The sequence below is a fragment of the Ambystoma mexicanum genome, unplaced genomic scaffold (genome assembly GCF_040938575.1).
Source record: "Ambystoma mexicanum isolate Mex_15411 unplaced genomic scaffold, UKY_AmexF1_1 Mex_scaf48, whole genome shotgun sequence".
In the NCBI taxonomy this organism is placed as follows: Eukaryota; Metazoa; Chordata; class Amphibia; order Caudata; family Ambystomatidae; genus Ambystoma; species Ambystoma mexicanum.
The window spans coordinates 1,294,357-1,578,967 of record NW_027182464.1 but is presented as its reverse complement, the minus strand read 5'-3'; the positions used below and the strand labels follow the sequence as shown (position 1 = coordinate 1,578,967).

Genomic DNA, 284,611 nt, shown 5'->3' with positions numbered 1-284,611 from the left:
CAAAAAGCAGGTCTAGGATTTTTTTATAAGAAAGCCGCTTTAAGAAGGGAACTTTGGGCAACCCCACTGAGAGCAAAAGTATTACACAAAAGGTAAGGGGGTCAGTGGGTCAACTGATACAATAAACTAACTCACAGTCAAATGTGCTAAGTCCAAATACTACCTGTTTCTACATTTTCCAGGCTTTTTGTCTCATTTCTTAACAGATCCATTCCTATGTACCTCTGTGCTTTCAACAGAGTTTTCATTGTAAGGGAGGGACATACAGTATACCTTAAACATTCCTGGGCAGGGAAGACTCTATGTAAAAGCAAGAGTAGCAGACAGCTTAAAAGAATCATCAGCAGGACCCTCTAGATCTTCCCCAAAAAACATAACATTATTTCTCTGCATGCATGTGCGTTGAACAGCGCAAGTAGTTTGGTTAATGTCAGTGGATAAATGTCACTTTCCCACAGCGCAGAACAAAATCACTTGTACAGGCCCCTTCTGCAAAAGCATTACCACTGTAGAAAGCAGTGAAGGTGAGGCAGTGTGCAGTCACCTCCGACACTTCCCTCCTCTGATCGGCCACGATCGGCCAAGGACCTCTCTATGAGAGCTGAGGGTGGAATTTTCTGGACCTCTGTAACTTGGGGAGACATGGCAAAAGGGATCCTCAATCAACAGCTCAGCCTTTGCTTTGTGGCCTGTCCGTATATATCTGTTCTCCAAATTACCTGCCGCTGCCCAGGTGTCAGCTGGTGAGATGGAATGACCTCCCAGGTAGGATCCTGGCAGATGATTTGCATAGGCAAACCCCCTCGCTCTCTTTCTTACCCCTGCTTACTCCACAGTAGCAAGTATCTGGGCAAAATATAGTGGTCGAGGTAGGGTAGCAGTAACTAGCAACTCTGAGAAAGTAAATCTGGGGAGCTTGGCGACTTGTGGGGAACAACTGCAGAGCTCATCTCCCAGAACTTTGTGGCACGGGGAGAAGGTCTGTGGGATTTCAGTAACTTGGAGACATGCAACCTGGTCGGGAGTGCTTCAGGTCTCCTTCCTTGCATGTTCCAAGCAACTCAACAAAGCATCAACAGGCTGCCATGCCAGCCACAGAGCCCCTTTCCACATGATTAAAAGCCTAAAATCTTTTCCATGCAAACACATAGCCACCGAAAACCATATTTTCTTTGTTTTCTCTCTCTCTGTCTCTCTCTCCTCCCTCCCTCCCTCCCTCCTTCCCATCCCCCATAACCCCCCCCTCCCTCTTCCTCTCCCTACCATTCATTTTAAGTTTTCCTGCACTGCAGCACATTGTGACAATGGTATTTCACAATCGGACTGTTTGAAAGTTACAGAAATAAAAAAAGAATTAACCAACTAAAAGCAGCCAAATCCGGAGTACACTGCTAAGCCACAATTAAAGATTAAGGCCTAGAAGCAAGTAAAGCTGTAGTTCAGAGCGATGTTTGCAAATAGCTCCTTAAAGCAGTTGACGCTGGAGTGCACAACAAGAGGAAAAGTGATAATACTCAGTTTGGTAGAATGGGATAAAAAACAAAAGCAGCGTGCCACTTCTAAAAGTACAAGTCAAGAAATTGAAGGAGATGGGGCTGTTCATTCAGTCAATAGGACTCACAAGTAAAAGTCTCCCGAGGCATTAGTGTTGAATTTGGCCCAAAATGTATTGTGTTGTCGTGTATTATGTATGAAAATACAATTTCAATCTTCATTAAAAAAAGATGTATTAAAAAATAAATACTTGCAGATTAAGAAAGTTTCTGTCCTGTCGTGTGCCAAAAATAGTGAATGCTTTACGAATGTGCGTGTCATCCTTTGAAGCAGGGGCCAATTCTATTTTCCCATTTTCATTCCAATATTAGTACATGTTTTGCTGAGGTACATAGGAATGGATCTGTTAAGAAATGAAACAAAAAGCCTGGAAAAATGTTGAAACAGGTAGGATTTGGACTTACAATAAACGGACTCACAGTCAGATGTGCTATCCCTTGACCCACTGACCCGCTTACCTTTTGTGTAATCCTTTTGCTCTCAGCAGTGTTGTCCAAAGTTCCCTACTTAAAGAGACTTTCTTATAAAAAAAGATCCTAGACATGTTTTTTATGGCCCACATGCCTCATATCCCGTTGCTCTTGATAAACTCACATCATCTCCCACCAATACAAGCTGTAAAAGATGTCAAGGGCATAGCCAAGGAAATTAGACGTGGGCCGAAGGTTGAGCAATCCTTAAATCAGCAGCAAAAATAACATTGAAATCAGCTTCAGAATCTCTTAAAGGATGGGCCAACACTGGTTGCTTGCAGGGCGCAATCGGGCTGACGCCTTAAGGCAAGCGCAAAGGGAGAGCCAACCAAACCATTGATTAGGACCTCTGGACTTTCTGCTCTTTAACATAAGGACATTTGATATGGCAAACGTTTGACCAAACACCATTTAGATGTCGGATGGTATGGAATTAAGCGGCAAACAGCAATACATCAGCATTCTTTGCTGCTTTATTGATCTGGTCCTAAAGGGTTTGGTTTAATGCCAATTATATTTAAAGATAAAAAGATTCATGCTCAACGGTGCTTGCAAATCGACACCCCTCTCCCCATCACGATGGCTGGGTGATGCAAGAGTGAGAGCATCACAGCAGACCCAGAGACATGAGAAACACTCTGTACCTCTGAGTGCATGTGGGCCCATGGCTGGATCAAGGACAAGGCAAGAATAGGAGATGGCTTAAGGTGTCAGCACCCAGGCTGCCCCATTGCGCACTGCCAGCAACAGATGTTGGACCATCCTTTAAGAGATTCTGAGGCTTATTTCAATGTTAACTTTGCTGCTGATTAAAGGATTGCTCAACCTTCGACCCGCGTCTAGTTTGCTTGGCTAAGCCCTGAAAATCTTTTACAGCTTGTATTGGTGGGAGATGATGTGAGTTTATCAAGAGCAACGGGATATGAGGCATGTGTGCCACAAAATGCAGGTCTATGATCTTTTATTTGAAAGCCACTTTGGAAAACCCTACTGAGAACAAAAGGATTACACAAAAGGAAAGGGGGTCAGGGGGGCAAGGGATAGCACATCTGAATGTGAGTCATTTAATTGTAAGTCCAAATCCTACGCGTTTCGACATTTTTCCAGGCTTTTTGTTTCAGTTCTTAACAGATCCACTCCTATGTACCTCTGTGCTTTCAACAGAGTTTTCATTGTAATGGAGGGACATACAGTATGCCTTAAACATGCCTGGGCAGGGAAGACTATGTAAAAGCAAGAGTAGCAGACAGCTTAATAAATCATCAGCAGGACCCTCTAGACCTTCCCCAAAAAACATAACATGATTTCTATGCATGTATGTGCGTTGAACAGCACAAGTAATTTGGTTAATGTCAGTGGATAAATGTCACTTTCCCACAGCGCAGACAAAATCACTTGTACAGGCCCCTTCTGCAAAAGCATTACCGCTGTAGAAAGCAGTGAAAAGGTGAGGCAGTGTGCAGTCCCCCCACCCCCGACCCTGATCGGCCACGATCGGCCAAGGACCTCTCTATAAGAGCTGAGGGTGGAATTTTTCTGGACCTCAGTAACTTAGGGAGACATGGCTAAAGGGATCCTCAATCAACGGCCCAGCTTTTGCTCTGTGGCCTGTCCGAATATGTCTGTTCTCCAAATTACCTGCCGCTGCCCAGGTGTCAGATGGTGAGATGGAATGACCTCCCAGGAAGCATACTGGCAGATGATTTGCATAGGCACACCCCCTCTCCCTCTCTCTTAGCCCTGCTTACTCCACAGTAGCAAGTATCTGGGGAAAATATAGTGGTCGAGGTGGGGTAGCAGTAACTAGCAACTCTGAGAAAGTAAATCTGGGACACTTGGCGACCTGTGGGGAACAACTGCAGAGCTCAGTGCCCAGAAGTTTGTGGCACAGGGAGGAGGTCTGTTGGATTTCAGTAACTTGGAGACATGCAACCTGGTCGGGAGTGCTTCAGGTCTCCTTCCTTGCATGTTCCAAGCAACTCAACAAAGCATCAACAGGCTGAGATACCAACCACAGAGCCCCTTTCCACTTGATTAAAAGGCTAAAATCTTTTCCATGCAAATACATAGCCCCCAAATACCATATTTTCTTTGTTTTCTCTCTCTCTCCTCCCTGTCTCCTTCCCTCGCTCCCTCCCACCCTCCCGCACTCTCTCTTCCCCCCAGCCCCTCTCCCTCTCCCTACCATTAATTTTAAGTTTTCATGCACTGCAGCACATTGTGGCAATGGTATTTCACAATGGGACTGTTTGAAAGTTACAGAAATCAAAAAAGAAATCAACCAACTAAAAGCAGCCAAACCCGGAGTACACTGCTCAGCCCCATTTAAAGATTAAGGCCCAGAAGCAAGTAAAGCTGTAGTTCAGAGCGATATTTGCAAATAGCACCTTAAAGCAGTTTACGCTGGAGTGCACAACAAGGGGGAAAGTGATAATACTGAGTTTGGTAGAATGGGATAAAAAAAAACAAAAGAAGCGTGCCACTTGTAAAAGTACAAGTCAAGAAATTGAAGGGGACGGGGCTGTTCATTCAGTCAAGAGGACTCACAAGTAAAAGGCTCCTGAGGCATTAGTGTTGAATTTGGCGCAAAATGCATTGTGTTGTCGTGTAATATGAATGAACATACAATTTCAATCTTCAATAAAGAAAGATCTATTAAAAAATCAACACTTGCAAATTAAGAAAGTTTCTGTCCAGTCATGTTCCAAAAATAGTGAATGCTTTACGAATGTGCGTGTCATCCTTTAGAGCAGGGGCCGATTTAAATTTCCCATTATCATTCCAATATTAGTACATGTGTTGCAGAAGCAAGCGCAAAGGGAGAGTCAATCAAACCATTGATTAGGACCTCTGGTCAAAGGTTTGCCATACCAAATGTCCTTATTTCAGAGGGCAGAAAGTCCAAACACCATTTAGATATCGGGTGGTATGAAATGAAGAGGCAAACAACAACGAATAAGCATTCTTTGCTGCTGTATTGATCTGGCCCTAAAGGGTTTTAGTTTAATGCCAATTATATTTAAAGATATAAAGATGAATGGTCCAGGGTGCTTGCAAAATGAAAACCCCCTCCCCATCACAATGGCTGGGTCATACAAGCCTGAGAGCATCACAATAGACCCAATAGACATGAGAAAAACTCGGTACCTCTGAGTGTATGTGGGCCCATGGCTGTATCAAGGACAAGGCAAAAACAGGAGGTGGCTTAAGGAGTCAGCACCAGAGGCTGTCCGATTGAGCCCTGTAAGCAACAGATGTTGGACCATCCTATAAAGGATTCTGAGGCTGATTTCAATTTTAACTTTGCTGCTGATTTAAGGATTGCTCAACCTTCGACCCACGTCTAGTTTGCTTGGATAAGCCCTGGAAATCTTTTACAGCTTGTACTGGTGGGAGATGATGTGACTTTATCAACTGCAACGGGATATGAGGCATGTGTGCCACAAAAAGCAGGTCTAGGATTTTTTTATAAGAAAGCCGCTTTAAGAAGGGAACTTTGGGCAACCCCACTGAGAGCAAAAGTATTACACAAAAGGTAAGGGGGTCAGTGGGTCAACTGATACAATAAACTAACTCACAGTCAAATGTGCTAAGTCCAAATACTACCTGTTTCTACATTTTCCAGGCTTTTTGTCTCATTTCTTAACAGATCCATTCCTATGTACCTCTGTGCTTTCAACAGAGTTTTCATTGTAAGGGAGGGACATACAGTATACCTTAAACATTCCTGGGCAGGGAAGACTCTATGTAAAAGCAAGAGTAGCAGACAGCTTAAAAGAATCATCAGCAGGACCCTCTAGATCTTCCCCAAAAAACATAACATTATTTCTCTGCATGCATGTGCGTTGAACAGCGCAAGTAGTTTGGTTAATGTCAGTGGATAAATGTCACTTTCCCACAGCGCAGAACAAAATCACTTGTACAGGCCCCTTCTGCAAAAGCATTACCACTGTAGAAAGCAGTGAAGGTGAGGCAGTGTGCAGTCACCTCCGACACTTCCCTCCTCTGATCGGCCACGATCGGCCAAGGACCTCTCTATGAGAGCTGAGGGTGGAATTTTCTGGACCTCTGTAACTTGGGGAGACATGGCAAAAGGGATCCTCAATCAACAGCTCAGCCTTTGCTTTGTGGCCTGTCCGTATATATCTGTTCTCCAAATTACCTGCCGCTGCCCAGGTGTCAGCTGGTGAGATGGAATGACCTCCCAGGTAGGATCCTGGCAGATGATTTGCATAGGCAAACCCCCTCGCTCTCTTTCTTACCCCTGCTTACTCCACAGTAGCAAGTATCTGGGCAAAATATAGTGGTCGAGGTAGGGTAGCAGTAACTAGCAACTCTGAGAAAGTAAATCTGGGGAGCTTGGCGACTTGTGGGGAACAACTGCAGAGCTCATCTCCCAGAACTTTGTGGCACGGGGAGAAGGTCTGTGGGATTTCAGTAACTTGGAGACATGCAACCTGGTCGGGAGTGCTTCAGGTCTCCTTCCTTGCATGTTCCAAGCAACTCAACAAAGCATCAACAGGCTGCCATGCCAGCCACAGAGCCCCTTTCCACATGATTAAAAGCCTAAAATCTTTTCCATGCAAACACATAGCCACCGAAAACCATATTTTCTTTGTTTTCTCTCTCTCTGTCTCTCTCTCCTCCCTCCCTCCCTCCCTCCTTCCCATCCCCCATAACCCCCCCCTCCCTCTTCCTCTCCCTACCATTCATTTTAAGTTTTCCTGCACTGCAGCACATTGTGACAATGGTATTTCACAATCGGACTGTTTGAAAGTTACAGAAATAAAAAAAGAATTAACCAACTAAAAGCAGCCAAATCCGGAGTACACTGCTAAGCCACAATTAAAGATTAAGGCCTAGAAGCAAGTAAAGCTGTAGTTCAGAGCGATGTTTGCAAATAGCTCCTTAAAGCAGTTGACGCTGGAGTGCACAACAAGAGGAAAAGTGATAATACTCAGTTTGGTAGAATGGGATAAAAAACAAAAGCAGCGTGCCACTTCTAAAAGTACAAGTCAAGAAATTGAAGGAGATGGGGCTGTTCATTCAGTCAATAGGACTCACAAGTAAAAGTCTCCCGAGGCATTAGTGTTGAATTTGGCCCAAAATGTATTGTGTTGTCGTGTATTATGTATGAAAATACAATTTCAATCTTCATTAAAAAAAGATGTATTAAAAAATAAATACTTGCAGATTAAGAAAGTTTCTGTCCTGTCGTGTGCCAAAAATAGTGAATGCTTTACGAATGTGCGTGTCATCCTTTGAAGCAGGGGCCAATTCTATTTTCCCATTTTCATTCCAATATTAGTACATGTTTTGCTGAGGTACATAGGAATGGATCTGTTAAGAAATGAAACAAAAAGCCTGGAAAAATGTTGAAACAGGTAGGATTTGGACTTACAATAAACGGACTCACAGTCAGATGTGCTATCCCTTGACCCACTGACCCGCTTACCTTTTGTGTAATCCTTTTGCTCTCAGCAGTGTTGTCCAAAGTTCCCTACTTAAAGAGACTTTCTTATAAAAAAAGATCCTAGACATGTTTTTTATGGCCCACATGCCTCATATCCCGTTGCTCTTGATAAACTCACATCATCTCCCACCAATACAAGCTGTAAAAGATGTCAAGGGCATAGCCAAGGAAATTAGACGTGGGCCGAAGGTTGAGCAATCCTTAAATCAGCAGCAAAAATAACATTGAAATCAGCTTCAGAATCTCTTAAAGGATGGGCCAACACTGGTTGCTTGCAGGGCGCAATCGGGCTGACGCCTTAAGGCAAGCGCAAAGGGAGAGCCAACCAAACCATTGATTAGGACCTCTGGACTTTCTGCTCTTTAACATAAGGACATTTGATATGGCAAACGTTTGACCAAACACCATTTAGATGTCGGATGGTATGGAATTAAGCGGCAAACAGCAATACATCAGCATTCTTTGCTGCTTTATTGATCTGGTCCTAAAGGGTTTGGTTTAATGCCAATTATATTTAAAGATAAAAAGATTCATGCTCAACGGTGCTTGCAAATCGACACCCCTCTCCCCATCACGATGGCTGGGTGATGCAAGAGTGAGAGCATCACAGCAGACCCAGAGACATGAGAAACACTCTGTACCTCTGAGTGCATGTGGGCCCATGGCTGGATCAAGGACAAGGCAAGAATAGGAGATGGCTTAAGGTGTCAGCACCCAGGCTGCCCCATTGCGCACTGCCAGCAACAGATGTTGGACCATCCTTTAAGAGATTCTGAGGCTTATTTCAATGTTAACTTTGCTGCTGATTAAAGGATTGCTCAACCTTCGACCCGCGTCTAGTTTGCTTGGCTAAGCCCTGAAAATCTTTTACAGCTTGTATTGGTGGGAGATGATGTGAGTTTATCAAGAGCAACGGGATATGAGGCATGTGTGCCACAAAATGCAGGTCTATGATCTTTTATTTGAAAGCCACTTTGGAAAACCCTACTGAGAACAAAAGGATTACACAAAAGGAAAGGGGGTCAGGGGGGCAAGGGATAGCACATCTGAATGTGAGTCATTTAATTGTAAGTCCAAATCCTACGCGTTTCGACATTTTTCCAGGCTTTTTGTTTCAGTTCTTAACAGATCCACTCCTATGTACCTCTGTGCTTTCAACAGAGTTTTCATTGTAATGGAGGGACATACAGTATGCCTTAAACATGCCTGGGCAGGGAAGACTATGTAAAAGCAAGAGTAGCAGACAGCTTAATAAATCATCAGCAGGACCCTCTAGACCTTCCCCAAAAAACATAACATGATTTCTATGCATGTATGTGCGTTGAACAGCACAAGTAATTTGGTTAATGTCAGTGGATAAATGTCACTTTCCCACAGCGCAGACAAAATCACTTGTACAGGCCCCTTCTGCAAAAGCATTACCGCTGTAGAAAGCAGTGAAAAGGTGAGGCAGTGTGCAGTCCCCCCACCCCCGACCCTGATCGGCCACGATCGGCCAAGGACCTCTCTATAAGAGCTGAGGGTGGAATTTTTCTGGACCTCAGTAACTTAGGGAGACATGGCTAAAGGGATCCTCAATCAACGGCCCAGCTTTTGCTCTGTGGCCTGTCCGAATATGTCTGTTCTCCAAATTACCTGCCGCTGCCCAGGTGTCAGATGGTGAGATGGAATGACCTCCCAGGAAGCATACTGGCAGATGATTTGCATAGGCACACCCCCTCTCCCTCTCTCTTAGCCCTGCTTACTCCACAGTAGCAAGTATCTGGGGAAAATATAGTGGTCGAGGTGGGGTAGCAGTAACTAGCAACTCTGAGAAAGTAAATCTGGGACACTTGGCGACCTGTGGGGAACAACTGCAGAGCTCAGTGCCCAGAAGTTTGTGGCACAGGGAGGAGGTCTGTTGGATTTCAGTAACTTGGAGACATGCAACCTGGTCGGGAGTGCTTCAGGTCTCCTTCCTTGCATGTTCCAAGCAACTCAACAAAGCATCAACAGGCTGAGATACCAACCACAGAGCCCCTTTCCACTTGATTAAAAGGCTAAAATCTTTTCCATGCAAATACATAGCCCCCAAATACCATATTTTCTTTGTTTTCTCTCTCTCTCCTCCCTGTCTCCTTCCCTCGCAAAGCACTCTCTCTTCCCCCCAGCCCCTCTCCCTCTCCCTACCATTAATTTTAAGTTTTCATGCACTGCAGCACATTGTGGCAATGGTATTTCACAATGGGACTGTTTGAAAGTTACAGAAATCAAAAAAGAAATCAACCAACTAAAAGCAGCCAAACCCGGAGTACACTGCTCAGCCCCATTTAAAGATTAAGGCCCAGAAGCAAGTAAAGCTGTAGTTCAGAGCGATATTTGCAAATAGCACCTTAAAGCAGTTTACGCTGGAGTGCACAACAAGGGGGAAAGTGATAATACTGAGTTTGGTAGAATGGGATAAAAAAAAACAAAAGAAGCGTGCCACTTGTAAAAGTACAAGTCAAGAAATTGAAGGGGACGGGGCTGTTCATTCAGTCAAGAGGACTCACAAGTAAAAGGCTCCTGAGGCATTAGTGTTGAATTTGGCGCAAAATGCATTGTGTTGTCGTGTAATATGAATGAACATACAATTTCAATCTTCAATAAAGAAAGATCTATTAAAAAATCAACACTTGCAAATTAAGAAAGTTTCTGTCCAGTCATGTTCCAAAAATAGTGAATGCTTTACGAATGTGCGTGTCATCCTTTAGAGCAGGGGCCGATTTAAATTTCCCATTATCATTCCAATATTAGTACATGTGTTGCAGAAGCAAGCGCAAAGGGAGAGTCAATCAAACCATTGATTAGGACCTCTGGTCAAAGGTTTGCCATACCAAATGTCCTTATTTCAGAGGGCAGAAAGTCCAAACACCATTTAGATATCGGGTGGTATGAAATGAAGAGGCAAACAACAACGAATAAGCATTCTTTGCTGCTGTATTGATCTGGCCCTAAAGGGTTTTAGTTTAATGCCAATTATATTTAAAGATATAAAGATTAATGGTCCAGGGTGCTTGCAAAATGAAAACCCCCTCCCCATCACAATGGCTGGGTCATACAAGCCTGAGAGCATCACAATAGACCCAATAGACATGAGAAAAACTCGGTACCTCTGAGTGTATGTGGGCCCATGGCTGTATCAAGGACAAGGCAAAAACAGGAGGTGGCTTAAGGAGTCAGCACCAGAGGCTGTCCGATTGAGCCCTGTAAGCAACAGATGTTGGACCATCCTATAAAGGATTCTGAGGCTGATTTCAATTTTAACTTTGCTGCTGATTTAAGGATTGCTCAACCTTCGACCCACGTCTAGTTTGCTTGGATAAGCCCTGGAAATCTTTTACAGCTTGTACTGGTGGGAGATGATGTGACTTTATCAACTGCAACGGGATATGAGGCATGTGTGCCACAAAAAGCAGGTCTAGGATTTTTTTATAAGAAAGCCGCTTTAAGAAGGGAACTTTGGGCAACCCCACTGAGAGCAAAAGTATTACACAAAAGGTAAGGGGGTCAGTGGGTCAACTGATACAATAAACTAACTCACAGTCAAATGTGCTAAGTCCAAATACTACCTGTTTCTACATTTTCCAGGCTTTTTGTCTCATTTCTTAACAGATCCATTCCTATGTACCTCTGTGCTTTCAACAGAGTTTTCATTGTAAGGGAGGGACATACAGTATACCTTAAACATTCCTGGGCAGGGAAGACTCTATGTAAAAGCAAGAGTAGCAGACAGCTTAAAAGAATCATCAGCAGGACCCTCTAGATCTTCCCCAAAAAACATAACATTATTTCTCTGCATGCATGTGCGTTGAACAGCGCAAGTAGTTTGGTTAATGTCAGTGGATAAATGTCACTTTCCCACAGCGCAGAACAAAATCACTTGTACAGGCCCCTTCTGCAAAAGCATTACCACTGTAGAAAGCAGTGAAGGTGAGGCAGTGTGCAGTCACCTCCGACACTTCCCTCCTCTGATCGGCCACGATCGGCCAAGGACCTCTCTATGAGAGCTGAGGGTGGAATTTTCTGGACCTCTGTAACTTGGGGAGACATGGCAAAAGGGATCCTCAATCAACAGCTCAGCCTTTGCTTTGTGGCCTGTCCGTATATATCTGTTCTCCAAATTACCTGCCGCTGCCCAGGTGTCAGCTGGTGAGATGGAATGACCTCCCAGGTAGGATCCTGGCAGATGATTTGCATAGGCAAACCCCCTCGCTCTCTTTCTTACCCCTGCTTACTCCACAGTAGCAAGTATCTGGGCAAAATATAGTGGTCGAGGTAGGGTAGCAGTAACTAGCAACTCTGAGAAAGTAAATCTGGGGAGCTTGGCGACTTGTGGGGAACAACTGCAGAGCTCATCTCCCAGAACTTTGTGGCACGGGGAGAAGGTCTGTGGGATTTCAGTAACTTGGAGACATGCAACCTGGTCGGGAGTGCTTCAGGTCTCCTTCCTTGCATGTTCCAAGCAACTCAACAAAGCATCAACAGGCTGCCATGCCAGCCACAGAGCCCCTTTCCACATGATTAAAAGCCTAAAATCTTTTCCATGCAAACACATAGCCACCGAAAACCATATTTTCTTTGTTTTCTCTCTCTCTGTCTCTCTCTCCTCCCTCCCTCCCTCCCTCCTTCCCATCCCCCATAACCCCCCCCTCCCTCTTCCTCTCCCTACCATTCATTTTAAGTTTTCCTGCACTGCAGCACATTGTGACAATGGTATTTCACAATCGGACTGTTTGAAAGTTACAGAAATAAAAAAAGAATTAACCAACTAAAAGCAGCCAAATCCGGAGTACACTGCTAAGCCACAATTAAAGATTAAGGCCTAGAAGCAAGTAAAGCTGTAGTTCAGAGCGATGTTTGCAAATAGCTCCTTAAAGCAGTTGACGCTGGAGTGCACAACAAGAGGAAAAGTGATAATACTCAGTTTGGTAGAATGGGATAAAAAACAAAAGCAGCGTGCCACTTCTAAAAGTACAAGTCAAGAAATTGAAGGAGATGGGGCTGTTCATTCAGTCAATAGGACTCACAAGTAAAAGTCTCCCGAGGCATTAGTGTTGAATTTGGCCCAAAATGTATTGTGTTGTCGTGTATTATGTATGAAAATACAATTTCAATCTTCATTAAAAAAAGATGTATTAAAAAATAAATACTTGCAGATTAAGAAAGTTTCTGTCCTGTCGTGTGCCAAAAATAGTGAATGCTTTACGAATGTGCGTGTCATCCTTTGAAGCAGGGGCCAATTCTATTTTCCCATTTTCATTCCAATATTAGTACATGTTTTGCTGAGGTACATAGGAATGGATCTGTTAAGAAATGAAACAAAAAGCCTGGAAAAATGTTGAAACAGGTAGGATTTGGACTTACAATAAACGGACTCACAGTCAGATGTGCTATCCCTTGACCCACTGACCCGCTTACCTTTTGTGTAATCCTTTTGCTCTCAGCAGTGTTGTCCAAAGTTCCCTACTTAAAGAGACTTTCTTATAAAAAAAGATCCTAGACATGTTTTTTATGGCCCACATGCCTCATATCCCGTTGCTCTTGATAAACTCACATCATCTCCCACCAATACAAGCTGTAAAAGATGTCAAGGGCATAGCCAAGGAAATTAGACGTGGGCCGAAGGTTGAGCAATCCTTAAATCAGCAGCAAAAATAACATTGAAATCAGCTTCAGAATCTCTTAAAGGATGGGCCAACACTGGTTGCTTGCAGGGCGCAATCGGGCTGACGCCTTAAGGCAAGCGCAAAGGGAGAGCCAACCAAACCATTGATTAGGACCTCTGGACTTTCTGCTCTTTAACATAAGGACATTTGATATGGCAAACGTTTGACCAAACACCATTTAGATGTCGGATGGTATGGAATTAAGCGGCAAACAGCAATACATCAGCATTCTTTGCTGCTTTATTGATCTGGTCCTAAAGGGTTTGGTTTAATGCCAATTATATTTAAAGATAAAAAGATTCATGCTCAACGGTGCTTGCAAATCGACACCCCTCTCCCCATCACGATGGCTGGGTGATGCAAGAGTGAGAGCATCACAGCAGACCCAGAGACATGAGAAACACTCTGTACCTCTGAGTGCATGTGGGCCCATGGCTGGATCAAGGACAAGGCAAGAATAGGAGATGGCTTAAGGTGTCAGCACCCAGGCTGCCCCATTGCGCACTGCCAGCAACAGATGTTGGACCATCCTTTAAGAGATTCTGAGGCTTATTTCAATGTTAACTTTGCTGCTGATTAAAGGATTGCTCAACCTTCGACCCGCGTCTAGTTTGCTTGGCTAAGCCCTGAAAATCTTTTACAGCTTGTATTGGTGGGAGATGATGTGAGTTTATCAAGAGCAACGGGATATGAGGCATGTGTGCCACAAAATGCAGGTCTATGATCTTTTATTTGAAAGCCACTTTGGAAAACCCTACTGAGAACAAAAGGATTACACAAAAGGAAAGGGGGTCAGGGGGGCAAGGGATAGCACATCTGAATGTGAGTCATTTAATTGTAAGTCCAAATCCTACGCGTTTCGACATTTTTCCAGGCTTTTTGTTTCAGTTCTTAACAGATCCACTCCTATGTACCTCTGTGCTTTCAACAGAGTTTTCATTGTAATGGAGGGACATACAGTATGCCTTAAACATGCCTGGGCAGGGAAGACTATGTAAAAGCAAGAGTAGCAGACAGCTTAATAAATCATCAGCAGGACCCTCTAGACCTTCCCCAAAAAACATAACATGATTTCTATGCATGTATGTGCGTTGAACAGCACAAGTAATTTGGTTAATGTCAGTGGATAAATGTCACTTTCCCACAGCGCAGACAAAATCACTTGTACAGGCCCCTTCTGCAAAAGCATTACCGCTGTAGAAAGCAGTGAAAAGGTGAGGCAGTGTGCAGTCCCCCCACCCCCGACCCTGATCGGCCACGATCGGCCAAGGACCTCTCTATAAGAGCTGAGGGTGGAATTTTTCTGGACCTCAGTAACTTAGGGAGACATGGCTAAAGGGATCCTCAATCAACGGCCCAGCTTTTGCTCTGTGGCCTGTCCGAATATGTCTGTTCTCCAAATTACCTGCCGCTGCCCAGGTGTCAGATGGTGAGATGGAATGACCTCCCAGGAAGCATACTGGCAGATGATTTGCATAGGCACACCCCCTCTCCCTCTCTCTTAGCCCTGCTTACTCCACAGTAGCAAGTATCTGGGGAAAATATAGTGGTCGAGGTGGGGTAGCAGTAACTAGCAACTCTGAGAAAGTAAATCTGGGACACTTGGCGACCTGTGGGGAACAACTGCAGAGCTCAGTGCCCAGAAGTTTGTGGCACAGGGAGGAGGTCTGTTGGATTTCAGTAACTTGGAGACATGCAACCTGGTCGGGAGTGCTTCAGGTCTCCTTCCTTGCATGTTCCAAGCAACTCAACAAAGCATCAACAGGCTGAGATACCAACCACAGAGCCCCTTTCCACTTGATTAAAAGGCTAAAATCTTTTCCATGCAAATACATAGCCCCCAAATACCATATTTTCTTTGTTTTCTCTCTCTCTCCTCCCTGTCTCCTTCCCTCGCAAAGCACTCTCTCTTCCCCCCAGCCCCTCTCCCTCTCCCTACCATTAATTTTAAGTTTTCATGCACTGCAGCACATTGTGGCAATGGTATTTCACAATGGGACTGTTTGAAAGTTACAGAAATCAAAAAAGAAATCAACCAACTAAAAGCAGCCAAACCCGGAGTACACTGCTCAGCCCCATTTAAAGATTAAGGCCCAGAAGCAAGTAAAGCTGTAGTTCAGAGCGATATTTGCAAATAGCACCTTAAAGCAGTTTACGCTGGAGTGCACAACAAGGGGGAAAGTGATAATACTGAGTTTGGTAGAATGGGATAAAAAAAAACAAAAGAAGCGTGCCACTTGTAAAAGTACAAGTCAAGAAATTGAAGGGGACGGGGCTGTTCATTCAGTCAAGAGGACTCACAAGTAAAAGGCTCCTGAGGCATTAGTGTTGAATTTGGCGCAAAATGCATTGTGTTGTCGTGTAATATGAATGAACATACAATTTCAATCTTCAATAAAGAAAGATCTATTAAAAAATCAACACTTGCAAATTAAGAAAGTTTCTGTCCAGTCATGTTCCAAAAATAGTGAATGCTTTACGAATGTGCGTGTCATCCTTTAGAGCAGGGGCCGATTTAAATTTCCCATTATCATTCCAATATTAGTACATGTGTTGCAGAAGCAAGCGCAAAGGGAGAGTCAATCAAACCATTGATTAGGACCTCTGGTCAAAGGTTTGCCATACCAAATGTCCTTATTTCAGAGGGCAGAAAGTCCAAACACCATTTAGATATCGGGTGGTATGAAATGAAGAGGCAAACAACAACGAATAAGCATTCTTTGCTGCTGTATTGATCTGGCCCTAAAGGGTTTTAGTTTAATGCCAATTATATTTAAAGATATAAAGATTAATGGTCCAGGGTGCTTGCAAAATGAAAACCCCCTCCCCATCACAATGGCTGGGTCATACAAGCCTGAGAGCATCACAATAGACCCAATAGACATGAGAAAAACTCGGTACCTCTGAGTGTATGTGGGCCCATGGCTGTATCAAGGACAAGGCAAAAACAGGAGGTGGCTTAAGGAGTCAGCACCAGAGGCTGTCCGATTGAGCCCTGTAAGCAACAGATGTTGGACCATCCTATAAAGGATTCTGAGGCTGATTTCAATTTTAACTTTGCTGCTGATTTAAGGATTGCTCAACCTTCGACCCACGTCTAGTTTGCTTGGATAAGCCCTGGAAATCTTTTACAGCTTGTACTGGTGGGAGATGATGTGACTTTATCAACTGCAACGGGATATGAGGCATGTGTGCCACAAAAAGCAGGTCTAGGATTTTTTTATAAGAAAGCCGCTTTAAGAAGGGAACTTTGGGCAACCCCACTGAGAGCAAAAGTATTACACAAAAGGTAAGGGGGTCAGTGGGTCAACTGATACAATAAACTAACTCACAGTCAAATGTGCTAAGTCCAAATACTACCTGTTTCTACATTTTCCAGGCTTTTTGTCTCATTTCTTAACAGATCCATTCCTATGTACCTCTGTGCTTTCAACAGAGTTTTCATTGTAAGGGAGGGACATACAGTATACCTTAAACATTCCTGGGCAGGGAAGACTCTATGTAAAAGCAAGAGTAGCAGACAGCTTAAAAGAATCATCAGCAGGACCCTCTAGATCTTCCCCAAAAAACATAACATTATTTCTCTGCATGCATGTACGTTGAACAGCGCAAGTAGTTTGGTTAATGTCAGTGGATAAATGTCACTTTCCCACAGCGCAGAACAAAATCACTTGTACAGGCCCCTTCTGCAAAAGCATTACCACTGTAGAAAGCAGTGAAGGTGAGGCAGTGTGCAGTCACCTCCGACACTTCCCTCCTCTGATCGGCCACGATCGGCCAAGGACCTCTCTATGAGAGCTGAGGGTGGAATTTTCTGGACCTCTGTAACTTGGGGAGACATGGCAAAAGGGATCCTCAATCAACAGCTCAGCCTTTGCTTTGTGGCCTGTCCGTATATATCTGTTCTCCAAATTACCTGCCGCTGCCCAGGTGTCAGCTGGTGAGATGGAATGACCTCCCAGGTAGGATCCTGGCAGATGATTTGCATAGGCAAACCCCCTCGCTCTCTTTCTTACCCCTGCTTACTCCACAGTAGCAAGTATCTGGGCAAAATATAGTGGTCGAGGTAGGGTAGCAGTAACTAGCAACTCTGAGAAAGTAAATCTGGGGAGCTTGGCGACTTGTGGGGAACAACTGCAGAGCTCATCTCCCAGAACTTTGTGGCACGGGGAGAAGGTCTGTGGGATTTCAGTAACTTGGAGACATGCAACCTGGTCGGGAGTGCTTCAGGTCTCCTTCCTTGCATGTTCCAAGCAACTCAACAAAGCATCAACAGGCTGCCATGCCAGCCACAGAGCCCCTTTCCACATGATTAAAAGCCTAAAATCTTTTCCATGCAAACACATAGCCACCGAAAACCATATTTTCTTTGTTTTCTCTCTCTCTGTCTCTCTCTCCTCCCTCCCTCCCTCCCTCCTTCCCATCCCCCATAACCCCCCCCTCCCTCTTCCTCTCCCTACCATTCATTTTAAGTTTTCCTGCACTGCAGCACATTGTGACAATGGTATTTCACAATCGGACTGTTTGAAAGTTACAGAAATAAAAAAAGAATTAACCAACTAAAAGCAGCCAAATCCGGAGTACACTGCTAAGCCACAATTAAAGATTAAGGCCTAGAAGCAAGTAAAGCTGTAGTTCAGAGCGATGTTTGCAAATAGCTCCTTAAAGCAGTTGACGCTGGAGTGCACAACAAGAGGAAAAGTGATAATACTCAGTTTGGTAGAATGGGATAAAAAACAAAAGCAGCGTGCCACTTCTAAAAGTACAAGTCAAGAAATTGAAGGAGATGGGGCTGTTCATTCAGTCAATAGGACTCACAAGTAAAAGTCTCCCGAGGCATTAGTGTTGAATTTGGCCCAAAATGTATTGTGTTGTCGTGTATTATGTATGAAAATACAATTTCAATCTTCATTAAAAAAAGATGTATTAAAAAATAAATACTTGCAGATTAAGAAAGTTTCTGTCCTGTCGTGTGCCAAAAATAGTGAATGCTTTACGAATGTGCGTGTCATCCTTTGAAGCAGGGGCCAATTCTATTTTCCCATTTTCATTCCAATATTAGTACATGTTTTGCTGAGGTACATAGGAATGGATCTGTTAAGAAATGAAACAAAAAGCCTGGAAAAATGTTGAAACAGGTAGGATTTGGACTTACAATAAACGGACTCACAGTCAGATGTGCTATCCCTTGACCCACTGACCCGCTTACCTTTTGTGTAATCCTTTTGCTCTCAGCAGTGTTGTCCAAAGTTCCCTACTTAAAGAGACTTTCTTATAAAAAAAGATCCTAGACATGTTTTTTATGGCCCACATGCCTCATATCCCGTTGCTCTTGATAAACTCACATCATCTCCCACCAATACAAGCTGTAAAAGATGTCAAGGGCATAGCCAAGGAAATTAGACGTGGGCCGAAGGTTGAGCAATCCTTAAATCAGCAGCAAAAATAACATTGAAATCAGCTTCAGAATCTCTTAAAGGATGGGCCAACACTGGTTGCTTGCAGGGCGCAATCGGGCTGACGCCTTAAGGCAAGCGCAAAGGGAGAGCCAACCAAACCATTGATTAGGACCTCTGGACTTTCTGCTCTTTAACATAAGGACATTTGATATGGCAAACGTTTGACCAAACACCATTTAGATGTCGGATGGTATGGAATTAAGCGGCAAACAGCAATACATCAGCATTCTTTGCTGCTTTATTGATCTGGTCCTAAAGGGTTTGGTTTAATGCCAATTATATTTAAAGATAAAAAGATTCATGCTCAACGGTGCTTGCAAATCGACACCCCTCTCCCCATCACGATGGCTGGGTGATGCAAGAGTGAGAGCATCACAGCAGACCCAGAGACATGAGAAACACTCTGTACCTCTGAGTGCATGTGGGCCCATGGCTGGATCAAGGACAAGGCAAGAATAGGAGATGGCTTAAGGTGTCAGCACCCAGGCTGCCCCATTGCGCACTGCCAGCAACAGATGTTGGACCATCCTTTAAGAGATTCTGAGGCTTATTTCAATGTTAACTTTGCTGCTGATTAAAGGATTGCTCAACCTTCGACCCGCGTCTAGTTTGCTTGGCTAAGCCCTGAAAATCTTTTACAGCTTGTATTGGTGGGAGATGATGTGAGTTTATCAAGAGCAACGGGATATGAGGCATGTGTGCCACAAAATGCAGGTCTATGATCTTTTATTTGAAAGCCACTTTGGAAAACCCTACTGAGAACAAAAGGATTACACAAAAGGAAAGGGGGTCAGGGGGGCAAGGGATAGCACATCTGAATGTGAGTCATTTAATTGTAAGTCCAAATCCTACGCGTTTCGACATTTTTCCAGGCTTTTTGTTTCAGTTCTTAACAGATCCACTCCTATGTACCTCTGTGCTTTCAACAGAGTTTTCATTGTAATGGAGGGACATACAGTATGCCTTAAACATGCCTGGGCAGGGAAGACTATGTAAAAGCAAGAGTAGCAGACAGCTTAATAAATCATCAGCAGGACCCTCTAGACCTTCCCCAAAAAACATAACATGATTTCTATGCATGTATGTGCGTTGAACAGCACAAGTAATTTGGTTAATGTCAGTGGATAAATGTCACTTTCCCACAGCGCAGACAAAATCACTTGTACAGGCCCCTTCTGCAAAAGCATTACCGCTGTAGAAAGCAGTGAAAAGGTGAGGCAGTGTGCAGTCCCCCCACCCCCGACCCTGATCGGCCACGATCGGCCAAGGACCTCTCTATAAGAGCTGAGGGTGGAATTTTTCTGGACCTCAGTAACTTAGGGAGACATGGCTAAAGGGATCCTCAATCAACGGCCCAGCTTTTGCTCTGTGGCCTGTCCGAATATGTCTGTTCTCCAAATTACCTGCCGCTGCCCAGGTGTCAGATGGTGAGATGGAATGACCTCCCAGGAAGCATACTGGCAGATGATTTGCATAGGCACACCCCCTCTCCCTCTCTCTTAGCCCTGCTTACTCCACAGTAGCAAGTATCTGGGGAAAATATAGTGGTCGAGGTGGGGTAGCAGTAACTAGCAACTCTGAGAAAGTAAATCTGGGACACTTGGCGACCTGTGGGGAACAACTGCAGAGCTCAGTGCCCAGAAGTTTGTGGCACAGGGAGGAGGTCTGTTGGATTTCAGTAACTTGGAGACATGCAACCTGGTCGGGAGTGCTTCAGGTCTCCTTCCTTGCATGTTCCAAGCAACTCAACAAAGCATCAACAGGCTGAGATACCAACCACAGAGCCCCTTTCCACTTGATTAAAAGGCTAAAATCTTTTCCATGCAAATACATAGCCCCCAAATACCATATTTTCTTTGTTTTCTCTCTCTCTCCTCCCTGTCTCCTTCCCTCGCAAAGCACTCTCTCTTCCCCCCAGCCCCTCTCCCTCTCCCTACCATTAATTTTAAGTTTTCATGCACTGCAGCACATTGTGGCAATGGTATTTCACAATGGGACTGTTTGAAAGTTACAGAAATCAAAAAAGAAATCAACCAACTAAAAGCAGCCAAACCCGGAGTACACTGCTCAGCCCCATTTAAAGATTAAGGCCCAGAAGCAAGTAAAGCTGTAGTTCAGAGCGATATTTGCAAATAGCACCTTAAAGCAGTTTACGCTGGAGTGCACAACAAGGGGGAAAGTGATAATACTGAGTTTGGTAGAATGGGATAAAAAAAAACAAAAGAAGCGTGCCACTTGTAAAAGTACAAGTCAAGAAATTGAAGGGGACGGGGCTGTTCATTCAGTCAAGAGGACTCACAAGTAAAAGGCTCCTGAGGCATTAGTGTTGAATTTGGCGCAAAATGCATTGTGTTGTCGTGTAATATGAATGAACATACAATTTCAATCTTCAATAAAGAAAGATCTATTAAAAAATCAACACTTGCAAATTAAGAAAGTTTCTGTCCAGTCATGTTCCAAAAATAGTGAATGCTTTACGAATGTGCGTGTCATCCTTTAGAGCAGGGGCCGATTTAAATTTCCCATTATCATTCCAATATTAGTACATGTGTTGCAGAAGCAAGCGCAAAGGGAGAGTCAATCAAACCATTGATTAGGACCTCTGGTCAAAGGTTTGCCATACCAAATGTCCTTATTTCAGAGGGCAGAAAGTCCAAACACCATTTAGATATCGGGTGGTATGAAATGAAGAGGCAAACAACAACGAATAAGCATTCTTTGCTGCTGTATTGATCTGGCCCTAAAGGGTTTTAGTTTAATGCCAATTATATTTAAAGATATAAAGATTAATGGTCCAGGGTGCTTGCAAAATGAAAACCCCCTCCCCATCACAATGGCTGGGTCATACAAGCCTGAGAGCATCACAATAGACCCAATAGACATGAGAAAAACTCGGTACCTCTGAGTGTATGTGGGCCCATGGCTGTATCAAGGACAAGGCAAAAACAGGAGGTGGCTTAAGGAGTCAGCACCAGAGGCTGTCCGATTGAGCCCTGTAAGCAACAGATGTTGGACCATCCTATAAAGGATTCTGAGGCTGATTTCAATTTTAACTTTGCTGCTGATTTAAGGATTGCTCAACCTTCGACCCACGTCTAGTTTGCTTGGATAAGCCCTGGAAATCTTTTACAGCTTGTACTGGTGGGAGATGATGTGACTTTATCAACTGCAACGGGATATGAGGCATGTGTGCCACAAAAAGCAGGTCTAGGATTTTTTTATAAGAAAGCCGCTTTAAGAAGGGAACTTTGGGCAACCCCACTGAGAGCAAAAGTATTACACAAAAGGTAAGGGGGTCAGTGGGTCAACTGATACAATAAACTAACTCACAGTCAAATGTGCTAAGTCCAAATACTACCTGTTTCTACATTTTCCAGGCTTTTTGTCTCATTTCTTAACAGATCCATTCCTATGTACCTCTGTGCTTTCAACAGAGTTTTCATTGTAAGGGAGGGACATACAGTATACCTTAAACATTCCTGGGCAGGGAAGACTCTATGTAAAAGCAAGAGTAGCAGACAGCTTAAAAGAATCATCAGCAGGACCCTCTAGATCTTCCCCAAAAAACATAACATTATTTCTCTGCATGCATGTGCGTTGAACAGCGCAAGTAGTTTGGTTAATGTCAGTGGATAAATGTCACTTTCCCACAGCGCAGAACAAAATCACTTGTACAGGCCCCTTCTGCAAAAGCATTACCACTGTAGAAAGCAGTGAAGGTGAGGCAGTGTGCAGTCACCTCCGACACTTCCCTCCTCTGATCGGCCACGATCGGCCAAGGACCTCTCTATGAGAGCTGAGGGTGGAATTTTCTGGACCTCTGTAACTTGGGGAGACATGGCAAAAGGGATCCTCAATCAACAGCTCAGCCTTTGCTTTGTGGCCTGTCCGTATATATCTGTTCTCCAAATTACCTGCCGCTGCCCAGGTGTCAGCTGGTGAGATGGAATGACCTCCCAGGTAGGATCCTGGCAGATGATTTGCATAGGCAAACCCCCTCGCTCTCTTTCTTACCCCTGCTTACTCCACAGTAGCAAGTATCTGGGCAAAATATAGTGGTCGAGGTAGGGTAGCAGTAACTAGCAACTCTGAGAAAGTAAATCTGGGGAGCTTGGCGACTTGTGGGGAACAACTGCAGAGCTCATCTCCCAGAACTTTGTGGCACGGGGAGAAGGTCTGTGGGATTTCAGTAACTTGGAGACATGCAACCTGGTCGGGAGTGCTTCAGGTCTCCTTCCTTGCATGTTCCAAGCAACTCAACAAAGCATCAACAGGCTGCCATGCCAGCCACAGAGCCCCTTTCCACATGATTAAAAGCCTAAAATCTTTTCCATGCAAACACATAGCCACCGAAAACCATATTTTCTTTGTTTTCTCTCTCTCTGTCTCTCTCTCCTCCCTCCCTCCCTCCCTCCTTCCCATCCCCCATAACCCCCCCCTCCCTCTTCCTCTCCCTACCATTCATTTTAAGTTTTCCTGCACTGCAGCACATTGTGACAATGGTATTTCACAATCGGACTGTTTGAAAGTTACAGAAATAAAAAAAGAATTAACCAACTAAAAGCAGCCAAATCCGGAGTACACTGCTAAGCCACAATTAAAGATTAAGGCCTAGAAGCAAGTAAAGCTGTAGTTCAGAGCGATGTTTGCAAATAGCTCCTTAAAGCAGTTGACGCTGGAGTGCACAACAAGAGGAAAAGTGATAATACTCAGTTTGGTAGAATGGGATAAAAAACAAAAGCAGCGTGCCACTTCTAAAAGTACAAGTCAAGAAATTGAAGGAGATGGGGCTGTTCATTCAGTCAATAGGACTCACAAGTAAAAGTCTCCCGAGGCATTAGTGTTGAATTTGGCCCAAAATGTATTGTGTTGTCGTGTATTATGTATGAAAATACAATTTCAATCTTCATTAAAAAAAGATGTATTAAAAAATAAATACTTGCAGATTAAGAAAGTTTCTGTCCTGTCGTGTGCCAAAAATAGTGAATGCTTTACGAATGTGCGTGTCATCCTTTGAAGCAGGGGCCAATTCTATTTTCCCATTTTCATTCCAATATTAGTACATGTTTTGCTGAGGTACATAGGAATGGATCTGTTAAGAAATGAAACAAAAAGCCTGGAAAAATGTTGAAACAGGTAGGATTTGGACTTACAATAAACGGACTCACAGTCAGATGTGCTATCCCTTGACCCACTGACCCGCTTACCTTTTGTGTAATCCTTTTGCTCTCAGCAGTGTTGTCCAAAATTCCCTACTTAAAGAGACTTTCTTATAAAAAAAGATCCTAGACATGTTTTTTATGGCCCACATGCCTCATATCCCGTTGCTCTTGATAAACTCACATCATCTCCCACCAATACAAGCTGTAAAAGATGTCAAGGGCATAGCCAAGGAAATTAGACGTGGGCCGAAGGTTGAGCAATCCTTAAATCAGCAGCAAAAATAACATTGAAATCAGCTTCAGAATCTCTTAAAGGATGGGCCAACACTGGTTGCTTGCAGGGCGCAATCGGGCTGACGCCTTAAGGCAAGCGCAAAGGGAGAGCCAACCAAACCATTGATTAGGACCTCTGGACTTTCTGCTCTTTAACATAAGGACATTTGATATGGCAAACGTTTGACCAAACACCATTTAGATGTCGGATGGTATGGAATTAAGCGGCAAACAGCAATACATCAGCATTCTTTGCTGCTTTATTGATCTGGTCCTAAAGGGTTTGGTTTAATGCCAATTATATTTAAAGATAAAAAGATTCATGCTCAACGGTGCTTGCAAATCGACACCCCTCTCCCCATCACGATGGCTGGGTGATGCAAGAGTGAGAGCATCACAGCAGACCCAGAGACATGAGAAACACTCTGTACCTCTGAGTGCATGTGGGCCCATGGCTGGATCAAGGACAAGGCAAGAATAGGAGATGGCTTAAGGTGTCAGCACCCAGGCTGCCCCATTGCGCACTGCCAGCAACAGATGTTGGACCATCCTTTAAGAGATTCTGAGGCTTATTTCAATGTTAACTTTGCTGCTGATTAAAGGATTGCTCAACCTTCGACCCGCGTCTAGTTTGCTTGGCTAAGCCCTGAAAATCTTTTACAGCTTGTATTGGTGGGAGATGATGTGAGTTTATCAAGAGCAACGGGATATGAGGCATGTGTGCCACAAAATGCAGGTCTATGATCTTTTATTTGAAAGCCACTTTGGAAAACCCTACTGAGAACAAAAGGATTACACAAAAGGAAAGGGGGTCAGGGGGGCAAGGGATAGCACATCTGAATGTGAGTCATTTAATTGTAAGTCCAAATCCTACGCGTTTCGACATTTTTCCAGGCTTTTTGTTTCAGTTCTTAACAGATCCACTCCTATGTACCTCTGTGCTTTCAACAGAGTTTTCATTGTAATGGAGGGACATACAGTATGCCTTAAACATGCCTGGGCAGGGAAGACTATGTAAAAGCAAGAGTAGCAGACAGCTTAATAAATCATCAGCAGGACCCTCTAGACCTTCCCCAAAAAACATAACATGATTTCTATGCATGTATGTGCGTTGAACAGCACAAGTAATTTGGTTAATGTCAGTGGATAAATGTCACTTTCCCACAGCGCAGACAAAATCACTTGTACAGGCCCCTTCTGCAAAAGCATTACCGCTGTAGAAAGCAGTGAAAAGGTGAGGCAGTGTGCAGTCCCCCCACCCCCGACCCTGATCGGCCACGATCGGCCAAGGACCTCTCTATAAGAGCTGAGGGTGGAATTTTTCTGGACCTCAGTAACTTAGGGAGACATGGCTAAAGGGATCCTCAATCAACGGCCCAGCTTTTGCTCTGTGGCCTGTCCGAATATGTCTGTTCTCCAAATTACCTGCCGCTGCCCAGGTGTCAGATGGTGAGATGGAATGACCTCCCAGGAAGCATACTGGCAGATGATTTGCATAGGCACACCCCCTCTCCCTCTCTCTTAGCCCTGCTTACTCCACAGTAGCAAGTATCTGGGGAAAATATAGTGGTCGAGGTGGGGTAGCAGTAACTAGCAACTCTGAGAAAGTAAATCTGGGACACTTGGCGACCTGTGGGGAACAACTGCAGAGCTCAGTGCCCAGAAGTTTGTGGCACAGGGAGGAGGTCTGTTGGATTTCAGTAACTTGGAGACATGCAACCTGGTCGGGAGTGCTTCAGGTCTCCTTCCTTGCATGTTCCAAGCAACTCAACAAAGCATCAACAGGCTGAGATACCAACCACAGAGCCCCTTTCCACTTGATTAAAAGGCTAAAATCTTTTCCATGCAAATACATAGCCCCCAAATACCATATTTTCTTTGTTTTCTCTCTCTCTCCTCCCTGTCTCCTTCCCTCGCAAAGCACTCTCTCTTCCCCCCAGCCCCTCTCCCTCTCCCTACCATTAATTTTAAGTTTTCATGCACTGCAGCACATTGTGGCAATGGTATTTCACAATGGGACTGTTTGAAAGTTACAGAAATCAAAAAAGAAATCAACCAACTAAAAGCAGCCAAACCCGGAGTACACTGCTCAGCCCCATTTAAAGATTAAGGCCCAGAAGCAAGTAAAGCTGTAGTTCAGAGCGATATTTGCAAATAGCACCTTAAAGCAGTTTACGCTGGAGTGCACAACAAGGGGGAAAGTGATAATACTGAGTTTGGTAGAATGGGATAAAAAAAAACAAAAGAAGCGTGCCACTTGTAAAAGTACAAGTCAAGAAATTGAAGGGGACGGGGCTGTTCATTCAGTCAAGAGGACTCACAAGTAAAAGGCTCCTGAGGCATTAGTGTTGAATTTGGCGCAAAATGCATTGTGTTGTCGTGTAATATGAATGAACATACAATTTCAATCTTCAATAAAGAAAGATCTATTAAAAAATCAACACTTGCAAATTAAGAAAGTTTCTGTCCAGTCATGTTCCAAAAATAGTGAATGCTTTACGAATGTGCGTGTCATCCTTTAGAGCAGGGGCCGATTTAAATTTCCCATTATCATTCCAATATTAGTACATGTGTTGCAGAAGCAAGCGCAAAGGGAGAGTCAATCAAACCATTGATTAGGACCTCTGGTCAAAGGTTTGCCATACCAAATGTCCTTATTTCAGAGGGCAGAAAGTCCAAACACCATTTAGATATCGGGTGGTATGAAATGAAGAGGCAAACAACAACGAATAAGCATTCTTTGCTGCTGTATTGATCTGGCCCTAAAGGGTTTTAGTTTAATGCCAATTATATTTAAAGATATAAAGATTAATGGTCCAGGGTGCTTGCAAAATGAAAACCCCCTCCCCATCACAATGGCTGGGTCATACAAGCCTGAGAGCATCACAATAGACCCAATAGACATGAGAAAAACTCGGTACCTCTGAGTGTATGTGGGCCCATGGCTGTATCAAGGACAAGGCAAAAACAGGAGGTGGCTTAAGGAGTCAGCACCAGAGGCTGTCCGATTGAGCCCTGTAAGCAACAGATGTTGGACCATCCTATAAAGGATTCTGAGGCTGATTTCAATTTTAACTTTGCTGCTGATTTAAGGATTGCTCAACCTTCGACCCACGTCTAGTTTGCTTGGATAAGCCCTGGAAATCTTTTACAGCTTGTACTGGTGGGAGATGATGTGACTTTATCAACTGCAACGGGATATGAGGCATGTGTGCCACAAAAAGCAGGTCTAGGATTTTTTTATAAGAAAGCCGCTTTAAGAAGGGAACTTTGGGCAACCCCACTGAGAGCAAAAGTATTACACAAAAGGTAAGGGGGTCAGTGGGTCAACTGATACAATAAACTAACTCACAGTCAAATGTGCTAAGTCCAAATACTACCTGTTTCTACATTTTCCAGGCTTTTTGTCTCATTTCTTAACAGATCCATTCCTATGTACCTCTGTGCTTTCAACAGAGTTTTCATTGTAAGGGAGGGACATACAGTATACCTTAAACATTCCTGGGCAGGGAAGACTCTATGTAAAAGCAAGAGTAGCAGACAGCTTAAAAGAATCATCAGCAGGACCCTCTAGATCTTCCCCAAAAAACATAACATTATTTCTCTGCATGCATGTGCGTTGAACAGCGCAAGTAGTTTGGTTAATGTCAGTGGATAAATGTCACTTTCCCACAGCGCAGAACAAAATCACTTGTACAGGCCCCTTCTGCAAAAGCATTACCACTGTAGAAAGCAGTGAAGGTGAGGCAGTGTGCAGTCACCTCCGACACTTCCCTCCTCTGATCGGCCACGATCGGCCAAGGACCTCTCTATGAGAGCTGAGGGTGGAATTTTCTGGACCTCTGTAACTTGGGGAGACATGGCAAAAGGGATCCTCAATCAACAGCTCAGCCTTTGCTTTGTGGCCTGTCCGTATATATCTGTTCTCCAAATTACCTGCCGCTGCCCAGGTGTCAGCTGGTGAGATGGAATGACCTCCCAGGTAGGATCCTGGCAGATGATTTGCATAGGCAAACCCCCTCGCTCTCTTTCTTACCCCTGCTTACTCCACAGTAGCAAGTATCTGGGCAAAATATAGTGGTCGAGGTAGGGTAGCAGTAACTAGCAACTCTGAGAAAGTAAATCTGGGGAGCTTGGCGACTTGTGGGGAACAACTGCAGAGCTCATCTCCCAGAACTTTGTGGCACGGGGAGAAGGTCTGTGGGATTTCAGTAACTTGGAGACATGCAACCTGGTCGGGAGTGCTTCAGGTCTCCTTCCTTGCATGTTCCAAGCAACTCAACAAAGCATCAACAGGCTGCCATGCCAGCCACAGAGCCCCTTTCCACATGATTAAAAGCCTAAAATCTTTTCCATGCAAACACATAGCCACCGAAAACCATATTTTCTTTGTTTTCTCTCTCTCTGTCTCTCTCTCCTCCCTCCCTCCCCCATAACCCCCCCCTCCCTACCATTCATTTTAAGTTTTCCTGCACTGCAGCACATTGTGACAATGGTATTTCACAATGGGACTGTTTGAAAGTTACAGAAATAAAAAAAGAATTAACCAACTAAAAGCAGCCAAATCCGGAGTACACTGCTAAGCCACAATTAAAGATTAAGGCCTAGAAGCAAGTAAAGCTGTAGTTCAGAGCGATGTTTGCAAATAGCTCCTTAAAGCAGTTGACGCTGGAGTGCACAACAAGAGGAAAAGTGATAATACTCAGTTTGGTAGAATGGGATAAAAAACAAAAGCAGCGTGCCACTTCTAAAAGTACAAGTCAAGAAATTGAAGGAGATGGGGCTGTTCATTCAGTCAATAGGACTCACAAGTAAAAGTCTCCCGAGGCATTAGTGTTGAATTTGGCCCAAAATGTATTGTGTTGTCGTGTATTATGTATGAAAATACAATTTCAATCTTCATTAAAAAAAGATGTATTAAAAAATAAATACTTGCAGATTAAGAAAGTTTCTGTCCTGTAGTGTGCCAAAAATAGTGAATGCTTTACGAATGTGCGTGTCATCCTTTGAAGCAGGGGCCAATTCTATTTTCACATTTTCATTCCAATATTAGTACATGTTTTGCTGAGGTACATAGGAATGGATCTGTTAAGAAATGAAACAAAAAGCCTGGAAAAATGTTGAAACAGGTAGGATTTGGACTTACAATAAACGGACTCACAGTCAGATGTGCTATCCCTTGACCCACTGACCCGCTTACCTTTTGTGTAATCCTTTTGCTCTCAGCAGTGTTGTCCAAAGTTCCCTACTTAAAGAGACTTTCTTATAAAAAAAGATCCTAGACATGTTTTTTATGGCCCACATGCCTCATATCCCGTTGCTCTTGATAAACTCACATCATCTCCCACCAATACAAGCTGTAAAAGATGTCAAGGGCATAGCCAAGGAAATTAGACGTGGGCCGAAGGTTGAGCAATCCTTAAATCAGCAGCAAAAATAACATTGAAATCAGCTTCAGAATCTCTTAAAGGATGGGCCAACACTGGTTGCTTGCAGGGCGCAATCGGGCTGACGCCTTAAGGCAAGCGCAAAGGGAGAGCCAACCAAACCATTGATTAGGACCTCTGGACTTTCTGCTCTTTAACATAAGGACATTTGATATGGCAAACGTTTGACCAAACACCATTTAGATGTCGGATGGTATGGAATTAAGCGGCAAACAGCAATACATCAGCATTCTTTGCTGCTTTATTGATCTGGTCCTAAAGGGTTTGGTTTAATGCCAATTATATTTAAAGATAAAAAGATTCATGCTCAACGGTGCTTGCAAATCGACACCCCTCTCCCCATCACGATGGCTGGGTGATGCAAGAGTGAGAGCATCACAGCAGACCCAGAGACATGAGAAACACTCTGTACCTCTGAGTGCATGTGGGCCCATGGCTGGATCAAGGACAAGGCAAGAATAGGAGATGGCTTAAGGTGTCAGCACCCAGGCTGCCCCATTGCGCACTGCCAGCAACAGATGTTGGACCATCCTTTAAGAGATTCTGAGGCTTATTTCAATGTTAACTTTGCTGCTGATTAAAGGATTGCTCAACCTTCGACCCGCGTCTAGTTTGCTTGGCTAAGCCCTGAAAATCTTTTACAGCTTGTATTGGTGGGAGATGATGTGAGTTTATCAAGAGCAACGGGATATGAGGCATGTGTGCCACAAAATGCAGGTCTATGATCTTTTATTTGAAAGCCACTTTGGAAAACCCTACTGAGAACAAAAGGATTACACAAAAGGAAAGGGGGTCAGGGGGGCAAGGGATAGCACATCTGAATGTGAGTCATTTAATTGTAAGTCCAAATCCTACGCGTTTCGACATTTTTCCAGGCTTTTTGTTTCAGTTCTTAACAGATCCACTCCTATGTACCTCTGTGCTTTCAACAGAGTTTTCATTGTAATGGAGGGACATACAGTATGCCTTAAACATGCCTGGGCAGGGAAGACTATGTAAAAGCAAGAGTAGCAGACAGCTTAATAAATCATCAGCAGGACCCTCTAGACCTTCCCCAAAAAACATAACATGATTTCTATGCATGTATGTGCGTTGAACAGCACAAGTAATTTGGTTAATGTCAGTGGATAAATGTCACTTTCCCACAGCGCAGACAAAATCACTTGTACAGGCCCCTTCTGCAAAAGCATTACCGCTGTAGAAAGCAGTGAAAAGGTGAGGCAGTGTGCAGTCCCCCCACCCCCGACCCTGATCGGCCACGATCGGCCAAGGACCTCTCTATAAGAGCTGAGGGTGGAATTTTTCTGGACCTCAGTAACTTAGGGAGACATGGCTAAAGGGATCCTCAATCAACGGCCCAGCTTTTGCTCTGTGGCCTGTCCGAATATGTCTGTTCTCCAAATTACCTGCCGCTGCCCAGGTGTCAGATGGTGAGATGGAATGACCTCCCAGGAAGCATACTGGCAGATGATTTGCATAGGCACACCCCCTCTCCCTCTCTCTTAGCCCTGCTTACTCCACAGTAGCAAGTATCTGGGGAAAATATAGTGGTCGAGGTGGGGTAGCAGTAACTAGCAACTCTGAGAAAGTAAATCTGGGACACTTGGCGACCTGTGGGGAACAACTGCAGAGCTCAGTGCCCAGAAGTTTGTGGCACAGGGAGGAGGTCTGTTGGATTTCAGTAACTTGGAGACATGCAACCTGGTCGGGAGTGCTTCAGGTCTCCTTCCTTGCATGTTCCAAGCAACTCAACAAAGCATCAACAGGCTGAGATACCAACCACAGAGCCCCTTTCCACTTGATTAAAAGGCTAAAATCTTTTCCATGCAAATACATAGCCCCCAAATACCATATTTTCTTTGTTTTCTCTCTCTCTCCTCCCTGTCTCCTTCCCTCGCAAAGCACTCTCTCTTCCCCCCAGCCCCTCTCCCTCTCCCTACCATTAATTTTAAGTTTTCATGCACTGCAGCACATTGTGGCAATGGTATTTCACAATGGGACTGTTTGAAAGTTACAGAAATCAAAAAAGAAATCAACCAACTAAAAGCAGCCAAACCCGGAGTACACTGCTCAGCCCCATTTAAAGATTAAGGCCCAGAAGCAAGTAAAGCTGTAGTTCAGAGCGATATTTGCAAATAGCACCTTAAAGCAGTTTACGCTGGAGTGCACAACAAGGGGGAAAGTGATAATACTGAGTTTGGTAGAATGGGATAAAAAAAAACAAAAGAAGCGTGCCACTTGTAAAAGTACAAGTCAAGAAATTGAAGGGGACGGGGCTGTTCATTCAGTCAAGAGGACTCACAAGTAAAAGGCTCCTGAGGCATTAGTGTTGAATTTGGCGCAAAATGCATTGTGTTGTCGTGTAATATGAATGAACATACAATTTCAATCTTCAATAAAGAAAGATCTATTAAAAAATCAACACTTGCAAATTAAGAAAGTTTCTGTCCAGTCATGTTCCAAAAATAGTGAATGCTTTACGAATGTGCGTGTCATCCTTTAGAGCAGGGGCCGATTTAAATTTCCCATTATCATTCCAATATTAGTACATGTGTTGCAGAAGCAAGCGCAAAGGGAGAGTCAATCAAACCATTGATTAGGACCTCTGGTCAAAGGTTTGCCATACCAAATGTCCTTATTTCAGAGGGCAGAAAGTCCAAACACCATTTAGATATCGGGTGGTATGAAATGAAGAGGCAAACAACAACGAATAAGCATTCTTTGCTGCTGTATTGATCTGGCCCTAAAGGGTTTTAGTTTAATGCCAATTATATTTAAAGATATAAAGATTAATGGTCCAGGGTGCTTGCAAAATGAAAACCCCCTCCCCATCACAATGGCTGGGTCATACAAGCCTGAGAGCATCACAATAGACCCAATAGACATGAGAAAAACTCGGTACCTCTGAGTGTATGTGGGCCCATGGCTGTATCAAGGACAAGGCAAAAACAGGAGGTGGCTTAAGGAGTCAGCACCAGAGGCTGTCCGATTGAGCCCTGTAAGCAACAGATGTTGGACCATCCTATAAAGGATTCTGAGGCTGATTTCAATTTTAACTTTGCTGCTGATTTAAGGATTGCTCAACCTTCGACCCACGTCTAGTTTGCTTGGATAAGCCCTGGAAATCTTTTACAGCTTGTACTGGTGGGAGATGATGTGACTTTATCAACTGCAACGGGATATGAGGCATGTGTGCCACAAAAAGCAGGTCTAGGATTTTTTTATAAGAAAGCCGCTTTAAGAAGGGAACTTTGGGCAACCCCACTGAGAGCAAAAGTATTACACAAAAGGTAAGGGGGTCAGTGGGTCAACTGATACAATAAACTAACTCACAGTCAAATGTGCTAAGTCCAAATACTACCTGTTTCTACATTTTCCAGGCTTTTTGTCTCATTTCTTAACAGATCCATTCCTATGTACCTCTGTGCTTTCAACAGAGTTTTCATTGTAAGGGAGGGACATACAGTATAACTTAAACATTCCTGGGCAGGGAAGACTCTATGTAAAAGCAAGAGTAGCAGACAGCTTAAAAGAATCATCAGCAGGACCCTCTAGATCTTCCCCAAAAAACATAACATTATTTCTCTGCATGCATGTGCGTTGAACAGCGCAAGTAGTTTGGTTAATGTCAGTGGATAAATGTCACTTTCCCACAGCGCAGAACAAAATCACTTGTACAGGCCCCTTCTGCAAAAGCATTACCACTGTAGAAAGCAGTGAAGGTGAGGCAGTGTGCAGTCACCTCCGACACTTCCCTCCTCTGATCGGCCACGATCGGCCAAGGACCTCTCTATGAGAGCTGAGGGTGGAATTTTCTGGACCTCTGTAACTTGGGGAGACATGGCAAAAGGGATCCTCAATCAACAGCTCAGCCTTTGCTTTGTGGCCTGTCCGTATATATCTGTTCTCCAAATTACCTGCCGCTGCCCAGGTGTCAGCTGGTGAGATGGAATGACCTCCCAGGTAGGATCCTGGCAGATGATTTGCATAGGCAAACCCCCTCGCTCTCTTTCTTACCCCTGCTTACTCCACAGTAGCAAGTATCTGGGCAAAATATAGTGGTCGAGGTAGGGTAGCAGTAACTAGCAACTCTGAGAAAGAAAATCTGGGGAGCTTGGCGACTTGTGGGGAACAACTGCAGAGCTCATCTCCCAGAACTTTGTGGCACGGGGAGAAGGTCTGTGGGATTTCAGTAACTTGGAGACATGCAACCTGGTCGGGAGTGCTTCAGGTCTCCTTCCTTGCATGTTCCAAGCAACTCAACAAAGCATCAACAGGCTGCCATGCCAGCCACAGAGCCCCTTTCCACATGATTAAAAGCCTAAAATCTTTTCCATGCAAACACATAGCCACCGAAAACCATATTTTCTTTGTTTTCTCTCTCTCTGTCTCTCTCTCCTCCCTCCCTCCCTCCCTCCTTCCCATCCCCCATAACCCCCCCTCCCTCTTCCTCTCCCTACCATTCATTTTAAGTTTTCCTGCACTGCAGCACATTGTGACAATGGTATTTCACAATCGGACTGTTTGAAAGTTACAGAAATAAAAAAAGAATTAACCAACTAAAAGCAGCCAAATCCGGAGTACACTGCTAAGCCACAATTAAAGATTAAGGCCTAGAAGCAAGTAAAGCTGTAGTTCAGAGCGATGTTTGCAAATAGCTCCTTAAAGCAGTTGACGCTGGAGTGCACAACAAGAGGAAAAGTGATAATACTCAGTTTGGTAGAATGGGATAAAAAACAAAAGCAGCGTGCCACTTCTAAAAGTACAAGTCAAGAAATTGAAGGAGATGGGGCTGTTCATTCAGTCAATAGGACTCACAAGTAAAAGTCTCCCGAGGCATTAGTGTTGAATTTGGCCCAAAATGTATTGTGTTGTCGTGTATTATGTATGAAAATACAATTTCAATCTTCATTAAAAAAAGATGTATTAAAAAATAAATACTTGCAGATTAAGAAAGTTTCTGTCCTGTCGTGTGCCAAAAATAGTGAATGCTTTACGAATGTGCGTGTCATCCTTTGAAGCAGGGGCCAATTCTATTTTCCCATTTTCATTCCAATATTAGTACATGTTTTGCTGAGGTACATAGGAATGGATCTGTTAAGAAATGAAACAAAAAGCCTGGAAAAATGTTGAAACAGGTAGGATTTGGACTTACAATAAACGGACTCACAGTCAGATGTGCTATCCCTTGACCCACTGACCCGCTTACCTTTTGTGTAATCCTTTTGCTCTCAGCAGTGTTGTCCAAAGTTCCCTACTTAAAGAGACTTTCTTATAAAAAAAGATCCTAGACATGTTTTTTATGGCCCACATGCCTCATATCCCGTTGCTCTTGATAAACTCACATCATCTCCCACCAATACAAGCTGTAAAAGATGTCAAGGGCATAGCCAAGGAAATTAGACGTGGGCCGAAGGTTGAGCAATCCTTAAATCAGCAGCAAAAATAACATTGAAATCAGCTTCAGAATCTCTTAAAGGATGGGCCAACACTGGTTGCTTGCAGGGCGCAATCGGGCTGACGCCTTAAGGCAAGCGCAAAGGGAGAGCCAACCAAACCATTGATTAGGACCTCTGGACTTTCTGCTCTTTAACATAAGGACATTTGATATGGCAAACGTTTGACCAAACACCATTTAGATGTCGGATGGTATGGAATTAAGCGGCAAACAGCAATACATCAGCATTCTTTGCTGCTTTATTGATCTGGTCCTAAAGGGTTTGGTTTAATGCCAATTATATTTAAAGATAAAAAGATTCATGCTCAACGGTGCTTGCAAATCGACACCCCTCTCCCCATCACGATGGCTGGGTGATGCAAGAGTGAGAGCATCACAGCAGACCCAGAGACATGAGAAACACTCTGTACCTCTGAGTGCATGTGGGCCCATGGCTGGATCAAGGACAAGGCAAGAATAGGAGATGGCTTAAGGTGTCAGCACCCAGGCTGCCCCATTGCGCACTGCCAGCAACAGATGTTGGACCATCCTTTAAGAGATTCTGAGGCTTATTTCAATGTTAACTTTGCTGCTGATTAAAGGATTGCTCAACCTTCGACCCGCGTCTAGTTTGCTTGGCTAAGCCCTGAAAATCTTTTACAGCTTGTATTGGTGGGAGATGATGTGAGTTTATCAAGAGCAACGGGATATGAGGCATGTGTGCCACAAAATGCAGGTCTATGATCTTTTATTTGAAAGCCACTTTGGAAAACCCTACTGAGAACAAAAGGATTACACAAAAGGAAAGGGGGTCAGGGGGGCAAGGGATAGCACATCTGAATGTGAGTCATTTAATTGTAAGTCCAAATCCTACGCGTTTCGACATTTTTCCAGGCTTTTTGTTTCAGTTCTTAACAGATCCACTCCTATGTACCTCTGTGCTTTCAACAGAGTTTTCATTGTAATGGAGGGACATACAGTATGCCTTAAACATGCCTGGGCAGGGAAGACTATGTAAAAGCAAGAGTAGCAGACAGCTTAATAAATCATCAGCAGGACCCTCTAGACCTTCCCCAAAAAACATAACATGATTTCTATGCATGTATGTGCGTTGAACAGCACAAGTAATTTGGTTAATGTCAGTGGATAAATGTCACTTTCCCACAGCGCAGACAAAATCACTTGTACAGGCCCCTTCTGCAAAAGCATTACCGCTGTAGAAAGCAGTGAAAAGGTGAGGCAGTGTGCAGTCCCCCCACCCCCGACCCTGATCGGCCACGATCGGCCAAGGACCTCTCTATAAGAGCTGAGGGTGGAATTTTTCTGGACCTCAGTAACTTAGGGAGACATGGCTAAAGGGATCCTCAATCAACGGCCCAGCTTTTGCTCTGTGGCCTGTCCGAATATGTCTGTTCTCCAAATTACCTGCCGCTGCCCAGGTGTCAGATGGTGAGATGGAATGACCTCCCAGGAAGCATACTGGCAGATGATTTGCATAGGCACACCCCCTCTCCCTCTCTCTTAGCCCTGCTTACTCCACAGTAGCAAGTATCTGGGGAAAATATAGTGGTCGAGGTGGGGTAGCAGTAACTAGCAACTCTGAGAAAGTAAATCTGGGACACTTGGCGACCTGTGGGGAACAACTGCAGAGCTCAGTGCCCAGAAGTTTGTGGCACAGGGAGGAGGTCTGTTGGATTTCAGTAACTTGGAGACATGCAACCTGGTCGGGAGTGCTTCAGGTCTCCTTCCTTGCATGTTCCAAGCAACTCAACAAAGCATCAACAGGCTGAGATACCAACCACAGAGCCCCTTTCCACTTGATTAAAAGGCTAAAATCTTTTCCATGCAAATACATAGCCCCCAAATACCATATTTTCTTTGTTTTCTCTCTCTCTCCTCCCTGTCTCCCTCCCACCCTCCCGCACTCTCTCTTCCCCCCAGCCCCTCTCCCTCTCCCTACCATTAATTTTAAGTTTTCATGCACTGCAGCACATTGTGGCAATGGTATTTCACAATGGGACTGTTTGAAAGTTACAGAAATCAAAAAAGAAATCAACCAACTAAAAGCAGCCAAACCCGGAGTACACTGCTCAGCCCCATTTAAAGATTAAGGCCCAGAAGCAAGTAAAGCTGTAGTTCAGAGCGATATTTGCAAATAGCACCTTAAAGCAGTTTACGCTGGAGTGCACAACAAGGGGGAAAGTGATAATACTGAGTTTGGTAGAATGGGATAAAAAAAAACAAAAGAAGCGTGCCACTTGTAAAAGTACAAGTCAAGAAATTGAAGGGGACGGGGCTGTTCATTCAGTCAAGAGGACTCACAAGTAAAAGGCTCCTGAGGCATTAGTGTTGAATTTGGCGCAAAATGCATTGTGTTGTCGTGTAATATGAATGAACATACAATTTCAATCTTCAATAAAGAAAGATCTATTAAAAAATCAACACTTGCAAATTAAGAAAGTTTCTGTCCAGTCATGTTCCAAAAATAGTGAATGCTTTACGAATGTGCGTGTCATCCTTTAGAGCAGGGGCCGATTTAAATTTCCCATTATCATTCCAATATTAGTACATGTGTTGCAGAAGCAAGCGCAAAGGGAGAGTCAATCAAACCATTGATTAGGACCTCTGGTCAAAGGTTTGCCATACCAAATGTCCTTATTTCAGAGGGCAGAAAGTCCAAACACCATTTAGATATCGGGTGGTATGAAATGAAGAGGCAAACAACAACGAATAAGCATTCTTTGCTGCTGTATTGATCTGGCCCTAAAGGGTTTTAGTTTAATGCCAATTATATTTAAAGATATAAAGATTAATGGTCCAGGGTGCTTGCAAAATGAAAACCCCCTCCCCATCACAATGGCTGGGTCATACAAGCCTGAGAGCATCACAATAGACCCAATAGACATGAGAAAAACTCGGTACCTCTGAGTGTATGTGGGCCCATGGCTGTATCAAGGACAAGGCAAAAACAGGAGGTGGCTTAAGGAGTCAGCACCAGAGGCTGTCCGATTGAGCCCTGTAAGCAACAGATGTTGGACCATCCTATAAAGGATTCTGAGGCTGATTTCAATTTTAACTTTGCTGCTGATTTAAGGATTGCTCAACCTTCGACCCACGTCTAGTTTGCTTGGATAAGCCCTGGAAATCTTTTACAGCTTGTACTGGTGGGAGATGATGTGACTTTATCAACTGCAACGGGATATGAGGCATGTGTGCCACAAAAAGCAGGTCTAGGATTTTTTTATAAGAAAGCCGCTTTAAGAAGGGAACTTTGGGCAACCCCACTGAGAGCAAAAGTATTACACAAAAGGTAAGGGGGTCAGTGGGTCAACTGATACAATAAACTAACTCACAGTCAAATGTGCTAAGTCCAAATACTACCTGTTTCTACATTTTCCAGGCTTTTTGTTTCAGTTCTTAACAGATCCACTCCTATGTACCTCTGTGCTTTCAACAGAGTTTTCATTGTAATGGAGGGACATACAGTATGCCTTAAACATGCCTGGGCAGGGAAGACTATGTAAAAGCAAGAGTAGCAGACAGCTTAATAAATCATCAGCAGGACCCTCTAGACCTTCCCCAAAAAACATAACATGATTTCTATGCATGTATGTGCGTTGAACAGCACAAGTAATTTGGTTAATGTCAGTGGATAAATGTCACTTTCCCACAGCGCAGACAAAATCACTTGTACAGGCCCCTTCTGCAAAAGCATTACCGCTGTAGAAAGCAGTGAAAAGGTGAGGCAGTGTGCAGTCCCCCCACCCCCGACCCTGATCGGCCACGATCGGCCAAGGACCTCTCTATAAGAGCTGAGGGTGGAATTTTTCTGGACCTCAGTAACTTAGGGAGACATGGCTAAAGGGATCCTCAATCAACGGCCCAGCTTTTGCTCTGTGGCCTGTCCGAATATGTCTGTTCTCCAAATTACCTGCCGCTGCCCAGGTGTCAGATGGTGAGATGGAATGACCTCCCAGGAAGCATACTGGCAGATGATTTGCATAGGCACACCCCCTCTCCCTCTCTCTTAGCCCTGCTTACTCCACAGTAGCAAGTATCTGGGGAAAATATAGTGGTCGAGGTGGGGTAGCAGTAACTAGCAACTCTGAGAAAGTAAATCTGGGACACTTGGCGACCTGTGGGGAACAACTGCAGAGCTCAGTGCCCAGAAGTTTGTGGCACAGGGAGGAGGTCTGTTGGATTTCAGTAACTTGGAGACATGCAACCTGGTCGGGAGTGCTTCAGGTCTCCTTCCTTGCATGTTCCAAGCAACTCAACAAAGCATCAACAGGCTGAGATACCAACCACAGAGCCCCTTTCCACTTGATTAAAAGGCTAAAATCTTTTCCATGCAAATACATAGCCCCCAAATACCATATTTTCTTTGTTTTCTCTCTCTCTCCTCCCTGTCTCCTTCCCTCGCAAAGCACTCTCTCTTCCCCCCAGCCCCTCTCCCTCTCCCTACCATTAATTTTAAGTTTTCATGCACTGCAGCACATTGTGGCAATGGTATTTCACAATGGGACTGTTTGAAAGTTACAGAAATCAAAAAAGAAATCAACCAACTAAAAGCAGCCAAACCCGGAGTACACTGCTCAGCCCCATTTAAAGATTAAGGCCCAGAAGCAAGTAAAGCTGTAGTTCAGAGCGATATTTGCAAATAGCACCTTAAAGCAGTTTACGCTGGAGTGCACAACAAGGGGGAAAGTGATAATACTGAGTTTGGTAGAATGGGATAAAAAAAAACAAAAGAAGCGTGCCACTTGTAAAAGTACAAGTCAAGAAATTGAAGGGGACGGGGCTGTTCATTCAGTCAAGAGGACTCACAAGTAAAAGGCTCCTGAGGCATTAGTGTTGAATTTGGCGCAAAATGCATTGTGTTGTCGTGTAATATGAATGAACATACAATTTCAATCTTCAATAAAGAAAGATCTATTAAAAAATCAACACTTGCAAATTAAGAAAGTTTCTGTCCAGTCATGTTCCAAAAATAGTGAATGCTTTACGAATGTGCGTGTCATCCTTTAGAGCAGGGGCCGATTTAAATTTCCCATTATCATTCCAATATTAGTACATGTGTTGCAGAAGCAAGCGCAAAGGGAGAGTCAATCAAACCATTGATTAGGACCTCTGGTCAAAGGTTTGCCATACCAAATGTCCTTATTTCAGAGGGCAGAAAGTCCAAACACCATTTAGATATCGGGTGGTATGAAATGAAGAGGCAAACAACAACGAATAAGCATTCTTTGCTGCTGTATTGATCTGGCCCTAAAGGGTTTTAGTTTAATGCCAATTATATTTAAAGATATAAAGATTAATGGTCCAGGGTGCTTGCAAAATGAAAACCCCCTCCCCATCACAATGGCTGGGTCATACAAGCCTGAGAGCATCACAATAGACCCAATAGACATGAGAAAAACTCGGTACCTCTGAGTGTATGTGGGCCCATGGCTGTATCAAGGACAAGGCAAAAACAGGAGGTGGCTTAAGGAGTCAGCACCAGAGGCTGTCCGATTGAGCCCTGTAAGCAACAGATGTTGGACCATCCTATAAAGGATTCTGAGGCTGATTTCAATTTTAACTTTGCTGCTGATTTAAGGATTGCTCAACCTTCGACCCACGTCTAGTTTGCTTGGATAAGCCCTGGAAATCTTTTACAGCTTGTACTGGTGGGAGATGATGTGACTTTATCAACTGCAACGGGATATGAGGCATGTGTGCCACAAAAAGCAGGTCTAGGATTTTTTTATAAGAAAGCCGCTTTAAGAAGGGAACTTTGGGCAACCCCACTGAGAGCAAAAGTATTACACAAAAGGTAAGGGGGTCAGTGGGTCAACTGATACAATAAACTAACTCACAGTCAAATGTGCTAAGTCCAAATACTACCTGTTTCTACATTTTCCAGGCTTTTTGTCTCATTTCTTAACAGATCCATTCCTATGTACCTCTGTGCTTTCAACAGAGTTTTCATTGTAAGGGAGGGACATACAGTATACCTTAAACATTCCTGGGCAGGGAAGACTCTATGTAAAAGCAAGAGTAGCAGACAGCTTAAAAGAATCATCAGCAGGACCCTCTAGATCTTCCCCAAAAAACATAACATTATTTCTCTGCATGCATGTGCGTTGAACAGCGCAAGTAGTTTGGTTAATGTCAGTGGATAAATGTCACTTTCCCACAGCGCAGAACAAAATCACTTGTACAGGCCCCTTCTGCAAAAGCATTACCACTGTAGAAAGCAGTGAAGGTGAGGCAGTGTGCAGTCACCTCCGACACTTCCCTCCTCTGATCGGCCACGATCGGCCAAGGACCTCTCTATGAGAGCTGAGGGTGGAATTTTCTGGACCTCTGTAACTTGGGGAGACATGGCAAAAGGGATCCTCAATCAACAGCTCAGCCTTTGCTTTGTGGCCTGTCCGTATATATCTGTTCTCCAAATTACCTGCCGCTGCCCAGGTGTCAGCTGGTGAGATGGAATGACCTCCCAGGTAGGATCCTGGCAGATGATTTGCATAGGCAAACCCCCTCGCTCTCTTTCTTACCCCTGCTTACTCCACAGTAGCAAGTATCTGGGCAAAATATAGTGGTCGAGGTAGGGTAGCAGTAACTAGCAACTCTGAGAAAGAAAATCTGGGGAGCTTGGCGACTTGTGGGGAACAACTGCAGAGCTCATCTCCCAGAACTTTGTGGCACGGGGAGAAGGTCTGTGGGATTTCAGTAACTTGGAGACATGCAACCTGGTCGGGAGTGCTTCAGGTCTCCTTCCTTGCATGTTCCAAGCAACTCAACAAAGCATCAACAGGCTGCCATGCCAGCCACAGAGCCCCTTTCCACATGATTAAAAGCCTAAAATCTTTTCCATGCAAACACATAGCCACCGAAAACCATATTTTCTTTGTTTTCTCTCTCTCTGTCTCTCTCTCCTCCCTCCCTCCCTCCCTCCTTCCCATCCCCCATAACCCCCCCTCCCTCTTCCTCTCCCTACCATTCATTTTAAGTTTTCCTGCACTGCAGCACATTGTGACAATGGTATTTCACAATCGGACTGTTTGAAAGTTACAGAAATAAAAAAAGAATTAACCAACTAAAAGCAGCCAAATCCGGAGTACACTGCTAAGCCACAATTAAAGATTAAGGCCTAGAAGCAAGTAAAGCTGTAGTTCAGAGCGATGTTTGCAAATAGCTCCTTAAAGCAGTTGACGCTGGAGTGCACAACAAGAGGAAAAGTGATAATACTCAGTTTGGTAGAATGGGATAAAAAACAAAAGCAGCGTGCCACTTCTAAAAGTACAAGTCAAGAAATTGAAGGAGATGGGGCTGTTCATTCAGTCAATAGGACTCACAAGTAAAAGTCTCCCGAGGCATTAGTGTTGAATTTGGCCCAAAATGTATTGTGTTGTCGTGTATTATGTATGAAAATACAATTTCAATCTTCATTAAAAAAAGATGTATTAAAAAATAAATACTTGCAGATTAAGAAAGTTTCTGTCCTGTCGTGTGCCAAAAATAGTGAATGCTTTACGAATGTGCGTGTCATCCTTTGAAGCAGGGGCCAATTCTATTTTCCCATTTTCATTCCAATATTAGTACATGTTTTGCTGAGGTACATAGGAATGGATCTGTTAAGAAATGAAACAAAAAGCCTGGAAAAATGTTGAAACAGGTAGGATTTGGACTTACAATAAACGGACTCACAGTCAGATGTGCTATCCCTTGACCCACTGACCCGCTTACCTTTTGTGTAATCCTTTTGCTCTCAGCAGTGTTGTCCAAAGTTCCCTACTTAAAGAGACTTTCTTATAAAAAAAGATCCTAGACATGTTTTTTATGGCCCACATGCCTCATATCCCGTTGCTCTTGATAAACTCACATCATCTCCCACCAATACAAGCTGTAAAAGATGTCAAGGGCATAGCCAAGGAAATTAGACGTGGGCCGAAGGTTGAGCAATCCTTAAATCAGCAGCAAAAATAACATTGAAATCAGCTTCAGAATCTCTTAAAGGATGGGCCAACACTGGTTGCTTGCAGGGCGCAATCGGGCTGACGCCTTAAGGCAAGCGCAAAGGGAGAGCCAACCAAACCATTGATTAGGACCTCTGGACTTTCTGCTCTTTAACATAAGGACATTTGATATGGCAAACGTTTGACCAAACACCATTTAGATGTCGGATGGTATGGAATTAAGCGGCAAACAGCAATACATCAGCATTCTTTGCTGCTTTATTGATCTGGTCCTAAAGGGTTTGGTTTAATGCCAATTATATTTAAAGATAAAAAGATTCATGCTCAACGGTGCTTGCAAATCGACACCCCTCTCCCCATCACGATGGCTGGGTGATGCAAGAGTGAGAGCATCACAGCAGACCCAGAGACATGAGAAACACTCTGTACCTCTGAGTGCATGTGGGCCCATGGCTGGATCAAGGACAAGGCAAGAATAGGAGATGGCTTAAGGTGTCAGCACCCAGGCTGCCCCATTGCGCACTGCCAGCAACAGATGTTGGACCATCCTTTAAGAGATTCTGAGGCTTATTTCAATGTTAACTTTGCTGCTGATTAAAGGATTGCTCAACCTTCGACCCGCGTCTAGTTTGCTTGGCTAAGCCCTGAAAATCTTTTACAGCTTGTATTGGTGGGAGATGATGTGAGTTTATCAAGAGCAACGGGATATGAGGCATGTGTGCCACAAAATGCAGGTCTATGATCTTTTATTTGAAAGCCACTTTGGAAAACCCTACTGAGAACAAAAGGATTACACAAAAGGAAAGGGGGTCAGGGGGGCAAGGGATAGCACATCTGAATGTGAGTCATTTAATTGTAAGTCCAAATCCTACGCGTTTCGACATTTTTCCAGGCTTTTTGTTTCAGTTCTTAACAGATCCACTCCTATGTACCTCTGTGCTTTCAACAGAGTTTTCATTGTAATGGAGGGACATACAGTATGCCTTAAACATGCCTGGGCAGGGAAGACTATGTAAAAGCAAGAGTAGCAGACAGCTTAATAAATCATCAGCAGGACCCTCTAGACCTTCCCCAAAAAACATAACATGATTTCTATGCATGTATGTGCGTTGAACAGCACAAGTAATTTGGTTAATGTCAGTGGATAAATGTCACTTTCCCACAGCGCAGACAAAATCACTTGTACAGGCCCCTTCTGCAAAAGCATTACCGCTGTAGAAAGCAGTGAAAAGGTGAGGCAGTGTGCAGTCCCCCCACCCCCGACCCTGATCGGCCACGATCGGCCAAGGACCTCTCTATAAGAGCTGAGGGTGGAATTTTTCTGGACCTCAGTAACTTAGGGAGACATGGCTAAAGGGATCCTCAATCAACGGCCCAGCTTTTGCTCTGTGGCCTGTCCGAATATGTCTGTTCTCCAAATTACCTGCCGCTGCCCAGGTGTCAGATGGTGAGATGGAATGACCTCCCAGGAAGCATACTGGCAGATGATTTGCATAGGCACACCCCCTCTCCCTCTCTCTTAGCCCTGCTTACTCCACAGTAGCAAGTATCTGGGGAAAATATAGTGGTCGAGGTGGGGTAGCAGTAACTAGCAACTCTGAGAAAGTAAATCTGGGACACTTGGCGACCTGTGGGGAACAACTGCAGAGCTCAGTGCCCAGAAGTTTGTGGCACAGGGAGGAGGTCTGTTGGATTTCAGTAACTTGGAGACATGCAACCTGGTCGGGAGTGCTTCAGGTCTCCTTCCTTGCATGTTCCAAGCAACTCAACAAAGCATCAACAGGCTGAGATACCAACCACAGAGCCCCTTTCCACTTGATTAAAAGGCTAAAATCTTTTCCATGCAAATACATAGCCCCCAAATACCATATTTTCTTTGTTTTCTCTCTCTCTCCTCCCTGTCTCCCTCCCACCCTCCCGCACTCTCTCTTCCCCCCAGCCCCTCTCCCTCTCCCTACCATTAATTTTAAGTTTTCATGCACTGCAGCACATTGTGGCAATGGTATTTCACAATGGGACTGTTTGAAAGTTACAGAAATCAAAAAAGAAATCAACCAACTAAAAGCAGCCAAACCCGGAGTACACTGCTCAGCCCCATTTAAAGATTAAGGCCCAGAAGCAAGTAAAGCTGTAGTTCAGAGCGATATTTGCAAATAGCACCTTAAAGCAGTTTACGCTGGAGTGCACAACAAGGGGGAAAGTGATAATACTGAGTTTGGTAGAATGGGATAAAAAAAAACAAAAGAAGCGTGCCACTTGTAAAAGTACAAGTCAAGAAATTGAAGGGGACGGGGCTGTTCATTCAGTCAAGAGGACTCACAAGTAAAAGGCTCCTGAGGCATTAGTGTTGAATTTGGCGCAAAATGCATTGTGTTGTCGTGTAATATGAATGAACATACAATTTCAATCTTCAATAAAGAAAGATCTATTAAAAAATCAACACTTGCAAATTAAGAAAGTTTCTGTCCAGTCATGTTCCAAAAATAGTGAATGCTTTACGAATGTGCGTGTCATCCTTTAGAGCAGGGGCCGATTTAAATTTCCCATTATCATTCCAATATTAGTACATGTGTTGCAGAAGCAAGCGCAAAGGGAGAGTCAATCAAACCATTGATTAGGACCTCTGGTCAAAGGTTTGCCATACCAAATGTCCTTATTTCAGAGGGCAGAAAGTCCAAACACCATTTAGATATCGGGTGGTATGAAATGAAGAGGCAAACAACAACGAATAAGCATTCTTTGCTGCTGTATTGATCTGGCCCTAAAGGGTTTTAGTTTAATGCCAATTATATTTAAAGATATAAAGATTAATGGTCCAGGGTGCTTGCAAAATGAAAACCCCCTCCCCATCACAATGGCTGGGTCATACAAGCCTGAGAGCATCACAATAGACCCAATAGACATGAGAAAAACTCGGTACCTCTGAGTGTATGTGGGCCCATGGCTGTATCAAGGACAAGGCAAAAACAGGAGGTGGCTTAAGGAGTCAGCACCAGAGGCTGTCCGATTGAGCCCTGTAAGCAACAGATGTTGGACCATCCTATAAAGGATTCTGAGGCTGATTTCAATTTTAACTTTGCTGCTGATTTAAGGATTGCTCAACCTTCGACCCACGTCTAGTTTGCTTGGATAAGCCCTGGAAATCTTTTACAGCTTGTACTGGTGGGAGATGATGTGACTTTATCAACTGCAACGGGATATGAGGCATGTGTGCCACAAAAAGCAGGTCTAGGATTTTTTTATAAGAAAGCCGCTTTAAGAAGGGAACTTTGGGCAACCCCACTGAGAGCAAAAGTATTACACAAAAGGTAAGGGGGTCAGTGGGTCAACTGATACAATAAACTAACTCACAGTCAAATGTGCTAAGTCCAAATACTACCTGTTTCTACATTTTCCAGGCTTTTTGTCTCATTTCTTAACAGATCCATTCCTATGTACCTCTGTGCTTTCAACAGAGTTTTCATTGTAAGGGAGGGACATACAGTATACCTTAAACATTCCTGGGCAGGGAAGACTCTATGTAAAAGCAAGAGTAGCAGACAGCTTAAAAGAATCATCAGCAGGACCCTCTAGATCTTCCCCAAAAAACATAACATTATTTCTCTGCATGCATGTGCGTTGAACAGCGCAAGTAGTTTGGTTAATGTCAGTGGATAAATGTCACTTTCCCACAGCGCAGAACAAAATCACTTGTACAGGCCCCTTCTGCAAAAGCATTACCACTGTAGAAAGCAGTGAAGGTGAGGCAGTGTGCAGTCACCTCCGACACTTCCCTCCTCTGATCGGCCACGATCGGCCAAGGACCTCTCTATGAGAGCTGAGGGTGGAATTTTCTGGACCTCTGTAACTTGGGGAGACATGGCAAAAGGGATCCTCAATCAACAGCTCAGCCTTTGCTTTGTGGCCTGTCCGTATATATCTGTTCTCCAAATTACCTGCCGCTGCCCAGGTGTCAGCTGGTGAGATGGAATGACCTCCCAGGTAGGATCCTGGCAGATGATTTGCATAGGCAAACCCCCTCGCTCTCTTTCTTACCCCTGCTTACTCCACAGTAGCAAGTATCTGGGCAAAATATAGTGGTCGAGGTAGGGTAGCAGTAACTAGCAACTCTGAGAAAGTAAATCTGGGGAGCTTGGCGACTTGTGGGGAACAACTGCAGAGCTCATCTCCCAGAACTTTGTGGCACGGGGAGAAGGTCTGTGGGATTTCAGTAACTTGGAGACATGCAACCTGGTCGGGAGTGCTTCAGGTCTCCTTCCTTGCATGTTCCAAGCAACTCAACAAAGCATCAACAGGCTGCCATGCCAGCCACAGAGCCCCTTTCCACATGATTAAAAGCCTAAAATCTTTTCCATGCAAACACATAGCCACCGAAAACCATATTTTCTTTGTTTTCTCTCTCTCTGTCTCTCTCTCCTCCCTCCCTCCCTCCCTCCTTCCCATCCCCCATAACCCCCCCCTCCCTCTTCCTCTCCCTACCATTCATTTTAAGTTTTCCTGCACTGCAGCACATTGTGACAATGGTATTTCACAATCGGACTGTTTGAAAGTTACAGAAATAAAAAAAGAATTAACCAACTAAAAGCAGCCAAATCCGGAGTACACTGCTAAGCCACAATTAAAGATTAAGGCCTAGAAGCAAGTAAAGCTGTAGTTCAGAGCGATGTTTGCAAATAGCTCCTTAAAGCAGTTGACGCTGGAGTGCACAACAAGAGGAAAAGTGATAATACTCAGTTTGGTAGAATGGGATAAAAAACAAAAGCAGCGTGCCACTTCTAAAAGTACAAGTCAAGAAATTGAAGGAGATGGGGCTGTTCATTCAGTCAATAGGACTCACAAGTAAAAGTCTCCCGAGGCATTAGTGTTGAATTTGGCCCAAAATGTATTGTGTTGTCGTGTATTATGTATGAAAATACAATTTCAATCTTCATTAAAAAAAGATGTATTAAAAAATAAATACTTGCAGATTAAGAAAGTTTCTGTCATGTCGTGTGCCAAAAATAGTGAATGCTTTACGAATGTGCGTGTCATCCTTTGAAGCAGGGGCCAATTCTATTTTCCCATTTTCATTCCAATATTAGTACATGTTTTGCTGAGGTACATAGGAATGGATCTGTTAAGAAATGAAACAAAAAGCCTGGAAAAATGTTGAAACAGGTAGGATTTGGACTTACAATAAACGGACTCACAGTCAGATGTGCTATCCCTTGACCCACTGACCCGCTTACCTTTTGTGTAATCCTTTTGCTCTCAGCAGTGTTGTCCAAAGTTCCCTACTTAAAGAGACTTTCTTATAAAAAAAGATCCTAGACATGTTTTTTATGGCCCACATGCCTCATATCCCGTTGCTCTTGATAAACTCACATCATCTCCCACCAATACAAGCTGTAAAAGATGTCAAGGGCATAGCCAAGGAAATTAGACGTGGGCCGAAGGTTGAGCAATCCTTAAATCAGCAGCAAAAATAACATTGAAATCAGCTTCAGAATCTCTTAAAGGATGGGCCAACACTGGTTGCTTGCAGGGCGCAATCGGGCTGACGCCTTAAGGCAAGCGCAAAGGGAGAGCCAACCAAACCATTGATTAGGACCTCTGGACTTTCTGCTCTTTAACATAAGGACATTTGATATGGCAAACGTTTGACCAAACACCATTTAGATGTCGGATGGTATGGAATTAAGCGGCAAACAGCAATACATCAGCATTCTTTGCTGCTTTATTGATCTGGTCCTAAAGGGTTTGGTTTAATGCCAATTATATTTAAAGATAAAAAGATTCATGCTCAACGGTGCTTGCAAATCGACACCCCTCTCCCCATCACGATGGCTGGGTGATGCAAGAGTGAGAGCATCACAGCAGACCCAGAGACATGAGAAACACTCTGTACCTCTGAGTGCATGTGGGCCCATGGCTGGATCAAGGACAAGGCAAGAATAGGAGATGGCTTAAGGTGTCAGCACCCAGGCTGCCCCATTGCGCACTGCCAGCAACAGATGTTGGACCATCCTTTAAGAGATTCTGAGGCTTATTTCAATGTTAACTTTGCTGCTGATTAAAGGATTGCTCAACCTTCGACCCGCGTCTAGTTTGCTTGGCTAAGCCCTGAAAATCTTTTACAGCTTGTATTGGTGGGAGATGATGTGAGTTTATCAAGAGCAACGGGATATGAGGCATGTGTGCCACAAAATGCAGGTCTATGATCTTTTATTTGAAAGCCACTTTGGAAAACCCTACTGAGAACAAAAGGATTACACAAAAGGAAAGGGGGTCAGGGGGGCAAGGGATAGCACATCTGAATGTGAGTCATTTAATTGTAAGTCCAAATCCTACGCGTTTCGACATTTTTCCAGGCTTTTTGTTTCAGTTCTTAACAGATCCACTCCTATGTACCTCTGTGCTTTCAACAGAGTTTTCATTGTAATGGAGGGACATACAGTATGCCTTAAACATGCCTGGGCAGGGAAGACTATGTAAAAGCAAGAGTAGCAGACAGCTTAATAAATCATCAGCAGGACCCTCTAGACCTTCCCCAAAAAACATAACATGATTTCTATGCATGTATGTGCGTTGAACAGCACAAGTAATTTGGTTAATGTCAGTGGATAAATGTCACTTTCCCACAGCGCAGACAAAATCACTTGTACAGGCCCCTTCTGCAAAAGCATTACCGCTGTAGAAAGCAGTGAAAAGGTGAGGCAGTGTGCAGTCCCCCCACCCCCGACCCTGATCGGCCACGATCGGCCAAGGACCTCTCTATAAGAGCTGAGGGTGGAATTTTTCTGGACCTCAGTAACTTAGGGAGACATGGCTAAAGGGATCCTCAATCAACGGCCCAGCTTTTGCTCTGTGGCCTGTCCGAATATGTCTGTTCTCCAAATTACCTGCCGCTGCCCAGGTGTCAGATGGTGAGATGGAATGACCTCCCAGGAAGCATACTGGCAGATGATTTGCATAGGCACACCCCCTCTCCCTCTCTCTTAGCCCTGCTTACTCCACAGTAGCAAGTATCTGGGGAAAATATAGTGGTCGAGGTGGGGTAGCAGTAACTAGCAACTCTGAGAAAGTAAATCTGGGACACTTGGCGACCTGTGGGGAACAACTGCAGAGCTCAGTGCCCAGAAGTTTGTGGCACAGGGAGGAGGTCTGTTGGATTTCAGTAACTTGGAGACATGCAACCTGGTCGGGAGTGCTTCAGGTCTCCTTCCTTGCATGTTCCAAGCAACTCAACAAAGCATCAACAGGCTGAGATACCAACCACAGAGCCCCTTTCCACTTGATTAAAAGGCTAAAATCTTTTCCATGCAAATACATAGCCCCCAAATACCATATTTTCTTTGTTTTCTCTCTCTCTCCTCCCTGTCTCCTTCCCTCGCAAAGCACTCTCTCTTCCCCCCAGCCCCTCTCCCTCTCCCTACCATTAATTTTAAGTTTTCATGCACTGCAGCACATTGTGGCAATGGTATTTCACAATGGGACTGTTTGAAAGTTACAGAAATCAAAAAAGAAATCAACCAACTAAAAGCAGCCAAACCCGGAGTACACTGCTCAGCCCCATTTAAAGATTAAGGCCCAGAAGCAAGTAAAGCTGTAGTTCAGAGCGATATTTGCAAATAGCACCTTAAAGCAGTTTACGCTGGAGTGCACAACAAGGGGGAAAGTGATAATACTGAGTTTGGTAGAATGGGATAAAAAAAAACAAAAGAAGCGTGCCACTTGTAAAAGTACAAGTCAAGAAATTGAAGGGGACGGGGCTGTTCATTCAGTCAAGAGGACTCACAAGTAAAAGGCTCCTGAGGCATTAGTGTTGAATTTGGCGCAAAATGCATTGTGTTGTCGTGTAATATGAATGAACATACAATTTCAATCTTCAATAAAGAAAGATCTATTAAAAAATCAACACTTGCAAATTAAGAAAGTTTCTGTCCAGTCATGTTCCAAAAATAGTGAATGCTTTACGAATGTGCGTGTCATCCTTTAGAGCAGGGGCCGATTTAAATTTCCCATTATCATTCCAATATTAGTACATGTGTTGCAGAAGCAAGCGCAAAGGGAGAGTCAATCAAACCATTGATTAGGACCTCTGGTCAAAGGTTTGCCATACCAAATGTCCTTATTTCAGAGGGCAGAAAGTCCAAACACCATTTAGATATCGGGTGGTATGAAATGAAGAGGCAAACAACAACGAATAAGCATTCTTTGCTGCTGTATTGATCTGGCCCTAAAGGGTTTTAGTTTAATGCCAATTATATTTAAAGATATAAAGATTAATGGTCCAGGGTGCTTGCAAAATGAAAACCCCCTCCCCATCACAATGGCTGGGTCATACAAGCCTGAGAGCATCACAATAGACCCAATAGACATGAGAAAAACTCGGTACCTCTGAGTGTATGTGGGCCCATGGCTGTATCAAGGACAAGGCAAAAACAGGAGGTGGCTTAAGGAGTCAGCACCAGAGGCTGTCCGATTGAGCCCTGTAAGCAACAGATGTTGGACCATCCTATAAAGGATTCTGAGGCTGATTTCAATTTTAACTTTGCTGCTGATTTAAGGATTGCTCAACCTTCGACCCACGTCTAGTTTGCTTGGATAAGCCCTGGAAATCTTTTACAGCTTGTACTGGTGGGAGATGATGTGACTTTATCAACTGCAACGGGATATGAGGCATGTGTGCCACAAAAAGCAGGTCTAGGATTTTTTTATAAGAAAGCCGCTTTAAGAAGGGAACTTTGGGCAACCCCACTGAGAGCAAAAGTATTACACAAAAGGTAAGGGGGTCAGTGGGTCAACTGATACAATAAACTAACTCACAGTCAAATGTGCTAAGTCCAAATACTACCTGTTTCTACATTTTCCAGGCTTTTTGTCTCATTTCTTAACAGATCCATTCCTATGTACCTCTGTGCTTTCAACAGAGTTTTCATTGTAAGGGAGGGACATACAGTATACCTTAAACATTCCTGGGCAGGGAAGACTCTATGTAAAAGCAAGAGTAGCAGACAGCTTAAAAGAATCATCAGCAGGACCCTCTAGATCTTCCCCAAAAAACATAACATTATTTCTCTGCATGCATGTGCGTTGAACAGCGCAAGTAGTTTGGTTAATGTCAGTGGATAAATGTCACTTTCCCACAGCGCAGAACAAAATCACTTGTACAGGCCCCTTCTGCAAAAGCATTACCACTGTAGAAAGCAGTGAAGGTGAGGCAGTGTGCAGTCACCTCCGACACTTCCCTCCTCTGATCGGCCACGATCGGCCAAGGACCTCTCTATGAGAGCTGAGGGTGGAATTTTCTGGACCTCTGTAACTTGGGGAGACATGGCAAAAGGGATCCTCAATCAACAGCTCAGCCTTTGCTTTGTGGCCTGTCCGTATATATCTGTTCTCCAAATTACCTGCCGCTGCCCAGGTGTCAGCTGGTGAGATGGAATGACCTCCCAGGTAGGATCCTGGCAGATGATTTGCATAGGCAAACCCCCTCGCTCTCTTTCTTACCCCTGCTTACTCCACAGTAGCAAGTATCTGGGCAAAATATAGTGGTCGAGGTAGGGTAGCAGTAACTAGCAACTCTGAGAAAGAAAATCTGGGGAGCTTGGCGACTTGTGGGGAACAACTGCAGAGCTCATCTCCCAGAACTTTGTGGCACGGGGAGAAGGTCTGTGGGATTTCAGTAACTTGGAGACATGCAACCTGGTCGGGAGTGCTTCAGGTCTCCTTCCTTGCATGTTCCAAGCAACTCAACAAAGCATCAACAGGCTGCCATGCCAGCCACAGAGCCCCTTTCCACATGATTAAAAGCCTAAAATCTTTTCCATGCAAACACATAGCCACCGAAAACCATATTTTCTTTGTTTTCTCTCTCTCTGTCTCTCTCTCCTCCCTCCCTCCCTCCCTCCTTCCCATCCCCCATAACCCCCCCTCCCTCTTCCTCTCCCTACCATTCATTTTAAGTTTTCCTGCACTGCAGCACATTGTGACAATGGTATTTCACAATCGGACTGTTTGAAAGTTACAGAAATAAAAAAAGAATTAACCAACTAAAAGCAGCCAAATCCGGAGTACACTGCTAAGCCACAATTAAAGATTAAGGCCTAGAAGCAAGTAAAGCTGTAGTTCAGAGCGATGTTTGCAAATAGCTCCTTAAAGCAGTTGACGCTGGAGTGCACAACAAGAGGAAAAGTGATAATACTCAGTTTGGTAGAATGGGATAAAAAACAAAAGCAGCGTGCCACTTCTAAAAGTACAAGTCAAGAAATTGAAGGAGATGGGGCTGTTCATTCAGTCAATAGGACTCACAAGTAAAAGTCTCCCGAGGCATTAGTGTTGAATTTGGCCCAAAATGTATTGTGTTGTCGTGTATTATGTATGAAAATACAATTTCAATCTTCATTAAAAAAAGATGTATTAAAAAATAAATACTTGCAGATTAAGAAAGTTTCTGTCCTGTCGTGTGCCAAAAATAGTGAATGCTTTACGAATGTGCGTGTCATCCTTTGAAGCAGGGGCCAATTCTATTTTCCCATTTTCATTCCAATATTAGTACATGTTTTGCTGAGGTACATAGGAATGGATCTGTTAAGAAATGAAACAAAAAGCCTGGAAAAATGTTGAAACAGGTAGGATTTGGACTTACAATAAACGGACTCACAGTCAGATGTGCTATCCCTTGACCCACTGACCCGCTTACCTTTTGTGTAATCCTTTTGCTCTCAGCAGTGTTGTCCAAAGTTCCCTACTTAAAGAGACTTTCTTATAAAAAAAGATCCTAGACATGTTTTTTATGGCCCACATGCCTCATATCCCGTTGCTCTTGATAAACTCACATCATCTCCCACCAATACAAGCTGTAAAAGATGTCAAGGGCATAGCCAAGGAAATTAGACGTGGGCCGAAGGTTGAGCAATCCTTAAATCAGCAGCAAAAATAACATTGAAATCAGCTTCAGAATCTCTTAAAGGATGGGCCAACACTGGTTGCTTGCAGGGCGCAATCGGGCTGACGCCTTAAGGCAAGCGCAAAGGGAGAGCCAACCAAACCATTGATTAGGACCTCTGGACTTTCTGCTCTTTAACATAAGGACATTTGATATGGCAAACGTTTGACCAAACACCATTTAGATGTCGGATGGTATGGAATTAAGCGGCAAACAGCAATACATCAGCATTCTTTGCTGCTTTATTGATCTGGTCCTAAAGGGTTTGGTTTAATGCCAATTATATTTAAAGATAAAAAGATTCATGCTCAACGGTGCTTGCAAATCGACACCCCTCTCCCCATCACGATGGCTGGGTGATGCAAGAGTGAGAGCATCACAGCAGACCCAGAGACATGAGAAACACTCTGTACCTCTGAGTGCATGTGGGCCCATGGCTGGATCAAGGACAAGGCAAGAATAGGAGATGGCTTAAGGTGTCAGCACCCAGGCTGCCCCATTGCGCACTGCCAGCAACAGATGTTGGACCATCCTTTAAGAGATTCTGAGGCTTATTTCAATGTTAACTTTGCTGCTGATTAAAGGATTGCTCAACCTTCGACCCGCGTCTAGTTTGCTTGGCTAAGCCCTGAAAATCTTTTACAGCTTGTATTGGTGGGAGATGATGTGAGTTTATCAAGAGCAACGGGATATGAGGCATGTGTGCCACAAAATGCAGGTCTATGATCTTTTATTTGAAAGCCACTTTGGAAAACCCTACTGAGAACAAAAGGATTACACAAAAGGAAAGGGGGTCAGGGGGGCAAGGGATAGCACATCTGAATGTGAGTCATTTAATTGTAAGTCCAAATCCTACGCGTTTCGACATTTTTCCAGGCTTTTTGTTTCAGTTCTTAACAGATCCACTCCTATGTACCTCTGTGCTTTCAACAGAGTTTTCATTGTAATGGAGGGACATACAGTATGCCTTAAACATGCCTGGGCAGGGAAGACTATGTAAAAGCAAGAGTAGCAGACAGCTTAATAAATCATCAGCAGGACCCTCTAGACCTTCCCCAAAAAACATAACATGATTTCTATGCATGTATGTGCGTTGAACAGCACAAGTAATTTGGTTAATGTCAGTGGATAAATGTCACTTTCCCACAGCGCAGACAAAATCACTTGTACAGGCCCCTTCTGCAAAAGCATTACCGCTGTAGAAAGCAGTGAAAAGGTGAGGCAGTGTGCAGTCCCCCCACCCCCGACCCTGATCGGCCACGATCGGCCAAGGACCTCTCTATAAGAGCTGAGGGTGGAATTTTTCTGGACCTCAGTAACTTAGGGAGACATGGCTAAAGGGATCCTCAATCAACGGCCCAGCTTTTGCTCTGTGGCCTGTCCGAATATGTCTGTTCTCCAAATTACCTGCCGCTGCCCAGGTGTCAGATGGTGAGATGGAATGACCTCCCAGGAAGCATACTGGCAGATGATTTGCATAGGCACACCCCCTCTCCCTCTCTCTTAGCCCTGCTTACTCCACAGTAGCAAGTATCTGGGGAAAATATAGTGGTCGAGGTGGGGTAGCAGTAACTAGCAACTCTGAGAAAGTAAATCTGGGACACTTGGCGACCTGTGGGGAACAACTGCAGAGCTCAGTGCCCAGAAGTTTGTGGCACAGGGAGGAGGTCTGTTGGATTTCAGTAACTTGGAGACATGCAACCTGGTCGGGAGTGCTTCAGGTCTCCTTCCTTGCATGTTCCAAGCAACTCAACAAAGCATCAACAGGCTGAGATACCAACCACAGAGCCCCTTTCCACTTGATTAAAAGGCTAAAATCTTTTCCATGCAAATACATAGCCCCCAAATACCATATTTTCTTTGTTTTCTCTCTCTCTCCTCCCTGTCTCCCTCCCACCCTCCCGCACTCTCTCTTCCCCCCAGCCCCTCTCCCTCTCCCTACCATTAATTTTAAGTTTTCATGCACTGCAGCACATTGTGGCAATGGTATTTCACAATGGGACTGTTTGAAAGTTACAGAAATCAAAAAAGAAATCAACCAACTAAAAGCAGCCAAACCCGGAGTACACTGCTCAGCCCCATTTAAAGATTAAGGCCCAGAAGCAAGTAAAGCTGTAGTTCAGAGCGATATTTGCAAATAGCACCTTAAAGCAGTTTACGCTGGAGTGCACAACAAGGGGGAAAGTGATAATACTGAGTTTGGTAGAATGGGATAAAAAAAAACAAAAGAAGCGTGCCACTTGTAAAAGTACAAGTCAAGAAATTGAAGGGGACGGGGCTGTTCATTCAGTCAAGAGGACTCACAAGTAAAAGGCTCCTGAGGCATTAGTGTTGAATTTGGCGCAAAATGCATTGTGTTGTCGTGTAATATGAATGAACATACAATTTCAATCTTCAATAAAGAAAGATCTATTAAAAAATCAACACTTGCAAATTAAGAAAGTTTCTGTCCAGTCATGTTCCAAAAATAGTGAATGCTTTACGAATGTGCGTGTCATCCTTTAGAGCAGGGGCCGATTTAAATTTCCCATTATCATTCCAATATTAGTACATGTGTTGCAGAAGCAAGCGCAAAGGGAGAGTCAATCAAACCATTGATTAGGACCTCTGGTCAAAGGTTTGCCATACCAAATGTCCTTATTTCAGAGGGCAGAAAGTCCAAACACCATTTAGATATCGGGTGGTATGAAATGAAGAGGCAAACAACAACGAATAAGCATTCTTTGCTGCTGTATTGATCTGGCCCTAAAGGGTTTTAGTTTAATGCCAATTATATTTAAAGATATAAAGATTAATGGTCCAGGGTGCTTGCAAAATGAAAACCCCCTCCCCATCACAATGGCTGGGTCATACAAGCCTGAGAGCATCACAATAGACCCAATAGACATGAGAAAAACTCGGTACCTCTGAGTGTATGTGGGCCCATGGCTGTATCAAGGACAAGGCAAAAACAGGAGGTGGCTTAAGGAGTCAGCACCAGAGGCTGTCCGATTGAGCCCTGTAAGCAACAGATGTTGGACCATCCTATAAAGGATTCTGAGGCTGATTTCAATTTTAACTTTGCTGCTGATTTAAGGATTGCTCAACCTTCGACCCACGTCTAGTTTGCTTGGATAAGCCCTGGAAATCTTTTACAGCTTGTACTGGTGGGAGATGATGTGACTTTATCAACTGCAACGGGATATGAGGCATGTGTGCCACAAAAAGCAGGTCTAGGATTTTTTTATAAGAAAGCCGCTTTAAGAAGGGAACTTTGGGCAACCCCACTGAGAGCAAAAGTATTACACAAAAGGTAAGGGGGTCAGTGGGTCAACTGATACAATAAACTAACTCACAGTCAAATGTGCTAAGTCCAAATACTACCTGTTTCTACATTTTCCAGGCTTTTTGTTTCAGTTCTTAACAGATCCACTCCTATGTACCTCTGTGCTTTCAACAGAGTTTTCATTGTAATGGAGGGACATACAGTATGCCTTAAACATGCCTGGGCAGGGAAGACTATGTAAAAGCAAGAGTAGCAGACAGCTTAATAAATCATCAGCAGGACCCTCTAGACCTTCCCCAAAAAACATAACATGATTTCTATGCATGTATGTGCGTTGAACAGCACAAGTAATTTGGTTAATGTCAGTGGATAAATGTCACTTTCCCACAGCGCAGACAAAATCACTTGTACAGGCCCCTTCTGCAAAAGCATTACCGCTGTAGAAAGCAGTGAAAAGGTGAGGCAGTGTGCAGTCCCCCCACCCCCGACCCTGATCGGCCACGATCGGCCAAGGACCTCTCTATAAGAGCTGAGGGTGGAATTTTTCTGGACCTCAGTAACTTAGGGAGACATGGCTAAAGGGATCCTCAATCAACGGCCCAGCTTTTGCTCTGTGGCCTGTCCGAATATGTCTGTTCTCCAAATTACCTGCCGCTGCCCAGGTGTCAGATGGTGAGATGGAATGACCTCCCAGGAAGCATACTGGCAGATGATTTGCATAGGCACACCCCCTCTCCCTCTCTCTTAGCCCTGCTTACTCCACAGTAGCAAGTATCTGGGGAAAATATAGTGGTCGAGGTGGGGTAGCAGTAACTAGCAACTCTGAGAAAGTAAATCTGGGACACTTGGCGACCTGTGGGGAACAACTGCAGAGCTCAGTGCCCAGAAGTTTGTGGCACAGGGAGGAGGTCTGTTGGATTTCAGTAACTTGGAGACATGCAACCTGGTCGGGAGTGCTTCAGGTCTCCTTCCTTGCATGTTCCAAGCAACTCAACAAAGCATCAACAGGCTGAGATACCAACCACAGAGCCCCTTTCCACTTGATTAAAAGGCTAAAATCTTTTCCATGCAAATACATAGCCCCCAAATACCATATTTTCTTTGTTTTCTCTCTCTCTCCTCCCTGTCTCCTTCCCTCGCAAAGCACTCTCTCTTCCCCCCAGCCCCTCTCCCTCTCCCTACCATTAATTTTAAGTTTTCATGCACTGCAGCACATTGTGGCAATGGTATTTCACAATGGGACTGTTTGAAAGTTACAGAAATCAAAAAAGAAATCAACCAACTAAAAGCAGCCAAACCCGGAGTACACTGCTCAGCCCCATTTAAAGATTAAGGCCCAGAAGCAAGTAAAGCTGTAGTTCAGAGCGATATTTGCAAATAGCACCTTAAAGCAGTTTACGCTGGAGTGCACAACAAGGGGGAAAGTGATAATACTGAGTTTGGTAGAATGGGATAAAAAAAAACAAAAGAAGCGTGCCACTTGTAAAAGTACAAGTCAAGAAATTGAAGGGGACGGGGCTGTTCATTCAGTCAAGAGGACTCACAAGTAAAAGGCTCCTGAGGCATTAGTGTTGAATTTGGCGCAAAATGCATTGTGTTGTCGTGTAATATGAATGAACATACAATTTCAATCTTCAATAAAGAAAGATCTATTAAAAAATCAACACTTGCAAATTAAGAAAGTTTCTGTCCAGTCATGTTCCAAAAATAGTGAATGCTTTACGAATGTGCGTGTCATCCTTTAGAGCAGGGGCCGATTTAAATTTCCCATTATCATTCCAATATTAGTACATGTGTTGCAGAAGCAAGCGCAAAGGGAGAGTCAATCAAACCATTGATTAGGACCTCTGGTCAAAGGTTTGCCATACCAAATGTCCTTATTTCAGAGGGCAGAAAGTCCAAACACCATTTAGATATCGGGTGGTATGAAATGAAGAGGCAAACAACAACGAATAAGCATTCTTTGCTGCTGTATTGATCTGGCCCTAAAGGGTTTTAGTTTAATGCCAATTATATTTAAAGATATAAAGATTAATGGTCCAGGGTGCTTGCAAAATGAAAACCCCCTCCCCATCACAATGGCTGGGTCATACAAGCCTGAGAGCATCACAATAGACCCAATAGACATGAGAAAAACTCGGTACCTCTGAGTGTATGTGGGCCCATGGCTGTATCAAGGACAAGGCAAAAACAGGAGGTGGCTTAAGGAGTCAGCACCAGAGGCTGTCCGATTGAGCCCTGTAAGCAACAGATGTTGGACCATCCTATAAAGGATTCTGAGGCTGATTTCAATTTTAACTTTGCTGCTGATTTAAGGATTGCTCAACCTTCGACCCACGTCTAGTTTGCTTGGATAAGCCCTGGAAATCTTTTACAGCTTGTACTGGTGGGAGATGATGTGACTTTATCAACTGCAACGGGATATGAGGCATGTGTGCCACAAAAAGCAGGTCTAGGATTTTTTTATAAGAAAGCCGCTTTAAGAAGGGAACTTTGGGCAACCCCACTGAGAGCAAAAGTATTACACAAAAGGTAAGGGGGTCAGTGGGTCAACTGATACAATAAACTAACTCACAGTCAAATGTGCTAAGTCCAAATACTACCTGTTTCTACATTTTCCAGGCTTTTTGTCTCATTTCTTAACAGATCCATTCCTATGTACCTCTGTGCTTTCAACAGAGTTTTCATTGTAAGGGAGGGACATACAGTATACCTTAAACATTCCTGGGCAGGGAAGACTCTATGTAAAAGCAAGAGTAGCAGACAGCTTAAAAGAATCATCAGCAGGACCCTCTAGATCTTCCCCAAAAAACATAACATTATTTCTCTGCATGCATGTGCGTTGAACAGCGCAAGTAGTTTGGTTAATGTCAGTGGATAAATGTCACTTTCCCACAGCGCAGAACAAAATCACTTGTACAGGCCCCTTCTGCAAAAGCATTACCACTGTAGAAAGCAGTGAAGGTGAGGCAGTGTGCAGTCACCTCCGACACTTCCCTCCTCTGATCGGCCACGATCGGCCAAGGACCTCTCTATGAGAGCTGAGGGTGGAATTTTCTGGACCTCTGTAACTTGGGGAGACATGGCAAAAGGGATCCTCAATCAACAGCTCAGCCTTTGCTTTGTGGCCTGTCCGTATATATCTGTTCTCCAAATTACCTGCCGCTGCCCAGGTGTCAGCTGGTGAGATGGAATGACCTCCCAGGTAGGATCCTGGCAGATGATTTGCATAGGCAAACCCCCTCGCTCTCTTTCTTACCCCTGCTTACTCCACAGTAGCAAGTATCTGGGCAAAATATAGTGGTCGAGGTAGGGTAGCAGTAACTAGCAACTCTGAGAAAGAAAATCTGGGGAGCTTGGCGACTTGTGGGGAACAACTGCAGAGCTCATCTCCCAGAACTTTGTGGCACGGGGAGAAGGTCTGTGGGATTTCAGTAACTTGGAGACATGCAACCTGGTCGGGAGTGCTTCAGGTCTCCTTCCTTGCATGTTCCAAGCAACTCAACAAAGCATCAACAGGCTGCCATGCCAGCCACAGAGCCCCTTTCCACATGATTAAAAGCCTAAAATCTTTTCCATGCAAACACATAGCCACCGAAAACCATATTTTCTTTGTTTTCTCTCTCTCTGTCTCTCTCTCCTCCCTCCCTCCCTCCCTCCTTCCCATCCCCCATAACCCCCCCTCCCTCTTCCTCTCCCTACCATTCATTTTAAGTTTTCCTGCACTGCAGCACATTGTGACAATGGTATTTCACAATCGGACTGTTTGAAAGTTACAGAAATAAAAAAAGAATTAACCAACTAAAAGCAGCCAAATCCGGAGTACACTGCTAAGCCACAATTAAAGATTAAGGCCTAGAAGCAAGTAAAGCTGTAGTTCAGAGCGATGTTTGCAAATAGCTCCTTAAAGCAGTTGACGCTGGAGTGCACAACAAGAGGAAAAGTGATAATACTCAGTTTGGTAGAATGGGATAAAAAACAAAAGCAGCGTGCCACTTCTAAAAGTACAAGTCAAGAAATTGAAGGAGATGGGGCTGTTCATTCAGTCAATAGGACTCACAAGTAAAAGTCTCCCGAGGCATTAGTGTTGAATTTGGCCCAAAATGTATTGTGTTGTCGTGTATTATGTATGAAAATACAATTTCAATCTTCATTAAAAAAAGATGTATTAAAAAATAAATACTTGCAGATTAAGAAAGTTTCTGTCCTGTCGTGTGCCAAAAATAGTGAATGCTTTACGAATGTGCGTGTCATCCTTTGAAGCAGGGGCCAATTCTATTTTCCCATTTTCATTCCAATATTAGTACATGTTTTGCTGAGGTACATAGGAATGGATCTGTTAAGAAATGAAACAAAAAGCCTGGAAAAATGTTGAAACAGGTAGGATTTGGACTTACAATAAACGGACTCACAGTCAGATGTGCTATCCCTTGACCCACTGACCCGCTTACCTTTTGTGTAATCCTTTTGCTCTCAGCAGTGTTGTCCAAAGTTCCCTACTTAAAGAGACTTTCTTATAAAAAAAGATCCTAGACATGTTTTTTATGGCCCACATGCCTCATATCCCGTTGCTCTTGATAAACTCACATCATCTCCCACCAATACAAGCTGTAAAAGATGTCAAGGGCATAGCCAAGGAAATTAGACGTGGGCCGAAGGTTGAGCAATCCTTAAATCAGCAGCAAAAATAACATTGAAATCAGCTTCAGAATCTCTTAAAGGATGGGCCAACACTGGTTGCTTGCAGGGCGCAATCGGGCTGACGCCTTAAGGCAAGCGCAAAGGGAGAGCCAACCAAACCATTGATTAGGACCTCTGGACTTTCTGCTCTTTAACATAAGGACATTTGATATGGCAAACGTTTGACCAAACACCATTTAGATGTCGGATGGTATGGAATTAAGCGGCAAACAGCAATACATCAGCATTCTTTGCTGCTTTATTGATCTGGTCCTAAAGGGTTTGGTTTAATGCCAATTATATTTAAAGATAAAAAGATTCATGCTCAACGGTGCTTGCAAATCGACACCCCTCTCCCCATCACGATGGCTGGGTGATGCAAGAGTGAGAGCATCACAGCAGACCCAGAGACATGAGAAACACTCTGTACCTCTGAGTGCATGTGGGCCCATGGCTGGATCAAGGACAAGGCAAGAATAGGAGATGGCTTAAGGTGTCAGCACCCAGGCTGCCCCATTGCGCACTGCCAGCAACAGATGTTGGACCATCCTTTAAGAGATTCTGAGGCTTATTTCAATGTTAACTTTGCTGCTGATTAAAGGATTGCTCAACCTTCGACCCGCGTCTAGTTTGCTTGGCTAAGCCCTGAAAATCTTTTACAGCTTGTATTGGTGGGAGATGATGTGAGTTTATCAAGAGCAACGGGATATGAGGCATGTGTGCCACAAAATGCAGGTCTATGATCTTTTATTTGAAAGCCACTTTGGAAAACCCTACTGAGAACAAAAGGATTACACAAAAGGAAAGGGGGTCAGGGGGGCAAGGGATAGCACATCTGAATGTGAGTCATTTAATTGTAAGTCCAAATCCTACGCGTTTCGACATTTTTCCAGGCTTTTTGTTTCAGTTCTTAACAGATCCACTCCTATGTACCTCTGTGCTTTCAACAGAGTTTTCATTGTAATGGAGGGACATACAGTATGCCTTAAACATGCCTGGGCAGGGAAGACTATGTAAAAGCAAGAGTAGCAGACAGCTTAATAAATCATCAGCAGGACCCTCTAGACCTTCCCCAAAAAACATAACATGATTTCTATGCATGTATGTGCGTTGAACAGCACAAGTAATTTGGTTAATGTCAGTGGATAAATGTCACTTTCCCACAGCGCAGACAAAATCACTTGTACAGGCCCCTTCTGCAAAAGCATTACCGCTGTAGAAAGCAGTGAAAAGGTGAGGCAGTGTGCAGTCCCCCCACCCCCGACCCTGATCGGCCACGATCGGCCAAGGACCTCTCTATAAGAGCTGAGGGTGGAATTTTTCTGGACCTCAGTAACTTAGGGAGACATGGCTAAAGGGATCCTCAATCAACGGCCCAGCTTTTGCTCTGTGGCCTGTCCGAATATGTCTGTTCTCCAAATTACCTGCCGCTGCCCAGGTGTCAGATGGTGAGATGGAATGACCTCCCAGGAAGCATACTGGCAGATGATTTGCATAGGCACACCCCCTCTCCCTCTCTCTTAGCCCTGCTTACTCCACAGTAGCAAGTATCTGGGGAAAATATAGTGGTCGAGGTGGGGTAGCAGTAACTAGCAACTCTGAGAAAGTAAATCTGGGACACTTGGCGACCTGTGGGGAACAACTGCAGAGCTCAGTGCCCAGAAGTTTGTGGCACAGGGAGGAGGTCTGTTGGATTTCAGTAACTTGGAGACATGCAACCTGGTCGGGAGTGCTTCAGGTCTCCTTCCTTGCATGTTCCAAGCAACTCAACAAAGCATCAACAGGCTGAGATACCAACCACAGAGCCCCTTTCCACTTGATTAAAAGGCTAAAATCTTTTCCATGCAAATACATAGCCCCCAAATACCATATTTTCTTTGTTTTCTCTCTCTCTCCTCCCTGTCTCCCTCCCACCCTCCCGCACTCTCTCTTCCCCCCAGCCCCTCTCCCTCTCCCTACCATTAATTTTAAGTTTTCATGCACTGCAGCACATTGTGGCAATGGTATTTCACAATGGGACTGTTTGAAAGTTACAGAAATCAAAAAAGAAATCAACCAACTAAAAGCAGCCAAACCCGGAGTACACTGCTCAGCCCCATTTAAAGATTAAGGCCCAGAAGCAAGTAAAGCTGTAGTTCAGAGCGATATTTGCAAATAGCACCTTAAAGCAGTTTACGCTGGAGTGCACAACAAGGGGGAAAGTGATAATACTGAGTTTGGTAGAATGGGATAAAAAAAAACAAAAGAAGCGTGCCACTTGTAAAAGTACAAGTCAAGAAATTGAAGGGGACGGGGCTGTTCATTCAGTCAAGAGGACTCACAAGTAAAAGGCTCCTGAGGCATTAGTGTTGAATTTGGCGCAAAATGCATTGTGTTGTCGTGTAATATGAATGAACATACAATTTCAATCTTCAATAAAGAAAGATCTATTAAAAAATCAACACTTGCAAATTAAGAAAGTTTCTGTCCAGTCATGTTCCAAAAATAGTGAATGCTTTACGAATGTGCGTGTCATCCTTTAGAGCAGGGGCCGATTTAAATTTCCCATTATCATTCCAATATTAGTACATGTGTTGCAGAAGCAAGCGCAAAGGGAGAGTCAATCAAACCATTGATTAGGACCTCTGGTCAAAGGTTTGCCATACCAAATGTCCTTATTTCAGAGGGCAGAAAGTCCAAACACCATTTAGATATCGGGTGGTATGAAATGAAGAGGCAAACAACAACGAATAAGCATTCTTTGCTGCTGTATTGATCTGGCCCTAAAGGGTTTTAGTTTAATGCCAATTATATTTAAAGATATAAAGATTAATGGTCCAGGGTGCTTGCAAAATGAAAACCCCCTCCCCATCACAATGGCTGGGTCATACAAGCCTGAGAGCATCACAATAGACCCAATAGACATGAGAAAAACTCGGTACCTCTGAGTGTATGTGGGCCCATGGCTGTATCAAGGACAAGGCAAAAACAGGAGGTGGCTTAAGGAGTCAGCACCAGAGGCTGTCCGATTGAGCCCTGTAAGCAACAGATGTTGGACCATCCTATAAAGGATTCTGAGGCTGATTTCAATTTTAACTTTGCTGCTGATTTAAGGATTGCTCAACCTTCGACCCACGTCTAGTTTGCTTGGATAAGCCCTGGAAATCTTTTACAGCTTGTACTGGTGGGAGATGATGTGACTTTATCAACTGCAACGGGATATGAGGCATGTGTGCCACAAAAAGCAGGTCTAGGATTTTTTTATAAGAAAGCCGCTTTAAGAAGGGAACTTTGGGCAACCCCACTGAGAGCAAAAGTATTACACAAAAGGTAAGGGGGTCAGTGGGTCAACTGATACAATAAACTAACTCACAGTCAAATGTGCTAAGTCCAAATACTACCTGTTTCTACATTTTCCAGGCTTTTTGTCTCATTTCTTAACAGATCCATTCCTATGTACCTCTGTGCTTTCAACAGAGTTTTCATTGTAAGGGAGGGACATACAGTATACCTTAAACATTCCTGGGCAGGGAAGACTCTATGTAAAAGCAAGAGTAGCAGACAGCTTAAAAGAATCATCAGCAGGACCCTCTAGATCTTCCCCAAAAAACATAACATTATTTCTCTGCATGCATGTGCGTTGAACAGCGCAAGTAGTTTGGTTAATGTCAGTGGATAAATGTCACTTTCCCACAGCGCAGAACAAAATCACTTGTACAGGCCCCTTCTGCAAAAGCATTACCACTGTAGAAAGCAGTGAAGGTGAGGCAGTGTGCAGTCACCTCCGACACTTCCCTCCTCTGATCGGCCACGATCGGCCAAGGACCTCTCTATGAGAGCTGAGGGTGGAATTTTCTGGACCTCTGTAACTTGGGGAGACATGGCAAAAGGGATCCTCAATCAACAGCTCAGCCTTTGCTTTGTGGCCTGTCCGTATATATCTGTTCTCCAAATTACCTGCCGCTGCCCAGGTGTCAGCTGGTGAGATGGAATGACCTCCCAGGTAGGATCCTGGCAGATGATTTGCATAGGCAAACCCCCTCGCTCTCTTTCTTACCCCTGCTTACTCCACAGTAGCAAGTATCTGGGCAAAATATAGTGGTCGAGGTAGGGTAGCAGTAACTAGCAACTCTGAGAAAGTAAATCTGGGGAGCTTGGCGACTTGTGGGGAACAACTGCAGAGCTCATCTCCCAGAACTTTGTGGCACGGGGAGAAGGTCTGTGGGATTTCAGTAACTTGGAGACATGCAACCTGGTCGGGAGTGCTTCAGGTCTCCTTCCTTGCATGTTCCAAGCAACTCAACAAAGCATCAACAGGCTGCCATGCCAGCCACAGAGCCCCTTTCCACATGATTAAAAGCCTAAAATCTTTTCCATGCAAACACATAGCCACCGAAAACCATATTTTCTTTGTTTTCTCTCTCTCTGTCTCTCTCTCCTCCCTCCCTCCCTCCCTCCTTCCCATCCCCCATAACCCCCCCCTCCCTCTTCCTCTCCCTACCATTCATTTTAAGTTTTCCTGCACTGCAGCACATTGTGACAATGGTATTTCACAATCGGACTGTTTGAAAGTTACAGAAATAAAAAAAGAATTAACCAACTAAAAGCAGCCAAATCCGGAGTACACTGCTAAGCCACAATTAAAGATTAAGGCCTAGAAGCAAGTAAAGCTGTAGTTCAGAGCGATGTTTGCAAATAGCTCCTTAAAGCAGTTGACGCTGGAGTGCACAACAAGAGGAAAAGTGATAATACTCAGTTTGGTAGAATGGGATAAAAAACAAAAGCAGCGTGCCACTTCTAAAAGTACAAGTCAAGAAATTGAAGGAGATGGGGCTGTTCATTCAGTCAATAGGACTCACAAGTAAAAAGTCTCCCGAGGCATTAGTGTTGAATTTGGCCCAAAATGTATTGTGTTGTCGTGTATTATGTATGAAAATACAATTTCAATCTTCATTAAAAAAAGATGTATTAAAAAATAAATACTTGCAGATTAAGAAAGTTTCTGTCCTGTCGTGTGCCAAAAATAGTGAATGCTTTACGAATGTGCGTGTCATCCTTTGAAGCAGGGGCCAATTCTATTTTCCCATTTTCATTCCAATATTAGTACATGTTTTGCTGAGGTACATAGGAATGGATCTGTTAAGAAATGAAACAAAAAGCCTGGAAAAATGTTGAAACAGGTAGGATTTGGACTTACAATAAACGGACTCACAGTCAGATGTGCTATCCCTTGACCCACTGACCCGCTTACCTTTTGTGTAATCCTTTTGCTCTCAGCAGTGTTGTCCAAAGTTCCCTACTTAAAGAGACTTTCTTATAAAAAAAGATCCTAGACATGTTTTTTATGGCCCACATGCCTCATATCCCGTTGCTCTTGATAAACTCACATCATCTCCCACCAATACAAGCTGTAAAAGATGTCAAGGGCATAGCCAAGGAAATTAGACGTGGGCCGAAGGTTGAGCAATCCTTAAATCAGCAGCAAAAATAACATTGAAATCAGCTTCAGAATCTCTTAAAGGATGGGCCAACACTGGTTGCTTGCAGGGCGCAATCGGGCTGACGCCTTAAGGCAAGCGCAAAGGGAGAGCCAACCAAACCATTGATTAGGACCTCTGGACTTTCTGCTCTTTAACATAAGGACATTTGATATGGCAAACGTTTGACCAAACACCATTTAGATGTCGGATGGTATGGAATTAAGCGGCAAACAGCAATACATCAGCATTCTTTGCTGCTTTATTGATCTGGTCCTAAAGGGTTTGGTTTAATGCCAATTATATTTAAAGATAAAAAGATTCATGCTCAACGGTGCTTGCAAATCGACACCCCTCTCCCCATCACGATGGCTGGGTGATGCAAGAGTGAGAGCATCACAGCAGACCCAGAGACATGAGAAACACTCTGTACCTCTGAGTGCATGTGGGCCCATGGCTGGATCAAGGACAAGGCAAGAATAGGAGATGGCTTAAGGTGTCAGCACCCAGGCTGCCCCATTGCGCACTGCCAGCAACAGATGTTGGACCATCCTTTAAGAGATTCTGAGGCTTATTTCAATGTTAACTTTGCTGCTGATTAAAGGATTGCTCAACCTTCGACCCGCGTCTAGTTTGCTTGGCTAAGCCCTGAAAATCTTTTACAGCTTGTATTGGTGGGAGATGATGTGAGTTTATCAAGAGCAACGGGATATGAGGCATGTGTGCCACAAAATGCAGGTCTATGATCTTTTATTTGAAAGCCACTTTGGAAAACCCTACTGAGAACAAAAGGATTACACAAAAGGAAAGGGGGTCAGGGGGGCAAGGGATAGCACATCTGAATGTGAGTCATTTAATTGTAAGTCCAAATCCTACGCGTTTCGACATTTTTCCAGGCTTTTTGTTTCAGTTCTTAACAGATCCACTCCTATGTACCTCTGTGCTTTCAACAGAGTTTTCATTGTAATGGAGGGACATACAGTATGCCTTAAACATGCCTGGGCAGGGAAGACTATGTAAAAGCAAGAGTAGCAGACAGCTTAATAAATCATCAGCAGGACCCTCTAGACCTTCCCCAAAAAACATAACATGATTTCTATGCATGTATGTGCGTTGAACAGCACAAGTAATTTGGTTAATGTCAGTGGATAAATGTCACTTTCCCACAGCGCAGACAAAATCACTTGTACAGGCCCCTTCTGCAAAAGCATTACCGCTGTAGAAAGCAGTGAAAAGGTGAGGCAGTGTGCAGTCCCCCCACCCCCGACCCTGATCGGCCACGATCGGCCAAGGACCTCTCTATAAGAGCTGAGGGTGGAATTTTTCTGGACCTCAGTAACTTAGGGAGACATGGCTAAAGGGATCCTCAATCAACGGCCCAGCTTTTGCTCTGTGGCCTGTCCGAATATGTCTGTTCTCCAAATTACCTGCCGCTGCCCAGGTGTCAGATGGTGAGATGGAATGACCTCCCAGGAAGCATACTGGCAGATGATTTGCATAGGCACACCCCCTCTCCCTCTCTCTTAGCCCTGCTTACTCCACAGTAGCAAGTATCTGGGGAAAATATAGTGGTCGAGGTGGGGTAGCAGTAACTAGCAACTCTGAGAAAGTAAATCTGGGACACTTGGCGACCTGTGGGGAACAACTGCAGAGCTCAGTGCCCAGAAGTTTGTGGCACAGGGAGGAGGTCTGTTGGATTTCAGTAACTTGGAGACATGCAACCTGGTCGGGAGTGCTTCAGGTCTCCTTCCTTGCATGTTCCAAGCAACTCAACAAAGCATCAACAGGCTGAGATACCAACCACAGAGCCCCTTTCCACTTGATTAAAAGGCTAAAATCTTTTCCATGCAAATACATAGCCCCCAAATACCATATTTTCTTTGTTTTCTCTCTCTCTCCTCCCTGTCTCCTTCCCTCGCTCCCTCCCACCCTCCCGCACTCTCTCTTCCCCCCAGCCCCTCTCCCTCTCCCTACCATTAATTTTAAGTTTTCATGCACTGCAGCACATTGTGGCAATGGTATTTCACAATGGGACTGTTTGAAAGTTACAGAAATCAAAAAAGAAATCAACCAACTAAAAGCAGCCAAACCCGGAGTACACTGCTCAGCCCCATTTAAAGATTAAGGCCCAGAAGCAAGTAAAGCTGTAGTTCAGAGCGATATTTGCAAATAGCACCTTAAAGCAGTTTACGCTGGAGTGCACAACAAGGGGGAAAGTGATAATACTGAGTTTGGTAGAATGGGATAAAAAAAAACAAAAGAAGCGTGCCACTTGTAAAAGTACAAGTCAAGAAATTGAAGGGGACGGGGCTGTTCATTCAGTCAAGAGGACTCACAAGTAAAAGGCTCCTGAGGCATTAGTGTTGAATTTGGCGCAAAATGCATTGTGTTGTCGTGTAATATGAATGAACATACAATTTCAATCTTCAATAAAGAAAGATCTATTAAAAAATCAACACTTGCAAATTAAGAAAGTTTCTGTCCAGTCATGTTCCAAAAATAGTGAATGCTTTACGAATGTGCGTGTCATCCTTTAGAGCAGGGGCCGATTTAAATTTCCCATTATCATTCCAATATTAGTACATGTGTTGCAGAAGCAAGCGCAAAGGGAGAGTCAATCAAACCATTGATTAGGACCTCTGGTCAAAGGTTTGCCATACCAAATGTCCTTATTTCAGAGGGCAGAAAGTCCAAACACCATTTAGATATCGGGTGGTATGAAATGAAGAGGCAAACAACAACGAATAAGCATTCTTTGCTGCTGTATTGATCTGGCCCTAAAGGGTTTTAGTTTAATGCCAATTATATTTAAAGATATAAAGATTAATGGTCCAGGGTGCTTGCAAAATGAAAACCCCCTCCCCATCACAATGGCTGGGTCATACAAGCCTGAGAGCATCACAATAGACCCAATAGACATGAGAAAAACTCGGTACCTCTGAGTGTATGTGGGCCCATGGCTGTATCAAGGACAAGGCAAAAACAGGAGGTGGCTTAAGGAGTCAGCACCAGAGGCTGTCCGATTGAGCCCTGTAAGCAACAGATGTTGGACCATCCTATAAAGGATTCTGAGGCTGATTTCAATTTTAACTTTGCTGCTGATTTAAGGATTGCTCAACCTTCGACCCACGTCTAGTTTGCTTGGATAAGCCCTGGAAATCTTTTACAGCTTGTACTGGTGGGAGATGATGTGACTTTATCAACTGCAACGGGATATGAGGCATGTGTGCCACAAAAAGCAGGTCTAGGATTTTTTTATAAGAAAGCCGCTTTAAGAAGGGAACTTTGGGCAACCCCACTGAGAGCAAAAGTATTACACAAAAGGTAAGGGGGTCAGTGGGTCAACTGATACAATAAACTAACTCACAGTCAAATGTGCTAAGTCCAAATACTACCTGTTTCTACATTTTCCAGGCTTTTTGTCTCATTTCTTAACAGATCCATTCCTATGTACCTCTGTGCTTTCAACAGAGTTTTCATTGTAAGGGAGGGACATACAGTATACCTTAAACATTCCTGGGCAGGGAAGACTCTATGTAAAAGCAAGAGTAGCAGACAGCTTAAAAGAATCATCAGCAGGACCCTCTAGATCTTCCCCAAAAAACATAACATTATTTCTCTGCATGCATGTGCGTTGAACAGCGCAAGTAGTTTGGTTAATGTCAGTGGATAAATGTCACTTTCCCACAGCGCAGAACAAAATCACTTGTACAGGCCCCTTCTGCAAAAGCATTACCACTGTAGAAAGCAGTGAAGGTGAGGCAGTGTGCAGTCACCTCCGACACTTCCCTCCTCTGATCGGCCACGATCGGCCAAGGACCTCTCTATGAGAGCTGAGGGTGGAATTTTCTGGACCTCTGTAACTTGGGGAGACATGGCAAAAGGGATCCTCAATCAACAGCTCAGCCTTTGCTTTGTGGCCTGTCCGTATATATCTGTTCTCCAAATTACCTGCCGCTGCCCAGGTGTCAGCTGGTGAGATGGAATGACCTCCCAGGTAGGATCCTGGCAGATGATTTGCATAGGCAAACCCCCTCGCTCTCTTTCTTACCCCTGCTTACTCCACAGTAGCAAGTATCTGGGCAAAATATAGTGGTCGAGGTAGGGTAGCAGTAACTAGCAACTCTGAGAAAGTAAATCTGGGGAGCTTGGCGACTTGTGGGGAACAACTGCAGAGCTCATCTCCCAGAACTTTGTGGCACGGGGAGAAGGTCTGTGGGATTTCAGTAACTTGGAGACATGCAACCTGGTCGGGAGTGCTTCAGGTCTCCTTCCTTGCATGTTCCAAGCAACTCAACAAAGCATCAACAGGCTGCCATGCCAGCCACAGAGCCCCTTTCCACATGATTAAAAGCCTAAAATCTTTTCCATGCAAACACATAGCCACCGAAAACCATATTTTCTTTGTTTTCTCTCTCTCTGTCTCTCTCTCCTCCCTCCCTCCCTCCCTCCCTCCCTCCTTCCCATCCCCCATAACCCCCCCCTCCCTCTTCCTCTCCCTACCATTCATTTTAAGTTTTCCTGCACTGCAGCACATTGTGACAATGGTATTTCACAATCGGACTGTTTGAAAGTTACAGAAATAAAAAAAGAATTAACCAACTAAAAGCAGCCAAATCCGGAGTACACTGCTAAGCCACAATTAAAGATTAAGGCCTAGAAGCAAGTAAAGCTGTAGTTCAGAGCGATGTTTGCAAATAGCTCCTTAAAGCAGTTGACGCTGGAGTGCACAACAAGAGGAAAAGTGATAATACTCAGTTTGGTAGAATGGGATAAAAAACAAAAGCAGCGTGCCACTTCTAAAAGTACAAGTCAAGAAATTGAAGGAGATGGGGCTGTTCATTCAGTCAATAGGACTCACAAGTAAAAGTCTCCCGAGGCATTAGTGTTGAATTTGGCCCAAAATGTATTGTGTTGTCGTGTATTATGTATGAAAATACAATTTCAATCTTCATTAAAAAAAGATGTATTAAAAAATAAATACTTGCAGATTAAGAAAGTTTCTGTCCTGTCGTGTGCCAAAAATAGTGAATGCTTTACGAATGTGCGTGTCATCCTTTGAAGCAGGGGCCAATTCTATTTTCCCATTTTCATTCCAATATTAGTACATGTTTTGCTGAGGTACATAGGAATGGATCTGTTAAGAAATGAAACAAAAAGCCTGGAAAAATGTTGAAACAGGTAGGATTTGGACTTACAATAAACGGACTCACAGTCAGATGTGCTATCCCTTGACCCACTGACCCGCTTACCTTTTGTGTAATCCTTTTGCTCTCAGCAGTGTTGTCCAAAGTTCCCTACTTAAAGAGACTTTCTTATAAAAAAAGATCCTAGACATGTTTTTTATGGCCCACATGCCTCATATCCCGTTGCTCTTGATAAACTCACATCATCTCCCACCAATACAAGCTGTAAAAGATGTCAAGGGCATAGCCAAGGAAATTAGACGTGGGCCGAAGGTTGAGCAATCCTTAAATCAGCAGCAAAAATAACATTGAAATCAGCTTCAGAATCTCTTAAAGGATGGGCCAACACTGGTTGCTTGCAGGGCGCAATCGGGCTGACGCCTTAAGGCAAGCGCAAAGGGAGAGCCAACCAAACCATTGATTAGGACCTCTGGACTTTCTGCTCTTTAACATAAGGACATTTGATATGGCAAACGTTTGACCAAACACCATTTAGATGTCGGATGGTATGGAATTAAGCGGCAAACAGCAATACATCAGCATTCTTTGCTGCTTTATTGATCTGGTCCTAAAGGGTTTGGTTTAATGCCAATTATATTTAAAGATAAAAAGATTCATGCTCAACGGTGCTTGCAAATCGACACCCCTCTCCCCATCACGATGGCTGGGAGATGCAAGAGTGAGAGCATCACAGCAGACCCAGAGACATGAGAAACACTCTGTACCTCTGAGTGCATGTGGGCCCATGGCTGGATCAAGGACAAGGCAAGAATAGGAGATGGCTTAAGGTGTCAGCACCCAGGCTGCCCCATTGCGCACTGCCAGCAACAGATGTTGGACCATCCTTTAAGAGATTCTGAGGCTTATTTCAATGTTAACTTTGCTGCTGATTAAAGGATTGCTCAACCTTCGACCCGCGTCTAGTTTGCTTGGCTAAGCCCTGAAAATCTTTTACAGCTTGTATTGGTGGGAGATGATGTGAGTTTATCAAGAGCAACGGGATATGAGGCATGTGTGCCACAAAATGCAGGTCTATGATCTTTTATTTGAAAGCCACTTTGGAAAACCCTACTGAGAACAAAAGGATTACACAAAAGGAAAGGGGGTCAGGGGGGCAAGGGATAGCACATCTGAATGTGAGTCATTTAATTGTAAGTCCAAATCCTACGCGTTTCGACATTTTTCCAGGCTTTTTGTTTCAGTTCTTAACAGATCCACTCCTATGTACCTCTGTGCTTTCAACAGAGTTTTCATTGTAATGGAGGGACATACAGTATGCCTTAAACATGCCTGGGCAGGGAAGACTATGTAAAAGCAAGAGTAGCAGACAGCTTAATAAATCATCAGCAGGACCCTCTAGACCTTCCCCAAAAAACATAACATGATTTCTATGCATGTATGTGCGTTGAACAGCACAAGTAATTTGGTTAATGTCAGTGGATAAATGTCACTTTCCCACAGCGCAGACAAAATCACTTGTACAGGCCCCTTCTGCAAAAGCATTACCGCTGTAGAAAGCAGTGAAAAGGTGAGGCAGTGTGCAGTCCCCCCACCCCCGACCCTGATCGGCCACGATCGGCCAAGGACCTCTCTATAAGAGCTGAGGGTGGAATTTTTCTGGACCTCAGTAACTTAGGGAGACATGGCTAAAGGGATCCTCAATCAACGGCCCAGCTTTTGCTCTGTGGCCTGTCCGAATATGTCTGTTCTCCAAATTACCTGCCGCTGCCCAGGTGTCAGATGGTGAGATGGAATGACCTCCCAGGAAGCACACTGGCAGATGATTTGCATAGGCACACCCCCTCTCCCTCTCTCTTAGCCCTGCTTACTCCACAGTAGCAAGTATCTGGGGAAAATATAGTGGTCGAGGTGGGGTAGCAGTAACTAGCAACTCTGAGAAAGTAAATCTGGGACACTTGGCGACCTGTGGGGAACAACTGCAGAGCTCAGTGCCCAGAAGTTTGTGGCACAGGGAGGAGGTCTGTTGGATTTCAGTAACTTGGAGACATGCAACCTGGTCGGGAGTGCTTCAGGTCTCCTTCCTTGCATGTTCCAAGCAACTCAACAAAGCATCAACAGGCTGAGATACCAACCACAGAGCCCCTTTCCACTTGATTAAAAGGCTAAAATCTTTTCCATGCAAATACATAGCCCCCAAATACCATATTTTCTTTGTTTTCTCTCTCTCTCCTCCCTGTCTCCTTCCCTCGCTCCCTCCCACCCTCCCGCACTCTCTCTTCCCCCCAGCCCCTCTCCCTCTCCCTACCATTAATTTTAAGTTTTCATGCACTGCAGCACATTGTGGCAATGGTATTTCACAATGGGACTGTTTGAAAGTTACAGAAATCAAAAAAGAAATCAACCAACTAAAAGCAGCCAAACCCGGAGTACACTGCTCAGCCCCATTTAAAGATTAAGGCCCAGAAGCAAGTAAAGCTGTAGTTCAGAGCGATATTTGCAAATAGCACCTTAAAGCAGTTTACGCTGGAGTGCACAACAAGGGGGAAAGTGATAATACTGAGTTTGGTAGAATGGGATAAAAAAAAACAAAAGAAGCGTGCCACTTGTAAAAGTACAAGTCAAGAAATTGAAGGGGACGGGGCTGTTCATTCAGTCAAGAGGACTCACAAGTAAAAGGCTCCTGAGGCATTAGTGTTGAATTTGGCGCAAAATGCATTGTGTTGTCGTGTAATATGAATGAACATACAATTTCAATCTTCAATAAAGAAAGATCTATTAAAAAATCAACACTTGCAAATTAAGAAAGTTTCTGTCCAGTCATGTTCCAAAAATAGTGAATGCTTTACGAATGTGCGTGTCATCCTTTAGAGCAGGGGCCGATTTAAATTTCCCATTATCATTCCAATATTAGTACATGTGTTGCAGAAGCAAGCGCAAAGGGAGAGTCAATCAAACCATTGATTAGGACCTCTGGTCAAAGGTTTGCCATACCAAATGTCCTTATTTCAGAGGGCAGAAAGTCCAAACACCATTTAGATATCGGGTGGTATGAAATGAAGAGGCAAACAACAACGAATAAGCATTCTTTGCTGCTGTATTGATCTGGCCCTAAAGGGTTTTAGTTTAATGCCAATTATATTTAAAGATATAAAGATTAATGGTCCAGGGTGCTTGCAAAATGAAAACCCCCTCCCCATCACAATGGCTGGGTCATACAAGCCTGAGAGCATCACAATAGACCCAATAGACATGAGAAAAACTCGGTACCTCTGAGTGTATGTGGGCCCATGGCTGTATCAAGGACAAGGCAAAAACAGGAGGTGGCTTAAGGAGTCAGCACCAGAGGCTGTCCGATTGAGCCCTGTAAGCAACAGATGTTGGACCATCCTATAAAGGATTCTGAGGCTGATTTCAATTTTAACTTTGCTGCTGATTTAAGGATTGCTCAACCTTCGACCCACGTCTAGTTTGCTTGGATAAGCCCTGGAAATCTTTTACAGCTTGTACTGGTGGGAGATGATGTGACTTTATCAACTGCAACGGGATATGAGGCATGTGTGCCACAAAAAGCAGGTCTAGGATTTTTTTATAAGAAAGCCGCTTTAAGAAGGGAACTTTGGGCAACCCCACTGAGAGCAAAAGTATTACACAAAAGGTAAGGGGGTCAGTGGGTCAACTGATACAATAAACTAACTCACAGTCAAATGTGCTAAGTCCAAATACTACCTGTTTCTACATTTTCCAGGCTTTTTGTCTCATTTCTTAACAGATCCATTCCTATGTACCTCTGTGCTTTCAACAGAGTTTTCATTGTAAGGGAGGGACATACAGTATACCTTAAACATTCCTGGGCAGGGAAGACTCTATGTAAAAGCAAGAGTAGCAGACAGCTTAAAAGAATCATCAGCAGGACCCTCTAGATCTTCCCCAAAAAACATAACATTATTTCTCTGCATGCATGTGCGTTGAACAGCGCAAGTAGTTTGGTTAATGTCAGTGGATAAATGTCACTTTCCCACAGCGCAGAACAAAATCACTTGTACAGGCCCCTTCTGCAAAAGCATTACCACTGTAGAAAGCAGTGAAGGTGAGGCAGTGTGCAGTCACCTCCGACACTTCCCTCCTCTGATCGGCCACGATCGGCCAAGGACCTCTCTATGAGAGCTGAGGGTGGAATTTTCTGGACCTCTGTAACTTGGGGAGACATGGCAAAAGGGATCCTCAATCAACAGCTCAGCCTTTGCTTTGTGGCCTGTCCGTATATATCTGTTCTCCAAATTACCTGCCGCTGCCCAGGTGTCAGCTGGTGAGATGGAATGACCTCCCAGGTAGGATCCTGGCAGATGATTTGCATAGGCAAACCCCCTCGCTCTCTTTCTTACCCCTGCTTACTCCACAGTAGCAAGTATCTGGGCAAAATATAGTGGTCGAGGTAGGGTAGCAGTAACTAGCAACTCTGAGAAAGTAAATCTGGGGAGCTTGGCGACTTGTGGGGAACAACTGCAGAGCTCATCTCCCAGAACTTTGTGGCACGGGGAGAAGGTCTGTGGGATTTCAGTAACTTGGAGACATGCAACCTGGTCGGGAGTGCTTCAGGTCTCCTTCCTTGCATGTTCCAAGCAACTCAACAAAGCATCAACAGGCTGCCATGCCAGCCACAGAGCCCCTTTCCACATGATTAAAAGCCTAAAATCTTTTCCATGCAAACACATAGCCACCGAAAACCATATTTTCTTTGTTTTCTCTCTCTCTGTCTCTCTCTCCTCCCTCCCTCCCTCCCTCCTTCCCATCCCCCATAACCCCCCCCTCCCTCTTCCTCTCCCTACCATTCATTTTAAGTTTTCCTGCACTGCAGCACATTGTGACAATGGTATTTCACAATCGGACTGTTTGAAAGTTACAGAAATAAAAAAAGAATTAACCAACTAAAAGCAGCCAAATCCGGAGTACACTGCTAAGCCACAATTAAAGATTAAGGCCTAGAAGCAAGTAAAGCTGTAGTTCAGAGCGATGTTTGCAAATAGCTCCTTAAAGCAGTTGACGCTGGAGTGCACAACAAGAGGAAAAGTGATAATACTCAGTTTGGTAGAATGGGATAAAAAACAAAAGCAGCGTGCCACTTCTAAAAGTACAAGTCAAGAAATTGAAGGAGATGGGGCTGTTCATTCAGTCAATAGGACTCACAAGTAAAAGTCTCCCGAGGCATTAGTGTTGAATTTGGCCCAAAATGTATTGTGTTGTCGTGTATTATGTATGAAAATACAATTTCAATCTTCATTAAAAAAAGATGTATTAAAAAATAAATACTTGCAGATTAAGAAAGTTTCTGTCCTGTCGTGTGCCAAAAATAGTGAATGCTTTACGAATGTGCGTGTCATCCTTTGAAGCAGGGGCCAATTCTATTTTCCCATTTTCATTCCAATATTAGTACATGTTTTGCTGAGGTACATAGGAATGGATCTGTTAAGAAATGAAACAAAAAGCCTGGAAAAATGTTGAAACAGGTAGGATTTGGACTTACAATAAACGGACTCACAGTCAGATGTGCTATCCCTTGACCCACTGACCCGCTTACCTTTTGTGTAATCCTTTTGCTCTCAGCAGTGTTGTCCAAAGTTCCCTACTTAAAGAGACTTTCTTATAAAAAAAGATCCTAGACATGTTTTTTATGGCCCACATGCCTCATATCCCGTTGCTCTTGATAAACTCACATCATCTCCCACCAATACAAGCTGTAAAAGATGTCAAGGGCATAGCCAAGGAAATTAGACGTGGGCCGAAGGTTGAGCAATCCTTAAATCAGCAGCAAAAATAACATTGAAATCAGCTTCAGAATCTCTTAAAGGATGGGCCAACACTGGTTGCTTGCAGGGCGCAATCGGGCTGACGCCTTAAGGCAAGTGCAAAGGGAGAGCCAACCAAACCATTGATTAGGACCTCTGGACTTTCTGCTCTTTAACATAAGGACATTTGATATGGCAAACGTTTGACCAAACACCATTTAGATGTCGGATGGTATGGAATTAAGCGGCAAACAGCAATACATCAGCATTCTTTGCTGCTTTATTGATCTGGTCCTAAAGGGTTTGGTTTAATGCCAATTATATTTAAAGATAAAAAGATTCATGCTCAACGGTGCTTGCAAATCGACACCCCTCTCCCCATCACGATGGCTGGGTGATGCAAGAGTGAGAGCATCACAGCAGACCCAGAGACATGAGAAACACTCTGTACCTCTGAGTGCATGTGGGCCCATGGCTGGATCAAGGACAAGGCAAGAATAGGAGATGGCTTAAGGTGTCAGCACCCAGGCTGCCCCATTGCGCACTGCCAGCAACAGATGTTGGACCATCCTTTAAGAGATTCTGAGGCTTATTTCAATGTTAACTTTGCTGCTGATTAAAGGATTGCTCAACCTTCGACCCGCGTCTAGTTTGCTTGGCTAAGCCCTGAAAATCTTTTACAGCTTGTATTGGTGGGAGATGATGTGAGTTTATCAAGAGCAACGGGATATGAGGCATGTGTGCCACAAAATGCAGGTCTATGATCTTTTATTTGAAAGCCACTTTGGAAAACCCTACTGAGAACAAAAGGATTACACAAAAGGAAAGGGGGTCAGGGGGGCAAGGGATAGCACATCTGAATGTGAGTCATTTAATTGTAAGTCCAAATCCTACGCGTTTCGACATTTTTCCAGGCTTTTTGTTTCAGTTCTTAACAGATCCACTCCTATGTACCTCTGTGCTTTCAACAGAGTTTTCATTGTAATGGAGGGACATACAGTATGCCTTAAACATGCCTGGGCAGGGAAGACTATGTAAAAGCAAGAGTAGCAGACAGCTTAATAAATCATCAGCAGGACCCTCTAGACCTTCCCCAAAAAACATAACATGATTTCTATGCATGTATGTGCGTTGAACAGCACAAGTAATTTGGTTAATGTCAGTGGATAAATGTCACTTTCCCACAGCGCAGACAAAATCACTTGTACAGGCCCCTTCTGCAAAAGCATTACCGCTGTAGAAAGCAGTGAAAAGGTGAGGCAGTGTGCAGTCCCCCCACCCCCGACCCTGATCGGCCACGATCGGCCAAGGACCTCTCTATAAGAGCTGAGGGTGGAATTTTTCTGGACCTCAGTAACTTAGGGAGACATGGCTAAAGGGATCCTCAATCAACGGCCCAGCTTTTGCTCTGTGGCCTGTCCGAATATGTCTGTTCTCCAAATTACCTGCCGCTGCCCAGGTGTCAGATGGTGAGATGGAATGACCTCCCAGGAAGCATACTGGCAGATGATTTGCATAGGCACACCCCCTCTCCCTCTCTCTTAGCCCTGCTTACTCCACAGTAGCAAGTATCTGGGGAAAATATAGTGGTCGAGGTGGGGTAGCAGTAACTAGCAACTCTGAGAAAGTAAATCTGGGACACTTGGCGACCTGTGGGGAACAACTGCAGAGCTCAGTGCCCAGAAGTTTGTGGCACAGGGAGGAGGTCTGTTGGATTTCAGTAACTTGGAGACATGCAACCTGGTCGGGAGTGCTTCAGGTCTCCTTCCTTGCATGTTCCAAGCAACTCAACAAAGCATCAACAGGCTGAGATACCAACCACAGAGCCCCTTTCCACTTGATTAAAAGGCTAAAATCTTTTCCATGCAAATACATAGCCCCCAAATACCATATTTTCTTTGTTTTCTCTCTCTCTCCTCCCTGTCTCCTTCCCTCGCTCCCTCCCACCCTCCCGCACTCTCTCTTCCCCCCAGCCCCTCTCCCTCTCCCTACCATTAATTTTAAGTTTTCATGCACTGCAGCACATTGTGGCAATGGTATTTCACAATGGGACTGTTTGAAAGTTACAGAAATCAAAAAAGAAATCAACCAACTAAAAGCAGCCAAACCCGGAGTACACTGCTCAGCCCCATTTAAAGATTAAGGCCCAGAAGCAAGTAAAGCTGTAGTTCAGAGCGATATTTGCAAATAGCACCTTAAAGCAGTTTACGCTGGAGTGCACAACAAGGGGGAAAGTGATAATACTGAGTTTGGTAGAATGGGATAAAAAAAAACAAAAGAAGCGTGCCACTTGTAAAAGTACAAGTCAAGAAATTGAAGGGGACGGGGCTGTTCATTCAGTCAAGAGGACTCACAAGTAAAAGGCTCCTGAGGCATTAGTGTTGAATTTGGCGCAAAATGCATTGTGTTGTCGTGTAATATGAATGAACATACAATTTCAATCTTCAATAAAGAAAGATCTATTAAAAAATCAACACTTGCAAATTAAGAAAGTTTCTGTCCAGTCATGTTCCAAAAATAGTGAATGCTTTACGAATGTGCGTGTCATCCTTTAGAGCAGGGGCCGATTTAAATTTCCCATTATCATTCCAATATTAGTACATGTGTTGCAGAAGCAAGCGCAAAGGGAGAGTCAATCAAACCATTGATTAGGACCTCTGGTCAAAGGTTTGCCATACCAAATGTCCTTATTTCAGAGGGCAGAAAGTCCAAACACCATTTAGATATCGGGTGGTATGAAATGAAGAGGCAAACAACAACGAATAAGCATTCTTTGCTGCTGTATTGATCTGGCCCTAAAGGGTTTTAGTTTAATGCCAATTATATTTAAAGATATAAAGATGAATGGTCCAGGGTGCTTGCAAAATGAAAACCCCCTCCCCATCACAATGGCTGGGTCATACAAGCCTGAGAGCATCACAATAGACCCAATAGACATGAGAAAAACTCGGTACCTCTGAGTGTATGTGGGCCCATGGCTGTATCAAGGACAAGGCAAAAACAGGAGGTGGCTTAAGGAGTCAGCACCAGAGGCTGTCCGATTGAGCCCTGTAAGCAACAGATGTTGGACCATCCTATAAAGGATTCTGAGGCTGATTTCAATTTTAACTTTGCTGCTGATTTAAGGATTGCTCAACCTTCGACCCACGTCTAGTTTGCTTGGATAAGCCCTGGAAATCTTTTACAGCTTGTACTGGTGGGAGATGATGTGACTTTATCAACTGCAACGGGATATGAGGCATGTGTGCCACAAAAAGCAGGTCTAGGATTTTTTTATAAGAAAGCCGCTTTAAGAAGGGAACTTTGGGCAACCCCACTGAGAGCAAAAGTATTACACAAAAGGTAAGGGGGTCAGTGGGTCAACTGATACAATAAACTAACTCACAGTCAAATGTGCTAAGTCCAAATACTACCTGTTTCTACATTTTCCAGGCTTTTTGTCTCATTTCTTAACAGATCCATTCCTATGTACCTCTGTGCTTTCAACAGAGTTTTCATTGTAAGGGAGGGACATACAGTATACCTTAAACATTCCTGGGCAGGGAAGACTCTATGTAAAAGCAAGAGTAGCAGACAGCTTAAAAGAATCATCAGCAGGACCCTCTAGATCTTCCCCAAAAAACATAACATTATTTCTCTGCATGCATGTGCGTTGAACAGCGCAAGTAGTTTGGTTAATGTCAGTGGATAAATGTCACTTTCCCACAGCGCAGAACAAAATCACTTGTACAGGCCCCTTCTGCAAAAGCATTACCACTGTAGAAAGCAGTGAAGGTGAGGCAGTGTGCAGTCACCTCCGACACTTCCCTCCTCTGATCGGCCACGATCGGCCAAGGACCTCTCTATGAGAGCTGAGGGTGGAATTTTCTGGACCTCTGTAACTTGGGGAGACATGGCAAAAGGGATCCTCAATCAACAGCTCAGCCTTTGCTTTGTGGCCTGTCCGTATATATCTGTTCTCCAAATTACCTGCCGCTGCCCAGGTGTCAGCTGGTGAGATGGAATGACCTCCCAGGTAGGATCCTGGCAGATGATTTGCATAGGCAAACCCCCTCGCTCTCTTTCTTACCCCTGCTTACTCCACAGTAGCAAGTATCTGGGCAAAATATAGTGGTCGAGGTAGGGTAGCAGTAACTAGCAACTCTGAGAAAGTAAATCTGGGGAGCTTGGCGACTTGTGGGGAACAACTGCAGAGCTCATCTCCCAGAACTTTGTGGCACGGGGAGAAGGTCTGTGGGATTTCAGTAACTTGGAGACATGCAACCTGGTCGGGAGTGCTTCAGGTCTCCTTCCTTGCATGTTCCAAGCAACTCAACAAAGCATCAACAGGCTGCCATGCCAGCCACAGAGCCCCTTTCCACATGATTAAAAGCCTAAAATCTTTTCCATGCAAACACATAGCCACCGAAAACCATATTTTCTTTGTTTTCTCTCTCTCTGTCTCTCTCTCCTCCCTCCCTCCCTCCCTCCTTCCCATCCCCCATAACCCCCCCCCTCCCTCTTCCTCTCCCTACCATTCATTTTAAGTTTTCCTGCACTGCAGCACATTGTGACAATGGTATTTCACAATCGGACTGTTTGAAAGTTACAGAAATAAAAAAAGAATTAACCAACTAAAAGCAGCCAAATCCGGAGTACACTGCTAAGCCACAATTAAAGATTAAGGCCTAGAAGCAAGTAAAGCTGTAGTTCAGAGCGATGTTTGCAAATAGCTCCTTAAAGCAGTTGACGCTGGAGTGCACAACAAGAGGAAAAGTGATAATACTCAGTTTGGTAGAATGGGATAAAAAACAAAAGCAGCGTGCCACTTCTAAAAGTACAAGTCAAGAAATTGAAGGAGATGGGGCTGTTCATTCAGTCAATAGGACTCACAAGTAAAAGTCTCCCGAGGCATTAGTGTTGAATTTGGCCCAAAATGTATTGTGTTGTCGTGTATTATGTATGAAAATACAATTTCAATCTTCATTAAAAAAAGATGTATTAAAAAATAAATACTTGCAGATTAAGAAAGTTTCTGTCCTGTCGTGTGCCAAAAATAGTGAATGCTTTACGAATGTGCGTGTCATCCTTTGAAGCAGGGGCCAATTCTATTTTCCCATTTTCATTCCAATATTAGTACATGTTTTGCTGAGGTACATAGGAATGGATCTGTTAAGAAATGAAACAAAAAGCCTGGAAAAATGTTGAAACAGGTAGGATTTGGACTTACAATAAACGGACTCACAGTCAGATGTGCTATCCCTTGACCCACTGACCCGCTTACCTTTTGTGTAATCCTTTTGCTCTCAGCAGTGTTGTCCAAAGTTCCCTACTTAAAGAGACTTTCTTATAAAAAAAGATCCTAGACATGTTTTTTATGGCCCACATGCCTCATATCCCGTTGCTCTTGATAAACTCACATCATCTCCCACCAATACAAGCTGTAAAAGATGTCAAGGGCATAGCCAAGGAAATTAGACGTGGGCCGAAGGTTGAGCAATCCTTAAATCAGCAGCAAAAATAACATTGAAATCAGCTTCAGAATCTCTTAAAGGATGGGCCAACACTGGTTGCTTGCAGGGCGCAATCGGGCTGACGCCTTAAGGCAAGCGCAAAGGGAGAGCCAACCAAACCATTGATTAGGACCTCTGGACTTTCTGCTCTTTAACATAAGGACATTTGATATGGCAAACGTTTGACCAAACACCATTTAGATGTCGGATGGTATGGAATTAAGCGGCAAACAGCAATACATCAGCATTCTTTGCTGCTTTATTGATCTGGTCCTAAAGGGTTTGGTTTAATGCCAATTATATTTAAAGATAAAAAGATTCATGCTCAACGGTGCTTGCAAATCGACACCCCTCTCCCCATCACGATGGCTGGGTGATGCAAGAGTGAGAGCATCACAGCAGACCCAGAGACATGAGAAACACTCTGTACCTCTGAGTGCATGTGGGCCCATGGCTGGATCAAGGACAAGGCAAGAATAGGAGATGGCTTAAGGTGTCAGCACCCAGGCTGCCCCATTGCGCACTGCCAGCAACAGATGTTGGACCATCCTTTAAGAGATTCTGAGGCTTATTTCAATGTTAACTTTGCTGCTGATTAAAGGATTGCTCAACCTTCGACCCGCGTCTAGTTTGCTTGGCTAAGCCCTGAAAATCTTTTACAGCTTGTATTGGTGGGAGATGATGTGAGTTTATCAAGAGCAACGGGATATGAGGCATGTGTGCCACAAAATGCAGGTCTATGATCTTTTATTTGAAAGCCACTTTGGAAAACCCTACTGAGAACAAAAGGATTACACAAAAGGAAAGGGGGTCAGGGGGGCAAGGGATAGCACATCTGAATGTGAGTCATTTAATTGTAAGTCCAAATCCTACGCGTTTCGACATTTTTCCAGGCTTTTTGTTTCAGTTCTTAACAGATCCACTCCTATGTACCTCTGTGCTTTCAACAGAGTTTTCATTGTAATGGAGGGACATACAGTATGCCTTAAACATGCCTGGGCAGGGAAGACTATGTAAAAGCAAGAGTAGCAGACAGCTTAATAAATCATCAGCAGGACCCTCTAGACCTTCCCCAAAAAACATAACATGATTTCTATGCATGTATGTGCGTTGAACAGCACAAGTAATTTGGTTAATGTCAGTGGATAAATGTCACTTTCCCACAGCGCAGACAAAATCACTTGTACAGGCCCCTTCTGCAAAAGCATTACCGCTGTAGAAAGCAGTGAAAAGGTGAGGCAGTGTGCAGTCCCCCCACCCCCGACCCTGATCGGCCACGATCGGCCAAGGACCTCTCTATAAGAGCTGAGGGTGGAATTTTTCTGGACCTCAGTAACTTAGGGAGACATGGCTAAAGGGATCCTCAATCAACGGCCCAGCTTTTGCTCTGTGGCCTGTCCGAATATGTCTGTTCTCCAAATTACCTGCCGCTGCCCAGGTGTCAGATGGTGAGATGGAATGACCTCCCAGGAAGCATACTGGCAGATGATTTGCATAGGCACACCCCCTCTCCCTCTCTCTTAGCCCTGCTTACTCCACAGTAGCAAGTATCTGGGGAAAATATAGTGGTCGAGGTGGGGTAGCAGTAACTAGCAACTCTGAGAAAGTAAATCTGGGACACTTGGCGACCTGTGGGGAACAACTGCAGAGCTCAGTGCCCAGAAGTTTGTGGCACAGGGAGGAGGTCTGTTGGATTTCAGTAACTTGGAGACATGCAACCTGGTCGGGAGTGCTTCAGGTCTCCTTCCTTGCATGTTCCAAGCAACTCAACAAAGCATCAACAGGCTGAGATACCAACCACAGAGCCCCTTTCCACTTGATTAAAAGGCTAAAATCTTTTCCATGCAAATACATAGCCCCCAAATACCATATTTTCTTTGTTTTCTCTCTCTCTCCTCCCTGTCTCCTTCCCTCGCTCCCTCCCACCCTCCCGCACTCTCTCTTCCCCCCAGCCCCTCTCCCTCTCCCTACCATTAATTTTAAGTTTTCATGCACTGCAGCACATTGTGGCAATGGTATTTCACAATGGGACTGTTTGAAAGTTACAGAAATCAAAAAAGAAATCAACCAACTAAAAGCAGCCAAACCCGGAGTACACTGCTCAGCCCCATTTAAAGATTAAGGCCCAGAAGCAAGTAAAGCTGTAGTTCAGAGCGATATTTGCAAATAGCACCTTAAAGCAGTTTACGCTGGAGTGCACAACAAGGGGGAAAGTGATAATACTGAGTTTGGTAGAATGGGATAAAAAAAAACAAAAGAAGCGTGCCACTTGTAAAAGTACAAGTCAAGAAATTGAAGGGGACGGGGCTGTTCATTCAGTCAAGAGGACTCACAAGTAAAAGGCTCCTGAGGCATTAGTGTTGAATTTGGCGCAAAATGCATTGTGTTGTCGTGTAATATGAATGAACATACAATTTCAATCTTCAATAAAGAAAGATCTATTAAAAAATCAACACTTGCAAATTAAGAAAGTTTCTGTCCAGTCATGTTCCAAAAATAGTGAATGCTTTACGAATGTGCGTGTCATCCTTTAGAGCAGGGGCCGATTTAAATTTCCCATTATCATTCCAATATTAGTACATGTGTTGCAGAAGCAAGCGCAAAGGGAGAGTCAATCAAACCATTGATTAGGACCTCTGGTCAAAGGTTTGCCATACCAAATGTCCTTATTTCAGAGGGCAGAAAGTCCAAACACCATTTAGATATCGGGTGGTATGAAATGAAGAGGCAAACAACAACGAATAAGCATTCTTTGCTGCTGTATTGATCTGGCCCTAAAGGGTTTTAGTTTAATGCCAATTATATTTAAAGATATAAAGATTAATGGTCCAGGGTGCTTGCAAAATGAAAACCCCCTCCCCATCACAATGGCTGGGTCATACAAGCCTGAGAGCATCACAATAGACCCAATAGACATGAGAAAAACTCGGTACCTCTGAGTGTATGTGGGCCCATGGCTGTATCAAGGACAAGGCAAAAACAGGAGGTGGCTTAAGGAGTCAGCACCAGAGGCTGTCCGATTGAGCCCTGTAAGCAACAGATGTTGGACCATCCTATAAAGGATTCTGAGGCTGATTTCAATTTTAACTTTGCTGCTGATTTAAGGATTGCTCAACCTTCGACCCACGTCTAGTTTGCTTGGATAAGCCCTGGAAATCTTTTACAGCTTGTACTGGTGGGAGATGATGTGACTTTATCAACTGCAACGGGATATGAGGCATGTGTGCCACAAAAAGCAGGTCTAGGATTTTTTTATAAGAAAGCCGCTTTAAGAAGGGAACTTTGGGCAACCCCACTGAGAGCAAAAGTATTACACAAAAGGTAAGGGGGTCAGTGGGTCAACTGATACAATAAACTAACTCACAGTCAAATGTGCTAAGTCCAAATACTACCTGTTTCTACATTTTCCAGGCTTTTTGTCTCATTTCTTAACAGATCCATTCCTATGTACCTCTGTGCTTTCAACAGAGTTTTCATTGTAAGGGAGGGACATACAGTATACCTTAAACATTCCTGGGCAGGGAAGACTCTATGTAAAAGCAAGAGTAGCAGACAGCTTAAAAGAATCATCAGCAGGACCCTCTAGATCTTCCCCAAAAAACATAACATTATTTCTCTGCATGCATGTGCGTTGAACAGCGCAAGTAGTTTGGTTAATGTCAGTGGATAAATGTCACTTTCCCACAGCGCAGAACAAAATCACTTGTACAGGCCCCTTCTGCAAAAGCATTACCACTGTAGAAAGCAGTGAAGGTGAGGCAGTGTGCAGTCACCTCCGACACTTCCCTCCTCTGATCGGCCACGATCGGCCAAGGACCTCTCTATGAGAGCTGAGGGTGGAATTTTCTGGACCTCTGTAACTTGGGGAGACATGGCAAAAGGGATCCTCAATCAACAGCTCAGCCTTTGCTTTGTGGCCTGTCCGTATATATCTGTTCTCCAAATTACCTGCCGCTGCCCAGGTGTCAGCTGGTGAGATGGAATGACCTCCCAGGTAGGATCCTGGCAGATGATTTGCATAGGCAAACCCCCTCGCTCTCTTTCTTACCCCTGCTTACTCCACAGTAGCAAGTATCTGGGCAAAATATAGTGGTCGAGGTAGGGTAGCAGTAACTAGCAACTCTGAGAAAGTAAATCTGGGGAGCTTGGCGACTTGTGGGGAACAACTGCAGAGCTCATCTCCCAGAACTTTGTGGCACGGGGAGAAGGTCTGTGGGATTTCAGTAACTTGGAGACATGCAACCTGGTCGGGAGTGCTTCAGGTCTCCTTCCTTGCATGTTCCAAGCAACTCAACAAAGCATCAACAGGCTGCCATGCCAGCCACAGAGCCCCTTTCCACATGATTAAAAGCCTAAAATCTTTTCCATGCAAACACATAGCCACCGAAAACCATATTTTCTTTGTTTTCTCTCTCTCTGTCTCTCTCTCCTCCCTCCCTCCCCCATAACCCCCCCCTCCCTACCATTCATTTTAAGTTTTCCTGCACTGCAGCACATTGTGACAATGGTATTTCACAATGGGACTGTTTGAAAGTTACAGAAATAAAAAAAGAATTAACCAACTAAAAGCAGCCAAATCCGGAGTACACTGCTAAGCCACAATTAAAGATTAAGGCCTAGAAGCAAGTAAAGCTGTAGTTCAGAGCGATGTTTGCAAATAGCTCCTTAAAGCAGTTGACGCTGGAGTGCACAACAAGAGGAAAAGTGATAATACTCAGTTTGGTAGAATGGGATAAAAAACAAAAGCAGCGTGCCACTTCTAAAAGTACAAGTCAAGAAATTGAAGGAGATGGGGCTGTTCATTCAGTCAATAGGACTCACAAGTAAAAGTCTCCCGAGGCATTAGTGTTGAATTTGGCCCAAAATGTATTGTGTTGTCGTGTATTATGTATGAAAATACAATTTCAATCTTCATTAAAAAAAGATGTATTAAAAAATAAATACTTGCAGATTAAGAAAGTTTCTGTCCTGTCGTGTGCCAAAAATAGTGAATGCTTTACGAATGTGCGTGTCATCCTTTGAAGCAGGGGCCAATTCTATTTTCCCATTTTCATTCCAATATTAGTACATGTTTTGCTGAGGTACATAGGAATGGATCTGTTAAGAAATGAAACAAAAAGCCTGGAAAAATGTTGAAACAGGTAGGATTTGGACTTACAATAAACGGACTCACAGTCAGATGTGCTATCCCTTGACCCACTGACCCGCTTACCTTTTGTGTAATCCTTTTGCTCTCAGCAGTGTTGTCCAAAGTTCCCTACTTAAAGAGACTTTCTTATAAAAAAAGATCCTAGACATGTTTTTTATGGCCCACATGCCTCATATCCCGTTGCTCTTGATAAACTCACATCATCTCCCACCAATACAAGCTGTAAAAGATGTCAAGGGCATAGCCAAGGAAATTAGACGTGGGCCGAAGGTTGAGCAATCCTTAAATCAGCAGCAAAAATAACATTGAAATCAGCTTCAGAATCTCTTAAAGGATGGGCCAACACTGGTTGCTTGCAGGGCGCAATCGGGCTGACGCCTTAAGGCAAGCGCAAAGGGAGAGCCAACCAAACCATTGATTAGGACCTCTGGACTTTCTGCTCTTTAACATAAGGACATTTGATATGGCAAACGTTTGACCAAACACCATTTAGATGTCGGATGGTATGGAATTAAGCGGCAAACAGCAATACATCAGCATTCTTTGCTGCTTTATTGATCTGGTCCTAAAGGGTTTGGTTTAATGCCAATTATATTTAAAGATAAAAAGATTCATGCTCAACGGTGCTTGCAAATCGACACCCCTCTCCCCATCACGATGGCTGGGTGATGCAAGAGTGAGAGCATCACAGCAGACCCAGAGACATGAGAAACACTCTGTACCTCTGAGTGCATGTGGGCCCATGGCTGGATCAAGGACAAGGCAAGAATAGGAGATGGCTTAAGGTGTCAGCACCCAGGCTGCCCCATTGCGCACTGCCAGCAACAGATGTTGGACCATCCTTTAAGAGATTCTGAGGCTTATTTCAATGTTAACTTTGCTGCTGATTAAAGGATTGCTCAACCTTCGACCCGCGTCTAGTTTGCTTGGCTAAGCCCTGAAAATCTTTTACAGCTTGTATTGGTGGGAGATGATGTGAGTTTATCAAGAGCAACGGGATATGAGGCATGTGTGCCACAAAATGCAGGTCTATGATCTTTTATTTGAAAGCCACTTTGGAAAACCCTACTGAGAACAAAAGGATTACACAAAAGGAAAGGGGGTCAGGGGGGCAAGGGATAGCACATCTGAATGTGAGTCATTTAATTGTAAGTCCAAATCCTACGCGTTTCGACATTTTTCCAGGCTTTTTGTTTCAGTTCTTAACAGATCCACTCCTATGTACCTCTGTGCTTTCAACAGAGTTTTCATTGTAATGGAGGGACATACAGTATGCCTTAAACATGCCTGGGCAGGGAAGACTATGTAAAAGCAAGAGTAGCAGACAGCTTAATAAATCATCAGCAGGACCCTCTAGACCTTCCCCAAAAAACATAACATGATTTCTATGCATGTATGTGCGTTGAACAGCACAAGTAATTTGGTTAATGTCAGTGGATAAATGTCACTTTCCCACAGCGCAGACAAAATCACTTGTACAGGCCCCTTCTGCAAAAGCATTACCGCTGTAGAAAGCAGTGAAAAGGTGAGGCAGTGTGCAGTCCCCCCACCCCCGACCCTGATCGGCCACGATCGGCCAAGGACCTCTCTATAAGAGCTGAGGGTGGAATTTTTCTGGACCTCAGTAACTTAGGGAGACATGGCTAAAGGGATCCTCAATCAACGGCCCAGCTTTTGCTCTGTGGCCTGTCCGAATATGTCTGTTCTCCAAATTACCTGCCGCTGCCCAGGTGTCAGATGGTGAGATGGAATGACCTCCCAGGAAGCATACTGGCAGATGATTTGCATAGGCACACCCCCTCTCCCTCTCTCTTAGCCCTGCTTACTCCACAGTAGCAAGTATCTGGGGAAAATATAGTGGTCGAGGTGGGGTAGCAGTAACTAGCAACTCTGAGAAAGTAAATCTGGGACACTTGGCGACCTGTGGGGAACAACTGCAGAGCTCAGTGCCCAGAAGTTTGTGGCACAGGGAGGAGGTCTGTTGGATTTCAGTAACTTGGAGACATGCAACCTGGTCGGGAGTGCTTCAGGTCTCCTTCCTTGCATGTTCCAAGCAACTCAACAAAGCATCAACAGGCTGAGATACCAACCACAGAGCCCCTTTCCACTTGATTAAAAGGCTAAAATCTTTTCCATGCAAATACATAGCCCCCAAATACCATATTTTCTTTGTTTTCTCTCTCTCTCCTCCCTGTCTCCTTCCCTCGCTCCCTCCCACCCTCCCGCACTCTCTCTTCCCCCCAGCCCCTCTCCCTCTCCCTACCATTAATTTTAAGTTTTCATGCACTGCAGCACATTGTGGCAATGGTATTTCACAATGGGACTGTTTGAAAGTTACAGAAATCAAAAAAGAAATCAACCAACTAAAAGCAGCCAAACCCGGAGTACACTGCTCAGCCCCATTTAAAGATTAAGGCCCAGAAGCAAGTAAAGCTGTAGTTCAGAGCGATATTTGCAAATAGCACCTTAAAGCAGTTTACGCTGGAGTGCACAACAAGGGGGAAAGTGATAATACTGAGTTTGGTAGAATGGGATAAAAAAAAACAAAAGAAGCGTGCCACTTGTAAAAGTACAAGTCAAGAAATTGAAGGGGACGGGGCTGTTCATTCAGTCAAGAGGACTCACAAGTAAAAGGCTCCTGAGGCATTAGTGTTGAATTTGGCGCAAAATGCATTGTGTTGTCGTGTAATATGAATGAACATACAATTTCAATCTTCAATAAAGAAAGATCTATTAAAAAATCAACACTTGCAAATTAAGAAAGTTTCTGTCCAGTCATGTTCCAAAAATAGTGAATGCTTTACGAATGTGCGTGTCATCCTTTAGAGCAGGGGCCGATTTAAATTTCCCATTATCATTCCAATATTAGTACATGTGTTGCAGAAGCAAGCGCAAAGGGAGAGTCAATCAAACCATTGATTAGGACCTCTGGTCAAAGGTTTGCCATACCAAATGTCCTTATTTCAGAGGGCAGAAAGTCCAAACACCATTTAGATATCGGGTGGTATGAAATGAAGAGGCAAACAACAACGAATAAGCATTCTTTGCTGCTGTATTGATCTGGCCCTAAAGGGTTTTAGTTTAATGCCAATTATATTTAAAGATATAAAGATTAATGGTCCAGGGTGCTTGCAAAATGAAAACCCCCTCCCCATCACAATGGCTGGGTCATACAAGCCTGAGAGCATCACAATAGACCCAATAGACATGAGAAAAACTCGGTACCTCTGAGTGTATGTGGGCCCATGGCTGTATCAAGGACAAGGCAAAAACAGGAGGTGGCTTAAGGAGTCAGCACCAGAGGCTGTCCGATTGAGCCCTGTAAGCAACAGATGTTGGACCATCCTATAAAGGATTCTGAGGCTGATTTCAATTTTAACTTTGCTGCTGATTTAAGGATTGCTCAACCTTCGACCCACGTCTAGTTTGCTTGGATAAGCCCTGGAAATCTTTTACAGCTTGTACTGGTGGGAGATGATGTGACTTTATCAACTGCAACGGGATATGAGGCATGTGTGCCACAAAAAGCAGGTCTAGGATTTTTTTATAAGAAAGCCGCTTTAAGAAGGGAACTTTGGGCAACCCCACTGAGAGCAAAAGTATTACACAAAAGGTAAGGGGGTCAGTGGGTCAACTGATACAATAAACTAACTCACAGTCAAATGTGCTAAGTCCAAATACTACCTGTTTCTACATTTTCCAGGCTTTTTGTCTCATTTCTTAACAGATCCATTCCTATGTACCTCTGTGCTTTCAACAGAGTTTTCATTGTAAGGGAGGGACATACAGTATACCTTAAACATTCCTGGGCAGGGAAGACTCTATGTAAAAGCAAGAGTAGCAGACAGCTTAAAAGAATCATCAGCAGGACCCTCTAGATCTTCCCCAAAAAACATAACATTATTTCTCTGCATGCATGTGCGTTGAACAGCGCAAGTAGTTTGGTTAATGTCAGTGGATAAATGTCACTTTCCCACAGCGCAGAACAAAATCACTTGTACAGGCCCCTTCTGCAAAAGCATTACCACTGTAGAAAGCAGTGAAGGTGAGGCAGTGTGCAGTCACCTCCGACACTTCCCTCCTCTGATCGGCCACGATCGGCCAAGGACCTCTCTATGAGAGCTGAGGGTGGAATTTTCTGGACCTCTGTAACTTGGGGAGACATGGCAAAAGGGATCCTCAATCAACAGCTCAGCCTTTGCTTTGTGGCCTGTCCGTATATATCTGTTCTCCAAATTACCTGCCGCTGCCCAGGTGTCAGCTGGTGAGATGGAATGACCTCCCAGGTAGGATCCTGGCAGATGATTTGCATAGGCAAACCCCCTCGCTCTCTTTCTTACCCCTGCTTACTCCACAGTAGCAAGTATCTGGGCAAAATATAGTGGTCGAGGTAGGGTAGCAGTAACTAGCAACTCTGAGAAAGTAAATCTGGGGAGCTTGGCGACTTGTGGGGAACAACTGCAGAGCTCATCTCCCAGAACTTTGTGGCACGGGGAGAAGGTCTGTGGGATTTCAGTAACTTGGAGACATGCAACCTGGTCGGGAGTGCTTCAGGTCTCCTTCCTTGCATGTTCCAAGCAACTCAACAAAGCATCAACAGGCTGCCATGCCAGCCACAGAGCCCCTTTCCACATGATTAAAAGCCTAAAATCTTTTCCATGCAAACACATAGCCACCGAAAACCATATTTTCTTTGTTTTCTCTCTCTCTGTCTCTCTCTCCTCCCTCCCTCCCCCATAACCCCCCCCTCCCTACCATTCATTTTAAGTTTTCCTGCACTGCAGCACATTGTGACAATGGTATTTCACAATGGGACTGTTTGAAAGTTACAGAAATAAAAAAAGAATTAACCAACTAAAAGCAGCCAAATCCGGAGTACACTGCTAAGCCACAATTAAAGATTAAGGCCTAGAAGCAAGTAAAGCTGTAGTTCAGAGCGATGTTTGCAAATAGCTCCTTAAAGCAGTTGACGCTGGAGTGCACAACAAGAGGAAAAGTGATAATACTCAGTTTGGTAGAATGGGATAAAAAACAAAAGCAGCGTGCCACTTCTAAAAGTACAAGTCAAGAAATTGAAGGAGATGGGGCTGTTCATTCAGTCAATAGGACTCACAAGTAAAAGTCTCCCGAGGCATTAGTGTTGAATTTGGCCCAAAATGTATTGTGTTGTCGTGTATTATGTATGAAAATACAATTTCAATCTTCATTAAAAAAAGATGTATTAAAAAATAAATACTTGCAGATTAAGAAAGTTTCTGTCCTGTCGTGTGCCAAAAATAGTGAATGCTTTACGAATGTGCGTGTCATCCTTTGAAGCAGGGGCCAATTCTATTTTCCCATTTTCATTCCAATATTAGTACATGTTTTGCTGAGGTACATAGGAATGGATCTGTTAAGAAATGAAACAAAAAGCCTGGAAAAATGTTGAAACAGGTAGGATTTGGACTTACAATAAACGGACTCACAGTCAGATGTGCTATCCCTTGACCCACTGACCCGCTTACCTTTTGTGTAATCCTTTTGCTCTCAGCAGTGTTGTCCAAAGTTCCCTACTTAAAGAGACTTTCTTATAAAAAAAGATCCTAGACATGTTTTTTATGGCCCACATGCCTCATATCCCGTTGCTCTTGATAAACTCACATCATCTCCCACCAATACAAGCTGTAAAAGATGTCAAGGGCATAGCCAAGGAAATTAGACGTGGGCCGAAGGTTGAGCAATCCTTAAATCAGCAGCAAAAATAACATTGAAATCAGCTTCAGAATCTCTTAAAGGATGGGCCAACACTGGTTGCTTGCAGGGCGCAATCGGGCTGACGCCTTAAGGCAAGCGCAAAGGGAGAGCCAACCAAACCATTGATTAGGACCTCTGGACTTTCTGCTCTTTAACATAAGGACATTTGATATGGCAAACGTTTGACCAAACACCATTTAGATGTCGGATGGTATGGAATTAAGCGGCAAACAGCAATACATCAGCATTCTTTGCTGCTTTATTGATCTGGTCCTAAAGGGTTTGGTTTAATGCCAATTATATTTAAAGATAAAAAGATTCATGCTCAACGGTGCTTGCAAATCGACACCCCTCTCCCCATCACGATGGCTGGGTGATGCAAGAGTGAGAGCATCACAGCAGACCCAGAGACATGAGAAACACTCTGTACCTCTGAGTGCATGTGGGCCCATGGCTGGATCAAGGACAAGGCAAGAATAGGAGATGGCTTAAGGTGTCAGCACCCAGGCTGCCCCATTGCGCACTGCCAGCAACAGATGTTGGACCATCCTTTAAGAGATTCTGAGGCTTATTTCAATGTTAACTTTGCTGCTGATTAAAGGATTGCTCAACCTTCGACCCGCGTCTAGTTTGCTTGGCTAAGCCCTGAAAATCTTTTACAGCTTGTATTGGTGGGAGATGATGTGAGTTTATCAAGAGCAACGGGATATGAGGCATGTGTGCCACAAAATGCAGGTCTATGATCTTTTATTTGAAAGCCACTTTGGAAAACCCTACTGAGAACAAAAGGATTACACAAAAGGAAAGGGGGTCAGGGGGGCAAGGGATAGCACATCTGAATGTGAGTCATTTAATTGTAAGTCCAAATCCTACGCGTTTCGACATTTTTCCAGGCTTTTTGTTTCAGTTCTTAACAGATCCACTCCTATGTACCTCTGTGCTTTCAACAGAGTTTTCATTGTAATGGAGGGACATACAGTATGCCTTAAACATGCCTGGGCAGGGAAGACTATGTAAAAGCAAGAGTAGCAGACAGCTTAATAAATCATCAGCAGGACCCTCTAGACCTTCCCCAAAAAACATAACATGATTTCTATGCATGTATGTGCGTTGAACAGCACAAGTAATTTGGTTAATGTCAGTGGATAAATGTCACTTTCCCACAGCGCAGACAAAATCACTTGTACAGGCCCCTTCTGCAAAAGCATTACCGCTGTAGAAAGCAGTGAAAAGGTGAGGCAGTGTGCAGTCCCCCCACCCCCGACCCTGATCGGCCACGATCGGCCAAGGACCTCTCTATAAGAGCTGAGGGTGGAATTTTTCTGGACCTCAGTAACTTAGGGAGACATGGCTAAAGGGATCCTCAATCAACGGCCCAGCTTTTGCTCTGTGGCCTGTCCGAATATGTCTGTTCTCCAAATTACCTGCCGCTGCCCAGGTGTCAGATGGTGAGATGGAATGACCTCCCAGGAAGCATACTGGCAGATGATTTGCATAGGCACACCCCCTCTCCCTCTCTCTTAGCCCTGCTTACTCCACAGTAGCAAGTATCTGGGGAAAATATAGTGGTCGAGGTGGGGTAGCAGTAACTAGCAACTCTGAGAAAGTAAATCTGGGACACTTGGCGACCTGTGGGGAACAACTGCAGAGCTCAGTGCCCAGAAGTTTGTGGCACAGGGAGGAGGTCTGTTGGATTTCAGTAACTTGGAGACATGCAACCTGGTCGGGAGTGCTTCAGGTCTCCTTCCTTGCATGTTCCAAGCAACTCAACAAAGCATCAACAGGCTGAGATACCAACCACAGAGCCCCTTTCCACTTGATTAAAAGGCTAAAATCTTTTCCATGCAAATACATAGCCCCCAAATACCATATTTTCTTTGTTTTCTCTCTCTCTCCTCCCTGTCTCCTTCCCTCGCTCCCTCCCACCCTCCCGCACTCTCTCTTCCCCCCAGCCCCTCTCCCTCTCCCTACCATTAATTTTAAGTTTTCATGCACTGCAGCACATTGTGGCAATGGTATTTCACAATGGGACTGTTTGAAAGTTACAGAAATCAAAAAAGAAATCAACCAACTAAAAGCAGCCAAACCCGGAGTACACTGCTCAGCCCCATTTAAAGATTAAGGCCCAGAAGCAAGTAAAGCTGTAGTTCAGAGCGATATTTGCAAATAGCACCTTAAAGCAGTTTACGCTGGAGTGCACAACAAGGGGGAAAGTGATAATACTGAGTTTGGTAGAATGGGATAAAAAAAAACAAAAGAAGCGTGCCACTTGTAAAAGTACAAGTCAAGAAATTGAAGGGGACGGGGCTGTTCATTCAGTCAAGAGGACTCACAAGTAAAAGGCTCCTGAGGCATTAGTGTTGAATTTGGCGCAAAATGCATTGTGTTGTCGTGTAATATGAATGAACATACAATTTCAATCTTCAATAAAGAAAGATCTATTAAAAAATCAACACTTGCAAATTAAGAAAGTTTCTGTCCAGTCATGTTCCAAAAATAGTGAATGCTTTACGAATGTGCGTGTCATCCTTTAGAGCAGGGGCCGATTTAAATTTCCCATTATCATTCCAATATTAGTACATGTGTTGCAGAAGCAAGCGCAAAGGGAGAGTCAATCAAACCATTGATTAGGACCTCTGGTCAAAGGTTTGCCATACCAAATGTCCTTATTTCAGAGGGCAGAAAGTCCAAACACCATTTAGATATCGGGTGGTATGAAATGAAGAGGCAAACAACAACGAATAAGCATTCTTTGCTGCTGTATTGATCTGGCCCTAAAGGGTTTTAGTTTAATGCCAATTATATTTAAAGATATAAAGATTAATGGTCCAGGGTGCTTGCAAAATGAAAACCCCCTCCCCATCACAATGGCTGGGTCATACAAGCCTGAGAGCATCACAATAGACCCAATAGACATGAGAAAAACTCGGTACCTCTGAGTGTATGTGGGCCCATGGCTGTATCAAGGACAAGGCAAAAACAGGAGGTGGCTTAAGGAGTCAGCACCAGAGGCTGTCCGATTGAGCCCTGTAAGCAACAGATGTTGGACCATCCTATAAAGGATTCTGAGGCTGATTTCAATTTTAACTTTGCTGCTGATTTAAGGATTGCTCAACCTTCGACCCACGTCTAGTTTGCTTGGATAAGCCCTGGAAATCTTTTACAGCTTGTACTGGTGGGAGATGATGTGACTTTATCAACTGCAACGGGATATGAGGCATGTGTGCCACAAAAAGCAGGTCTAGGATTTTTTTATAAGAAAGCCGCTTTAAGAAGGGAACTTTGGGCAACCCCACTGAGAGCAAAAGTATTACACAAAAGGTAAGGGGGTCAGTGGGTCAACTGATACAATAAACTAACTCACAGTCAAATGTGCTAAGTCCAAATACTACCTGTTTCTACATTTTCCAGGCTTTTTGTTTCAGTTCTTAACAGATCCACTCCTATGTACCTCTGTGCTTTCAACAGAGTTTTCATTGTAATGGAGGGACATACAGTATGCCTTAAACATGCCTGGGCAGGGAAGACTATGTAAAAGCAAGAGTAGCAGACAGCTTAATAAATCATCAGCAGGACCCTCTAGACCTTCCCCAAAAAACATAACATGATTTCTATGCATGTATGTGCGTTGAACAGCACAAGTAATTTGGTTAATGTCAGTGGATAAATGTCACTTTCCCACAGCGCAGACAAAATCACTTGTACAGGCCCCTTCTGCAAAAGCATTACCGCTGTAGAAAGCAGTGAAAAGGTGAGGCAGTGTGCAGTCCCCCCACCCCCGACCCTGATCGGCCACGATCGGCCAAGGACCTCTCTATAAGAGCTGAGGGTGGAATTTTTCTGGACCTCAGTAACTTAGGGAGACATGGCTAAAGGGATCCTCAATCAACGGCCCAGCTTTTGCTCTGTGGCCTGTCCGAATATGTCTGTTCTCCAAATTACCTGCCGCTGCCCAGGTGTCAGATGGTGAGATGGAATGACCTCCCAGGAAGCATACTGGCAGATGATTTGCATAGGCACACCCCCTCTCCCTCTCTCTTAGCCCTGCTTACTCCACAGTAGCAAGTATCTGGGGAAAATATAGTGGTCGAGGTGGGGTAGCAGTAACTAGCAACTCTGAGAAAGTAAATCTGGGACACTTGGCGACCTGTGGGGAACAACTGCAGAGCTCAGTGCCCAGAAGTTTGTGGCACAGGGAGGAGGTCTGTTGGATTTCAGTAACTTGGAGACATGCAACCTGGTCGGGAGTGCTTCAGGTCTCCTTCCTTGCATGTTCCAAGCAACTCAACAAAGCATCAACAGGCTGAGATACCAACCACAGAGCCCCTTTCCACTTGATTAAAAGGCTAAAATCTTTTCCATGCAAATACATAGCCCCCAAATACCATATTTTCTTTGTTTTCTCTCTCTCTCCTCCCTGTCTCCTTCCCTCGCTCCCTCCCACCCTCCCGCACTCTCTCTTCCCCCCAGCCCCTCTCCCTCTCCCTACCATTAATTTTAAGTTTTCATGCACTGCAGCACATTGTGGCAATGGTATTTCACAATGGGACTGTTTGAAAGTTACAGAAATCAAAAAAGAAATCAACCAACTAAAAGCAGCCAAACCCGGAGTACACTGCTCAGCCCCATTTAAAGATTAAGGCCCAGAAGCAAGTAAAGCTGTAGTTCAGAGCGATATTTGCAAATAGCACCTTAAAGCAGTTTACGCTGGAGTGCACAACAAGGGGGAAAGTGATAATACTGAGTTTGGTAGAATGGGATAAAAAAAAACAAAAGAAGCGTGCCACTTGTAAAAGTACAAGTCAAGAAATTGAAGGGGACGGGGCTGTTCATTCAGTCAAGAGGACTCACAAGTAAAAGGCTCCTGAGGCATTAGTGTTGAATTTGGCGCAAAATGCATTGTGTTGTCGTGTAATATGAATGAACATACAATTTCAATCTTCAATAAAGAAAGATCTATTAAAAAATCAACACTTGCAAATTAAGAAAGTTTCTGTCCAGTCATGTTCCAAAAATAGTGAATGCTTTACGAATGTGCGTGTCATCCTTTAGAGCAGGGGCCGATTTAAATTTCCCATTATCATTCCAATATTAGTACATGTGTTGCAGAAGCAAGCGCAAAGGGAGAGTCAATCAAACCATTGATTAGGACCTCTGGTCAAAGGTTTGCCATACCAAATGTCCTTATTTCAGAGGGCAGAAAGTCCAAACACCATTTAGATATCGGGTGGTATGAAATGAAGAGGCAAACAACAACGAATAAGCATTCTTTGCTGCTGTATTGATCTGGCCCTAAAGGGTTTTAGTTTAATGCCAATTATATTTAAAGATATAAAGATTAATGGTCCAGGGTGCTTGCAAAATGAAAACCCCCTCCCCATCACAATGGCTGGGTCATACAAGCCTGAGAGCATCACAATAGACCCAATAGACATGAGAAAAACTCGGTACCTCTGAGTGTATGTGGGCCCATGGCTGTATCAAGGACAAGGCAAAAACAGGAGGTGGCTTAAGGAGTCAGCACCAGAGGCTGTCCGATTGAGCCCTGTAAGCAACAGATGTTGGACCATCCTATAAAGGATTCTGAGGCTGATTTCAATTTTAACTTTGCTGCTGATTTAAGGATTGCTCAACCTTCGACCCACGTCTAGTTTGCTTGGATAAGCCCTGGAAATCTTTTACAGCTTGTACTGGTGGGAGATGATGTGACTTTATCAACTGCAACGGGATATGAGGCATGTGTGCCACAAAAAGCAGGTCTAGGATTTTTTTATAAGAAAGCCGCTTTAAGAAGGGAACTTTGGGCAACCCCACTGAGAGCAAAAGTATTACACAAAAGGTAAGGGGGTCAGTGGGTCAACTGATACAATAAACTAACTCACAGTCAAATGTGCTAAGTCCAAATACTACCTGTTTCTACATTTTCCAGGCTTTTTGTCTCATTTCTTAACAGATCCATTCCTATGTACCTCTGTGCTTTCAACAGAGTTTTCATTGTAAGGGAGGGACATACAGTATACCTTAAACATTCCTGGGCAGGGAAGACTCTATGTAAAAGCAAGAGTAGCAGACAGCTTAAAAGAATCATCAGCAGGACCCTCTAGATCTTCCCCAAAAAACATAACATTATTTCTCTGCATGCATGTGCGTTGAACAGCGCAAGTAGTTTGGTTAATGTCAGTGGATAAATGTCACTTTCCCACAGCGCAGAACAAAATCACTTGTACAGGCCCCTTCTGCAAAAGCATTACCACTGTAGAAAGCAGTGAAGGTGAGGCAGTGTGCAGTCACCTCCGACACTTCCCTCCTCTGATCGGCCACGATCGGCCAAGGACCTCTCTATGAGAGCTGAGGGTGGAATTTTCTGGACCTCTGTAACTTGGGGAGACATGGCAAAAGGGATCCTCAATCAACAGCTCAGCCTTTGCTTTGTGGCCTGTCCGTATATATCTGTTCTCCAAATTACCTGCCGCTGCCCAGGTGTCAGCTGGTGAGATGGAATGACCTCCCAGGTAGGATCCTGGCAGATGATTTGCATAGGCAAACCCCCTCGCTCTCTTTCTTACCCCTGCTTACTCCACAGTAGCAAGTATCTGGGCAAAATATAGTGGTCGAGGTAGGGTAGCAGTAACTAGCAACTCTGAGAAAGTAAATCTGGGGAGCTTGGCGACTTGTGGGGAACAACTGCAGAGCTCATCTCCCAGAACTTTGTGGCACGGGGAGAAGGTCTGTGGGATTTCAGTAACTTGGAGACATGCAACCTGGTCGGGAGTGCTTCAGGTCTCCTTCCTTGCATGTTCCAAGCAACTCAACAAAGCATCAACAGGCTGCCATGCCAGCCACAGAGCCCCTTTCCACATGATTAAAAGCCTAAAATCTTTTCCATGCAAACACATAGCCACCGAAAACCATATTTTCTTTGTTTTCTCTCTCTCTGTCTCTCTCTCCTCCCTCCCTCCCTCCCTCCTTCCCATCCCCCATAACCCCCCCCTCCCTCTTCCTCTCCCTACCATTCATTTTAAGTTTTCCTGCACTGCAGCACATTGTGACAATGGTATTTCACAATCGGACTGTTTGAAAGTTACAGAAATAAAAAAAGAATTAACCAACTAAAAGCAGCCAAATCCGGAGTACACTGCTAAGCCACAATTAAAGATTAAGGCCTAGAAGCAAGTAAAGCTGTAGTTCAGAGCGATGTTTGCAAATAGCTCCTTAAAGCAGTTGACGCTGGAGTGCACAACAAGAGGAAAAGTGATAATACTCAGTTTGGTAGAATGGGATAAAAAACAAAAGCAGCGTGCCACTTCTAAAAGTACAAGTCAAGAAATTGAAGGAGATGGGGCTGTTCATTCAGTCAATAGGACTCACAAGTAAAAGTCTCCCGAGGCATTAGTGTTGAATTTGGCCCAAAATGTATTGTGTTGTCGTGTATTATGTATGAAAATACAATTTCAATCTTCATTAAAAAAAGATGTATTAAAAAATAAATACTTGCAGATTAAGAAAGTTTCTGTCCTGTCGTGTGCCAAAAATAGTGAATGCTTTACGAATGTGCGTGTCATCCTTTGAAGCAGGGGCCAATTCTATTTTCCCATTTTCATTCCAATATTAGTACATGTTTTGCTGAGGTACATAGGAATGGATCTGTTAAGAAATGAAACAAAAAGCCTGGAAAAATGTTGAAACAGGTAGGATTTGGACTTACAATAAACGGACTCACAGTCAGATGTGCTATCCCTTGACCCACTGACCCGCTTACCTTTTGTGTAATCCTTTTGCTCTCAGCAGTGTTGTCCAAAGTTCCCTACTTAAAGAGACTTTCTTATAAAAAAAGATCCTAGACATGTTTTTTATGGCCCACATGCCTCATATCCCGTTGCTCTTGATAAACTCACATCATCTCCCACCAATACAAGCTGTAAAAGATGTCAAGGGCATAGCCAAGGAAATTAGACGTGGGCCGAAGGTTGAGCAATCCTTAAATCAGCAGCAAAAATAACATTGAAATCAGCTTCAGAATCTCTTAAAGGATGGGCCAACACTGGTTGCTTGCAGGGCGCAATCGGGCTGACGCCTTAAGGCAAGTGCAAAGGGAGAGCCAACCAAACCATTGATTAGGACCTCTGGACTTTCTGCTCTTTAACATAAGGACATTTGATATGGCAAACGTTTGACCAAACACCATTTAGATGTCGGATGGTATGGAATTAAGCGGCAAACAGCAATACATCAGCATTCTTTGCTGCTTTATTGATCTGGTCCTAAAGGGTTTGGTTTAATGCCAATTATATTTAAAGATAAAAAGATTCATGCTCAACGGTGCTTGCAAATCGACACCCCTCTCCCCATCACGATGGCTGGGTGATGCAAGAGTGAGAGCATCACAGCAGACCCAGAGACATGAGAAACACTCTGTACCTCTGAGTGCATGTGGGCCCATGGCTGGATCAAGGACAAGGCAAGAATAGGAGATGGCTTAAGGTGTCAGCACCCAGGCTGCCCCATTGCGCACTGCCAGCAACAGATGTTGGACCATCCTTTAAGAGATTCTGAGGCTTATTTCAATGTTAACTTTGCTGCTGATTAAAGGATTGCTCAACCTTCGACCCGCGTCTAGTTTGCTTGGCTAAGCCCTGAAAATCTTTTACAGCTTGTATTGGTGGGAGATGATGTGAGTTTATCAAGAGCAACGGGATATGAGGCATGTGTGCCACAAAATGCAGGTCTATGATCTTTTATTTGAAAGCCACTTTGGAAAACCCTACTGAGAACAAAAGGATTACACAAAAGGAAAGGGGGTCAGGGGGGCAAGGGATAGCACATCTGAATGTGAGTCATTTAATTGTAAGTCCAAATCCTACGCGTTTCGACATTTTTCCAGGCTTTTTGTTTCAGTTCTTAACAGATCCACTCCTATGTACCTCTGTGCTTTCAACAGAGTTTTCATTGTAATGGAGGGACATACAGTATGCCTTAAACATGCCTGGGCAGGGAAGACTATGTAAAAGCAAGAGTAGCAGACAGCTTAATAAATCATCAGCAGGACCCTCTAGACCTTCCCCAAAAAACATAACATGATTTCTATGCATGTATGTGCGTTGAACAGCACAAGTAATTTGGTTAATGTCAGTGGATAAATGTCACTTTCCCACAGCGCAGACAAAATCACTTGTACAGGCCCCTTCTGCAAAAGCATTACCGCTGTAGAAAGCAGTGAAAAGGTGAGGCAGTGTGCAGTCCCCCCACCCCCGACCCTGATCGGCCACGATCGGCCAAGGACCTCTCTATAAGAGCTGAGGGTGGAATTTTTCTGGACCTCAGTAACTTAGGGAGACATGGCTAAAGGGATCCTCAATCAACGGCCCAGCTTTTGCTCTGTGGCCTGTCCGAATATGTCTGTTCTCCAAATTACCTGCCGCTGCCCAGGTGTCAGATGGTGAGATGGAATGACCTCCCAGGAAGCATACTGGCAGATGATTTGCATAGGCACACCCCCTCTCCCTCTCTCTTAGCCCTGCTTACTCCACAGTAGCAAGTATCTGGGGAAAATATAGTGGTCGAGGTGGGGTAGCAGTAACTAGCAACTCTGAGAAAGTAAATCTGGGACACTTGGCGACCTGTGGGGAACAACTGCAGAGCTCAGTGCCCAGAAGTTTGTGGCACAGGGAGGAGGTCTGTTGGATTTCAGTAACTTGGAGACATGCAACCTGGTCGGGAGTGCTTCAGGTCTCCTTCCTTGCATGTTCCAAGCAACTCAACAAAGCATCAACAGGCTGAGATACCAACCACAGAGCCCCTTTCCACTTGATTAAAAGGCTAAAATCTTTTCCATGCAAATACATAGCCCCCAAATACCATATTTTCTTTGTTTTCTCTCTCTCTCCTCCCTGTCTCCTTCCCTCGCTCCCTCCCACCCTCCCGCACTCTCTCTTCCCCCCAGCCCCTCTCCCTCTCCCTACCATTAATTTTAAGTTTTCATGCACTGCAGCACATTGTGGCAATGGTATTTCACAATGGGACTGTTTGAAAGTTACAGAAATCAAAAAAGAAATCAACCAACTAAAAGCAGCCAAACCCGGAGTACACTGCTCAGCCCCATTTAAAGATTAAGGCCCAGAAGCAAGTAAAGCTGTAGTTCAGAGCGATATTTGCAAATAGCACCTTAAAGCAGTTTACGCTGGAGTGCACAACAAGGGGGAAAGTGATAATACTGAGTTTGGTAGAATGGGATAAAAAAAAACAAAAGAAGCGTGCCACTTGTAAAAGTACAAGTCAAGAAATTGAAGGGGACGGGGCTGTTCATTCAGTCAAGAGGACTCACAAGTAAAAGGCTCCTGAGGCATTAGTGTTGAATTTGGCGCAAAATGCATTGTGTTGTCGTGTAATATGAATGAACATACAATTTCAATCTTCAATAAAGAAAGATCTATTAAAAAATCAACACTTGCAAATTAAGAAAGTTTCTGTCCAGTCATGTTCCAAAAATAGTGAATGCTTTACGAATGTGCGTGTCATCCTTTAGAGCAGGGGCCGATTTAAATTTCCCATTATCATTCCAATATTAGTACATGTGTTGCAGAAGCAAGCGCAAAGGGAGAGTCAATCAAACCATTGATTAGGACCTCTGGTCAAAGGTTTGCCATACCAAATGTCCTTATTTCAGAGGGCAGAAAGTCCAAACACCATTTAGATATCGGGTGGTATGAAATGAAGAGGCAAACAACAACGAATAAGCATTCTTTGCTGCTGTATTGATCTGGCCCTAAAGGGTTTTAGTTTAATGCCAATTATATTTAAAGATATAAAGATGAATGGTCCAGGGTGCTTGCAAAATGAAAACCCCCTCCCCATCACAATGGCTGGGTCATACAAGCCTGAGAGCATCACAATAGACCCAATAGACATGAGAAAAACTCGGTACCTCTGAGTGTATGTGGGCCCATGGCTGTATCAAGGACAAGGCAAAAACAGGAGGTGGCTTAAGGAATCAGCACCAGAGGCTGTCCGATTGAGCCCTGTAAGCAACAGATGTTGGACCATCCTATAAAGGATTCTGAGGCTGATTTCAATTTTAACTTTGCTGCTGATTTAAGGATTGCTCAACCTTCGACCCACGTCTAGTTTGCTTGGATAAGCCCTGGAAATCTTTTACAGCTTGTACTGGTGGGAGATGATGTGACTTTATCAACTGCAACGGGATATGAGGCATGTGTGCCACAAAAAGCAGGTCTAGGATTTTTTTATAAGAAAGCCGCTTTAAGAAGGGAACTTTGGGCAACCCCACTGAGAGCAAAAGTATTACACAAAAGGTAAGGGGGTCAGTGGGTCAACTGATACAATAAACTAACTCACAGTCAAATGTGCTAAGTCCAAATACTACCTGTTTCTACATTTTCCAGGCTTTTTGTCTCATTTCTTAACAGATCCATTCCTATGTACCTCTGTGCTTTCAACAGAGTTTTCATTGTAAGGGAGGGACATACAGTATACCTTAAACATTCCTGGGCAGGGAAGACTCTATGTAAAAGCAAGAGTAGCAGACAGCTTAAAAGAATCATCAGCAGGACCCTCTAGATCTTCCCCAAAAAACATAACATTATTTCTCTGCATGCATGTGCGTTGAACAGCGCAAGTAGTTTGGTTAATGTCAGTGGATAAATGTCACTTTCCCACAGCGCAGAACAAAATCACTTGTACAGGCCCCTTCTGCAAAAGCATTACCACTGTAGAAAGCAGTGAAGGTGAGGCAGTGTGCAGTCACCTCCGACACTTCCCTCCTCTGATCGGCCACGATCGGCCAAGGACCTCTCTATGAGAGCTGAGGGTGGAATTTTCTGGACCTCTGTAACTTGGGGAGACATGGCAAAAGGGATCCTCAATCAACAGCTCAGCCTTTGCTTTGTGGCCTGTCCGTATATATCTGTTCTCCAAATTACCTGCCGCTGCCCAGGTGTCAGCTGGTGAGATGGAATGACCTCCCAGGTAGGATCCTGGCAGATGATTTGCATAGGCAAACCCCCTCGCTCTCTTTCTTACCCCTGCTTACTCCACAGTAGCAAGTATCTGGGCAAAATATAGTGGTCGAGGTAGGGTAGCAGTAACTAGCAACTCTGAGAAAGTAAATCTGGGGAGCTTGGCGACTTGTGGGGAACAACTGCAGAGCTCATCTCCCAGAACTTTGTGGCACGGGGAGAAGGTCTGTGGGATTTCAGTAACTTGGAGACATGCAACCTGGTCGGGAGTGCTTCAGGTCTCCTTCCTTGCATGTTCCAAGCAACTCAACAAAGCATCAACAGGCTGCCATGCCAGCCACAGAGCCCCTTTCCACATGATTAAAAGCCTAAAATCTTTTCCATGCAAACACATAGCCACCGAAAACCATATTTTCTTTGTTTTCTCTCTCTCTGTCTCTCTCTCCTCCCTCCCTCCCTCCCTCCTTCCCATCCCCCATAACCCCCCCCCTCCCTCTTCCTCTCCCTACCATTCATTTTAAGTTTTCCTGCACTGCAGCACATTGTGACAATGGTATTTCACAATCGGACTGTTTGAAAGTTACAGAAATAAAAAAAGAATTAACCAACTAAAAGCAGCCAAATCCGGAGTACACTGCTAAGCCACAATTAAAGATTAAGGCCTAGAAGCAAGTAAAGCTGTAGTTCAGAGCGATGTTTGCAAATAGCTCCTTAAAGCAGTTGACGCTGGAGTGCACAACAAGAGGAAAAGTGATAATACTCAGTTTGGTAGAATGGGATAAAAAACAAAAGCAGCGTGCCACTTCTAAAAGTACAAGTCAAGAAATTGAAGGAGATGGGGCTGTTCATTCAGTCAATAGGACTCACAAGTAAAAGTCTCCCGAGGCATTAGTGTTGAATTTGGCCCAAAATGTATTGTGTTGTCGTGTATTATGTATGAAAATACAATTTCAATCTTCATTAAAAAAAGATGTATTAAAAAATAAATACTTGCAGATTAAGAAAGTTTCTGTCCTGTCGTGTGCCAAAAATAGTGAATGCTTTACGAATGTGCGTGTCATCCTTTGAAGCAGGGGCCAATTCTATTTTCCCATTTTCATTCCAATATTAGTACATGTTTTGCTGAGGTACATAGGAATGGATCTGTTAAGAAATGAAACAAAAAGCCTGGAAAAATGTTGAAACAGGTAGGATTTGGACTTACAATAAACGGACTCACAGTCAGATGTGCTATCCCTTGACCCACTGACCCGCTTACCTTTTGTGTAATCCTTTTGCTCTCAGCAGTGTTGTCCAAAGTTCCCTACTTAAAGAGACTTTCTTATAAAAAAAGATCCTAGACATGTTTTTTATGGCCCACATGCCTCATATCCCGTTGCTCTTGATAAACTCACATCATCTCCCACCAATACAAGCTGTAAAAGATGTCAAGGGCATAGCCAAGGAAATTAGACGTGGGCCGAAGGTTGAGCAATCCTTAAATCAGCAGCAAAAATAACATTGAAATCAGCTTCAGAATCTCTTAAAGGATGGGCCAACACTGGTTGCTTGCAGGGCGCAATCGGGCTGACGCCTTAAGGCAAGCGCAAAGGGAGAGCCAACCAAACCATTGATTAGGACCTCTGGACTTTCTGCTCTTTAACATAAGGACATTTGATATGGCAAACGTTTGACCAAACACCATTTAGATGTCGGATGGTATGGAATTAAGCGGCAAACAGCAATACATCAGCATTCTTTGCTGCTTTATTGATCTGGTCCTAAAGGGTTTGGTTTAATGCCAATTATATTTAAAGATAAAAAGATTCATGCTCAACGGTGCTTGCAAATCGACACCCCTCTCCCCATCACGATGGCTGGGTGATGCAAGAGTGAGAGCATCACAGCAGACCCAGAGACATGAGAAACACTCTGTACCTCTGAGTGCATGTGGGCCCATGGCTGGATCAAGGACAAGGCAAGAATAGGAGATGGCTTAAGGTGTCAGCACCCAGGCTGCCCCATTGCGCACTGCCAGCAACAGATGTTGGACCATCCTTTAAGAGATTCTGAGGCTTATTTCAATGTTAACTTTGCTGCTGATTAAAGGATTGCTCAACCTTCGACCCGCGTCTAGTTTGCTTGGCTAAGCCCTGAAAATCTTTTACAGCTTGTATTGGTGGGAGATGATGTGAGTTTATCAAGAGCAACGGGATATGAGGCATGTGTGCCACAAAATGCAGGTCTATGATCTTTTATTTGAAAGCCACTTTGGAAAACCCTACTGAGAACAAAAGGATTACACAAAAGGAAAGGGGGTCAGGGGGGCAAGGGATAGCACATCTGAATGTGAGTCATTTAATTGTAAGTCCAAATCCTACGCGTTTCGACATTTTTCCAGGCTTTTTGTTTCAGTTCTTAACAGATCCACTCCTATGTACCTCTGTGCTTTCAACAGAGTTTTCATTGTAATGGAGGGACATACAGTATGCCTTAAACATGCCTGGGCAGGGAAGACTATGTAAAAGCAAGAGTAGCAGACAGCTTAATAAATCATCAGCAGGACCCTCTAGACCTTCCCCAAAAAACATAACATGATTTCTATGCATGTATGTGCGTTGAACAGCACAAGTAATTTGGTTAATGTCAGTGGATAAATGTCACTTTCCCACAGCGCAGACAAAATCACTTGTACAGGCCCCTTCTGCAAAAGCATTACCGCTGTAGAAAGCAGTGAAAAGGTGAGGCAGTGTGCAGTCCCCCCACCCCCGACCCTGATCGGCCACGATCGGCCAAGGACCTCTCTATAAGAGCTGAGGGTGGAATTTTTCTGGACCTCAGTAACTTAGGGAGACATGGCTAAAGGGATCCTCAATCAACGGCCCAGCTTTTGCTCTGTGGCCTGTCCGAATATGTCTGTTCTCCAAATTACCTGCCGCTGCCCAGGTGTCAGATGGTGAGATGGAATGACCTCCCAGGAAGCATACTGGCAGATGATTTGCATAGGCACACCCCCTCTCCCTCTCTCTTAGCCCTGCTTACTCCACAGTAGCAAGTATCTGGGGAAAATATAGTGGTCGAGGTGGGGTAGCAGTAACTAGCAACTCTGAGAAAGTAAATCTGGGACACTTGGCGACCTGTGGGGAACAACTGCAGAGCTCAGTGCCCAGAAGTTTGTGGCACAGGGAGGAGGTCTGTTGGATTTCAGTAACTTGGAGACATGCAACCTGGTCGGGAGTGCTTCAGGTCTCCTTCCTTGCATGTTCCAAGCAACTCAACAAAGCATCAACAGGCTGAGATACCAACCACAGAGCCCCTTTCCACTTGATTAAAAGGCTAAAATCTTTCCATGCAAATACATAGCCCCCAAATACCATATTTTCTTTGTTTTCTCTCTCTCTCCTCCCTGTCTCCTTCCCTCGCAAAGCACTCTCTCTTCCCCCCAGCCCCTCTCCCTCTCCCTACCATTAATTTTAAGTTTTCATGCACTGCAGCACATTGTGGCAATGGTATTTCACAATGGGACTGTTTGAAAGTTACAGAAATCAAAAAAGAAATCAACCAACTAAAAGCAGCCAAACCCGGAGTACACTGCTCAGCCCCATTTAAAGATTAAGGCCCAGAAGCAAGTAAAGCTGTAGTTCAGAGCGATATTTGCAAATAGCACCTTAAAGCAGTTTACGCTGGAGTGCACAACAAGGGGGAAAGTGATAATACTGAGTTTGGTAGAATGGGATAAAAAAAAACAAAAGAAGCGTGCCACTTGTAAAAGTACAAGTCAAGAAATTGAAGGGGACGGGGCTGTTCATTCAGTCAAGAGGACTCACAAGTAAAAGGCTCCTGAGGCATTAGTGTTGAATTTGGCGCAAAATGCATTGTGTTGTCGTGTAATATGAATGAACATACAATTTCAATCTTCAATAAAGAAAGATCTATTAAAAAATCAACACTTGCAAATTAAGAAAGTTTCTGTCCAGTCATGTTCCAAAAATAGTGAATGCTTTACGAATGTGCGTGTCATCCTTTAGAGCAGGGGCCGATTTAAATTTCCCATTATCATTCCAATATTAGTACATGTGTTGCAGAAGCAAGCGCAAAGGGAGAGTCAATCAAACCATTGATTAGGACCTCTGGTCAAAGGTTTGCCATACCAAATGTCCTTATTTCAGAGGGCAGAAAGTCCAAACACCATTTAGATATCGGGTGGTATGAAATGAAGAGGCAAACAACAACGAATAAGCATTCTTTGCTGCTGTATTGATCTGGCCCTAAAGGGTTTTAGTTTAATGCCAATTATATTTAAAGATATAAAGATGAATGGTCCAGGGTGCTTGCAAAATGAAAACCCCCTCCCCATCACAATGGCTGGGTCATACAAGCCTGAGAGCATCACAATAGACCCAATAGACATGAGAAAAACTCGGTACCTCTGAGTGTATGTGGGCCCATGGCTGTATCAAGGACAAGGCAAAAACAGGAGGTGGCTTAAGGAGTCAGCACCAGAGGCTGTCCGATTGAGCCCTGTAAGCAACAGATGTTGGACCATCCTATAAAGGATTCTGAGGCTGATTTCAATTTTAACTTTGCTGCTGATTTAAGGATTGCTCAACCTTCGACCCACGTCTAGTTTGCTTGGATAAGCCCTGGAAATCTTTTACAGCTTGTACTGGTGGGAGATGATGTGACTTTATCAACTGCAACGGGATATGAGGCATGTGTGCCACAAAAAGCAGGTCTAGGATTTTTTTATAAGAAAGCCGCTTTAAGAAGGGAACTTTGGGCAACCCCACTGAGAGCAAAAGTATTACACAAAAGGTAAGGGGGTCAGTGGGTCAACTGATACAATAAACTAACTCACAGTCAAATGTGCTAAGTCCAAATACTACCTGTTTCTACATTTTCCAGGCTTTTTGTCTCATTTCTTAACAGATCCATTCCTATGTACCTCTGTGCTTTCAACAGAGTTTTCATTGTAAGGGAGGGACATACAGTATACCTTAAACATTCCTGGGCAGGGAAGACTCTATGTAAAAGCAAGAGTAGCAGACAGCTTAAAAGAATCATCAGCAGGACCCTCTAGATCTTCCCCAAAAAACATAACATTATTTCTCTGCATGCATGTGCGTTGAACAGCGCAAGTAGTTTGGTTAATGTCAGTGGATAAATGTCACTTTCCCACAGCGCAGAACAAAATCACTTGTACAGGCCCCTTCTGCAAAAGCATTACCACTGTAGAAAGCAGTGAAGGTGAGGCAGTGTGCAGTCACCTCCGACACTTCCCTCCTCTGATCGGCCACGATCGGCCAAGGACCTCTCTATGAGAGCTGAGGGTGGAATTTTCTGGACCTCTGTAACTTGGGGAGACATGGCAAAAGGGATCCTCAATCAACAGCTCAGCCTTTGCTTTGTGGCCTGTCCGTATATATCTGTTCTCCAAATTACCTGCCGCTGCCCAGGTGTCAGCTGGTGAGATGGAATGACCTCCCAGGTAGGATCCTGGCAGATGATTTGCATAGGCAAACCCCCTCGCTCTCTTTCTTACCCCTGCTTACTCCACAGTAGCAAGTATCTGGGCAAAATATAGTGGTCGAGGTAGGGTAGCAGTAACTAGCAACTCTGAGAAAGTAAATCTGGGGAGCTTGGCGACTTGTGGGGAACAACTGCAGAGCTCATCTCCCAGAACTTTGTGGCACGGGGAGAAGGTCTGTGGGATTTCAGTAACTTGGAGACATGCAACCTGGTCGGGAGTGCTTCAGGTCTCCTTCCTTGCATGTTCCAAGCAACTCAACAAAGCATCAACAGGCTGCCATGCCAGCCACAGAGCCCCTTTCCACATGATTAAAAGCCTAAAATCTTTTCCATGCAAACACATAGCCACCGAAAACCATATTTTCTTTGTTTTCTCTCTCTCTGTCTCTCTCTCCTCCCTCCCTCCCTCCCTCCTTCCCATCCCCCATAACCCCCCCCCTCCCTCTTCCTCTCCCTACCATTCATTTTAAGTTTTCCTGCACTGCAGCACATTGTGACAATGGTATTTCACAATCGGACTGTTTGAAAGTTACAGAAATAAAAAAAGAATTAACCAACTAAAAGCAGCCAAATCCGGAGTACACTGCTAAGCCACAATTAAAGATTAAGGCCTAGAAGCAAGTAAAGCTGTAGTTCAGAGCGATGTTTGCAAATAGCTCCTTAAAGCAGTTGACGCTGGAGTGCACAACAAGAGGAAAAGTGATAATACTCAGTTTGGTAGAATGGGATAAAAAACAAAAGCAGCGTGCCACTTCTAAAAGTACAAGTCAAGAAATTGAAGGAGATGGGGCTGTTCATTCAGTCAATAGGACTCACAAGTAAAAGTCTCCCGAGGCATTAGTGTTGAATTTGGCCCAAAATGTATTGTGTTGTCGTGTATTATGTATGAAAATACAATTTCAATCTTCATTAAAAAAAGATGTATTAAAAAATAAATACTTGCAGATTAAGAAAGTTTCTGTCCTGTCGTGTGCCAAAAATAGTGAATGCTTTACGAATGTGCGTGTCATCCTTTGAAGCAGGGGCCAATTCTATTTTCCCATTTTCATTCCAATATTAGTACATGTTTTGCTGAGGTACATAGGAATGGATCTGTTAAGAAATGAAACAAAAAGCCTGGAAAAATGTTGAAACAGGTAGGATTTGGACTTACAATAAACGGACTCACAGTCAGATGTGCTATCCCTTGACCCACTGACCCGCTTACCTTTTGTGTAATCCTTTTGCTCTCAGCAGTGTTGTCCAAAGTTCCCTACTTAAAGAGACTTTCTTATAAAAAAAGATCCTAGACATGTTTTTTATGGCCCACATGCCTCATATCCCGTTGCTCTTGATAAACTCACATCATCTCCCACCAATACAAGCTGTAAAAGATGTCAAGGGCATAGCCAAGGAAATTAGACGTGGGCCGAAGGTTGAGCAATCCTTAAATCAGCAGCAAAAATAACATTGAAATCAGCTTCAGAATCTCTTAAAGGATGGGCCAACACTGGTTGCTTGCAGGGCGCAATCGGGCTGACGCCTTAAGGCAAGCGCAAAGGGAGAGCCAACCAAACCATTGATTAGGACCTCTGGACTTTCTGCTCTTTAACATAAGGACATTTGATATGGCAAACGTTTGACCAAACACCATTTAGATGTCGGATGGTATGGAATTAAGCGGCAAACAGCAATACATCAGCATTCTTTGCTGCTTTATTGATCTGGTCCTAAAGGGTTTGGTTTAATGCCAATTATATTTAAAGATAAAAAGATTCATGCTCAACGGTGCTTGCAAATCGACACCCCTCTCCCCATCACGATGGCTGGGTGATGCAAGAGTGAGAGCATCACAGCAGACCCAGAGACATGAGAAACACTCTGTACCTCTGAGTGCATGTGGGCCCATGGCTGGATCAAGGACAAGGCAAGAATAGGAGATGGCTTAAGGTGTCAGCACCCAGGCTGCCCCATTGCGCACTGCCAGCAACAGATGTTGGACCATCCTTTAAGAGATTCTGAGGCTTATTTCAATGTTAACTTTGCTGCTGATTAAAGGATTGCTCAACCTTCGACCCGCGTCTAGTTTGCTTGGCTAAGCCCTGAAAATCTTTTACAGCTTGTATTGGTGGGAGATGATGTGAGTTTATCAAGAGCAACGGGATATGAGGCATGTGTGCCACAAAATGCAGGTCTATGATCTTTTATTTGAAAGCCACTTTGGAAAACCCTACTGAGAACAAAAGGATTACACAAAAGGAAAGGGGGTCAGGGGGGCAAGGGATAGCACATCTGAATGTGAGTCATTTAATTGTAAGTCCAAATCCTACGCGTTTCGACATTTTTCCAGGCTTTTTGTTTCAGTTCTTAACAGATCCACTCCTATGTACCTCTGTGCTTTCAACAGAGTTTTCATTGTAATGGAGGGACATACAGTATGCCTTAAACATGCCTGGGCAGGGAAGACTATGTAAAAGCAAGAGTAGCAGACAGCTTAATAAATCATCAGCAGGACCCTCTAGACCTTCCCCAAAAAACATAACATGATTTCTATGCATGTATGTGCGTTGAACAGCACAAGTAATTTGGTTAATGTCAGTGGATAAATGTCACTTTCCCACAGCGCAGACAAAATCACTTGTACAGGCCCCTTCTGCAAAAGCATTACCGCTGTAGAAAGCAGTGAAAAGGTGAGGCAGTGTGCAGTCCCCCCACCCCCGACCCTGATCGGCCACGATCGGCCAAGGACCTCTCTATAAGAGCTGAGGGTGGAATTTTTCTGGACCTCAGTAACTTAGGGAGACATGGCTAAAGGGATCCTCAATCAACGGCCCAGCTTTTGCTCTGTGGCCTGTCCGAATATGTCTGTTCTCCAAATTACCTGCCGCTGCCCAGGTGTCAGATGGTGAGATGGAATGACCTCCCAGGAAGCATACTGGCAGATGATTTGCATAGGCACACCCCCTCTCCCTCTCTCTTAGCCCTGCTTACTCCACAGTAGCAAGTATCTGGGGAAAATATAGTGGTCGAGGTGGGGTAGCAGTAACTAGCAACTCTGAGAAAGTAAATCTGGGACACTTGGCGACCTGTGGGGAACAACTGCAGAGCTCAGTGCCCAGAAGTTTGTGGCACAGGGAGGAGGTCTGTTGGATTTCAGTAACTTGGAGACATGCAACCTGGTCGGGAGTGCTTCAGGTCTCCTTCCTTGCATGTTCCAAGCAACTCAACAAAGCATCAACAGGCTGAGATACCAACCACAGAGCCCCTTTCCACTTGATTAAAAGGCTAAAATCTTTTCCATGCAAATACATAGCCCCCAAATACCATATTTTCTTTGTTTTCTCTCTCTCTCCTCCCTGTCTCCTTCCCTCGCAAAGCACTCTCTCTTCCCCCCAGCCCCTCTCCCTCTCCCTACCATTAATTTTAAGTTTTCATGCACTGCAGCACATTGTGGCAATGGTATTTCACAATGGGACTGTTTGAAAGTTACAGAAATCAAAAAAGAAATCAACCAACTAAAAGCAGCCAAACCCGGAGTACACTGCTCAGCCCCATTTAAAGATTAAGGCCCAGAAGCAAGTAAAGCTGTAGTTCAGAGCGATATTTGCAAATAGCACCTTAAAGCAGTTTACGCTGGAGTGCACAACAAGGGGGAAAGTGATAATACTGAGTTTGGTAGAATGGGATAAAAAAAAACAAAAGAAGCGTGCCACTTGTAAAAGTACAAGTCAAGAAATTGAAGGGGACGGGGCTGTTCATTCAGTCAAGAGGACTCACAAGTAAAAGGCTCCTGAGGCATTAGTGTTGAATTTGGCGCAAAATGCATTGTGTTGTCGTGTAATATGAATGAACATACAATTTCAATCTTCAATAAAGAAAGATCTATTAAAAAATCAACACTTGCAAATTAAGAAAGTTTCTGTCCAGTCATGTTCCAAAAATAGTGAATGCTTTACGAATGTGCGTGTCATCCTTTAGAGCAGGGGCCGATTTAAATTTCCCATTATCATTCCAATATTAGTACATGTGTTGCAGAAGCAAGCGCAAAGGGAGAGTCAATCAAACCATTGATTAGGACCTCTGGTCAAAGGTTTGCCATACCAAATGTCCTTATTTCAGAGGGCAGAAAGTCCAAACACCATTTAGATATCGGGTGGTATGAAATGAAGAGGCAAACAACAACGAATAAGCATTCTTTGCTGCTGTATTGATCTGGCCCTAAAGGGTTTTAGTTTAATGCCAATTATATTTAAAGATATAAAGATTAATGGTCCAGGGTGCTTGCAAAATGAAAACCCCCTCCCCATCACAATGGCTGGGTCATACAAGCCTGAGAGCATCACAATAGACCCAATAGACATGAGAAAAACTCGGTACCTCTGAGTGTATGTGGGCCCATGGCTGTATCAATGACAAGGCAAAAACAGGAGGTGGCTTAAGGAGTCAGCACCAGAGGCTGTCCGATTGAGCCCTGTAAGCAACAGATGTTGGACCATCCTATAAAGGATTCTGAGGCTGATTTCAATTTTAACTTTGCTGCTGATTTAAGGATTGCTCAACCTTCGACCCACGTCTAGTTTGCTTGGATAAGCCCTGGAAATCTTTTACAGCTTGTACTGGTGGGAGATGATGTGACTTTATCAACTGCAACGGGATATGAGGCATGTGTGCCACAAAAAGCAGGTCTAGGATTTTTTTATAAGAAAGCCGCTTTAAGAAGGGAACTTTGGGCAACCCCACTGAGAGCAAAAGTATTACACAAAAGGTAAGGGGGTCAGTGGGTCAACTGATACAATAAACTAACTCACAGTCAAATGTGCTAAGTCCAAATACTACCTGTTTCTACATTTTCCAGGCTTTTTGTCTCATTTCTTAACAGATCCATTCCTATGTACCTCTGTGCTTTCAACAGAGTTTTCATTGTAAGGGAGGGACATACAGTATACCTTAAACATTCCTGGGCAGGGAAGACTCTATGTAAAAGCAAGAGTAGCAGACAGCTTAAAAGAATCATCAGCAGGACCCTCTAGATCTTCCCCAAAAAACATAACATTATTTCTCTGCATGCATGTGCGTTGAACAGCGCAAGTAGTTTGGTTAATGTCAGTGGATAAATGTCACTTTCCCACAGCGCAGAACAAAATCACTTGTACAGGCCCCTTCTGCAAAAGCATTACCACTGTAGAAAGCAGTGAAGGTGAGGCAGTGTGCAGTCACCTCCGACACTTCCCTCCTCTGATCGGCCACGATCGGCCAAGGACCTCTCTATGAGAGCTGAGGGTGGAATTTTCTGGACCTCTGTAACTTGGGGAGACATGGCAAAAGGGATCCTCAATCAACAGCTCAGCCTTTGCTTTGTGGCCTGTCCGTATATATCTGTTCTCCAAATTACCTGCCGCTGCCCAGGTGTCAGCTGGTGAGATGGAATGACCTCCCAGGTAGGATCCTGGCAGATGATTTGCATAGGCAAACCCCCTCGCTCTCTTTCTTACCCCTGCTTACTCCACAGTAGCAAGTATCTGGGCAAAATATAGTGGTCGAGGTAGGGTAGCAGTAACTAGCAACTCTGAGAAAGTAAATCTGGGGAGCTTGGCGACTTGTGGGGAACAACTGCAGAGCTCATCTCCCAGAACTTTGTGGCACGGGGAGAAGGTCTGTGGGATTTCAGTAACTTGGAGACATGCAACCTGGTCGGGAGTGCTTCAGGTCTCCTTCCTTGCATGTTCCAAGCAACTCAACAAAGCATCAACAGGCTGCCATGCCAGCCACAGAGCCCCTTTCCACATGATTAAAAGCCTAAAATCTTTTCCATGCAAACACATAGCCACCGAAAACCATATTTTCTTTGTTTTCTCTCTCTCTGTCTCTCTCTCCTCCCTCCCTCCCCCATAACCCCCCCCTCCCTACCATTCATTTTAAGTTTTCCTGCACTGCAGCACATTGTGACAATGGTATTTCACAATGGGACTGTTTGAAAGTTACAGAAATAAAAAAAGAATTAACCAACTAAAAGCAGCCAAATCCGGAGTACACTGCTAAGCCACAATTAAAGATTAAGGCCTAGAAGCAAGTAAAGCTGTAGTTCAGAGCGATGTTTGCAAATAGCTCCTTAAAGCAGTTGACGCTGGAGTGCACAACAAGAGGAAAAGTGATAATACTCAGTTTGGTAGAATGGGATAAAAAACAAAAGCAGCGTGCCACTTCTAAAAGTACAAGTCAAGAAATTGAAGGAGATGGGGCTGTTCATTCAGTCAATAGGACTCACAAGTAAAAGTCTCCCGAGGCATTAGTGTTGAATTTGGCCCAAAATGTATTGTGTTGTCGTGTATTATGTATGAAAATACAATTTCAATCTTCATTAAAAAAAGATGTATTAAAAAATAAATACTTGCAGATTAAGAAAGTTTCTGTCCTGTCGTGTGCCAAAAATAGTGAATGCTTTACGAATGTGCGTGTCATCCTTTGAAGCAGGGGCCAATTCTATTTTCCCATTTTCATTCCAATATTAGTACATGTTTTGCTGAGGTACATAGGAATGGATCTGTTAAGAAATGAAACAAAAAGCCTGGAAAAATGTTGAAACAGGTAGGATTTGGACTTACAATAAACGGACTCACAGTCAGATGTGCTATCCCTTGACCCACTGACCCGCTTACCTTTTGTGTAATCCTTTTGCTCTCAGCAGTGTTGTCCAAAGTTCCCTACTTAAAGAGACTTTCTTATAAAAAAAGATCCTAGACATGTTTTTTATGGCCCACATGCCTCATATCCCGTTGCTCTTGATAAACTCACATCATCTCCCACCAATACAAGCTGTAAAAGATGTCAAGGGCATAGCCAAGGAAATTAGACGTGGGCCGAAGGTTGAGCAATCCTTAAATCAGCAGCAAAAATAACATTGAAATCAGCTTCAGAATCTCTTAAAGGATGGGCCAACACTGGTTGCTTGCAGGGCGCAATCGGGCTGACGCCTTAAGGCAAGCGCAAAGGGAGAGCCAACCAAACCATTGATTAGGACCTCTGGACTTTCTGCTCTTTAACATAAGGACATTTGATATGGCAAACGTTTGACCAAACACCATTTAGATGTCGGATGGTATGGAATTAAGCGGCAAACAGCAATACATCAGCATTCTTTGCTGCTTTATTGATCTGGTCCTAAAGGGTTTGGTTTAATGCCAATTATATTTAAAGATAAAAAGATTCATGCTCAACGGTGCTTGCAAATCGACACCCCTCTCCCCATCACGATGGCTGGGTGATGCAAGAGTGAGAGCATCACAGCAGACCCAGAGACATGAGAAACACTCTGTACCTCTGAGTGCATGTGGGCCCATGGCTGGATCAAGGACAAGGCAAGAATAGGAGATGGCTTAAGGTGTCAGCACCCAGGCTGCCCCATTGCGCACTGCCAGCAACAGATGTTGGACCATCCTTTAAGAGATTCTGAGGCTTATTTCAATGTTAACTTTGCTGCTGATTAAAGGATTGCTCAACCTTCGACCCGCGTCTAGTTTGCTTGGCTAAGCCCTGAAAATCTTTTACAGCTTGTATTGGTGGGAGATGATGTGAGTTTATCAAGAGCAACGGGATATGAGGCATGTGTGCCACAAAATGCAGGTCTATGATCTTTTATTTGAAAGCCACTTTGGAAAACCCTACTGAGAACAAAAGGATTACACAAAAGGAAAGGGGGTCAGGGGGGCAAGGGATAGCACATCTGAATGTGAGTCATTTAATTGTAAGTCCAAATCCTACGCGTTTCGACATTTTTCCAGGCTTTTTGTTTCAGTTCTTAACAGATCCACTCCTATGTACCTCTGTGCTTTCAACAGAGTTTTCATTGTAATGGAGGGACATACAGTATGCCTTAAACATGCCTGGGCAGGGAAGACTATGTAAAAGCAAGAGTAGCAGACAGCTTAATAAATCATCAGCAGGACCCTCTAGACCTTCCCCAAAAAACATAACATGATTTCTATGCATGTATGTGCGTTGAACAGCACAAGTAATTTGGTTAATGTCAGTGGATAAATGTCACTTTCCCACAGCGCAGACAAAATCACTTGTACAGGCCCCTTCTGCAAAAGCATTACCGCTGTAGAAAGCAGTGAAAAGGTGAGGCAGTGTGCAGTCCCCCCACCCCCGACCCTGATCGGCCACGATCGGCCAAGGACCTCTCTATAAGAGCTGAGGGTGGAATTTTTCTGGACCTCAGTAACTTAGGGAGACATGGCTAAAGGGATCCTCAATCAACGGCCCAGCTTTTGCTCTGTGGCCTGTCCGAATATGTCTGTTCTCCAAATTACCTGCCGCTGCCCAGGTGTCAGATGGTGAGATGGAATGACCTCCCAGGAAGCATACTGGCAGATGATTTGCATAGGCACACCCCCTCTCCCTCTCTCTTAGCCCTGCTTACTCCACAGTAGCAAGTATCTGGGGAAAATATAGTGGTCGAGGTGGGGTAGCAGTAACTAGCAACTCTGAGAAAGTAAATCTGGGACACTTGGCGACCTGTGGGGAACAACTGCAGAGCTCAGTGCCCAGAAGTTTGTGGCACAGGGAGGAGGTCTGTTGGATTTCAGTAACTTGGAGACATGCAACCTGGTCGGGAGTGCTTCAGGTCTCCTTCCTTGCATGTTCCAAGCAACTCAACAAAGCATCAACAGGCTGAGATACCAACCACAGAGCCCCTTTCCACTTGATTAAAAGGCTAAAATCTTTTCCATGCAAATACATAGCCCCCAAATACCATATTTTCTTTGTTTTCTCTCTCTCTCCTCCCTGTCTCCTTCCCTCGCTCCCTCCCACCCTCCCGCACTCTCTCTTCCCCCCAGCCCCTCTCCCTCTCCCTACCATTAATTTTAAGTTTTCATGCACTGCAGCACATTGTGGCAATGGTATTTCACAATGGGACTGTTTGAAAGTTACAGAAATCAAAAAAGAAATCAACCAACTAAAAGCAGCCAAACCCGGAGTACACTGCTCAGCCCCATTTAAAGATTAAGGCCCAGAAGCAAGTAAAGCTGTAGTTCAGAGCGATATTTGCAAATAGCACCTTAAAGCAGTTTACGCTGGAGTGCACAACAAGGGGGAAAGTGATAATACTGAGTTTGGTAGAATGGGATAAAAAAAAACAAAAGAAGCGTGCCACTTGTAAAAGTACAAGTCAAGAAATTGAAGGGGACGGGGCTGTTCATTCAGTCAAGAGGACTCACAAGTAAAAGGCTCCTGAGGCATTAGTGTTGAATTTGGCGCAAAATGCATTGTGTTGTCGTGTAATATGAATGAACATACAATTTCAATCTTCAATAAAGAAAGATCTATTAAAAAATCAACACTTGCAAATTAAGAAAGTTTCTGTCCAGTCATGTTCCAAAAATAGTGAATGCTTTACGAATGTGCGTGTCATCCTTTAGAGCAGGGGCCGATTTAAATTTCCCATTATCATTCCAATATTAGTACATGTGTTGCAGAAGCAAGCGCAAAGGGAGAGTCAATCAAACCATTGATTAGGACCTCTGGTCAAAGGTTTGCCATACCAAATGTCCTTATTTCAGAGGGCAGAAAGTCCAAACACCATTTAGATATCGGGTGGTATGAAATGAAGAGGCAAACAACAACGAATAAGCATTCTTTGCTGCTGTATTGATCTGGCCCTAAAGGGTTTTAGTTTAATGCCAATTATATTTAAAGATATAAAGATTAATGGTCCAGGGTGCTTGCAAAATGAAAACCCCCTCCCCATCACAATGGCTGGGTCATACAAGCCTGAGAGCATCACAATAGACCCAATAGACATGAGAAAAACTCGGTACCTCTGAGTGTATGTGGGCCCATGGCTGTATCAAGGACAAGGCAAAAACAGGAGGTGGCTTAAGGAGTCAGCACCAGAGGCTGTCCGATTGAGCCCTGTAAGCAACAGATGTTGGACCATCCTATAAAGGATTCTGAGGCTGATTTCAATTTTAACTTTGCTGCTGATTTAAGGATTGCTCAACCTTCGACCCACGTCTAGTTTGCTTGGATAAGCCCTGGAAATCTTTTACAGCTTGTACTGGTGGGAGATGATGTGACTTTATCAACTGCAACGGGATATGAGGCATGTGTGCCACAAAAAGCAGGTCTAGGATTTTTTTATAAGAAAGCCGCTTTAAGAAGGGAACTTTGGGCAACCCCACTGAGAGCAAAAGTATTACACAAAAGGTAAGGGGGTCAGTGGGTCAACTGATACAATAAACTAACTCACAGTCAAATGTGCTAAGTCCAAATACTACCTGTTTCTACATTTTCCAGGCTTTTTGTCTCATTTCTTAACAGATCCATTCCTATGTACCTCTGTGCTTTCAACAGAGTTTTCATTGTAAGGGAGGGACATACAGTATACCTTAAACATTCCTGGGCAGGGAAGACTCTATGTAAAAGCAAGAGTAGCAGACAGCTTAAAAGAATCATCAGCAGGACCCTCTAGATCTTCCCCAAAAAACATAACATTATTTCTCTGCATGCATGTGCGTTGAACAGCGCAAGTAGTTTGGTTAATGTCAGTGGATAAATGTCACTTTCCCACAGCGCAGAACAAAATCACTTGTACAGGCCCCTTCTGCAAAAGCATTACCACTGTAGAAAGCAGTGAAGGTGAGGCAGTGTGCAGTCACCTCCGACACTTCCCTCCTCTGATCGGCCACGATCGGCCAAGGACCTCTCTATGAGAGCTGAGGGTGGAATTTTCTGGACCTCTGTAACTTGGGGAGACATGGCAAAAGGGATCCTCAATCAACAGCTCAGCCTTTGCTTTGTGGCCTGTCCGTATATATCTGTTCTCCAAATTACCTGCCGCTGCCCAGGTGTCAGCTGGTGAGATGGAATGACCTCCCAGGTAGGATCCTGGCAGATGATTTGCATAGGCAAACCCCCTCGCTCTCTTTCTTACCCCTGCTTACTCCACAGTAGCAAGTATCTGGGCAAAATATAGTGGTCGAGGTAGGGTAGCAGTAACTAGCAACTCTGAGAAAGTAAATCTGGGGAGCTTGGCGACTTGTGGGGAACAACTGCAGAGCTCATCTCCCAGAACTTTGTGGCACGGGGAGAAGGTCTGTGGGATTTCAGTAACTTGGAGACATGCAACCTGGTCGGGAGTGCTTCAGGTCTCCTTCCTTGCATGTTCCAAGCAACTCAACAAAGCATCAACAGGCTGCCATGCCAGCCACAGAGCCCCTTTCCACATGATTAAAAGCCTAAAATCTTTTCCATGCAAACACATAGCCACCGAAAACCATATTTTCTTTGTTTTCTCTCTCTCTGTCTCTCTCTCCTCCCTCCCTCCCCCATAACCCCCCCCTCCCTACCATTCATTTTAAGTTTTCCTGCACTGCAGCACATTGTGACAATGGTATTTCACAATGGGACTGTTTGAAAGTTACAGAAATAAAAAAAGAATTAACCAACTAAAAGCAGCCAAATCCGGAGTACACTGCTAAGCCACAATTAAAGATTAAGGCCTAGAAGCAAGTAAAGCTGTAGTTCAGAGCGATGTTTGCAAATAGCTCCTTAAAGCAGTTGACGCTGGAGTGCACAACAAGAGGAAAAGTGATAATACTCAGTTTGGTAGAATGGGATAAAAAACAAAAGCAGCGTGCCACTTCTAAAAGTACAAGTCAAGAAATTGAAGGAGATGGGGCTGTTCATTCAGTCAATAGGACTCACAAGTAAAAGTCTCCCGAGGCATTAGTGTTGAATTTGGCCCAAAATGTATTGTGTTGTCGTGTATTATGTATGAAAATACAATTTCAATCTTCATTAAAAAAAGATGTATTAAAAAATAAATACTTGCAGATTAAGAAAGTTTCTGTCCTGTCGTGTGCCAAAAATAGTGAATGCTTTACGAATGTGCGTGTCATCCTTTGAAGCAGGGGCCAATTCTATTTTCCCATTTTCATTCCAATATTAGTACATGTTTTGCTGAGGTACATAGGAATGGATCTGTTAAGAAATGAAACAAAAAGCCTGGAAAAATGTTGAAACAGGTAGGATTTGGACTTACAATAAACGGACTCACAGTCAGATGTGCTATCCCTTGACCCACTGACCCGCTTACCTTTTGTGTAATCCTTTTGCTCTCAGCAGTGTTGTCCAAAGTTCCCTACTTAAAGAGACTTTCTTATAAAAAAAGATCCTAGACATGTTTTTTATGGCCCACATGCCTCATATCCCGTTGCTCTTGATAAACTCACATCATCTCCCACCAATACAAGCTGTAAAAGATGTCAAGGGCATAGCCAAGGAAATTAGACGTGGGCCGAAGGTTGAGCAATCCTTAAATCAGCAGCAAAAATAACATTGAAATCAGCTTCAGAATCTCTTAAAGGATGGGCCAACACTGGTTGCTTGCAGGGCGCAATCGGGCTGACGCCTTAAGGCAAGCGCAAAGGGAGAGCCAACCAAACCATTGATTAGGACCTCTGGACTTTCTGCTCTTTAACATAAGGACATTTGATATGGCAAACGTTTGACCAAACACCATTTAGATGTCGGATGGTATGGAATTAAGCGGCAAACAGCAATACATCAGCATTCTTTGCTGCTTTATTGATCTGGTCCTAAAGGGTTTGGTTTAATGCCAATTATATTTAAAGATAAAAAGATTCATGCTCAACGGCTTGCAAATCGACACCCCTCTCCCCATCACGATGGCTGGGTGATGCAAGAGTGAGAGCATCACAGCAGACCCAGAGACATGAGAAACACTCTGTACCTCTGAGTGCATGTGGGCCCATGGCTGGATCAAGGACAAGGCAAGAATAGGAGATGGCTTAAGGTGTCAGCACCCAGGCTGCCCCATTGCGCACTGCCAGCAACAGATGTTGGACCATCCTTTAAGAGATTCTGAGGCTTATTTCAATGTTAACTTTGCTGCTGATTAAAGGATTGCTCAACCTTCGACCCGCGTCTAGTTTGCTTGGCTAAGCCCTGAAAATCTTTTACAGCTTGTATTGGTGGGAGATGATGTGAGTTTATCAAGAGCAACGGGATATGAGGCATGTGTGCCACAAAATGCAGGTCTATGATCTTTTATTTGAAAGCCACTTTGGAAAACCCTACTGAGAACAAAAGGATTACACAAAAGGAAAGGGGGTCAGGGGGGCAAGGGATAGCACATCTGAATGTGAGTCATTTAATTGTAAGTCCAAATCCTACGCGTTTCGACATTTTTCCAGGCTTTTTGTTTCAGTTCTTAACAGATCCACTCCTATGTACCTCTGTGCTTTCAACAGAGTTTTCATTGTAATGGAGGGACATACAGTATGCCTTAAACATGCCTGGGCAGGGAAGACTATGTAAAAGCAAGAGTAGCAGACAGCTTAATAAATCATCAGCAGGACCCTCTAGACCTTCCCCAAAAAACATAACATGATTTCTATGCATGTATGTGCGTTGAACAGCACAAGTAATTTGGTTAATGTCAGTGGATAAATGTCACTTTCCCACAGCGCAGACAAAATCACTTGTACAGGCCCCTTCTGCAAAAGCATTACCGCTGTAGAAAGCAGTGAAAAGGTGAGGCAGTGTGCAGTCCCCCCACCCCCGACCCTGATCGGCCACGATCGGCCAAGGACCTCTCTATAAGAGCTGAGGGTGGAATTTTTCTGGACCTCAGTAACTTAGGGAGACATGGCTAAAGGGATCCTCAATCAACGGCCCAGCTTTTGCTCTGTGGCCTGTCCGAATATGTCTGTTCTCCAAATTACCTGCCGCTGCCCAGGTGTCAGATGGTGAGATGGAATGACCTCCCAGGAAGCATACTGGCAGATGATTTGCATAGGCACACCCCCTCTCCCTCTCTCTTAGCCCTGCTTACTCCACAGTAGCAAGTATCTGGGGAAAATATAGTGGTCGAGGTGGGGTAGCAGTAACTAGCAACTCTGAGAAAGTAAATCTGGGACACTTGGCGACCTGTGGGGAACAACTGCAGAGCTCAGTGCCCAGAAGTTTGTGGCACAGGGAGGAGGTCTGTTGGATTTCAGTAACTTGGAGACATGCAACCTGGTCGGGAGTGCTTCAGGTCTCCTTCCTTGCATGTTCCAAGCAACTCAACAAAGCATCAACAGGCTGAGATACCAACCACAGAGCCCCTTTCCACTTGATTAAAAGGCTAAAATCTTTTCCATGCAAATACATAGCCCCCAAATACCATATTTTCTTTGTTTTCTCTCTCTCTCCTCCCTGTCTCCTTCCCTCGCTCCCTCCCACCCTCCCGCACTCTCTCTTCCCCCCAGCCCCTCTCCCTCTCCCTACCATTAATTTTAAGTTTTCATGCACTGCAGCACATTGTGGCAATGGTATTTCACAATGGGACTGTTTGAAAGTTACAGAAATCAAAAAAGAAATCAACCAACTAAAAGCAGCCAAACCCGGAGTACACTGCTCAGCCCCATTTAAAGATTAAGGCCCAGAAGCAAGTAAAGCTGTAGTTCAGAGCGATATTTGCAAATAGCACCTTAAAGCAGTTTACGCTGGAGTGCACAACAAGGGGGAAAGTGATAATACTGAGTTTGGTAGAATGGGATAAAAAAAAACAAAAGAAGCGTGCCACTTGTAAAAGTACAAGTCAAGAAATTGAAGGGGACGGGGCTGTTCATTCAGTCAAGAGGACTCACAAGTAAAAGGCTCCTGAGGCATTAGTGTTGAATTTGGCGCAAAATGCATTGTGTTGTCGTGTAATATGAATGAACATACAATTTCAATCTTCAATAAAGAAAGATCTATTAAAAAATCAACACTTGCAAATTAAGAAAGTTTCTGTCCAGTCATGTTCCAAAAATAGTGAATGCTTTACGAATGTGCGTGTCATCCTTTAGAGCAGGGGCCGATTTAAATTTCCCATTATCATTCCAATATTAGTACATGTGTTGCAGAAGCAAGCGCAAAGGGAGAGTCAATCAAACCATTGATTAGGACCTCTGGTCAAAGGTTTGCCATACCAAATGTCCTTATTTCAGAGGGCAGAAAGTCCAAACACCATTTAGATATCGGGTGGTATGAAATGAAGAGGCAAACAACAACGAATAAGCATTCTTTGCTGCTGTATTGATCTGGCCCTAAAGGGTTTTAGTTTAATGCCAATTATATTTAAAGATATAAAGATTAATGGTCCAGGGTGCTTGCAAAATGAAAACCCCCTCCCCATCACAATGGCTGGGTCATACAAGCCTGAGAGCATCACAATAGACCCAATAGACATGAGAAAAACTCGGTACCTCTGAGTGTATGTGGGCCCATGGCTGTATCAAGGACAAGGCAAAAACAGGAGGTGGCTTAAGGAGTCAGCACCAGAGGCTGTCCGATTGAGCCCTGTAAGCAACAGATGTTGGACCATCCTATAAAGGATTCTGAGGCTGATTTCAATTTTAACTTTGCTGCTGATTTAAGGATTGCTCAACCTTCGACCCACGTCTAGTTTGCTTGGATAAGCCCTGGAAATCTTTTACAGCTTGTACTGGTGGGAGATGATGTGACTTTATCAACTGCAACGGGATATGAGGCATGTGTGCCACAAAAAGCAGGTCTAGGATTTTTTTATAAGAAAGCCGCTTTAAGAAGGGAACTTTGGGCAACCCCACTGAGAGCAAAAGTATTACACAAAAGGTAAGGGGGTCAGTGGGTCAACTGATACAATAAACTAACTCACAGTCAAATGTGCTAAGTCCAAATACTACCTGTTTCTACATTTTCCAGGCTTTTTGTTTCAGTTCTTAACAGATCCACTCCTATGTACCTCTGTGCTTTCAACAGAGTTTTCATTGTAATGGAGGGACATACAGTATGCCTTAAACATGCCTGGGCAGGGAAGACTATGTAAAAGCAAGAGTAGCAGACAGCTTAATAAATCATCAGCAGGACCCTCTAGACCTTCCCCAAAAAACATAACATGATTTCTATGCATGTATGTGCGTTGAACAGCACAAGTAATTTGGTTAATGTCAGTGGATAAATGTCACTTTCCCACAGCGCAGACAAAATCACTTGTACAGGCCCCTTCTGCAAAAGCATTACCGCTGTAGAAAGCAGTGAAAAGGTGAGGCAGTGTGCAGTCCCCCCACCCCCGACCCTGATCGGCCACGATCGGCCAAGGACCTCTCTATAAGAGCTGAGGGTGGAATTTTTCTGGACCTCAGTAACTTAGGGAGACATGGCTAAAGGGATCCTCAATCAACGGCCCAGCTTTTGCTCTGTGGCCTGTCCGAATATGTCTGTTCTCCAAATTACCTGCCGCTGCCCAGGTGTCAGATGGTGAGATGGAATGACCTCCCAGGAAGCATACTGGCAGATGATTTGCATAGGCACACCCCCTCTCCCTCTCTCTTAGCCCTGCTTACTCCACAGTAGCAAGTATCTGGGGAAAATATAGTGGTCGAGGTGGGGTAGCAGTAACTAGCAACTCTGAGAAAGTAAATCTGGGACACTTGGCGACCTGTGGGGAACAACTGCAGAGCTCAGTGCCCAGAAGTTTGTGGCACAGGGAGGAGGTCTGTTGGATTTCAGTAACTTGGAGACATGCAACCTGGTCGGGAGTGCTTCAGGTCTCCTTCCTTGCATGTTCCAAGCAACTCAACAAAGCATCAACAGGCTGAGATACCAACCACAGAGCCCCTTTCCACTTGATTAAAAGGCTAAAATCTTTTCCATGCAAATACATAGCCCCCAAATACCATATTTTCTTTGTTTTCTCTCTCTCTCCTCCCTGTCTCCTTCCCTCGCTCCCTCCCACCCTCCCGCACTCTCTCTTCCCCCCAGCCCCTCTCCCTCTCCCTACCATTAATTTTAAGTTTTCATGCACTGCAGCACATTGTGGCAATGGTATTTCACAATGGGACTGTTTGAAAGTTACAGAAATCAAAAAAGAAATCAACCAACTAAAAGCAGCCAAACCCGGAGTACACTGCTCAGCCCCATTTAAAGATTAAGGCCCAGAAGCAAGTAAAGCTGTAGTTCAGAGCGATATTTGCAAATAGCACCTTAAAGCAGTTTACGCTGGAGTGCACAACAAGGGGGAAAGTGATAATACTGAGTTTGGTAGAATGGGATAAAAAAAAACAAAAGAAGCGTGCCACTTGTAAAAGTACAAGTCAAGAAATTGAAGGGGACGGGGCTGTTCATTCAGTCAAGAGGACTCACAAGTAAAAGGCTCCTGAGGCATTAGTGTTGAATTTGGCGCAAAATGCATTGTGTTGTCGTGTAATATGAATGAACATACAATTTCAATCTTCAATAAAGAAAGATCTATTAAAAAATCAACACTTGCAAATTAAGAAAGTTTCTGTCCAGTCATGTTCCAAAAATAGTGAATGCTTTACGAATGTGCGTGTCATCCTTTAGAGCAGGGGCCGATTTAAATTTCCCATTATCATTCCAATATTAGTACATGTGTTGCAGAAGCAAGCGCAAAGGGAGAGTCAATCAAACCATTGATTAGGACCTCTGGTCAAAGGTTTGCCATACCAAATGTCCTTATTTCAGAGGGCAGAAAGTCCAAACACCATTTAGATATCGGGTGGTATGAAATGAAGAGGCAAACAACAACGAATAAGCATTCTTTGCTGCTGTATTGATCTGGCCCTAAAGGGTTTTAGTTTAATGCCAATTATATTTAAAGATATAAAGATTAATGGTCCAGGGTGCTTGCAAAATGAAAACCCCCTCCCCATCACAATGGCTGGGTCATACAAGCCTGAGAGCATCACAGCAGACCCAGAGACATGAGAAACACTCTGTACCTCTGAGTGCATGTGGGCCCATGGCTGGATCAAGGACAAGGCAAGAATAGGAGATGGCTTAAGGTGTCAGCACCCAGGCTGCCCCATTGCGCACTGCCAGCAACAGATGTTGGACCATCCTTTAAGAGATTCTGAGGCTTATTTCAATGTTAACTTTGCTGCTGATTAAAGGATTGCTCAACCTTCGACCCACGTCTAGTTTGCTTGGATAAGCCCTGGAAATCTTTTACAGCTTGTACTGGTGGGAGATGATGTGACTTTATCAACTGCAACGGGATATGAGGCATGTGTGCCACAAAAAGCAGGTCTAGGATTTTTTTATAAGAAAGCCGCTTTAAGAAGGGAACTTTGGGCAACCCCACTGAGAGCAAAAGTATTACACAAAAGGTAAGGGGGTCAGTGGGTCAACTGATACAATAAACTAACTCACAGTCAAATGTGCTAAGTCCAAATACTACCTGTTTCTACATTTTCCAGGCTTTTTGTTTCAGTTCTTAACAGATCCACTCCTATGTACCTCTGTGCTTTCAACAGAGTTTTCATTGTAATGGAGGGACATACAGTATGCCTTAAACATGCCTGGGCAGGGAAGACTATGTAAAAGCAAGAGTAGCAGACAGCTTAATAAATCATCAGCAGGACCCTCTAGACCTTCCCCAAAAAACATAACATGATTTCTATGCATGTATGTGCGTTGAACAGCACAAGTAATTTGGTTAATGTCAGTGGATAAATGTCACTTTCCCACAGCGCAGACAAAATCACTTGTACAGGCCCCTTCTGCAAAAGCATTACCGCTGTAGAAAGCAGTGAAAAGGTGAGGCAGTGTGCAGTCCCCCCACCCCCGACCCTGATCGGCCACGATCGGCCAAGGACCTCTCTATAAGAGCTGAGGGTGGAATTTTTCTGGACCTCAGTAACTTAGGGAGACATGGCTAAAGGGATCCTCAATCAACGGCCCAGCTTTTGCTCTGTGGCCTGTCCGAATATGTCTGTTCTCCAAATTACCTGCCGCTGCCCAGGTGTCAGATGGTGAGATGGAATGACCTCCCAGGAAGCATACTGGCAGATGATTTGCATAGGCACACCCCCTCTCCCTCTCTCTTAGCCCTGCTTACTCCACAGTAGCAAGTATCTGGGGAAAATATAGTGGTCGAGGTGGGGTAGCAGTAACTAGCAACTCTGAGAAAGTAAATCTGGGACACTTGGCGACCTGTGGGGAACAACTGCAGAGCTCAGTGCCCAGAAGTTTGTGGCACAGGGAGGAGGTCTGTTGGATTTCAGTAACTTGGAGACATGCAACCTGGTCGGGAGTGCTTCAGGTCTCCTTCCTTGCATGTTCCAAGCAACTCAACAAAGCATCAACAGGCTGAGATACCAACCACAGAGCCCCTTTCCACTTGATTAAAAGGCTAAAATCTTTTCCATGCAAATACATAGCCCCCAAATACCATATTTTCTTTGTTTTCTCTCTCTCTCCTCCCTGTCTCCTTCCCTCGCTCCCTCCCACCCTCCCGCACTCTCTCTTCCCCCCAGCCCCTCTCCCTCTCCCTACCATTAATTTTAAGTTTTCATGCACTGCAGCACATTGTGGCAATGGTATTTCACAATGGGACTGTTTGAAAGTTACAGAAATCAAAAAAGAAATCAACCAACTAAAAGCAGCCAAACCCGGAGTACACTGCTCAGCCCCATTTAAAGATTAAGGCCCAGAAGCAAGTAAAGCTGTAGTTCAGAGCGATATTTGCAAATAGCACCTTAAAGCAGTTTACGCTGGAGTGCACAACAAGGGGGAAAGTGATAATACTGAGTTTGGTAGAATGGGATAAAAAAAAACAAAAGAAGCGTGCCACTTGTAAAAGTACAAGTCAAGAAATTGAAGGGGACGGGGCTGTTCATTCAGTCAAGAGGACTCACAAGTAAAAGGCTCCTGAGGCATTAGTGTTGAATTTGGCGCAAAATGCATTGTGTTGTCGTGTAATATGAATGAACATACAATTTCAATCTTCAATAAAGAAAGATCTATTAAAAAATCAACACTTGCAAATTAAGAAAGTTTCTGTCCAGTCATGTTCCAAAAATAGTGAATGCTTTACGAATGTGCGTGTCATCCTTTAGAGCAGGGGCCGATTTAAATTTCCCATTATCATTCCAATATTAGTACATGTGTTGCAGAAGCAAGCGCAAAGGGAGAGTCAATCAAACCATTGATTAGGACCTCTGGTCAAAGGTTTGCCATACCAAATGTCCTTATTTCAGAGGGCAGAAAGTCCAAACACCATTTAGATATCGGGTGGTATGAAATGAAGAGGCAAACAACAACGAATAAGCATTCTTTGCTGCTGTATTGATCTGGCCCTAAAGGGTTTTAGTTTAATGCCAATTATATTTAAAGATATAAAGATTAATGGTCCAGGGTGCTTGCAAAATGAAAACCCCCTCCCCATCACAATGGCTGGGTCATACAAGCCTGAGAGCATCACAATAGACCCAATAGACATGAGAAAAACTCGGTACCTCTGAGTGTATGTGGGCCCATGGCTGTATCAAGGACAAGGCAAAAACAGGAGGTGGCTTAAGGAGTCAGCACCAGAGGCTGTCCGATTGAGCCCTGTAAGCAACAGATGTTGGACCATCCTATAAAGGATTCTGAGGCTGATTTCAATTTTAACTTTGCTGCTGATTTAAGGATTGCTCAACCTTCGACCCACGTCTAGTTTGCTTGGATAAGCCCTGGAAATCTTTTACAGCTTGTACTGGTGGGAGATGATGTGACTTTATCAACTGCAACGGGATATGAGGCATGTGTGCCACAAAAAGCAGGTCTAGGATTTTTTTATAAGAAAGCCGCTTTAAGAAGGGAACTTTGGGCAACCCCACTGAGAGCAAAAGTATTACACAAAAGGTAAGGGGGTCAGTGGGTCAACTGATACAATAAACTAACTCACAGTCAAATGTGCTAAGTCCAAATACTACCTGTTTCTACATTTTCCAGGCTTTTTGTCTCATTTCTTAACAGATCCATTCCTATGTACCTCTGTGCTTTCAACAGAGTTTTCATTGTAAGGGAGGGACATACAGTATACCTTAAACATTCCTGGGCAGGGAAGACTCTATGTAAAAGCAAGAGTAGCAGACAGCTTAAAAGAATCATCAGCAGGACCCTCTAGATCTTCCCCAAAAAACATAACATTATTTCTCTGCATGCATGTGCGTTGAACAGCGCAAGTAGTTTGGTTAATGTCAGTGGATAAATGTCACTTTCCCACAGCGCAGAACAAAATCACTTGTACAGGCCCCTTCTGCAAAAGCATTACCACTGTAGAAAGCAGTGAAGGTGAGGCAGTGTGCAGTCACCTCCGACACTTCCCTCCTCTGATCGGCCACGATCGGCCAAGGACCTCTCTATGAGAGCTGAGGGTGGAATTTTCTGGACCTCTGTAACTTGGGGAGACATGGCAAAAGGGATCCTCAATCAACAGCTCAGCCTTTGCTTTGTGGCCTGTCCGTATATATCTGTTCTCCAAATTACCTGCCGCTGCCCAGGTGTCAGCTGGTGAGATGGAATGACCTCCCAGGTAGGATCCTGGCAGTTGATTTGCATAGGCAAACCCCCTCGCTCTCTTTCTTACCCCTGCTTACTCCACAGTAGCAAGTATCTGGGCAAAATATAGTGGTCGAGGTAGGGTAGCAGTAACTAGCAACTCTGAGAAAGTAAATCTGGGGAGCTTGGCGACTTGTGGGGAACAACTGCAGAGCTCATCTCCCAGAACTTTGTGGCACGGGGAGAAGGTCTGTGGGATTTCAGTAACTTGGAGACATGCAACCTGGTCGGGAGTGCTTCAGGTCTCCTTCCTTGCATGTTCCAAGCAACTCAACAAAGCATCAACAGGCTGCCATGCCAGCCACAGAGCCCCTTTCCACATGATTAAAAGCCTAAAATCTTTTCCATGCAAACACATAGCCACCGAAAACCATATTTTCTTTGTTTTCTCTCTCTCTGTCTCTCTCTCCTCCCTCCCTCCCTCCCTCCTTCCCATCCCCCATAACCCCCCCCCCTCCCTCTTCCTCTCCCTACCATTCATTTTAAGTTTTCCTGCACTGCAGCACATTGTGACAATGGTATTTCACAATCGGACTGTTTGAAAGTTACAGAAATAAAAAAAGAATTAACCAACTAAAAGCAGCCAAATCCGGAGTACACTGCTAAACCACAATTAAAGATTAAGGCCTAGAAGCAAGTAAAGCTGTAGTTCAGAGCGATGTTTGCAAATAGCTCCTTAAAGCAGTTGACGCTGGAGTGCACAACAAGAGGAAAAGTGATAATACTCAGTTTGGTAGAATGGGATAAAAAACAAAAGCAGCGTGCCACTTCTAAAAGTACAAGTCAAGAAATTGAAGGAGATGGGGCTGTTCATTCAGTCAATAGGACTCACAAGTAAAAGTCTCCCGAGGCATTAGTGTTGAATTTGGCCCAAAATGTATTGTGTTGTCGTGTATTATGTATGAAAATACAATTTCAATCTTCATTAAAAAAAGATGTATTAAAAAATAAATACTTGCAGATTAAGAAAGTTTCTGTCCTGTCGTGTGCCAAAAATAGTGAATGCCTTACGAATGTGCGTGTCATCCTTTGAAGCAGGGGCCAATTCTATTTTCCCATTTTCATTCCAATATTAGTACATGTTTTGCTGAGGTACATAGGAATGGATCTGTTAAGAAATGAAACAAAAAGCCTGGAAAAATGTTGAAACAGGTAGGATTTGGACTTACAATAAACGGACTCACAGTCAGATGTGCTATCCCTTGACCCACTGACCCGCTTACCTTTTGTGTAATCCTTTTGCTCTCAGCAGTGTTGTCCAAAGTTCCCTACTTAAAGAGACTTTCTTATAAAAAAAGATCCTAGACATGTTTTTTATGGCCCACATGCCTCATATCCCGTTGCTCTTGATAAACTCACATCATCTCCCACCAATACAAGCTGTAAAAGATGTCAAGGGCATAGCCAAGGAAATTAGACGTGGGCCGAAGGTTGAGCAATCCTTAAATCAGCAGCAAAAATAACATTGAAATCAGCTTCAGAATCTCTTAAAGGATGGGCCAACACTGGTTGCTTGCAGGGCGCAATCGGGCTGACGCCTTAAGGCAAGCGCAAAGGGAGAGCCAACCAAACCATTGATTAGGACCTCTGGACTTTCTGCTCTTTAACATAAGGACATTTGATATGGCAAACGTTTGACCAAACACCATTTAGATGTCGGATGGTATGGAATTAAGCGGCAAACAGCAATACATCAGCATTCTTTGCTGCTTTATTGATCTGGTCCTAAAGGGTTTGGTTTAATGCCAATTATATTTAAAGATAAAAAGATTCATGCTCAACGGTGCTTGCAAATCGACACCCCTCTCCCCATCACGATGGCTGGGTGATGCAAGAGTGAGAGCATCACAGCAGACCCAGAGACATGAGAAACACTCTGTACCTCTGAGTGCATGTGGGCCCATGGCTGGATCAAGGACAAGGCAAGAATAGGAGATGGCTTAAGGTGTCAGCACCCAGGCTGCCCCATTGCGCACTGCCAGCAACAGATGTTGGACCATCCTTTAAGAGATTCTGAGGCTTATTTCAATGTTAACTTTGCTGCTGATTAAAGGATTGCTCAACCTTCGACCCGCGTCTAGTTTGCTTGGCTAAGCCCTGAAAATCTTTTACAGCTTGTATTGGTGGGAGATGATGTGAGTTTATCAAGAGCAACGGGATATGAGGCATGTGTGCCACAAAATGCAGGTCTATGATCTTTTATTTGAAAGCCACTTTGGAAAACCCTACTGAGAACAAAAGGATTACACAAAAGGAAAGGGGGTCAGGGGGGCAAGGGATAGCACATCTGAATGTGAGTCATTTAATTGTAAGTCCAAATCCTACGCGTTTCGACATTTTTCCAGGCTTTTTGTTTCAGTTCTTAACAGATCCACTCCTATGTACCTCTGTGCTTTCAACAGAGTTTTCATTGTAATGGAGGGACATACAGTATGCCTTAAACATGCCTGGGCAGGGAAGACTATGTAAAAGCAAGAGTAGCAGACAGCTTAATAAATCATCAGCAGGACCCTCTAGACCTTCCCCAAAAAACATAACATGATTTCTATGCATGTATGTGCGTTGAACAGCACAAGTAATTTGGTTAATGTCAGTGGATAAATGTCACTTTCCCACAGCGCAGACAAAATCACTTGTACAGGCCCCTTCTGCAAAAGCATTACCGCTGTAGAAAGCAGTGAAAAGGTGAGGCAGTGTGCAGTCCCCCCACCCCCGACCCTGATCGGCCACGATCGGCCAAGGACCTCTCTATAAGAGCTGAGGGTGGAATTTTTCTGGACCTCAGTAACTTAGGGAGACATGGCTAAAGGGATCCTCAATCAACGGCCCAGCTTTTGCTCTGTGGCCTGTCCGAATATGTCTGTTCTCCAAATTACCTGCCGCTGCCCAGGTGTCAGATGGTGAGATGGAATGACCTCCCAGGAAGCATACTGGCAGATGATTTGCATAGGCACACCCCCTCTCCCTCTCTCTTAGCCCTGCTTACTCCACAGTAGCAAGTATCTGGGGAAAATATAGTGGTCGAGGTGGGGTAGCAGTAACTAGCAACTCTGAGAAAGTAAATCTGGGACACTTGGCGACCTGTGGGGAACAACTGCAGAGCTCAGTGCCCAGAAGTTTGTGGCACAGGGAGGAGGTCTGTTGGATTTCAGTAACTTGGAGACATGCAACCTGGTCGGGAGTGCTTCAGGTCTCCTTCCTTGCATGTTCCAAGCAACTCAACAAAGCATCAACAGGCTGAGATACCAACCACAGAGCCCCTTTCCACTTGATTAAAAGGCTAAAATCTTTTCCATGCAAATACATAGCCCCCAAATACCATATTTTCTTTGTTTTCTCTCTCTCTCCTCCCTGTCTCCTTCCCTCGCTCCCTCCCACCCTCCCGCACTCTCTCTTCCCCCCAGCCCCTCTCCCTCTCCCTACCATTAATTTTAAGTTTTCATGCACTGCAGCACATTGTGGCAATGGTATTTCACAATGGGACTGTTTGAAAGTTACAGAAATCAAAAAAGAAATCAACCAACTAAAAGCAGCCAAACCCGGAGTACACTGCTCAGCCCCATTTAAAGATTAAGGCCCAGAAGCAAGTAAAGCTGTAGTTCAGAGCGATATTTGCAAATAGCACCTTAAAGCAGTTTACGCTGGAGTGCACAACAAGGGGGAAAGTGATAATACTGAGTTTGGTAGAATGGGATAAAAAAAAACAAAAGAAGCGTGCCACTTGTAAAAGTACAAGTCAAGAAATTGAAGGGGACGGGGCTGTTCATTCAGTCAAGAGGACTCACAAGTAAAAGGCTCCTGAGGCATTAGTGTTGAATTTGGCGCAAAATGCATTGTGTTGTCGTGTAATATGAATGAACATACAATTTCAATCTTCAATAAAGAAAGATCTATTAAAAAATCAACACTTGCAAATTAAGAAAGTTTCTGTCCAGTCATGTTCCAAAAATAGTGAATGCTTTACGAATGTGCGTGTCATCCTTTAGAGCAGGGGCCGATTTAAATTTCCCATTATCATTCCAATATTAGTACATGTGTTGCAGAAGCAAGCGCAAAGGGAGAGTCAATCAAACCATTGATTAGGACCTCTGGTCAAAGGTTTGCCATACCAAATGTCCTTATTTCAGAGGGCAGAAAGTCCAAACACCATTTAGATATCGGGTGGTATGAAATGAAGAGGCAAACAACAACGAATAAGCATTCTTTGCTGCTGTATTGATCTGGCCCTAAAGGGTTTTAGTTTAATGCCAATTATATTTAAAGATATAAAGATTAATGGTCCAGGGTGCTTGCAAAATGAAAACCCCCTCCCCATCACAATGGCTGGGTCATACAAGCCTGAGAGCATCACAATAGACCCAATAGACATGAGAAAAACTCGGTACCTCTGAGTGTATGTGGGCCCATGGCTGTATCAAGGACAAGGCAAAAACAGGAGGTGGCTTAAGGAGTCAGCACCAGAGGCTGTCCGATTGAGCCCTGTAAGCAACAGATGTTGGACCATCCTATAAAGGATTCTGAGGCTGATTTCAATTTTAACTTTGCTGCTGATTTAAGGATTGCTCAACCTTCGACCCACGTCTAGTTTGCTTGGATAAGCCCTGGAAATCTTTTACAGCTTGTACTGGTGGGAGATGATGTGACTTTATCAACTGCAACGGGATATGAGGCATGTGTGCCACAAAAAGCAGGTCTAGGATTTTTTTATAAGAAAGCCGCTTTAAGAAGGGAACTTTGGGCAACCCCACTGAGAGCAAAAGTATTACACAAAAGGTAAGGGGGTCAGTGGGTCAACTGATACAATAAACTAACTCACAGTCAAATGTGCTAAGTCCAAATACTACCTGTTTCTACATTTTCCAGGCTTTTTGTCTCATTTCTTAACAGATCCATTCCTATGTACCTCTGTGCTTTCAACAGAGTTTTCATTGTAAGGGAGGGACATACAGTATACCTTAAACATTCCTGGGCAGGGAAGACTCTATGTAAAAGCAAGAGTAGCAGACAGCTTAAAAGAATCATCAGCAGGACCCTCTAGATCTTCCCCAAAAAACATAACATTATTTCTCTGCATGCATGTGCGTTGAACAGCGCAAGTAGTTTGGTTAATGTCAGTGGATAAATGTCACTTTCCCACAGCGCAGAACAAAATCACTTGTACAGGCCCCTTCTGCAAAAGCATTACCACTGTAGAAAGCAGTGAAGGTGAGGCAGTGTGCAGTCACCTCCGACACTTCCCTCCTCTGATCGGCCACGATCGGCCAAGGACCTCTCTATGAGAGCTGAGGGTGGAATTTTCTGGACCTCTGTAACTTGGGGAGACATGGCAAAAGGGATCCTCAATCAACAGCTCAGCCTTTGCTTTGTGGCCTGTCCGTATATATCTGTTCTCCAAATTACCTGCCGCTGCCCAGGTGTCAGCTGGTGAGATGGAATGACCTCCCAGGTAGGATCCTGGCAGATGATTTGCATAGGCAAACCCCCTCGCTCTCTTTCTTACCCCTGCTTACTCCACAGTAGCAAGTATCTGGGCAAAATATAGTGGTCGAGGTAGGGTAGCAGTAACTAGCAACTCTGAGAAAGTAAATCTGGGGAGCTTGGCGACTTGTGGGGAACAACTGCAGAGCTCATCTCCCAGAACTTTGTGGCACGGGGAGAAGGTCTGTGGGATTTCAGTAACTTGGAGACATGCAACCTGGTCGGGAGTGCTTCAGGTCTCCTTCCTTGCATGTTCCAAGCAACTCAACAAAGCATCAACAGGCTGCCATGCCAGCCACAGAGCCCCTTTCCACATGATTAAAAGCCTAAAATCTTTTCCATGCAAACACATAGCCACCGAAAACCATATTTTCTTTGTTTTCTCTCTCTCTGTCTCTCTCTCCTCCCTCCCTCCCTCCCTCCTTCCCATCCCCCATAACCCCCCCCCTCCCTCTTCCTCTCCCTACCATTCATTTTAAGTTTTCCTGCACTGCAGCACATTGTGACAATGGTATTTCACAATCGGACTGTTTGAAAGTTACAGAAATAAAAAAAGAATTAACCAACTAAAAGCAGCCAAATCCGGAGTACACTGCTAAGCCACAATTAAAGATTAAGGCCTAGAAGCAAGTAAAGCTGTAGTTCAGAGCGATGTTTGCAAATAGCTCCTTAAAGCAGTTGACGCTGGAGTGCACAACAAGAGGAAAAGTGATAATACTCAGTTTGGTAGAATGGGATAAAAAACAAAAGCAGCGTGCCACTTCTAAAAGTACAAGTCAAGAAATTGAAGGAGATGGGGCTGTTCATTCAGTCAATAGGACTCACAAGTAAAAGTCTCCCGAGGCATTAGTGTTGAATTTGGCCCAAAATGTATTGTGTTGTCGTGTATTATGTATGAAAATACAATTTCAATCTTCATTAAAAAAAGATGTATTAAAAAATAAATACTTGCAGATTAAGAAAGTTTCTGTCCTGTCGTGTGCCAAAAATAGTGAATGCTTTACGAATGTGCGTGTCATCCTTTGAAGCAGGGGCCAATTCTATTTTCCCATTTTCATTCCAATATTAGTACATGTTTTGCTGAGGTACATAGGAATGGATCTGTTAAGAAATGAAACAAAAAGCCTGGAAAAATGTTGAAACAGGTAGGATTTGGACTTACAATAAACGGACTCACAGTCAGATGTGCTATCCCTTGACCCACTGACCCGCTTACCTTTTGTGTAATCCTTTTGCTCTCAGCAGTGTTGTCCAAAGTTCCCTACTTAAAGAGACTTTCTTATAAAAAAAGATCCTAGACATGTTTTTTATGGCCCACATGCCTCATATCCCGTTGCTCTTGATAAACTCACATCATCTCCCACCAATACAAGCTGTAAAAGATGTCAAGGGCATAGCCAAGGAAATTAGACGTGGGCCGAAGGTTGAGCAATCCTTAAATCAGCAGCAAAAATAACATTGAAATCAGCTTCAGAATCTCTTAAAGGATGGGCCAACACTGGTTGCTTGCAGGGCGCAATCGGGCTGACGCCTTAAGGCAAGCGCAAAGGGAGAGCCAACCAAACCATTGATTAGGACCTCTGGACTTTCTGCTCTTTAACATAAGGACATTTGATATGGCAAACGTTTGACCAAACACCATTTAGATGTCGGATGGTATGGAATTAAGCGGCAAACAGCAATACATCAGCATTCTTTGCTGCTTTATTGATCTGGTCCTAAAGGGTTTGGTTTAATGCCAATTATATTTAAAGATAAAAAGATTCATGCTCAACGGTGCTTGCAAATCGACACCCCTCTCCCCATCACGATGGCTGGGTGATGCAAGAGTGAGAGCATCACAGCAGACCCAGAGACATGAGAAACACTCTGTACCTCTGAGTGCATGTGGGCCCATGGCTGGATCAAGGACAAGGCAAGAATAGGAGATGGCTTAAGGTGTCAGCACCCAGGCTGCCCCATTGCGCACTGCCAGCAACAGATGTTGGACCATCCTTTAAGAGATTCTGAGGCTTATTTCAATGTTAACTTTGCTGCTGATTAAAGGATTGCTCAACCTTCGACCCGCGTCTAGTTTGCTTGGCTAAGCCCTGAAAATCTTTTACAGCTTGTATTGGTGGGAGATGATGTGAGTTTATCAAGAGCAACGGGATATGAGGCATGTGTGCCACAAAATGCAGGTCTATGATCTTTTATTTGAAAGCCACTTTGGAAAACCCTACTGAGAACAAAAGGATTACACAAAAGGAAAGGGGGTCAGGGGGGCAAGGGATAGCACATCTGAATGTGAGTCATTTAATTGTAAGTCCAAATCCTACGCGTTTCGACATTTTTCCAGGCTTTTTGTTTCAGTTCTTAACAGATCCACTCCTATGTACCTCTGTGCTTTCAACAGAGTTTTCATTGTAATGGAGGGACATACAGTATGCCTTAAACATGCCTGGGCAGGGAAGACTATGTAAAAGCAAGAGTAGCAGACAGCTTAATAAATCATCAGCAGGACCCTCTAGACCTTCCCCAAAAAACATAACATGATTTCTATGCATGTATGTGCGTTGAACAGCACAAGTAATTTGGTTAATGTCAGTGGATAAATGTCACTTTCCCACAGCGCAGACAAAATCACTTGTACAGGCCCCTTCTGCAAAAGCATTACCGCTGTAGAAAGCAGTGAAAAGGTGAGGCAGTGTGCAGTCCCCCCACCCCCGACCCTGATCGGCCACGATCGGCCAAGGACCTCTCTATAAGAGCTGAGGGTGGAATTTTTCTGGACCTCAGTAACTTAGGGAGACATGGCTAAAGGGATCCTCAATCAACGGCCCAGCTTTTGCTCTGTGGCCTGTCCGAATATGTCTGTTCTCCAAATTACCTGCCGCTGCCCAGGTGTCAGATGGTGAGATGGAATGACCTCCCAGGAAGCATACTGGCAGATGATTTGCATAGGCACACCCCCTCTCCCTCTCTCTTAGCCCTGCTTACTCCACAGTAGCAAGTATCTGGGGAAAATATAGTGGTCGAGGTGGGGTAGCAGTAACTAGCAACTCTGAGAAAGTAAATCTGGGACACTTGGCGACCTGTGGGGAACAACTGCAGAGCTCAGTGCCCAGAAGTTTGTGGCACAGGGAGGAGGTCTGTTGGATTTCAGTAACTTGGAGACATGCAACCTGGTCGGGAGTGCTTCAGGTCTCCTTCCTTGCATGTTCCAAGCAACTCAACAAAGCATCAACAGGCTGAGATACCAACCACAGAGCCCCTTTCCACTTGATTAAAAGGCTAAAATCTTTTCCATGCAAATACATAGCCCCCAAATACCATATTTTCTTTGTTTTCTCTCTCTCTCCTCCCTGTCTCCTTCCCTCGCTCCCTCCCACCCTCCCGCACTCTCTCTTCCCCCCAGCCCCTCTCCCTCTCCCTACCATTAATTTTAAGTTTTCATGCACTGCAGCACATTGTGGCAATGGTATTTCACAATGGGACTGTTTGAAAGTTACAGAAATCAAAAAAGAAATCAACCAACTAAAAGCAGCCAAACCCGGAGTACACTGCTCAGCCCCATTTAAAGATTAAGGCCCAGAAGCAAGTAAAGCTGTAGTTCAGAGCGATATTTGCAAATAGCACCTTAAAGCAGTTTACGCTGGAGTGCACAACAAGGGGGAAAGTGATAATACTGAGTTTGGTAGAATGGGATAAAAAAAAACAAAAGAAGCGTGCCACTTGTAAAAGTACAAGTCAAGAAATTGAAGGGGACGGGGCTGTTCATTCAGTCAAGAGGACTCACAAGTAAAAGGCTCCTGAGGCATTAGTGTTGAATTTGGCGCAAAATGCATTGTGTTGTCGTGTAATATGAATGAACATACAATTTCAATCTTCAATAAAGAAAGATCTATTAAAAAATCAACACTTGCAAATTAAGAAAGTTTCTGTCCAGTCATGTTCCAAAAATAGTGAATGCTTTACGAATGTGCGTGTCATCCTTTAGAGCAGGGGCCGATTTAAATTTCCCATTATCATTCCAATATTAGTACATGTGTTGCAGAAGCAAGCGCAAAGGGAGAGTCAATCAAACCATTGATTAGGACCTCTGGTCAAAGGTTTGCCATACCAAATGTCCTTATTTCAGAGGGCAGAAAGTCCAAACACCATTTAGATATCGGGTGGTATGAAATGAAGAGGCAAACAACAACGAATAAGCATTCTTTGCTGCTGTATTGATCTGGCCCTAAAGGGTTTTAGTTTAATGCCAATTATATTTAAAGATATAAAGATTAATGGTCCAGGGTGCTTGCAAAATGAAAACCCCCTCCCCATCACAATGGCTGGGTCATACAAGCCTGAGAGCATCACAATAGACCCAATAGACATGAGAAAAACTCGGTACCTCTGAGTGTATGTGGGCCCATGGCTGTATCAAGGACAAGGCAAAAACAGGAGGTGGCTTAAGGAGTCAGCACCAGAGGCTGTCCGATTGAGCCCTGTAAGCAACAGATGTTGGACCATCCTATAAAGGATTCTGAGGCTGATTTCAATTTTAACTTTGCTGCTGATTTAAGGATTGCTCAACCTTCGACCCACGTCTAGTTTGCTTGGATAAGCCCTGGAAATCTTTTACAGCTTGTACTGGTGGGAGATGATGTGACTTTATCAACTGCAACGGGATATGAGGCATGTGTGCCACAAAAAGCAGGTCTAGGATTTTTTTATAAGAAAGCCGCTTTAAGAAGGGAACTTTGGGCAACCCCACTGAGAGCAAAAGTATTACACAAAAGGTAAGGGGGTCAGTGGGTCAACTGATACAATAAACTAACTCACAGTCAAATGTGCTAAGTCCAAATACTACCTGTTTCTACATTTTCCAGGCTTTTTGTCTCATTTCTTAACAGATCCATTCCTATGTACCTCTGTGCTTTCAACAGAGTTTTCATTGTAAGGGAGGGACATACAGTATACCTTAAACATTCCTGGGCAGGGAAGACTCTATGTAAAAGCAAGAGTAGCAGACAGCTTAAAAGAATCATCAGCAGGACCCTCTAGATCTTCCCCAAAAAACATAACATTATTTCTCTGCATGCATGTGCGTTGAACAGCGCAAGTAGTTTGGTTAATGTCAGTGGATAAATGTCACTTTCCCACAGCGCAGAACAAAATCACTTGTACAGGCCCCTTCTGCAAAAGCATTACCACTGTAGAAAGCAGTGAAGGTGAGGCAGTGTGCAGTCACCTCCGACACTTCCCTCCTCTGATCGGCCACGATCGGCCAAGGACCTCTCTATGAGAGCTGAGGGTGGAATTTTCTGGACCTCTGTAACTTGGGGAGACATGGCAAAAGGGATCCTCAATCAACAGCTCAGCCTTTGCTTTGTGGCCTGTCCGTATATATCTGTTCTCCAAATTACCTGCCGCTGCCCAGGTGTCAGCTGGTGAGATGGAATGACCTCCCAGGTAGGATCCTGGCAGATGATTTGCATAGGCAAACCCCCTCGCTCTCTTTCTTACCCCTGCTTACTCCACAGTAGCAAGTATCTGGGCAAAATATAGTGGTCGAGGTAGGGTAGCAGTAACTAGCAACTCTGAGAAAGTAAATCTGGGGAGCTTGGCGACTTGTGGGGAACAACTGCAGAGCTCATCTCCCAGAACTTTGTGGCACGGGGAGAAGGTCTGTGGGATTTCAGTAACTTGGAGACATGCAACCTGGTCGGGAGTGCTTCAGGTCTCCTTCCTTGCATGTTCCAAGCAACTCAACAAAGCATCAACAGGCTGCCATGCCAGCCACAGAGCCCCTTTCCACATGATTAAAAGCCTAAAATCTTTTCCATGCAAACACATAGCCACCGAAAACCATATTTTCTTTGTTTTCTCTCTCTCTGTCTCTCTCTCCTCCCTCCCTCCCTCCCTCCTTCCCATCCCCCATAACCCCCCCCTCCCTCTTCCTCTCCCTACCATTCATTTTAAGTTTTCCTGCACTGCAGCACATTGTGACAATGGTATTTCACAATCGGACTGTTTGAAAGTTACAGAAATAAAAAAAGAATTAACCAACTAAAAGCAGCCAAATCCGGAGTACACTGCTAAGCCACAATTAAAGATTAAGGCCTAGAAGCAAGTAAAGCTGTAGTTCAGAGCGATGTTTGCAAATAGCTCCTTAAAGCAGTTGACGCTGGAGTGCACAACAAGAGGAAAAGTGATAATACTCAGTTTGGTAGAATGGGATAAAAAACAAAAGCAGCGTGCCACTTCTAAAAGTACAAGTCAAGAAATTGAAGGAGATGGGGCTGTTCATTCAGTCAATAGGACTCACAAGTAAAAGTCTCCCGAGGCATTAGTGTTGAATTTGGCCCAAAATGTATTGTGTTGTCGTGTATTATGTATGAAAATACAATTTCAATCTTCATTAAAAAAAGATGTATTAAAAAATAAATACTTGCAGATTAAGAAAGTTTCTGTCCTGTCGTGTGCCAAAAATAGTGAATGCTTTACGAATGTGCGTGTCATCCTTTGAAGCAGGGGCCAATTCTATTTTCCCATTTTCATTCCAATATTAGTACATGTTTTGCTGAGGTACATAGGAATGGATCTGTTAAGAAATGAAACAAAAAGCCTGGAAAAATGTTGAAACAGGTAGGATTTGGACTTACAATAAACGGACTCACAGTCAGATGTGCTATCCCTTGACCCACTGACCCGCTTACCTTTTGTGTAATCCTTTTGCTCTCAGCAGTGTTGTCCAAAGTTCCCTACTTAAAGAGACTTTCTTATAAAAAAAGATCCTAGACATGTTTTTTATGGCCCACATGCCTCATATCCCGTTGCTCTTGATAAACTCACATCATCTCCCACCAATACAAGCTGTAAAAGATGTCAAGGGCATAGCCAAGGAAATTAGACGTGGGCCGAAGGTTGAGCAATCCTTAAATCAGCAGCAAAAATAACATTGAAATCAGCTTCAGAATCTCTTAAAGGATGGGCCAACACTGGTTGCTTGCAGGGCGCAATCGGGCTGACGCCTTAAGGCAAGCGCAAAGGGAGAGCCAACCAAACCATTGATTAGGACCTCTGGACTTTCTGCTCTTTAACATAAGGACATTTGATATGGCAAACGTTTGACCAAACACCATTTAGATGTCGGATGGTATGGAATTAAGCGGCAAACAGCAATACATCAGCATTCTTTGCTGCTTTATTGATCTGGTCCTAAAGGGTTTGGTTTAATGCCAATTATATTTAAAGATAAAAAGATTCATGCTCAACGGTGCTTGCAAATCGACACCCCTCTCCCCATCACGATGGCTGGGTGATGCAAGAGTGAGAGCATCACAGCAGACCCAGAGACATGAGAAACACTCTGTACCTCTGAGTGCATGTGGGCCCATGGCTGGATCAAGGACAAGGCAAGAATAGGAGATGGCTTAAGGTGTCAGCACCCAGGCTGCCCCATTGCGCACTGCCAGCAACAGATGTTGGACCATCCTTTAAGAGATTCTGAGGCTTATTTCAATGTTAACTTTGCTGCTGATTAAAGGATTGCTCAACCTTCGACCCGCGTCTAGTTTGCTTGGCTAAGCCCTGAAAATCTTTTACAGCTTGTATTGGTGGGAGATGATGTGAGTTTATCAAGAGCAACGGGATATGAGGCATGTGTGCCACAAAATGCAGGTCTATGATCTTTTATTTGAAAGCCACTTTGGAAAACCCTACTGAGAACAAAAGGATTACACAAAAGGAAAGGGGGTCAGGGGGGCAAGGGATAGCACATCTGAATGTGAGTCATTTAATTGTAAGTCCAAATCCTACGCGTTTCGACATTTTTCCAGGCTTTTTGTTTCAGTTCTTAACAGATCCACTCCTATGTACCTCTGTGCTTTCAACAGAGTTTTCATTGTAATGGAGGGACATACAGTATGCCTTAAACATGCCTGGGCAGGGAAGACTATGTAAAAGCAAGAGTAGCAGACAGCTTAATAAATCATCAGCAGGACCCTCTAGACCTTCCCCAAAAAACATAACATGATTTCTATGCATGTATGTGCGTTGAACAGCACAAGTAATTTGGTTAATGTCAGTGGATAAATGTCACTTTCCCACAGCGCAGACAAAATCACTTGTACAGGCCCCTTCTGCAAAAGCATTACCGCTGTAGAAAGCAGTGAAAAGGTGAGGCAGTGTGCAGTCCCCCCACCCCCGACCCTGATCGGCCACGATCGGCCAAGGACCTCTCTATAAGAGCTGAGGGTGGAATTTTTCTGGACCTCAGTAACTTAGGGAGACATGGCTAAAGGGATCCTCAATCAACGGCCCAGCTTTTGCTCTGTGGCCTGTCCGAATATGTCTGTTCTCCAAATTACCTGCCGCTGCCCAGGTGTCAGATGGTGAGATGGAATGACCTCCCAGGAAGCATACTGGCAGATGATTTGCATAGGCACACCCCCTCTCCCTCTCTCTTAGCCCTGCTTACTCCACAGTAGCAAGTATCTGGGGAAAATATAGTGGTCGAGGTGGGGTAGCAGTAACTAGCAACTCTGAGAAAGTAAATCTGGGACACTTGGCGACCTGTGGGGAACAACTGCAGAGCTCAGTGCCCAGAAGTTTGTGGCACAGGGAGGAGGTCTGTTGGATTTCAGTAACTTGGAGACATGCAACCTGGTCGGGAGTGCTTCAGGTCTCCTTCCTTGCATGTTCCAAGCAACTCAACAAAGCATCAACAGGCTGAGATACCAACCACAGAGCCCCTTTCCACTTGATTAAAAGGCTAAAATCTTTTCCATGCAAATACATAGCCCCCAAATACCATATTTTCTTTGTTTTCTCTCTCTCTCCTCCCTGTCTCCTTCCCTCGCTCCCTCCCACCCTCCCGCACTCTCTCTTCCCCCCAGCCCCTCTCCCTCTCCCTACCATTAATTTTAAGTTTTCATGCACTGCAGCACATTGTGGCAATGGTATTTCACAATGGGACTGTTTGAAAGTTACAGAAATCAAAAAAGAAATCAACCAACTAAAAGCAGCCAAACCCGGAGTACACTGCTCAGCCCCATTTAAAGATTAAGGCCCAGAAGCAAGTAAAGCTGTAGTTCAGAGCGATATTTGCAAATAGCACCTTAAAGCAGTTTACGCTGGAGTGCACAACAAGGGGGAAAGTGATAATACTGAGTTTGGTAGAATGGGATAAAAAAAAACAAAAGAAGCGTGCCACTTGTAAAAGTACAAGTCAAGAAATTGAAGGGGACGGGGCTGTTCATTCAGTCAAGAGGACTCACAAGTAAAAGGCTCCTGAGGCATTAGTGTTGAATTTGGCGCAAAATGCATTGTGTTGTCGTGTAATATGAATGAACATACAATTTCAATCTTCAATAAAGAAAGATCTATTAAAAAATCAACACTTGCAAATTAAGAAAGTTTCTGTCCAGTCATGTTCCAAAAATAGTGAATGCTTTACGAATGTGCGTGTCATCCTTTAGAGCAGGGGCCGATTTAAATTTCCCATTATCATTCCAATATTAGTACATGTGTTGCAGAAGCAAGCGCAAAGGGAGAGTCAATCAAACCATTGATTAGGACCTCTGGTCAAAGGTTTGCCATACCAAATGTCCTTATTTCAGAGGGCAGAAAGTCCAAACACCATTTAGATATCGGGTGGTATGAAATGAAGAGGCAAACAACAACGAATAAGCATTCTTTGCTGCTGTATTGATCTGGCCCTAAAGGGTTTTAGTTTAATGCCAATTATATTTAAAGATATAAAGATTAATGGTCCAGGGTGCTTGCAAAATGAAAACCCCCTCCCCATCACAATGGCTGGGTCATACAAGCCTGAGAGCATCACAATAGACCCAATAGACATGAGAAAAACTCGGTACCTCTGAGTGTATGTGGGCCCATGGCTGTATCAAGGACAAGGCAAAAACAGGAGGTGGCTTAAGGAGTCAGCACCAGAGGCTGTCCGATTGAGCCCTGTAAGCAACAGATGTTGGACCATCCTATAAAGGATTCTGAGGCTGATTTCAATTTTAACTTTGCTGCTGATTTAAGGATTGCTCAACCTTCGACCCACGTCTAGTTTGCTTGGATAAGCCCTGGAAATCTTTTACAGCTTGTACTGGTGGGAGATGATGTGACTTTATCAACTGCAACGGGATATGAGGCATGTGTGCCACAAAAAGCAGGTCTAGGATTTTTTTATAAGAAAGCCGCTTTAAGAAGGGAACTTTGGGCAACCCCACTGAGAGCAAAAGTATTACACAAAAGGTAAGGGGGTCAGTGGGTCAACTGATACAATAAACTAACTCACAGTCAAATGTGCTAAGTCCAAATACTACCTGTTTCTACATTTTCCAGGCTTTTTGTCTCATTTCTTAACAGATCCATTCCTATGTACCTCTGTGCTTTCAACAGAGTTTTCATTGTAAGGGAGGGACATACAGTATACCTTAAACATTCCTGGGCAGGGAAGACTCTATGTAAAAGCAAGAGTAGCAGACAGCTTAAAAGAATCATCAGCAGGACCCTCTAGATCTTCCCCAAAAAACATAACATTATTTCTCTGCATGCATGTGCGTTGAACAGCGCAAGTAGTTTGGTTAATGTCAGTGGATAAATGTCACTTTCCCACAGCGCAGAACAAAATCACTTGTACAGGCCCCTTCTGCAAAAGCATTACCACTGTAGAAAGCAGTGAAGGTGAGGCAGTGTGCAGTCACCTCCGACACTTCCCTCCTCTGATCGGCCACGATCGGCCAAGGACCTCTCTATGAGAGCTGAGGGTGGAATTTTCTGGACCTCTGTAACTTGGGGAGACATGGCAAAAGGGATCCTCAATCAACAGCTCAGCCTTTGCTTTGTGGCCTGTCCGTATATATCTGTTCTCCAAATTACCTGCCGCTGCCCAGGTGTCAGCTGGTGAGATGGAATGACCTCCCAGGTAGGATCCTGGCAGATGATTTGCATAGGCAAACCCCCTCGCTCTCTTTCTTACCCCTGCTTACTCCACAGTAGCAAGTATCTGGGCAAAATATAGTGGTCGAGGTAGGGTAGCAGTAACTAGCAACTCTGAGAAAGTAAATCTGGGGAGCTTGGCGACTTGTGGGGAACAACTGCAGAGCTCATCTCCCAGAACTTTGTGGCACGGGGAGAAGGTCTGTGGGATTTCAGTAACTTGGAGACATGCAACCTGGTCGGGAGTGCTTCAGGTCTCCTTCCTTGCATGTTCCAAGCAACTCAACAAAGCATCAACAGGCTGCCATGCCAGCCACAGAGCCCCTTTCCACATGATTAAAAGCCTAAAATCTTTTCCATGCAAACACATAGCCACCGAAAACCATATTTTCTTTGTTTTCTCTCTCTCTGTCTCTCTCTCCTCCCTCCCTCCCCCATAACCCCCCCCTCCCTACCATTCATTTTAAGTTTTCCTGCACTGCAGCACATTGTGACAATGGTATTTCACAATGGGACTGTTTGAAAGTTACAGAAATAAAAAAAGAATTAACCAACTAAAAGCAGCCAAATCCGGAGTACACTGCTAAGCCACAATTAAAGATTAAGGCCTAGAAGCAAGTAAAGCTGTAGTTCAGAGCGATGTTTGCAAATAGCTCCTTAAAGCAGTTGACGCTGGAGTGCACAACAAGAGGAAAAGTGATAATACTCAGTTTGGTAGAATGGGATAAAAAACAAAAGCAGCGTGCCACTTCTAAAAGTACAAGTCAAGAAATTGAAGGAGATGGGGCTGTTCATTCAGTCAATAGGACTCACAAGTAAAAGTCTCCCGAGGCATTAGTGTTGAATTTGGCCCAAAATGTATTGTGTTGTCGTGTATTATGTATGAAAATACAATTTCAATCTTCATTAAAAAAAGATGTATTAAAAAATAAATACTTGCAGATTAAGAAAGTTTCTGTCCTGTCGTGTGCCAAAAATAGTGAATGCTTTACGAATGTGCGTGTCATCCTTTGAAGCAGGGGCCAATTCTATTTTCCCATTTTCATTCCAATATTAGTACATGTTTTGCTGAGGTACATAGGAATGGATCTGTTAAGAAATGAAACAAAAAGCCTGGAAAAATGTTGAAACAGGTAGGATTTGGACTTACAATAAACGGACTCACAGTCAGATGTGCTATCCCTTGACCCACTGACCCGCTTACCTTTTGTGTAATCCTTTTGCTCTCAGCAGTGTTGTCCAAAGTTCCCTACTTAAAGAGACTTTCTTATAAAAAAAGATCCTAGACATGTTTTTTATGGCCCACATGCCTCATATCCCGTTGCTCTTGATAAACTCACATCATCTCCCACCAATACAAGCTGTAAAAGATGTCAAGGGCATAGCCAAGGAAATTAGACGTGGGCCGAAGGTTGAGCAATCCTTAAATCAGCAGCAAAAATAACATTGAAATCAGCTTCAGAATCTCTTAAAGGATGGGCCAACACTGGTTGCTTGCAGGGCGCAATCGGGCTGACGCCTTAAGGCAAGCGCAAAGGGAGAGCCAACCAAACCATTGATTAGGACCTCTGGACTTTCTGCTCTTTAACATAAGGACATTTGATATGGCAAACGTTTGACCAAACACCATTTAGATGTCGGATGGTATGGAATTAAGCGGCAAACAGCAATACATCAGCATTCTTTGCTGCTTTATTGATCTGGTCCTAAAGGGTTTGGTTTAATGCCAATTATATTTAAAGATAAAAAGATTCATGCTCAACGGTGCTTGCAAATCGACACCCCTCTCCCCATCACGATGGCTGGGTGATGCAAGAGTGAGAGCATCACAGCAGACCCAGAGACATGAGAAACACTCTGTACCTCTGAGTGCATGTGGGCCCATGGCTGGATCAAGGACAAGGCAAGAATAGGAGATGGCTTAAGGTGTCAGCACCCAGGCTGCCCCATTGCGCACTGCCAGCAACAGATGTTGGACCATCCTTTAAGAGATTCTGAGGCTTATTTCAATGTTAACTTTGCTGCTGATTAAAGGATTGCTCAACCTTCGACCCGCGTCTAGTTTGCTTGGCTAAGCCCTGAAAATCTTTTACAGCTTGTATTGGTGGGAGATGATGTGAGTTTATCAAGAGCAACGGGATATGAGGCATGTGTGCCACAAAATGCAGGTCTATGATCTTTTATTTGAAAGCCACTTTGGAAAACCCTACTGAGAACAAAAGGATTACACAAAAGGAAAGGGGGTCAGGGGGGCAAGGGATAGCACATCTGAATGTGAGTCATTTAATTGTAAGTCCAAATCCTACGCGTTTCGACATTTTTCCAGGCTTTTTGTTTCAGTTCTTAACAGATCCACTCCTATGTACCTCTGTGCTTTCAACAGAGTTTTCATTGTAATGGAGGGACATACAGTATGCCTTAAACATGCCTGGGCAGGGAAGACTATGTAAAAGCAAGAGTAGCAGACAGCTTAATAAATCATCAGCAGGACCCTCTAGACCTTCCCCAAAAAACATAACATGATTTCTATGCATGTATGTGCGTTGAACAGCACAAGTAATTTGGTTAATGTCAGTGGATAAATGTCACTTTCCCACAGCGCAGACAAAATCACTTGTACAGGCCCCTTCTGCAAAAGCATTACCGCTGTAGAAAGCAGTGAAAAGGTGAGGCAGTGTGCAGTCCCCCCACCCCCGACCCTGATCGGCCACGATCGGCCAAGGACCTCTCTATAAGAGCTGAGGGTGGAATTTTTCTGGACCTCAGTAACTTAGGGAGACATGGCTAAAGGGATCCTCAATCAACGGCCCAGCTTTTGCTCTGTGGCCTGTCCGAATATGTCTGTTCTCCAAATTACCTGCCGCTGCCCAGGTGTCAGATGGTGAGATGGAATGACCTCCCAGGAAGCATACTGGCAGATGATTTGCATAGGCACACCCCCTCTCCCTCTCTCTTAGCCCTGCTTACTCCACAGTAGCAAGTATCTGGGGAAAATATAGTGGTCGAGGTGGGGTAGCAGTAACTAGCAACTCTGAGAAAGTAAATCTGGGACACTTGGCGACCTGTGGGGAACAACTGCAGAGCTCAGTGCCCAGAAGTTTGTGGCACAGGGAGGAGGTCTGTTGGATTTCAGTAACTTGGAGACATGCAACCTGGTCGGGAGTGCTTCAGGTCTCCTTCCTTGCATGTTCCAAGCAACTCAACAAAGCATCAACAGGCTGAGATACCAACCACAGAGCCCCTTTCCACTTGATTAAAAGGCTAAAATCTTTTCCATGCAAATACATAGCCCCCAAATACCATATTTTCTTTGTTTTCTCTCTCTCTCCTCCCTGTCTCCTTCCCTCGCTCCCTCCCACCCTCCCGCACTCTCTCTTCCCCCCAGCCCCTCTCCCTCTCCCTACCATTAATTTTAAGTTTTCATGCACTGCAGCACATTGTGGCAATGGTATTTCACAATGGGACTGTTTGAAAGTTACAGAAATCAAAAAAGAAATCAACCAACTAAAAGCAGCCAAACCCGGAGTACACTGCTCAGCCCCATTTAAAGATTAAGGCCCAGAAGCAAGTAAAGCTGTAGTTCAGAGCGATATTTGCAAATAGCACCTTAAAGCAGTTTACGCTGGAGTGCACAACAAGGGGGAAAGTGATAATACTGAGTTTGGTAGAATGGGATAAAAAAAAACAAAAGAAGCGTGCCACTTGTAAAAGTACAAGTCAAGAAATTGAAGGGGACGGGGCTGTTCATTCAGTCAAGAGGACTCACAAGTAAAAGGCTCCTGAGGCATTAGTGTTGAATTTGGCGCAAAATGCATTGTGTTGTCGTGTAATATGAATGAACATACAATTTCAATCTTCAATAAAGAAAGATCTATTAAAAAATCAACACTTGCAAATTAAGAAAGTTTCTGTCCAGTCATGTTCCAAAAATAGTGAATGCTTTACGAATGTGCGTGTCATCCTTTAGAGCAGGGGCCGATTTAAATTTCCCATTATCATTCCAATATTAGTACATGTGTTGCAGAAGCAAGCGCAAAGGGAGAGTCAATCAAACCATTGATTAGGACCTCTGGTCAAAGGTTTGCCATACCAAATGTCCTTATTTCAGAGGGCAGAAAGTCCAAACACCATTTAGATATCGGGTGGTATGAAATGAAGAGGCAAACAACAACGAATAAGCATTCTTTGCTGCTGTATTGATCTGGCCCTAAAGGGTTTTAGTTTAATGCCAATTATATTTAAAGATATAAAGATTAATGGTCCAGGGTGCTTGCAAAATGAAAACCCCCTCCCCATCACAATGGCTGGGTCATACAAGCCTGAGAGCATCACAATAGACCCAATAGACATGAGAAAAACTCGGTACCTCTGAGTGTATGTGGGCCCATGGCTGTATCAAGGACAAGGCAAAAACAGGAGGTGGCTTAAGGAGTCAGCACCAGAGGCTGTCCGATTGAGCCCTGTAAGCAACAGATGTTGGACCATCCTATAAAGGATTCTGAGGCTGATTTCAATTTTAACTTTGCTGCTGATTTAAGGATTGCTCAACCTTCGACCCACGTCTAGTTTGCTTGGATAAGCCCTGGAAATCTTTTACAGCTTGTACTGGTGGGAGATGATGTGACTTTATCAACTGCAACGGGATATGAGGCATGTGTGCCACAAAAAGCAGGTCTAGGATTTTTTTATAAGAAAGCCGCTTTAAGAAGGGAACTTTGGGCAACCCCACTGAGAGCAAAAGTATTACACAAAAGGTAAGGGGGTCAGTGGGTCAACTGATACAATAAACTAACTCACAGTCAAATGTGCTAAGTCCAAATACTACCTGTTTCTACATTTTCCAGGCTTTTTGTCTCATTTCTTAACAGATCCATTCCTATGTACCTCTGTGCTTTCAACAGAGTTTTCATTGTAAGGGAGGGACATACAGTATACCTTAAACATTCCTGGGCAGGGAAGACTCTATGTAAAAGCAAGAGTAGCAGACAGCTTAAAAGAATCATCAGCAGGACCCTCTAGATCTTCCCCAAAAAACATAACATTATTTCTCTGCATGCATGTGCGTTGAACAGCGCAAGTAGTTTGGTTAATGTCAGTGGATAAATGTCACTTTCCCACAGCGCAGAACAAAATCACTTGTACAGGCCCCTTCTGCAAAAGCATTACCACTGTAGAAAGCAGTGAAGGTGAGGCAGTGTGCAGTCACCTCCGACACTTCCCTCCTCTGATCGGCCACGATCGGCCAAGGACCTCTCTATGAGAGCTGAGGGTGGAATTTTCTGGACCTCTGTAACTTGGGGAGACATGGCAAAAGGGATCCTCAATCAACAGCTCAGCCTTTGCTTTGTGGCCTGTCCGTATATATCTGTTCTCCAAATTACCTGCCGCTGCCCAGGTGTCAGCTGGTGAGATGGAATGACCTCCCAGGTAGGATCCTGGCAGATGATTTGCATAGGCAAACCCCCTCGCTCTCTTTCTTACCCCTGCTTACTCCACAGTAGCAAGTATCTGGGCAAAATATAGTGGTCGAGGTAGGGTAGCAGTAACTAGCAACTCTGAGAAAGTAAATCTGGGGAGCTTGGCGACTTGTGGGGAACAACTGCAGAGCTCATCTCCCAGAACTTTGTGGCACGGGGAGAAGGTCTGTGGGATTTCAGTAACTTGGAGACATGCAACCTGGTCGGGAGTGCTTCAGGTCTCCTTCCTTGCATGTTCCAAGCAACTCAACAAAGCATCAACAGGCTGCCATGCCAGCCACAGAGCCCCTTTCCACATGATTAAAAGCCTAAAATCTTTTCCATGCAAACACATAGCCACCGAAAACCATATTTTCTTTGTTTTCTCTCTCTCTGTCTCTCTCTCCTCCCTCCCTCCCCCATAACCCCCCCCTCCCTACCATTCATTTTAAGTTTTCCTGCACTGCAGCACATTGTGACAATGGTATTTCACAATGGGACTGTTTGAAAGTTACAGAAATAAAAAAAGAATTAACCAACTAAAAGCAGCCAAATCCGGAGTACACTGCTAAGCCACAATTAAAGATTAAGGCCTAGAAGCAAGTAAAGCTGTAGTTCAGAGCGATGTTTGCAAATAGCTCCTTAAAGCAGTTGACGCTGGAGTGCACAACAAGAGGAAAAGTGATAATACTCAGTTTGGTAGAATGGGATAAAAAACAAAAGCAGCGTGCCACTTCTAAAAGTACAAGTCAAGAAATTGAAGGAGATGGGGCTGTTCATTCAGTCAATAGGACTCACAAGTAAAAGTCTCCCGAGGCATTAGTGTTGAATTTGGCCCAAAATGTATTGTGTTGTCGTGTATTATGTATGAAAATACAATTTCAATCTTCATTAAAAAAAGATGTATTAAAAAATAAATACTTGCAGATTAAGAAAGTTTCTGTCCTGTCGTGTGCCAAAAATAGTGAATGCTTTACGAATGTGCGTGTCATCCTTTGAAGCAGGGGCCAATTCTATTTTCCCATTTTCATTCCAATATTAGTACATGTTTTGCTGAGGTACATAGGAATGGATCTGTTAAGAAATGAAACAAAAAGCCTGGAAAAATGTTGAAACAGGTAGGATTTGGACTTACAATAAACGGACTCACAGTCAGATGTGCTATCCCTTGACCCACTGACCCGCTTACCTTTTGTGTAATCCTTTTGCTCTCAGCAGTGTTGTCCAAAGTTCCCTACTTAAAGAGACTTTCTTATAAAAAAAGATCCTAGACATGTTTTTTATGGCCCACATGCCTCATATCCCGTTGCTCTTGATAAACTCACATCATCTCCCACCAATACAAGCTGTAAAAGATGTCAAGGGCATAGCCAAGGAAATTAGACGTGGGCCGAAGGTTGAGCAATCCTTAAATCAGCAGCAAAAATAACATTGAAATCAGCTTCAGAATCTCTTAAAGGATGGGCCAACACTGGTTGCTTGCAGGGCGCAATCGGGCTGACGCCTTAAGGCAAGCGCAAAGGGAGAGCCAACCAAACCATTGATTAGGACCTCTGGACTTTCTGCTCTTTAACATAAGGACATTTGATATGGCAAACGTTTGACCAAACACCATTTAGATGTCGGATGGTATGGAATTAAGCGGCAAACAGCAATACATCAGCATTCTTTGCTGCTTTATTGATCTGGTCCTAAAGGGTTTGGTTTAATGCCAATTATATTTAAAGATAAAAAGATTCATGCTCAACGGTGCTTGCAAATCGACACCCCTCTCCCCATCACGATGGCTGGGTGATGCAAGAGTGAGAGCATCACAGCAGACCCAGAGACATGAGAAACACTCTGTACCTCTGAGTGCATGTGGGCCCATGGCTGGATCAAGGACAAGGCAAGAATAGGAGATGGCTTAAGGTGTCAGCACCCAGGCTGCCCCATTGCGCACTGCCAGCAACAGATGTTGGACCATCCTTTAAGAGATTCTGAGGCTTATTTCAATGTTAACTTTGCTGCTGATTAAAGGATTGCTCAACCTTCGACCCGCGTCTAGTTTGCTTGGCTAAGCCCTGAAAATCTTTTACAGCTTGTATTGGTGGGAGATGATGTGAGTTTATCAAGAGCAACGGGATATGAGGCATGTGTGCCACAAAATGCAGGTCTATGATCTTTTATTTGAAAGCCACTTTGGAAAACCCTACTGAGAACAAAAGGATTACACAAAAGGAAAGGGGGTCAGGGGGGCAAGGGATAGCACATCTGAATGTGAGTCATTTAATTGTAAGTCCAAATCCTACGCGTTTCGACATTTTTCCAGGCTTTTTGTTTCAGTTCTTAACAGATCCACTCCTATGTACCTCTGTGCTTTCAACAGAGTTTTCATTGTAATGGAGGGACATACAGTATGCCTTAAACATGCCTGGGCAGGGAAGACTATGTAAAAGCAAGAGTAGCAGACAGCTTAATAAATCATCAGCAGGACCCTCTAGACCTTCCCCAAAAAACATAACATGATTTCTATGCATGTATGTGCGTTGAACAGCACAAGTAATTTGGTTAATGTCAGTGGATAAATGTCACTTTCCCACAGCGCAGACAAAATCACTTGTACAGGCCCCTTCTGCAAAAGCATTACCGCTGTAGAAAGCAGTGAAAAGGTGAGGCAGTGTGCAGTCCCCCCACCCCCGACCCTGATCGGCCACGATCGGCCAAGGACCTCTCTATAAGAGCTGAGGGTGGAATTTTTCTGGACCTCAGTAACTTAGGGAGACATGGCTAAAGGGATCCTCAATCAACGGCCCAGCTTTTGCTCTGTGGCCTGTCCGAATATGTCTGTTCTCCAAATTACCTGCCGCTGCCCAGGTGTCAGATGGTGAGATGGAATGACCTCCCAGGAAGCATACTGGCAGATGATTTGCATAGGCACACCCCCTCTCCCTCTCTCTTAGCCCTGCTTACTCCACAGTAGCAAGTATCTGGGGAAAATATAGTGGTCGAGGTGGGGTAGCAGTAACTAGCAACTCTGAGAAAGTAAATCTGGGACACTTGGCGACCTGTGGGGAACAACTGCAGAGCTCAGTGCCCAGAAGTTTGTGGCACAGGGAGGAGGTCTGTTGGATTTCAGTAACTTGGAGACATGCAACCTGGTCGGGAGTGCTTCAGGTCTCCTTCCTTGCATGTTCCAAGCAACTCAACAAAGCATCAACAGGCTGAGATACCAACCACAGAGCCCCTTTCCACTTGATTAAAAGGCTAAAATCTTTTCCATGCAAATACATAGCCCCCAAATACCATATTTTCTTTGTTTTCTCTCTCTCTCCTCCCTGTCTCCTTCCCTCGCTCCCTCCCACCCTCCCGCACTCTCTCTTCCCCCCAGCCCCTCTCCCTCTCCCTACCATTAATTTTAAGTTTTCATGCACTGCAGCACATTGTGGCAATGGTATTTCACAATGGGACTGTTTGAAAGTTACAGAAATCAAAAAAGAAATCAACCAACTAAAAGCAGCCAAACCCGGAGTACACTGCTCAGCCCCATTTAAAGATTAAGGCCCAGAAGCAAGTAAAGCTGTAGTTCAGAGCGATATTTGCAAATAGCACCTTAAAGCAGTTTACGCTGGAGTGCACAACAAGGGGGAAAGTGATAATACTGAGTTTGGTAGAATGGGATAAAAAAAAACAAAAGAAGCGTGCCACTTGTAAAAGTACAAGTCAAGAAATTGAAGGGGACGGGGCTGTTCATTCAGTCAAGAGGACTCACAAGTAAAAGGCTCCTGAGGCATTAGTGTTGAATTTGGCGCAAAATGCATTGTGTTGTCGTGTAATATGAATGAACATACAATTTCAATCTTCAATAAAGAAAGATCTATTAAAAAATCAACACTTGCAAATTAAGAAAGTTTCTGTCCAGTCATGTTCCAAAAATAGTGAATGCTTTACGAATGTGCGTGTCATCCTTTAGAGCAGGGGCCGATTTAAATTTCCCATTATCATTCCAATATTAGTACATGTGTTGCAGAAGCAAGCGCAAAGGGAGAGTCAATCAAACCATTGATTAGGACCTCTGGTCAAAGGTTTGCCATACCAAATGTCCTTATTTCAGAGGGCAGAAAGTCCAAACACCATTTAGATATCGGGTGGTATGAAATGAAGAGGCAAACAACAACGAATAAGCATTCTTTGCTGCTGTATTGATCTGGCCCTAAAGGGTTTTAGTTTAATGCCAATTATATTTAAAGATATAAAGATTAATGGTCCAGGGTGCTTGCAAAATGAAAACCCCCTCCCCATCACAATGGCTGGGTCATACAAGCCTGAGAGCATCACAATAGACCCAATAGACATGAGAAAAACTCGGTACCTCTGAGTGTATGTGGGCCCATGGCTGTATCAAGGACAAGGCAAAAACAGGAGGTGGCTTAAGGAGTCAGCACCAGAGGCTGTCCGATTGAGCCCTGTAAGCAACAGATGTTGGACCATCCTATAAAGGATTCTGAGGCTGATTTCAATTTTAACTTTGCTGCTGATTTAAGGATTGCTCAACCTTCGACCCACGTCTAGTTTGCTTGGATAAGCCCTGGAAATCTTTTACAGCTTGTACTGGTGGGAGATGATGTGACTTTATCAACTGCAACGGGATATGAGGCATGTGTGCCACAAAAAGCAGGTCTAGGATTTTTTTATAAGAAAGCCGCTTTAAGAAGGGAACTTTGGGCAACCCCACTGAGAGCAAAAGTATTACACAAAAGGTAAGGGGGTCAGTGGGTCAACTGATACAATAAACTAACTCACAGTCAAATGTGCTAAGTCCAAATACTACCTGTTTCTACATTTTCCAGGCTTTTTGTCTCATTTCTTAACAGATCCATTCCTATGTACCTCTGTGCTTTCAACAGAGTTTTCATTGTAAGGGAGGGACATACAGTATACCTTAAACATTCCTGGGCAGGGAAGACTCTATGTAAAAGCAAGAGTAGCAGACAGCTTAAAAGAATCATCAGCAGGACCCTCTAGATCTTCCCCAAAAAACATAACATTATTTCTCTGCATGCATGTGCGTTGAACAGCGCAAGTAGTTTGGTTAATGTCAGTGGATAAATGTCACTTTCCCACAGCGCAGAACAAAATCACTTGTACAGGCCCCTTCTGCAAAAGCATTACCACTGTAGAAAGCAGTGAAGGTGAGGCAGTGTGCAGTCACCTCCGACACTTCCCTCCTCTGATCGGCCACGATCGGCCAAGGACCTCTCTATGAGAGCTGAGGGTGGAATTTTCTGGACCTCTGTAACTTGGGGAGACATGGCAAAAGGGATCCTCAATCAACAGCTCAGCCTTTGCTTTGTGGCCTGTCCGTATATATCTGTTCTCCAAATTACCTGCCGCTGCCCAGGTGTCAGCTGGTGAGATGGAATGACCTCCCAGGTAGGATCCTGGCAGATGATTTGCATAGGCAAACCCCCTCGCTCTCTTTCTTACCCCTGCTTACTCCACAGTAGCAAGTATCTGGGCAAAATATAGTGGTCGAGGTAGGGTAGCAGTAACTAGCAACTCTGAGAAAGTAAATCTGGGGAGCTTGGCGACTTGTGGGGAACAACTGCAGAGCTCATCTCCCAGAACTTTGTGGCACGGGGAGAAGGTCTGTGGGATTTCAGTAACTTGGAGACATGCAACCTGGTCGGGAGTGCTTCAGGTCTCCTTCCTTGCATGTTCCAAGCAACTCAACAAAGCATCAACAGGCTGCCATGCCAGCCACAGAGCCCCTTTCCACATGATTAAAAGCCTAAAATCTTTTCCATGCAAACACATAGCCACCGAAAACCATATTTTCTTTGTTTTCTCTCTCTCTGTCTCTCTCTCCTCCCTCCCTCCCTCCCTCCTTCCCATCCCCCATAACCCCCCCCTCCCTCTTCCTCTCCCTACCATTCATTTTAAGTTTTCCTGCACTGCAGCACATTGTGACAATGGTATTTCACAATCGGACTGTTTGAAAGTTACAGAAATAAAAAAAGAATTAACCAACTAAAAGCAGCCAAATCCGGAGTACACTGCTAAGCCACAATTAAAGATTAAGGCCTAGAAGCAAGTAAAGCTGTAGTTCAGAGCGATGTTTGCAAATAGCTCCTTAAAGCAGTTGACGCTGGAGTGCACAACAAGAGGAAAAGTGATAATACTCAGTTTGGTAGAATGGGATAAAAAACAAAAGCAGCGTGCCACTTCTAAAAGTACAAGTCAAGAAATTGAAGGAGATGGGGCTGTTCATTCAGTCAATAGGACTCACAAGTAAAAGTCTCCCGAGGCATTAGTGTTGAATTTGGCCCAAAATGTATTGTGTTGTCGTGTATTATGTATGAAAATACAATTTCAATCTTCATTAAAAAAAGATGTATTAAAAAATAAATACTTGCAGATTAAGAAAGTTTCTGTCCTGTCGTGTGCCAAAAATAGTGAATGCTTTACGAATGTGCGTGTCATCCTTTGAAGCAGGGGCCAATTCTATTTTCCCATTTTCATTCCAATATTAGTACATGTTTTGCTGAGGTACATAGGAATGGATCTGTTAAGAAATGAAACAAAAAGCCTGGAAAAATGTTGAAACAGGTAGGATTTGGACTTACAATAAACGGACTCACAGTCAGATGTGCTATCCCTTGACCCACTGACCCGCTTACCTTTTGTGTAATCCTTTTGCTCTCAGCAGTGTTGTCCAAAGTTCCCTACTTAAAGAGACTTTCTTATAAAAAAAGATCCTAGACATGTTTTTTATGGCCCACATGCCTCATATCCCGTTGCTCTTGATAAACTCACATCATCTCCCACCAATACAAGCTGTAAAAGATGTCAAGGGCATAGCCAAGGAAATTAGACGTGGGCCGAAGGTTGAGCAATCCTTAAATCAGCAGCAAAAATAACATTGAAATCAGCTTCAGAATCTCTTAAAGGATGGGCCAACACTGGTTGCTTGCAGGGCGCAATCGGGCTGACGCCTTAAGGCAAGCGCAAAGGGAGAGCCAACCAAACCATTGATTAGGACCTCTGGACTTTCTGCTCTTTAACATAAGGACATTTGATATGGCAAACGTTTGACCAAACACCATTTAGATGTCGGATGGTATGGAATTAAGCGGCAAACAGCAATACATCAGCATTCTTTGCTGCTTTATTGATCTGGTCCTAAAGGGTTTGGTTTAATGCCAATTATATTTAAAGATAAAAAGATTCATGCTCAACGGTGCTTGCAAATCGACACCCCTCTCCCCATCACGATGGCTGGGTGATGCAAGAGTGAGAGCATCACAGCAGACCCAGAGACATGAGAAACACTCTGTACCTCTGAGTGCATGTGGGCCCATGGCTGGATCAAGGACAAGGCAAGAATAGGAGATGGCTTAAGGTGTCAGCACCCAGGCTGCCCCATTGCGCACTGCCAGCAACAGATGTTGGACCATCCTTTAAGAGATTCTGAGGCTTATTTCAATGTTAACTTTGCTGCTGATTAAAGGATTGCTCAACCTTCGACCCGCGTCTAGTTTGCTTGGCTAAGCCCTGAAAATCTTTTACAGCTTGTATTGGTGGGAGTTTATCAAGAGCAACGGGATATGAGGCATGTGTGCCACAAAATGCAGGTCTATGATCTTTTATTTGAAAGCCACTTTGGAAAACCCTACTGAGAACAAAAGGATTACACAAAAGGAAAGGGGGTCAGGGGGGCAAGGGATAGCACATCTGAATGTGAGTCATTTAATTGTAAGTCCAAATCCTACGCGTTTCGACATTTTTCCAGGCTTTTTGTTTCAGTTCTTAACAGATCCACTCCTATGTACCTCTGTGCTTTCAACAGAGTTTTCATTGTAATGGAGGGACATACAGTATGCCTTAAACATGCCTGGGCAGGGAAGACTATGTAAAAGCAAGAGTAGCAGACAGCTTAATAAATCATCAGCAGGACCCTCTAGACCTTCCCCAAAAAACATAACATGATTTCTATGCATGTATGTGCGTTGAACAGCACAAGTAATTTGGTTAATGTCAGTGGATAAATGTCACTTTCCCACAGCGCAGACAAAATCACTTGTACAGGCCCCTTCTGCAAAAGCATTACCGCTGTAGAAAGCAGTGAAAAGGTGAGGCAGTGTGCAGTCCCCCCACCCCCGACCCTGATCGGCCACGATCGGCCAAGGACCTCTCTATAAGAGCTGAGGGTGGAATTTTTCTGGACCTCAGTAACTTAGGGAGACATGGCTAAAGGGATCCTCAATCAACGGCCCAGCTTTTGCTCTGTGGCCTGTCCGAATATGTCTGTTCTCCAAATTACCTGCCGCTGCCCAGGTGTCAGATGGTGAGATGGAATGACCTCCCAGGAAGCATACTGGCAGATGATTTGCATAGGCACACCCCCTATCCCTCTCTCTTAGCCCTGCTTACTCCACAGTAGCAAGTATCTGGGGAAAATATAGTGGTCGAGGTGGGGTAGCAGTAACTAGCAACTCTGAGAAAGTAAATCTGGGACACTTGGCGACCTGTGGGGAACAACTGCAGAGCTCAGTGCCCAGAAGTTTGTGGCACAGGGAGGAGGTCTGTTGGATTTCAGTAACTTGGAGACATGCAACCTGGTCGGGAGTGCTTCAGGTCTCCTTCCTTGCATGTTCCAAGCAACTCAACAAAGCATCAACAGGCTGAGATACCAACCACAGAGCCCCTTTCCACTTGATTAAAAGGCTAAAATCTTTTCCATGCAAATACATAGCCCCCAAATACCATATTTTCTTTGTTTTCTCTCTCTCTCCTCCCTGTCTCCTTCCCTCGCTCCCTCCCACCCTCCCGCACTCTCTCTTCCCCCCAGCCCCTCTCCCTCTCCCTACCATTAATTTTAAGTTTTCATGCACTGCAGCACATTGTGGCAATGGTATTTCACAATGGGACTGTTTGAAAGTTACAGAAATCAAAAAAGAAATCAACCAACTAAAAGCAGCCAAACCCGGAGTACACTGCTCAGCCCCATTTAAAGATTAAGGCCCAGAAGCAAGTAAAGCTGTAGTTCAGAGCGATATTTGCAAATAGCACCTTAAAGCAGTTTACGCTGGAGTGCACAACAAGGGGGAAAGTGATAATACTGAGTTTGGTAGAATGGGATAAAAAAAAACAAAAGAAGCGTGCCACTTGTAAAAGTACAAGTCAAGAAATTGAAGGGGACGGGGCTGTTCATTCAGTCAAGAGGACTCACAAGTAAAAGGCTCCTGAGGCATTAGTGTTGAATTTGGCGCAAAATGCATTGTGTTGTCGTGTAATATGAATGAACATACAATTTCAATCTTCAATAAAGAAAGATCTATTAAAAAATCAACACTTGCAAATTAAGAAAGTTTCTGTCCAGTCATGTTCCAAAAATAGTGAATGCTTTACGAATGTGCGTGTCATCCTTTAGAGCAGGGGCCGATTTAAATTTCCCATTATCATTCCAATATTAGTACATGTGTTGCAGAAGCAAGCGCAAAGGGAGAGTCAATCAAACCATTGATTAGGACCTCTGGTCAAAGGTTTGCCATACCAAATGTCCTTATTTCAGAGGGCAGAAAGTCCAAACACCATTTAGATATCGGGTGGTATGAAATGAAGAGGCAAACAACAACGAATAAGCATTCTTTGCTGCTGTATTGATCTGGCCCTAAAGGGTTTTAGTTTAATGCCAATTATATTTAAAGATATAAAGATTAATGGTCCAGGGTGCTTGCAAAATGAAAACCCCCTCCCCATCACAATGGCTGGGTCATACAAGCCTGAGAGCATCACAATAGACCCAATAGACATGAGAAAAACTCGGTACCTCTGAGTGTATGTGGGCCCATGGCTGTATCAAGGACAAGGCAAAAACAGGAGGTGGCTTAAGGAGTCAGCACCAGAGGCTGTCCGATTGAGCCCTGTAAGCAACAGATGTTGGACCATCCTATAAAGGATTCTGAGGCTGATTTCAATTTTAACTTTGCTGCTGATTTAAGGATTGCTCAACCTTCGACCCACGTCTAGTTTGCTTGGATAAGCCCTGGAAATCTTTTACAGCTTGTACTGGTGGGAGATGATGTGACTTTATCAACTGCAACGGGATATGAGGCATGTGTGCCACAAAAAGCAGGTCTAGGATTTTTTTATAAGAAAGCCGCTTTAAGAAGGGAACTTTGGGCAACCCCACTGAGAGCAAAAGTATTACACAAAAGGTAAGGGGGTCAGTGGGTCAACTGATACAATAAACTAACTCACAGTCAAATGTGCTAAGTCCAAATACTACCTGTTTCTACATTTTCCAGGCTTTTTGTCTCATTTCTTAACAGATCCATTCCTATGTACCTCTGTGCTTTCAACAGAGTTTTCATTGTAAGGGAGGGACATACAGTATACCTTAAACATTCCTGGGCAGGGAAGACTCTATGTAAAAGCAAGAGTAGCAGACAGCTTAAAAGAATCATCAGCAGGACCCTCTAGATCTTCCCCAAAAAACATAACATTATTTCTCTGCATGCATGTGCGTTGAACAGCGCAAGTAGTTTGGTTAATGTCAGTGGATAAATGTCACTTTCCCACAGCGCAGAACAAAATCACTTGTACAGGCCCCTTCTGCAAAAGCATTACCACTGTAGAAAGCAGTGAAGGTGAGGCAGTGTGCAGTCACCTCCGACACTTCCCTCCTCTGATCGGCCACGATCGGCCAAGGACCTCTCTATGAGAGCTGAGGGTGGAATTTTCTGGACCTCTGTAACTTGGGGAGACATGGCAAAAGGGATCCTCAATCAACAGCTCAGCCTTTGCTTTGTGGCCTGTCCGTATATATCTGTTCTCCAAATTACCTGCCGCTGCCCAGGTGTCAGCTGGTGAGATGGAATGACCTCCCAGGTAGGATCCTGGCAGATGATTTGCATAGGCAAACCCCCTCGCTCTCTTTCTTACCCCTGCTTACTCCACAGTAGCAAGTATCTGGGCAAAATATAGTGGTCGAGGTAGGGTAGCAGTAACTAGCAACTCTGAGAAAGTAAATCTGGGGAGCTTGGCGACTTGTGGGGAACAACTGCAGAGCTCATCTCCCAGAACTTTGTGGCACGGGGAGAAGGTCTGTGGGATTTCAGTAACTTGGAGACATGCAACCTGGTCGGGAGTGCTTCAGGTCTCCTTCCTTGCATGTTCCAAGCAACTCAACAAAGCATCAACAGGCTGCCATGCCAGCCACAGAGCCCCTTTCCACATGATTAAAAGCCTAAAATCTTTTCCATGCAAACACATAGCCACCGAAAACCATATTTTCTTTGTTTTCTCTCTCTCTGTCTCTCTCTCCTCCCTCCCTCCCCCATAACCCCCCCCTCCCTACCATTCATTTTAAGTTTTCCTGCACTGCAGCACATTGTGACAATGGTATTTCACAATGGGACTGTTTGAAAGTTACAGAAATAAAAAAAGAATTAACCAACTAAAAGCAGCCAAATCCGGAGTACACTGCTAAGCCACAATTAAAGATTAAGGCCTAGAAGCAAGTAAAGCTGTAGTTCAGAGCGATGTTTGCAAATAGCTCCTTAAAGCAGTTGACGCTGGAGTGCACAACAAGAGGAAAAGTGATAATACTCAGTTTGGTAGAATGGGATAAAAAACAAAAGCAGCGTGCCACTTCTAAAAGTACAAGTCAAGAAATTGAAGGAGATGGGGCTGTTCATTCAGTCAATAGGACTCACAAGTAAAAGTCTCCCGAGGCATTAGTGTTGAATTTGGCCCAAAATGTATTGTGTTGTCGTGTATTATGTATGAAAATACAATTTCAATCTTCATTAAAAAAAGATGTATTAAAAAATAAATACTTGCAGATTAAGAAAGTTTCTGTCCTGTCGTGTGCCAAAAATAGTGAATGCTTTACGAATGTGCGTGTCATCCTTTGAAGCAGGGGCCAATTCTATTTTCCCATTTTCATTCCAATATTAGTACATGTTTTGCTGAGGTACATAGGAATGGATCTGTTAAGAAATGAAACAAAAAGCCTGGAAAAATGTTGAAACAGGTAGGATTTGGACTTACAATAAACGGACTCACAGTCAGATGTGCTATCCCTTGACCCACTGACCCGCTTACCTTTTGTGTAATCCTTTTGCTCTCAGCAGTGTTGTCCAAAGTTCCCTACTTAAAGAGACTTTCTTATAAAAAAAGATCCTAGACATGTTTTTTATGGCCCACATGCCTCATATCCCGTTGCTCTTGATAAACTCACATCATCTCCCACCAATACAAGCTGTAAAAGATGTCAAGGGCATAGCCAAGGAAATTAGACGTGGGCCGAAGGTTGAGCAATCCTTAAATCAGCAGCAAAAATAACATTGAAATCAGCTTCAGAATCTCTTAAAGGATGGGCCAACACTGGTTGCTTGCAGGGCGCAATCGGGCTGACGCCTTAAGGCAAGCGCAAAGGGAGAGCCAACCAAACCATTGATTAGGACCTCTGGACTTTCTGCTCTTTAACATAAGGACATTTGATATGGCAAACGTTTGACCAAACACCATTTAGATGTCGGATGGTATGGAATTAAGCGGCAAACAGCAATACATCAGCATTCTTTGCTGCTTTATTGATCTGGTCCTAAAGGGTTTGGTTTAATGCCAATTATATTTAAAGATAAAAAGATTCATGCTCAACGGTGCTTGCAAATCGACACCCCTCTCCCCATCACGATGGCTGGGTGATGCAAGAGTGAGAGCATCACAGCAGACCCAGAGACATGAGAAACACTCTGTACCTCTGAGTGCATGTGGGCCCATGGCTGGATCAAGGACAAGGCAAGAATAGGAGATGGCTTAAGGTGTCAGCACCCAGGCTGCCCCATTGCGCACTGCCAGCAACAGATGTTGGACCATCCTTTAAGAGATTCTGAGGCTTATTTCAATGTTAACTTTGCTGCTGATTAAAGGATTGCTCAACCTTCGACCCGCGTCTAGTTTGCTTGGCTAAGCCCTGAAAATCTTTTACAGCTTGTATTGGTGGGAGATGATGTGAGTTTATCAAGAGCAACGGGATATGAGGCATGTGTGCCACAAAATGCAGGTCTATGATCTTTTATTTGAAAGCCACTTTGGAAAACCCTACTGAGAACAAAAGGATTACACAAAAGGAAAGGGGGTCAGGGGGGCAAGGGATAGCACATCTGAATGTGAGTCATTTAATTGTAAGTCCAAATCCTACGCGTTTCGACATTTTTCCAGGCTTTTTGTTTCAGTTCTTAACAGATCCACTCCTATGTACCTCTGTGCTTTCAACAGAGTTTTCATTGTAATGGAGGGACATACAGTATGCCTTAAACATGCCTGGGCAGGGAAGACTATGTAAAAGCAAGAGTAGCAGACAGCTTAATAAATCATCAGCAGGACCCTCTAGACCTTCCCCAAAAAACATAACATGATTTCTATGCATGTATGTGCGTTGAACAGCACAAGTAATTTGGTTAATGTCAGTGGATAAATGTCACTTTCCCACAGCGCAGACAAAATCACTTGTACAGGCCCCTTCTGCAAAAGCATTACCGCTGTAGAAAGCAGTGAAAAGGTGAGGCAGTGTGCAGTCCCCCCACCCCCGACCCTGATCGGCCACGATCGGCCAAGGACCTCTCTATAAGAGCTGAGGGTGGAATTTTTCTGGACCTCAGTAACTTAGGGAGACATGGCTAAAGGGATCCTCAATCAACGGCCCAGCTTTTGCTCTGTGGCCTGTCCGAATATGTCTGTTCTCCAAATTACCTGCCGCTGCCCAGGTGTCAGATGGTGAGATGGAATGACCTCCCAGGAAGCATACTGGCAGATGATTTGCATAGGCACACCCCCTCTCCCTCTCTCTTAGCCCTGCTTACTCCACAGTAGCAAGTATCTGGGGAAAATATAGTGGTCGAGGTGGGGTAGCAGTAACTAGCAACTCTGAGAAAGTAAATCTGGGACACTTGGCGACCTGTGGGGAACAACTGCAGAGCTCAGTGCCCAGAAGTTTGTGGCACAGGGAGGAGGTCTGTTGGATTTCAGTAACTTGGAGACATGCAACCTGGTCGGGAGTGCTTCAGGTCTCCTTCCTTGCATGTTCCAAGCAACTCAACAAAGCATCAACAGGCTGAGATACCAACCACAGAGCCCCTTTCCACTTGATTAAAAGGCTAAAATCTTTTCCATGCAAATACATAGCCCCCAAATACCATATTTTCTTTGTTTTCTCTCTCTCTCCTCCCTGTCTCCTTCCCTCGCTCCCTCCCACCCTCCCGCACTCTCTCTTCCCCCCAGCCCCTCTCCCTCTCCCTACCATTAATTTTAAGTTTTCATGCACTGCAGCACATTGTGGCAATGGTATTTCACAATGGGACTGTTTGAAAGTTACAGAAATCAAAAAAGAAATCAACCAACTAAAAGCAGCCAAACCCGGAGTACACTGCTCAGCCCCATTTAAAGATTAAGGCCCAGAAGCAAGTAAAGCTGTAGTTCAGAGCGATATTTGCAAATAGCACCTTAAAGCAGTTTACGCTGGAGTGCACAACAAGGGGGAAAGTGATAATACTGAGTTTGGTAGAATGGGATAAAAAAAAACAAAAGAAGCGTGCCACTTGTAAAAGTACAAGTCAAGAAATTGAAGGGGACGGGGCTGTTCATTCAGTCAAGAGGACTCACAAGTAAAAGGCTCCTGAGGCATTAGTGTTGAATTTGGCGCAAAATGCATTGTGTTGTCGTGTAATATGAATGAACATACAATTTCAATCTTCAATAAAGAAAGATCTATTAAAAAATCAACACTTGCAAATTAAGAAAGTTTCTGTCCAGTCATGTTCCAAAAATAGTGAATGCTTTACGAATGTGCGTGTCATCCTTTAGAGCAGGGGCCGATTTAAATTTCCCATTATCATTCCAATATTAGTACATGTGTTGCAGAAGCAAGCGCAAAGGGAGAGTCAATCAAACCATTGATTAGGACCTCTGGTCAAAGGTTTGCCATACCAAATGTCCTTATTTCAGAGGGCAGAAAGTCCAAACACCATTTAGATATCGGGTGGTATGAAATGAAGAGGCAAACAACAACGAATAAGCATTCTTTGCTGCTGTATTGATCTGGCCCTAAAGGGTTTTAGTTTAATGCCAATTATATTTAAAGATATAAAGATTAATGGTCCAGGGTGCTTGCAAAATGAAAACCCCCTCCCCATCACAATGGCTGGGTCATACAAGCCTGAGAGCATCACAATAGACCCAATAGACATGAGAAAAACTCGGTACCTCTGAGTGTATGTGGGCCCATGGCTGTATCAAGGACAAGGCAAAAACAGGAGGTGGCTTAAGGAGTCAGCACCAGAGGCTGTCCGATTGAGCCCTGTAAGCAACAGATGTTGGACCATCCTATAAAGGATTCTGAGGCTGATTTCAATTTTAACTTTGCTGCTGATTTAAGGATTGCTCAACCTTCGACCCACGTCTAGTTTGCTTGGATAAGCCCTGGAAATCTTTTACAGCTTGTACTGGTGGGAGATGATGTGACTTTATCAACTGCAACGGGATATGAGGCATGTGTGCCACAAAAAGCAGGTCTAGGATTTTTTTATAAGAAAGCCGCTTTAAGAAGGGAACTTTGGGCAACCCCACTGAGAGCAAAAGTATTACACAAAAGGTAAGGGGGTCAGTGGGTCAACTGATACAATAAACTAACTCACAGTCAAATGTGCTAAGTCCAAATACTACCTGTTTCTACATTTTCCAGGCTTTTTGTCTCATTTCTTAACAGATCCATTCCTATGTACCTCTGTGCTTTCAACAGAGTTTTCATTGTAAGGGAGGGACATACAGTATACCTTAAACATTCCTGGGCAGGGAAGACTCTATGTAAAAGCAAGAGTAGCAGACAGCTTAAAAGAATCATCAGCAGGACCCTCTAGATCTTCCCCAAAAAACATAACATTATTTCTCTGCATGCATGTGCGTTGAACAGCGCAAGTAGTTTGGTTAATGTCAGTGGATAAATGTCACTTTCCCACAGCGCAGAACAAAATCACTTGTACAGGCCCCTTCTGCAAAAGCATTACCACTGTAGAAAGCAGTGAAGGTGAGGCAGTGTGCAGTCACCTCCGACACTTCCCTCCTCTGATCGGCCACGATCGGCCAAGGACCTCTCTATGAGAGCTGAGGGTGGAATTTTCTGGACCTCTGTAACTTGGGGAGACATGGCAAAAGGGATCCTCAATCAACAGCTCAGCCTTTGCTTTGTGGCCTGTCCGTATATATCTGTTCTCCAAATTACCTGCCGCTGCCCAGGTGTCAGCTGGTGAGATGGAATGACCTCCCAGGTAGGATCCTGGCAGATGATTTGCATAGGCAAACCCCCTCGCTCTCTTTCTTACCCCTGCTTACTCCACAGTAGCAAGTATCTGGGCAAAATATAGTGGTCGAGGTAGGGTAGCAGTAACTAGCAACTCTGAGAAAGTAAATCTGGGGAGCTTGGCGACTTGTGGGGAACAACTGCAGAGCTCATCTCCCAGAACTTTGTGGCACGGGGAGAAGGTCTGTGGGATTTCAGTAACTTGGAGACATGCAACCTGGTCGGGAGTGCTTCAGGTCTCCTTCCTTGCATGTTCCAAGCAACTCAACAAAGCATCAACAGGCTGCCATGCCAGCCACAGAGCCCCTTTCCACATGATTAAAAGCCTAAAATCTTTTCCATGCAAACACATAGCCACCGAAAACCATATTTTCTTTGTTTTCTCTCTCTCTGTCTCTCTCTCCTCCCTCCCTCCCCCATAACCCCCCCCTCCCTACCATTCATTTTAAGTTTTCCTGCACTGCAGCACATTGTGACAATGGTATTTCACAATGGGACTGTTTGAAAGTTACAGAAATAAAAAAAGAATTAACCAACTAAAAGCAGCCAAATCCGGAGTACACTGCTAAGCCACAATTAAAGATTAAGGCCTAGAAGCAAGTAAAGCTGTAGTTCAGAGCGATGTTTGCAAATAGCTCCTTAAAGCAGTTGACGCTGGAGTGCACAACAAGAGGAAAAGTGATAATACTCAGTTTGGTAGAATGGGATAAAAAACAAAAGCAGCGTGCCACTTCTAAAAGTACAAGTCAAGAAATTGAAGGAGATGGGGCTGTTCATTCAGTCAATAGGACTCACAAGTAAAAGTCTCCCGAGGCATTAGTGTTGAATTTGGCCCAAAATGTATTGTGTTGTCGTGTATTATGTATGAAAATACAATTTCAATCTTCATTAAAAAAAGATGTATTAAAAAATAAATACTTGCAGATTAAGAAAGTTTCTGTCCTGTCGTGTGCCAAAAATAGTGAATGCTTTACGAATGTGCGTGTCATCCTTTGAAGCAGGGGCCAATTCTATTTTCCCATTTTCATTCCAATATTAGTACATGTTTTGCTGAGGTACATAGGAATGGATCTGTTAAGAAATGAAACAAAAAGCCTGGAAAAATGTTGAAACAGGTAGGATTTGGACTTACAATAAACGGACTCACAGTCAGATGTGCTATCCCTTGACCCACTGACCCGCTTACCTTTTGTGTAATCCTTTTGCTCTCAGCAGTGTTGTCCAAAGTTCCCTACTTAAAGAGACTTTCTTATAAAAAAAGATCCTAGACATGTTTTTTATGGCCCACATGCCTCATATCCCGTTGCTCTTGATAAACTCACATCATCTCCCACCAATACAAGCTGTAAAAGATGTCAAGGGCATAGCCAAGGAAATTAGACGTGGGCCGAAGGTTGAGCAATCCTTAAATCAGCAGCAAAAATAACATTGAAATCAGCTTCAGAATCTCTTAAAGGATGGGCCAACACTGGTTGCTTGCAGGGCGCAATCGGGCTGACGCCTTAAGGCAAGCGCAAAGGGAGAGCCAACCAAACCATTGATTAGGACCTCTGGACTTTCTGCTCTTTAACATAAGGACATTTGATATGGCAAACGTTTGACCAAACACCATTTAGATGTCGGATGGTATGGAATTAAGCGGCAAACAGCAATACATCAGCATTCTTTGCTGCTTTATTGATCTGGTCCTAAAGGGTTTGGTTTAATGCCAATTATATTTAAAGATAAAAAGATTCATGCTCAACGGTGCTTGCAAATCGACACCCCTCTCCCCATCACGATGGCTGGGTGATGCAAGAGTGAGAGCATCACAGCAGACCCAGAGACATGAGAAACACTCTGTACCTCTGAGTGCATGTGGGCCCATGGCTGGATCAAGGACAAGGCAAGAATAGGAGATGGCTTAAGGTGTCAGCACCCAGGCTGCCCCATTGCGCACTGCCAGCAACAGATGTTGGACCATCCTTTAAGAGATTCTGAGGCTTATTTCAATGTTAACTTTGCTGCTGATTAAAGGATTGCTCAACCTTCGACCCGCGTCTAGTTTGCTTGGCTAAGCCCTGAAAATCTTTTACAGCTTGTATTGGTGGGAGATGATGTGAGTTTATCAAGAGCAACGGGATATGAGGCATGTGTGCCACAAAATGCAGGTCTATGATCTTTTATTTGAAAGCCACTTTGGAAAACCCTACTGAGAACAAAAGGATTACACAAAAGGAAAGGGGGTCAGGGGGGCAAGGGATAGCACATCTGAATGTGAGTCATTTAATTGTAAGTCCAAATCCTACGCGTTTCGACATTTTTCCAGGCTTTTTGTTTCAGTTCTTAACAGATCCACTCCTATGTACCTCTGTGCTTTCAACAGAGTTTTCATTGTAATGGAGGGACATACAGTATGCCTTAAACATGCCTGGGCAGGGAAGACTATGTAAAAGCAAGAGTAGCAGACAGCTTAATAAATCATCAGCAGGACCCTCTAGACCTTCCCCAAAAAACATAACATGATTTCTATGCATGTATGTGCGTTGAACAGCACAAGTAATTTGGTTAATGTCAGTGGATAAATGTCACTTTCCCACAGCGCAGACAAAATCACTTGTACAGGCCCCTTCTGCAAAAGCATTACCGCTGTAGAAAGCAGTGAAAAGGTGAGGCAGTGTGCAGTCCCCCCACCCCCGACCCTGATCGGCCACGATCGGCCAAGGACCTCTCTATAAGAGCTGAGGGTGGAATTTTTCTGGACCTCAGTAACTTAGGGAGACATGGCTAAAGGGATCCTCAATCAACGGCCCAGCTTTTGCTCTGTGGCCTGTCCGAATATGTCTGTTCTCCAAATTACCTGCCGCTGCCCAGGTGTCAGATGGTGAGATGGAATGACCTCCCAGGAAGCATACTGGCAGATGATTTGCATAGGCACACCCCCTCTCCCTCTCTCTTAGCCCTGCTTACTCCACAGTAGCAAGTATCTGGGGAAAATATAGTGGTCGAGGTGGGGTAGCAGTAACTAGCAACTCTGAGAAAGTAAATCTGGGACACTTGGCGACCTGTGGGGAACAACTGCAGAGCTCAGTGCCCAGAAGTTTGTGGCACAGGGAGGAGGTCTGTTGGATTTCAGTAACTTGGAGACATGCAACCTGGTCGGGAGTGCTTCAGGTCTCCTTCCTTGCATGTTCCAAGCAACTCAACAAAGCATCAACAGGCTGAGATACCAACCACAGAGCCCCTTTCCACTTGATTAAAAGGCTAAAATCTTTTCCATGCAAATACATAGCCCCCAAATACCATATTTTCTTTGTTTTCTCTCTCTCTCCTCCCTGTCTCCTTCCCTCGCTCCCTCCCACCCTCCCGCACTCTCTCTTCCCCCCAGCCCCTCTCCCTCTCCCTACCATTAATTTTAAGTTTTCATGCACTGCAGCACATTGTGGCAATGGTATTTCACAATGGGACTGTTTGAAAGTTACAGAAATCAAAAAAGAAATCAACCAACTAAAAGCAGCCAAACCCGGAGTACACTGCTCAGCCCCATTTAAAGATTAAGGCCCAGAAGCAAGTAAAGCTGTAGTTCAGAGCGATATTTGCAAATAGCACCTTAAAGCAGTTTACGCTGGAGTGCACAACAAGGGGGAAAGTGATAATACTGAGTTTGGTAGAATGGGATAAAAAAAAACAAAAGAAGCGTGCCACTTGTAAAAGTACAAGTCAAGAAATTGAAGGGGACGGGGCTGTTCATTCAGTCAAGAGGACTCACAAGTAAAAGGCTCCTGAGGCATTAGTGTTGAATTTGGCGCAAAATGCATTGTGTTGTCGTGTAATATGAATGAACATACAATTTCAATCTTCAATAAAGAAAGATCTATTAAAAAATCAACACTTGCAAATTAAGAAAGTTTCTGTCCAGTCATGTTCCAAAAATAGTGAATGCTTTACGAATGTGCGTGTCATCCTTTAGAGCAGGGGCCGATTTAAATTTCCCATTATCATTCCAATATTAGTACATGTGTTGCAGAAGCAAGCGCAAAGGGAGAGTCAATCAAACCATTGATTAGGACCTCTGGTCAAAGGTTTGCCATACCAAATGTCCTTATTTCAGAGGGCAGAAAGTCCAAACACCATTTAGATATCGGGTGGTATGAAATGAAGAGGCAAACAACAACGAATAAGCATTCTTTGCTGCTGTATTGATCTGGCCCTAAAGGGTTTTAGTTTAATGCCAATTATATTTAAAGATATAAAGATTAATGGTCCAGGGTGCTTGCAAAATGAAAACCCCCTCCCCATCACAATGGCTGGGTCATACAAGCCTGAGAGCATCACAATAGACCCAATAGACATGAGAAAAACTCGGTACCTCTGAGTGTATGTGGGCCCATGGCTGTATCAAGGACAAGGCAAAAACAGGAGGTGGCTTAAGGAGTCAGCACCAGAGGCTGTCCGATTGAGCCCTGTAAGCAACAGATGTTGGACCATCCTATAAAGGATTCTGAGGCTGATTTCAATTTTAACTTTGCTGCTGATTTAAGGATTGCTCAACCTTCGACCCACGTCTAGTTTGCTTGGATAAGCCCTGGAAATCTTTTACAGCTTGTACTGGTGGGAGATGATGTGACTTTATCAACTGCAACGGGATATGAGGCATGTGTGCCACAAAAAGCAGGTCTAGGATTTTTTTATAAGAAAGCCGCTTTAAGAAGGGAACTTTGGGCAACCCCACTGAGAGCAAAAGTATTACACAAAAGGTAAGGGGGTCAGTGGGTCAACTGATACAATAAACTAACTCACAGTCAAATGTGCTAAGTCCAAATACTACCTGTTTCTACATTTTCCAGGCTTTTTGTCTCATTTCTTAACAGATCCATTCCTATGTACCTCTGTGCTTTCAACAGAGTTTTCATTGTAAGGGAGGGACATACAGTATACCTTAAACATTCCTGGGCAGGGAAGACTCTATGTAAAAGCAAGAGTAGCAGACAGCTTAAAAGAATCATCAGCAGGACCCTCTAGATCTTCCCCAAAAAACATAACATTATTTCTCTGCATGCATGTGCGTTGAACAGCGCAAGTAGTTTGGTTAATGTCAGTGGATAAATGTCACTTTCCCACAGCGCAGAACAAAATCACTTGTACAGGCCCCTTCTGCAAAAGCATTACCACTGTAGAAAGCAGTGAAGGTGAGGCAGTGTGCAGTCACCTCCGACACTTCCCTCCTCTGATCGGCCACGATCGGCCAAGGACCTCTCTATGAGAGCTGAGGGTGGAATTTTCTGGACCTCTGTAACTTGGGGAGACATGGCAAAAGGGATCCTCAATCAACAGCTCAGCCTTTGCTTTGTGGCCTGTCCGTATATATCTGTTCTCCAAATTACCTGCCGCTGCCCAGGTGTCAGCTGGTGAGATGGAATGACCTCCCAGGTAGGATCCTGGCAGATGATTTGCATAGGCAAACCCCCTCGCTCTCTTTCTTACCCCTGCTTACTCCACAGTAGCAAGTATCTGGGCAAAATATAGTGGTCGAGGTAGGGTAGCAGTAACTAGCAACTCTGAGAAAGTAAATCTGGGGAGCTTGGCGACTTGTGGGGAACAACTGCAGAGCTCATCTCCCAGAACTTTGTGGCACGGGGAGAAGGTCTGTGGGATTTCAGTAACTTGGAGACATGCAACCTGGTCGGGAGTGCTTCAGGTCTCCTTCCTTGCATGTTCCAAGCAACTCAACAAAGCATCAACAGGCTGCCATGCCAGCCACAGAGCCCCTTTCCACATGATTAAAAGCCTAAAATCTTTTCCATGCAAACACATAGCCACCGAAAACCATATTTTCTTTGTTTTCTCTCTCTCTGTCTCTCTCTCCTCCCTCCCTCCCCCATAACCCCCCCCTCCCTACCATTCATTTTAAGTTTTCCTGCACTGCAGCACATTGTGACAATGGTATTTCACAATGGGACTGTTTGAAAGTTACAGAAATAAAAAAAGAATTAACCAACTAAAAGCAGCCAAATCCGGAGTACACTGCTAAGCCACAATTAAAGATTAAGGCCTAGAAGCAAGTAAAGCTGTAGTTCAGAGCGATGTTTGCAAATAGCTCCTTAAAGCAGTTGACGCTGGAGTGCACAACAAGAGGAAAAGTGATAATACTCAGTTTGGTAGAATGGGATAAAAAACAAAAGCAGCGTGCCACTTCTAAAAGTACAAGTCAAGAAATTGAAGGAGATGGGGCTGTTCATTCAGTCAATAGGACTCACAAGTAAAAGTCTCCCGAGGCATTAGTGTTGAATTTGGCCCAAAATGTATTGTGTTGTCGTGTATTATGTATGAAAATACAATTTCAATCTTCATTAAAAAAAGATGTATTAAAAAATAAATACTTGCAGATTAAGAAAGTTTCTGTCCTGTCGTGTGCCAAAAATAGTGAATGCTTTACGAATGTGCGTGTCATCCTTTGAAGCAGGGGCCAATTCTATTTTCCCATTTTCATTCCAATATTAGTACATGTTTTGCTGAGGTACATAGGAATGGATCTGTTAAGAAATGAAACAAAAAGCCTGGAAAAATGTTGAAACAGGTAGGATTTGGACTTACAATAAACGGACTCACAGTCAGATGTGCTATCCCTTGACCCACTGACCCGCTTACCTTTTGTGTAATCCTTTTGCTCTCAGCAGTGTTGTCCAAAGTTCCCTACTTAAAGAGACTTTCTTATAAAAAAAGATCCTAGACATGTTTTTTATGGCCCACATGCCTCATATCCCGTTGCTCTTGATAAACTCACATCATCTCCCACCAATACAAGCTGTAAAAGATGTCAAGGGCATAGCCAAGGAAATTAGACGTGGGCCGAAGGTTGAGCAATCCTTAAATCAGCAGCAAAAATAACATTGAAATCAGCTTCAGAATCTCTTAAAGGATGGGCCAACACTGGTTGCTTGCAGGGCGCAATCGGGCTGACGCCTTAAGGCAAGCGCAAAGGGAGAGCCAACCAAACCATTGATTAGGACCTCTGGACTTTCTGCTCTTTAACATAAGGACATTTGATATGGCAAACGTTTGACCAAACACCATTTAGATGTCGGATGGTATGGAATTAAGCGGCAAACAGCAATACATCAGCATTCTTTGCTGCTTTATTGATCTGGTCCTAAAGGGTTTGGTTTAATGCCAATTATATTTAAAGATAAAAAGATTCATGCTCAACGGTGCTTGCAAATCGACACCCCTCTCCCCATCACGATGGCTGGGTGATGCAAGAGTGAGAGCATCACAGCAGACCCAGAGACATGAGAAACACTCTGTACCTCTGAGTGCATGTGGGCCCATGGCTGGATCAAGGACAAGGCAAGAATAGGAGATGGCTTAAGGTGTCAGCACCCAGGCTGCCCCATTGCGCACTGCCAGCAACAGATGTTGGACCATCCTTTAAGAGATTCTGAGGCTTATTTCAATGTTAACTTTGCTGCTGATTAAAGGATTGCTCAACCTTCGACCCGCGTCTAGTTTGCTTGGCTAAGCCCTGAAAATCTTTTACAGCTTGTATTGGTGGGAGATGATGTGAGTTTATCAAGAGCAACGGGATATGAGGCATGTGTGCCACAAAATGCAGGTCTATGATCTTTTATTTGAAAGCCACTTTGGAAAACCCTACTGAGAACAAAAGGATTACACAAAAGGAAAGGGGGTCAGGGGGGCAAGGGATAGCACATCTGAATGTGAGTCATTTAATTGTAAGTCCAAATCCTACGCGTTTCGACATTTTTCCAGGCTTTTTGTTTCAGTTCTTAACAGATCCACTCCTATGTACCTCTGTGCTTTCAACAGAGTTTTCATTGTAATGGAGGGACATACAGTATGCCTTAAACATGCCTGGGCAGGGAAGACTATGTAAAAGCAAGAGTAGCAGACAGCTTAATAAATCATCAGCAGGACCCTCTAGACCTTCCCCAAAAAACATAACATGATTTCTATGCATGTATGTGCGTTGAACAGCACAAGTAATTTGGTTAATGTCAGTGGATAAATGTCACTTTCCCACAGCGCAGACAAAATCACTTGTACAGGCCCCTTCTGCAAAAGCATTACCGCTGTAGAAAGCAGTGAAAAGGTGAGGCAGTGTGCAGTCCCCCCACCCCCGACCCTGATCGGCCACGATCGGCCAAGGACCTCTCTATAAGAGCTGAGGGTGGAATTTTTCTGGACCTCAGTAACTTAGGGAGACATGGCTAAAGGGATCCTCAATCAACGGCCCAGCTTTTGCTCTGTGGCCTGTCCGAATATGTCTGTTCTCCAAATTACCTGCCGCTGCCCAGGTGTCAGATGGTGAGATGGAATGACCTCCCAGGAAGCATACTGGCAGATGATTTGCATAGGCACACCCCCTCTCCCTCTCTCTTAGCCCTGCTTACTCCACAGTAGCAAGTATCTGGGGAAAATATAGTGGTCGAGGTGGGGTAGCAGTAACTAGCAACTCTGAGAAAGTAAATCTGGGACACTTGGCGACCTGTGGGGAACAACTGCAGAGCTCAGTGCCCAGAAGTTTGTGGCACAGGGAGGAGGTCTGTTGGATTTCAGTAACTTGGAGACATGCAACCTGGTCGGGAGTGCTTCAGGTCTCCTTCCTTGCATGTTCCAAGCAACTCAACAAAGCATCAACAGGCTGAGATACCAACCACAGAGCCCCTTTCCACTTGATTAAAAGGCTAAAATCTTTTCCATGCAAATACATAGCCCCCAAATACCATATTTTCTTTGTTTTCTCTCTCTCTCCTCCCTGTCTCCTTCCCTCGCTCCCTCCCACCCTCCTGCACTCTCTCTTCCCCCCAGCCCCTCTCCCTCTCCCTACCATTAATTTTAAGTTTTCATGCACTGCAGCACATTGTGGCAATGGTATTTCACAATGGGACTGTTTGAAAGTTACAGAAATCAAAAAAGAAATCAACCAACTAAAAGCAGCCAAACCCGGAGTACACTGCTCAGCCCCATTTAAAGATTAAGGCCCAGAAGCAAGTAAAGCTGTAGTTCAGAGCGATATTTGCAAATAGCACCTTAAAGCAGTTTACGCTGGAGTGCACAACAAGGGGGAAAGTGATAATACTGAATTTGGTAGAATGGGATAAAAAAAAACAAAAGAAGCGTGCCACTTGTAAAAGTACAAGTCAAGAAATTGAAGGGGACGGGGCTGTTCATTCAGTCAAGAGGACTCACAAGTAAAAGGCTCCTGAGGCATTAGTGTTGAATTTGGCGCAAAATGCATTGTGTTGTCGTGTAATATGAATGAACATACAATTTCAATCTTCAATAAAGAAAGATCTATTAAAAAATCAACACTTGCAAATTAAGAAAGTTTCTGTCCAGTCATGTTCCAAAAATAGTGAATGCTTTACGAATGTGCGTGTCATCCTTTAGAGCAGGGGCCGATTTAAATTTCCCATTATCATTCCAATATTAGTACATGTGTTGCAGAAGCAAGCGCAAAGGGAGAGTCAATCAAACCATTGATTAGGACCTCTGGTCAAAGGTTTGCCATACCAAATGTCCTTATTTCAGAGGGCAGAAAGTCCAAACACCATTTAGATATCGGGTGGTATGAAATGAAGAGGCAAACAACAACGAATAAGCATTCTTTGCTGCTGTATTGATCTGGCCCTAAAGGGTTTTAGTTTAATGCCAATTATATTTAAAGATATAAAGATTAATGGTCCAGGGTGCTTGCAAAATGAAAACCCCCTCCCCATCACAATGGCTGGGTCATACAAGCCTGAGAGCATCACAATAGACCCAATAGACATGAGAAAAACTCGGTACCTCTGAGTGTATGTGGGCCCATGGCTGTATCAAGGACAAGGCAAAAACAGGAGGTGGCTTAAGGAGTCAGCACCAGAGGCTGTCCGATTGAGCCCTGTAAGCAACAGATGTTGGACCATCCTATAAAGGATTCTGAGGCTGATTTCAATTTTAACTTTGCTGCTGATTTAAGGATTGCTCAACCTTCGACCCACGTCTAGTTTGCTTGGATAAGCCCTGGAAATCTTTTACAGCTTGTACTGGTGGGAGATGATGTGACTTTATCAACTGCAACGGGATATGAGGCATGTGTGCCACAAAAAGCAGGTCTAGGATTTTTTTATAAGAAAGCCGCTTTAAGAAGGGAACTTTGGGCAACCCCACTGAGAGCAAAAGTATTACACAAAAGGTAAGGGGGTCAGTGGGTCAACTGATACAATAAACTAACTCACAGTCAAATGTGCTAAGTCCAAATACTACCTGTTTCTACATTTTCCAGGCTTTTTGTCTCATTTCTTAACAGATCCATTCCTATGTACCTCTGTGCTTTCAACAGAGTTTTCATTGTAAGGGAGGGACATACAGTATACCTTAAACATTCCTGGGCAGGGAAGACTCTATGTAAAAGCAAGAGTAGCAGACAGCTTAAAAGAATCATCAGCAGGACCCTCTAGATCTTCCCCAAAAAACATAACATTATTTCTCTGCATGCATGTGCGTTGAACAGCGCAAGTAGTTTGGTTAATGTCAGTGGATAAATGTCACTTTCCCACAGCGCAGAACAAAATCACTTGTACAGGCCCCTTCTGCAAAAGCATTACCACTGTAGAAAGCAGTGAAGGTGAGGCAGTGTGCAGTCACCTCCGACACTTCCCTCCTCTGATCGGCCACGATCGGCCAAGGACCTCTCTATGAGAGCTGAGGGTGGAATTTTCTGGACCTCTGTAACTTGGGGAGACATGGCAAAAGGGATCCTCAATCAACAGCTCAGCCTTTGCTTTGTGGCCTGTCCGTATATATCTGTTCTCCAAATTACCTGCCGCTGCCCAGGTGTCAGCTGGTGAGATGGAATGACCTCCCAGGTAGGATCCTGGCAGATGATTTGCATAGGCAAACCCCCTCGCTCTCTTTCTTACCCCTGCTTACTCCACAGTAGCAAGTATCTGGGCAAAATATAGTGGTCGAGGTAGGGTAGCAGTAACTAGCAACTCTGAGAAAGTAAATCTGGGGAGCTTGGCGACTTGTGGGGAACAACTGCAGAGCTCATCTCCCAGAACTTTGTGGCACGGGGAGAAGGTCTGTGGGATTTCAGTAACTTGGAGACATGCAACCTGGTCGGGAGTGCTTCAGGTCTCCTTCCTTGCATGTTCCAAGCAACTCAACAAAGCATCAACAGGCTGCCATGCCAGCCACAGAGCCCCTTTCCACATGATTAAAAGCCTAAAATCTTTTCCATGCAAACACATAGCCACCGAAAACCATATTTTCTTTGTTTTCTCTCTCTCTGTCTCTCTCTCCTCCCTCCCTCCCTCCCTCCTTCCCATCCCCCATAACCCCCCCCTCCCTCTTCCTCTCCCTACCATTCATTTTAAGTTTTCCTGCACTGCAGCACATTGTGACAATGGTATTTCACAATCGGACTGTTTGAAAGTTACAGAAATAAAAAAAGAATTAACCAACTAAAAGCAGCCAAATCCGGAGTACACTGCTAAGCCACAATTAAAGATTAAGGCCTAGAAGCAAGTAAAGCTGTAGTTCAGAGCGATGTTTGCAAATAGCTCCTTAAAGCAGTTGACGCTGGAGTGCACAACAAGAGGAAAAGTGATAATACTCAGTTTGGTAGAATGGGATAAAAAACAAAAGCAGCGTGCCACTTCTAAAAGTACAAGTCAAGAAATTGAAGGAGATGGGGCTGTTCATTCAGTCAATAGGACTCACAAGTAAAAGTCTCCCGAGGCATTAGTGTTGAATTTGGCCCAAAATGTATTGTGTTGTCGTGTATTATGTATGAAAATACAATTTCAATCTTCATTAAAAAAAGATGTATTAAAAAATAAATACTTGCAGATTAAGAAAGTTTCTGTCCTGTCGTGTGCCAAAAATAGTGAATGCTTTACGAATGTGCGTGTCATCCTTTGAAGCAGGGGCCAATTCTATTTTCCCATTTTCATTCCAATATTAGTACATGTTTTGCTGAGGTACATAGGAATGGATCTGTTAAGAAATGAAACAAAAAGCCTGGAAAAATGTTGAAACAGGTAGGATTTGGACTTACAATAAACGGACTCGCAGTCAGATGTGCTATCCCTTGACCCACTGACCCGCTTACCTTTTGTGTAATCCTTTTGCTCTCAGCAGTGTTGTCCAAAGTTCCCTACTTAAAGAGACTTTCTTATAAAAAAAGATCCTAGACATGTTTTTTATGGCCCACATGCCTCATATCCCGTTGCTCTTGATAAACTCACATCATCTCCCACCAATACAAGCTGTAAAAGATGTCAAGGGCATAGCCAAGGAAATTAGACGTGGGCCGAAGGTTGAGCAATCCTTAAATCAGCAGCAAAAATAACATTGAAATCAGCTTCAGAATCTCTTAAAGGATGGGCCAACACTGGTTGCTTGCAGGGCGCAATCGGGCTGACGCCTTAAGGCAAGCGCAAAGGGAGAGCCAACCAAACCATTGATTAGGACCTCTGGACTTTCTGCTCTTTAACATAAGGACATTTGATATGGCAAACGTTTGACCAAACACCATTTAGATGTCGGATGGTATGGAATTAAGCGGCAAACAGCAATACATCAGCATTCTTTGCTGCTTTATTGATCTGGTCCTAAAGGGTTTGGTTTAATGCCAATTATATTTAAAGATAAAAAGATTCATGCTCAACGGTGCTTGCAAATCGACACCCCTCTCCCCATCACGATGGCTGGGTGATGCAAGAGTGAGAGCATCACAGCAGACCCAGAGACATGAGAAACACTCTGTACCTCTGAGTGCATGTGGGCCCATGGCTGGATCAAGGACAAGGCAAGAATAGGAGATGGCTTAAGGTGTCAGCACCCAGGCTGCCCCATTGCGCACTGCCAGCAACAGATGTTGGACCATCCTTTAAGAGATTCTGAGGCTTATTTCAATGTTAACTTTGCTGCTGATTAAAGGATTGCTCAACCTTCGACCCGCGTCTAGTTTGCTTGGCTAAGCCCTGAAAATCTTTTACAGCTTGTATTGGTGGGAGATGATGTGAGTTTATCAAGAGCAACGGGATATGAGGCATGTGTGCCACAAAATGCAGGTCTATGATCTTTTATTTGAAAGCCACTTTGGAAAACCCTACTGAGAACAAAAGGATTACACAAAAGGAAAGGGGGTCAGGGGGGCAAGGGATAGCACATCTGAATGTGAGTCATTTAATTGTAAGTCCAAATCCTACGCGTTTCGACATTTTTCCAGGCTTTTTGTTTCAGTTCTTAACAGATCCACTCCTATGTACCTCTGTGCTTTCAACAGAGTTTTCATTGTAATGGAGGGACATACAGTATGCCTTAAACATGCCTGGGCAGGGAAGACTATGTAAAAGCAAGAGTAGCAGACAGCTTAATAAATCATCAGCAGGACCCTCTAGACCTTCCCCAAAAAACATAACATGATTTCTATGCATGTATGTGCGTTGAACAGCACAAGTAATTTGGTTAATGTCAGTGGATAAATGTCACTTTCCCACAGCGCAGACAAAATCACTTGTACAGGCCCCTTCTGCAAAAGCATTACCGCTGTAGAAAGCAGTGAAAAGGTGAGGCAGTGTGCAGTCCCCCCACCCCCGACCCTGATCGGCCACGATCGGCCAAGGACCTCTCTATAAGAGCTGAGGGTGGAATTTTTCTGGACCTCAGTAACTTAGGGAGACATGGCTAAAGGGATCCTCAATCAACGGCCCAGCTTTTGCTCTGTGGCCTGTCCGAATATGTCTGTTCTCCAAATTACCTGCCGCTGCCCAGGTGTCAGATGGTGAGATGGAATGACCTCCCAGGAAGCATACTGGCAGATGATTTGCATAGGCACACCCCCTCTCCCTCTCTCTTAGCCCTGCTTACTCCACAGTAGCAAGTATCTGGGGAAAATATAGTGGTCGAGGTGGGGTAGCAGTAACTAGCAACTCTGAGAAAGTAAATCTGGGACACTTGGCGACCTGTGGGGAACAACTGCAGAGCTCAGTGCCCAGAAGTTTGTGGCACAGGGAGGAGGTCTGTTGGATTTCAGTAACTTGGAGACATGCAACCTGGTCGGGAGTGCTTCAGGTCTCCTTCCTTGCATGTTCCAAGCAACTCAACAAAGCATCAACAGGCTGAGATACCAACCACAGAGCCCCTTTCCACTTGATTAAAAGGCTAAAATCTTTTCCATGCAAATACATAGCCCCCAAATACCATATTTTCTTTGTTTTCTCTCTCTCTCCTCCCTGTCTCCTTCCCTCGCTCCCTCCCACCCTCCCGCACTCTCTCTTCCCCCCAGCCCCTCTCCCTCTCCCTACCATTAATTTTAAGTTTTCATGCACTGCAGCACATTGTGGCAATGGTATTTCACAATGGGACTGTTTGAAAGTTACAGAAATCAAAAAAGAAATCAACCAACTAAAAGCAGCCAAACCCGGAGTACACTGCTCAGCCCCATTTAAAGATTAAGGCCCAGAAGCAAGTAAAGCTGTAGTTCAGAGCGATATTTGCAAATAGCACCTTAAAGCAGTTTACGCTGGAGTGCACAACAAGGGGGAAAGTGATAATACTGAGTTTGGTAGAATGGGATAAAAAAAAACAAAAGAAGCGTGCCACTTGTAAAAGTACAAGTCAAGAAATTGAAGGGGACGGGGCTGTTCATTCAGTCAAGAGGACTCACAAGTAAAAGGCTCCTGAGGCATTAGTGTTGAATTTGGCGCAAAATGCATTGTGTTGTCGTGTAATATGAATGAACATACAATTTCAATCTTCAATAAAGAAAGATCTATTAAAAAATCAACACTTGCAAATTAAGAAAGTTTCTGTCCAGTCATGTTCCAAAAATAGTGAATGCTTTACGAATGTGCGTGTCATCCTTTAGAGCAGGGGCCGATTTAAATTTCCCATTATCATTCCAATATTAGTACATGTGTTGCAGAAGCAAGCGCAAAGGGAGAGTCAATCAAACCATTGATTAGGACCTCTGGTCAAAGGTTTGCCATACCAAATGTCCTTATTTCAGAGGGCAGAAAGTCCAAACACCATTTAGATATCGGGTGGTATGAAATGAAGAGGCAAACAACAACGAATAAGCATTCTTTGCTGCTGTATTGATCTGGCCCTAAAGGGTTTTAGTTTAATGCCAATTATATTTAAAGATATAAAGATTAATGGTCCAGGGTGCTTGCAAAATGAAAACCCCCTCCCCATCACAATGGCTGGGTCATACAAGCCTGAGAGCATCACAATAGACCCAATAGACATGAGAAAAACTCGGTACCTCTGAGTGTATGTGGGCCCATGGCTGTATCAAGGACAAGGCAAAAACAGGAGGTGGCTTAAGGAGTCAGCACCAGAGGCTGTCCGATTGAGCCCTGTAAGCAACAGATGTTGGACCATCCTATAAAGGATTCTGAGGCTGATTTCAATTTTAACTTTGCTGCTGATTTAAGGATTGCTCAACCTTCGACCCACGTCTAGTTTGCTTGGATAAGCCCTGGAAATCTTTTACAGCTTGTACTGGTGGGAGATGATGTGACTTTATCAACTGCAACGGGATATGAGGCATGTGTGCCACAAAAAGCAGGTCTAGGATTTTTTTATAAGAAAGCCGCTTTAAGAAGGGAACTTTGGGCAACCCCACTGAGAGCAAAAGTATTACACAAAAGGTAAGGGGGTCAGTGGGTCAACTGATACAATAAACTAACTCACAGTCAAATGTGCTAAGTCCAAATACTACCTGTTTCTACATTTTCCAGGCTTTTTGTCTCATTTCTTAACAGATCCATTCCTATGTACCTCTGTGCTTTCAACAGAGTTTTCATTGTAAGGGAGGGACATACAGTATACCTTAAACATTCCTGGGCAGGGAAGACTCTATGTAAAAGCAAGAGTAGCAGACAGCTTAAAAGAATCATCAGCAGGACCCTCTAGATCTTCCCCAAAAAACATAACATTATTTCTCTGCATGCATGTGCGTTGAACAGCGCAAGTAGTTTGGTTAATGTCAGTGGATAAATGTCACTTTCCCACAGCGCAGAACAAAATCACTTGTACAGGCCCCTTCTGCAAAAGCATTACCACTGTAGAAAGCAGTGAAGGTGAGGCAGTGTGCAGTCACCTCCGACACTTCCCTCCTCTGATCGGCCACGATCGGCCAAGGACCTCTCTATGAGAGCTGAGGGTGGAATTTTCTGGACCTCTGTAACTTGGGGAGACATGGCAAAAGGGATCCTCAATCAACAGCTCAGCCTTTGCTTTGTGGCCTGTCCGTATATATCTGTTCTCCAAATTACCTGCCGCTGCCCAGGTGTCAGCTGGTGAGATGGAATGACCTCCCAGGTAGGATCCTGGCAGATGATTTGCATAGGCAAACCCCCTCGCTCTCTTTCTTACCCCTGCTTACTCCACAGTAGCAAGTATCTGGGCAAAATATAGTGGTCGAGGTAGGGTAGCAGTAACTAGCAACTCTGAGAAAGTAAATCTGGGGAGCTTGGCGACTTGTGGGGAACAACTGCAGAGCTCATCTCCCAGAACTTTGTGGCACGGGGAGAAGGTCTGTGGGATTTCAGTAACTTGGAGACATGCAACCTGGTCGGGAGTGCTTCAGGTCTCCTTCCTTGCATGTTCCAAGCAACTCAACAAAGCATCAACAGGCTGCCATGCCAGCCACAGAGCCCCTTTCCACATGATTAAAAGCCTAAAATCTTTTCCATGCAAACACATAGCCACCGAAAACCATATTTTCTTTGTTTTCTCTCTCTCTGTCTCTCTCTCCTCCCTCCCTCCCCCATAACCCCCCCCTCCCTACCATTCATTTTAAGTTTTCCTGCACTGCAGCACATTGTGACAATGGTATTTCACAATGGGACTGTTTGAAAGTTACAGAAATAAAAAAAGAATTAACCAACTAAAAGCAGCCAAATCCGGAGTACACTGCTAAGCCACAATTAAAGATTAAGGCCTAGAAGCAAGTAAAGCTGTAGTTCAGAGCGATGTTTGCAAATAGCTCCTTAAAGCAGTTGACGCTGGAGTGCACAACAAGAGGAAAAGTGATAATACTCAGTTTGGTAGAATGGGATAAAAAACAAAAGCAGCGTGCCACTTCTAAAAGTACAAGTCAAGAAATTGAAGGAGATGGGGCTGTTCATTCAGTCAATAGGACTCACAAGTAAAAGTCTCCCGAGGCATTAGTGTTGAATTTGGCCCAAAATGTATTGTGTTGTCGTGTATTATGTATGAAAATACAATTTCAATCTTCATTAAAAAAAGATGTATTAAAAAATAAATACTTGCAGATTAAGAAAGTTTCTGTCCTGTCGTGTGCCAAAAATAGTGAATGCTTTACGAATGTGCGTGTCATCCTTTGAAGCAGGGGCCAATTCTATTTTCCCATTTTCATTCCAATATTAGTACATGTTTTGCTGAGGTACATAGGAATGGATCTGTTAAGAAATGAAACAAAAAGCCTGGAAAAATGTTGAAACAGGTAGGATTTGGACTTACAATAAACGGACTCACAGTCAGATGTGCTATCCCTTGACCCACTGACCCGCTTACCTTTTGTGTAATCCTTTTGCTCTCAGCAGTGTTGTCCAAAGTTCCCTACTTAAAGAGACTTTCTTATAAAAAAAGATCCTAGACATGTTTTTTATGGCCCACATGCCTCATATCCCGTTGCTCTTGATAAACTCACATCATCTCCCACCAATACAAGCTGTAAAAGATGTCAAGGGCATAGCCAAGGAAATTAGACGTGGGCCGAAGGTTGAGCAATCCTTAAATCAGCAGCAAAAATAACATTGAAATCAGCTTCAGAATCTCTTAAAGGATGGGCCAACACTGGTTGCTTGCAGGGCGCAATCGGGCTGACGCCTTAAGGCAAGCGCAAAGGGAGAGCCAACCAAACCATTGATTAGGACCTCTGGACTTTCTGCTCTTTAACATAAGGACATTTGATATGGCAAACGTTTGACCAAACACCATTTAGATGTCGGATGGTATGGAATTAAGCGGCAAACAGCAATACATCAGCATTCTTTGCTGCTTTATTGATCTGGTCCTAAAGGGTTTGGTTTAATGCCAATTATATTTAAAGATAAAAAGATTCATGCTCAACGGTGCTTGCAAATCGACACCCCTCTCCCCATCACGATGGCTGGGTGATGCAAGAGTGAGAGCATCACAGCAGACCCAGAGACATGAGAAACACTCTGTACCTCTGAGTGCATGTGGGCCCATGGCTGGATCAAGGACAAGGCAAGAATAGGAGATGGCTTAAGGTGTCAGCACCCAGGCTGCCCCATTGCGCACTGCCAGCAACAGATGTTGGACCATCCTTTAAGAGATTCTGAGGCTTATTTCAATGTTAACTTTGCTGCTGATTAAAGGATTGCTCAACCTTCGACCCGCGTCTAGTTTGCTTGGCTAAGCCCTGAAAATCTTTTACAGCTTGTATTGGTGGGAGATGATGTGAGTTTATCAAGAGCAACGGGATATGAGGCATGTGTGCCACAAAATGCAGGTCTATGATCTTTTATTTGAAAGCCACTTTGGAAAACCCTACTGAGAACAAAAGGATTACACAAAAGGAAAGGGGGTCAGGGGGGCAAGGGATAGCACATCTGAATGTGAGTCATTTAATTGTAAGTCCAAATCCTACGCGTTTCGACATTTTTCCAGGCTTTTTGTTTCAGTTCTTAACAGATCCACTCCTATGTACCTCTGTGCTTTCAACAGAGTTTTCATTGTAATGGAGGGACATACAGTATGCCTTAAACATGCCTGGGCAGGGAAGACTATGTAAAAGCAAGAGTAGCAGACAGCTTAATAAATCATCAGCAGGACCCTCTAGACCTTCCCCAAAAAACATAACATGATTTCTATGCATGTATGTGCGTTGAACAGCACAAGTAATTTGGTTAATGTCAGTGGATAAATGTCACTTTCCCACAGCGCAGACAAAATCACTTGTACAGGCCCCTTCTGCAAAAGCATTACCGCTGTAGAAAGCAGTGAAAAGGTGAGGCAGTGTGCAGTCCCCCCACCCCCGACCCTGATCGGCCACGATCGGCCAAGGACCTCTCTATAAGAGCTGAGGGTGGAATTTTTCTGGACCTCAGTAACTTAGGGAGACATGGCTAAAGGGATCCTCAATCAACGGCCCAGCTTTTGCTCTGTGGCCTGTCCGAATATGTCTGTTCTCCAAATTACCTGCCGCTGCCCAGGTGTCAGATGGTGAGATGGAATGACCTCCCAGGAAGCATACTGGCAGATGATTTGCATAGGCACACCCCCTCTCCCTCTCTCTTAGCCCTGCTTACTCCACAGTAGCAAGTATCTGGGGAAAATATAGTGGTCGAGGTGGGGTAGCAGTAACTAGCAACTCTGAGAAAGTAAATCTGGGACACTTGGCGACCTGTGGGGAACAACTGCAGAGCTCAGTGCCCAGAAGTTTGTGGCACAGGGAGGAGGTCTGTTGGATTTCAGTAACTTGGAGACATGCAACCTGGTCGGGAGTGCTTCAGGTCTCCTTCCTTGCATGTTCCAAGCAACTCAACAAAGCATCAACAGGCTGAGATACCAACCACAGAGCCCCTTTCCACTTGATTAAAAGGCTAAAATCTTTTCCATGCAAATACATAGCCCCCAAATACCATATTTTCTTTGTTTTCTCTCTCTCTCCTCCCTGTCTCCTTCCCTCGCTCCCTCCCACCCTCCTGCACTCTCTCTTCCCCCCAGCCCCTCTCCCTCTCCCTACCATTAATTTTAAGTTTTCATGCACTGCAGCACATTGTGGCAATGGTATTTCACAATGGGACTGTTTGAAAGTTACAGAAATCAAAAAAGAAATCAACCAACTAAAAGCAGCCAAACCCGGAGTACACTGCTCAGCCCCATTTAAAGATTAAGGCCCAGAAGCAAGTAAAGCTGTAGTTCAGAGCGATATTTGCAAATAGCACCTTAAAGCAGTTTACGCTGGAGTGCACAACAAGGGGGAAAGTGATAATACTGAATTTGGTAGAATGGGATAAAAAAAAACAAAAGAAGCGTGCCACTTGTAAAAGTACAAGTCAAGAAATTGAAGGGGACGGGGCTGTTCATTCAGTCAAGAGGACTCACAAGTAAAAGGCTCCTGAGGCATTAGTGTTGAATTTGGCGCAAAATGCATTGTGTTGTCGTGTAATATGAATGAACATACAATTTCAATCTTCAATAAAGAAAGATCTATTAAAAAATCAACACTTGCAAATTAAGAAAGTTTCTGTCCAGTCATGTTCCAAAAATAGTGAATGCTTTACGAATGTGCGTGTCATCCTTTAGAGCAGGGGCCGATTTAAATTTCCCATTATCATTCCAATATTAGTACATGTGTTGCAGAAGCAAGCGCAAAGGGAGAGTCAATCAAACCATTGATTAGGACCTCTGGTCAAAGGTTTGCCATACCAAATGTCCTTATTTCAGAGGGCAGAAAGTCCAAACACCATTTAGATATCGGGTGGTATGAAATGAAGAGGCAAACAACAACGAATAAGCATTCTTTGCTGCTGTATTGATCTGGCCCTAAAGGGTTTTAGTTTAATGCCAATTATATTTAAAGATATAAAGATTAATGGTCCAGGGTGCTTGCAAAATGAAAACCCCCTCCCCATCACAATGGCTGGGTCATACAAGCCTGAGAGCATCACAATAGACCCAATAGACATGAGAAAAACTCGGTACCTCTGAGTGTATGTGGGCCCATGGCTGTATCAAGGACAAGGCAAAAACAGGAGGTGGCTTAAGGAGTCAGCACCAGAGGCTGTCCGATTGAGCCCTGTAAGCAACAGATGTTGGACCATCCTATAAAGGATTCTGAGGCTGATTTCAATTTTAACTTTGCTGCTGATTTAAGGATTGCTCAACCTTCGACCCACGTCTAGTTTGCTTGGATAAGCCCTGGAAATCTTTTACAGCTTGTACTGGTGGGAGATGATGTGACTTTATCAACTGCAACGGGATATGAGGCATGTGTGCCACAAAAAGCAGGTCTAGGATTTTTTTATAAGAAAGCCGCTTTAAGAAGGGAACTTTGGGCAACCCCACTGAGAGCAAAAGTATTACACAAAAGGTAAGGGGGTCAGTGGGTCAACTGATACAATAAACTAACTCACAGTCAAATGTGCTAAGTCCAAATACTACCTGTTTCTACATTTTCCAGGCTTTTTGTCTCATTTCTTAACAGATCCATTCCTATGTACCTCTGTGCTTTCAACAGAGTTTTCATTGTAAGGGAGGGACATACAGTATACCTTAAACATTCCTGGGCAGGGAAGACTCTATGTAAAAGCAAGAGTAGCAGACAGCTTAAAAGAATCATCAGCAGGACCCTCTAGATCTTCCCCAAAAAACATAACATTATTTCTCTGCATGCATGTGCGTTGAACAGCGCAAGTAGTTTGGTTAATGTCAGTGGATAAATGTCACTTTCCCACAGCGCAGAACAAAATCACTTGTACAGGCCCCTTCTGCAAAAGCATTACCACTGTAGAAAGCAGTGAAGGTGAGGCAGTGTGCAGTCACCTCCGACACTTCCCTCCTCTGATCGGCCACGATCGGCCAAGGACCTCTCTATGAGAGCTGAGGGTGGAATTTTCTGGACCTCTGTAACTTGGGGAGACATGGCAAAAGGGATCCTCAATCAACAGCTCAGCCTTTGCTTTGTGGCCTGTCCGTATATATCTGTTCTCCAAATTACCTGCCGCTGCCCAGGTGTCAGCTGGTGAGATGGAATGACCTCCCAGGTAGGATCCTGGCAGATGATTTGCATAGGCAAACCCCCTCGCTCTCTTTCTTACCCCTGCTTACTCCACAGTAGCAAGTATCTGGGCAAAATATAGTGGTCGAGGTAGGGTAGCAGTAACTAGCAACTCTGAGAAAGTAAATCTGGGGAGCTTGGCGACTTGTGGGGAACAACTGCAGAGCTCATCTCCCAGAACTTTGTGGCACGGGGAGAAGGTCTGTGGGATTTCAGTAACTTGGAGACATGCAACCTGGTCGGGAGTGCTTCAGGTCTCCTTCCTTGCATGTTCCAAGCAACTCAACAAAGCATCAACAGGCTGCCATGCCAGCCACAGAGCCCCTTTCCACATGATTAAAAGCCTAAAATCTTTTCCATGCAAACACATAGCCACCGAAAACCATATTTTCTTTGTTTTCTCTCTCTCTGTCTCTCTCTCCTCCCTCCCTCCCTCCCTCCTTCCCATCCCCCATAACCCCCCCCTCCCTCTTCCTCTCCCTACCATTCATTTTAAGTTTTCCTGCACTGCAGCACATTGTGACAATGGTATTTCACAATCGGACTGTTTGAAAGTTACAGAAATAAAAAAAGAATTAACCAACTAAAAGCAGCCAAATCCGGAGTACACTGCTAAGCCACAATTAAAGATTAAGGCCTAGAAGCAAGTAAAGCTGTAGTTCAGAGCGATGTTTGCAAATAGCTCCTTAAAGCAGTTGACGCTGGAGTGCACAACAAGAGGAAAAGTGATAATACTCAGTTTGGTAGAATGGGATAAAAAACAAAAGCAGCGTGCCACTTCTAAAAGTACAAGTCAAGAAATTGAAGGAGATGGGGCTGTTCATTCAGTCAATAGGACTCACAAGTAAAAGTCTCCCGAGGCATTAGTGTTGAATTTGGCCCAAAATGTATTGTGTTGTCGTGTATTATGTATGAAAATACAATTTCAATCTTCATTAAAAAAAGATGTATTAAAAAATAAATACTTGCAGATTAAGAAAGTTTCTGTCCTGTCGTGTGCCAAAAATAGTGAATGCTTTACGAATGTGCGTGTCATCCTTTGAAGCAGGGGCCAATTCTATTTTCCCATTTTCATTCCAATATTAGTACATGTTTTGCTGAGGTACATAGGAATGGATCTGTTAAGAAATGAAACAAAAAGCCTGGAAAAATGTTGAAACAGGTAGGATTTGGACTTACAATAAACGGACTCGCAGTCAGATGTGCTATCCCTTGACCCACTGACCCGCTTACCTTTTGTGTAATCCTTTTGCTCTCAGCAGTGTTGTCCAAAGTTCCCTACTTAAAGAGACTTTCTTATAAAAAAAGATCCTAGACATGTTTTTTATGGCCCACATGCCTCATATCCCGTTGCTCTTGATAAACTCACATCATCTCCCACCAATACAAGCTGTAAAAGATGTCAAGGGCATAGCCAAGGAAATTAGACGTGGGCCGAAGGTTGAGTAATCCTTAAATCAGCAGCAAAAATAACATTGAAATCAGCTTCAGAATCTCTTAAAGGATGGGCCAACACTGGTTGCTTGCAGGGCGCAATCGGGCTGACGCCTTAAGGCAAGCGCAAAGGGAGAGCCAACCAAACCATTGATTAGGACCTCTGGACTTTCTGCTCTTTAACATAAGGACATTTGATATGGCAAACGTTTGACCAAACACCATTTAGATGTCGGATGGTATGGAATTAAGCGGCAAACAGCAATACATCAGCATTCTTTGCTGCTTTATTGATCTGGTCCTAAAGGGTTTGGTTTAATGCCAATTATATTTAAAGATAAAAAGATTCATGCTCAACGGTGCTTGCAAATCGACACCCCTCTCCCCATCACGATGGCTGGGTGATGCAAGAGTGAGAGCATCACAGCAGACCCAGAGACATGAGAAACACTCTGTACCTCTGAGTGCATGTGGGCCCATGGCTGGATCAAGGACAAGGCAAGAATAGGAGATGGCTTAAGGTGTCAGCACCCAGGCTGCCCCATTGCGCACTGCCAGCAACAGATGTTGGACCATCCTTTAAGAGATTCTGAGGCTTATTTCAATGTTAACTTTGCTGCTGATTAAAGGATTGCTCAACCTTCGACCCGCGTCTAGTTTGCTTGGCTAAGCCCTGAAAATCTTTTACAGCTTGTATTGGTGGGAGATGATGTGAGTTTATCAAGAGCAACGGGATATGAGGCATGTGTGCCACAAAATGCAGGTCTATGATCTTTTATTTGAAAGCCACTTTGGAAAACCCTACTGAGAACAAAAGGATTACACAAAAGGAAAGGGGGTCAGGGGGGCAAGGGATAGCACATCTGAATGTGAGTCATTTAATTGTAAGTCCAAATCCTACGCGTTTCGACATTTTTCCAGGCTTTTTGTTTCAGTTCTTAACAGATCCACTCCTATGTACCTCTGTGCTTTCAACAGAGTTTTCATTGTAATGGAGGGACATACAGTATGCCTTAAACATGCCTGGGCAGGGAAGACTATGTAAAAGCAAGAGTAGCAGACAGCTTAATAAATCATCAGCAGGACCCTCTAGACCTTCCCCAAAAAACATAACATGATTTCTATGCATGTATGTGCGTTGAACAGCACAAGTAATTTGGTTAATGTCAGTGGATAAATGTCACTTTCCCACAGCGCAGACAAAATCACTTGTACAGGCCCCTTCTGCAAAAGCATTACCGCTGTAGAAAGCAGTGAAAAGGTGAGGCAGTGTGCAGTCCCCCCACCCCCGACCCTGATCGGCCACGATCGGCCAAGGACCTCTCTATAAGAGCTGAGGGTGGAATTTTTCTGGACCTCAGTAACTTAGGGAGACATGGCTAAAGGGATCCTCAATCAACGGCCCAGCTTTTGCTCTGTGGCCTGTCCGAATATGTCTGTTCTCCAAATTACCTGCCGCTGCCCAGGTGTCAGATGGTGAGATGGAATGACCTCCCAGGAAGCATACTGGCAGATGATTTGCATAGGCACACCCCCTCTCCCTCTCTCTTAGCCCTGCTTACTCCACAGTAGCAAGTATCTGGGGAAAATATAGTGGTCGAGGTGGGGTAGCAGTAACTAGCAACTCTGAGAAAGTAAATCTGGGACACTTGGCGACCTGTGGGGAACAACTGCAGAGCTCAGTGCCCAGAAGTTTGTGGCACAGGGAGGAGGTCTGTTGGATTTCAGTAACTTGGAGACATGCAACCTGGTCGGGAGTGCTTCAGGTCTCCTTCCTTGCATGTTCCAAGCAACTCAACAAAGCATCAACAGGCTGAGATACCAACCACAGAGCCCCTTTCCACTTGATTAAAAGGCTAAAATCTTTTCCATGCAAATACATAGCCCCCAAATACCATATTTTCTTTGTTTTCTCTCTCTCTCCTCCCTGTCTCCTTCCCTCGCTCCCTCCCACCCTCCCGCACTCTCTCTTCCCCCCAGCCCCTCTCCCTCTCCCTACCATTAATTTTAAGTTTTCATGCACTGCAGCACATTGTGGCAATGGTATTTCACAATGGGACTGTTTGAAAGTTACAGAAATCAAAAAAGAAATCAACCAACTAAAAGCAGCCAAACCCGGAGTACACTGCTCAGCCCCATTTAAAGATTAAGGCCCAGAAGCAAGTAAAGCTGTAGTTCAGAGCGATATTTGCAAATAGCACCTTAAAGCAGTTTACGCTGGAGTGCACAACAAGGGGGAAAGTGATAATACTGAATTTGGTAGAATGGGATAAAAAAAAACAAAAGAAGCGTGCCACTTGTAAAAGTACAAGTCAAGAAATTGAAGGGGACGGGGCTGTTCATTCAGTCAAGAGGACTCACAAGTAAAAGGCTCCTGAGGCATTAGTGTTGAATTTGGCGCAAAATGCATTGTGTTGTCGTGTAATATGAATGAACATACAATTTCAATCTTCAATAAAGAAAGATCTATTAAAAAATCAACACTTGCAAATTAAGAAAGTTTCTGTCCAGTCATGTTCCAAAAATAGTGAATGCTTTACGAATGTGCGTGTCATCCTTTAGAGCAGGGGCCGATTTAAATTTCCCATTATCATTCCAATATTAGTACATGTGTTGCAGAAGCAAGCGCAAAGGGAGAGTCAATCAAACCATTGATTAGGACCTCTGGTCAAAGGTTTGCCATACCAAATGTCCTTATTTCAGAGGGCAGAAAGTCCAAACACCATTTAGATATCGGGTGGTATGAAATGAAGAGGCAAACAACAACGAATAAGCATTCTTTGCTGCTGTATTGATCTGGCCCTAAAGGGTTTTAGTTTAATGCCAATTATATTTAAAGATATAAAGATTAATGGTCCAGGGTGCTTGCAAAATGAAAACCCCCTCCCCATCACAATGGCTGGGTCATACAAGCCTGAGAGCATCACAATAGACCCAATAGACATGAGAAAAACTCGGTACCTCTGAGTGTATGTGGGCCCATGGCTGTATCAAGGACAAGGCAAAAACAGGAGGTGGCTTAAGGAGTCAGCACCAGAGGCTGTCCGATTGAGCCCTGTAAGCAACAGATGTTGGACCATCCTATAAAGGATTCTGAGGCTGATTTCAATTTTAACTTTGCTGCTGATTTAAGGATTGCTCAACCTTCGACCCACGTCTAGTTTGCTTGGATAAGCCCTGGAAATCTTTTACAGCTTGTACTGGTGGGAGATGATGTGACTTTATCAACTGCAACGGGATATGAGGCATGTGTGCCACAAAAAGCAGGTCTAGGATTTTTTTATAAGAAAGCCGCTTTAAGAAGGGAACTTTGGGCAACCCCACTGAGAGCAAAAGTATTACACAAAAGGTAAGGGGGTCAGTGGGTCAACTGATACAATAAACTAACTCACAGTCAAATGTGCTAAGTCCAAATACTACCTGTTTCTACATTTTCCAGGCTTTTTGTCTCATTTCTTAACAGATCCATTCCTATGTACCTCTGTGCTTTCAACAGAGTTTTCATTGTAAGGGAGGGACATACAGTATACCTTAAACATTCCTGGGCAGGGAAGACTCTATGTAAAAGCAAGAGTAGCAGACAGCTTAAAAGAATCATCAGCAGGACCCTCTAGATCTTCCCCAAAAAACATAACATTATTTCTCTGCATGCATGTGCGTTGAACAGCGCAAGTAGTTTGGTTAATGTCAGTGGATAAATGTCACTTTCCCACAGCGCAGAACAAAATCACTTGTACAGGCCCCTTCTGCAAAAGCATTACCACTGTAGAAAGCAGTGAAGGTGAGGCAGTGTGCAGTCACCTCCGACACTTCCCTCCTCTGATCGGCCACGATCGGCCAAGGACCTCTCTATGAGAGCTGAGGGTGGAATTTTCTGGACCTCTGTAACTTGGGGAGACATGGCAAAAGGGATCCTCAATCAACAGCTCAGCCTTTGCTTTGTGGCCTGTCCGTATATATCTGTTCTCCAAATTACCTGCCGCTGCCCAGGTGTCAGCTGGTGAGATGGAATGACCTCCCAGGTAGGATCCTGGCAGATGATTTGCATAGGCAAACCCCCTCGCTCTCTTTCTTACCCCTGCTTACTCCACAGTAGCAAGTATCTGGGCAAAATATAGTGGTCGAGGTAGGGTAGCAGTAACTAGCAACTCTGAGAAAGTAAATCTGGGGAGCTTGGCGACTTGTGGGGAACAACTGCAGAGCTCATCTCCCAGAACTTTGTGGCACGGGGAGAAGGTCTGTGGGATTTCAGTAACTTGGAGACATGCAACCTGGTCGGGAGTGCTTCAGGTCTCCTTCCTTGCATGTTCCAAGCAACTCAACAAAGCATCAACAGGCTGCCATGCCAGCCACAGAGCCCCTTTCCACATGATTAAAAGCCTAAAATCTTTTCCATGCAAACACATAGCCACCGAAAACCATATTTTCTTTGTTTTCTCTCTCTCTGTCTCTCTCTCCTCCCTCCCTCCCTCCCTCCTTCCCATCCCCCATAACCCCCCCCTCCCTCTTCCTCTCCCTACCATTCATTTTAAGTTTTCCTGCACTGCAGCACATTGTGACAATGGTATTTCACAATCGGACTGTTTGAAAGTTACAGAAATAAAAAAAGAATTAACCAACTAAAAGCAGCCAAATCCGGAGTACACTGCTAAGCCACAATTAAAGATTAAGGCCTAGAAGCAAGTAAAGCTGTAGTTCAGAGCGATGTTTGCAAATAGCTCCTTAAAGCAGTTGACGCTGGAGTGCACAACAAGAGGAAAAGTGATAATACTCAGTTTGGTAGAATGGGATAAAAAACAAAAGCAGCGTGCCACTTCTAAAAGTACAAGTCAAGAAATTGAAGGAGATGGGGCTGTTCATTCAGTCAATAGGACTCACAAGTAAAAGTCTCCCGAGGCATTAGTGTTGAATTTGGCCCAAAATGTATTGTGTTGTCGTGTATTATGTATGAAAATACAATTTCAATCTTCATTAAAAAAAGATGTATTAAAAAATAAATACTTGCAGATTAAGAAAGTTTCTGTCCTGTCGTGTGCCAAAAATAGTGAATGCTTTACGAATGTGCGTGTCATCCTTTGAAGCAGGGGCCAATTCTATTTTCCCATTTTCATTCCAATATTAGTACATGTTTTGCTGAGGTACATAGGAATGGATCTGTTAAGAAATGAAACAAAAAGCCTGGAAAAATGTTGAAACAGGTAGGATTTGGACTTACAATAAACGGACTCGCAGTCAGATGTGCTATCCCTTGACCCACTGACCCGCTTACCTTTTGTGTAATCCTTTTGCTCTCAGCAGTGTTGTCCAAAGTTCCCTACTTAAAGAGACTTTCTTATAAAAAAAGATCCTAGACATGTTTTTTATGGCCCACATGCCTCATATCCCGTTGCTCTTGATAAACTCACATCATCTCCCACCAATACAAGCTGTAAAAGATGTCAAGGGCATAGCCAAGGAAATTAGACGTGGGCCGAAGGTTGAGTAATCCTTAAATCAGCAGCAAAAATAACATTGAAATCAGCTTCAGAATCTCTTAAAGGATGGGCCAACACTGGTTGCTTGCAGGGCGCAATCGGGCTGACGCCTTAAGGCAAGCGCAAAGGGAGAGCCAACCAAACCATTGATTAGGACCTCTGGACTTTCTGCTCTTTAACATAAGGACATTTGATATGGCAAACGTTTGACCAAACACCATTTAGATGTCGGATGGTATGGAATTAAGCGGCAAACAGCAATACATCAGCATTCTTTGCTGCTTTATTGATCTGGTCCTAAAGGGTTTGGTTTAATGCCAATTATATTTAAAGATAAAAAGATTCATGCTCAACGGTGCTTGCAAATCGACACCCCTCTCCCCATCACGATGGCTGGGTGATGCAAGAGTGAGAGCATCACAGCAGACCCAGAGACATGAGAAACACTCTGTACCTCTGAGTGCATGTGGGCCCATGGCTGGATCAAGGACAAGGCAAGAATAGGAGATGGCTTAAGGTGTCAGCACCCAGGCTGCCCCATTGCGCACTGCCAGCAACAGATGTTGGACCATCCTTTAAGAGATTCTGAGGCTTATTTCAATGTTAACTTTGCTGCTGATTAAAGGATTGCTCAACCTTCGACCCGCGTCTAGTTTGCTTGGCTAAGCCCTGAAAATCTTTTACAGCTTGTATTGGTGGGAGATGATGTGAGTTTATCAAGAGCAACGGGATATGAGGCATGTGTGCCACAAAATGCAGGTCTATGATCTTTTATTTGAAAGCCACTTTGGAAAACCCTACTGAGAACAAAAGGATTACACAAAAGGAAAGGGGGTCAGGGGGGCAAGGGATAGCACATCTGAATGTGAGTCATTTAATTGTAAGTCCAAATCCTACGCGTTTCGACATTTTTCCAGGCTTTTTGTTTCAGTTCTTAACAGATCCACTCCTATGTACCTCTGTGCTTTCAACAGAGTTTTCATTGTAATGGAGGGACATACAGTATGCCTTAAACATGCCTGGGCAGGGAAGACTATGTAAAAGCAAGAGTAGCAGACAGCTTAATAAATCATCAGCAGGACCCTCTAGACCTTCCCCAAAAAACATAACATGATTTCTATGCATGTATGTGCGTTGAACAGCACAAGTAATTTGGTTAATGTCAGTGGATAAATGTCACTTTCCCACAGCGCAGACAAAATCACTTGTACAGGCCCCTTCTGCAAAAGCATTACCGCTGTAGAAAGCAGTGAAAAGGTGAGGCAGTGTGCAGTCCCCCCACCCCCGACCCTGATCGGCCACGATCGGCCAAGGACCTCTCTATAAGAGCTGAGGGTGGAATTTTTCTGGACCTCAGTAACTTAGGGAGACATGGCTAAAGGGATCCTCAATCAACGGCCCAGCTTTTGCTCTGTGGCCTGTCCGAATATGTCTGTTCTCCAAATTACCTGCCGCTGCCCAGGTGTCAGATGGTGAGATGGAATGACCTCCCAGGAAGCATACTGGCAGATGATTTGCATAGGCACACCCCCTCTCCCTCTCTCTTAGCCCTGCTTACTCCACAGTAGCAAGTATCTGGGGAAAATATAGTGGTCGAGGTGGGGTAGCAGTAACTAGCAACTCTGAGAAAGTAAATCTGGGACACTTGGCGACCTGTGGGGAACAACTGCAGAGCTCAGTGCCCAGAAGTTTGTGGCACAGGGAGGAGGTCTGTTGGATTTCAGTAACTTGGAGACATGCAACCTGGTCGGGAGTGCTTCAGGTCTCCTTCCTTGCATGTTCCAAGCAACTCAACAAAGCATCAACAGGCTGAGATACCAACCACAGAGCCCCTTTCCACTTGATTAAAAGGCTAAAATCTTTTCCAGGCAAATACATAGCCCCCAAATACCATATTTTCTTTGTTTTCTCTCTCTCTCCTCCCTGTCTCCTTCCCTCGCTCCCTCCCACCCTCCCGCACTCTCTCTTCCCCCCAGCCCCTCTCCCTCTCCCTACCATTAATTTTAAGTTTTCATGCACTGCAGCACATTGTGGCAATGGTATTTCACAATGGGACTGTTTGAAAGTTACAGAAATCAAAAAAGAAATCAACCAACTAAAAGCAGCCAAACCCGGAGTACACTGCTCAGCCCCATTTAAAGATTAAGGCCCAGAAGCAAGTAAAGCTGTAGTTCAGAGCGATATTTGCAAATAGCACCTTAAAGCAGTTTACGCTGGAGTGCACAACAAGGGGGAAAGTGATAATACTGAGTTTGGTAGAATGGGATAAAAAAAAACAAAAGAAGCGTGCCACTTGTAAAAGTACAAGTCAAGAAATTGAAGGGGACGGGGCTGTTCATTCAGTCAAGAGGACTCACAAGTAAAAGGCTCCTGAGGCATTAGTGTTGAATTTGGCGCAAAATGCATTGTGTTGTCGTGTAATATGAATGAACATACAATTTCAATCTTCAATAAAGAAAGATCTATTAAAAAATCAACACTTGCAAATTAAGAAAGTTTCTGTCCAGTCATGTTCCAAAAATAGTGAATGCTTTACGAATGTGCGTGTCATCCTTTAGAGCAGGGGCCGATTTAAATTTCCCATTATCATTCCAATATTAGTACATGTGTTGCAGAAGCAAGCGCAAAGGGAGAGTCAATCAAACCATTGATTAGGACCTCTGGTCAAAGGTTTGCCATACCAAATGTCCTTATTTCAGAGGGCAGAAAGTCCAAACACCATTTAGATATCGGGTGGTATGAAATGAAGAGGCAAACAACAACGAATAAGCATTCTTTGCTGCTGTATTGATCTGGCCCTAAAGGGTTTTAGTTTAATGCCAATTATATTTAAAGATATAAAGATTAATGGTCCAGGGTGCTTGCAAAATGAAAACCCCCTCCCCATCACAATGGCTGGGTCATACAAGCCTGAGAGCATCACAATAGACCCAATAGACATGAGAAAAACTCGGTACCTCTGAGTGTATGTGGGCCCATGGCTGTATCAAGGACAAGGCAAAAACAGGAGGTGGCTTAAGGAGTCAGCACCAGAGGCTGTCCGATTGAGCCCTGTAAGCAACAGATGTTGGACCATCCTATAAAGGATTCTGAGGCTGATTTCAATTTTAACTTTGCTGCTGATTTAAGGATTGCTCAACCTTCGACCCACGTCTAGTTTGCTTGGATAAGCCCTGGAAATCTTTTACAGCTTGTACTGGTGGGAGATGATGTGACTTTATCAACTGCAACGGGATATGAGGCATGTGTGCCACAAAAAGCAGGTCTAGGATTTTTTTATAAGAAAGCCGCTTTAAGAAGGGAACTTTGGGCAACCCCACTGAGAGCAAAAGTATTACACAAAAGGTAAGGGGGTCAGTGGGTCAACTGATACAATAAACTAACTCACAGTCAAATGTGCTAAGTCCAAATACTACCTGTTTCTACATTTTCCAGGCTTTTTGTCTCATTTCTTAACAGATCCATTCCTATGTACCTCTGTGCTTTCAACAGAGTTTTCATTGTAAGGGAGGGACATACAGTATACCTTAAACATTCCTGGGCAGGGAAGACTCTATGTAAAAGCAAGAGTAGCAGACAGCTTAAAAGAATCATCAGCAGGACCCTCTAGATCTTCCCCAAAAAACATAACATTATTTCTCTGCATGCATGTGCGTTGAACAGCGCAAGTAGTTTGGTTAATGTCAGTGGATAAATGTCACTTTCCCACAGCGCAGAACAAAATCACTTGTACAGGCCCCTTCTGCAAAAGCATTACCACTGTAGAAAGCAGTGAAGGTGAGGCAGTGTGCAGTCACCTCCGACACTTCCCTCCTCTGATCGGCCACGATCGGCCAAGGACCTCTCTATGAGAGCTGAGGGTGGAATTTTCTGGACCTCTGTAACTTGGGGAGACATGGCAAAAGGGATCCTCAATCAACAGCTCAGCCTTTGCTTTGTGGCCTGTCCGTATATATCTGTTCTCCAAATTACCTGCCGCTGCCCAGGTGTCAGCTGGTGAGATGGAATGACCTCCCAGGTAGGATCCTGGCAGATGATTTGCATAGGCAAACCCCCTCGCTCTCTTTCTTACCCCTGCTTACTCCACAGTAGCAAGTATCTGGGCAAAATATAGTGGTCGAGGTAGGGTAGCAGTAACTAGCAACTCTGAGAAAGTAAATCTGGGGAGCTTGGCGACTTGTGGGGAACAACTGCAGAGCTCATCTCCCAGAACTTTGTGGCACGGGGAGAAGGTCTGTGGGATTTCAGTAACTTGGAGACATGCAACCTGGTCGGGAGTGCTTCAGGTCTCCTTCCTTGCATGTTCCAAGCAACTCAACAAAGCATCAACAGGCTGCCATGCCAGCCACAGAGCCCCTTTCCACATGATTAAAAGCCTAAAATCTTTTCCATGCAAACACATAGCCACCGAAAACCATATTTTCTTTGTTTTCTCTCTCTCTGTCTCTCTCTCCTCCCTCCCTCCCCCATAACCCCCCCCTCCCTACCATTCATTTTAAGTTTTCCTGCACTGCAGCACATTGTGACAATGGTATTTCACAATGGGACTGTTTGAAAGTTACAGAAATAAAAAAAGAATTAACCAACTAAAAGCAGCCAAATCCGGAGTACACTGCTAAGCCACAATTAAAGATTAAGGCCTAGAAGCAAGTAAAGCTGTAGTTCAGAGCGATGTTTGCAAATAGCTCCTTAAAGCAGTTGACGCTGGAGTGCACAACAAGAGGAAAAGTGATAATACTCAGTTTGGTAGAATGGGATAAAAAACAAAAGCAGCGTGCCACTTCTAAAAGTACAAGTCAAGAAATTGAAGGAGATGGGGCTGTTCATTCAGTCAATAGGACTCACAAGTAAAAGTCTCCCGAGGCATTAGTGTTGAATTTGGCCCAAAATGTATTGTGTTGTCGTGTATTATGTATGAAAATACAATTTCAATCTTCATTAAAAAAAGATGTATTAAAAAATAAATACTTGCAGATTAAGAAAGTTTCTGTCCTGTCGTGTGCCAAAAATAGTGAATGCTTTACGAATGTGCGTGTCATCCTTTGAAGCAGGGGCCAATTCTATTTTCCCATTTTCATTCCAATATTAGTACATGTTTTGCTGAGGTACATAGGAATGGATCTGTTAAGAAATGAAACAAAAAGCCTGGAAAAATGTTGAAACAGGTAGGATTTGGACTTACAATAAACGGACTCACAGTCAGATGTGCTATCCCTTGACCCACTGACCCGCTTACCTTTTGTGTAATCCTTTTGCTCTCAGCAGTGTTGTCCAAAGTTCCCTACTTAAAGAGACTTTCTTATAAAAAAAGATCCTAGACATGTTTTTTATGGCCCACATGCCTCATATCCCGTTGCTCTTGATAAACTCACATCATCTCCCACCAATACAAGCTGTAAAAGATGTCAAGGGCATAGCCAAGGAAATTAGACGTGGGCCGAAGGTTGAGCAATCCTTAAATCAGCAGCAAAAATAACATTGAAATCAGCTTCAGAATCTCTTAAAGGATGGGCCAACACTGGTTGCTTGCAGGGCGCAATCGGGCTGACGCCTTAAGGCAAGCGCAAAGGGAGAGCCAACCAAACCATTGATTAGGACCTCTGGACTTTCTGCTCTTTAACATAAGGACATTTGATATGGCAAACGTTTGACCAAACACCATTTAGATGTCGGATGGTATGGAATTAAGCGGCAAACAGCAATACATCAGCATTCTTTGCTGCTTTATTGATCTGGTCCTAAAGGGTTTGGTTTAATGCCAATTATATTTAAAGATAAAAAGATTCATGCTCAACGGTGCTTGCAAATCGACACCCCTCTCCCCATCACGATGGCTGGGTGATGCAAGAGTGAGAGCATCACAGCAGACCCAGAGACATGAGAAACACTCTGTACCTCTGAGTGCATGTGGGCCCATGGCTGGATCAAGGACAAGGCAAGAATAGGAGATGGCTTAAGGTGTCAGCACCCAGGCTGCCCCATTGCGCACTGCCAGCAACAGATGTTGGACCATCCTTTAAGAGATTCTGAGGCTTATTTCAATGTTAACTTTGCTGCTGATTAAAGGATTGCTCAACCTTCGACCCGCGTCTAGTTTGCTTGGCTAAGCCCTGAAAATCTTTTACAGCTTGTATTGGTGGGAGATGATGTGAGTTTATCAAGAGCAACGGGATATGAGGCATGTGTGCCACAAAATGCAGGTCTATGATCTTTTATTTGAAAGCCACTTTGGAAAACCCTACTGAGAACAAAAGGATTACACAAAAGGAAAGGGGGTCAGGGGGGCAAGGGATAGCACATCTGAATGTGAGTCATTTAATTGTAAGTCCAAATCCTACGCGTTTCGACATTTTTCCAGGCTTTTTGTTTCAGTTCTTAACAGATCCACTCCTATGTACCTCTGTGCTTTCAACAGAGTTTTCATTGTAATGGAGGGACATACAGTATGCCTTAAACATGCCTGGGCAGGGAAGACTATGTAAAAGCAAGAGTAGCAGACAGCTTAATAAATCATCAGCAGGACCCTCTAGACCTTCCCCAAAAAACATAACATGATTTCTATGCATGTATGTGCGTTGAACAGCACAAGTAATTTGGTTAATGTCAGTGGATAAATGTCACTTTCCCACAGCGCAGACAAAATCACTTGTACAGGCCCCTTCTGCAAAAGCATTACCGCTGTAGAAAGCAGTGAAAAGGTGAGGCAGTGTGCAGTCCCCCCACCCCCGACCCTGATCGGCCACGATCGGCCAAGGACCTCTCTATAAGAGCTGAGGGTGGAATTTTTCTGGACCTCAGTAACTTAGGGAGACATGGCTAAAGGGATCCTCAATCAACGGCCCAGCTTTTGCTCTGTGGCCTGTCCGAATATGTCTGTTCTCCAAATTACCTGCCGCTGCCCAGGTGTCAGATGGTGAGATGGAATGACCTCCCAGGAAGCATACTGGCAGATGATTTGCATAGGCACACCCCCTCTCCCTCTCTCTTAGCCCTGCTTACTCCACAGTAGCAAGTATCTGGGGAAAATATAGTGGTCGAGGTGGGGTAGCAGTAACTAGCAACTCTGAGAAAGTAAATCTGGGACACTTGGCGACCTGTGGGGAACAACTGCAGAGCTCAGTGCCCAGAAGTTTGTGGCACAGGGAGGAGGTCTGTTGGATTTCAGTAACTTGGAGACATGCAACCTGGTCGGGAGTGCTTCAGGTCTCCTTCCTTGCATGTTCCAAGCAACTCAACAAAGCATCAACAGGCTGAGATACCAACCACAGAGCCCCTTTCCACTTGATTAAAAGGCTAAAATCTTTTCCATGCAAATACATAGCCCCCAAATACCATATTTTCTTTGTTTTCTCTCTCTCTCCTCCCTGTCTCCTTCCCTCGCTCCCTCCCACCCTCCCGCACTCTCTCTTCCCCCCAGCCCCTCTCCCTCTCCCTACCATTAATTTTAAGTTTTCATGCACTGCAGCACATTGTGGCAATGGTATTTCACAATGGGACTGTTTGAAAGTTACAGAAATCAAAAAAGAAATCAACCAACTAAAAGCAGCCAAACCCGGAGTACACTGCTCAGCCCCATTTAAAGATTAAGGCCCAGAAGCAAGTAAAGCTGTAGTTCAGAGCGATATTTGCAAATAGCACCTTAAAGCAGTTTACGCTGGAGTGCACAACAAGGGGGAAAGTGATAATACTGAGTTTGGTAGAATGGGATAAAAAAAAACAAAAGAAGCGTGCCACTTGTAAAAGTACAAGTCAAGAAATTGAAGGGGACGGGGCTGTTCATTCAGTCAAGAGGACTCACAAGTAAAAGGCTCCTGAGGCATTAGTGTTGAATTTGGCGCAAAATGCATTGTGTTGTCGTGTAATATGAATGAACATACAATTTCAATCTTCAATAAAGAAAGATCTATTAAAAAATCAACACTTGCAAATTAAGAAAGTTTCTGTCCAGTCATGTTCCAAAAATAGTGAATGCTTTACGAATGTGCGTGTCATCCTTTAGAGCAGGGGCCGATTTAAATTTCCCATTATCATTCCAATATTAGTACATGTGTTGCAGAAGCAAGCGCAAAGGGAGAGTCAATCAAACCATTGATTAGGACCTCTGGTCAAAGGTTTGCCATACCAAATGTCCTTATTTCAGAGGGCAGAAAGTCCAAACACCATTTAGATATCGGGTGGTATGAAATGAAGAGGCAAACAACAACGAATAAGCATTCTTTGCTGCTGTATTGATCTGGCCCTAAAGGGTTTTAGTTTAATGCCAATTATATTTAAAGATATAAAGATTAATGGTCCAGGGTGCTTGCAAAATGAAAACCCCCTCCCCATCACAATGGCTGGGTCATACAAGCCTGAGAGCATCACAATAGACCCAATAGACATGAGAAAAACTCGGTACCTCTGAGTGTATGTGGGCCCATGGCTGTATCAAGGACAAGGCAAAAACAGGAGGTGGCTTAAGGAGTCAGCACCAGAGGCTGTCCGATTGAGCCCTGTAAGCAACAGATGTTGGACCATCCTATAAAGGATTCTGAGGCTGATTTCAATTTTAACTTTGCTGCTGATTTAAGGATTGCTCAACCTTCGACCCACGTCTAGTTTGCTTGGATAAGCCCTGGAAATCTTTTACAGCTTGTACTGGTGGGAGATGATGTGACTTTATCAACTGCAACGGGATATGAGGCATGTGTGCCACAAAAAGCAGGTCTAGGATTTTTTTATAAGAAAGCCGCTTTAAGAAGGGAACTTTGGGCAACCCCACTGAGAGCAAAAGTATTACACAAAAGGTAAGGGGGTCAGTGGGTCAACTGATACAATAAACTAACTCACAGTCAAATGTGCTAAGTCCAAATACTACCTGTTTCTACATTTTCCAGGCTTTTTGTCTCATTTCTTAACAGATCCATTCCTATGTACCTCTGTGCTTTCAACAGAGTTTTCATTGTAAGGGAGGGACATACAGTATACCTTAAACATTCCTGGGCAGGGAAGACTCTATGTAAAAGCAAGAGTAGCAGACAGCTTAAAAGAATCATCAGCAGGACCCTCTAGATCTTCCCCAAAAAACATAACATTATTTCTCTGCATGCATGTGCGTTGAACAGCGCAAGTAGTTTGGTTAATGTCAGTGGATAAATGTCACTTTCCCACAGCGCAGAACAAAATCACTTGTACAGGCCCCTTCTGCAAAAGCATTACCACTGTAGAAAGCAGTGAAGGTGAGGCAGTGTGCAGTCACCTCCGACACTTCCCTCCTCTGATCGGCCACGATCGGCCAAGGACCTCTCTATGAGAGCTGAGGGTGGAATTTTCTGGACCTCTGTAACTTGGGGAGACATGGCAAAAGGGATCCTCAATCAACAGCTCAGCCTTTGCTTTGTGGCCTGTCCGTATATATCTGTTCTCCAAATTACCTGCCGCTGCCCAGGTGTCAGCTGGTGAGATGGAATGACCTCCCAGGTAGGATCCTGGCAGATGATTTGCATAGGCAAACCCCCTCGCTCTCTTTCTTACCCCTGCTTACTCCACAGTAGCAAGTATCTGGGCAAAATATAGTGGTCGAGGTAGGGTAGCAGTAACTAGCAACTCTGAGAAAGTAAATCTGGGGAGCTTGGCGACTTGTGGGGAACAACTGCAGAGCTCATCTCCCAGAACTTTGTGGCACGGGGAGAAGGTCTGTGGGATTTCAGTAACTTGGAGACATGCAACCTGGTCGGGAGTGCTTCAGGTCTCCTTCCTTGCATGTTCCAAGCAACTCAACAAAGCATCAACAGGCTGCCATGCCAGCCACAGAGCCCCTTTCCACATGATTAAAAGCCTAAAATCTTTTCCATGCAAACACATAGCCACCGAAAACCATATTTTCTTTGTTTTCTCTCTCTCTGTCTCTCTCTCCTCCCTCCCTCCCCCATAACCCCCCCCTCCCTACCATTCATTTTAAGTTTTCCTGCACTGCAGCACATTGTGACAATGGTATTTCACAATGGGACTGTTTGAAAGTTACAGAAATAAAAAAAGAATTAACCAACTAAAAGCAGCCAAATCCGGAGTACACTGCTAAGCCACAATTAAAGATTAAGGCCTAGAAGCAAGTAAAGCTGTAGTTCAGAGCGATGTTTGCAAATAGCTCCTTAAAGCAGTTGACGCTGGAGTGCACAACAAGAGGAAAAGTGATAATACTCAGTTTGGTAGAATGGGATAAAAAACAAAAGCAGCGTGCCACTTCTAAAAGTACAAGTCAAGAAATTGAAGGAGATGGGGCTGTTCATTCAGTCAATAGGACTCACAAGTAAAAGTCTCCCGAGGCATTAGTGTTGAATTTGGCCCAAAATGTATTGTGTTGTCGTGTATTATGTATGAAAATACAATTTCAATCTTCATTAAAAAAAGATGTATTAAAAAATAAATACTTGCAGATTAAGAAAGTTTCTGTCCTGTCGTGTGCCAAAAATAGTGAATGCTTTACGAATGTGCGTGTCATCCTTTGAAGCAGGGGCCAATTCTATTTTCCCATTTTCATTCCAATATTAGTACATGTTTTGCTGAGGTACATAGGAATGGATCTGTTAAGAAATGAAACAAAAAGCCTGGAAAAATGTTGAAACAGGTAGGATTTGGACTTACAATAAACGGACTCACAGTCAGATGTGCTATCCCTTGACCCACTGACCCGCTTACCTTTTGTGTAATCCTTTTGCTCTCAGCAGTGTTGTCCAAAGTTCCCTACTTAAAGAGACTTTCTTATAAAAAAAGATCCTAGACATGTTTTTTATGGCCCACATGCCTCATATCCCGTTGCTCTTGATAAACTCACATCATCTCCCACCAATACAAGCTGTAAAAGATGTCAAGGGCATAGCCAAGGAAATTAGACGTGGGCCGAAGGTTGAGCAATCCTTAAATCAGCAGCAAAAATAACATTGAAATCAGCTTCAGAATCTCTTAAAGGATGGGCCAACACTGGTTGCTTGCAGGGCGCAATCGGGCTGACGCCTTAAGGCAAGCGCAAAGGGAGAGCCAACCAAACCATTGATTAGGACCTCTGGACTTTCTGCTCTTTAACATAAGGACATTTGATATGGCAAACGTTTGACCAAACACCATTTAGATGTCGGATGGTATGGAATTAAGCGGCAAACAGCAATACATCAGCATTCTTTGCTGCTTTATTGATCTGGTCCTAAAGGGTTTGGTTTAATGCCAATTATATTTAAAGATAAAAAGATTCATGCTCAACGGTGCTTGCAAATCGACACCCCTCTCCCCATCACGATGGCTGGGTGATGCAAGAGTGAGAGCATCACAGCAGACCCAGAGACATGAGAAACACTCTGTACCTCTGAGTGCATGTGGGCCCATGGCTGGATCAAGGACAAGGCAAGAATAGGAGATGGCTTAAGGTGTCAGCACCCAGGCTGCCCCATTGCGCACTGCCAGCAACAGATGTTGGACCATCCTTTAAGAGATTCTGAGGCTTATTTCAATGTTAACTTTGCTGCTGATTAAAGGATTGCTCAACCTTCGACCCGCGTCTAGTTTGCTTGGCTAAGCCCTGAAAATCTTTTACAGCTTGTATTGGTGGGAGATGATGTGAGTTTATCAAGAGCAACGGGATATGAGGCATGTGTGCCACAAAATGCAGGTCTATGATCTTTTATTTGAAAGCCACTTTGGAAAACCCTACTGAGAACAAAAGGATTACACAAAAGGAAAGGGGGTCAGGGGGGCAAGGGATAGCACATCTGAATGTGAGTCATTTAATTGTAAGTCCAAATCCTACGCGTTTCGACATTTTTCCAGGCTTTTTGTTTCAGTTCTTAACAGATCCACTCCTATGTACCTCTGTGCTTTCAACAGAGTTTTCATTGTAATGGAGGGACATACAGTATGCCTTAAACATGCCTGGGCAGGGAAGACTATGTAAAAGCAAGAGTAGCAGACAGCTTAATAAATCATCAGCAGGACCCTCTAGACCTTCCCCAAAAAACATAACATGATTTCTATGCATGTATGTGCGTTGAACAGCACAAGTAATTTGGTTAATGTCAGTGGATAAATGTCACTTTCCCACAGCGCAGACAAAATCACTTGTACAGGCCCCTTCTGCAAAAGCATTACCGCTGTAGAAAGCAGTGAAAAGGTGAGGCAGTGTGCAGTCCCCCCACCCCCGACCCTGATCGGCCACGATCGGCCAAGGACCTCTCTATAAGAGCTGAGGGTGGAATTTTTCTGGACCTCAGTAACTTAGGGAGACATGGCTAAAGGGATCCTCAATCAACGGCCCAGCTTTTGCTCTGTGGCCTGTCCGAATATGTCTGTTCTCCAAATTACCTGCCGCTGCCCAGGTGTCAGATGGTGAGATGGAATGACCTCCCAGGAAGCATACTGGCAGATGATTTGCATAGGCACACCCCCTCTCCCTCTCTCTTAGCCCTGCTTACTCCACAGTAGCAAGTATCTGGGGAAAATATAGTGGTCGAGGTGGGGTAGCAGTAACTAGCAACTCTGAGAAAGTAAATCTGGGACACTTGGCGACCTGTGGGGAACAACTGCAGAGCTCAGTGCCCAGAAGTTTGTGGCACAGGGAGGAGGTCTGTTGGATTTCAGTAACTTGGAGACATGCAACCTGGTCGGGAGTGCTTCAGGTCTCCTTCCTTGCATGTTCCAAGCAACTCAACAAAGCATCAACAGGCTGAGATACCAACCACAGAGCCCCTTTCCACTTGATTAAAAGGCTAAAATCTTTTCCATGCAAATACATAGCCCCCAAATACCATATTTTCTTTGTTTTCTCTCTCTCTCCTCCCTGTCTCCTTCCCTCGCTCCCTCCCACCCTCCCGCACTCTCTCTTCCCCCCAGCCCCTCTCCCTCTCCCTACCATTAATTTTAAGTTTTCATGCACTGCAGCACATTGTGGCAATGGTATTTCACAATGGGACTGTTTGAAAGTTACAGAAATCAAAAAAGAAATCAACCAACTAAAAGCAGCCAAACCCGGAGTACACTGCTCAGCCCCATTTAAAGATTAAGGCCCAGAAGCAAGTAAAGCTGTAGTTCAGAGCGATATTTGCAAATAGCACCTTAAAGCAGTTTACGCTGGAGTGCACAACAAGGGGGAAAGTGATAATACTGAGTTTGGTAGAATGGGATAAAAAAAAACAAAAGAAGCGTGCCACTTGTAAAAGTACAAGTCAAGAAATTGAAGGGGACGGGGCTGTTCATTCAGTCAAGAGGACTCACAAGTAAAAGGCTCCTGAGGCATTAGTGTTGAATTTGGCGCAAAATGCATTGTGTTGTCGTGTAATATGAATGAACATACAATTTCAATCTTCAATAAAGAAAGATCTATTAAAAAATCAACACTTGCAAATTAAGAAAGTTTCTGTCCAGTCATGTTCCAAAAATAGTGAATGCTTTACGAATGTGCGTGTCATCCTTTAGAGCAGGGGCCGATTTAAATTTCCCATTATCATTCCAATATTAGTACATGTGTTGCAGAAGCAAGCGCAAAGGGAGAGTCAATCAAACCATTGATTAGGACCTCTGGTCAAAGGTTTGCCATACCAAATGTCCTTATTTCAGAGGGCAGAAAGTCCAAACACCATTTAGATATCGGGTGGTATGAAATGAAGAGGCAAACAACAACGAATAAGCATTCTTTGCTGCTGTATTGATCTGGCCCTAAAGGGTTTTAGTTTAATGCCAATTATATTTAAAGATATAAAGATTAATGGTCCAGGGTGCTTGCAAAATGAAAACCCCCTCCCCATCACAATGGCTGGGTCATACAAGCCTGAGAGCATCACAATAGACCCAATAGACATGAGAAAAACTCGGTACCTCTGAGTGTATGTGGGCCCATGGCTGTATCAAGGACAAGGCAAAAACAGGAGGTGGCTTAAGGAGTCAGCACCAGAGGCTGTCCGATTGAGCCCTGTAAGCAACAGATGTTGGACCATCCTATAAAGGATTCTGAGGCTGATTTCAATTTTAACTTTGCTGCTGATTTAAGGATTGCTCAACCTTCGACCCACGTCTAGTTTGCTTGGATAAGCCCTGGAAATCTTTTACAGCTTGTACTGGTGGGAGATGATGTGACTTTATCAACTGCAACGGGATATGAGGCATGTGTGCCACAAAAAGCAGGTCTAGGATTTTTTTATAAGAAAGCCGCTTTAAGAAGGGAACTTTGGGCAACCCCACTGAGAGCAAAAGTATTACACAAAAGGTAAGGGGGTCAGTGGGTCAACTGATACAATAAACTAACTCACAGTCAAATGTGCTAAGTCCAAATACTACCTGTTTCTACATTTTCCAGGCTTTTTGTTTCAGTTCTTAACAGATCCACTCCTATGTACCTCTGTGCTTTCAACAGAGTTTTCATTGTAATGGAGGGACATACAGTATGCCTTAAACATGCCTGGGCAGGGAAGACTATGTAAAAGCAAGAGTAGCAGACAGCTTAATAAATCATCAGCAGGACCCTCTAGACCTTCCCCAAAAAACATAACATGATTTCTATGCATGTATGTGCGTTGAACAGCACAAGTAATTTGGTTAATGTCAGTGGATAAATGTCACTTTCCCACAGCGCAGACAAAATCACTTGTACAGGCCCCTTCTGCAAAAGCATTACCGCTGTAGAAAGCAGTGAAAAGGTGAGGCAGTGTGCAGTCCCCCCACCCCCGACCCTGATCGGCCACGATCGGCCAAGGACCTCTCTATAAGAGCTGAGGGTGGAATTTTTCTGGACCTCAGTAACTTAGGGAGACATGGCTAAAGGGATCCTCAATCAACGGCCCAGCTTTTGCTCTGTGGCCTGTCCGAATATGTCTGTTCTCCAAATTACCTGCCGCTGCCCAGGTGTCAGATGGTGAGATGGAATGACCTCCCAGGAAGCATACTGGCAGATGATTTGCATAGGCACACCCCCTCTCCCTCTCTCTTAGCCCTGCTTACTCCACAGTAGCAAGTATCTGGGGAAAATATAGTGGTCGAGGTGGGGTAGCAGTAACTAGCAACTCTGAGAAAGTAAATCTGGGACACTTGGCGACCTGTGGGGAACAACTGCAGAGCTCAGTGCCCAGAAGTTTGTGGCACAGGGAGGAGGTCTGTTGGATTTCAGTAACTTGGAGACATGCAACCTGGTCGGGAGTGCTTCAGGTCTCCTTCCTTGCATGTTCCAAGCAACTCAACAAAGCATCAACAGGCTGAGATACCAACCACAGAGCCCCTTTCCACTTGATTAAAAGGCTAAAATCTTTTCCATGCAAATACATAGCCCCCAAATACCATATTTTCTTTGTTTTCTCTCTCTCTCCTCCCTGTCTCCTTCCCTCGCTCCCTCCCACCCTCCCGCACTCTCTCTTCCCCCCAGCCCCTCTCCCTACCATTAATTTTAAGTTTTCATGCACTGCAGCACATTGTGGCAATGGTATTTCACAATGGGACTGTTTGAAAGTTACAGAAATCAAAAAAGAAATCAACCAACTAAAAGCAGCCAAACCCGGAGTACACTGCTCAGCCCCATTTAAAGATTAAGGCCCAGAAGCAAGTAAAGCTGTAGTTCAGAGCGATATTTGCAAATAGCACCTTAAAGCAGTTTACGCTGGAGTGCACAACAAGGGGGAAAGTGATAATACTGAGTTTGGTAGAATGGGATAAAAAAAAACAAAAGAAGCGTGCCACTTGTAAAAGTACAAGTCAAGAAATTGAAGGGGACGGGGCTGTTCATTCAGTCAAGAGGACTCACAAGTAAAAGGCTCCTGAGGCATTAGTGTTGAATTTGGCGCAAAATGCATTGTGTTGTCGTGTAATATGAATGAACATACAATTTCAATCTTCAATAAAGAAAGATCTATTAAAAAATCAACACTTGCAAATTAAGAAAGTTTCTGTCCAGTCATGTTCCAAAAATAGTGAATGCTTTACGAATGTGCGTGTCATCCTTTAGAGCAGGGGCCGATTTAAATTTCCCATTATCATTCCAATATTAGTACATGTGTTGCAGAAGCAAGCGCAAAGGGAGAGTCAATCAAACCATTGATTAGGACCTCTGGTCAAAGGTTTGCCATACCAAATGTCCTTATTTCAGAGGGCAGAAAGTCCAAACACCATTTAGATATCGGGTGGTATGAAATGAAGAGGCAAACAACAACGAATAAGCATTCTTTGCTGCTGTATTGATCTGGCCCTAAAGGGTTTTAGTTTAATGCCAATTATATTTAAAGATATAAAGATTAATGGTCCAGGGTGCTTGCAAAATGAAAACCCCCTCCCCATCACAATGGCTGGGTCATACAAGCCTGAGAGCATCACAATAGACCCAATAGACATGAGAAAAACTCGGTACCTCTGAGTGTATGTGGGCCCATGGCTGTATCAAGGACAAGGCAAAAACAGGAGGTGGCTTAAGGAGTCAGCACCAGAGGCTGTCCGATTGAGCCCTGTAAGCAACAGATGTTGGACCATCCTATAAAGGATTCTGAGGCTGATTTCAATTTTAACTTTGCTGCTGATTTAAGGATTGCTCAACCTTCGACCCACGTCTAGTTTGCTTGGATAAGCCCTGGAAATCTTTTACAGCTTGTACTGGTGGGAGATGATGTGACTTTATCAACTGCAACGGGATATGAGGCATGTGTGCCACAAAAAGCAGGTCTAGGATTTTTTTATAAGAAAGCCGCTTTAAGAAGGGAACTTTGGGCAACCCCACTGAGAGCAAAAGTATTACACAAAAGGTAAGGGGGTCAGTGGGTCAACTGATACAATAAACTAACTCACAGTCAAATGTGCTAAGTCCAAATACTACCTGTTTCTACATTTTCCAGGCTTTTTGTCTCATTTCTTAACAGATCCATTCCTATGTACCTCTGTGCTTTCAACAGAGTTTTCATTGTAAGGGAGGGACATACAGTATACCTTAAACATTCCTGGGCAGGGAAGACTCTATGTAAAAGCAAGAGTAGCAGACAGCTTAAAAGAATCATCAGCAGGACCCTCTAGATCTTCCCCAAAAAACATAACATTATTTCTCTGCATGCATGTGCGTTGAACAGCGCAAGTAGTTTGGTTAATGTCAGTGGATAAATGTCACTTTCCCACAGCGCAGAACAAAATCACTTGTACAGGCCCCTTCTGCAAAAGCATTACCACTGTAGAAAGCAGTGAAGGTGAGGCAGTGTGCAGTCACCTCCGACACTTCCCTCCTCTGATCGGCCACGATCGGCCAAGGACCTCTCTATGAGAGCTGAGGGTGGAATTTTCTGGACCTCTGTAACTTGGGGAGACATGGCAAAAGGGATCCTCAATCAACAGCTCAGCCTTTGCTTTGTGGCCTGTCCGTATATATCTGTTCTCCAAATTACCTGCCGCTGCCCAGGTGTCAGCTGGTGAGATGGAATGACCTCCCAGGTAGGATCCTGGCAGATGATTTGCATAGGCAAACCCCCTCGCTCTCTTTCTTACCCCTGCTTACTCCACAGTAGCAAGTATCTGGGCAAAATATAGTGGTCGAGGTAGGGTAGCAGTAACTAGCAACTCTGAGAAAGTAAATCTGGGGAGCTTGGCGACTTGTGGGGAACAACTGCAGAGCTCATCTCCCAGAACTTTGTGGCACGGGGAGAAGGTCTGTGGGATTTCAGTAACTTGGAGACATGCAACCTGGTCGGGAGTGCTTCAGGTCTCCTTCCTTGCATGTTCCAAGCAACTCAACAAAGCATCAACAGGCTGCCATGCCAGCCACAGAGCCCCTTTCCACATGATTAAAAGCCTAAAATCTTTTCCATGCAAACACATAGCCACCGAAAACCATATTTTCTTTGTTTTCTCTCTCTCTGTCTCTCTCTCCTCCCTCCCTCCCTCCCTCCCTCCTTCCCATCCCCCATAACCCCCCCCCCTCCCTCTTCCTCTCCCTACCATTCATTTTAAGTTTTCCTGCACTGCAGCACATTGTGACAATGGTATTTCACAATCGGACTGTTTGAAAGTTACAGAAATAAAAAAAGAATTAACCAACTAAAAGCAGCCAAATCCGGAGTACACTGCTAAACCACAATTAAAGATTAAGGCCTAGAAGCAAGTAAAGCTGTAGTTCAGAGCGATGTTTGCAAATAGCTCCTTAAAGCAGTTGACGCTGGAGTGCACAACAAGAGGAAAAGTGATAATACTCAGTTTGGTAGAATGGGATAAAAAACAAAAGCAGCGTGCCACTTCTAAAAGTACAAGTCAAGAAATTGAAGGAGATGGGGCTGTTCATTCAGTCAATAGGACTCACAAGTAAAAGTCTCCCGAGGCATTAGTGTTGAATTTGGCCCAAAATGTATTGTGTTGTCGTGTATTATGTATGAAAATACAATTTCAATCTTCATTAAAAAAAGATGTATTAAAAAATAAATACTTGCAGATTAAGAAAGTTTCTGTCCTGTCGTGTGCCAAAAATAGTGAATGCTTTACGAATGTGCGTGTCATCCTTTGAAGCAGGGGCCAATTCTATTTTCCCATTTTCATTCCAATATTAGTACATGTTTTGCTGAGGTACATAGGAATGGATCTGTTAAGAAATGAAACAAAAAGCCTGGAAAAATGTTGAAACAGGTAGGATTTGGACTTACAATAAACGGACTCACAGTCAGATGTGCTATCCCTTGACCCACTGACCCGCTTACCTTTTGTGTAATCCTTTTGCTCTCAGCAGTGTTGTCCAAAGTTCCCTACTTAAAGAGACTTTCTTATAAAAAAAGATCCTAGACATGTTTTTTATGGCCCACATGCCTCATATCCCGTTGCTCTTGATAAACTCACATCATCTCCCACCAATACAAGCTGTAAAAGATGTCAAGGGCATAGCCAAGGAAATTAGACGTGGGCCGAAGGTTGAGCAATCCTTAAATCAGCAGCAAAAATAACATTGAAATCAGCTTCAGAATCTCTTAAAGGATGGGCCAACACTGGTTGCTTGCAGGGCGCAATCGGGCTGACGCCTTAAGGCAAGCGCAAAGGGAGAGCCAACCAAACCATTGATTAGGACCTCTGGACTTTCTGCTCTTTAACATAAGGACATTTGATATGGCAAACGTTTGACCAAACACCATTTAGATGTCGGATGGTATGGAATTAAGCGGCAAACAGCAATACATCAGCATTCTTTGCTGCTTTATTGATCTGGTCCTAAAGGGTTTGGTTTAATGCCAATTATATTTAAAGATAAAAAGATTCATGCTCAACGGTGCTTGCAAATCGACACCCCTCTCCCCATCACGATGGCTGGGTGATGCAAGAGTGAGAGCATCACAGCAGACCCAGAGACATGAGAAACACTCTGTACCTCTGAGTGCATGTGGGCCCATGGCTGGATCAAGGACAAGGCAAGAATAGGAGATGGCTTAAGGTGTCAGCACCCAGGCTGCCCCATTGCGCACTGCCAGCAACAGATGTTGGACCATCCTTTAAGAGATTCTGAGGCTTATTTCAATGTTAACTTTGCTGCTGATTAAAGGATTGCTCAACCTTCGACCCGCGTCTAGTTTGCTTGGCTAAGCCCTGAAAATCTTTTACAGCTTGTATTGGTGGGAGATGATGTGAGTTTATCAAGAGCAACGGGATATGAGGCATGTGTGCCACAAAATGCAGGTCTATGATCTTTTATTTGAAAGCCACTTTGGAAAACCCTACTGAGAACAAAAGGATTACACAAAAGGAAAGGGGGTCAGGGGGGCAAGGGATAGCACATCTGAATGTGAGTCATTTAATTGTAAGTCCAAATCCTACGCGTTTCGACATTTTTCCAGGCTTTTTGTTTCAGTTCTTAACAGATCCACTCCTATGTACCTCTGTGCTTTCAACAGAGTTTTCATTGTAATGGAGGGACATACAGTATGCCTTAAACATGCCTGGGCAGGGAAGACTATGTAAAAGCAAGAGTAGCAGACAGCTTAATAAATCATCAGCAGGACCCTCTAGACCTTCCCCAAAAAACATAACATGATTTCTATGCATGTATGTGCGTTGAACAGCACAAGTAATTTGGTTAATGTCAGTGGATAAATGTCACTTTCCCACAGCGCAGACAAAATCACTTGTACAGGCCCCTTCTGCAAAAGCATTACCGCTGTAGAAAGCAGTGAAAAGGTGAGGCAGTGTGCAGTCCCCCCACCCCCGACCCTGATCGGCCACGATCGGCCAAGGACCTCTCTATAAGAGCTGAGGGTGGAATTTTTCTGGACCTCAGTAACTTAGGGAGACATGGCTAAAGGGATCCTCAATCAACGGCCCAGCTTTTGCTCTGTGGCCTGTCCGAATATGTCTGTTCTCCAAATTACCTGCCGCTGCCCAGGTGTCAGATGGTGAGATGGAATGACCTCCCAGGAAGCATACTGGCAGATGATTTGCATAGGCACACCCCCTCTCCCTCTCTCTTAGCCCTGCTTACTCCACAGTAGCAAGTATCTGGGGAAAATATAGTGGTCGAGGTGGGGTAGCAGTAACTAGCAACTCTGAGAAAGTAAATCTGGGACACTTGGCGACCTGTGGGGAACAACTGCAGAGCTCAGTGCCCAGAAGTTTGTGGCACAGGGAGGAGGTCTGTTGGATTTCAGTAACTTGGAGACATGCAACCTGGTCGGGAGTGCTTCAGGTCTCCTTCCTTGCATGTTCCAAGCAACTCAACAAAGCATCAACAGGCTGAGATACCAACCACAGAGCCCCTTTCCACTTGATTAAAAGGCTAAAATCTTTTCCATGCAAATACATAGCCCCCAAATACCATATTTTCTTTGTTTTCTCTCTCTCTCCTCCCTGTCTCCTTCCCTCGCTCCCTCCCACCCTCCCGCACTCTCTCTTCCCCCCAGCCCCTCTCCCTCTCCCTACCATTAATTTTAAGTTTTCATGCACTGCAGCACATTGTGGCAATGGTATTTCACAATGGGACTGTTTGAAAGTTACAGAAATCAAAAAAGAAATCAACCAACTAAAAGCAGCCAAACCCGGAGTACACTGCTCAGCCCCATTTAAAGATTAAGGCCCAGAAGCAAGTAAAGCTGTAGTTCAGAGCGATATTTGCAAATAGCACCTTAAAGCAGTTTACGCTGGAGTGCACAACAAGGGGGAAAGTGATAATACTGAGTTTGGTAGAATGGGATAAAAAAAAACAAAAGAAGCGTGCCACTTGTAAAAGTACAAGTCAAGAAATTGAAGGGGACGGGGCTGTTCATTCAGTCAAGAGGACTCACAAGTAAAAGGCTCCTGAGGCATTAGTGTTGAATTTGGCGCAAAATGCATTGTGTTGTCGTGTAATATGAATGAACATACAATTTCAATCTTCAATAAAGAAAGATCTATTAAAAAATCAACACTTGCAAATTAAGAAAGTTTCTGTCCAGTCATGTTCCAAAAATAGTGAATGCTTTACGAATGTGCGTGTCATCCTTTAGAGCAGGGGCCGATTTAAATTTCCCATTATCATTCCAATATTAGTACATGTGTTGCAGAAGCAAGCGCAAAGGGAGAGTCAATCAAACCATTGATTAGGACCTCTGGTCAAAGGTTTGCCATACCAAATGTCCTTATTTCAGAGGGCAGAAAGTCCAAACACCATTTAGATATCGGGTGGTATGAAATGAAGAGGCAAACAACAACGAATAAGCATTCTTTGCTGCTGTATTGATCTGGCCCTAAAGGGTTTTAGTTTAATGCCAATTATATTTAAAGATATAAAGATTAATGGTCCAGGGTGCTTGCAAAATGAAAACCCCCTCCCCATCACAATGGCTGGGTCATACAAGCCTGAGAGCATCACAATAGACCCAATAGACATGAGAAAAACTCGGTACCTCTGAGTGTATGTGGGCCCATGGCTGTATCAAGGACAAGGCAAAAACAGGAGGTGGCTTAAGGAGTCAGCACCAGAGGCTGTCCGATTGAGCCCTGTAAGCAACAGATGTTGGACCATCCTATAAAGGATTCTGAGGCTGATTTCAATTTTAACTTTGCTGCTGATTTAAGGATTGCTCAACCTTCGACCCACGTCTAGTTTGCTTGGATAAGCCCTGGAAATCTTTTACAGCTTGTACTGGTGGGAGATGATGTGACTTTATCAACTGCAACGGGATATGAGGCATGTGTGCCACAAAAAGCAGGTCTAGGATTTTTTTATAAGAAAGCCGCTTTAAGAAGGGAACTTTGGGCAACCCCACTGAGAGCAAAAGTATTACACAAAAGGTAAGGGGGTCAGTGGGTCAACTGATACAATAAACTAACTCACAGTCAAATGTGCTAAGTCCAAATACTACCTGTTTCTACATTTTCCAGGCTTTTTGTCTCATTTCTTAACAGATCCATTCCTATGTACCTCTGTGCTTTCAACAGAGTTTTCATTGTAAGGGAGGGACATACAGTATACCTTAAACATTCCTGGGCAGGGAAGACTCTATGTAAAAGCAAGAGTAGCAGACAGCTTAAAAGAATCATCAGCAGGACCCTCTAGATCTTCCCCAAAAAACATAACATTATTTCTCTGCATGCATGTGCGTTGAACAGCGCAAGTAGTTTGGTTAATGTCAGTGGATAAATGTCACTTTCCCACAGCGCAGAACAAAATCACTTGTACAGGCCCCTTCTGCAAAAGCATTACCACTGTAGAAAGCAGTGAAGGTGAGGCAGTGTGCAGTCACCTCCGACACTTCCCTCCTCTGATCGGCCACGATCGGCCAAGGACCTCTCTATGAGAGCTGAGGGTGGAATTTTCTGGACCTCTGTAACTTGGGGAGACATGGCAAAAGGGATCCTCAATCAACAGCTCAGCCTTTGCTTTGTGGCCTGTCCGTATATATCTGTTCTCCAAATTACCTGCCGCTGCCCAGGTGTCAGCTGGTGAGATGGAATGACCTCCCAGGTAGGATCCTGGCAGATGATTTGCATAGGCAAACCCCCTCGCTCTCTTTCTTACCCCTGCTTACTCCACAGTAGCAAGTATCTGGGCAAAATATAGTGGTCGAGGTAGGGTAGCAGTAACTAGCAACTCTGAGAAAGTAAATCTGGGGAGCTTGGCGACTTGTGGGGAACAACTGCAGAGCTCATCTCCCAGAACTTTGTGGCACGGGGAGAAGGTCTGTGGGATTTCAGTAACTTGGAGACATGCAACCTGGTCGGGAGTGCTTCAGGTCTCCTTCCTTGCATGTTCCAAGCAACTCAACAAAGCATCAACAGGCTGCCATGCCAGCCACAGAGCCCCTTTCCACATGATTAAAAGCCTAAAATCTTTTCCATGCAAACACATAGCCACCGAAAACCATATTTTCTTTGTTTTCTCTCTCTCTGTCTCTCTCTCCTCCCTCCCTCCCCCATAACCCCCCCCTCCCTACCATTCATTTTAAGTTTTCCTGCACTGCAGCACATTGTGACAATGGTATTTCACAATGGGACTGTTTGAAAGTTACAGAAATAAAAAAAGAATTAACCAACTAAAAGCAGCCAAATCCGGAGTACACTGCTAAGCCACAATTAAAGATTAAGGCCTAGAAGCAAGTAAAGCTGTAGTTCAGAGCGATGTTTGCAAATAGCTCCTTAAAGCAGTTGACGCTGGAGTGCACAACAAGAGGAAAAGTGATAATACTCAGTTTGGTAGAATGGGATAAAAAACAAAAGCAGCGTGCCACTTCTAAAAGTACAAGTCAAGAAATTGAAGGAGATGGGGCTGTTCATTCAGTCAATAGGACTCACAAGTAAAAGTCTCCCGAGGCATTAGTGTTGAATTTGGCCCAAAATGTATTGTGTTGTCGTGTATTATGTATGAAAATACAATTTCAATCTTCATTAAAAAAAGATGTATTAAAAAATAAATACTTGCAGATTAAGAAAGTTTCTGTCCTGTCGTGTGCCAAAAATAGTGAATGCTTTACGAATGTGCGTGTCATCCTTTGAAGCAGGGGCCAATTCTATTTTCCCATTTTCATTCCAATATTAGTACATGTTTTGCTGAGGTACATAGGAATGGATCTGTTAAGAAATGAAACAAAAAGCCTGGAAAAATGTTGAAACAGGTAGGATTTGGACTTACAATAAACGGACTCACAGTCAGATGTGCTATCCCTTGACCCACTGACCCGCTTACCTTTTGTGTAATCCTTTTGCTCTCAGCAGTGTTGTCCAAAGTTCCCTACTTAAAGAGACTTTCTTATAAAAAAAGATCCTAGACATGTTTTTTATGGCCCACATGCCTCATATCCCGTTGCTCTTGATAAACTCACATCATCTCCCACCAATACAAGCTGTAAAAGATGTCAAGGGCATAGCCAAGGAAATTAGACGTGGGCCGAAGGTTGAGCAATCCTTAAATCAGCAGCAAAAATAACATTGAAATCAGCTTCAGAATCTCTTAAAGGATGGGCCAACACTGGTTGCTTGCAGGGCGCAATCGGGCTGACGCCTTAAGGCAAGCGCAAAGGGAGAGCCAACCAAACCATTGATTAGGACCTCTGGACTTTCTGCTCTTTAACATAAGGACATTTGATATGGCAAACGTTTGACCAAACACCATTTAGATGTCGGATGGTATGGAATTAAGCGGCAAACAGCAATACATCAGCATTCTTTGCTGCTTTATTGATCTGGTCCTAAAGGGTTTGGTTTAATGCCAATTATATTTAAAGATAAAAAGATTCATGCTCAACGGTGCTTGCAAATCGACACCCCTCTCCCCATCACGATGGCTGGGTGATGCAAGAGTGAGAGCATCACAGCAGACCCAGAGACATGAGAAACACTCTGTACCTCTGAGTGCATGTGGGCCCATGGCTGGATCAAGGACAAGGCAAGAATAGGAGATGGCTTAAGGTGTCAGCACCCAGGCTGCCCCATTGCGCACTGCCAGCAACAGATGTTGGACCATCCTTTAAGAGATTCTGAGGCTTATTTCAATGTTAACTTTGCTGCTGATTAAAGGATTGCTCAACCTTCGACCCGCGTCTAGTTTGCTTGGCTAAGCCCTGAAAATCTTTTACAGCTTGTATTGGTGGGAGATGATGTGAGTTTATCAAGAGCAACGGGATATGAGGCATGTGTGCCACAAAATGCAGGTCTATGATCTTTTATTTGAAAGCCACTTTGGAAAACCCTACTGAGAACAAAAGGATTACACAAAAGGAAAGGGGGTCAGGGGGGCAAGGGATAGCACATCTGAATGTGAGTCATTTAATTGTAAGTCCAAATCCTACGCGTTTCGACATTTTTCCAGGCTTTTTGTTTCAGTTCTTAACAGATCCACTCCTATGTACCTCTGTGCTTTCAACAGAGTTTTCATTGTAATGGAGGGACATACAGTATGCCTTAAACATGCCTGGGCAGGGAAGACTATGTAAAAGCAAGAGTAGCAGACAGCTTAATAAATCATCAGCAGGACCCTCTAGACCTTCCCCAAAAAACATAACATGATTTCTATGCATGTATGTGCGTTGAACAGCACAAGTAATTTGGTTAATGTCAGTGGATAAATGTCACTTTCCCACAGCGCAGACAAAATCACTTGTACAGGCCCCTTCTGCAAAAGCATTACCGCTGTAGAAAGCAGTGAAAAGGTGAGGCAGTGTGCAGTCCCCCCACCCCCGACCCTGATCGGCCACGATCGGCCAAGGACCTCTCTATAAGAGCTGAGGGTGGAATTTTTCTGGACCTCAGTAACTTAGGGAGACATGGCTAAAGGGATCCTCAATCAACGGCCCAGCTTTTGCTCTGTGGCCTGTCCGAATATGTCTGTTCTCCAAATTACCTGCCGCTGCCCAGGTGTCAGATGGTGAGATGGAATGACCTCCCAGGAAGCATACTGGCAGATGATTTGCATAGGCACACCCCCTCTCCCTCTCTCTTAGCCCTGCTTACTCCACAGTAGCAAGTATCTGGGGAAAATATAGTGGTCGAGGTGGGGTAGCAGTAACTAGCAACTCTGAGAAAGTAAATCTGGGACACTTGGCGACCTGTGGGGAACAACTGCAGAGCTCAGTGCCCAGAAGTTTGTGGCACAGGGAGGAGGTCTGTTGGATTTCAGTAACTTGGAGACATGCAACCTGGTCGGGAGTGCTTCAGGTCTCCTTCCTTGCATGTTCCAAGCAACTCAACAAAGCATCAACAGGCTGAGATACCAACCACAGAGCCCCTTTCCACTTGATTAAAAGGCTAAAATCTTTTCCATGCAAATACATAGCCCCCAAATACCATATTTTCTTTGTTTTCTCTCTCTCTCCTCCCTGTCTCCTTCCCTCGCTCCCTCCCACCCTCCCGCACTCTCTCTTCCCCCCAGCCCCTCTCCCTCTCCCTACCATTAATTTTAAGTTTTCATGCACTGCAGCACATTGTGGCAATGGTATTTCACAATGGGACTGTTTGAAAGTTACAGAAATCAAAAAAGAAATCAACCAACTAAAAGCAGCCAAACCCGGAGTACACTGCTCAGCCCCATTTAAAGATTAAGGCCCAGAAGCAAGTAAAGCTGTAGTTCAGAGCGATATTTGCAAATAGCACCTTAAAGCAGTTTACGCTGGAGTGCACAACAAGGGGGAAAGTGATAATACTGAGTTTGGTAGAATGGGATAAAAAAAAACAAAAGAAGCGTGCCACTTGTAAAAGTACAAGTCAAGAAATTGAAGGGGACGGGGCTGTTCATTCAGTCAAGAGGACTCACAAGTAAAAGGCTCCTGAGGCATTAGTGTTGAATTTGGCGCAAAATGCATTGTGTTGTCGTGTAATATGAATGAACATACAATTTCAATCTTCAATAAAGAAAGATCTATTAAAAAATCAACACTTGCAAATTAAGAAAGTTTCTGTCCAGTCATGTTCCAAAAATAGTGAATGCTTTACGAATGTGCGTGTCATCCTTTAGAGCAGGGGCCGATTTAAATTTCCCATTATCATTCCAATATTAGTACATGTGTTGCAGAAGCAAGCGCAAAGGGAGAGTCAATCAAACCATTGATTAGGACCTCTGGTCAAAGGTTTGCCATACCAAATGTCCTTATTTCAGAGGGCAGAAAGTCCAAACACCATTTAGATATCGGGTGGTATGAAATGAAGAGGCAAACAACAACGAATAAGCATTCTTTGCTGCTGTATTGATCTGGCCCTAAAGGGTTTTAGTTTAATGCCAATTATATTTAAAGATATAAAGATTAATGGTCCAGGGTGCTTGCAAAATGAAAACCCCCTCCCCATCACAATGGCTGGGTCATACAAGCCTGAGAGCATCACAATAGACCCAATAGACATGAGAAAAACTCGGTACCTCTGAGTGTATGTGGGCCCATGGCTGTATCAAGGACAAGGCAAAAACAGGAGGTGGCTTAAGGAGTCAGCACCAGAGGCTGTCCGATTGAGCCCTGTAAGCAACAGATGTTGGACCATCCTATAAAGGATTCTGAGGCTGATTTCAATTTTAACTTTGCTGCTGATTTAAGGATTGCTCAACCTTCGACCCACGTCTAGTTTGCTTGGATAAGCCCTGGAAATCTTTTACAGCTTGTACTGGTGGGAGATGATGTGACTTTATCAACTGCAACGGGATATGAGGCATGTGTGCCACAAAAAGCAGGTCTAGGATTTTTTTATAAGAAAGCCGCTTTAAGAAGGGAACTTTGGGCAACCCCACTGAGAGCAAAAGTATTACACAAAAGGTAAGGGGGTCAGTGGGTCAACTGATACAATAAACTAACTCACAGTCAAATGTGCTAAGTCCAAATACTACCTGTTTCTACATTTTCCAGGCTTTTTGTTTCAGTTCTTAACAGATCCACTCCTATGTACCTCTGTGCTTTCAACAGAGTTTTCATTGTAATGGAGGGACATACAGTATGCCTTAAACATGCCTGGGCAGGGAAGACTATGTAAAAGCAAGAGTAGCAGACAGCTTAATAAATCATCAGCAGGACCCTCTAGACCTTCCCCAAAAAACATAACATGATTTCTATGCATGTATGTGCGTTGAACAGCACAAGTAATTTGGTTAATGTCAGTGGATAAATGTCACTTTCCCACAGCGCAGACAAAATCACTTGTACAGGCCCCTTCTGCAAAAGCATTACCGCTGTAGAAAGCAGTGAAAAGGTGAGGCAGTGTGCAGTCCCCCCACCCCCGACCCTGATCGGCCACGATCGGCCAAGGACCTCTCTATAAGAGCTGAGGGTGGAATTTTTCTGGACCTCAGTAACTTAGGGAGACATGGCTAAAGGGATCCTCAATCAACGGCCCAGCTTTTGCTCTGTGGCCTGTCCGAATATGTCTGTTCTCCAAATTACCTGCCGCTGCCCAGGTGTCAGATGGTGAGATGGAATGACCTCCCAGGAAGCATACTGGCAGATGATTTGCATAGGCACACCCCCTCTCCCTCTCTCTTAGCCCTGCTTACTCCACAGTAGCAAGTATCTGGGGAAAATATAGTGGTCGAGGTGGGGTAGCAGTAACTAGCAACTCTGAGAAAGTAAATCTGGGACACTTGGCGACCTGTGGGGAACAACTGCAGAGCTCAGTGCCCAGAAGTTTGTGGCACAGGGAGGAGGTCTGTTGGATTTCAGTAACTTGGAGACATGCAACCTGGTCGGGAGTGCTTCAGGTCTCCTTCCTTGCATGTTCCAAGCAACTCAACAAAGCATCAACAGGCTGAGATACCAACCACAGAGCCCCTTTCCACTTGATTAAAAGGCTAAAATCTTTTCCATGCAAATACATAGCCCCCAAATACCATATTTTCTTTGTTTTCTCTCTCTCTCCTCCCTGTCTCCTTCCCTCGCTCCCTCCCACCCTCCCGCACTCTCTCTTCCCCCCAGCCCCTCTCCCTACCATTAATTTTAAGTTTTCATGCACTGCAGCACATTGTGGCAATGGTATTTCACAATGGGACTGTTTGAAAGTTACAGAAATCAAAAAAGAAATCAACCAACTAAAAGCAGCCAAACCCGGAGTACACTGCTCAGCCCCATTTAAAGATTAAGGCCCAGAAGCAAGTAAAGCTGTAGTTCAGAGCGATATTTGCAAATAGCACCTTAAAGCAGTTTACGCTGGAGTGCACAACAAGGGGGAAAGTGATAATACTGAGTTTGGTAGAATGGGATAAAAAAAAACAAAAGAAGCGTGCCACTTGTAAAAGTACAAGTCAAGAAATTGAAGGGGACGGGGCTGTTCATTCAGTCAAGAGGACTCACAAGTAAAAGGCTCCTGAGGCATTAGTGTTGAATTTGGCGCAAAATGCATTGTGTTGTCGTGTAATATGAATGAACATACAATTTCAATCTTCAATAAAGAAAGATCTATTAAAAAATCAACACTTGCAAATTAAGAAAGTTTCTGTCCAGTCATGTTCCAAAAATAGTGAATGCTTTACGAATGTGCGTGTCATCCTTTAGAGCAGGGGCCGATTTAAATTTCCCATTATCATTCCAATATTAGTACATGTGTTGCAGAAGCAAGCGCAAAGGGAGAGTCAATCAAACCATTGATTAGGACCTCTGGTCAAAGGTTTGCCATACCAAATGTCCTTATTTCAGAGGGCAGAAAGTCCAAACACCATTTAGATATCGGGTGGTATGAAATGAAGAGGCAAACAACAACGAATAAGCATTCTTTGCTGCTGTATTGATCTGGCCCTAAAGGGTTTTAGTTTAATGCCAATTATATTTAAAGATATAAAGATTAATGGTCCAGGGTGCTTGCAAAATGAAAACCCCCTCCCCATCACAATGGCTGGGTCATACAAGCCTGAGAGCATCACAATAGACCCAATAGACATGAGAAAAACTCGGTACCTCTGAGTGTATGTGGGCCCATGGCTGTATCAAGGACAAGGCAAAAACAGGAGGTGGCTTAAGGAGTCAGCACCAGAGGCTGTCCGATTGAGCCCTGTAAGCAACAGATGTTGGACCATCCTATAAAGGATTCTGAGGCTGATTTCAATTTTAACTTTGCTGCTGATTTAAGGATTGCTCAACCTTCGACCCACGTCTAGTTTGCTTGGATAAGCCCTGGAAATCTTTTACAGCTTGTACTGGTGGGAGATGATGTGACTTTATCAACTGCAACGGGATATGAGGCATGTGTGCCACAAAAAGCAGGTCTAGGATTTTTTTATAAGAAAGCCGCTTTAAGAAGGGAACTTTGGGCAACCCCACTGAGAGCAAAAGTATTACACAAAAGGTAAGGGGGTCAGTGGGTCAACTGATACAATAAACTAACTCACAGTCAAATGTGCTAAGTCCAAATACTACCTGTTTCTACATTTTCCAGGCTTTTTGTCTCATTTCTTAACAGATCCATTCCTATGTACCTCTGTGCTTTCAACAGAGTTTTCATTGTAAGGGAGGGACATACAGTATACCTTAAACATTCCTGGGCAGGGAAGACTCTATGTAAAAGCAAGAGTAGCAGACAGCTTAAAAGAATCATCAGCAGGACCCTCTAGATCTTCCCCAAAAAACATAACATTATTTCTCTGCATGCATGTGCGTTGAACAGCGCAAGTAGTTTGGTTAATGTCAGTGGATAAATGTCACTTTCCCACAGCGCAGAACAAAATCACTTGTACAGGCCCCTTCTGCAAAAGCATTACCACTGTAGAAAGCAGTGAAGGTGAGGCAGTGTGCAGTCACCTCCGACACTTCCCTCCTCTGATCGGCCACGATCGGCCAAGGACCTCTCTATGAGAGCTGAGGGTGGAATTTTCTGGACCTCTGTAACTTGGGGAGACATGGCAAAAGGGATCCTCAATCAACAGCTCAGCCTTTGCTTTGTGGCCTGTCCGTATATATCTGTTCTCCAAATTACCTGCCGCTGCCCAGGTGTCAGCTGGTGAGATGGAATGACCTCCCAGGTAGGATCCTGGCAGATGATTTGCATAGGCAAACCCCCTCGCTCTCTTTCTTACCCCTGCTTACTCCACAGTAGCAAGTATCTGGGCAAAATATAGTGGTCGAGGTAGGGTAGCAGTAACTAGCAACTCTGAGAAAGTAAATCTGGGGAGCTTGGCGACTTGTGGGGAACAACTGCAGAGCTCATCTCCCAGAACTTTGTGGCACGGGGAGAAGGTCTGTGGGATTTCAGTAACTTGGAGACATGCAACCTGGTCGGGAGTGCTTCAGGTCTCCTTCCTTGCATGTTCCAAGCAACTCAACAAAGCATCAACAGGCTGCCATGCCAGCCACAGAGCCCCTTTCCACATGATTAAAAGCCTAAAATCTTTTCCATGCAAACACATAGCCACCGAAAACCATATTTTCTTTGTTTTCTCTCTCTCTGTCTCTCTCTCCTCCCTCCCTCCCTCCCTCCCTCCTTCCCATCCCCCATAACCCCCCCCCCTCCCTCTTCCTCTCCCTACCATTCATTTTAAGTTTTCCTGCACTGCAGCACATTGTGACAATGGTATTTCACAATCGGACTGTTTGAAAGTTACAGAAATAAAAAAAGAATTAACCAACTAAAAGCAGCCAAATCCGGAGTACACTGCTAAACCACAATTAAAGATTAAGGCCTAGAAGCAAGTAAAGCTGTAGTTCAGAGCGATGTTTGCAAATAGCTCCTTAAAGCAGTTGACGCTGGAGTGCACAACAAGAGGAAAAGTGATAATACTCAGTTTGGTAGAATGGGATAAAAAACAAAAGCAGCGTGCCACTTCTAAAAGTACAAGTCAAGAAATTGAAGGAGATGGGGCTGTTCATTCAGTCAATAGGACTCACAAGTAAAAGTCTCCCGAGGCATTAGTGTTGAATTTGGCCCAAAATGTATTGTGTTGTCGTGTATTATGTATGAAAATACAATTTCAATCTTCATTAAAAAAAGATGTATTAAAAAATAAATACTTGCAGATTAAGAAAGTTTCTGTCCTGTCGTGTGCCAAAAATAGTGAATGCTTTACGAATGTGCGTGTCATCCTTTGAAGCAGGGGCCAATTCTATTTTCCCATTTTCATTCCAATATTAGTACATGTTTTGCTGAGGTACATAGGAATGGATCTGTTAAGAAATGAAACAAAAAGCCAGGAAAAATGTTGAAACATTTAGCATTTGGACTTACAATAAACGGACTCACAGTCAGATGTGCTATCCCTTGACCCACTGACCCGCTTACCTTTTGTGTAATCCTTTTGCTCTCAGCAGTGTTGTCCAAAGTTCCCTACTTAAAGAGACTTTCTTATAAAAAAAGATCCTAGACATGTTTTTTATGGCCCACATGCCTCATATCCCGTTGCTCTTGATAAACTCACATCATCTCCCACCAATACAAGCTGTAAAAGATGTCAAGGGCATAGCCAAGGAAATTAGACGTGGGCCGAAGGTTGAGCAATCCTTAAATCAGCAGCAAAAATAACATTGAAATCAGCTTCAGAATCTCTTAAAGGATGGGCCAACACTGGTTGCTTGCAGGGCGCAATCGGGCTGACGCCTTAAGGCAAGCGCAAAGGGAGAGCCAACCAAACCATTGATTAGGACCTCTGGACTTTCTGCTCTTTAACATAAGGACATTTGATATGGCAAACGTTTGACCAAACACCATTTAGATGTCGGATGGTATGGAATTAAGCGGCAAACAGCAATACATCAGCATTCTTTGCTGCTTTATTGATCTGGTCCTAAAGGGTTTGGTTTAATGCCAATTATATTTAAAGATAAAAAGATTCATGCTCAACGGTGCTTGCAAATCGACACCCCTCTCCCCATCACGATGGCTGGGTGATGCAAGAGTGAGAGCATCACAGCAGACCCAGAGACATGAGAAACACTCTGTACCTCTGAGTGCATGTGGGCCCATGGCTGGATCAAGGACAAGGCAAGAATAGGAGATGGCTTAAGGTGTCAGCACCCAGGCTGCCCCATTGCGCACTGCCAGCAACAGATGTTGGACCATCCTTTAAGAGATTCTGAGGCTTATTTCAATGTTAACTTTGCTGCTGATTAAAGGATTGCTCAACCTTCGACCCGCGTCTAGTTTGCTTGGCTAAGCCCTGAAAATCTTTTACAGCTTGTATTGGTGGGAGATGATGTGAGTTTATCAAGAGCAACGGGATATGAGGCATGTGTGCCACAAAATGCAGGTCTATGATCTTTTATTTGAAAGCCACTTTGGAAAACCCTACTGAGAACAAAAGGATTACACAAAAGGAAAGGGGGTCAGGGGGGCAAGGGATAGCACATCTGAATGTGAGTCATTTAATTGTAAGTCCAAATCCTACGCGTTTCGACATTTTTCCAGGCTTTTTGTTTCAGTTCTTAACAGATCCACTCCTATGTACCTCTGTGCTTTCAACAGAGTTTTCATTGTAATGGAGGGACATACAGTATGCCTTAAACATGCCTGGGCAGGGAAGACTATGTAAAAGCAAGAGTAGCAGACAGCTTAATAAATCATCAGCAGGACCCTCTAGACCTTCCCCAAAAAACATAACATGATTTCTATGCATGTATGTGCGTTGAACAGCACAAGTAATTTGGTTAATGTCAGTGGATAAATGTCACTTTCCCACAGCGCAGACAAAATCACTTGTACAGGCCCCTTCTGCAAAAGCATTACCGCTGTAGAAAGCAGTGAAAAGGTGAGGCAGTGTGCAGTCCCCCCACCCCCGACCCTGATCGGCCACGATCGGCCAAGGACCTCTCTATAAGAGCTGAGGGTGGAATTTTTCTGGACCTCAGTAACTTAGGGAGACATGGCTAAAGGGATCCTCAATCAACGGCCCAGCTTTTGCTCTGTGGCCTGTCCGAATATGTCTGTTCTCCAAATTACCTGCCGCTGCCCAGGTGTCAGATGGTGAGATGGAATGACCTCCCAGGAAGCATACTGGCAGATGATTTGCATAGGCACACCCCCTCTCCCTCTCTCTTAGCCCTGCTTACTCCACAGTAGCAAGTATCTGGGGAAAATATAGTGGTCGAGGTGGGGTAGCAGTAACTAGCAACTCTGAGAAAGTAAATCTGGGACACTTGGCGACCTGTGGGGAACAACTGCAGAGCTCAGTGCCCAGAAGTTTGTGGCACAGGGAGGAGGTCTGTTGGATTTCAGTAACTTGGAGACATGCAACCTGGTCGGGAGTGCTTCAGGTCTCCTTCCTTGCATGTTCCAAGCAACTCAACAAAGCATCAACAGGCTGAGATACCAACCACAGAGCCCCTTTCCACTTGATTAAAAGGCTAAAATCTTTTCCATGCAAATACATAGCCCCCAAATACCATATTTTCTTTGTTTTCTCTCTCTCTCCTCCCTGTCTCCTTCCCTCGCTCCCTCCCACCCTCCCGCACTCTCTCTTCCCCCCAGCCTCTCTCCCTCTCCCTACCATTAATTTTAAGTTTTCATGCACTGCAGCACATTGTGGCAATGGTATTTCACAATGGGACTGTTTGAAAGTTACAGAAATCAAAAAAGAAATCAACCAACTAAAAGCAGCCAAACCCGGAGTACACTGCTCAGCCCCATTTAAAGATTAAGGCCCAGAAGCAAGTAAAGCTGTAGTTCAGAGCGATATTTGCAAATAGCACCTTAAAGCAGTTTACGCTGGAGTGCACAACAAGGGGGAAAGTGATAATACTGAGTTTGGTAGAATGGGATAAAAAAAAACAAAAGAAGCGTGCCACTTGTAAAAGTACAAGTCAAGAAATTGAAGGGGACGGGGCTGTTCATTCAGTCAAGAGGACTCACAAGTAAAAGGCTCCTGAGGCATTAGTGTTGAATTTGGCGCAAAATGCATTGTGTTGTCGTGTAATATGAATGAACATACAATTTCAATCTTCAATAAAGAAAGATCTATTAAAAAATCAACACTTGCAAATTAAGAAAGTTTCTGTCCAGTCATGTTCCAAAAATAGTGAATGCTTTACGAATGTGCGTGTCATCCTTTAGAGCAGGGGCCGATTTAAATTTCCCATTATCATTCCAATATTAGTACATGTGTTGCAGAAGCAAGCGCAAAGGGAGAGTCAATCAAACCATTGATTAGGACCTCTGGTCAAAGGTTTGCCATACCAAATGTCCTTATTTCAGAGGGCAGAAAGTCCAAACACCATTTAGATATCGGGTGGTATGAAATGAAGAGGCAAACAACAACGAATAAGCATTCTTTGCTGCTGTATTGATCTGGCCCTAAAGGGTTTTAGTTTAATGCCAATTATATTTAAAGATATAAAGATGAATGGTCCAGGGTGCTTGCAAAATGAAAACCCCCTCCCCATCACAATGGCTGGGTCATACAAGCCTGAGAGCATCACAATAGACCCAATAGACATGAGAAAAACTCGGTACCTCTGAGTGTATGTGGGCCCATGGCTGTATCAAGGACAAGGCAAAAACAGGAGGTGGCTTAAGGAGTCAGCACCAGAGGCTGTCCGATTGAGCCCTGTAAGCAACAGATGTTGGACCATCCTATAAAGGATTCTGAGGCTGATTTCAATTTTAACTTTGCTGCTGATTTAAGGATTGCTCAACCTTCGACCCACGTCTAGTTTGCTTGGATAAGCCCTGGAAATCTTTTACAGCTTGTACTGGTGGGAGATGATGTGACTTTATCAACTGCAACGGGATATGAGGCATGTGTGCCACAAAAAGCAGGTCTAGGATTTTTTTATAAGAAAGCCGCTTTAAGAAGGGAACTTTGGGCAACCCCACTGAGAGCAAAAGTATTACACAAAAGGTAAGGGGGTCAGTGGGTCAACTGATACAATAAACTAACTCACAGTCAAATGTGCTAAGTCCAAATACTACCTGTTTCTACATTTTCCAGGCTTTTTGTCTCATTTCTTAACAGATCCATTCCTATGTACCTCTGTGCTTTCAACAGAGTTTTCATTGTAAGGGAGGGACATACAGTATACCTTAAACATTCCTGGGCAGGGAAGACTCTATGTAAAAGCAAGAGTAGCAGACAGCTTAAAAGAATCATCAGCAGGACCCTCTAGATCTTCCCCAAAAAACATAACATTATTTCTCTGCATGCATGTGCGTTGAACAGCGCAAGTAGTTTGGTTAATGTCAGTGGATAAATGTCACTTTCCCACAGCGCAGAACAAAATCACTTGTACAGGCCCCTTCTGCAAAAGCATTACCACTGTAGAAAGCAGTGAAGGTGAGGCAGTGTGCAGTCACCTCCGACACTTCCCTCCTCTGATCGGCCACGATCGGCCAAGGACCTCTCTATGAGAGCTGAGGGTGGAATTTTCTGGACCTCTGTAACTTGGGGAGACATGGCAAAAGGGATCCTCAATCAACAGCTCAGCCTTTGCTTTGTGGCCTGTCCGTATATATCTGTTCTCCAAATTACCTGCCGCTGCCCAGGTGTCAGCTGGTGAGATGGAATGACCTCCCAGGTAGGATCCTGGCAGATGATTTGCATAGGCAAACCCCCTCGCTCTCTTTCTTACCCCTGCTTACTCCACAGTAGCAAGTATCTGGGCAAAATATAGTGGTCGAGGTAGGGTAGCAGTAACTAGCAACTCTGAGAAAGTAAATCTGGGGAGCTTGGCGACTTGTGGGGAACAACTGCAGAGCTCATCTCCCAGAACTTTGTGGCACGGGGAGAAGGTCTGTGGGATTTCAGTAACTTGGAGACATGCAACCTGGTCGGGAGTGCTTCAGGTCTCCTTCCTTGCATGTTCCAAGCAACTCAACAAAGCATCAACAGGCTGCCATGCCAGCCACAGAGCCCCTTTCCACATGATTAAAAGCCTAAAATCTTTTCCATGCAAACACATAGCCACCGAAAACCATATTTTCTTTGTTTTCTCTCTCTCTGTCTCTCTCTCCTCCCTCCCTCCCTCCCTCCTTCCCATCCCCCATAACCCCCCCCCTCCCTCTTCCTCTCCCTACCATTCATTTTAAGTTTTCCTGCACTGCAGCACATTGTGACAATGGTATTTCACAATCGGACTGTTTGAAAGTTACAGAAATAAAAAAAGAATTAACCAACTAAAAGCAGCCAAATCCGGAGTACACTGCTAAGCCACAATTAAAGATTAAGGCCTAGAAGCAAGTAAAGCTGTAGTTCAGAGCGATGTTTGCAAATAGCTCCTTAAAGCAGTTGACGCTGGAGTGCACAACAAGAGGAAAAGTGATAATACTCAGTTTGGTAGAATGGGATAAAAAACAAAAGCAGCGTGCCACTTCTAAAAGTACAAGTCAAGAAATTGAAGGAGATGGGGCTGTTCATTCAGTCAATAGGACTCACAAGTAAAAGTCTCCCGAGGCATTAGTGTTGAATTTGGCCCAAAATGTATTGTGTTGTCGTGTATTATGTATGAAAATACAATTTCAATCTTCATTAAAAAAAGATGTATTAAAAAATAAATACTTGCAGATTAAGAAAGTTTCTGTCCTGTCGTGTGCCAAAAATAGTGAATGCTTTACGAATGTGCGTGTCATCCTTTGAAGCAGGGGCCAATTCTATTTTCCCATTTTCATTCCAATATTAGTACATGTTTTGCTGAGGTACATAGGAATGGATCTGTTAAGAAATGAAACAAAAAGCCTGGAAAAATGTTGAAACAGGTAGGATTTGGACTTACAATAAACGGACTCACAGTCAGATGTGCTATCCCTTGACCCACTGACCCGCTTACCTTTTGTGTAATCCTTTTGCTCTCAGCAGTGTTGTCCAAAGTTCCCTACTTAAAGAGACTTTCTTATAAAAAAAGATCCTAGACATGTTTTTTATGGCCCACATGCCTCATATCCCGTTGCTCTTGATAAACTCACATCATCTCCCACCAATACAAGCTGTAAAAGATGTCAAGGGCATAGCCAAGGAAATTAGACGTGGGCCTAAGGTTGAGCAATCCTTAAATCAGCAGCAAAAATAACATTGAAATCAGCTTCAGAATCTCTTAAAGGATGGGCCAACACTGGTTGCTTGCAGGGCGCAATCGGGCTGACGCCTTAAGGCAAGCGCAAAGGGAGAGCCAACCAAACCATTGATTAGGACCTCTGGACTTTCTGCTCTTTAACATAAGGACATTTGATATGGCAAACGTTTGACCAAACACCATTTAGATGTCGGATGGTATGGAATTAAGCGGCAAACAGCAATACATCAGCATTCTTTGCTGCTTTATTGATCTGGTCCTAAAGGGTTTGGTTTAATGCCAATTATATTTAAAGATAAAAAGATTCATGCTCAACGGTGCTTGCAAATCGACACCCCTCTCCCCATCACGATGGCTGGGTGATGCAAGAGTGAGAGCATCACAGCAGACCCAGAGACATGAGAAACACTCTGTACCTCTGAGTGCATGTGGGCCCATGGCTGGATCAAGGACAAGGCAAGAATAGGAGATGGCTTAAGGTGTCAGCACCCAGGCTGCCCCATTGCGCACTGCCAGCAACAGATGTTGGACCATCCTTTAAGAGATTCTGAGGCTTATTTCAATGTTAACTTTGCTGCTGATTAAAGGATTGCTCAACCTTCGACCCGCGTCTAGTTTGCTTGGCTAAGCCCTGAAAATCTTTTACAGCTTGTATTGGTGGGAGATGATGTGAGTTTATCAAGAGCAACGGGATATGAGGCATGTGTGCCACAAAATGCAGGTCTATGATCTTTTATTTGAAAGCCACTTTGGAAAACCCTACTGAGAACAAAAGGATTACACAAAAGGAAAGGGGGTCAGGGGGGCAAGGGATAGCACATCTGAATGTGAGTCATTTAATTGTAAGTCCAAATCCTACGCGTTTCGACATTTTTCCAGGCTTTTTGTTTCAGTTCTTAACAGATCCACTCCTATGTACCTCTGTGCTTTCAACAGAGTTTTCATTGTAATGGAGGGACATACAGTATGCCTTAAACATGCCTGGGCAGGGAAGACTATGTAAAAGCAAGAGTAGCAGACAGCTTAATAAATCATCAGCAGGACCCTCTAGACCTTCCCCAAAAAACATAACATGATTTCTATGCATGTATGTGCGTTGAACAGCACAAGTAATTTGGTTAATGTCAGTGGATAAATGTCACTTTCCCACAGCGCAGACAAAATCACTTGTACAGGCCCCTTCTGCAAAAGCATTACCGCTGTAGAAAGCAGTGAAAAGGTGAGGCAGTGTGCAGTCCCCCCACCCCCGACCCTGATCGGCCACGATCGGCCAAGGACCTCTCTATAAGAGCTGAGGGTGGAATTTTTCTGGACCTCAGTAACTTAGGGAGACATGGCTAAAGGGATCCTCAATCAACGGCCCAGCTTTTGCTCTGTGGCCTGTCCGAATATGTCTGTTCTCCAAATTACCTGCCGCTGCCCAGGTGTCAGATGGTGAGATGGAATGACCTCCCAGGAAGCATACTGGCAGATGATTTGCATAGGCACACCCCCTCTCCCTCTCTCTTAGCCCTGCTTACTCCACAGTAGCAAGTATCTGGGGAAAATATAGTGGTCGAGGTGGGGTAGCAGTAACTAGCAACTCTGAGAAAGTAAATCTGGGACACTTGGCGACCTGTGGGGAACAACTGCAGAGCTCAGTGCCCAGAAGTTTGTGGCACAGGGAGGAGGTCTGTTGGATTTCAGTAACTTGGAGACATGCAACCTGGTCGGGAGTGCTTCAGGTCTCCTTCCTTGCATGTTCCAAGCAACTCAACAAAGCATCAACAGGCTGAGATACCAACCACAGAGCCCCTTTCCACTTGATTAAAAGGCTAAAATCTTTTCCATGCAAATACATAGCCCCCAAATACCATATTTTCTTTGTTTTCTCTCTCTCTCCTCCCTGTCTCCTTCCCTCGCTCCCTCCCACCCTCCCGCACTCTCTCTTCCCCCCAGCCCCTCTCCCTCTCCCTACCATTAATTTTAAGTTTTCATGCACTGCAGCACATTGTGGCAATGGTATTTCACAATGGGACTGTTTGAAAGTTACAGAAATCAAAAAAGAAATCAACCAACTAAAAGCAGCCAAACCCGGAGTACACTGCTCAGCCCCATTTAAAGATTAAGGCCCAGAAGCAAGTAAAGCTGTAGTTCAGAGCGATATTTGCAAATAGCACCTTAAAGCAGTTTACGCTGGAGTGCACAACAAGGGGGAAAGTGATAATACTGAGTTTGGTAGAATGGGATAAAAAAAAACAAAAGAAGCGTGCCACTTGTAAAAGTACAAGTCAAGAAATTGAAGGGGACGGGGCTGTTCATTCAGTCAAGAGGACTCACAAGTAAAAGGCTCCTGAGGCATTAGTGTTGAATTTGGCGCAAAATGCATTGTGTTGTCGTGTAATATGAATGAACATACAATTTCAATCTTCAATAAAGAAAGATCTATTAAAAAATCAACACTTGCAAATTAAGAAAGTTTCTGTCCAGTCATGTTCCAAAAATAGTGAATGCTTTACGAATGTGCGTGTCATCCTTTAGAGCAGGGGCCGATTTAAATTTCCCATTATCATTCCAATATTAGTACATGTGTTGCAGAAGCAAGCGCAAAGGGAGAGTCAATCAAACCATTGATTAGGACCTCTGGTCAAAGGTTTGCCATACCAAATGTCCTTATTTCAGAGGGCAGAAAGTCCAAACACCATTTAGATATCGGGTGGTATGAAATGAAGAGGCAAACAACAACGAATAAGCATTCTTTGCTGCTGTATTGATCTGGCCCTAAAGGGTTTTAGTTTAATGCCAATTATATTTAAAGATATAAAGATTAATGGTCCAGGGTGCTTGCAAAATGAAAACCCCCTCCCCATCACAATGGCTGGGTCATACAAGCCTGAGAGCATCACAATAGACCCAATAGACATGAGAAAAACTCGGTACCTCTGAGTGTATGTGGGCCCATGGCTGTATCAAGGACAAGGCAAAAACAGGAGGTGGCTTAAGGAGTCAGCACCAGAGGCTGTCCGATTGAGCCCTGTAAGCAACAGATGTTGGACCATCCTATAAAGGATTCTGAGGCTGATTTCAATTTTAACTTTGCTGCTGATTTAAGGATTGCTCAACCTTCGACCCACGTCTAGTTTGCTTGGATAAGCCCTGGAAATCTTTTACAGCTTGTACTGGTGGGAGATGATGTGACTTTATCAACTGCAACGGGATATGAGGCATGTGTGCCACAAAAAGCAGGTCTAGGATTTTTTTATAAGAAAGCCGCTTTAAGAAGGGAACTTTGGGCAACCCCACTGAGAGCAAAAGTATTACACAAAAGGTAAGGGGGTCAGTGGGTCAACTGATACAATAAACTAACTCACAGTCAAATGTGCTAAGTCCAAATACTACCTGTTTCTACATTTTCCAGGCTTTTTGTCTCATTTCTTAACAGATCCATTCCTATGTACCTCTGTGCTTTCAACAGAGTTTTCATTGTAAGGGAGGGACATACAGTATACCTTAAACATTCCTGGGCAGGGAAGACTCTATGTAAAAGCAAGAGTAGCAGACAGCTTAAAAGAATCATCAGCAGGACCCTCTAGATCTTCCCCAAAAAACATAACATTATTTCTCTGCATGCATGTGCGTTGAACAGCGCAAGTAGTTTGGTTAATGTCAGTGGATAAATGTCACTTTCCCACAGCGCAGAACAAAATCACTTGTACAGGCCCCTTCTGCAAAAGCATTACCACTGTAGAAAGCAGTGAAGGTGAGGCAGTGTGCAGTCACCTCCGACACTTCCCTCCTCTGATCGGCCACGATCGGCCAAGGACCTCTCTATGAGAGCTGAGGGTGGAATTTTCTGGACCTCTGTAACTTGGGGAGACATGGCAAAAGGGATCCTCAATCAACAGCTCAGCCTTTGCTTTGTGGCCTGTCCGTATATATCTGTTCTCCAAATTACCTGCCGCTGCCCAGGTGTCAGCTGGTGAGATGGAATGACCTCCCAGGTAGGATCCTGGCAGATGATTTGCATAGGCAAACCCCCTCGCTCTCTTTCTTACCCCTGCTTACTCCACAGTAGCAAGTATCTGGGCAAAATATAGTGGTCGAGGTAGGGTAGCAGTAACTAGCAACTCTGAGAAAGTAAATCTGGGGAGCTTGGCGACTTGTGGGGAACAACTGCAGAGCTCATCTCCCAGAACTTTGTGGCACGGGGAGAAGGTCTGTGGGATTTCAGTAACTTGGAGACATGCAACCTGGTCGGGAGTGCTTCAGGTCTCCTTCCTTGCATGTTCCAAGCAACTCAACAAAGCATCAACAGGCTGCCATGCCAGCCACAGAGCCCCTTTCCACATGATTAAAAGCCTAAAATCTTTTCCATGCAAACACATAGCCACCGAAAACCATATTTTCTTTGTTTTCTCTCTCTCTGTCTCTCTCTCCTCCCTCCCTCCCTCCCTCCTTCCCATCCCCCATAACCCCCCCCCCTCCCTCTTCCTCTCCCTACCATTCATTTTAAGTTTTCCTGCACTGCAGCACATTGTGACAATGGTATTTCACAATCGGACTGTTTGAAAGTTACAGAAATAAAAAAAGAATTAACCAACTAAAAGCAGCCAAATCCGGAGTACACTGCTAAGCCACAATTAAAGATTAAGGCCTAGAAGCAAGTAAAGCTGTAGTTCAGAGCGATGTTTGCAAATAGCTCCTTAAAGCAGTTGACGCTGGAGTGCACAACAAGAGGAAAAGTGATAATACTCAGTTTGGTAGAATGGGATAAAAAACAAAAGCAGCGTGCCACTTCTAAAAGTACAAGTCAAGAAATTGAAGGAGATGGGGCTGTTCATTCAGTCAATAGGACTCACAAGTAAAAGTCTCCCGAGGCATTAGTGTTGAATTTGGCCCAAAATGTATTGTGTTGTCGTGTATTATGTATGAAAATACAATTTCAATCTTCATTAAAAAAAGATGTATTAAAAAATAAATACTTGCAGATTAAGAAAGTTTCTGTCCTGTCGTGTGCCAAAAATAGTGAATGCTTTACGAATGTGCGTGTCATCCTTTGAAGCAGGGGCCAATTCTATTTTCCCATTTTCATTCCAATATTAGTACATGTTTTGCTGAGGTACATAGGAATGGATCTGTTAAGAAATGAAACAAAAAGCCTGGAAAAATGTTGAAACAGGTAGGATTTGGACTTACAATAAACGGACTCACAGTCAGATGTGCTATCCCTTGACCCACTGACCCGCTTACCTTTTGTGTAATCCTTTTGCTCTCAGCAGTGTTGTCCAAAGTTCCCTACTTAAAGAGACTTTCTTATAAAAAAAGATCCTAGACATGTTTTTTATGGCCCACATGCCTCATATCCCGTTGCTCTTGATAAACTCACATCATCTCCCACCAATACAAGCTGTAAAAGATGTCAAGGGCATAGCCAAGGAAATTAGACGTGGGCCGAAGGTTGAGCAATCCTTAAATCAGCAGCAAAAATAACATTGAAATCAGCTTCAGAATCTCTTAAAGGATGGGCCAACACTGGTTGCTTGCAGGGCGCAATCGGGCTGACGCCTTAAGGCAAGCGCAAAGGGAGAGCCAACCAAACCATTGATTAGGACCTCTGGACTTTCTGCTCTTTAACATAAGGACATTTGATATGGCAAACGTTTGACCAAACACCATTTAGATGTCGGATGGTATGGAATTAAGCGGCAAACAGCAATACATCAGCATTCTTTGCTGCTTTATTGATCTGGTCCTAAAGGGTTTGGTTTAATGCCAATTATATTTAAAGATAAAAAGATTCATGCTCAACGGTGCTTGCAAATCGACACCCCTCTCCCCATCACGATGGCTGGGTGATGCAAGAGTGAGAGCATCACAGCAGACCCAGAGACATGAGAAACACTCTGTACCTCTGAGTGCATGTGGGCCCATGGCTGGATCAAGGACAAGGCAAGAATAGGAGATGGCTTAAGGTGTCAGCACCCAGGCTGCCCCATTGCGCACTGCCAGCAACAGATGTTGGACCATCCTTTAAGAGATTCTGAGGCTTATTTCAATGTTAACTTTGCTGCTGATTAAAGGATTGCTCAACCTTCGACCCGCGTCTAGTTTGCTTGGCTAAGCCCTGAAAATCTTTTACAGCTTGTATTGGTGGGAGATGATGTGAGTTTATCAAGAGCAACGGGATATGAGGCATGTGTGCCACAAAATGCAGGTCTATGATCTTTTATTTGAAAGCCACTTTGGAAAACCCTACTGAGAACAAAAGGATTACACAAAAGGAAAGGGGGTCAGGGGGGCAAGGGATAGCACATCTGAATGTGAGTCATTTAATTGTAAGTCCAAATCCTACGCGTTTCGACATTTTTCCAGGCTTTTTGTTTCAGTTCTTAACAGATCCACTCCTATGTACCTCTGTGCTTTCAACAGAGTTTTCATTGTAAGGGAGGGACATACAGTATACCTTAAACATTCCTGGGCAGGGAAGACTATGTAAAAGCAAGAGTAGCAGACAGCTTAATAAATCATCAGCAGGACCCTCTAGACCTTCCCCAAAAAACATAACATGATTTCTATGCATGTATGTGCGTTGAACAGCACAAGTAATTTGGTTAATGTCAGTGGATAAATGTCACTTTCCCACAGCGCAGACAAAATCACTTGTACAGGCCCCTTCTGCAAAAGCATTACCGCTGTAGAAAGCAGTGAAAAGGTGAGGCAGTGTGCAGTCCCCCCACCCCCGACCCTGATCGGCCACGATCGGCCAAGGACCTCTCTATAAGAGCTGAGGGTGGAATTTTTCTGGACCTCAGTAACTTAGGGAGACATGGCTAAAGGGATCCTCAATCAACGGCCCAGCTTTTGCTCTGTGGCCTGTCCGAATATGTCTGTTCTCCAAATTACCTGCCGCTGCCCAGGTGTCAGATGGTGAGATGGAATGACCTCCCAGGAAGCATACTGGCAGATGATTTGCATAGGCACACCCCCTCTCCCTCTCTCTTAGCCCTGCTTACTCCACAGTAGCAAGTATCTGGGGAAAATATAGTGGTCGAGGTGGGGTAGCAGTAACTAGCAACTCTGAGAAAGTAAATCTGGGACACTTGGCGACCTGTGGGGAACAACTGCAGAGCTCAGTGCCCAGAAGTTTGTGGCACAGGGAGGAGGTCTGTTGGATTTCAGTAACTTGGAGACATGCAACCTGGTCGGGAGTGCTTCAGGTCTCCTTCCTTGCATGTTCCAAGCAACTCAACAAAGCATCAACAGGCTGAGATACCAACCACAGAGCCCCTTTCCACTTGATTAAAAGGCTAAAATCTTTTCCATGCAAATACATAGCCCCCAAATACCATATTTTCTTTGTTTTCTCTCTCTCTCCTCCCTGTCTCCTTCCCTCGCTCCCTCCCACCCTCCCGCACTCTCTCTTCCCCCCAGCCCCTCTCCCTCTCCCTACCATTAATTTTAAGTTTTCATGCACTGCAGCACATTGTGGCAATGGTATTTCACAATGGGACTGTTTGAAAGTTACAGAAATCAAAAAAGAAATCAACCAACTAAAAGCAGCCAAACCCGGAGTACACTGCTCAGCCCCATTTAAAGATTAAGGCCCAGAAGCAAGTAAAGCTGTAGTTCAGAGCGATATTTGCAAATAGCACCTTAAAGCAGTTTACGCTGGAGTGCACAACAAGGGGGAAAGTGATAATACTGAGTTTGGTAGAATGGGATAAAAAAAAACAAAAGAAGCGTGCCACTTGTAAAAGTACAAGTCAAGAAATTGAAGGGGACGGGGCTGTTCATTCAGTCAAGAGGACTCACAAGTAAAAGGCTCCTGAGGCATTAGTGTTGAATTTGGCGCAAAATGCATTGTGTTGTCGTGTAATATGAATGAACATACAATTTCAATCTTCAATAAAGAAAGATCTATTAAAAAATCAACACTTGCAAATTAAGAAAGTTTCTGTCCAGTCATGTTCCAAAAATAGTGAATGCTTTACGAATGTGCGTGTCATCCTTTAGAGCAGGGGCCGATTTAAATTTCCCATTATCATTCCAATATTAGTACATGTGTTGCAGAAGCAAGCGCAAAGGGAGAGTCAATCAAACCATTGATTAGGACCTCTGGTCAAAGGTTTGCCATACCAAATGTCCTTATTTCAGAGGGCAGAAAGTCCAAACACCATTTAGATATCGGGTGGTATGAAATGAAGAGGCAAACAACAACGAATAAGCATTCTTTGCTGCTGTATTGATCTGGCCCTAAAGGGTTTTAGTTTAATGCCAATTATATTTAAAGATATAAAGATTAATGGTCCAGGGTGCTTGCAAAATGAAAACCCCCTCCCCATCACAATGGCTGGGTCATACAAGCCTGAGAGCATCACAATAGACCCAATAGACATGAGAAAAACTCGGTACCTCTGAGTGTATGTGGGCCCATGGCTGTATCAAGGACAAGGCAAAAACAGGAGGTGGCTTAAGGAGTCAGCACCAGAGGCTGTCCGATTGAGCCCTGTAAGCAACAGATGTTGGACCATCCTATAAAGGATTCTGAGGCTGATTTCAATTTTAACTTTGCTGCTGATTTAAGGATTGCTCAACCTTCGACCCACGTCTAGTTTGCTTGGATAAGCCCTGGAAATCTTTTACAGCTTGTACTGGTGGGAGATGATGTGACTTTATCAACTGCAACGGGATATGAGGCATGTGTGCCACAAAAAGCAGGTCTAGGATTTTTTTATAAGAAAGCCGCTTTAAGAAGGGAACTTTGGGCAACCCCACTGAGAGCAAAAGTATTACACAAAAGGTAAGGGGGTCAGTGGGTCAACTGATACAATAAACTAACTCACAGTCAAATGTGCTAAGTCCAAATACTACCTGTTTCTACATTTTCCAGGCTTTTTGTCTCATTTCTTAACAGATCCATTCCTATGTACCTCTGTGCTTTCAACAGAGTTTTCATTGTAAGGGAGGGACATACAGTATACCTTAAACATTCCTGGGCAGGGAAGACTCTATGTAAAAGCAAGAGTAGCAGACAGCTTAAAAGAATCATCAGCAGGACCCTCTAGATCTTCCCCAAAAAACATAACATTATTTCTCTGCATGCATGTGCGTTGAATAGCGCAAGTAGTTTGGTTAATGTCAGTGGATAAATGTCACTTTCCCACAGCGCAGAACAAAATCACTTGTACAGGCCCCTTCTGCAAAAGCATTACCACTGTAGAAAGCAGTGAAGGTGAGGCAGTGTGCAGTCACCTCCGACACTTCCCTCCTCTGATCGGCCACGATCGGCCAAGGACCTCTCTATGAGAGCTGAGGGTGGAATTTTCTGGACCTCTGTAACTTGGGGAGACATGGCAAAAGGGATCCTCAATCAACAGCTCAGCCTTTGCTTTGTGGCCTGTCCGTATATATCTGTTCTCCAAATTACCTGCCGCTGCCCAGGTGTCAGCTGGTGAGATGGAATGACCTCCCAGGTAGGATCCTGGCAGATGATTTGCATAGGCAAACCCCCTCGCTCTCTTTCTTACCCCTGCTTACTCCACAGTAGCAAGTATCTGGGCAAAATATAGTGGTCGAGGTAGGGTAGCAGTAACTAGCAACTCTGAGAAAGTAAATCTGGGGAGCTTGGCGACTTGTGGGGAACAACTGCAGAGCTCATCTCCCAGAACTTTGTGGCACGGGGAGAAGGTCTGTGGGATTTCAGTAACTTGGAGACATGCAACCTGGTCGGGAGTGCTTCAGGTCTCCTTCCTTGCATGTTCCAAGCAACTCAACAAAGCATCAACAGGCTGCCATGCCAGCCACAGAGCCCCTTTCCACATGATTAAAAGCCTAAAATCTTTTCCATGCAAACACATAGCCACCGAAAACCATATTTTCTTTGTTTTCTCTCTCTCTGTCTCTCTCTCCTCCCTCCCTCCCTCCCTCCTTCCCATCCCCCATAACCCCCCCCCTCCCTCTTCCTCTCCCTACCATTCATTTTAAGTTTTCCTGCACTGCAGCACATTGTGACAATGGTATTTCACAATCGGACTGTTTGAAAGTTACAGAAATAAAAAAAGAATTAACCAACTAAAAGCAGCCAAATCCGGAGTACACTGCTAAGCCACAATTAAAGATTAAGGCCTAGAAGCAAGTAAAGCTGTAGTTCAGAGCGATGTTTGCAAATAGCTCCTTAAAGCAGTTGACGCTGGAGTGCACAACAAGAGGAAAAGTGATAATACTCAGTTTGGTAGAATGGGATAAAAAACAAAAGCAGCGTGCCACTTCTAAAAGTACAAGTCAAGAAATTGAAGGAGATGGGGCTGTTCATTCAGTCAATAGGACTCACAAGTAAAAGTCTCCCGAGGCATTAGTGTTGAATTTGGCCCAAAATGTATTGTGTTGTCGTGTATTATGTATGAAAATACAATTTCAATCTTCATTAAAAAAAGATGTATTAAAAAATAAATACTTGCAGATTAAGAAAGTTTCTGTCCTGTCGTGTGCCAAAAATAGTGAATGCTTTACGAATGTGCGTGTCATCCTTTGAAGCAGGGGCCAATTCTATTTTCCCATTTTCATTCCAATATTAGTACATGTTTTGCTGAGGTACATAGGAATGGATCTGTTAAGAAATGAAACAAAAAGCCTGGAAAAATGTTGAAACAGGTAGGATTTGGACTTACAATAAACGGACTCACAGTCAGATGTGCTATCCCTTGACCCACTGACCCGCTTACCTTTTGTGTAATCCTTTTGCTCTCAGCAGTGTTGTCCAAAGTTCCCTACTTAAAGAGACTTTCTTATAAAAAAAGATCCTAGACATGTTTTTTATGGCCCACATGCCTCATATCCCGTTGCTCTTGATAAACTCACATCATCTCCCACCAATACAAGCTGTAAAAGATGTCAAGGGCATAGCCAAGGAAATTAGACGTGGGCCGAAGGTTGAGCAATCCTTAAATCAGCAGCAAAAATAACATTGAAATCAGCTTCAGAATCTCTTAAAGGATGGGCCAACACTGGTTGCTTGCAGGGCGCAATCGGGCTGACGCCTTAAGGCAAGCGCAAAGGGAGAGCCAACCAAACCATTGATTAGGACCTCTGGACTTTCTGCTCTTTAACATAAGGACATTTGATATGGCAAACGTTTGACCAAACACCATTTAGATGTCGGATGGTATGGAATTAAGCGGCAAACAGCAATACATCAGCATTCTTTGCTGCTTTATTGATCTGGTCCTAAAGGGTTTGGTTTAATGCCAATTATATTTAAAGATAAAAAGATTCATGCTCAACGGTGCTTGCAAATCGACACCCCTCTCCCCATCACGATGGCTGGGTGATGCAAGAGTGAGAGCATCACAGCAGACCCAGAGACATGAGAAACACTCTGTACCTCTGAGTGCATGTGGGCCCATGGCTGGATCAAGGACAAGGCAAGAATAGGAGATGGCTTAAGGTGTCAGCACCCAGGCTGCCCCATTGCGCACTGCCAGCAACAGATGTTGGACCATCCTTTAAGAGATTCTGAGGCTTATTTCAATGTTAACTTTGCTGCTGATTAAAGGATTGCTCAACCTTCGACCCGCGTCTAGTTTGCTTGGCTAAGCCCTGAAAATCTTTTACAGCTTGTATTGGTGGGAGATGATGTGAGTTTATCAAGAGCAACGGGATATGAGGCATGTGTGCCACAAAATGCAGGTCTATGATCTTTTATTTGAAAGCCACTTTGGAAAACCCTACTGAGAACAAAAGGATTACACAAAAGGAAAGGGGGTCAGGGGGGCAAGGGATAGCACATCTGAATGTGAGTCATTTAATTGTAAGTCCAAATCCTACGCGTTTCGACATTTTTCCAGGCTTTTTGTTTCAGTTCTTAACAGATCCACTCCTATGTACCTCTGTGCTTTCAACAGAGTTTTCATTGTAATGGAGGGACATACAGTATGCCTTAAACATGCCTGGGCAGGGAAGACTATGTAAAAGCAAGAGTAGCAGACAGCTTAATAAATCATCAGCAGGACCCTCTAGACCTTCCCCAAAAAACATAACATGATTTCTATGCATGTATGTGCGTTGAACAGCACAAGTAATTTGGTTAATGTCAGTGGATAAATGTCACTTTCCCACAGCGCAGACAAAATCACTTGTACAGGCCCCTTCTGCAAAAGCATTACCGCTGTAGAAAGCAGTGAAAAGGTGAGGCAGTGTGCAGTCCCCCCACCCCCGACCCTGATCGGCCACGATCGGCCAAGGACCTCTCTATAAGAGCTGAGGGTGGAATTTTTCTGGACCTCAGTAACTTAGGGAGACATGGCTAAAGGGATCCTCAATCAACGGCCCAGCTTTTGCTCTGTGGCCTGTCCGAATATGTCTGTTCTCCAAATTACCTGCCGCTGCCCAGGTGTCAGATGGTGAGATGGAATGACCTCCCAGGAAGCATACTGGCAGATGATTTGCATAGGCACACCCCCTCTCCCTCTCTCTTAGCCCTGCTTACTCCACAGTAGCAAGTATCTGGGGAAAATATAGTGGTCGAGGTGGGGTAGCAGTAACTAGCAACTCTGAGAAAGTAAATCTGGGACACTTGGCGACCTGTGGGGAACAACTGCAGAGCTCAGTGCCCAGAAGTTTGTGGCACAGGGAGGAGGTCTGTTGGATTTCAGTAACTTGGAGACATGCAACCTGGTCGGGAGTGCTTCAGGTCTCCTTCCTTGCATGTTCCAAGCAACTCAACAAAGCATCAACAGGCTGAGATACCAACCACAGAGCCCCTTTCCACTTGATTAAAAGGCTAAAATCTTTTCCATGCAAATACATAGCCCCCAAATACCATATTTTCTTTGTTTTCTCTCTCTCTCCTCCCTGTCTCCTTCCCTCGCTCCCTCCCACCCTCCCGCACTCTCTCTTCCCCCCAGCCCCTCTCCCTCTCCCTACCATTAATTTTAAGTTTTCATGCACTGCAGCACATTGTGGCAATGGTATTTCACAATGGGACTGTTTGAAAGTTACAGAAATCAAAAAAGAAATCAACCAACTAAAAGCAGCCAAACCCGGAGTACACTGCTCAGCCCCATTTAAAGATTAAGGCCCAGAAGCAAGTAAAGCTGTAGTTCAGAGCGATATTTGCAAATAGCACCTTAAAGCAGTTTACGCTGGAGTGCACAACAAGGGGGAAAGTGATAATACTGAGTTTGGTAGAATGGGATAAAAAAAAACAAAAGAAGCGTGCCACTTGTAAAAGTACAAGTCAAGAAATTGAAGGGGACGGGGCTGTTCATTCAGTCAAGAGGACTCACAAGTAAAAGGCTCCTGAGGCATTAGTGTTGAATTTGGCGCAAAATGCATTGTGTTGTCGTGTAATATGAATGAACATACAATTTCAATCTTCAATAAAGAAAGATCTATTAAAAAATCAACACTTGCAAATTAAGAAAGTTTCTGTCCAGTCATGTTCCAAAAATAGTGAATGCTTTACGAATGTGCGTGTCATCCTTTAGAGCAGGGGCCGATTTAAATTTCCCATTATCATTCCAATATTAGTACATGTGTTGCAGAAGCAAGCGCAAAGGGAGAGTCAATCAAACCATTGATTAGGACCTCTGGTCAAAGGTTTGCCATACCAAATGTCCTTATTTCAGAGGGCAGAAAGTCCAAACACCATTTAGATATCGGGTGGTATGAAATGAAGAGGCAAACAACAACGAATAAGCATTCTTTGCTGCTGTATTGATCTGGCCCTAAAGGGTTTTAGTTTAATGCCAATTATATTTAAAGATATAAAGATTAATGGTCCAGGGTGCTTGCAAAATGAAAACCCCCTCCCCATCACAATGGCTGGGTCATACAAGCCTGAGAGCATCACAATAGACCCAATAGACATGAGAAAAACTCGGTACCTCTGAGTGTATGTGGGCCCATGGCTGTATCAAGGACAAGGCAAAAACAGGAGGTGGCTTAAGGAGTCAGCACCAGAGGCTGTCCGATTGAGCCCTGTAAGCAACAGATGTTGGACCATCCTATAAAGGATTCTGAGGCTGATTTCAATTTTAACTTTGCTGCTGATTTAAGGATTGCTCAACCTTCGACCCACGTCTAGTTTGCTTGGATAAGCCCTGGAAATCTTTTACAGCTTGTACTGGTGGGAGATGATGTGACTTTATCAACTGCAACGGGATATGAGGCATGTGTGCCACAAAAAGCAGGTCTAGGATTTTTTTATAAGAAAGCCGCTTTAAGAAGGGAACTTTGGGCAACCCCACTGAGAGCAAAAGTATTACACAAAAGGTAAGGGGGTCAGTGGGTCAACTGATACAATAAACTAACTCACAGTCAAATGTGCTAAGTCCAAATACTACCTGTTTCTACATTTTCCAGGCTTTTTGTCTCATTTCTTAACAGATCCATTCCTATGTACCTCTGTGCTTTCAACAGAGTTTTCATTGTAAGGGAGGGACATACAGTATACCTTAAACATTCCTGGGCAGGGAAGACTCTATGTAAAAGCAAGAGTAGCAGACAGCTTAAAAGAATCATCAGCAGGACCCTCTAGATCTTCCCCAAAAAACATAACATTATTTCTCTGCATGCATGTGCGTTGAACAGCGCAAGTAGTTTGGTTAATGTCAGTGGATAAATGTCACTTTCCCACAGCGCAGAACAAAATCACTTGTACAGGCCCCTTCTGCAAAAGCATTACCACTGTAGAAAGCAGTGAAGGTGAGGCAGTGTGCAGTCACCTCCGACACTTCCCTCCTCTGATCGGCCACGATCGGCCAAGGACCTCTCTATGAGAGCTGAGGGTGGAATTTTCTGGACCTCTGTAACTTGGGGAGACATGGCAAAAGGGATCCTCAATCAACAGCTCAGCCTTTGCTTTGTGGCCTGTCCGTATATATCTGTTCTCCAAATTACCTGCCGCTGCCCAGGTGTCAGCTGGTGAGATGGAATGACCTCCCAGGTAGGATCCTGGCAGATGATTTGCATAGGCAAACCCCCTCGCTCTCTTTCTTACCCCTGCTTACTCCACAGTAGCAAGTATCTGGGCAAAATATAGTGGTCGAGGTAGGGTAGCAGTAACTAGCAACTCTGAGAAAGTAAATCTGGGGAGCTTGGCGACTTGTGGGGAACAACTGCAGAGCTCATCTCCCAGAACTTTGTGGCACGGGGAGAAGGTCTGTGGGATTTCAGTAACTTGGAGACATGCAACCTGGTCGGGAGTGCTTCAGGTCTCCTTCCTTGCATGTTCCAAGCAACTCAACAAAGCATCAACAGGCTGCCATGCCAGCCACAGAGCCCCTTTCCACATGATTAAAAGCCTAAAATCTTTTCCATGCAAACACATAGCCACCGAAAACCATATTTTCTTTGTTTTCTCTCTCTCTGTCTCTCTCTCCTCCCTCCCTCCCTCCCTCCTTCCCATCCCCCATAACCCCCCCCCCTCCCTCTTCCTCTCCCTACCATTCATTTTAAGTTTTCCTGCACTGCAGCACATTGTGACAATGGTATTTCACAATCGGACTGATTGAAAGTTACAGAAATAAAAAAAGAATTAACCAACTAAAAGCAGCCAAATCCGGAGTACACTGCTAAGCCACAATTAAAGATTAAGGCCTAGAAGCAAGTAAAGCTGTAGTTCAGAGCGATGTTTGCAAATAGCTCCTTAAAGCAGTTGACGCTGGAGTGCACAACAAGAGGAAAAGTGATAATACTCAGTTTGGTAGAATGGGATAAAAAACAAAAGCAGCGTGCCACTTCTAAAAGTACAAGTCAAGAAATTGAAGGAGATGGGGCTGTTCATTCAGTCAATAGGACTCACAAGTAAAAGTCTCCCGAGGCATTAGTGTTGAATTTGGCCCAAAATGTATTGTGTTGTCGTGTATTATGTATGAAAATACAATTTCAATCTTCATTAAAAAAAGATGTATTAAAAAATAAATACTTGCAGATTAAGAAAGTTTCTGTCCTGTCGTGTGCCAAAAATAGTGAATGCTTTACGAATGTGCGTGTCATCCTTTGAAGCAGGGGCCAATTCTATTTTCCCATTTTCATTCCAATATTAGTACATGTTTTGCTGAGGTACATAGGAATGGATCTGTTAAGAAATGAAACAAAAAGCCTGGAAAAATGTTGAAACAGGTAGGATTTGGACTTACAATAAACGGACTCACAGTCAGATGTGCTATCCCTTGACCCACTGACCCGCTTACCTTTTGTGTAATCCTTTTGCTCTCAGCAGTGTTGTCCAAAGTTCCCTACTTAAAGAGACTTTCTTATAAAAAAAGATCCTAGACATGTTTTTTATGGCCCACATGCCTCATATCCCGTTGCTCTTGATAAACTCACATCATCTCCCACCAATACAAGCTGTAAAAGATGTCAAGGGCATAGCCAAGGAAATTAGACGTGGGCCGAAGGTTGAGCAATCCTTAAATCAGCAGCAAAAATAACATTGAAATCAGCTTCAGAATCTCTTAAAGGATGGGCCAACACTGGTTGCTTGCAGGGCGCAATCGGGCTGACGCCTTAAGGCAAGCGCAAAGGGAGAGCCAACCAAACCATTGATTAGGACCTCTGGACTTTCTGCTCTTTAACATAAGGACATTTGATATGGCAAACGTTTGACCAAACACCATTTAGATGTCGGATGGTATGGAATTAAGCGGCAAACAGCAATACATCAGCATTCTTTGCTGCTTTATTGATCTGGTCCTAAAGGGTTTGGTTTAATGCCAATTATATTTAAAGATAAAAAGATTCATGCTCAACGGTGCTTGCAAATCGACACCCCTCTCCCCATCACGATGGCTGGGTGATGCAAGAGTGAGAGCATCACAGCAGACCCAGAGACATGAGAAACACTCTGTACCTCTGAGTGCATGTGGGCCCATGGCTGGATCAAGGACAAGGCAAGAATAGGAGATGGCTTAAGGTGTCAGCACCCAGGCTGCCCCATTGCGCACTGCCAGCAACAGATGTTGGACCATCCTTTAAGAGATTCTGAGGCTTATTTCAATGTTAACTTTGCTGCTGATTAAAGGATTGCTCAACCTTCGACCCGCGTCTAGTTTGCTTGGCTAAGCCCTGAAAATCTTTTACAGCTTGTATTGGTGGGAGATGATGTGAGTTTATCAAGAGCAACGGGATATGAGGCATGTGTGCCACAAAATGCAGGTCTATGATCTTTTATTTGAAAGCCACTTTGGAAAACCCTACTGAGAACAAAAGGATTACACAAAAGGAAAGGGGGTCAGGGGGGCAAGGGATAGCACATCTGAATGTGAGTCATTTAATTGTAAGTCCAAATCCTACGCGTTTCGACATTTTTCCAGGCTTTTTGTTTCAGTTCTTAACAGATCCACTCCTATGTACCTCTGTGCTTTCAACAGAGTTTTCATTGTAATGGAGGGACATACAGTATGCCTTAAACATGCCTGGGCAGGGAAGACTATGTAAAAGCAAGAGTAGCAGACAGCTTAATAAATCATCAGCAGGACCCTCTAGACCTTCCCCAAAAAACATAACATGATTTCTATGCATGTATGTGCGTTGAACAGCACAAGTAATTTGGTTAATGTCAGTGGATAAATGTCACTTTCCCACAGCGCAGACAAAATCACTTGTACAGGCCCCTTCTGCAAAAGCATTACCGCTGTAGAAAGCAGTGAAAAGGTGAGGCAGTGTGCAGTCCCCCCACCCCCGACCCTGATCGGCCACGATCGGCCAAGGACCTCTCTATAAGAGCTGAGGGTGGAATTTTTCTGGACCTCAGTAACTTAGGGAGACATGGCTAAAGGGATCCTCAATCAACGGCCCAGCTTTTGCTCTGTGGCCTGTCCGAATATGTCTGTTCTCCAAATTACCTGCCGCTGCCCAGGTGTCAGATGGTGAGATGGAATGACCTCCCAGGAAGCATACTGGCAGATGATTTGCATAGGCACACCCCCTCTCCCTCTCTCTTAGCCCTGCTTACTCCACAGTAGCAAGTATCTGGGGAAAATATAGTGGTCGAGGTGGGGTAGCAGTAACTAGCAACTCTGAGAAAGTAAATCTGGGACACTTGGCGACCTGTGGGGAACAACTGCAGAGCTCAGTGCCCAGAAGTTTGTGGCACAGGGAGGAGGTCTGTTGGATTTCAGTAACTTGGAGACATGCAACCTGGTCGGGAGTGCTTCAGGTCTCCTTCCTTGCATGTTCCAAGCAACTCAACAAAGCATCAACAGGCTGAGATACCAACCACAGAGCCCCTTTCCACTTGATTAAAAGGCTAAAATCTTTTCCATGCAAATACATAGCCCCCAAATACCATATTTTCTTTGTTTTCTCTCTCTCTCCTCCCTGTCTCCTTCCCTCGCTCCCTCCCACCCTCCCGCACTCTCTCTTCCCCCCAGCCCCTCTCCCTCTCCCTACCATTAATTTTAAGTTTTCATGCACTGCAGCACATTGTGGCAATGGTATTTCACAATGGGACTGTTTGAAAGTTACAGAAATCAAAAAAGAAATCAACCAACTAAAAGCAGCCAAACCCGGAGTACACTGCTCAGCCCCATTTAAAGATTAAGGCCCAGAAGCAAGTAAAGCTGTAGTTCAGAGCGATATTTGCAAATAGCACCTTAAAGCAGTTTACGCTGGAGTGCACAACAAGGGGGAAAGTGATAATACTGAGTTTGGTAGAATGGGATAAAAAAAAACAAAAGAAGCGTGCCACTTGTAAAAGTACAAGTCAAGAAATTGAAGGGGACGGGGCTGTTCATTCAGTCAAGAGGACTCACAAGTAAAAGGCTCCTGAGGCATTAGTGTTGAATTTGGCGCAAAATGCATTGTGTTGTCGTGTAATATGAATGAACATACAATTTCAATCTTCAATAAAGAAAGATCTATTAAAAAATCAACACTTGCAAATTAAGAAAGTTTCTGTCCAGTCATGTTCCAAAAATAGTGAATGCTTTACGAATGTGCGTGTCATCCTTTAGAGCAGGGGCCGATTTAAATTTCCCATTATCATTCCAATATTAGTACATGTGTTGCAGAAGCAAGCGCAAAGGGAGAGTCAATCAAACCATTGATTAGGACCTCTGGTCAAAGGTTTGCCATACCAAATGTCCTTATTTCAGAGGGCAGAAAGTCCAAACACCATTTAGATATCGGGTGGTATGAAATGAAGAGGCAAACAACAACGAATAAGCATTCTTTGCTGCTGTATTGATCTGGCCCTAAAGGGTTTTAGTTTAATGCCAATTATATTTAAAGATATAAAGATTAATGGTCCAGGGTGCTTGCAAAATGAAAACCCCCTCCCCATCACAATGGCTGGGTCATACAAGCCTGAGAGCATCACAATAGACCCAATAGACATGAGAAAAACTCGGTACCTCTGAGTGTATGTGGGCCCATGGCTGTATCAAGGACAAGGCAAAAACAGGAGGTGGCTTAAGGAGTCAGCACCAGAGGCTGTCCGATTGAGCCCTGTAAGCAACAGATGTTGGACCATCCTATAAAGGATTCTGAGGCTGATTTCAATTTTAACTTTGCTGCTGATTTAAGGATTGCTCAACCTTCGACCCACGTCTAGTTTGCTTGGATAAGCCCTGGAAATCTTTTACAGCTTGTACTGGTGGGAGATGATGTGACTTTATCAACTGCAACGGGATATGAGGCATGTGTGCCACAAAAAGCAGGTCTAGGATTTTTTTATAAGAAAGCCGCTTTAAGAAGGGAACTTTGGGCAACCCCACTGAGAGCAAAAGTATTACACAAAAGGTAAGGGGGTCAGTGGGTCAACTGATACAATAAACTAACTCACAGTCAAATGTGCTAAGTCCAAATACTACCTGTTTCTACATTTTCCAGGCTTTTTGTCTCATTTCTTAACAGATCCATTCCTATGTACCTCTGTGCTTTCAACAGAGTTTTCATTGTAAGGGAGGGACATACAGTATACCTTAAACATTCCTGGGCAGGGAAGACTCTATGTAAAAGCAAGAGTAGCAGACAGCTTAAAAGAATCATCAGCAGGACCCTCTAGATCTTCCCCAAAAAACATAACATTATTTCTCTGCATGCATGTGCGTTGAACAGCGCAAGTAGTTTGGTTAATGTCAGTGGATAAATGTCACTTTCCCACAGCGCAGAACAAAATCACTTGTACAGGCCCCTTCTGCAAAAGCATTACCACTGTAGAAAGCAGTGAAGGTGAGGCAGTGTGCAGTCACCTCCGACACTTCCCTCCTCTGATCGGCCACGATCGGCCAAGGACCTCTCTATGAGAGCTGAGGGTGGAATTTTCTGGACCTCTGTAACTTGGGGAGACATGGCAAAAGGGATCCTCAATCAACAGCTCAGCCTTTGCTTTGTGGCCTGTCCGTATATATCTGTTCTCCAAATTACCTGCCGCTGCCCAGGTGTCAGCTGGTGAGATGGAATGACCTCCCAGGTAGGATCCTGGCAGATGATTTGCATAGGCAAACCCCCTCGCTCTCTTTCTTACCCCTGCTTACTCCACAGTAGCAAGTATCTGGGCAAAATATAGTGGTCGAGGTAGGGTAGCAGTAACTAGCAACTCTGAGAAAGTAAATCTGGGGAGCTTGGCGACTTGTGGGGAACAACTGCAGAGCTCATCTCCCAGAACTTTGTGGCACGGGGAGAAGGTCTGTGGGATTTCAGTAACTTGGAGACATGCAACCTGGTCGGGAGTGCTTCAGGTCTCCTTCCTTGCATGTTCCAAGCAACTCAACAAAGCATCAACAGGCTGCCATGCCAGCCACAGAGCCCCTTTCCACATGATTAAAAGCCTAAAATCTTTTCCATGCAAACACATAGCCACCGAAAACCATATTTTCTTTGTTTTCTCTCTCTCTGTCTCTCTCTCCTCCCTCCCTCCCCCATAACCCCCCCCTCCCTACCATTCATTTTAAGTTTTCCTGCACTGCAGCACATTGTGACAATGGTATTTCACAATGGGACTGTTTGAAAGTTACAGAAATAAAAAAAGAATTAACCAACTAAAAGCAGCCAAATCCGGAGTACACTGCTAAGCCACAATTAAAGATTAAGGCCTAGAAGCAAGTAAAGCTGTAGTTCAGAGCGATGTTTGCAAATAGCTCCTTAAAGCAGTTGACGCTGGAGTGCACAACAAGAGGAAAAGTGATAATACTCAGTTTGGTAGAATGGGATAAAAAACAAAAGCAGCGTGCCACTTCTAAAAGTACAAGTCAAGAAATTGAAGGAGATGGGGCTGTTCATTCAGTCAATAGGACTCACAAGTAAAAGTCTCCCGAGGCATTAGTGTTGAATTTGGCCCAAAATGTATTGTGTTGTCGTGTATTATGTATGAAAATACAATTTCAATCTTCATTAAAAAAAGATGTATTAAAAAATAAATACTTGCAGATTAAGAAAGTTTCTGTCCTGTCGTGTGCCAAAAATAGTGAATGCTTTACGAATGTGCGTGTCATCCTTTGAAGCAGGGGCCAATTCTATTTTCCCATTTTCATTCCAATATTAGTACATGTTTTGCTGAGGTACATAGGAATGGATCTGTTAAGAAATGAAACAAAAAGCCTGGAAAAATGTTGAAACAGGTAGGATTTGGACTTACAATAAACGGACTCACAGTCAGATGTGCTATCCCTTGACCCACTGACCCGCTTACCTTTTGTGTAATCCTTTTGCTCTCAGCAGTGTTGTCCAAAGTTCCCTACTTAAAGAGACTTTCTTATAAAAAAAGATCCTAGACATGTTTTTTATGGCCCACATGCCTCATATCCCGTTGCTCTTGATAAACTCACATCATCTCCCACCAATACAAGCTGTAAAAGATGTCAAGGGCATAGCCAAGGAAATTAGACGTGGGCCGAAGGTTGAGCAATCCTTAAATCAGCAGCAAAAATAACATTGAAATCAGCTTCAGAATCTCTTAAAGGATGGGCCAACACTGGTTGCTTGCAGGGCGCAATCGGGCTGACGCCTTAAGGCAAGCGCAAAGGGAGAGCCAACCAAACCATTGATTAGGACCTCTGGACTTTCTGCTCTTTAACATAAGGACATTTGATATGGCAAACGTTTGACCAAACACCATTTAGATGTCGGATGGTATGGAATTAAGCGGCAAACAGCAATACATCAGCATTCTTTGCTGCTTTATTGATCTGGTCCTAAAGGGTTTGGTTTAATGCCAATTATATTTAAAGATAAAAAGATTCATGCTCAACGGTGCTTGCAAATCGACACCCCTCTCCCCATCACGATGGCTGGGTGATGCAAGAGTGAGAGCATCACAGCAGACCCAGAGACATGAGAAACACTCTGTACCTCTGAGTGCATGTGGGCCCATGGCTGGATCAAGGACAAGGCAAGAATAGGAGATGGCTTAAGGTGTCAGCACCCAGGCTGCCCCATTGCGCACTGCCAGCAACAGATGTTGGACCATCCTTTAAGAGATTCTGAGGCTTATTTCAATGTTAACTTTGCTGCTGATTAAAGGATTGCTCAACCTTCGACCCGCGTCTAGTTTGCTTGGCTAAGCCCTGAAAATCTTTTACAGCTTGTATTGGTGGGAGATGATGTGAGTTTATCAAGAGCAACGGGATATGAGGCATGTGTGCCACAAAATGCAGGTCTATGATCTTTTATTTGAAAGCCACTTTGGAAAACCCTACTGAGAACAAAAGGATTACACAAAAGGAAAGGGGGTCAGGGGGGCAAGGGATAGCACATCTGAATGTGAGTCATTTAATTGTAAGTCCAAATCCTACGCGTTTCGACATTTTTCCAGGCTTTTTGTTTCAGTTCTTAACAGATCCACTCCTATGTACCTCTGTGCTTTCAACAGAGTTTTCATTGTAATGGAGGGACATACAGTATGCCTTAAACATGCCTGGGCAGGGAAGACTATGTAAAAGCAAGAGTAGCAGACAGCTTAATAAATCATCAGCAGGACCCTCTAGACCTTCCCCAAAAAACATAACATGATTTCTATGCATGTATGTGCGTTGAACAGCACAAGTAATTTGGTTAATGTCAGTGGATAAATGTCACTTTCCCACAGCGCAGACAAAATCACTTGTACAGGCCCCTTCTGCAAAAGCATTACCGCTGTAGAAAGCAGTGAAAAGGTGAGGCAGTGTGCAGTCCCCCCACCCCCGACCCTGATCGGCCACGATCGGCCAAGGACCTCTCTATAAGAGCTGAGGGTGGAATTTTTCTGGACCTCAGTAACTTAGGGAGACATGGCTAAAGGGATCCTCAATCAACGGCCCAGCTTTTGCTCTGTGGCCTGTCCGAATATGTCTGTTCTCCAAATTACCTGCCGCTGCCCAGGTGTCAGATGGTGAGATGGAATGACCTCCCAGGAAGCATACTGGCAGATGATTTGCATAGGCACACCCCCTCTCCCTCTCTCTTAGCCCTGCTTACTCCACAGTAGCAAGTATCTGGGGAAAATATAGTGGTCGAGGTGGGGTAGCAGTAACTAGCAACTCTGAGAAAGTAAATCTGGGACACTTGGCGACCTGTGGGGAACAACTGCAGAGCTCAGTGCCCAGAAGTTTGTGGCACAGGGAGGAGGTCTGTTGGATTTCAGTAACTTGGAGACATGCAACCTGGTCGGGAGTGCTTCAGGTCTCCTTCCTTGCATGTTCCAAGCAACTCAACAAAGCATCAACAGGCTGAGATACCAACCACAGAGCCCCTTTCCACTTGATTAAAAGGCTAAAATCTTTTCCATGCAAATACATAGCCCCCAAATACCATATTTTCTTTGTTTTCTCTCTCTCTCCTCCCTGTCTCCTTCCCTCGCTCCCTCCCACCCTCCCGCACTCTCTCTTCCCCCCAGCCCCTCTCCCTCTCCCTACCATTAATTTTAAGTTTTCATGCACTGCAGCACATTGTGGCAATGGTATTTCACAATGGGACTGTTTGAAAGTTACAGAAATCAAAAAAGAAATCAACCAACTAAAAGCAGCCAAACCCGGAGTACACTGCTCAGCCCCATTTAAAGATTAAGGCCCAGAAGCAAGTAAAGCTGTAGTTCAGAGCGATATTTGCAAATAGCACCTTAAAGCAGTTTACGCTGGAGTGCACAACAAGGGGGAAAGTGATAATACTGAGTTTGGTAGAATGGGATAAAAAAAAACAAAAGAAGCGTGCCACTTGTAAAAGTACAAGTCAAGAAATTGAAGGGGACGGGGCTGTTCATTCAGTCAAGAGGACTCACAAGTAAAAGGCTCCTGAGGCATTAGTGTTGAATTTGGCGCAAAATGCATTGTGTTGTCGTGTAATATGAATGAACATACAATTTCAATCTTCAATAAAGAAAGATCTATTAAAAAATCAACACTTGCAAATTAAGAAAGTTTCTGTCCAGTCATGTTCCAAAAATAGTGAATGCTTTACGAATGTGCGTGTCATCCTTTAGAGCAGGGGCCGATTTAAATTTCCCATTATCATTCCAATATTAGTACATGTGTTGCAGAAGCAAGCGCAAAGGGAGAGTCAATCAAACCATTGATTAGGACCTCTGGTCAAAGGTTTGCCATACCAAATGTCCTTATTTCAGAGGGCAGAAAGTCCAAACACCATTTAGATATCGGGTGGTATGAAATGAAGAGGCAAACAACAACGAATAAGCATTCTTTGCTGCTGTATTGATCTGGCCCTAAAGGGTTTTAGTTTAATGCCAATTATATTTAAAGATATAAAGATTAATGGTCCAGGGTGCTTGCAAAATGAAAACCCCCTCCCCATCACAATGGCTGGGTCATACAAGCCTGAGAGCATCACAATAGACCCAATAGACATGAGAAAAACTCGGTACCTCTGAGTGTATGTGGGCCCATGGCTGTATCAAGGACAAGGCAAAAACAGGAGGTGGCTTAAGGAGTCAGCACCAGAGGCTGTCCGATTGAGCCCTGTAAGCAACAGATGTTGGACCATCCTATAAAGGATTCTGAGGCTGATTTCAATTTTAACTTTGCTGCTGATTTAAGGATTGCTCAACCTTCGACCCACGTCTAGTTTGCTTGGATAAGCCCTGGAAATCTTTTACAGCTTGTACTGGTGGGAGATGATGTGACTTTATCAACTGCAACGGGATATGAGGCATGTGTGCCACAAAAAGCAGGTCTAGGATTTTTTTATAAGAAAGCCGCTTTAAGAAGGGAACTTTGGGCAACCCCACTGAGAGCAAAAGTATTACACAAAAGGTAAGGGGGTCAGTGGGTCAACTGATACAATAAACTAACTCACAGTCAAATGTGCTAAGTCCAAATACTACCTGTTTCTACATTTTCCAGGCTTTTTGTCTCATTTCTTAACAGATCCATTCCTATGTACCTCTGTGCTTTCAACAGAGTTTTCATTGTAAGGGAGGGACATACAGTATACCTTAAACATTCCTGGGCAGGGAAGACTCTATGTAAAAGCAAGAGTAGCAGACAGCTTAAAAGAATCATCAGCAGGACCCTCTAGATCTTCCCCAAAAAACATAACATTATTTCTCTGCATGCATGTGCGTTGAATAGCGCAAGTAGTTTGGTTAATGTCAGTGGATAAATGTCACTTTCCCACAGCGCAGAACAAAATCACTTGTACAGGCCCCTTCTGCAAAAGCATTACCACTGTAGAAAGCAGTGAAGGTGAGGCAGTGTGCAGTCACCTCCGACACTTCCCTCCTCTGATCGGCCACGATCGGCCAAGGACCTCTCTATGAGAGCTGAGGGTGGAATTTTCTGGACCTCTGTAACTTGGGGAGACATGGCAAAAGGGATCCTCAATCAACAGCTCAGCCTTTGCTTTGTGGCCTGTCCGTATATATCTGTTCTCCAAATTACCTGCCGCTGCCCAGGTGTCAGCTGGTGAGATGGAATGACCTCCCAGGTAGGATCCTGGCAGATGATTTGCATAGGCAAACCCCCTCGCTCTCTTTCTTACCCCTGCTTACTCCACAGTAGCAAGTATCTGGGCAAAATATAGTGGTCGAGGTAGGGTAGCAGTAACTAGCAACTCTGAGAAAGTAAATCTGGGGAGCTTGGCGACTTGTGGGGAACAACTGCAGAGCTCATCTCCCAGAACTTTGTGGCACGGGGAGAAGGTCTGTGGGATTTCAGTAACTTGGAGACATGCAACCTGGTCGGGAGTGCTTCAGGTCTCCTTCCTTGCATGTTCCAAGCAACTCAACAAAGCATCAACAGGCTGCCATGCCAGCCACAGAGCCCCTTTCCACATGATTAAAAGCCTAAAATCTTTTCCATGCAAACACATAGCCACCGAAAACCATATTTTCTTTGTTTTCTCTCTCTCTGTCTCTCTCTCCTCCCTCCCTCCCCCATAACCCCCCCTCCCTACCATTCATTTTAAGTTTTCCTGCACTGCAGCACATTGTGACAATGGTATTTCACAATGGGACTGTTTGAAAGTTACAGAAATAAAAAAAGAATTAACCAACTAAAAGCAGCCAAATCCGGAGTACACTGCTAAGCCACAATTAAAGATTAAGGCCTAGAAGCAAGTAAAGCTGTAGTTCAGAGCGATGTTTGCAAATAGCTCCTTAAAGCAGTTGACGCTGGAGTGCACAACAAGAGGAAAAGTGATAATACTCAGTTTGGTAGAATGGGATAAAAAACAAAAGCAGCGTGCCACTTCTAAAAGTACAAGTCAAGAAATTGAAGGAGATGGGGCTGTTCATTCAGTCAATAGGACTCACAAGTAAAAGTCTCCCGAGGCATTAGTGTTGAATTTGGCCCAAAATGTATTGTGTTGTCGTGTATTATGTATGAAAATACAATTTCAATCTTCATTAAAAAAAGATGTATTAAAAAATAAATACTTGCAGATTAAGAAAGTTTCTGTCCTGTCGTGTGCCAAAAATAGTGAATGCTTTACGAATGTGCGTGTCATCCTTTGAAGCAGGGGCCAATTCTATTTTCCCATTTTCATTCCAATATTAGTACATGTTTTGCTGAGGTACATAGGAATGGATCTGTTAAGAAATGAAACAAAAAGCCTGGAAAAATGTTGAAACAGGTAGGATTTGGACTTACAATAAACGGACTCACAGTCAGATGTGCTATCCCTTGACCCACTGACCCGCTTACCTTTTGTGTAATCCTTTTGCTCTCAGCAGTGTTGTCCAAAGTTCCCTACTTAAAGAGACTTTCTTATAAAAAAAGATCCTAGACATGTTTTTTATGGCCCACATGCCTCATATCCCGTTGCTCTTGATAAACTCACATCATCTCCCACCAATACAAGCTGTAAAAGATGTCAAGGGCATAGCCAAGGAAATTAGACGTGGGCCGAAGGTTGAGCAATCCTTAAATCAGCAGCAAAAATAACATTGAAATCAGCTTCAGAATCTCTTAAAGGATGGGCCAACACTGGTTGCTTGCAGGGCGCAATCGGGCTGACGCCTTAAGGCAAGCGCAAAGGGAGAGCCAACCAAACCATTGATTAGGACCTCTGGACTTTCTGCTCTTTAACATAAGGACATTTGATATGGCAAACGTTTGACCAAACACCATTTAGATGTCGGATGGTATGGAATTAAGCGGCAAACAGCAATACATCAGCATTCTTTGCTGCTTTATTGATCTGGTCCTAAAGGGTTTGGTTTAATGCCAATTATATTTAAAGATAAAAAGATTCATGCTCAACGGTGCTTGCAAATCGACACCCCTCTCCCCATCACGATGGCTGGGTGATGCAAGAGTGAGAGCATCACAGCAGACCCAGAGACATGAGAAACACTCTGTACCTCTGAGTGCATGTGGGCCCATGGCTGGATCAAGGACAAGGCAAGAATAGGAGATGGCTTAAGGTGTCAGCACCCAGGCTGCCCCATTGCGCACTGCCAGCAACAGATGTTGGACCATCCTTTAAGAGATTCTGAGGCTTATTTCAATGTTAACTTTGCTGCTGATTAAAGGATTGCTCAACCTTCGACCCGCGTCTAGTTTGCTTGGCTAAGCCCTGAAAATCTTTTACAGCTTGTATTGGTGGGAGATGATGTGAGTTTATCAAGAGCAACGGGATATGAGGCATGTGTGCCACAAAATGCAGGTCTATGATCTTTTATTTGAAAGCCACTTTGGAAAACCCTACTGAGAACAAAAGGATTACACAAAAGGAAAGGGGGTCAGGGGGGCAAGGGATAGCACATCTGAATGTGAGTCATTTAATTGTAAGTCCAAATCCTACGCGTTTCGACATTTTTCCAGGCTTTTTGTTTCAGTTCTTAACAGATCCACTCCTATGTACCTCTGTGCTTTCAACAGTGTTTTCATTGTAATGGAGGGACATACAGTATGCCTTAAACATGCCTGGGCAGGGAAGACTATGTAAAAGCAAGAGTAGCAGACAGCTTAATAAATCATCAGCAGGACCCTCTAGACCTTCCCCAAAAAACATAACATGATTTCTATGCATGTATGTGCGTTGAACAGCACAAGTAATTTGGTTAATGTCAGTGGATAAATGTCACTTTCCCACAGCGCAGACAAAATCACTTGTACAGGCCCCTTCTGCAAAAGCATTACCGCTGTAGAAAGCAGTGAAAAGGTGAGGCAGTGTGCAGTCCCCCCACCCCGATCGGCCACGATCGGCCAAGGACCTCTCTATAAGAGCTGAGGGTGGAATTTTTCTGGACCTCAGTAACTTAGGGAGACATGGCTAAAGGGATCCTCAATCAACGGCCCAGCTTTTGCTCTGTGGCCTGTCCGAATATGTCTGTTCTCCAAATTACCTGCCGCTGCCCAGGTGTCAGATGGTGAGATGGAATGACCTCCCAGGAAGCATACTGGCAGATGATTTGCATAGGCACACCCCCTCTCCCTCTCTCTTAGCCCTGCTTACTCCACAGTAGCAAGTATCTGGGGAAAATATAGTGGTCGAGGTGGGGTAGCAGTAACTAGCAACTCTGAGAAAGTAAATCTGGGACACTTGGCGACCTGTGGGGAACAACTGCAGAGCTCAGTGCCCAGAAGTTTGTGGCACAGGGAGGAGGTCTGTTGGATTTCAGTAACTTGGAGACATGCAACCTGGTCGGGAGTGCTTCAGGTCTCCTTCCTTGCATGTTCCAAGCAACTCAACAAAGCATCAACAGGCTGAGATACCAACCACAGAGCCCCTTTCCACTTGATTAAAAGGCTAAAATCTTTTCCATGCAAATACATAGCCCCCAAATACCATATTTTCTTTGTTTTCTCTCTCTCTCCTCCCTGTCTCCTTCCCTCGCTCCCTCCCACCCTCCCGCACTCTCTCTTCCCCCCAGCCCCTCTCCCTCTCCCTACCATTAATTTTAAGTTTTCATGCACTGCAGCACATTGTGGCAATGGTATTTCACAATGGGACTGTTTGAAAGTTACAGAAATCAAAAAAGAAATCAACCAACTAAAAGCAGCCAAACCCGGAGTACACTGCTCAGCCCCATTTAAAGATTAAGGCCCAGAAGCAAGTAAAGCTGTAGTTCAGAGCGATATTTGCAAATAGCACCTTAAAGCAGTTTACGCTGGAGTGCACAACAAGGGGGAAAGTGATAATACTGAGTTTGGTAGAATGGGATAAAAAAAAACAAAAGAAGCGTGCCACTTGTAAAAGTACAAGTCAAGAAATTGAAGGGGACGGGGCTGTTCATTCAGTCAAGAGGACTCACAAGTAAAAGGCTCCTGAGGCATTAGTGTTGAATTTGGCGCAAAATGCATTGTGTTGTCGTGTAATATGAATGAACATACAATTTCAATCTTCAATAAAGAAAGATCTATTAAAAAATCAACACTTGCAAATTAAGAAAGTTTCTGTCCAGTCATGTTCCAAAAATAGTGAATGCTTTACGAATGTGCGTGTCATCCTTTAGAGCAGGGGCCGATTTAAATTTCCCATTATCATTCCAATATTAGTACATGTGTTGCAGAAGCAAGCGCAAAGGGAGAGTCAATCAAACCATTGATTAGGACCTCTGGTCAAAGGTTTGCCATACCAAATGTCCTTATTTCAGAGGGCAGAAAGTCCAAACACCATTTAGATATCGGGTGGTATGAAATGAAGAGGCAAACAACAACGAATAAGCATTCTTTGCTGCTGTATTGATCTGGCCCTAAAGGGTTTTAGTTTAATGCCAATTATATTTAAAGATATAAAGATTAATGGTCCAGGGTGCTTGCAAAATGAAAACCCCCTCCCCATCACAATGGCTGGGTCATACAAGCCTGAGAGCATCACAATAGACCCAATAGACATGAGAAAAACTCGGTACCTCTGAGTGTATGTGGGCCCATGGCTGTATCAAGGACAAGGCAAAAACAGGAGGTGGCTTAAGGAGTCAGCACCAGAGGCTGTCCGATTGAGCCCTGTAAGCAACAGATGTTGGACCATCCTATAAAGGATTCTGAGGCTGATTTCAATTTTAACTTTGCTGCTGATTTAAGGATTGCTCAACCTTCGACCCACGTCTAGTTTGCTTGGATAAGCCCTGGAAATCTTTTACAGCTTGTACTGGTGGGAGATGATGTGACTTTATCAACTGCAACGGGATATGAGGCATGTGTGCCACAAAAAGCAGGTCTAGGATTTTTTTATAAGAAAGCCGCTTTAAGAAGGGAACTTTGGGCAACCCCACTGAGAGCAAAAGTATTACACAAAAGGTAAGGGGGTCAGTGGGTCAACTGATACAATAAACTAACTCACAGTCAAATGTGCTAAGTCCAAATACTACCTGTTTCTACATTTTCCAGGCTTTTTGTCTCATTTCTTAACAGATCCATTCCTATGTACCTCTGTGCTTTCAACAGAGTTTTCATTGTAAGGGAGGGACATACAGTATACCTTAAACATTCCTGGGCAGGGAAGACTATGTAAAAGCAAGAGTAGCAGACAGCTTAAAAGAATCATCAGCAGGACCCTCTAGATCTTCCCCAAAAAACATAACATTATTTCTCTGCATGCATGTGCGTTGAACAGCGCAAGTAGTTTGGTTAATGTCAGTGGATAAATGTCACTTTCCCACAGCGCAGAACAAAATCACTTGTACAGGCCCCTTCTGCAAAAGCATTACCACTGTAGAAAGCAGTGAAGGTGAGGCAGTGTGCAGTCACCTCCGACACTTCCCTCCTCTGATCGGCCACGATCGGCCAAGGACCTCTCTATGAGAGCTGAGGGTGGAATTTTCTGGACCTCTGTAACTTGGGGAGACATGGCAAAAGGGATCCTCAATCAACAGCTCAGCCTTTGCTTTGTGGCCTGTCCGTATATATCTGTTCTCCAAATTACCTGCCGCTGCCCAGGTGTCAGCTGGTGAGATGGAATGACCTCCCAGGTAGGATCCTGGCAGATGATTTGCATAGGCAAACCCCCTCGCTCTCTTTCTTACCCCTGCTTACTCCACAGTAGCAAGTATCTGGGCAAAATATAGTGGTCGAGGTAGGGTAGCAGTAACTAGCAACTCTGAGAAAGTAAATCTGGGGAGCTTGGCGACTTGTGGGGAACAACTGCAGAGCTCATCTCCCAGAACTTTGTGGCACGGGGAGAAGGTCTGTGGGATTTCAGTAACTTGGAGACATGCAACCTGGTCGGGAGTGCTTCAGGTCTCCTTCCTTGCATGTTCCAAGCAACTCAACAAAGCATCAACAGGCTGCCATGCCAGCCACAGAGCCCCTTTCCACATGATTAAAAGCCTAAAATCTTTTCCATGCAAACAGATAGCCACCGAAAACCATATTTTCTTTGTTTTCTCTCTCTCTGTCTCTCTCTCCTCCCTCCCTCCCTCCCTCCTTCCCATCCCCCATAACCCCCCCCCTCCCTCTTCCTCTCCCTACCATTCATTTTAAGTTTTCCTGCACTGCAGCACATTGTGACAATGGTATTTCACAATCGGACTGTTTGAAAGTTACAGAAATAAAAAAAGAATTAACCAACTAAAAGCAGCCAAATCCGGAGTACACTGCTAAGCCACAATTAAAGATTAAGGCCTAGAAGCAAGTAAAGCTGTAGTTCAGAGCGATGTTTGCAAATAGCTCCTTAAAGCAGTTGACGCTGGAGTGCACAACAAGAGGAAAAGTGATAATACTCAGTTTGGTAGAATGGGATAAAAAACAAAAGCAGCGTGCCACTTCTAAAAGTACAAGTCAAGAAATTGAAGGAGATGGGGCTGTTCATTCAGTCAATAGGACTCACAAGTAAAAGTCTCCCGAGGCATTAGTGTTGAATTTGGCCCAAAATGTATTGTGTTGTCGTGTATTATGTATGAAAATACAATTTCAATCTTCATTAAAAAAAGATGTATTAAAAAATAAATACTTGCAGATTAAGAAAGTTTCTGTCCTGTCGTGTGCCAAAAATAGTGAATGCTTTACGAATGTGCGTGTCATCCTTTGAAGCAGGGGCCAATTCTATTTTCCCATTTTCATTCCAATATTAGTACATGTTTTGCTGAGGTACATAGGAATGGATCTGTTAAGAAATGAAACAAAAAGCCTGGAAAAATGTTGAAACAGGTAGGATTTAGACTTACAATAAACGGACTCACAGTCAGATGTGCTATCCCTTGACCCACTGACCCGCTTACCTTTTGTGTAATCCTTTTGCTCTCAGCAGTGTTGTCCAAAGTTCCCTACTTAAAGAGACTTTCTTATAAAAAAAGATCCTAGACATGTTTTTTATGGCCCACATGCCTCATATCCCGTTGCTCTTGATAAACTCACATCATCTCCCACCAATACAAGCTGTAAAAGATGTCAAGGGCATAGCCAAGGAAATTAGACGTGGGCCGAAGGTTGAGCAATCCTTAAATCAGCAGCAAAAATAACATTGAAATCAGCTTCAGAATCTCTTAAAGGATGGGCCAACACTGGTTGCTTGCAGGGCGCAATCGGGCTGACGCCTTAAGGCAAGCGCAAAGGGAGAGCCAACCAAACCATTGATTAGGACCTCTGGACTTTCTGCTCTTTAACATAAGGACATTTGATATGGCAAACGTTTGACCAAACACCATTTAGATGTCGGATGGTATGGAATTAAGCGGCAAACAGCAATACATCAGCATTCTTTGCTGCTTTATTGATCTGGTCCTAAAGGGTTTGGTTTAATGCCAATTATATTTAAAGATAAAAAGATTCATGCTCAACGGTGCTTGCAAATCGACACCCCTCTCCCCATCACGATGGCTGGGTGATGCAAGAGTGAGAGCATCACAGCAGACCCAGAGACATGAGAAACACTCTGTACCTCTGAGTGCATGTGGGCCCATGGCTGGATCAAGGACAAGGCAAGAATAGGAGATGGCTTAAGGTGTCAGCACCCAGGCTGCCCCATTGCGCACTGCCAGCAACAGATGTTGGACCATCCTTTAAGAGATTCTGAGGCTTATTTCAATGTTAACTTTGCTGCTGATTAAAGGATTGCTCAACCTTCGACCCGCGTCTAGTTTGCTTGGCTAAGCCCTGAAAATCTTTTACAGCTTGTATTGGTGGGAGATGATGTGAGTTTATCAAGAGCAACGGGATATGAGGCATGTGTGCCACAAAATGCAGGTCTATGATCTTTTATTTGAAAGCCACTTTGGAAAACCCTACTGAGAACAAAAGGATTACACAAAAGGAAAGGGGGTCAGGGGGGCAAGGGATAGCACATCTGAATGTGAGTCATTTAATTGTAAGTCCAAATCCTACGCGTTTCGACATTTTTCCAGGCTTTTTGTTTCAGTTCTTAACAGATCCACTCCTATGTACCTCTGTGCTTTCAACAGAGTTTTCATTGTAATGGAGGGACATACAGTATGCCTTAAACATGCCTGGGCAGGGAAGACTATGTAAAAGCAAGAGTAGCAGACAGCTTAATAAATCATCAGCAGGACCCTCTAGACCTTCCCCAAAAAACATAACATGATTTCTATGCATGTATGTGCGTTGAACAGCACAAGTAATTTGGTTAATGTCAGTGGATAAATGTCACTTTCCCACAGCGCAGACAAAATCACTTGTACAGGCCCCTTCTGCAAAAGCATTACCGCTGTAGAAAGCAGTGAAAAGGTGAGGCAGTGTGCAGTCCCCCCACCCCCGACCCTGATCGGCCACGATCGGCCAAGGACCTCTCTATAAGAGCTGAGGGTGGAATTTTTCTGGACCTCAGTAACTTAGGGAGACATGGCTAAAGGGATCCTCAATCAACGGCCCAGCTTTTGCTCTGTGGCCTGTCCGAATATGTCTGTTCTCCAAATTACCTGCCGCTGCCCAGGTGTCAGATGGTGAGATGGAATGACCTCCCAGGAAGCATACTGGCAGATGATTTGCATAGGCACACCCCCTCTCCCTCTCTCTTAGCCCTGCTTACTCCACAGTAGCAAGTATCTGGGGAAAATATAGTGGTCGAGGTGGGGTAGCAGTAACTAGCAACTCTGAGAAAGTAAATCTGGGACACTTGGCGACCTGTGGGGAACAACTGCAGAGCTCAGTGCCCAGAAGTTTGTGGCACAGGGAGGAGGTCTGTTGGATTTCAGTAACTTGGAGACATGCAACCTGGTCGGGAGTGCTTCAGGTCTCCTTCCTTGCATGTTCCAAGCAACTCAACAAAGCATCAACAGGCTGAGATACCAACCACAGAGCCCCTTTCCACTTGATTAAAAGGCTAAAATCTTTTCCATGCAAATACATAGCCCCCAAATACCATATTTTCTTTGTTTTCTCTCTCTCTCCTCCCTGTCTCCTTCCCTCGCTCCCTCCCACCCTCCCGCACTCTCTCTTCCCCCCAGCCCCTCTCCCTCTCCCTACCATTAATTTTAAGTTTTCATGCACTGCAGCACATTGTGGCAATGGTATTTCACAATGGGACTGTTTGAAAGTTACAGAAATCAAAAAAGAAATCAACCAACTAAAAGCAGCCAAACCCGGAGTACACTGCTCAGCCCCATTTAAAGATTAAGGCCCAGAAGCAAGTAAAGCTGTAGTTCAGAGCGATATTTGCAAATAGCACCTTAAAGCAGTTTACGCTGGAGTGCACAACAAGGGGGAAAGTGATAATACTGAGTTTGGTAGAATGGGATAAAAAAAAACAAAAGAAGCGTGCCACTTGTAAAAGTACAAGTCAAGAAATTGAAGGGGACGGGGCTGTTCATTCAGTCAAGAGGACTCACAAGTAAAAGGCTCCTGAGGCATTAGTGTTGAATTTGGCGCAAAATGCATTGTGTTGTCGTGTAATATGAATGAACATACAATTTCAATCTTCAATAAAGAAAGATCTATTAAAAAATCAACACTTGCAAATTAAGAAAGTTTCTGTCCAGTCATGTTCCAAAAATAGTGAATGCTTTACGAATGTGCGTGTCATCCTTTAGAGCAGGGGCCGATTTAAATTTCCCATTATCATTCCAATATTAGTACATGTGTTGCAGAAGCAAGCGCAAAGGGAGAGTCAATCAAACCATTGATTAGGACCTCTGGTCAAAGGTTTGCCATACCAAATGTCCTTATTTCAGAGGGCAGAAAGTCCAAACACCATTTAGATATCGGGTGGTATGAAATGAAGAGGCAAACAACAACGAATAAGCATTCTTTGCTGCTGTATTGATCTGGCCCTAAAGGGTTTTAGTTTAATGCCAATTATATTTAAAGATATAAAGATTAATGGTCCAGGGTGCTTGCAAAATGAAAACCCCCTCCCCATCACAATGGCTGGGTCATACAAGCCTGAGAGCATCACAATAGACCCAATAGACATGAGAAAAACTCGGTACCTCTGAGTGTATGTGGGCCCATGGCTGTATCAAGGACAAGGCAAAAACAGGAGGTGGCTTAAGGAGTCAGCACCAGAGGCTGTCCGATTGAGCCCTGTAAGCAACAGATGTTGGACCATCCTATAAAGGATTCTGAGGCTGATTTCAATTTTAACTTTGCTGCTGATTTAAGGATTGCTCAACCTTCGACCCACGTCTAGTTTGCTTGGATAAGCCCTGGAAATCTTTTACAGCTTGTACTGGTGGGAGATGATGTGACTTTATCAACTGCAACGGGATATGAGGCATGTGTGCCACAAAAAGCAGGTCTAGGATTTTTTTATAAGAAAGCCGCTTTAAGAAGGGAACTTTGGGCAACCCCACTGAGAGCAAAAGTATTACACAAAAGGTAAGGGGGTCAGTGGGTCAACTGATACAATAAACTAACTCACAGTCAAATGTGCTAAGTCCAAATACTACCTGTTTCTACATTTTCCAGGCTTTTTGTCTCATTTCTTAACAGATCCATTCCTATGTACCTCTGTGCTTTCAACAGAGTTTTCATTGTAAGGGAGGGACATACAGTATACCTTAAACATTCCTGGGCAGGGAAGACTCTATGTAAAAGCAAGAGTAGCAGACAGCTTAAAAGAATCATCAGCAGGACCCTCTAGATCTTCCCCAAAAAACATAACATTATTTCTCTGCATGCATGTGCGTTGAACAGCGCAAGTAGTTTGGTTAATGTCAGTGGATAAATGTCACTTTCCCACAGCGCAGAACAAAATCACTTGTACAGGCCCCTTCTGCAAAAGCATTACCACTGTAGAAAGCAGTGAAGGTGAGGCAGTGTGCAGTCACCTCCGACACTTCCCTCCTCTGATCGGCCACGATCGGCCAAGGACCTCTCTATGAGAGCTGAGGGTGGAATTTTCTGGACCTCTGTAACTTGGGGAGACATGGCAAAAGGGATCCTCAATCAACAGCTCAGCCTTTGCTTTGTGGCCTGTCCGTATATATCTGTTCTCCAAATTACCTGCCGCTGCCCAGGTGTCAGCTGGTGAGATGGAATGACCTCCCAGGTAGGATCCTGGCAGATGATTTGCATAGGCAAACCCCCTCGCTCTCTTTCTTACCCCTGCTTACTCCACAGTAGCAAGTATCTGGGCAAAATATAGTGGTCGAGGTAGGGTAGCAGTAACTAGCAACTCTGAGAAAGTAAATCTGGGGAGCTTGGCGACTTGTGGGGAACAACTGCAGAGCTCATCTCCCAGAACTTTGTGGCACGGGGAGAAGGTCTGTGGGATTTCAGTAACTTGGAGACATGCAACCTGGTCGGGAGTGCTTCAGGTCTCCTTCCTTGCATGTTCCAAGCAACTCAACAAAGCATCAACAGGCTGCCATGCCAGCCACAGAGCCCCTTTCCACATGATTAAAAGCCTAAAATCTTTTCCATGCAAACACATAGCCACCGAAAACCATATTTTCTTTGTTTTCTCTCTCTCTGTCTCTCTCTCCTCCCTCCCTCCCCCATAGCCCCCCCCTCCCTACCATTCATTTTAAGTTTTCCTGCACTGCAGCACATTGTGACAATGGTATTTCACAATGGGACTGTTTGAAAGTTACAGAAATAAAAAAAGAATTAACCAACTAAAAGCAGCCAAATCCGGAGTACACTGCTAAGCCACAATTAAAGATTAAGGCCTAGAAGCAAGTAAAGCTGTAGTTCAGAGCGATGTTTGCAAATAGCTCCTTAAAGCAGTTGACGCTGGAGTGCACAACAAGAGGAAAAGTGATAATACTGAGTTTGGTAGAATGGGATAAAAAACAAAAGCAGCGTGCCACTTCTAAAAGTACAAGTCAAGAAATTGAAGGAGATGGGGCTGTTCATTCAGTCAATAGGACTCACAAGTAAAAGTCTCCCGAGGCATTAGTGTTGAATTTGGCCCAAAATGTATTGTGTTGTCGTGTATTATGTATGAAAATACAATTTCAATCTTCATTAAAAAAAGATGTATTAAAAAATAAATACTTGCAGATTAAGAAAGTTTCTGTCCTGTCGTGTGCCAAAAATAGTGAATGCTTTACGAATGTGCGTGTCATCCTTTGAAGCAGGGGCCAATTCTATTTTCCCATTTTCATTCCAATATTAGTACATGTTTTGCTGAGGTACATAGGAATGGATCTGTTAAGAAATGAAACAAAAAGCCTGGAAAAATGTTGAAACAGGTAGGATTTGGACTTACAATAAACGGACTCACAGTCAGATGTGCTATCCCTTGACCCACTGACCCGCTTACCTTTTGTGTAATCCTTTTGCTCTCAGCAGTGTTGTCCAAAGTTCCCTACTTAAAGAGACTTTCTTATAAAAAAAGATCCTAGACATGTTTTTTATGGCCCACATGCCTCATATCCCGTTGCTCTTGATAAACTCACATCATCTCCCACCAATACAAGCTGTAAAAGATGTCAAGGGCATAGCCAAGGAAATTAGACGTGGGCCGAAGGTTGAGCAATCCTTAAATCAGCAGCAAAAATAACATTGAAATCAGCTTCAGAATCTCTTAAAGGATGGGCCAACACTGGTTGCTTGCAGGGCGCAATCGGGCTGACGCCTTAAGGCAAGCGCAAAGGGAGAGCCAACCAAACCATTGATTAGGACCTCTGGACTTTCTGCTCTTTAACATAAGGACATTTGATATGGCAAACGTTTGACCAAACACCATTTAGATGTCGGATGGTATGGAATTAAGCGGCAAACAGCAATACATCAGCATTCTTTGCTGCTTTATTGATCTGGTCCTAAAGGGTTTGGTTTAATGCCAATTATATTTAAAGATAAAAAGATTCATGCTCAACGGTGCTTGCAAATCGACACCCCTCTCCCCATCACGATGGCTGGGTGATGCAAGAGTGAGAGCATCACAGCAGACCCAGAGACATGAGAAACACTCTGTACCTCTGAGTGCATGTGGGCCCATGGCTGGATCAAGGACAAGGCAAGAATAGGAGATGGCTTAAGGTGTCAGCACCCAGGCTGCCCCATTGCGCACTGCCAGCAACAGATGTTGGACCATCCTTTAAGAGATTCTGAGGCTTATTTCAATGTTAACTTTGCTGCTGATTAAAGGATTGCTCAACCTTCGACCCGCGTCTAGTTTGCTTGGCTAAGCCCTGAAAATCTTTTACAGCTTGTATTGGTGGGAGATGATGTGAGTTTATCAAGAGCAACGGGATATGAGGCATGTGTGCCACAAAATGCAGGTCTATGATCTTTTATTTGAAAGCCACTTTGGAAAACCCTACTGAGAACAAAAGGATTACACAAAAGGAAAGGGGGTCAGGGGGGCAAGGGATAGCACATCTGAATGTGAGTCAGTTAATTGTAAGTCCAAATCCTACGCGTTTCGACATTTTTCCAGGCTTTTTGTTTCAGTTCTTAACAGATCCATTCCTATGTACCTCTGTGCTTTCAACAGAGTTTTCATTGTAAAGGAGGGACATACAGTATGCCTTAAACATGCCTGGGCAGGGAAGACTATGTAAAAGCAAGAGTAGCAGACAGCTTAATAAATCATCAGCAGGACCCTCTAGACCTTCCCCAAAAAACATAACATGATTTCTATGCATGTATGTGCGTTGAACAGCGCAAGTAATTTGGTTAATGTCAGTGGATAAATGTCACTTTCCCACAGCGCAGACAAAATCACTTGTACAGGCCCCTTCTGCAAAAGCATTACCGCTGTAGAAAGCAGTGAAAAGGTGAGGCAGTGTGCAGTCCCCCCACCCCCGACCCTGATCGGCCACAATCGGCCAAGGACCTCTCTATAAGAGCTGAGGGTGGAATTTTTCTGGACCTCAGTAACTTAGGGAGACATGGCTAAAGGGATCCTCAATCAACGGCCCAGCTTTTGCTCTGTGGCCTGTCCGAATATGTCTGTTCTCCAAATTACCTGCCGCTGCCCAGGTGTCAGATGGTGAGATGGAATGACCTCCCAGGAAGCATACTGGCAGATGATTTGCATAGGCACACCCCCTCTCCCTCTCTCTTAGCCCTGCTTACTCCACAGTAGCAAGTATCTGGGGAAAATATAGTGGTCGAGGTGGGGTAGCAGTAACTAGCAACTCTGAGAAAGTAAATCTGGGACACTTGGCGACCTGTGGGGAACAACTGCAGAGCTCAGTGCCCAGAAGTTTGTGGCACAGGGAGGAGGTCTGTTGGATTTCAGTAACTTGGAGACATGCAACCTGGTCGGGAGTGCTTCAGGTCTCCTTCCTTGCATGTTCCAAGCAACTCAACAAAGCATCAACAGGCTGAGATACCAACCACAGAGCCCCTTTCCACTTGATTAAAAGGCTAAAATCTTTTCCATGCAAATACATAGCCCCCAAATACCATATTTTCTTTGTTTTCTCTCTCTCTCCTCCCTGTCTCCTTCCCTCGCTCCCTCCCACCCTCCCGCACTCTCTCTTCCCCCCAGCCCCTCTCCCTCTCCCTACCATTAATTTTAAGTTTTCATGCACTGCAGCACATTGTGGCAATGGTATTTCACAATGGGACTGTTTGAAAGTTACAGAAATCAAAAAAGAAATCAACCAACTAAAAGCAGCCAAACCCGGAGTACACTGCTCAGCCCCATTTAAAGATTAAGGCCCAGAAGCAAGTAAAGCTGTAGTTCAGAGCGATATTTGCAAATAGCACCTTAAAGCAGTTTACGCTGGAGTGCACAACAAGGGGGAAAGTGATAATACTGAGTTTGGTAGAATGGGATAAAAAAAAACAAAAGAAGCGTGCCACTTGTAAAAGTACAAGTCAAGAAATTGAAGGGGACGGGGCTGTTCATTCAGTCAAGAGGACTCACAAGTAAAAGGCTCCTGAGGCATTAGTGTTGAATTTGGCGCAAAATGCATTGTGTTGTCGTGTAATATGAATGAACATACAATTTCAATCTTCAATAAAGAAAGATCTATTAAAAAATCAACACTTGCAAATTAAGAAAGTTTCTGTCCAGTCATGTTCCAAAAATAGTGAATGCTTTACGAATGTGCGTGTCATCCTTTAGAGCAGGGGCCGATTTAAATTTCCCATTATCATTCCAATATTAGTACATGTGTTGCAGAAGCAAGCGCAAAGGGAGAGTCAATCAAACCATTGATTAGGACCTCTGGTCAAAGGTTTGCCATACCAAATGTCCTTATTTCAGAGGGCAGAAAGTCCAAACACCATTTAGATATCGGGTGGTATGAAATGAAGAGGCAAACAACAACGAATAAGCATTCTTTGCTGCTGTATTGATCTGGCCCTAAAGGGTTTTAGTTTAATGCCAATTATATTTAAAGATATAAAGATTAATGGTCCAGGGTGCTTGCAAAATGAAAACCCCCTCCCCATCACAATGGCTGGGTCATACAAGCCTGAGAGCATCACAATAGACCCAATAGACATGAGAAAAACTCGGTACCTCTGAGTGTATGTGGGCCCATGGCTGTATCAAGGACAAGGCAAAAACAGGAGGTGGCTTAAGGAGTCAGCACCAGAGGCTGTCCGATTGAGCCCTGTAAGCAACAGATGTTGGACCATCCTATAAAGGATTCTGAGGCTGATTTCAATTTTAACTTTGCTGCTGATTTAAGGATTGCTCAACCTTCGACCCACGTCTAGTTTGCTTGGATAAGCCCTGGAAATCTTTTACAGCTTGTACTGGTGGGAGATGATGTGACTTTATCAACTGCAACGGGATATGAGGCATGTGTGCCACAAAAAGCAGGTCTAGGATTTTTTTATAAGAAAGCCGCTTTAAGAAGGGAACTTTGGGCAACCCCACTGAGAGCAAAAGTATTACACAAAAGGTAAGGGGGTCAGTGGGTAAACTGATACAATAAACTAACTCACAGTCAAATGTGCTAAGTCCAAATACTACCTGTTTCTACATTTTCCAGGCTTTTTGTCTCATTTCTTAACAGATCCATTCCTATGTACCTCTGTGCTTTCAACAGAGTTTTCATTGTAAGGGAGGGACATACAGTATACCTTAAACATTCCTGGGCAGGGAAGACTCTATGTAAAAGCAAGAGTAGCAGACAGCTTAAAAGAATCATCAGCAGGACCCTCTAGATCTTCCCCAAAAAACATAACATTATTTCTCTGCATGCATGTGCGTTGAACAGCGCAAGTAGTTTGGTTAATGTCAGTGGATAAATGTCACTTTCCCACAGCGCAGAACAAAATCACTTGTACAGGCCCCTTCTGCAAAAGCATTACCACTGTAGAAAGCAGTGAAGGTGAGGCAGTGTGCAGTCACCTCCGACACTTCCCTCCTCTGATCGGCCACGATCGGCCAAGGACCTCTCTATGAGAGCTGAGGGTGGAATTTTCTGGACCTCTGTAACTTGGGGAGACATGGCAAAAGGGATCCTCAATCAACAGCTCAGCCTTTGCTTTGTGGCCTGTCCGTATATATCTGTTCTCCAAATTACCTGCCGCTGCCCAGGTGTCAGCTGGTGAGATGGAATGACCTCCCAGGTAGGATCCTGGCAGATGATTTGCATAGGCAAACCCCCTCGCTCTCTTTCTTACCCCTGCTTACTCCACAGTAGCAAGTATCTGGGCAAAATATAGTGGTCGAGGTAGGGTAGCAGTAACTAGCAACTCTGAGAAAGTAAATCTGGGGAGCTTGGCGACTTGTGGGGAACAACTGCAGAGCTCATCTCCCAGAACTTTGTGGCACGGGGAGAAGGTCTGTGGGATTTCAGTAACTTGGAGACATGCAACCTGGTCGGGAGTGCTTCAGGTCTCCTTCCTTGCATGTTCCAAGCAACTCAACAAAGCATCAACAGGCTGCCATGCCAGCCACAGAGCCCCTTTCCACATGATTAAAAGCCTAAAATCTTTTCCATGCAAACACATAGCCACCGAAAACCATATTTTCTTTGTTTTCTCTCTCTCTGTCTCTCTCTCCTCCCTCCCTCCCCCATAGCCCCCCCCTCCCTACCATTCATTTTAAGTTTTCCTGCACTGCAGCACATTGTGACAATGGTATTTCACAATGGGACTGTTTGAAAGTTACAGAAATAAAAAAAGAATTAACCAACTAAAAGCAGCCAAATCCGGAGTACACTGCTAAGCCACAATTAAAGATTAAGGCCTAGAAGCAAGTAAAGCTGTAGTTCAGAGCGATGTTTGCAAATAGCTCCTTAAAGCAGTTGACGCTGGAGTGCACAACAAGAGGAAAAGTGATAATACTGAGTTTGGTAGAATGGGATAAAAAACAAAAGCAGCGTGCCACTTCTAAAAGTACAAGTCAAGAAATTGAAGGAGATGGGGCTGTTCATTCAGTCAATAGGACTCACAAGTAAAAGTCTCCCGAGGCATTAGTGTTGAATTTGGCCCAAAATGTATTGTGTTGTCGTGTATTATGTATGAAAATACAATTTCAATCTTCATTAAAAAAAGATGTATTAAAAAATAAATACTTGCAGATTAAGAAAGTTTCTGTCCTGTCGTGTGCCAAAAATAGTGAATGCTTTACGAATGTGCGTGTCATCCTTTGAAGCAGGGGCCAATTCTATTTTCCCATTTTCATTCCAATATTAGTACATGTTTTGCTGAGGTACATAGGAATGGATCTGTTAAGAAATGAAACAAAAAGCCTGGAAAAATGTTGAAACAGGTAGGATTTGGACTTACAATAAACGGACTCACAGTCAGATGTGCTATCCCTTGACCCACTGACCCGCTTACCTTTTGTGTAATCCTTTTGCTCTCAGCAGTGTTGTCCAAAGTTCCCTACTTAAAGAGACTTTCTTATAAAAAAAGATCCTAGACATGTTTTTTATGGCCCACATGCCTCATATCCCGTTGCTCTTGATAAACTCACATCATCTCCCACCAATACAAGCTGTAAAAGATGTCAAGGGCATAGCCAAGGAAATTAGACGTGGGCCGAAGGTTGAGCAATCCTTAAATCAGCAGCAAAAATAACATTGAAATCAGCTTCAGAATCTCTTAAAGGATGGGCCAACACTGGTTGCTTGCAGGGCGCAATCGGGCTGACGCCTTAAGGCAAGCGCAAAGGGAGAGCCAACCAAACCATTGATTAGGACCTCTGGACTTTCTGCTCTTTAACATAAGGACATTTGATATGGCAAACGTTTGACCAAACACCATTTAGATGTCGGATGGTATGGAATTAAGCGGCAAACAGCAATACATCAGCATTCTTTGCTGCTTTATTGATCTGGTCCTAAAGGGTTTGGTTTAATGCCAATTATATTTAAAGATAAAAAGATTCATGCTCAACGGTGCTTGCAAATCGACACCCCTCTCCCCATCACGATGGCTGGGTGATGCAAGAGTGAGAGCATCACAGCAGACCCAGAGACATGAGAAACACTCTGTACCTCTGAGTGCATGTGGGCCCATGGCTGGATCAAGGACAAGGCAAGAATAGGAGATGGCTTAAGGTGTCAGCACCCAGGCTGCCCCATTGCGCACTGCCAGCAACAGATGTTGGACCATCCTTTAAGAGATTCTGAGGCTTATTTCAATGTTAACTTTGCTGCTGATTAAAGGATTGCTCAACCTTCGACCCGCGTCTAGTTTGCTTGGCTAAGCCCTGAAAATCTTTTACAGCTTGTATTGGTGGGAGATGATGTGAGTTTATCAAGAGCAACGGGATATGAGGCATGTGTGCCACAAAATGCAGGTCTATGATCTTTTATTTGAAAGCCACTTTGGAAAACCCTACTGAGAACAAAAGGATTACACAAAAGGAAAGGGGGTCAGGGGGGCAAGGGATAGCACATCTGAATGTGAGTCAGTTAATTGTAAGTCCAAATCCTACGCGTTTCGACATTTTTCCAGGCTTTTTGTTTCAGTTCTTAACAGATCCATTCCTATGTACCTCTGTGCTTTCAACAGAGTTTTCATTGTAAAGGAGGGACATACAGTATGCCTTAAACATGCCTGGGCAGGGAAGACTATGTAAAAGCAAGAGTAGCAGACAGCTTAATAAATCATCAGCAGGACCCTCTAGACCTTCCCCAAAAAACATAACATGATTTCTATGCATGTATGTGCGTTGAACAGCGCAAGTAATTTGGTTAATGTCAGTGGATAAATGTCACTTTCCCACAGCGCAGACAAAATCACTTGTACAGGCCCCTTCTGCAAAAGCATTACCGCTGTAGAAAGCAGTGAAAAGGTGAGGCAGTGTGCAGTCCCCCCACCCCCGACCCTGATCGGCCACAATCGGCCAAGGACCTCTCTATAAGAGCTGAGGGTGGAATTTTTCTGGACCTCAGTAACTTAGGGAGACATGGCTAAAGGGATCCTCAATCAACGGCCCAGCTTTTGCTCTGTGGCCTGTCCGAATATGTCTGTTCTCCAAATTACCTGCCGCTGCCCAGGTGTCAGATGGTGAGATGGAATGACCTCCCAGGAAGCATACTGGCAGATGATTTGCATAGGCACACCCCCTCTCCCTCTCTCTTAGCCCTGCTTACTCCACAGTAGCAAGTATCTGGGGAAAATATAGTGGTCGAGGTGGGGTAGCAGTAACTAGCAACTCTGAGAAAGTAAATCTGGGACACTTGGCGACCTGTGGGGAACAACTGCAGAGCTCAGTGCCCAGAAGTTTGTGGCACAGGGAGGAGGTCTGTTGGATTTCAGTAACTTGGAGACATGCAACCTGGTCGGGAGTGCTTCAGGTCTCCTTCCTTGCATGTTCCAAGCAACTCAACAAAGCATCAACAGGCTGAGATACCAACCACAGAGCCCCTTTCCACTTGATTAAAAGGCTAAAATCTTTTCCATGCAAATACATAGCCCCCAAATACCATATTTTCTTTGTTTTCTCTCTCTCTCCTCCCTGTCTCCTTCCCTCGCTCCCTCCCACCCTCCCGCACTCTCTCTTCCCCCCAGCCCCTCTCCCTCTCCCTACCATTAATTTTAAGTTTTCATGCACTGCAGCACATTGTGGCAATGGTATTTCACAATGGGACTGTTTGAAAGTTACAGAAATCAAAAAAGAAATCAACCAACTAAAAGCAGCCAAACCCGGAGTACACTGCTCAGCCCCATTTAAAGATTAAGGCCCAGAAGCAAGTAAAGCTGTAGTTCAGAGCGATATTTGCAAATAGCACCTTAAAGCAGTTTACGCTGGAGTGCACAACAAGGGGGAAAGTGATAATACTGAGTTTGGTAGAATGGGATAAAAAAAAACAAAAGAAGCGTGCCACTTGTAAAAGTACAAGTCAAGAAATTGAAGGGGACGGGGCTGTTCATTCAGTCAAGAGGACTCACAAGTAAAAGGCTCCTGAGGCATTAGTGTTGAATTTGGCGCAAAATGCATTGTGTTGTCGTGTAATATGAATGAACATACAATTTCAATCTTCAATAAAGAAAGATCTATTAAAAAATCAACACTTGCAAATTAAGAAAGTTTCTGTCCAGTCATGTTCCAAAAATAGTGAATGCTTTACGAATGTGCGTGTCATCCTTTAGAGCAGGGGCCGATTTAAATTTCCCATTATCATTCCAATATTAGTACATGTGTTGCAGAAGCAAGCGCAAAGGGAGAGTCAATCAAACCATTGATTAGGACCTCTGGTCAAAGGTTTGCCATACCAAATGTCCTTATTTCAGAGGGCAGAAAGTCCAAACACCATTTAGATATCGGGTGGTATGAAATGAAGAGGCAAACAACAACGAATAAGCATTCTTTGCTGCTGTATTGATCTGGCCCTAAAGGGTTTTAGTTTAATGCCAATTATATTTAAAGATATAAAGATTAATGGTCCAGGGTGCTTGCAAAATGAAAACCCCCTCCCCATCACAATGGCTGGGTCATACAAGCCTGAG

At 44.0% G+C, this 284,611-nt stretch overlaps 56 non-coding genes across 56 annotated transcripts; all 56 read right to left on the bottom strand.

The window, feature by feature from the left end:
• Positions 1-4,733: 4,733 nt before the first annotated feature.
• On the bottom strand, positions 4,734-4,840 carry LOC138560733 (U6 spliceosomal RNA). The gene has a single exon (XR_011299199.1). It is a non-coding gene; the product is annotated as a U6 spliceosomal RNA (small nuclear RNA).
• Positions 4,841-10,190: 5,350 nt separating this feature from the next.
• Positions 10,191-10,297, bottom strand: LOC138560732 (U6 spliceosomal RNA). Its single transcript, XR_011299198.1, has one exon. It is a non-coding gene; the product is annotated as a U6 spliceosomal RNA (small nuclear RNA).
• Positions 10,298-15,647: 5,350 nt separating this feature from the next.
• LOC138560731 (U6 spliceosomal RNA) lies at positions 15,648-15,754 on the bottom strand. Its single transcript, XR_011299197.1, has one exon. It is a non-coding gene; the product is annotated as a U6 spliceosomal RNA (small nuclear RNA).
• Positions 15,755-21,104: 5,350 nt separating this feature from the next.
• LOC138560730 (U6 spliceosomal RNA) lies at positions 21,105-21,211 on the bottom strand. The gene has a single exon (XR_011299196.1). It is a non-coding gene; the product is annotated as a U6 spliceosomal RNA (small nuclear RNA).
• A 5,350-nt stretch (positions 21,212-26,561) lies between these two features.
• Positions 26,562-26,668, bottom strand: LOC138560729 (U6 spliceosomal RNA). The gene has a single exon (XR_011299195.1). It is a non-coding gene; the product is annotated as a U6 spliceosomal RNA (small nuclear RNA).
• Positions 26,669-31,989: 5,321 nt separating this feature from the next.
• Positions 31,990-32,096, bottom strand: LOC138560727 (U6 spliceosomal RNA). Its single transcript, XR_011299193.1, has one exon. It is a non-coding gene; the product is annotated as a U6 spliceosomal RNA (small nuclear RNA).
• Positions 32,097-37,446: 5,350 nt separating this feature from the next.
• LOC138560726 (U6 spliceosomal RNA) lies at positions 37,447-37,553 on the bottom strand. Its single transcript, XR_011299192.1, has one exon. It is a non-coding gene; the product is annotated as a U6 spliceosomal RNA (small nuclear RNA).
• A 2,398-nt stretch (positions 37,554-39,951) lies between these two features.
• LOC138560725 (U6 spliceosomal RNA) lies at positions 39,952-40,058 on the bottom strand. Its single transcript, XR_011299191.1, has one exon. It is a non-coding gene; the product is annotated as a U6 spliceosomal RNA (small nuclear RNA).
• Positions 40,059-45,408: 5,350 nt separating this feature from the next.
• Positions 45,409-45,515, bottom strand: LOC138560724 (U6 spliceosomal RNA). Its single transcript, XR_011299190.1, has one exon. It is a non-coding gene; the product is annotated as a U6 spliceosomal RNA (small nuclear RNA).
• Positions 45,516-50,865: 5,350 nt separating this feature from the next.
• LOC138560723 (U6 spliceosomal RNA) lies at positions 50,866-50,972 on the bottom strand. Its single transcript, XR_011299189.1, has one exon. It is a non-coding gene; the product is annotated as a U6 spliceosomal RNA (small nuclear RNA).
• A 5,350-nt stretch (positions 50,973-56,322) lies between these two features.
• LOC138560722 (U6 spliceosomal RNA) lies at positions 56,323-56,429 on the bottom strand. The gene has a single exon (XR_011299188.1). It is a non-coding gene; the product is annotated as a U6 spliceosomal RNA (small nuclear RNA).
• Positions 56,430-58,827: 2,398 nt separating this feature from the next.
• On the bottom strand, positions 58,828-58,934 carry LOC138560721 (U6 spliceosomal RNA). Its single transcript, XR_011299187.1, has one exon. It is a non-coding gene; the product is annotated as a U6 spliceosomal RNA (small nuclear RNA).
• Positions 58,935-64,284: 5,350 nt separating this feature from the next.
• LOC138560720 (U6 spliceosomal RNA) lies at positions 64,285-64,391 on the bottom strand. The gene has a single exon (XR_011299186.1). It is a non-coding gene; the product is annotated as a U6 spliceosomal RNA (small nuclear RNA).
• A 5,364-nt stretch (positions 64,392-69,755) lies between these two features.
• On the bottom strand, positions 69,756-69,862 carry LOC138560719 (U6 spliceosomal RNA). The gene has a single exon (XR_011299185.1). It is a non-coding gene; the product is annotated as a U6 spliceosomal RNA (small nuclear RNA).
• Positions 69,863-75,233: 5,371 nt separating this feature from the next.
• Positions 75,234-75,340, bottom strand: LOC138560718 (U6 spliceosomal RNA). The gene has a single exon (XR_011299184.1). It is a non-coding gene; the product is annotated as a U6 spliceosomal RNA (small nuclear RNA).
• Positions 75,341-80,703: 5,363 nt separating this feature from the next.
• Positions 80,704-80,810, bottom strand: LOC138560716 (U6 spliceosomal RNA). The gene has a single exon (XR_011299182.1). It is a non-coding gene; the product is annotated as a U6 spliceosomal RNA (small nuclear RNA).
• A 5,364-nt stretch (positions 80,811-86,174) lies between these two features.
• On the bottom strand, positions 86,175-86,281 carry LOC138560715 (U6 spliceosomal RNA). Its single transcript, XR_011299181.1, has one exon. It is a non-coding gene; the product is annotated as a U6 spliceosomal RNA (small nuclear RNA).
• A 5,334-nt stretch (positions 86,282-91,615) lies between these two features.
• On the bottom strand, positions 91,616-91,722 carry LOC138560714 (U6 spliceosomal RNA). Its single transcript, XR_011299180.1, has one exon. It is a non-coding gene; the product is annotated as a U6 spliceosomal RNA (small nuclear RNA).
• A 5,334-nt stretch (positions 91,723-97,056) lies between these two features.
• On the bottom strand, positions 97,057-97,163 carry LOC138560713 (U6 spliceosomal RNA). Its single transcript, XR_011299179.1, has one exon. It is a non-coding gene; the product is annotated as a U6 spliceosomal RNA (small nuclear RNA).
• Positions 97,164-99,574: 2,411 nt separating this feature from the next.
• Positions 99,575-99,681, bottom strand: LOC138560712 (U6 spliceosomal RNA). Its single transcript, XR_011299178.1, has one exon. It is a non-coding gene; the product is annotated as a U6 spliceosomal RNA (small nuclear RNA).
• A 5,363-nt stretch (positions 99,682-105,044) lies between these two features.
• On the bottom strand, positions 105,045-105,151 carry LOC138560837 (U6 spliceosomal RNA). The gene has a single exon (XR_011299302.1). It is a non-coding gene; the product is annotated as a U6 spliceosomal RNA (small nuclear RNA).
• Positions 105,152-110,501: 5,350 nt separating this feature from the next.
• LOC138560836 (U6 spliceosomal RNA) lies at positions 110,502-110,608 on the bottom strand. Its single transcript, XR_011299301.1, has one exon. It is a non-coding gene; the product is annotated as a U6 spliceosomal RNA (small nuclear RNA).
• A 5,351-nt stretch (positions 110,609-115,959) lies between these two features.
• On the bottom strand, positions 115,960-116,066 carry LOC138560835 (U6 spliceosomal RNA). The gene has a single exon (XR_011299300.1). It is a non-coding gene; the product is annotated as a U6 spliceosomal RNA (small nuclear RNA).
• A 5,334-nt stretch (positions 116,067-121,400) lies between these two features.
• On the bottom strand, positions 121,401-121,507 carry LOC138560834 (U6 spliceosomal RNA). Its single transcript, XR_011299299.1, has one exon. It is a non-coding gene; the product is annotated as a U6 spliceosomal RNA (small nuclear RNA).
• A 5,332-nt stretch (positions 121,508-126,839) lies between these two features.
• Positions 126,840-126,946, bottom strand: LOC138560833 (U6 spliceosomal RNA). Its single transcript, XR_011299298.1, has one exon. It is a non-coding gene; the product is annotated as a U6 spliceosomal RNA (small nuclear RNA).
• Positions 126,947-129,357: 2,411 nt separating this feature from the next.
• On the bottom strand, positions 129,358-129,464 carry LOC138560831 (U6 spliceosomal RNA). Its single transcript, XR_011299296.1, has one exon. It is a non-coding gene; the product is annotated as a U6 spliceosomal RNA (small nuclear RNA).
• A 2,409-nt stretch (positions 129,465-131,873) lies between these two features.
• Positions 131,874-131,980, bottom strand: LOC138560830 (U6 spliceosomal RNA). The gene has a single exon (XR_011299295.1). It is a non-coding gene; the product is annotated as a U6 spliceosomal RNA (small nuclear RNA).
• A 5,365-nt stretch (positions 131,981-137,345) lies between these two features.
• Positions 137,346-137,452, bottom strand: LOC138560829 (U6 spliceosomal RNA). Its single transcript, XR_011299294.1, has one exon. It is a non-coding gene; the product is annotated as a U6 spliceosomal RNA (small nuclear RNA).
• A 5,364-nt stretch (positions 137,453-142,816) lies between these two features.
• On the bottom strand, positions 142,817-142,923 carry LOC138560828 (U6 spliceosomal RNA). The gene has a single exon (XR_011299293.1). It is a non-coding gene; the product is annotated as a U6 spliceosomal RNA (small nuclear RNA).
• A 5,363-nt stretch (positions 142,924-148,286) lies between these two features.
• Positions 148,287-148,393, bottom strand: LOC138560827 (U6 spliceosomal RNA). Its single transcript, XR_011299292.1, has one exon. It is a non-coding gene; the product is annotated as a U6 spliceosomal RNA (small nuclear RNA).
• A 5,334-nt stretch (positions 148,394-153,727) lies between these two features.
• LOC138560826 (U6 spliceosomal RNA) lies at positions 153,728-153,834 on the bottom strand. Its single transcript, XR_011299291.1, has one exon. It is a non-coding gene; the product is annotated as a U6 spliceosomal RNA (small nuclear RNA).
• Positions 153,835-159,168: 5,334 nt separating this feature from the next.
• On the bottom strand, positions 159,169-159,275 carry LOC138560824 (U6 spliceosomal RNA). Its single transcript, XR_011299290.1, has one exon. It is a non-coding gene; the product is annotated as a U6 spliceosomal RNA (small nuclear RNA).
• Positions 159,276-164,628: 5,353 nt separating this feature from the next.
• On the bottom strand, positions 164,629-164,735 carry LOC138560823 (U6 spliceosomal RNA). The gene has a single exon (XR_011299289.1). It is a non-coding gene; the product is annotated as a U6 spliceosomal RNA (small nuclear RNA).
• A 5,334-nt stretch (positions 164,736-170,069) lies between these two features.
• LOC138560822 (U6 spliceosomal RNA) lies at positions 170,070-170,176 on the bottom strand. The gene has a single exon (XR_011299288.1). It is a non-coding gene; the product is annotated as a U6 spliceosomal RNA (small nuclear RNA).
• Positions 170,177-175,510: 5,334 nt separating this feature from the next.
• LOC138560821 (U6 spliceosomal RNA) lies at positions 175,511-175,617 on the bottom strand. The gene has a single exon (XR_011299287.1). It is a non-coding gene; the product is annotated as a U6 spliceosomal RNA (small nuclear RNA).
• A 5,334-nt stretch (positions 175,618-180,951) lies between these two features.
• LOC138560819 (U6 spliceosomal RNA) lies at positions 180,952-181,058 on the bottom strand. Its single transcript, XR_011299285.1, has one exon. It is a non-coding gene; the product is annotated as a U6 spliceosomal RNA (small nuclear RNA).
• A 5,363-nt stretch (positions 181,059-186,421) lies between these two features.
• LOC138560818 (U6 spliceosomal RNA) lies at positions 186,422-186,528 on the bottom strand. Its single transcript, XR_011299284.1, has one exon. It is a non-coding gene; the product is annotated as a U6 spliceosomal RNA (small nuclear RNA).
• A 5,334-nt stretch (positions 186,529-191,862) lies between these two features.
• Positions 191,863-191,969, bottom strand: LOC138560817 (U6 spliceosomal RNA). Its single transcript, XR_011299283.1, has one exon. It is a non-coding gene; the product is annotated as a U6 spliceosomal RNA (small nuclear RNA).
• Positions 191,970-197,332: 5,363 nt separating this feature from the next.
• Positions 197,333-197,439, bottom strand: LOC138560816 (U6 spliceosomal RNA). The gene has a single exon (XR_011299282.1). It is a non-coding gene; the product is annotated as a U6 spliceosomal RNA (small nuclear RNA).
• Positions 197,440-202,802: 5,363 nt separating this feature from the next.
• On the bottom strand, positions 202,803-202,909 carry LOC138560815 (U6 spliceosomal RNA). Its single transcript, XR_011299281.1, has one exon. It is a non-coding gene; the product is annotated as a U6 spliceosomal RNA (small nuclear RNA).
• Positions 202,910-208,243: 5,334 nt separating this feature from the next.
• LOC138560814 (U6 spliceosomal RNA) lies at positions 208,244-208,350 on the bottom strand. Its single transcript, XR_011299280.1, has one exon. It is a non-coding gene; the product is annotated as a U6 spliceosomal RNA (small nuclear RNA).
• Positions 208,351-213,684: 5,334 nt separating this feature from the next.
• LOC138560813 (U6 spliceosomal RNA) lies at positions 213,685-213,791 on the bottom strand. The gene has a single exon (XR_011299279.1). It is a non-coding gene; the product is annotated as a U6 spliceosomal RNA (small nuclear RNA).
• A 2,405-nt stretch (positions 213,792-216,196) lies between these two features.
• On the bottom strand, positions 216,197-216,303 carry LOC138560812 (U6 spliceosomal RNA). The gene has a single exon (XR_011299278.1). It is a non-coding gene; the product is annotated as a U6 spliceosomal RNA (small nuclear RNA).
• Positions 216,304-221,672: 5,369 nt separating this feature from the next.
• LOC138560811 (U6 spliceosomal RNA) lies at positions 221,673-221,779 on the bottom strand. Its single transcript, XR_011299277.1, has one exon. It is a non-coding gene; the product is annotated as a U6 spliceosomal RNA (small nuclear RNA).
• A 5,334-nt stretch (positions 221,780-227,113) lies between these two features.
• Positions 227,114-227,220, bottom strand: LOC138560810 (U6 spliceosomal RNA). Its single transcript, XR_011299276.1, has one exon. It is a non-coding gene; the product is annotated as a U6 spliceosomal RNA (small nuclear RNA).
• A 2,405-nt stretch (positions 227,221-229,625) lies between these two features.
• On the bottom strand, positions 229,626-229,732 carry LOC138560808 (U6 spliceosomal RNA). Its single transcript, XR_011299274.1, has one exon. It is a non-coding gene; the product is annotated as a U6 spliceosomal RNA (small nuclear RNA).
• A 5,369-nt stretch (positions 229,733-235,101) lies between these two features.
• Positions 235,102-235,208, bottom strand: LOC138560807 (U6 spliceosomal RNA). Its single transcript, XR_011299273.1, has one exon. It is a non-coding gene; the product is annotated as a U6 spliceosomal RNA (small nuclear RNA).
• Positions 235,209-240,572: 5,364 nt separating this feature from the next.
• Positions 240,573-240,679, bottom strand: LOC138560806 (U6 spliceosomal RNA). The gene has a single exon (XR_011299272.1). It is a non-coding gene; the product is annotated as a U6 spliceosomal RNA (small nuclear RNA).
• Positions 240,680-246,044: 5,365 nt separating this feature from the next.
• Positions 246,045-246,151, bottom strand: LOC138560805 (U6 spliceosomal RNA). Its single transcript, XR_011299271.1, has one exon. It is a non-coding gene; the product is annotated as a U6 spliceosomal RNA (small nuclear RNA).
• A 5,364-nt stretch (positions 246,152-251,515) lies between these two features.
• LOC138560804 (U6 spliceosomal RNA) lies at positions 251,516-251,622 on the bottom strand. The gene has a single exon (XR_011299270.1). It is a non-coding gene; the product is annotated as a U6 spliceosomal RNA (small nuclear RNA).
• Positions 251,623-256,987: 5,365 nt separating this feature from the next.
• On the bottom strand, positions 256,988-257,094 carry LOC138560803 (U6 spliceosomal RNA). The gene has a single exon (XR_011299269.1). It is a non-coding gene; the product is annotated as a U6 spliceosomal RNA (small nuclear RNA).
• Positions 257,095-262,428: 5,334 nt separating this feature from the next.
• Positions 262,429-262,535, bottom strand: LOC138560802 (U6 spliceosomal RNA). The gene has a single exon (XR_011299268.1). It is a non-coding gene; the product is annotated as a U6 spliceosomal RNA (small nuclear RNA).
• A 5,326-nt stretch (positions 262,536-267,861) lies between these two features.
• Positions 267,862-267,968, bottom strand: LOC138560801 (U6 spliceosomal RNA). Its single transcript, XR_011299267.1, has one exon. It is a non-coding gene; the product is annotated as a U6 spliceosomal RNA (small nuclear RNA).
• A 5,362-nt stretch (positions 267,969-273,330) lies between these two features.
• LOC138560800 (U6 spliceosomal RNA) lies at positions 273,331-273,437 on the bottom strand. The gene has a single exon (XR_011299266.1). It is a non-coding gene; the product is annotated as a U6 spliceosomal RNA (small nuclear RNA).
• A 5,334-nt stretch (positions 273,438-278,771) lies between these two features.
• Positions 278,772-278,878, bottom strand: LOC138560799 (U6 spliceosomal RNA). The gene has a single exon (XR_011299265.1). It is a non-coding gene; the product is annotated as a U6 spliceosomal RNA (small nuclear RNA).
• Positions 278,879-284,212: 5,334 nt separating this feature from the next.
• LOC138560797 (U6 spliceosomal RNA) lies at positions 284,213-284,319 on the bottom strand. The gene has a single exon (XR_011299263.1). It is a non-coding gene; the product is annotated as a U6 spliceosomal RNA (small nuclear RNA).
• Between the last annotated feature and the right edge of the window lie 292 nt (positions 284,320-284,611).